At 38.7% G+C, this 288,358-nt stretch overlaps 1 long non-coding RNA gene across 1 annotated transcript; it reads right to left on the bottom strand.

The window, feature by feature from the left end:
* Window positions 1–79,045: 79,045 nt before the first annotated feature.
* Window positions 79,046–237,351, bottom strand: LOC122794764. Its single transcript, XR_006363692.1, has 3 exons — window positions 237,304–237,351; window positions 235,684–235,743; window positions 79,046–79,113 (listed from the first exon to the last, which is right to left on the bottom strand). It is a non-coding gene; the product is annotated as an uncharacterized LOC122794764 (long non-coding RNA).
* Between the last annotated feature and the right edge of the window lie 51,007 nt (window positions 237,352–288,358).

Raw genomic sequence — 288,358 nt, 5'->3', positions numbered from 1 at the left:
TACTGAAAACTGAATAAGATTAAGTGCTTTTCATTTAACACTTTGGCTAAACGTCTTCAGATAAATATCAGCTAAAATCACATGCTTATAAAACACTGCTCATTAAGCTTAATTAGACAAGTGTTTAAAATCAATTAACTTTGAAAATCACTGTGGCTGTCATTTTATAGAGAACCAAGTACATATATATATACATACATATATATATACATATTACCAGTACAAATGTCTAACTAAAACAGCATGCATCTATAAAATGTATAAATAAAATACTCTACAAACAATGAGTAACATCTTAACACCAGACTGTGTGTTACATAACTCAGTTAACTAACATTTACTAAGTGTTTACAAAGTGTAAACTAGGACCGTAAGGCACTACACTTAGAGTGATCATCTCTCCTAGATTTACAGTTTTAGGACACATGCTAAAGAACAAACTTCGTTCAAACCTGGCGGGCATGCAGCATTCACTTGCAGCTGCCAGATTAGCTCAAGTTTCTTCAACAGAAGGGAGGTAGGACCTCCATGACTGTCACTGCTATCATCACATTGGTTGTGCTGCATCCTGAACTGAATCCAAACTGCTCACAGGTTCATAGGTTTATATGTTCACAGGCAAGTACTAAACTAGCTGCCTTTGCAGACCATTTTAAGCCTAGCCAATTTCCATTTTTGTGAAATGACCTATCTCATTTGGTTATATATTATCCCAGCTTACTTTTTACTGCTCTGTGCATTCTACCTCTCCAGCATTTTCAAGCAGTGTGACTGGAGTTTGATACCTTTGTACTGTCTGCAGTTGGGATTGCCTCTTTGTTCTTGTACACTAGCAGTAGAATTTTTTTTATTCAGTCACCTGGGATACACATTTCTTTTCATCCTGCAATGGATACCCAAAGTTGCCATTTCTCACGATCTTTGTCATAGCTGCCATGGCTTCCTCTGAGCCTGCTGCTTTCCCTAACATTACTTTCCTTAGTCTTGTTCTTACTTCTTCTAGGGTGGGTTCTTCCTTTTTCATTGTAAGCTGTGCATGGGGCAGTACAGCTTCTATGGGGTTTTCTTCATTCAGAAGATGTTGGAAGTGCTTTGATGTGTACTGGGCTGATGAACAGATTGTTTCTGGCATCATTTATGAATGGTGATTGATGATTATTTTCATCTTTCTGTTTGCGCTTTGTAACCTTTCTTTGTGCTGCCTGCTGAGCTACTTTCCAGAATCAGGTAAACTTTCTTTGATGCCTTATTCTTTGCCATTGCAACAGCTCTCTTATCCTCTTTGTTAGCCAAACAGTATTTCTTCTTATCATGGTCCATCTTTTCCATCTCTCACTTTTTACTGTGTTCCTTCTTTCTTTTACTAAGTTCCTGGACTTCTGCATTCTACCACCGGCTTTCCTTGCTTATCTTATTTCCATACCTGGCTTGGCTGCATATCTGTTTAATAGTCTTCCCATGTGTTCATAGATATGGATAGTGAGATACAAACAGTGAAGATATTTTAGGGGTCTATATTAGATGAAGGAAAGTTCATCTTAGTGAACGCTCACATGAGCGAATATTGCACAACTCAAAACCGCAATTGCGAGATTGCGGTACAGTGAAGATGGGAATATTTGTCCTTTCCTCACTGCAGTGTGATCTAGAAGTTGGAATATATATTTAGAAGGGGTGTGGGGGGCGCAGTCCCCCACAATTGCAGTTTAGAGTTCCTGTATATTCGCTCATGTGAATGCTCGCTAAGATGAACTTTCGTTCATCTAATATAGACCCTATTTTAGTCCCTTTCATTATATATATATATATATATATATATATATATATATATATATATATATATATATATGGGTTAGGCATATTTTTATCACCCAGAGGAAAAAATGTGGACAATAATTAGTAAAGCATTGAAGGAATTTATCTGGGAGAGGAAAAGGGTTACAGTTAAGTGGGCTAAGTTGATCCTTCCAAAATAACAAGGTAGTTTAGGTTTACCTGATTTGAAGGGATATTTTAGAGTTATGCAGTTAAGGCTCATATACATAACAGAAGCAGGTTGAAGGGATGATGATGAAGCATGGGGGAAGAAATAGAGTGTGGGATTTTGGATGCATGTCCTTAAAGAGAATAATAACAACCATACAGACTATTATATTCATAAAATAGTAGAAAGTATTCCTAAGAATTTAACCAACATGTGAATGGAGAAAGCAGATTTTGCAGATAGGGATGACTGCAAATAGGTGTCCAGAAAACAGACAAGAGGGAGTTGGAAATTACTAGAGAAAACTGACAAAAGAACCAAGGTATTTTGGAAGAAATAGCTTGTGAGGGAAAGGTAATAGAGTGAAATGAGGCCATGAAGAAGTTTGGGCACTCTTCCCTAGAATATAGGCAAAGGTAAAGGATGGGGGAATCTTAAGTGAAAGACCTGCTTTGGCAGAGTTCTTAGTTAAATCTAGAACAGAAGCTGCTGTTAAAAATGGGATAATTAGTAGGCCATATAAAATATTGTATGATAACTATCAGAATCAGTTAGTGGAGGTTACAAAAATTGGGAAGACAGACTGGAAATATAATTTTGCAAGAGGACAATGAGAGGACATATGTATGACATCCAAGTATGCAACAAAGTCCAGAAAGTTTAGGATCTTTGCTTAAAAGTGTTTGCATATGTATTTTATACTGCAAGCAGACTTCAAAGAATTATTTCTTAGCTATATAGCAAATTTTGGAGGTGTGCTGGGGAAACAAGAGATATTAGGGACCATATATTTTAGGAATGTAATGAGTTGACAGATTTTTAAAAATGGAGTACTCTGCCAGAATATTGGGTGAGCAAATGGCTGTAACTAAGGAAATGATTCTTTTGAGCTTGGACACAAGATCTAAATTGCTAAGACGCAGTAAGGCCTTATTAAGTTTAATTATATTGGCTGCCTAAAAAAGCAATTACTTGAACATGTAAATCAATGTCTAAATCAACTGCATTTGAAGTACTGAAAATTATAAAAGAGATAAAAACTGGATGAGGGATCTTTAGAAAAAGGAAAGAAGAAATTATGTAGAAATAAATGGAAACTGTTTCAACAATAATTACAAAATAATGTTCAGAAGGAGGAGGAGGAGTGAGCTTTAAGGTAAGACAGGAATTCAGCAGTTTATGTAATGTTGGCATGATGATAATTACAAAGAAAAAAATAAGTGAGTAGTAATGTTTATAAACAGAAAAATGATAATATGGTTGATTTCTTTTCTGTTAATGTATGCATGCCTATGTCTTAAGTGGTAATATTTATTTATTTATTTTTTTTTCTTTTTTTCAAAACAGGTTTATTGTTTTAACATATAAGAGAAATATCATAACAATTTTATACAAGTAATTAAAAATAGGTATTATTATAATATTCAACAAAACAGCTAAAGTATTTACAAAGACATCCACTACAATCAGATCAATTAATTAAACTAAAATACCATGCTATTGAAATTAAAATTTTTTTAACAAATTTTGTAAATTATCCCATACAATAAAATAAGATGTTTTTCTATTTGTTCTAGTCCTAATTGTGTTTATTTCCATATGGCACACTATATTATTAACACTTTTTAAATTCATTGAATGAAGGAGGTGTATCTGAAATCCAATTTCTAGTTATTATTTTCCTAGCCACAGCTAGAATAGACCATAACAAGGGAAGCTTAACCTTTTTAACACTTTGATGTACAGGTGTGTTGAATAATATAAGAGATTTAGAAATAATGAAATTATCTGTAAAAAGAGCCTGCAAAAATTCATTAATTGACTTCCAGTATTCTTTCAATTTTATACAGTCATAAAACATATGAGCCCAGTCAGCATTAATTTCTACATTACATCTCTTACATAGATTATCTTTATTATTTATTTTATTCATCATCAAAGGTGTATAAAAAGATCTATGTAAAAATTTCCATGTATAAAGTCTCCAGACAATGGAAGACGTAGTTCTATAAGCAGATTCCAATATATATTGTTTATCTTGTTGATTTGGTGGGTCCCCATTAATAGAAGTGAAATAATTCCAGTATGAATCTACACTGTAAAAAGTTTCTTGTCTGATAACTTTATGTATGTATGAAAGTTTACCTTTATCAGAAACTTTATGTTGTAAATTTAATATCAAGTAATCAATCAGTGTTGGAATAGATTCTTTAACAGTTATAGACATTAAATCTATTCTATTAATGAGATGTTGTCTAAAGGTCTGAACCTCTAACCAGCAAGTTTCTCTTAGATCAAATTCTTGTTTTAAGAAATCTAGATTTTTAACTTTATTATCAGATATCAACTGATACCAGTACTTTAGATCATTATCTATAGCTAAATGAGTTCCTTCAGAAGTAGATGACAAAAGCATACCCTGAGTATACATTATAGGAAATACAATAAAATTCCATTCCCTATACTTAGGGTGCATGAATATAAAGTTACGATAACTAATAATAATATTTAATGGGTAACAAACCATATGTTTAGGTGTAATAGGTGAAGTACAAAATTCCTTTAGTAACCATAACATGGAGTTATTTACAATCATATTTTTATGTGTTAAGGAGATTTTCATGAAGTGTATACTAATTAGCTCCCAATAATCTTTCCATTTTGTGACATATGACTGATCTATTAATAAAGTAATAACTTTTACAATAGAAGAGATAGTATATAAATTAAAGTCTGGAAAAGAAATACCCCTTGAGACCAGCTATTAGTATGTTTCTTTAATGCAATCCTAGGTCTATTAGGTGCCCATAAGAAATTTAACATTAGTGTGTTCAGTTTCTTGATAATTATTTTTGTAGGTGGAAGTATTATTGATTGTATTAAGTATAAAATCTTGGGGAATATTATCATTTTAATAATTGTAAGTCTCTCCTCCATAGTAAAAAACATATTATTCCAGGTATTAAAAAGATTTTGTATATTAAGAAAACAGGTATTATAATTATTATATATAATAGATTTAATATCTTTAGATAGTATTATACCTAAATAAGTTATCTGACCTGAATTGGGTACATATTTAGTAAAATCACTAATGAGAATATTTTTTCGTGTATATATAGGTAGTATTTTAGTTTTTTCTTCATTGAATATCAAACCAGAAATACTTTTAAAATTCATCATGTTGTCAAATAGAGACTGTATAGAAGAATTAGATCCTGCTGATGTAATTAGAGCATCATCTGCAAAAAGTTGAATTTTGGATGTTGTATTTTCATCTATTTCAAAACCCTCTATGTCAGTACTGTTTCTGATCAAATTAGCCCAAGGCTCCATTACTAAAGTGAATAATAGTGGAGAAAGTGGACATCCTTGTTTTGTACCTTTAAGAATGGGTATTTTTTGTGAAACATATGTTCCTACCTTAATATAAGCCAACGTTCCTTTGTATAAATGTTCAATTAGATTTACAAATGCATCCGAGAAGTTTGTGCACTTCATTAAGGTAAACAGATAGTCCCAACTTACTGAATCAAATGCTGAACTTATATCAAGACTAATAAGTGTTAAATCTTTCTTTTTCCTATTTGCAAAATCTATTAATGTTAAAGTTCTTCTTATATTATCAAAAGTATTTCTATTTACAATGAAGCCTGTCTGATCTATATCTATAATGCCGGGAATGATTGTCTTCAATCTATCAGCAAAGATATTCATAAACATTTTATAATCAACATTAAGTAATGAGATGGGCGATATGAAGAACATCTAGTTGGATCTTTATTAGGTTTTAAAATTGGTGAAATAAATGTATATTGCCAAGATGGGGGTTATTAACTCAGTTTGGGCCAAAATAAAACCTTATGTATTAATGAATATGTATTTTTAGAAAGGATTTTATATATCTCTGGTATAATACCATCATTACCCGGTGCTTTGTTTGATTTAAGCTTATTTATTTGTGTAATAACTTCTGTATATGAAATACTCTTGTCCAATAGTTTAATCTGTTGTTTATTAAGCTTTTTATTCATATTTGTGGTTATAAACTCCTTTATTTTATCTTTAGGTTCCATGTTAATATTATTATGGTTAATTTTGTGAAAGTGATTTCTAAATTCATCTAGTATTTCTGGTATACTAGAAACATTCTTCTTTTCCTTAGAGAAAAGATTTCTTTGATATGGTTTTGTTTATTCAACCTTTTTGTTTTATTTTTAAGTCTATGTAAGTATTTGGGGCTTATTGAATAAGACAAAAACTTGTATTCTCTAAAGTTATTTTAACTTTATGAGTTAAAATTTCTTTGTATTTCTCATTTAGTTTGTTTATTTCTTCAATAACTTTCTTGTCCATAATATTTTCTTTATTATTATGTTTATAAGAGTCTAATTTACTTTGAATATCTAACAATTCCTTATCCCAAGATTTCCTTTTATTATTATACCATCTGATACTTTGTCCATATAGATATGATTTTAAGGCATCCCAAACATAAACAATGGAGACTTCAGGAGTGTTATTTATGTCTAAAAATGTTTTACTTCTGAAAGTATATATTCTTTATAGTCTTTTAGTTGAGTTAAGTATGCTGGTATCCTTTTGATCTGAACATTATGAGTATTTTTATCATGAATTCAAAACAATTGAATTATGATCAGATATAGGATATGAAATGATTTTGGAATTAATTAAATCTGTTACCATCTGGTTAGAAATAAAGACCCTATCTATTATTGAATAAGTTTTGTATCTGTTAGAAAAAAAGGTGTATGGTAATGATTTTGAATCTAGCTGATTATTAATATCATTCAAATGATAAGAATTAGCAAAATCCTTTAAATGTTTTGCATTAGATGTAATTCTTCTCTTTCCTACAGTGGTAGTATCACTTTCATGTAGTATACAATTAAAGTCACCAGCTAAAATAATATCTCCTATAGAGAATGATATGATCTTATCAAGATGATGTTTCACTGTATTAATACCAATTCCAGGTATCCAATATACATTAATTAAAGTGTAAGTCTTCCCATTAATTTGTATTGTAACCATACAAAACATTCCTTTGTCATCCTGATAAGACTTAATGGTTTTAGGAATGGGCATACTTTTATTTCATAAAATAGCCACTCCTCTTTTTCTGAGTGTGCTCTGAACTAACCAATACTGTATATTTGTTTGTGGCTAGTTTATCAATATCTTTTTCAAGAGATGGGTTTCTTGTAGGAAGACTAAGTTGGCCTTATGTAAATTAATGTATCTTATTAGGCTTGCCCTTTTACATGGATTATTCAATCCATTAATGTTTAAAGAAATTCCTTTTAAAGATGTCATTTGGCATTTTTAAAACTTAAGAATCTTATGATCAAAATAACAAATAACAAGATAAGTAATGTTACATCTCCTCCTTTAGGTGTACCTTTAAATATAGCTGTATTTATTGAATCTCTTATGGGATTTCGTATAGGATTCAATTTTGTTTGTAGTGACAATGAATGTACAAAATATATTGTGGATGTCAAAACTATATACAAATAACAATGAACAAGTGAAAATAATGTAAGGAGTAAACCTTGCATCCAGTCTGGAGTTGTAAACTCCAACTTAGAGTAGTATTTACCACTCAAGTTAACCCCCTACCCTAAGCAGCAGTACGTCAGCTACCATCTTATCAATTTAATACTAGTTATATTTAACTGAAGTTATCAGTTTTCAATTCAATTATCTAGCAAGACAAGACTACACATTTGGTAAAACAGCATCATATAAACTAAAATAAACCTTTTTTTTTAAAAAAAAAATGTTCATACTACTATATACATCCATGTAATATAAAACACTTGTATTCAAATAGCATTCAAATAATCTTGATGTTAGAAATCAAGAGGAGAGAAAAATAGGTTCTAACATTCATTTAAATCAAAAACTTTGGCTAATATGATTCAGACATTACATATATTAGGATGCATCTCATTTCTGTCATGTAAATACAGTTAACAGCTTCCAAAAAAAACCTTGAATTGCTTGTATATGAGCATTTACTCAAACTCATTATTGCCAATAGAATAAAATATTGTATTCATAGAAATTTTTATAAATCATACTTCATAGTTAAGCAGATTCTCAGAAACATTTATATACATATCTACATACACACACATACACACACACACACACACACACACACACACACATATATATATATATATATATATATATATATATACATACATACATACACATATACACATATACATATATATATATATATATATATATACATATATATACACATGCATACACACACACACACACACATACACACACACACACACACACACACATACACACACACAAACACACACACACACACACACACACACACACACACACACACACACACACACACACAGACACACACATACACACACACACACATACACACACACACATACACACACACACATACATATAAATATATATATATATATATATATATATATATATATATATATATATATGATCTCACTGAGTTGTATCTTTACTGAGCACCATCTTACATTGCTGTCCTTCAATAAATCTGTCTGCTTTATACAAAATAATGCACAGCAAACACATTTTAGTAACCAGATTTTACAAACATGCTATACTACTGCTTTAAAATATATCACTTGACAATTTCTTCCAGTATAGAGTTATAAAATTATTTATGCTTGTCAATCAGATGAATTAAATGAGTTATAGTAATGTATATGTTTGGGACATAGGTTTTTAATATATATTATTAATCTGCTATTCCTGTATCTGTGATGTGTCAGTGTGATATCTAGGTCAAAGGTGAGACCAGCTGCTTTCAGCTTCTCTGTGAGAATTCTGAGAGTTGAAGCTTTTGAAGTAGCTCATGGACACTGTGCATGAGACAGCCCACATCCCAGATTGTCTCTCTTAACATTTTGGCGGGAAACTTATTATAAACTAGTGACAAACATTCATTTAGCAGTGTAAATGCATCTAAACATGACAAAACCTTCACAATGCATTCTACAGGTTATTACAGACTCTATGTAAGTGAAATCAAGCCCAAAATTATTAATAAGTAACAAAACTCAACATTTTTGTCCCAACTCAACTCCTATGCGAATCTTATTATTTACTGTGTCTATATGATCAAAAGTATTTCTATATATTAATAAAGAAAAGAAAAAGAGAGTAGAAAGTAAAAGGGTGTAAGGCAGAAATAAAAAAAATGTAAGAGAAAGCTATAAGAAGTATATACAATAGAATATTACTTACTGTTTATATTAATAGAGTTAAAAATAAAACATATTATTTACTATTATTTAGTTCTAATTATTATTAGTTAAAGCATGACAGATTATTTACAAACAAGCATAAGCAGTGTAATCAAGAAAGTATAATTAGGTATAGCATTTGAAGAACATATAAACTTTTAAAGGAAAAAAAAATGTATCAAATTACTGACCTTATTTTTCCTCTTCAGAAAGAGAAACAAGTTAAATCACAGCTTGCCATTAAATCTCCAGATATTTTGGCTAGTTATGAAACAAAACATTTCTTTGCACACAGAGAATAACTTTGATTAAATCTTTTTCAAAATATTTGTTGCTTCTTGGAAATGCAGGAACTATATTTAAAAAGATTAATAATAAAATAAAATGATGAGAGAGAAAAAAAACATAGTACAAATCATTTGTTTTTTAGTCTCTTCATCTTCTCTGAAGTCTTCCACGAAGTTTCAGTTGCCAGTCTCTTTAACGAAGGACTAGCCCATTCCATTTCTTCTATTTTTTCCAAAATCTTATTTTTTTTGATAAACAGTAAAGCAGAGTCTAAGTCATCGAAAATTTTAGGACCATCAGGAAGGAAGATTTTAAGCTTGGCAGGAAACAGAAGGTATGTTTTAAACTGTGCTTTTTTAAGCTCCCTTATTAGTGGCAGAAAAACTTTTCTTTTAGCTAATACCATGGAAGAATAGTCATTGTCAAAATACACAGTTGTTTCATTAATCTTAACAGGAGCTTTAGCCCAAGCAGATTTAATAACCATCTCTTTATCAAAAGATGATAGAAATCTAACTATAACTGATCTAGGATAGTTTTTGTTTGAGTTAGTATTAGCTATAGATCTATGTGCTCTTTCGATACCAAAAAGAGAATGCTTCTGGTAAATCTAAAGTTTTAGGGAGCCATGTTGTTAAAAAAGAAGTAATATTGTTACCTTCAATATTTTCTGGCAGTCCAAAAATCCTAATGTTATTGCGCCTAGATCTATTTTCCAGGTCATCCAGCTTTGTTTGTAAATGTGTATTTTGTTTCAGCAGAAACTCAATGTTGATTTCCTCTTCTTGTATTCTATTTTCCATGTCATTCACAGCTTCTTCTATGCCTGTCATCTGGATCTTCTGTTGTTGCAGGTCCATATGTAACAAGTCTATTTGTTTTGTAGTTTTTCTATGAAAGTGTCTATTTTAGTATCCATTTTATCCATCTTAGCAGTAAGTTGCTGGACTATAATTATCAGAGACTGAAGTTCTTTCTTGATGCTGGAGTCTTGAGAATTTGTCTTACTGGAACTCATTTCAGACTGATAAACTGACAGGAAAATTTCCAAAGTAATTTCTGACAGGAATATTATTAAGATTTCCTTTCTTTTTTAGATATAGTTCAAGAACTATATAAAACAAACATATTTAGAAAGAAAATTACTTCAAAAATTATTTTTTTAAGTAATTAATTCCTGTCAATGTAATGAAATTGGTGGAGCTGAAGAAATCTGCTGCTATCCTGTGTTCATCCTTGGCCACGCCCCCAAGTGGTAATATTTATGAGTGTTTAAGAAATAGTCTTCACACATGCTCTTTTGAAAACATTGCCTGGTTAATAATATATAAATAAAATAAAAAGAAAGTAACGTAACATATGCAGATATTGTCAGTGAATACCAGTTTATTCATTGTTTTAAACAAAGATTAGTAAACACAAGAAGCATTATTATTTTTATGTATGAAAATGGTATTTGTAAATTCTCTAACCTTGCTGGTCAGACTCAGAGAAACAGTTGGACAATAATTTTGTATTAAACCCTGTTAAAAATAAGATTGACAGACACCATATATATCCTGCAAACCACGGTGCCTTAGTCTCAACATTTTAAGTCCTAAAACTATTACAATTTCCATGGCTAAGGTTTTAAAGATGTTGGTCTGTTGTTTTTTTTGAGAACAGTATTTATTGCATGCTGGAATATTAATAGATGCTTACCTTTCCTGCAAAAAGGGTTGTCTTTTCCCAAATGGAAGTACAGCCATTTGCCTAAGTGCTTTATTTCTCTTTACTCAGATCTAACTATAAGGAAACAAATAATACTGCATCTTTTCAGTCACTAAAGGTGGTAAAGATGGTGCCTTTGTAACAGAGAAATATAGAGACACAGCAATAACCACACAAAAGTTGAAAAAAGCTTTGTCTTTCTTAAATTGCTGATAGTAGGGGTATTCAATTAATGCTGATTAATAATTGGAGAATGTCAAAGCCCAGTTTTCTGTACAGTGTTATTATTTTGTTGATAGTTTTCTGCAAATTGTACTTGCATGATAACCATTATGTAATAGTAACTATATCTTGATGAATATAAATGACAACATTAGTGCTAAGTTATTAATTTATTTTGTTTGTTTACATATTGTAATATGTTGAATAGTACATTTATAATTTTTGAGGGCGGAAGAACATTTAGAGTCCAGGGCTTGATATTTTCAGTTATTTGTTTAAGTCAGAATTTTAACCGGGCTGTGCCTGAGTCATCTATTTCTATCTCCCATTCCTTTAATATGATTCCCAGAAGCCTTGGTTGATCTTGCATTTTATTTACTTTAGTGTTATTAGTGTACCAGAAATCTAGGGTTTAAGAATGCAGATTCACTGTTCTTTTCATGGGTCTATATTACAAGATCGAAACACAAAAAGAGTGAATGCTCTTTAATCAAACACTAATGCTTTAAACCAGAAAATATCAAATGCACAGAACAGAAGCTTTTTCCCCAGGGAAAAAAATCGCTGCTCCAAAAAAAAAAAAAATCCATAGGCAAAATAAATTGGGGGCTTCACTCCAATACCCCCATGTGGGGGGCTGTGCCCCCCCACACTCCCCTACTTAAATATACCAACTCTGAGATCGCACCTCAGTGGAAGAAATGGCAAAGTCCCGACAACAGCCCAGTAATTTCTTTCCCTGGGAAAAAAAATCACTGTTCCGTGCGTTTGATATTCTGTGGTTTCAACCGTTGGAGTTCGATTAAAGAGCTTTCACTCTTTTTATGTTTCGATCATGTAATATCGACCATGTTTTTATTTCCTTTCTTTTTCTATGGAACTAATCAAGCACAGAGGAAAAATGCACAAAGCTCAATTAACATGCTCTTTAGTAAGTATTACTTTTTGTTTCAGAACTTAAACATTGCAAATGAGAACCAAATATTTGCCAACAGAGTACCCTCTTTAAGAACTACTATTGCACCACTACTGTTGCCATTTTAACATGCAGTTATGTTCTTCAGGATGGATGTTGTAGGGAAATAAACTTTTTTGGAGTGGAGTAGTCAACCATCTGTGGTATCTGGACTTACAATGTCATTTGGGCAGTCCATTATTTTGTTATAGCATGAGGAGAAGTGTTTACGACCATGAAGCCAAGCAATAACTGTCACATTCCTGTATGTTGTGCCATTCAAAACTAAAGTACTTTTATTCCAGTTTGGAAACTATGTCTTAGTAGAAATATCTTAATCTAAATTAGCAAATAAATGGCCTGTATGCCATTACATATGATGAACTGTAGAGGTAATGTGGCTATATGCTATCCTTCCAGTTAAACACACAGGATTATACTAAATAGACAATGTGCACTACAGTAGAGTTCTCCTGCATGTTTGTTTTATGACACAAAAGCACATGCAAAATTAGCAGTCAATTCATTATACGGACCATTTAAGAAAAATGACTTTCACACAAGACAGAAGTGAAACATAATTCATATATTGGGAATATGCAGCATTGCCCTCACTGCATAGCCATAATAGATGTAGGGAAATTGTATAGTATGACATTTGGTCAGTATATGCTACATTTATAACTACATTTTGAAATGTTCACCCAATTCGAAAGTATCCTGATGAAGCTGAAGATGTGCAGCTCATCAAAAAAAAAAAAAGAAAGAAAGAAAAAAGCATCCATGTATTTGGTTACTTTTTTCTGTACTGTCTTTTAACAAAAAAAATCAGAATCTATGAAGATAGCACATTTCTAAACCACAACTATTTTGTAGCATTGTTACAGGCTGTCGTTTTAACATTTTTTACTATATGAATATAAGGACATCAGGCTGTTAAAATGTAGTCAATAATGGCAGATATTTTTTTCGATAAGTGCATGTACTGCCCCCAAAAGATGTAGTGTTTACGTGTTTAGCACAATCATTGTCCACTGCTGCATTCCTATTTTAACATGTCAGTTTGGGTTCTTGGTTGTTTCGTTCATATTACAAATATGCAAATATATGTACATCTCTTTAAATATATTTTATTTTTGGGTTCATAGGTTCATTAGCAAGCTGATGTTGTCCTTGTTGCAACTTTTTTGTGCACCCATGTATTTTATAATATCCCATCTAAAAGTGCAACATGACTTGCATTGGATAGAGGAAAGTTTTTTTCCATAAAAGTGTAAGAGTCAGTGAGTAATACATTTTGTCCAAGGGGAAGAAGACAATGCCACCCAAGTACAATTGGGACCAGGTTCTGTGAGCCAGATGCTATCGGCATTCATATCTGTAAAGAGTGTACTGACCAGAAGTTGACTACGAAATGAGCCCTGCAATTCTGTTCTTGTTTTTCCACTACTCTTGCTGTTAATGGAAAATGTTAAGCTTAATTCCCTTTATATTTTATTGGCCTTCCTATCAGTAAGAGTATTTTAAAGAATAGAGAATCTTTCATGGACCAAAAACAAGGTTTATATCACACCGCAGGAAATGATAGGATAAAAAGAAGGCCAGTTTTCATTGGTTCATAGGTGTGCACTAGGCCAACAACCATTGGGTCCTTTTTGAGACTAGTCAGGCATCACAAATCTCTGACAAGTTCTGGTACCCTTGTTAAGTGTAAGCAGGGGCTTTGGAGATGAAACATTTATAAACAAGGGCCTGGGAGATGAACTATTTACAGTCTGTCTTTATCCATTACAGACATAAGTGCCAAACAGCCAAACATGGGATGAATTTCCTATTCCTGATCCAGTCTTCCAAGTTGCATTTGAACTGGGTTAGGGAGAAACTCTGCTTCACATGGATGGGGAGCCTGTTCTAGAGAAGGGGTAGTTTATGGGATACAAACCTGTCTCTTCTACAAGTCCTATTTGTATCACAGGCAAGGTTTAAGCCTTTAGAACAGGTAATTATGGTGCTGTTTGTTTTGCAGATACTCGATAGGTCCATTAGAGTGGGGTCTGATAATGCCTTGTTTGCCAGGCATAGATCTCCCCTCAACATACTGTAGAAAGCAGAATAGGATAGGGCTTTGAGGTGGTCTGCATAGGACATGTTATTTTCTCCTTGTATTCTTTTAGTAAGGAGCCTCTGTGGGAGTTCTAGTTGTTAGATGTACCTGGTTAGGTACATAGCAAAGGAGGCATTGAACTCAATAACAGGTCTGATGAAAGCCAGATACAGTAGAACAATGACATAGAATGATTTCCTCACTACCATACACACATGATGGTGAAAGGCTAGATCACTGTCTATGTGTGTCTCAAAGTCCCTGACTACTGGGTCAACTCCTAAGGATGCGTTGTCAATATGATAGTTACCAGTAGTGGATGACTTTCTCAAGGATAGTATTATGTATTTCTTGGCATTTAGTTTTAGTTCATGGCTCTGACATATGTTATGTGTCAGCCCTCCTTGAAGAACATTAGTGCCTGTAGTTAACTCTCTGACTGCTCTTAATTTTCAGTCATCTGCAGATTTGTTCAGGCAGTTGCCCTTGACATTGGCCTTGACTTCAGAGAAGTAGATGCCAAAAAGGAGTGGTCCCAGGACCAACCCCTAAGGGACTCCAGTAGTGACTGGTCTCTTTGTAGAGGTGTACTCACCAATTCTAACTTCCTGGGTCCTAGCTGTGAGCCAGATGGCTATCCACTGGGTGATATAAGGGTTTATACCTAACCTCCTGATTTTGTCAGCAATGCCCAAGTGACTGTGTCAAATGCTTTGGCCAGGACAAGGTAGGTGGTGAAACCATTTTTCTCTTATCCATTGCTTTGATGACCTTCTCAAAGAAGTCCAGCAGGCTGAGGAGGCATGACCTGCCCTTGATAAAACCAAACTGTGTTGGATCCAATATCTTGAGGTTTCTTATGTTATTATTGATCATTTCCATGATAATTCTTTCCATGGCTTTGCTTATGAGACTAATGAGACTTATGCATCTGTAGTTTCCAGTGTCTGTAGATGGCCCATCTTTGTGCAGATGGATATATATTACTTTTCTCCATTCATGAGACACACAGCTTGTTTGGAGGCTATGGTTAAATAGTGATTCCAGACAGCCTGATAGGTTGTGTTTCATGCTATCTAAAAGGCAGCCTGGGATATTGCTGGGGCCCAATGATGCAGTGTTCTTGGCCATAGAGAGGAAGTATTGAGGTCCTGTTCCCTAGTGATAGTCATGGGAGTTATATTTAATAGTTTTTCCTGAGGGGAAGCTGAGGGAGATATGGGTAAAGTTGGAGCTAAATCTGTCTGCAAGTTGGTTTACTATAGCTTCTGGCACATTATTGCTGGTTCCATTAACAATGAACTATGCACTAAATTGTGTATTGCCTTTCAAGTTGCGGCCATAGCTAAAGAATGCCTTGTGGTTGCTCTTGGCCTGGGAGGCCACATTTACCTCAAATTTGCCTTTGGTAAACTCTATTTGTTCTCTGAGTTGTTTTGTTTAGTTTGAGAGTGCTTTTATTCACATGACTTTCTTCCTTATGTTAGACAACCTATTGAGATTGTGATTTCATCAAGATGGCTTATTTATTGAGTCAGTTCTGCCCTTCATCCTGGTGGGTACAGCTGCCTGTATTCAGCTATTAACATGACTGTATAGGTTTTCTGTGAATAGTTCCATGGAGGCAAAAGTGTTCTCAGAGTTTATAGGGGCTTGAAATTTTGTCAGGTTATCACAATATCACTTAGTAACAGGAACTTAGCATTATTGTAGCTCCTGAACATTTCAGAGTTAGCTGGGGTTCCAGGTTTGATTTTTACTTTTTGTGGTCTGAACTCACCAGAGAGGACATTACATTAGGGGGTGTGCAACTCTATCACATATTATTGAGGATGAGATACAGTATGTTTGCACCCCTGGTCAGTGGGTATGACAGTCTGGTCCAGGGTATTTATGTTCGCAAAATCCAGGAATCTGTGTGCCTGCATATTTGGTGTTGTTTATGATTCCCAGTTAATAGTGGGGTAATAAAGGATACCCATGAATATGGTATTGGGGTGGATGATGAGTGTTTTCAGTAAGCTTAAATAGACGTTATGGGTTTCCTGGGTCATAGAGTGGGGCCTATAGCTTGGAAGGAAGTGGTATGAGATTTTGCCTATGATGATTTGAACATGGAGACACTACCGTGCATTGTCCTGTTTGACCAGTCTTGAGATATATTTATTTTTAATATAAATCAAGAGCCTCCAACTTTAGTCCCTGCCTGTGTAGTAGCTAGTCCAAGTGTGTAGAGGGCATTACTGCCTTGCAAAGCTGAGGTGCTATCCACCATTTTAAACCACGTCTCAGTGACTGCACAGAAGTTATCATTCTCTAGGATGAAGGGAGCTTGTAGGGGCTTGTAGGGTGTAGAGTTTCTTGTTTAGATTACTAGTATTGGGCAGTAGCACCTTTAGATTTTCATGGTTTTTCACTTATGTTGGAAGTATTTTTAGTTTGTTATTGCCTTAAAAAGGTACTGTGGATGAGGACAATGTTTTACCTAATATTTGAAAGCCAAGAGGGGGGAGGTACAGACCACCCCTGGCAAAACAACATGGTCTGTTGACCATGCCCTTCCATGCTGATAAATATTCCGTCCCCTTAGAACGACACCAGAAACTAAGCCAATTATTAGTCAGTCAACTTCTATTCATACTGTTACATAATCCTTAGAGAAGGTAGACCGCTGCTCAATGTTAGGCTCATATCAGCCTGGGACACACATTCTGAGAGCTCCATGTTGTCTCTTTTCAGAAAGTGAAGGAAGGTATGTCTTAAGTCATTTACACTCACATGGACTATGACTGCATCATACTGGTATTTGTGATCCAGTCACCTGAGTGCATGCATCAGATGGCAGATCATGGCCCCTGATAAGCAGCAGAACATGACTATCTCCTTACTCAGCCAGCTAAGAGGGACATCAGTGTATCTCATAATGGAGTCTGCAATGACCAGAATGTTGAAATGTCTGGTGGCTTGCTTTATGGGCTTAGAAGCAGAGGCTCTAAGAGATGTGGGTCTACGTGTTAATATGGGTGTTGTTTTGAAAGAGTGCATTTGTTGCTGCTGAGGGCATTTTGTTACACGTGCTTCATCTGGAGTTTAGTAAGGTTACATTTAAGTGCTTTAGCATATATGGGTCTATGTGTCTTCTTCCTACTGTGTGTGAAGGGTGCAGCGTGTATACTATTGACAACCTGATTGACATTAGGGACCTGGACATTTTCTACCTTTGCCTCCAGTGACATTATGTAAATAAATCTCTAACATAACTTACCAGTGTGTTTCAGAAATAGCTGGTTGTTAGTAAAAATGGATGATTTCTACATTGCCTCAGGAAGACCATATCTACCAAGATGGTAACTGACATAGTGGGAAAGGTCATATCCAAAGCAATAGACCCTTTTTTATTGATTGGACAGTTGTAGTGAAAATATAGGGTAAAGTCAGGAGTATCTGGTTTGCAACTCTGGAAGCAGCATGTTTGTCACTATGAATTAGTTGCCCTGTGTGCAACTAGGTACTAGTGAAGTCTCAAGAGTGCTTTCACAGGAAAAATGTCAGCTCAAGGTACCTGCATCTCTACAGTGGAAACTGCTATAGTAGACCCTGATGATTTATGGATGAAGTATTTAGGGAGGTATTATGAAGTTAGGTTAGACAGTAGCCAATCATATTGAAGTTTGATTAAGCACTGGTTACCAAACCCTTCAATTGCCTTAAGGAGGAATTATTGCACCCTTTCCATCTGAATCAGGTGTTTGGTCAAGGATGGTGGGAGGGGCCATCTGTGTGAATGGTTGAACACAGGAGGTGTACATTGGAAAATATGATTTCCCTGGAGTGGCTTTCATTTTATTTGAGTATCATAAGGGTCACACTTAAGCTATTTATTCCACTGTAACAACCTGCTGATTAAAGGTGAAATCCTTAGCTAATTGTGCCCAGGTCCTTAACAAGAATTTGACTTAAGTGATTTTTCTTCAGTACAGCAGGTAGTAGGAGCAGCACACTTTGTAAAATTGATGGTTTTACAATAACAGTAAAGGCTAAGACATTATTTTTGCACAAGGTATAGGGTATGTTCCTCACTTTTTGTAACATTATTGTATTCAGTGGCCACAGGGCCTTAATACCTAGTGACAATCCTCAGCTAAATCCGTGAGCTAGAACTGTAATTAACCCATGAATCTCTAAAGAAGACACTGTTGAGAAGTGGGCCAAGAGCTGTGATCCACATCTCCCTACTGGTGATTTAACCTAGTGAAGTGAGTTTAACTCTCAGCTTTATGTGTTGGGTACTGCTTGAAAGTCATTTGTCAATCCAGTGGTCTGCATATGCATTGACCCTTATTGAGTTTGTTCATGGAGTGTCATTCACCATCTTGTCACCAAAGTATGTGTGTGCCCTTAACCTCTCATCCTCAGTGGCTGCAACTTGCTCATAAAAGGTAACTGAAATTTGCAGGCATGATTTTCCTTTTATTAATTTGTACTTGTTCATATTTATAAGAAAAAGACTACCCACATCCCTCTGAATAAGTTCTAAAATGATCCTTCTAAAATTCTGCACAGAATGAAAGTAAGACTGATGGGTCTGTAGCTCCCAGGTCAGCTGAAGGTCCTCATTTTGGACAGAGATCACTGTGGTCTGATCCTATACCTCAGGTACATATCCTGTCCATACTGCTCAGCTGTCCAGGTTTTCACGGGATGTCGGGATTTTTACCAGATATTTTTGGTCTGTTCCTTATATAATTTATGATTTTCTGGAAAATCATTGAGGACTAAAGTCAGTAAATACTGACATACATTTGAGTTTCAGACTTCATATCATTCAGAAAATGTATAATAACATAAAACATATTAGTCTAGTACCTTTCTAAGTTTATAAGGCCAATATTTAAACTCTGCCCTTAGTTTTAAGCCATTGTATCCATGCCATTTTTAGCTTTGTCCAGCTTTCTTGCACTAAGACATTGAAAGGCATGATTCCCATGGGAAAGGCTTTCATTTAGGAAGATGTAAATTACGTTTTTCCAGATTATCTTTTACAGTACTGAGGAACTTGTAAATGAAGGATTCTAATATGCGTATGTTAAATGAACCACTATCAAATCCTTCATTTAATGTTAATCCGCATATCAGCAAACTGGATCAGAATGTATACTATACCAAAGGGAACTTTGCCGTAATCAACAGAGTGTAACTATCCTATCTGTGTAACATACCAAAAATGACTACATTAATATTACCTTCACTCGTGTGTCCAATTAATGCATAGGTGATCACTTGGAGAATTTGCTTATAGTCAAATAAAGTTCAATGTACTGTAGCTGGTAACCAAATGAGGCAGGCTCAATAAACTGTTCAAGTGAAGCAATATTGTAAGAGAAGATTATTCAACCAACTGTTAGCAGAGAGGGACTATTTTGCAGATTACAAACTGCCCCTGGATGCTTCAGGTACTCAGCATATGAATTCATTTGAATATGGATAAAGTAATAGCTCATAGGCATCCTAAAATTAAATAACCATGAATTAATTACAAGCAATGACAGACCTTTAAATAAGGAACCATTACAATGTACTATAAACAGACTCTATAGTTATTATTTTGATTTAGTAGAAGTAAACGAATGTAAAAACTTTAAACACATGTATTTCTAATGTGTTATCATATAAATCTATGTATCTAACTTAGTTTCAGCTATAACTTTGGTGCTGGTTAACAATCCCCATTTCATGTTTCCCATTTATAAGTCCCAGCTTTGCATGGCAGTAGTTTGTTAATAAACTGGATCATATACTTCCTCCAAAGTGACTGTTTTGCAAGTCTATTTTAGTACACTGTTCTTGTATTTATACAACCATCCTAATTTGTATATTGTAGTGTCTGTCTAATGAACTGTAAGTGGTGATTTCAATAAGTGGAATTTCATTGCTAATGAATTGTTTTAATGAAAATACTGAAACAGACTCATAGTAATTAGTGCGCAATTAGGTTCTTAGGTAGTTATTAGGCATGCAGGTTAGCCTTACTGAACAAAAGCTATTTTCAGAAAAGATTAGGAAGAAAACTTCCAGTATCACAATAATGTGGCAGAAATTATACAGAATATGTAGTGCAGTCACAAGGCTAGATTTATAGAGATCCTCTCTGATCACTCTAACTGCCCACTGTTGTTTAGTCAATTAGCTTGATGGAGATGATCTTGGATTCAGAGATATGATAAAGCTTACAGAGAAGTTATCTCATTAGTGGCTGTATTGCACTGCCCTCACTAACAACCCACACGTCGTGGAAACATAGGCATCCCCACCACATGCATGTACTCGGACGCATATGCACAGACACACACACACACACACACACACACACACACACACACACACACACACACACACACTTTCTTACTTAATAATTCTGGCTTAATGCTTATAAGATCTGTCATTCTTCTTAAGTTAAGAGCACACTTAAGCTAACTAGTAAAAGAGCTTAAGGGAACCTTTGGCATTTTCAAAGCTGAATATGGACGTAAAATAGCCACTATGCTAAAAATAACTACAAATCTTTCTTAAATGTGTCAGAAATCTAAGAACTAACATCCAGCAATGTCTGGAATTAGTCTACAATAAATGCCTACTCTTAACCAAAGGAGATCTCTAATGTTCTATTTGAAAATTTAGTGCAAATTTTACTCCACCCATAGTTATCTGTATTTCACAGATTTCACAGTCATAGTCACTCACTTTAATTACTAAGTTGCAAGTCTTATCAGTTCTCTCAAAAGCTAAGAACACCTCATCCATGGGCCCAAATAGCATTCTAACCCCTTTAATCTAAGCCCCTCCACTGATTACATTTCTGAAGCCTGGAAAATGGCCATTGTAATGCCACTGCAAAAAGGATGCCGAAGAACAAACCCTGGTAACTATAGACCTATTAATCTCACTAGCCTCATATGTAAAGCATATGTAAAGCTATGGAAAATATTAGCTCAGACTTCATTAATCTGGACTTAATGATGGTCCATGGTTAAGAGATTTTCAATTCATCTTTATCCTGCCTCTTTATTACTTTCTTTGAAAAATCTCATTGAAGCAGTGTTTAGCAGTTATGCTGTATGTACAGCATATCTGGACCTGACCAAGGCCTTTGACACCATTCACCATGCTGGTGTTATTGACAAACTTATAAATTTAAATGTAAATGCTTATGTTATGAGGTAGATTGCTAAATAGTTGCCTTACTTAAGACATATGTTTAGAGTCAAATGTGCCACTCCATCATCATCATCATCAACCCCCCTTTTTCCTATTTTCTACATGGGGTTGGTCTTTTGTGTCAACTGTCACCATCTCCTTTTGTTCAGTGCCACTCTCCTACCCTCTTTGACATTCATGCTTGATTGGTGCAGGTTTTCTCTCATGCAATCCATTCACCTCTTTGTTGGATGTCCTTGTTTCCTCTTGCCTTCTTCCTGTCTGTCCTAAATTATCTTCACCAGACTGTCCTCTGCTTTTCTGCACATATGCCCAAATCACCGCAATCTGTTCTCTTTGACCATGTCTGCTACTGGAGCTACTTTGGCTTTTGCTCTGATGTTCTGATTTTGTCTGTCCCATTCTGTGCATCCTGTTGTACGCCCTTCATCTCCACCACCTCCAACTTCCTCAAATGCTGTGCCTTTATTGCCCAGGTTCCTATACCATGTAGTACTACTGGTCACAAACTAGTTTTGCATAGATTAGTTTCCAGCTTCTTTGGCATTCTTCTGTCATACACTACCCCTGATGCTCTCTTCCAGTTAGCTGCAGCCCCTCTGATTCTAGCTTTGACCTCCTCATTCAAACTTCCCTTCTTCTCAACCACTCATCCAAGATAATTGAAGTTGTTAACCTGTTTCCTGTCTTTCTCAATTCTCAGCTTTTTTCTGATTTTCCCTATTTGCTGCCATCACAGTTGTCTTATCTGTACTCAGTTTCATCCCATGTGCCTCAGTTTTGCATTCCATTCCCTATCCTTTGCTGAAGTTCTTGGTCAGAGTGTGCCTGTAATGCCACATCATCTGCATACAGCAGCTTTGTTGATCTGTTCTCTCCAATCTGTTTGCTCATTTAGTCCTTCACCAGTATGAACAGCAATGGGAGCTGAGATGCACCCCGATGCATGCCCACTCCCACTGGGAACCCCTCTGTGAGACAGATTACTGTTCATACTTGAGTTATTGGGTCCTTGTACATAGCCAGCACTAATTTTACTAATGTTTCTGGGACTTTGAACCACAACAGGACTGCCCAAATCAGCTTTCTTGGGACCTTGCCATATGCTTTCACCACGTCCAGGAATGCCCAGCTGGATTCCTTTCTCATCTTTGACTTCTTCTCAAGCATCTGTTTCACTGCAAATGCCAAGTCAGTTGTGATACTTCTTGATCTGACTCTGAACTGCTCATTTCCCATCTTATGCTTTACTACTCTCCATATTCATTAATCACTGTCTCCAGAACTTTCATGCAGTGTGATAAGAGACTGATATCTCTATACTGCCCACAGTTGTGAATGTCCCCTTTGTTCTTGAACCCTGGCACTATTATGCCTATTCTCCACCCACCTGGGATATGTCTATCTCCATATTGCTCTGATTACCCTCAGGAGACATTTCTTCCCTATCTTACCCAACATCTTTATCATATCTGCTGTGACCTGATCTGAGGCTGCTGCTTTCCATAACTTCCTTTTTTGTAGTGCTATTCTTAGTTTTTCTGTGGTGGGCTCCTCCTATTCTTCCCTTGTAGTCTGAGTCTGGTGCAGTACAGCTTCTGTGGGTTTTTTTGTTGACTGGTGAGCAGGTTATTGAAGGCATCCTTTATCTGTCTTTTCCTTGTAACCCGATAACATTTCTTTGCACCATCTGCTGAGTCCCTTTCTAGAAGCTGGCAGAGAGCCTCCGATGCCCTGTTGTTTGCTATTGCAACTCCCCTGTTAGCCTCTTTCTTAATCAATCAGTATTCCTTACTAGCCTGGTCCATCTTTTGTATCTGACACTTTTTCCTGCACTCCTTTTTTCTTTTGATTACTTTCTGGACATCTGCATTCCACCACCCACGTTTCTTATGTACCTTATTTCCATATCTGTTCAACCATATAGAAGTTCTGTAGTCCTCACACATGTTGTTTTCAGGCATTGCCATTCTTCTTCAAGTCCACTTATTTCCTCTTCTTCAGGTACTAGAGCTCTGAGTAATTCCTTGATCTGTTGTGCTTTCTCTCCAGTCAACTTCCAGGTTTAAAGTCTGTTCTCTTTTGAGCCTTCTCTGACAACTGCTTGCAGCTGATTGTAGCAAACAGTGGTTTATGCTGTGGGTTGATTGTTTCACTGGGGATGATTTTGCAATCAGTAAGTCTACCCCCTTGTGATCTTGTGACTGTCTCTTTCTGAACCACATGTTGGTCACCATCAAGCCATTTGCCTAACAGAAGTCTAGAATGGCCTCTCCTTCTTTACTCCTGGGACCCAGGCAGTCCTCATATCCATTTCTTTCTGTCTCAATATGTGCATTTAGGTCCCTCATTAACAACACCAACTCATGCTGTCCTGCTTTATCTAGTAGGTCCTGTAACTGTAGTGCAGCAATTCTTAGTTCATGTTTGGCAGAATAGTGGTTCAGAAATCCTGAAATGGTGTTTCTTTACATATTTAAAGTTATTACTTGATTTTTTTTCAGTGCTATGGGAAAAAAGCTTGACTAGATAATTTCTGCCAGTGCCAGTTTCCCCCTCCAATCCCTGCTATTAAGCAATACTTTTCTTATTTCTTAGACTCGGTACATTTATTTCCATAGCAATATAAGCCTGAATACTAATAATCTTCAGTTAGAGGTTAAGGATTTGTCATGATGGTAGGGAAAGCCTAAATCTGTATTTCTCACTAAACTGTAGATAATTAAGGTGATGATGATGGTGATGCTAAAAACTGTTATATGGCATCTCCGTCATAAGTTACATAAGTTCCAGAAATTGTTGAGACTCTTTGAGAATCTCAGTCACCTAAAATAGTAGGTAGAATCTCATGAGCCCCATTAGTTAAGGTAGTTTAGGAATGCTCCATCTGATTAAATATGGGAAGTCTGCAGTGGCATGGCAGTTTTTAAGACCTAGACCAAAACCAAGTCTGGTTTAGTGCTGTCCTTGATTTACCATAGTGGCACATACTCAGGATAAGTATAATACAGGCAGACAAAACTGAGATGGGGATAGAGAGGAGGGAACCAATGACTGCTACTCTAAGACAGGGCAAATTATACATAGCAGGATTGGTGAAATGGGTATAGTGCATAGGACTTGGAATTCAGCTAACATTTTGTTATAAGGGAACTCTATCCATTGGTCATTCTGGGTTTAAAAGAATATAGTGTTTTGGATTGAACTGCATGACCTTTTTTAGGGCAATTAGCTTTGCAGTTAAGAGAAGTGGATCCTGTGTTAGCTGGCAGTACATGCAACTCAATGATTTATTTACCTGTAAATATATATCACAGGAGACCCACTGGTCTGTGGATGGTATTAAAATGAATCAGATGGGATCTCAGCTTAGCCATAAACTAAGGAACAGTAGATGTCCGCCTTATATAAGCAGTTTGCCCAAGAAACTTTTGATTTTTTTTTTCTGGTTCTGAAAAAGTAAATGAGAAATGTGAAATGCTTCCACAATATCTGAGCCCAGTTGGAAGGTAATAGTATTGGACTGGAAAATGATCAGGGCTACTCACACAATAGCATTTGCATTATTTAATATAATTCACATATGGCAGAGATACCCAAGCAAATTTAACAAAATACAGTGGAAAAGCTAGGATTTATTATTTTTTTACTCAAATGATTTTTATTTTGATGAAATAACACAATAATTTTATACATTCATAACATTCAATAACTATTTACAGTATTTACCTTCAGCCTGACAAAAAGGATTCAGATAAAAACATTTGTAGTTAAATAATAAGTTAATATATAAACGTAATATATAAACTATGATAGTTAGGAAGAGTTTGGTTCCATCTGTAGGGTATCAATCAAATTCAAAACTTTCCTCCACGGACTGTTAACCAATCTCTTAGGAAAAGTTCTTAACTCTTTAGTTCTTTTCTCTGTTAGTATGCATTTCTTCAGTGATGATAGGAATTCCTTCATTGTGGGTGCTACATTAGAGTTCCATCTGCTAGTTATACATTTTCTGGCTATTGCTAACATTGCCAACAACAAATACAGGTCATATTTCTTCATATTATTACTATTAACATTCAATAAAATTAAAGACTTTGTCTAAACAAATATATCAGTATAGATAGTTTGAAGAAATCTGTTAATTTCATTCCAATATGGTTTAATATTAGCACAGTCATAAAAAATATGAGACCAGTCAGCATTAGTGGACAGATGACATCTCCAACATAACTTGCTGTTTCAAGGGTTCATGTTTGAGCGTTTCTCAGGTGTCAAAAAGGATCTGTGTGGAAATTTCCAAGGAAAAATCCTCCAGAATTGTGAATAAGAAGTTAGTTTAACTGAAAATAAAATGTGTGTTTTATCTTCCATTGATAATGATACTTGAAACCTTTTAGTTAGGTATTGCCAGTAAGAATCTTTAGGAGCTGTCTTATAGACAATTAAAGTGTTATATAGATATGATAATTCATTCTTAACATTGATATTATTGTATAAAATTCCAAAAATCCAGTTTATAATTTTTGGTATGGTTTTGAAGGATGAGTTATGTATTATTCTATACAGATCCTTAGTGTATGCTGAGACACTGAAGAGCCAACCAGTCATTAGGGGATAGGCCATAGGTTGAAAATATACTTTGTGTGTTCAAAGCTTGTTGGTTTTCAATACATTGCAACCAACAAAATAGGTTACTGTTTCCCATAAACCAAAAATCTCTCTATGTGTTTTATCAGGGAAATCCCTTGTAATAGTAAATGGCATTAAAAATCTATGTCACAGTTTTATATCTAGATTTGTGTTAATGAATTTTCTAAATACATCAAAATATTGTTTAGTAGTGTTAGCTTAGTTAACTTTGTTGTACTATACTGTAAATTTAAACTTAAATAGTGCCATATCTTGTTATCTTTGTCAGTTACCAAAGCATTTTTTGATAAATAATTTTCATTCATTAGTATAATGGACTGTAACTGTTTCCAATTGGAAGAGTATCTAGGATTTATCCATTTCATCACTATTTTAATTATAGATGGCTTTATATAAGTTTCAGTCTCTGGGAATTTTAACCCCCCCCCCCGTTCCCATTTTCTGATATGATGAGAATATGCCACTCTATTTCTTTTGGGGTACCATAGGAATTTCATCAGAGTTGAAGTGATTTCTTTAAGGATTTTCTTTCCTGGTAGAAATATAAGGGCTTGTGCTATATATAATATTTTAGGTAAAAAAAAAACATTTTTTATCAGTTGTAACCTATCATCAAATTTTATAAACAAATTAATCCATTTGTTTATTAATGTCTTGATTAAGTCTATGGCATTAGCATAGTTAAGCTGTAAGATTTCCTCTATATTCTTACCTAGGACTATTCCTAAATAGTCTAGAGTTGAAACTTGGTTTCCAATAATATGATTAACTGATTAATATTTTGATTTAGATTTGTTGAAGGAGTGTCCTGAGATTTTTTGGAAATTTGTTGTTACTATATCCACTTCACCTAACACTTCCTTAGAGTTGGATAAGGTAAGTAAGACATCATCAGCAAACATCATTACTTTAGATGTATATTGGTTATATATATATTTATACCTCTTATCTTTGGGTTATTACATATTAAAATGGCAAGTATTTCTATGGCCAGAGCAAATAGAATAGGGGACATGGGACATCCTTATCTAGTACCTCTAGTGATTTGGATTGCTTTGGAAGTAAAGGGACCTAATTTGACATATGCTAGATTATTTTCATAGATTTTCTTTATCGTTGTTATAAAAAAGGGGGGTCAAATAACAGTAAGACTTTAAATAAATAACCCCAAGGCCTTTTCCATATCTGGACGTATTATCAATGCTTCATGGTTTCCTCTAGTGAGGTAATCTATCAGTGTTAATGCTCTTTTAATATTATCCAGTGTATGCCTGATATGTATGAAACCAGTTTGGTCTTCATTTATTATTTTAAATATGGGTATTTTCAGTCTATTGACCATAACTGACATAAATAGTTTAAAATCATTACTCACCAAAGAAATTGGTCTATATGAGTTGCAATAATTAGGGACCTTATTTTCTTTTAATATAAATTAAAGAATATCTCCAAGAAGGAGGAATATTTGCTAAAATTTGAACTTCAAGAAAGGTTTTATGTAGGAGAGAGATTATAGAAGAAGGGAACAATCTATAAATTTTGATAATTAAGCCATCTATTCTAGGTACTTTATTAGACTTACTTCCTTTAATCCCATCTAGAATTTCCTTTTGAGAAATAGGTTTTTGTAGATCTAACTTAAGTTCCTCAGGAATTCTTATGTTGGGAACTATATTCTCTAACTTCTCACATTTATTTGTACTTATTTTATCTTTATGATGCTCTGCATAATGATAACTACAGAATGTCCCCTATGTCCGAGACTTTTTCCTTTTCCCTTCATGAAAGATGCTACCAATATTATTAGTTTTTGATTATATCTTAACTTTCATAGATAGGTTATGAAGATGCTTAGGAGAGGTAGCATAAGAATTTAATTTCAGTTTTTCCATAGATAAATTAGTTTTATGGGATAATGTTTCATTGTACTTCTTATTTGCTTCTTCTATTTTCTTCTTATTATCTGTAGCAATTAATCCAATAAAACAATTGTGTCAGCACACAGGTTGCAAGTCCATAAAACATTTATTGTATAAATTCCACAAGCGCTTTCACCCTTGACAGTTGTAAAAATGTGCGTGGTTACTTTAAATTTAGGTCAGACTGGTTTTGGCGCCTTTTTTTAAAATGAAGTTATTTAAAGATGGCAGATTGAACAGTTACACTGTTTTTACACTTAAAAAAGCCCTACAATTAAGTTAGGGTGAAAGCGCTTGTGGAATTTATACAATAAATGTTTTATGGACTAGCAACCTGTGTGCTGACACGATCGTTTTATTGGATTAGTGGTTTTGTTTCTACGATCTTTTTCCACTTGTTTTTTATATCTGTAGCAATTAAGTTTTTATTAGATTTAAGAGATAATATTTGATTTTGGAGTTGCTGTAACTCTGAGTCCCATTCTTTAATTTTATTTTTGCACCAGCTAATGGATTTACCATATAGATAGGCCTTAAGAAAATCCCAAACCATAATTGTGATTGCTTCAGGTTTATAATTAATCTCTAAGAAAAGCTGAAGTTCAGAAGTTATCCAAGATTTAAAGTCTTTAATTTTTGTGATATATGAAGGAATCCTTGAAGTTACTTCTAATTGATTGAATTCCAAGTGTATTGTTAACAACAGGGAATTATGATCTGAAAAGGGACAAGGTTGTACTGAAAAAATCAAGATTTTAGAATAAAGATCTTGTGAGATATAAATTTTATCTATTCTAGTTTGGGTACTATGTCTATAGTCATGGTGTGACAATAGTAAAGAATTTGGTCCCAAAGCATGAAAGGTTTTTTTAATTTAAAGATTTCTATGCATTTCTTTAACGGTTTGGCTGAGGACGATAGTCTAGGAGATTTCCTATTGGTAGTTTTTGTAATATATGTGATACAGTTGAAATCACCTCCTAGTATAATATTACCTTTAGAAGTAGTTGTAATAAAGTCTAAGTGTTTCTTAACTAGTCCAACCCCCATACCCAGGAACCAGTATAAATTAGCCAGGGTCCAAATTCTATTGTTAAACTTAAGTATAATTAAGGCCATGAGTCCATCATTATCTACATGTCTGTAAATAGTTTGGGGATTTAAGAAAGTCTTTTTCCCATAGAATTGTTACTCCTCTGGTCTTACTTTTATAAGAAGATTGAGCAAGTATTGTGTATTCCTTAAGGTCCCATATAAATGTGTCATTTATTTTAAAGTGTGTCTCTTGGAGAAAAACTACTTGAGCCTTGTTTAGTTTAAGATAGCTTAGTAGGTTAGCTCTCTTATATGGGTTGTGTAAGCCATTAGTATTTAAGGATATCAAAGTTAAATCCATATCAGAATTCTTTAAATATAACAGATAATAAAGGAACTTGTATTAATAGAATCCTGTGTACATAATACTCTTCCTGAATAGACAACAGAATATCAATTGCTATATTTCTATTTATCTCAATCCAAATAACTTTCCCCATGAAAGATAAAAATAAAACAATTTTTGCCAGGTGTTTCAAAACTAGAAAAACAGTTAAATAACAACACTATTTGCATATTTCACTCTGATATAAACTTTAATACACCCTATACATGGAATGAGATATAGTCCTAGTCTAGCAAACAAAACTAAAACTGTTAAACTTCCTATCCCAACCATCAACCTTTGTTGGTTTGAGCCCATAAAAACAAAGTAAAACTTGGAGAATATATTATAAATTAAGAGAAAAATATTGATAAACAACTAATCAGATATTGATTCCAGTTAGGTTTTAGAGATGAATTATATACACTGTTATTAGAAACATGAAACATTTATACAGTAATTATTCATTAAGGAAGCAAGAGACATATTAGGATATATAATCTGAATTTAGTGCTTAATAGACTAAGGAAACATTAGCTTTATTAACAATCTAAATGATTACCCAAAATACCTAAGCATGTCATCTGTATTAGTTCTAATAAAAACTTTAAAATGGCAGAACAAATCAAAGAATCTTTTAGCATTTGTATTTACTTGCCCTCTGAATAAATGTTATCATGACAAACTCCCACTAAATAAAAACTTCACAAGAATTGGGTGTTAGCACATAGTGAGTGTGTATCATTCCTAAAAGATGTCAACATAGATTCTTAGAAATATTCCATAAGACATATTTGTTCTTAATTAACTCCTAAACTTTTGGAATAGTAGATGTTTAAATGATTGACTGAAATCAATAATAATTAACTGTGATAAGTTAATATGACAAAAATTAGTAAAAAACATTATTTATATAGAATTTACTATGGATAACAGCTCTTAAAAGTAAATGACTCAAAGACAGAATTAAGATAGAAATAGCTGTAAATATCTACCATAGTAATAGGGTAATACTGCAACTCATAATTAGTTTGTTGTGTTATCACATGTCATAGATATTATTGAGCTGTCAGACTCCAACAGCTATTTATGAACAGATGATATGGGAATGTCCACTAATTAGGGCTTCTGTAATGTTTTGTTTTGAAATTGTTATTTGGGTTAATAGGCAACTTATTTTAGAAATTAATAATGTTGCATTTTGGTATAAGTAGACAAAATATAAGGCATTGGGAGTTACTGAGCATTTATTTGCTGGATTAAACAAGCATTAGTAATAGACAGTAATTATTTTAAATTTTGGAACACACTACCTGAAGACTGGATATCTGAAGCTAATGAATATTTTTAATCATTGGAAGTCTGCACAGGTCAAAAGAAAGAAACTGGTGTTCAGAGAGGAATACTGGAATTTATTTCTAAACTTTTGGAAAAATGCATACAAAAATATGCCAGGTTAGATTATGTAGATATAGTACATGTTTTGACTGATCTCTTCCTACTTGCAGGCTAGCTTACAAATACTGTCTACATAAGAACTTATATCAGAAGCATAGCTGGCTCAACCGGTGCCTTGTGTCAGTACCTTGAATTAGAGCCTCAGATCTTCAAGTGAAGAGGGACCAAAAAAGGACTTCTTTAAAACTGCAGGATGCCAACTGTCTGGCTTCCTGCAGATAGTATCCAGTCTGCACCCCCCCCCGGATCTTCAGGTGAGGAGTAAAAGAAAATATCTGCTCCTTCTCAGGTGGCCAGAAACACACACACCCCCATTTCTGCACCCTAATCCTAACCCTTCTTCTTCTCATTTAAACTTGTTGCAAATTGCTTTCTACAAATGTACTACATACATTTACTGCATGCAAACATGCATACTAACATTTGCTACTGTTTATACTTTGCACAGAGTACTACAGCACTCAGGTTTTTGTGTTAAAAAAAAATCCACTCCTTCTCATGTCACACCAACCATGTGACCAAATATACAACACACACATACACACACACCCTCCTAGCACAGTCAATCAGGTCCTGTTTCTGCATCCTACTCCTGACCCTCATACCTCTCAGTTTAACACATTTTCTTTTAAACTGTTGAAACTGCTTGCTACAAATGTACCAAGGATTTGATACAGTTTATACCATGCGTTGAGTACAATGGCACTCACGTTTCAGTTTAAAAAGAAATTCTCTTTTAAACCAAAGCAAACTGCTTCAGTTGCTACAGTTTATACCCCAGAATGAGTGCTGCAGCAGTTAGGTTACAGATAAAAAGAAAAATAATTCAGTTTTTACTTTTAAACTGTAGTAAACAGTTACTACAGTTTAGACCACACACAAAGCACTTCAGTATCCAGGTTTGACCACAAATGCAGTATTATCCTTTGAAAGGTGGGTGTGCATTAATCATGCCCCCAACACTTTGCTCTTGGGGTAGTTGTCCCCTTCACCCTGCCCTAGCTATGTTACTGACATGCACATGTAGATTGTGGATAGTTGCTCATTCATAATTCTATCAGCAGTTTCTTCATATTTTTCTTTTGTGTTTTTATATTAAGAAATGTTATGTCATGTTAATCGCTATCATTTGTGAATGATTATTTTGTTCATTTATTTACATTTGTTAAGCAGGGTAGAGCAGTAATTCATGTGACCTTTGTTCAGGTTTGGAGCACAATCTGGTTAAGTAACTTTCTTAGAGTCATATAACAGGTAAACACAGGCAAAGTGAATTAAACTCTGTACCACAAAAAGCAGCTTGTTAACCTTAATCTTTTACACTAGCTGCTAGATATTCCTATGATCAAGCTATTTATGATGCTTGTATATGTTTTCTGATGGCTGTGTTGATTCAGTTTCCATATTACTTTAAAGGTGGATTTAAAATAAACACCTTTTTTAAATTTCATCATTCTTAATGGTGGGTGTTTTTTACATGTGTGCATTCTTCATAATTCATTCTGAAAAATAAATACATCTTTTATGCTTATCATTATGTTTACCATGTTTAAGCCTTCAGCATAGTCACACGTACAGTATTCCTACTGATGTGGCAATACTCAGAGCACATTAAATAAATATGGACCTAAAACTGATTATTGATATTTCAATTTCCTTTACAATGTAGCACACTTTTTTTACCATCTAGGATCTGTCTTGCAACCATCATATTGTTAATTTGATGAGTACTTCCCATATTTTCCAGTTTTCCATTTAAAAAATGGTGTCTGAAATTCATAAAAATGTGCTTGGCAACGCTGCACAGCAAAGACACTAATTACTTATCCAAAGATAGGTAGTGCTTTGGTACAGGTTATTGCACTCCAGTGTAAACACATGAGCATCAAAGAAATACACAAGTGTTCGCATCCATGTATTGCAATATGTACATAAGACAATATGGAGACGCCATGCACTGTCCTGCTCAGATATTGTGAGAAATGAAAACGTGATTCCACAGACCACTTCCACTTGGAATAAAGCAGTAAACATAGATGTTATTCTACAATTTCTAGTGAGTCCCTCAGGATGATGGCATTAAGTAGTGCATAATGCTATATAGCCGTGTAGCATTAGCAACTGCAGTGCTATGTTGTCCATGTACATAGATACCTGTTAGATGCATAAAAGTGGAGGAAAGGGATGCATAGGAAAGATGAGAAAAAGGTGAAGGTAGCAATCAGAGGTGCACACAGAACAATATATAGGAGGGTATAGGATGGAGGGAAGGCAAAGTATCACTTTTTGTGAGGGTAAGACCTTTTTCTTTAAGGAGGGAAAAATGGGAACAGACACACACATTACCAATGAACTGTATATACTTAAAACACAGGTCAGCATTTGTTAGTAGAACTAACTCTACTTTTTGCAGTAGGTGACATCATCATGGCTCATTTTTATAATGCTGAAAGAGAAATGGTCAAGTAAGAGGACTATGATACGTATTATGCAAGATGTTAGAATAACACTGACAGCCTACAGCCTTTTATGTACGCCTCTTTAGCTGTGTCCCTGACAGCAGACAAGTCTGTCCCCTGTACATATATTAATTCACCTACTCATAAGTATGGTGCTGGTATACAATGAGACATACTAGGCAGTCTGTAGGCACTATGGTTTGGAAAAGCATAACAGGTCTCTGCAGAAATTCAAAACAAATGCAGTTATCATAATAAACTAGGTACCACTGACACATTCACATGGCTTGAATAACCACACAGTGTCCTGCACAGCTATGCTAAGCCAAACACATGCTAGTTGCAAGAACAGCTCCCTAACCTACTTAAAAAATGCAATGCACTCCATTTACAATGCAGTTTGGGGCATTATTACCCAAGTTCAAACCTCATTACATAGAAATCATCAGGGCGATAGCATTGGCTCACCATTAGCTTGTCCTAATAATGTTCATGGATGAGGGCAGCACCTCGTCCAGGTTATACTAGATATCCAATATATGGAATTGATCAGCACAGGGTCCCAGTACCGGCCAATTCCATATATAGCCTAGAGCATGATCTTCGTCTTTGTCATGCACCATGCAGATACTGTCTGCTGGCGATTTGCACAGATAGCCATTACCTCAGAAAATGGTTTTATATTACTGAGAAATATCACGCAGACAATGTGATATATGAATAGCCAGTAGCACAGCCTGCACTCTGCACAAGTATGGCTGTCATATCTGTGCAGCTCTTACGCATGAGACTATAGCCATGGATGTTTCAGACAAGTCTAATGTTAAATAAAACAATTTGTAGATATTCGTGGTATGCAACTTCATTTGTCTGTATGTTGTACAAACGCATATAAAGTTTGTGTATTTAGAGAACACCTGCGGTTCTGATGTATGAAGATTTGGAAAGCTATTTTGGAGATGCAAACCATTGTATTTGGGGGAGAAGCAGCACTTTAAGCACTTACAGGCACCTCTGAAGATGTACACTGTACCTGCAAGTGTGAGCTAAGCTGTTTTTGTCTACCTTCCTAAGGATATCCAACCCTGAGCAGGTATTCAAGTTTACATTAATCTAGCAATATTAATTTGAGTACCTGCATATGTCACTTGTATATTTATTGTACTGGAAAGAGAGAAGTCTGTAATATCACTACAAGCCACCGCTGTACATGCATGGCATTCCTTTAATAGATGGTATCTGTTGTCTAGTTTAGTTTCTCCAAGTGTTTAGGCTTTTTAATACCGTAACAAGAATGGACTCCATTCCTAAGTTGGGGCATAATTCAAGTTCATTAAATATATTTTGCTTCAATTTTTAATTTTTGCCAAAAGTGCCCTTCTCAGCACCTGCAATATACCCAGAACTGACTCTTTCTACAGTTTATATAATGCTGGTAACAAATTTCCGTATGCATGGAAATTCTTTTTTTATTAACCCAGTATCTCTTCCTAGCAATATAATTTTCTGAGTCATTGTCTATATTGCTCTTATAGGTTCATAGGTAGGTACTAGGCTATTGGCCCAAAGGCCTACGTAAGCCTAGCCAACAAGGTTCTCTGGCTTAAGCCACCCAATAAAGTTATTTTCCTGTGCCTTGCTTCTGCCCGCATTTCTTGATATTTTATAACTTTGTCTTTCACTGAGTAAAACTCTATAATTGCTTGGTGTAACCGGTTTTGTTAATCAATGCTGCTTTTGCTGTTATCCTGTTGTCCTGTGTACAGTATACGGTATTGTATCCATTCCACCATTCCACACTATATCTATGCCTCTGGATTTCTCCAGCTGTCCTCCAAGTTGGCACCAGTGATGACTGCATTCCCCTATACATACTAGTAGGCACAAACAGGCTTGGCACTGTAGAAAGTTCATGTATGTATGCCAATGTATGGCAGGTTTGCCAGATGTATCCATTCCCACTTGTATCCTACTACTACATTATGAAATACCCCCATAGCTGCCCTTTAGCCTATAGTATGGTATTCCTAGGTTATCCCTGTGCCCGCAGCTGTCATCCTACCAATCCCTGCAATATACAGTCTATAACTATGTCTCTTGTGTTTGCAAGTGTCTGCATGCCTGTAGGTCAAGGTGAATGGCAGAGACTGGACATTTTCAACTTTTCTAAAAATGGTGCCCTGTCATAGGGATTTGTACTCATGGAAAATGTCTACTGGGGTGGTGGGGGTGCTGACCAGCATTTATAGGACCAGGTATTACAGATTCTGGTCCATGACATAAATGCTGAGTGCGATTAGAATCATACACTACAGCATTACAATGTGCACTGATATGCTATACTAGCAGCTGAGAGGCTGGTCAACTAAAGGGGGGTGCAGTTGGGAGCAGCAGTCTAACAGAGTTTCTGGTATTCCTGTACAGGGACAACAATACTGGGATCATCCTTGGAGGACCGATTACTGGCAACAGGATGGACTAACTTCCATGTATACTTCTCAACTATTCTTATGTTGTAGGGATGCCCCTAATGCTTTCTCAAAGTTTTCCTCCATTCCTCCTAAACCTGTGCATTTTTAGAAGTTCTAAGTTAATTGCACCAGCATTTAAAAAGTGTTTTGATATGGAACTTTTTCACCAATTATTTTTGATTTTTCCTTAATGCTGGAGGTAAAAGTTGGAAGTAATGAACCATAAAGCACACTATATTTTGCACAACGTTAGTAATTGTTACAACAAATTTCTGTACCTCAGCTCTGTAGAAATAGACAGTAACTTGACTACACTATATACTGCCTATTTTTATCATAAGATAATCAGGTATGCAAGAATGTCAGAATGTTAGTGGAAGTAGGTTAGAACTGTATAAAACTTCTTGCGTAGTCATTCCTAGCATGCATGTCACAGGGCCAGTTGTAACATATGTACTAATGTTCATTCTAGCGTATTTTGCTATGTATTTACTGAGCAGATCACTGCTTTAGTTGCAGACACAGAGGCTGGGGCAGGACTGTGGTTTTAGATTCTCACCAATGCAGGGGCTGGTGAGGAAGATGATGAAGATGAGAAACAGATGACTTATTGACACTGTCTATCTCCATCCTGGGTGCACATCCACCAACACTACAAGGTGAAGGTTGGGCCTTACTCACAGATAAAACTGGCTTTATGCAGTCTGCATGGTCACCATCTGCAGTAGAGGATGGTCCTTGTGGCTATTAGCACTAGTGATCTTCTTCTGTGGTTGTAGCAGCAGATGAGTACAATGTCTCAGATGTTGATATATCCACAATAGTGCAGATATGCAGGGGGCCTGACTTTATCACATTTCATTTGGCCCATAATAGGTGAGCAGCATTCAGGACTGGCCAGCAGGTGTGCCAGCCTATAATAAAGGCTTGGTCTATAGCTACTCAGTCCAGTATGGAACTGGTTGCTGTGTTGCATGGAATTTGTGAGAATGTTGCCCAGTACTGCCAGATGCTCTGAGAGTATATGGTATCCAGGAACATTGTAATGATTAGTCTTAAGAGGTCTGTCGGGGCACACACTGCTTATATGTCCACTTCCATGTAAAGGATTTCCAGTGCCACTTTCAGTGCCTTCAGTGGAAGTGTTGTTCGAGGCTGGAGTAGGGTAGGTACATACCTGTGATGGCTGTGTAGGAGGAATCATCACAAGGTACACAGTCCTCAACAACAATAAGCAGTGTATGACAGAATGTCAAACATTTTCATAGATGCTGATAATGACCAACCTCCACTTGCAGGACACCTTAGCAGCAGACACCACTGAGGCTATGATCCAGAAACTGCACACTGTCCCTGCCATGGGAGGCCCAAAAAGTCCTTCTATATCTGACCAGTGGAGTGGTTCCAGGTCACAGTCACATAGTGGCACTCCATCCACAGAGAACCATTCTCCAAGAGACCAGCCTATTCAATTTCTGTGACATGCTACCCTTACCCATTTCGTGTGTTGACAGCCATGTATCATTATGTTCCTGGTCACCTGTTCACTTCAGAGCTCTGATCCACTTGACCCTCCTTCCCATGTGGTAATGTCAAGATATCTGATGTATAGTGCAACCTTTTCATTCACCGATCAGCTTAATAGTAGCACTGCATGTACCTGCTTTGTTCTGTGTAATCCTGCACTGCCACTGTATACTCAACCCGGCCAGTAGTTGTGGACTAAACATTGTGTTGCCTTGCTGTTGTCAATCAATGATATACCTCCATTTTCTTTGTCAACTGTGTGTGCAAATAGTACAACTGAATTCATACCATGAGCTGCCCTGTCTTCTTCCTCATGATCATAATTTATAGTAAAGCATATGCTTGAAAAAGCTTCAGACCACTGAAGGGTCCTACTGCACAGATGCCACAGACATATCTAGGCAGCAGAATTGCATTTTGAGCTGGTCAGATACACAATTGATGATGCCATTTGTTGTACTAGAGTTTGACAATGTTTGTGAATTCTATAAAGCTGTAATTAGCCAGGGGGTTTGTGGGTAATACAGTATCACTTGCAAAATAATTATTGCAAAAGAGTTACAAGATATATGGGGAGGGGGGTTACTACATTTACTTAGATTGTATATTTAACTGCATGCCTGCACTTACAAGCTAGATGGAGCAGTTGAATCTCATCTTGAAAGTGGCAATATATTTGAGATATATGCTATCATATGAACAACCTGGAAGTTACAGAAATACCCACATGCCATCTGACTATTTGTGGAATGGTGGCCTTGCCTATTCACATACCTTTGTGACTGTGGAGCAGGTGGGAGTTACATGCACATTTTAGTACCTCAGGGAAGTGAGAGATGTCATAAAAGCAATGCAAAGGGGTGACTCTCCCTCCTTTGGTGTGCTACAATATTAGATATGCTCACCCACATGTTAAAGCATTATGTGAAGGAATTTGTTTAGTATTTTGGGAGCAGAGGCAGAAGCATGAGAAATATCTGACATGTACCCTGTTGGTCTCTGAAAGGTCCATGTAGGTAGTATGGGAAATGCTGTATGCACTGTGGTCTATAGTGGGATATGAAGGCCATGCATTACTGCAGAATCTGTATGTAGGTGCTAAATATAAGCCAAGTTTTTTACAATGTCCAAATTCACATAAACCTGAACCATAATCTCCTTGTTAGTAAAGTTATGAATAGTATGCAGCATGTACAGTTACTCATAGCCACAGTATTCTGCATTATCAAAGGCACTAGGAAAAAAGCAAGTGTATCTATTAGCCTGCATTTTTCATAGCATCAGTTATCTAATCATAGAAATGATAGGCATTATTCATAATCACTGTACAAGATGGTGCAAGGCTAGTATAATGTAGAATGGCTATCAGAGTCCTTTCTGGTTCATAAAGGAAGGTACACAATGGGCAAGACATTGTACCCAATCTCACGCCATTGTGCACTCATAGTACTTCATGTAAGGAGTACTTCAACAAAATTCTCCCTCCTTAATTGTATGTGATTCAACAGCAAAACATCATATACTTCAGTGCACCAATCCCCTTATCTGTTAACATATTGCTCAGCATCCACAACAGAGTAACATATTAGCTCTATTTAAAAAAAGAAAAAAAAACTCCATTGCATTTTGTGAAAATCCCCAATGCCAACAGAGTCCCCTGTGGTGCAGACAGTCCTGGTGCAACAACCACACCTTAAGATGCTGCCATGAGTGATACTACTACGTTCCCACTAACAGAGGTTTACACAGCACCATATGTCATCATTACCACATTATGGTAGTGATGCTAGTTCCACACTCATGCTTAACTAGTAAAATATGTTTATAAGTCACTCATACGAATGACTGTGCAGCACAGAAAATCAATCCCTGCAGTGCTGTGTTTAAGTGCCATACAGCATAGCAGACTACAGCATCTGTTTGTCTACAGACAGGCTTAACAATGAACTAGGCACTAAATCACTTAGTGCAACACTGTGTATTTTATAGTTCTGTACACAACTGTAAAAGAAAAGGTGTGTTGCACACCGCCATTAAGGTCCTTGTTAATGAATCATGATTCTGAAAGTTGGAATACTATTCATAGTGCACAGATATTGTAACTTTGACTATCCTACCTTATTTCAAGAAATGTTAACTTATGTGTCCCATTTTATAACTCAGTTCTTCTTCAGTCCTATTTTGAATGGATTTTCCATAATTTTCTTTACAATTGATATTAAAAAGATAAGTCTGAATTTATTGGGTCATTATCACCCTTAATTAAAAAAATGGTAATACCACAGCTTTACTTCAATCTTTGGGGTTATTGCTTTTTGATATTGAGATTTTAAAATTAGATTAACATATTTATAGTGTCATTTCTTAGCTCTGTTAATTCTTTGTTCTTAATACTGTCAGTCCCTTGTGTATTATTTTGATGTTCTTTAAGCAGTCTTATACTTTATCATTATTAATTTGAAATGTGCTTTCTAAAGTCATTCACTCATTCATTCATCTTTCCATCCATTCATTCAGTTTCATTACCATCTTTATCCATTTCAAGATTACTGAGAGCCAGACCCTGTCCAGCCAAGTAATAAGTTTAAGACAGGAAATAATCCTGGGAGGGGCATTAGTACAGATACAAACTTTCATACTCTGAACTCATTCAGACAAATCTAGGGTTAACTTGAATATCCTCAGTTAACCTACAAGTATGCTTTCAGGATGTGAGAGGAAACCAGAATCCCCAGTGAAAATTCATGCAGAGTCAGGGAGTACATAAACTGCAGAATCAAGCAACAGTTTTAAATGAGGCACCATTAACTTCCAATCAATTGCTTGAAGTCTACTAACATTGGTAGATTATAGATTCTCATAGACTTCACCATGTGCTCATTTTTCTGTAACGATTAGCCATTATTGAAATGTGTAGCAGGAAATATGACTTGCTGTGCACTTTTATTGTTGCACCTCCTCTGAGTTTGTCTGGGTTTTCTGCAGGTGCTCTTGTTTCCTGCCACATCCCTAAGAAATGCACTAGGTAGGTTGGTGACTCTGCATTGTGCAAAGCTATGAGTAGTAAGTGTGAGTAAAATGAATGAAAATTGGTCAAATGGATTTCTTTTCCATACTTTCCTAAACTCTGGATGGTTTCAGATATTTATGGGGTTGCAATGAGTCCATTGTAACTTGAGAGCATTGGGTGAACAGTCTTAATGAATCATTAGCTGATGAAACAGTATTAGAAATTAGGTGCATTGGGTGAACAGTCTTAATGAATCATTAGCTGATGAAATAGTATTAGATCTTTTCACAAATTTTACACCACTTGCATTGAAAAGTGAGGTTTACTGGTGAGATAAAAATGAAATCTACAGACAAATATAATTTTTATTTTAAAAATCGAAAATATTTAGTAGAAGCAGACAAACGAGTTATCATTTTATTTTTATTAATTATTGCTACATTTGTCTATATTGTTAAGTATAATGCAAGTAATTATTCACAAATTTAATGAACAGAAACTGAGTGAATATAGCAATGTCCTGTATTAATAATTTGACTTGTACTGTATTCTTAAGCACATGCCGATCTTATCTCAGCAATCCTTTATCAGTATACTACATAACATTCAAAATTTTGGTGCTGGAATTAACAAATTGCATGATTTCTTATCAAAAAAGTCACACTATCATAATTTACAAGACAAACTGTGTAAGCACTAGATGAAATAAAACTTAAAAGAAAAATGTATATATTAATCATTCTTGCTGTCGGTAAGCAGTAGTATTCATTCTGTCAAATTGTGCAGTGTAAACTGAAAAAAAGCATAAAATAACAGTTAAAAACTAACATGCACCATATATTTATCCTACTATCAGTACATAGTGATTATAAAAATAAAAGAAAAAATTCAATTTTACAATTGTACCCAAGTACCTGGTATCATAAATAGGAACGTGTATGCTACCTATATCAGGGAACTGCTTCCAAAATGTCATGCAGTTCATTCTCACATAAATGATTTATTAGTCAACTGACTCTAATTTAAATTAATGTTTACCTTATATAATTTGCTAGACCAATAAATATGGTTATTCCTCATACAACAGAAGGTTCATGCTTCCTGCATTTCAAACAGAGTTTTACCAAAACCTGCTGAGAAAGAGAAATGCCTCCTTTCAGAGTATCTCACATTGATGAAGGACAGAGAAGGGGAATGACACAGAGACACAACATACAGAATAATCATGACATTAAATTAAATTTGTGAACAGTTTGTCCATATTAAGGTATGGATGACTATTATGGATGCTTCTTTTTTTCTTGTATGTATCCTGCTTGGCATAGTGTACAAAACTGTACCCAACATTGGAATCTATATCATTTATTATGCATATGCCCAACGGTTAGGCAGAATGACAAAGCAGTAATGCATTTTAGGACTACATTCCAAACAGATCACAGTAATATAGCAGACAGCCCCCTCTATCATGCAGTGATACCCCAATTTTTACAGGTATGATGTCATACTCACAATGCTTTAGTATTAAATGCAATAGAGTCCTACTATGCCAGGAGTGGATAATGATATTCTGAAACATTTTACGATAAGGACTCTCATTATTATTTCCTGGCAAACTGCAGTCTCTGCCGAGATCTTCTTCAACCTGCCAACTCCACCCAAAGTTGTGTGCTTCCACAGTAACACCTGTATAACAGCACTGCTGGTGCAGACATTCAGCCTGCCTGCAGTATCAGTGCTGACTTACAGGTGATGCTGCAAGTCCCTGAAAATGTATGACTGTGCAGTGCTACTTTCTTTACTTGAGGACCAAAAAAACACCCAATTTAAATGATTGCAAGCAGCTTGCTACAGTGAGCTAAGCACTTCAGTCCTGATCACAGATTCATTTTTGAATGCTGGTATGCACGACCTACTGATCAGCACCAGCAGATTGTGCCCCCTAACGCCTTGATTAGCCAGGAAGGCTGTCCCCTTCATTTCACTATAGCTACACCTCAGTTTACAAGTACAACAGGCATGAGAATGTATGCATTACAAGAAACAAGTATATTATACGCGCATTCTTACCAGCAAAACAATGGGGCGGGCATATTGTGGATCTCCCAAAGGTATGCTTTGTGCAGATGGGTCAAAGTTGGAATTGTCCCCAGTGTAAATCAGTGACTGAAAACTACACTATCATACATGCACAGTCATCATCCATCCACATACTGGCTTCTGGTTTCTAGCATTACAGCTCCACCTGTATGTAGGGCTGCATACTGCAGGAAGTATGGCTTTCCACCACATACTGTATGTGGAACAGCCTACCTCTTAAAAGTGGAGTTGAAGCAAAGCCACAAGAGGACATTCACTTCCAGAGGGATAATTTATTGCTTCTGAGTAACTTCCATGCATCCATCCATCCTCAACCCTTTTTTCCCATTTTTGGCTTTAAAAGTGACAATCATCTAGCGCCAAGGGTTACACCACCGGGTGGTTAGCCCTGTCTCAGTAGTTCTTCAACACCACAAACTCACATACACACTCACGTCTATGGCTAATTTTAGATTATCCAGTCCACCTATTACATGTCTTTGGAATGCGGAAAGAAACCAGAGCACTCAGAGGAAACCCATATGAACACAGGGAGGACAGGCAGACTTGAACCAGTGAACCTCTTGCTGTGAGGTGACAACACTATCTGCTGTGCCACTGTGTTGCCCTAACCACTGTACTGGTATTACTTTTATTTTATCTGTTTGTTGAACAGTTACACATATTGGGAATAACAGTCCCTTTTTAGGAGCACCCTAGGGGAACTGTCTGGTTAACTGATTTGCTCAGAGACATGCAGTAGGTAAATGAAGGTGGATGGAATCAAACACTGTACCATGGGCACAGAAAGCGTATTAACAGTTCAGAGCATTAGTCCTCTGCACTAGCTGAAAGACTGGTGCTCATTGTGAATGTAAAGCTCTGAAATGTTGTAAAACTGTCAGCCATATAGAGCCCTTGTTTGTGCAACTGGCCAAGGAGTAATTGATCAGTCTAGCTTCCTATCCCATGCCAAATTCCTTTTTTGACTCACAGGAATAGTGGCTTAACCATACCTGTGTTCTAGTGCTCTGTATAGTGTCCTGATTCTGTACTAACAAAAAAAAACTGTAGCAAACTAATTGCTACAACAGTAATGAGCATTGCTGCAATTGTAATACCACACAAAAAGGGCTTCAGTGGAGGCTGCAAATCCAGTACTATATCACTGGCATTTGCCAATTGCACTGCTTAACACCTTGCAGACAAGGCAACCTCTACCTTCACCCCAACCTACCTATGCCACTGGAGAGTAGGAACTGCAAAGGCAGATTCAGATAAACATCAATTAATCAAAATGGTAATTCAATAAACAGCCTCCCATAGCTTTATAAGTAAAAGCCTTTCTAATCACATGTACTATACCATAACCCTGCTAAAGTAATGTCAGAGTCATTCTAACACTTACCAGATATTTCTCCCCTCAACCTTTCATTAACTGTGAACAGAATTACATATGCTATGAAGCTAGAATAAAAGGTTGACGCAGTCTTGTATGAGTGGCTATACTGAGTTGGTATGAAATATAAGAAAGCCACAGTGATAAGTTAATACTGCTTTAAAATTCTGCCACTTGCTAGGACATGTAAGTTTTTTACCTGTAACATCTATATTTTCTGCATAAGCAGAATTATTCATGTGTGTGTTTGTCTTTTGCTTCTAAATAAATGTGCAGCTTTCTGAATTATGCTAACTTGCACTGTCTGAATATATCATCTGTGAATTCCGAAAGACACATAATGGCATGGTGAAGTCCTGCTGTAATTTCCCATGATCCCACTGTGCTTTCTTGCATGAAAAAAATTACCTGTGTAAAGCACCTTCATACATCCGTAACACCCTATGGTGGCCATAATTATTTTCATTATTACATTTCAGTAGACCACTTTGGTTATGTTTAAAAGTAAATCATAGTACTGTAAGAAGGCCTGTTTCAGTGACAAATTTGTTAAGCTTTGCAAACTGAGACACACAATGACAAACACAACAGGGAATTCTACTTTGTTTAAAGTATTGCTATGCAGATAAAATGAGCAATGTTTAGTCACAAAGCAATAAATATACGCATACAAACATAAATATAAATATATGGGGTCTGGTATGATATATTTGGCCAGATTCCAAAAGGATGACAAGTGTGTGTATGTGAAGTAACACCCTATGCTGGGCAAGTCCACACCAAAGGCTTTGCCAGTCCTCATTCAACATATGTTAAATGTTTACCTCAGAAACCAGCACCAGAAACTGGAGCAACTATTGGAACTGGACACAGAACTGCCTCATCCTTCTCACCAGATCAGGACCATCCCGGCACAGGTTCAAATTCCTAGAGGATCTGTCCAGCAATCTCTTGAAGAGAGACTTTTCATATCAGTGCCCACAGTTTATAGTCCCATTCTAATGGTAAGGATGTTTTTAGTTCTGATGAAGTCCTGTTCTTTGTTTAGGACAAAAGTGCATTAATTAATTTTAAATTGTGCTCAAGTGAATCATGTATGTTGTGGTGTGGAAAATAAACTTTGCAGTTAGCAGTGGACATTTGTTGTGAAGTCTTTGCTTCTGTGGGCTGTAGACTACTTGGAGCTCTCATGGTGGTTATTGGTGCTCTTGAAATCCCTCAGGGTGTTCTTGTTCTATATTAAATAGAAACTAGCTGACCTCTACACAGAATTCCAAAAGAGTAACGTGGTTTGCAAAGCAGAAATATTTTTTAGTTGTACATTGAAGTCAACGAGCTGTTTTGGCAAAGGAACTGTTCCATATGTAAGATGGGCTTGGTACCGTGGCCAGTATATGGTTTGAAGGCAGACTGCCTGCAGTTGCAAGTGCCACATGCACAGTTGGGGTTGTTCCATCACAGTGAGGGGAGCAGTAGGGGGCAGTTGATGACCAAAAGCATGCACAAATAGATAATGTGCGAGTTATTGCATAAATTCAGTCTAAATTGTCACACAGCTTACTACTGTCAAAATTAGAAGAAATTCCACGATGGACTGTTTTGTCCACATGCCTGTCCCAGTCAATGGATGGGGAGCAAGCATGCTGGAAGTCTGTGCTGCGTGTCATACATGCATTGTTTTTCCCATTGTACAGGTGGGGCTACTGTGTAGAATGGCTTTTTGTCTGTGCAGCTCTGGTACTACAGGCTGACTCCTTGCCTGCAATGTCAGAGCTATGATACCAGTGAAGCTGTGCTGCCATGCAGTGTCAGATGAACTTGGCAGGTAAGCTGAGTCCTTGGGTAGGCTCAAGCAAGGAGTGTGTAATGAGACTGATTACGATACAGTAAACTCTCCATTAACTGGAACTCAAACAGCCAGAACTCTCAAGCAATCAGCAAAAAAATTAAAGAAATACAGTACAGTTTTCATGTGTTGCACTTTCTGTTTTTCCCCTGCAGAAACATACCTTATGTTTTTAAAATTTTAGATTTTTAAAAAGGAAGATATGAATAAATTCCCTCTCTCCCCAACCTAACAACAAGTCAAACCAAGCAAATAGCATAGGGTACAGTATTAGTCAGGCCTATTTTTAATAGTAACTCTCAAGCAACCAGAAACTACAGTTATCCAGCATCTACCAATCCCCATGGGTGCTGGTTAACTAAGAGTTTACTGTAAAATGTTTGAGAGTCTGTTTAACTGTACTTGGTGTAAAAGAAATCTCAGACATTCATTACATTGGCATTGGCAGGTATTAATTTGGGTGTCTAGCACCCTTCTCTCATTGATATGATGTCATTCCCTGGAGTGGGATTGAACATGACATTTTTTGGTAGTTTAGCAGGATTTTGGAGAGTATTTGCAACTCTACCTTGACCCTTTTGGAATCCAGACTCTTAGCTTATACTGTAGCTCTAGAGAATACATTTCCTGACAAGTGGCAATGCTAAAAGTCCAGAAATGTAATTTCCTAATTGTACTTAACATCCTGCCCATTAATGCATACTGTAGCTTTAGTCAGTTGTTTCCTGGCTAGTGGTAAAGTTAAAATCCAGGTAGTACAGTCGTATACGTAAATTGACCATAACAGTAGATGTTTAAATAATCACTACAGTAGCCTAAGCTATATGGGGTGATTAACATAGCTTAAGACAACTGGGAGGTGGAAGAGGGGGCATCCAGGATCCCACAGACAATGGTCCTAGTAAAGTCTGTCCTAGACAGAAATCTAGTTTATACTGCTTTGTAAAAGTACACACTGAGGGCCAAGTTACTGCTTCTAGAATACTTCTAGAGTACAATCATTTCCAAAAGGCCATAGATGAAGCCAAGGCCCTGGTAGAGGGAGCCTTTACCCTGCCTGGAATACTTTTGTTGTGGTGAGAATAACAAAAGGTAATAGCCCGAGACAACCATTTGGAAATAATCTGCTTTGATACAAGTAAGTTGTCCCTTCTTACTGTCACAAGAATTGAACAACTAATATGAAGTTCTGAAGTATTTTCTTCTGTTAAGATAATACCTGAATTGTCTATTGACATCCAAAGTGTGAAGAATCCTTTATTCCTTGTATTGTCAGGCTCTGGATTGCATTGCATAAGTGGAAATTCCTTAAGATTCCAAGAGCAGGATACATTATTTCTTACACTTATTTCACTGAACTGCACTTCTGAAACGCTTATAATTGTGCTATACAGTTGATCTACTACATTTTTGCACTGTTATAAAGCTTTTTTTATTGTTTCACTGCATTTATGCACTGTTTTATACTGTTTTAACATTACTTAACTGTAAACTGCTTTTTCATACTGAGAGTTGTATTTTCTGTTTGTGAGTGCTCTATCCGAGCTTTTCTGTGCATTTTTGTCTCAGCTCTTTGATCTGTTTAAAACTTTAATTTAGTGGCTACAGCCAGGAACTGTAATTTTTCCCACCTACCCTCCCTAGTCTTGTGTGTTATTATACTTGGTGGCTTTGCAGTTGTCCACCCATACTGTATATTTGATCTGTGACACTCCTCCCAGTCTAGTGTCATTAGTTCATTCAGTCTAATAGAGAACATTTGTGTAGGCCAACCACTCAGTTTCTTAACATTGAATTAACTTCTGTTTCAGCTTTCTCCATTTCCACTTTACTGAAAAAAAAATTCTAAGCTTGCTTCCCCCCTTTCTTGTGGCAGGTCAGATACGGATTTACTGTGTCCAGGACTGTTTGTGAGCTCCTAACCCCCCCCCCCCCACTTAACTGGGGTTAAACTATTCCTGGCACCATAAAGTATGTTTTTCAAAATTTCCCTTGTAACTAGCCAGCCTTTTAGTTTTAACGCTCATCTGTTTCTTTGATCTCAGCATTTGTTCAGAACTCATTGTAAGCACTAAATAAGTTACAAATTACTACAGCAATCAACTTTCCTCATTTGTCTAGAGGAAAAAGTTTTTAGTACTTAATAAATAAGCACCTATTCAGGCATGTCTAAAGGTCAGCTCTGGGTGCTTTCTCCTGTCTACCTGATGAATCTGGGCATCTTGGGACAATGCAGCAATTGCCTCATGTACACAGACAACTCTCTCCTCCTACCACCCAACACTACAACCTGTGAGAGATGCACTTATATAGCCAAACTGGAAGCAAAGCTCTCTTCACCAAAGACTGACCTAGACAGACAAGAGGAGAAGGTAAACACTTGCACCGCACCACACTCATCACATAGTCCCTCAAAACCTACACCACCAAAACACACACACAGTAACACAAAACACACACTACATTAGTGGAGGCTCTCAGTACAAATCTGCCCAAACAACAGAGACCTCCAAAGCAGAAATGCAAGCAACCTCCACCCCTCAACACAACCCAAATGACACATAGCCCACATACTCAGTGTGCCACTCAACAACAGCCCATAAGGCATAATGTACCCAACACTCTAGTCATAGGTGACTCTATAGTCAGGCACACTGATGTTCCACTCACCAGGCTAAACAAGGAAAAAGTTACTGTCAGCTGCCTGTCAGGTGCCAAGATCTGCCACATAACGCAAGCACTCAGGTCACTCCACAACAAGCACAAATATGACTCTGTCATTGTCCATGTTGGTGTGAATGACCTGAGACATACCTCCCTGCACTACATGAAAAGAGACATGGAGGAGCTCTCCAATCTTGTAGCCCAGGCCGGTATGACCCTAGCCCTGAGTAGCATCCTGCCATCACCCAGAATGGCACCACAGTACAAGGACAAAATGATTGACTTTAACAATTGGCTAAGCTTCTGGTGTCATTCTAAGGGAATCCAGTATCTGTCTGTCTGGGATGACATGATCGACAGACATGCTGCTTTGCCAGAGATGCTCTGCACCTGTCGCCCTTGGGATTTTGGATACTGGCAAATGCTCTTGCCACCCCTATAGTGCCTTTTTTAGGCAAGGTTCAAATGACAAATTCACCACCGTAACATGTACAAACAAGCAAAATCTGAGGGTAATGCTACTCAATTCTAGAAGTCTAAACCTCAAAATGCATGCACTCGAGGCACTCCTTAAAATGGAGAACATTGACATCTGTGCAGTGACAGAGACCTGGTTCAAAGCTCCAGACAGCACCCCTGCATTACCAGGCTATAATTCGTACCACATCTTTCGGCCACCAAATCCAGACCGAAACACTAAAGGTGGAGGCGTGTCCATATTCATTAAGGTTATCCACACCTCCAAGCAAATTGCTCAGCATAATGCATCCGAGATTATCCAAGTTCAACTAACTCTGGGCAAAACCGCAATCCAGATTGTAGCTTGCTACTGACCCCCCACCATGCCCCAGGATTCCTACTTCTCTTTTCTTGATACACTGGAAAATATTAAGGTACAACCCAACACTCTAATAATGGGTGATTTCAACTACTCTACCATTCTCTGGGAAAACTACTCATGTACCAACTCTTTTGCTCAATGTTTTCTGGAAATCATCAATTCCAATGCCTTGGATCAACTTATCCACACCCCCACCAGGGGCAGCAATATCCTAGACCTGGTCATTACCAACATGGGTGACCGGTGTTCCACACCAGAGGTCAGCTCCTCATTGGTCAGATCCGACCACAAGCTAATCATCCTAGACATCCACATCCAGCTCCCACCCCCCATTAGGAAAACAACCGTAAATAATTTCTCCAAAGTCAGCTTCACGCTTCTTAAGACAGAAGTGGCAAACTTCACGACACCCATGCAGATGGACAATAGAGGTACAACTGCTGAATCCTACACAAATGCACTTTATAAGCACTTACGGGTGCATGGATCATGCTATCCCTAACGAATCAAGATGCTATCCTCCAAAAAAAGGAAGCCAATCTGGTGGTCTTCTGCCATAAACAAACTCTACAACAGAAGAAAGAAACTGTTACATAAAAGAGTAAAATCCCACGATTGGAGGAACTCCCTGGTCAGTCTCAGTAAGAAGCTGAGATCCCTCATAAAATCCTCTAAAGCTAGTTATGAAAACAAAATTGCCACTGATTCTAAAGACAACCACAAAGCATTCTATAGCTATGTCAAAAATCTCAATGGCAACACTCAGATCTGCTCTGAGTTACAACACAATGACACTAAATATACAGAACTAACTGATATTGCCAACATCCTGGCAGATACATACAGTGCTAACTTTACCCCCCTCTCACCCCCTAAAGGGCCCATCTTTATACTGGAAGAATGCAAAGTTCCTGTAATCACGACTGCACAGGTAAAAACCTCACTCTCCAAAGCCAAGAACACAGCATCCATGGGACCTGACAACATCCCAGGCTGCCTTCTACATGAACTACAGAATGAACTGGCACCCCACCTAAGTACCATGTTCAATCATAGCCTCACCTCAGGCTTTGTGCCCATTGAATGGCACACCGTAACAGTTATCCCACTCCACAAAGGGGGGGGCCACAACAGACCCCAGGAACTACCACCCCATTAGCCTGATGAGCCTCGTCTGCAAGGCCATAGAGCGTATCATCATGGAACTCATAAACAAAGACATTGGAGATCTCCAAACTCTGGACCCCACACAGTTTGGGTTTGTAAAAGGCAGATCATGTCTCCTAAACCTGATAGACTTCTTTGAAGTAGTCACCAAAACCATAGATGAGGGTAAGGTGGTTCACACAGCCTATCTAGATCTCACCAAGACGTTCGTTACCATCCCCCACTCTGGAATTATAGATAAACTCACTAAACTAGGTATAAATCTCTATGTCACAAGATGGGTTGCCAACTGGCTTACTGACAGAACCCACATCGTGAAAGTAGCAGACTCCAAATCAGACTTCAGACCAGTGACAAGTGGAGTACCACAGGGTTCAGTCCTGGGTCCTCTCCTTTTTGGTATCTACTTCTCTGAAGTACAGGCTAACACAGAAGGTCTTTGGCTAACTAAATTCACAGATGACTGCAAACTAGGAGCCATAATCAAAACTCCTAACCATGTGGACATCCTACAAAAGGGCCTTACTGAGACAGATGCCTGGTGTCAAAGACATGGTCTCAAGCTCAATGCCAAAAAGTGCATTGTCATCCCCTTTGGTAAAAACTCTGTACCCATGAACTACCACATAGGTGGTAGTCTACTTAACACCAAAAGTTTTGATAAGAGACCTTGGGACACAGGTAGACAGTAGTCTCTCCTTTGATAATCACATCACCACAGTGGTCAGGAAATTCTTCTACATGGCACACCTCATCACAAAAGGTTTCTCATCCAGAAAAAAAGATGTCATTGTTCCCCTCTACTCATCATTCATTAGACCCATTATAGAGTACAACGCCCCTTTTTGTATGTACCTCACAAGACATCTACAACAACTGAAAAGGCCACAAAAATACCTCAATAAGAGGATTACTGGCCTCAAACAGATGCCTTACGAAGACTGCCTCAAAAAACTCCAGCTTTACTCCGTTGCATATAGCCTACTCATTAGCGATCTCTGCCTAACATACAAAGCTATGTCAAACCCAGAGGTGTTGGACATGCTACACTTAAAGAAACCCCAATCCCTCTGAGCTACATGCTCTAGGGACCTAAACCTTGTCACCACAATAAACAGAACATGCTGGAGGGATAGATTCCTGTCCCAGAGACTTCCCATACTCTGGAACAGACTACCTATCTATGTCAAACAGAGCTCCTCATTAACACTCTTCAAGAAAAATCTTGATGATTGGATGGGTAATAGGAAATTCACCCCAGGGATCACCTCTGTGGTTCTGCTCGACAGGGGCACAGGAAAATAATTTTCTTGGGTGGTGAAAGCCAGTGTACCTTTTTGGCTAGGCTTGTATATGCCCTAGGGCCAATAGCCTAGTACCTACCGATAAACCTCATTTCTGGGTTCTGGAAAAAAAAAACAGGAAAATGGAGAGATTGGCTTAAAGAAAACTCAGATTGTGCTTTAGAGGCATAAAAGAAGGATTAGTTCTCAAAGAAACCATGTTTTGGTGAAAGATGAGATACAGTTGGTCCACATCCTCCATAAAACCTTGCAACTCAATCACTCTTCAGGTAGAGGTCAGAGCAATCAGCAAAAATGTTTTCATGCTAAGAACCTCGATTCAGACAGTTGATTCAAATGAAGCAAGAGTTATCTTTTCTAACACAAAATTAAGATCCCCAGGAGGAGCCACCAGTTTTCTGTGAGGGGTTTTTATGAAACACCCCTTTCAAAAACATTTTTACTTGACATTGTATTGAAAGAGGGGGATCCATGGGGGCTGAAATGGTCAAAAAATAAACCTTTATACTGCAGTGGCGGTGCTGCGGTAGCATGTCGCCTCACAGTAAGACGTTGTCCTGTTCGATTCTCAGTTAGGGAGTCTTCTGTGTGGAGACATGCGTGAATGGGCGTACCTTCGTTGAAGGCTGTGCATCAGAGCTGGCAACTCAGCACGTAAAAATCTACTGCCAATCATTAGCGGACCAGAGTTCCACTGTGGCGACCCCTAACCAGGAAAAGCCAAAAGACACAACAACAACTGGTATAAGATAAGCCATAGGACAGAAACTTGTACAGATACTGCAAAACCAGAGAAACACGAGCCCTGTATGGGTGCTGATTTTTTTTTTTGGCACCAACTAAAAATTATTCTGTTTGTTTATACATGATTTTCAATAGCAGGCTTTCTTGCCTTAATTATTACCTGCTGCACATCTTTAGAAAATATGTGCCTAAGAGGTATTAAGACCCTATCACCCATGTAGTCAGTTGTAGTTGTTTGAGGGTTGGGATGTATCAAACACCTCCAATCTTGTGCGAGTAAATGGAGACTGTGAGGAAACTTGTGGTAATTGTCCTTGGCCAATACCAAAAGAATGTTAATTCACTGTTGCCTGGGCCAAAAGGAAGTCACCACAATGAATTTAAGAGTCCTTCTGAATCTTCAGAAGTACTCTGGAAATCAGTACAAAGGGTGGAAAAGGATACAGGAACATTTCTGTCCAAGGAAAAGAAAAGGCATCTGTCTTCCAGGTCTTCTTGGATGGAGTGCTGGAACAGAATTTTGCCAGTTGATTATTTAGGGAGGAGACAAAAAGGTCTACCTGACCAATTCTCCACAGATGGATCAAATATTGGAAGACCACCAATTCAGTTTTTATTAATGAGGGCCTGTCTTGGCCCTTTTCACCTTATCTGCTCCACAGTTTTGCACTGACGGAATGTACGCTGCTTATAGAGTGAGATTGTGCTGTAAAGCTACATCTTATGCTAACATGGCTAGTCTGTGTAGCATATAAGATGTGGTTCCCATTTGCTTGTTTATGCAAAACACTACTGTGGTATTGTCTGTAACCACTTGCAGAGGTCCCTCAGACATATGATTCATGTGTTTTTGGCGTGTCATTCTTGTCCCAAAGACTCTGCACTTTTATGCCCATTAACACTGTTCTTCAAGCAAAGTCTAAGATGTCTTGTGATTGAGTGCTTTGGAGGGAATATGAGACCTGGTTCTGGGAGATTTGGTGTCTTACTACCAACTAATTTCTCTTTTTACAAACGTATCCCTTATATAGTCATTCTGACTTGACTGACCGTCCTTTGTTCTGGGGGTTCCTGCTTTGCTCTTGGAACTTCCTTGCCATTGCTTTTTGAAGTCTGCTTACCAGCATTTTGCTGAAACTGTTAATTTTTTTCTTGCCAAATTAGATGAGGGAGCAGAGAATCCCTTCGAAAATTTAGAGAAGCAGGGTTGAAAAATCAGAGATTCCCGGAATCAGTTTACCTCTTTCTTCACACATTTTGGTAACCTTTGAGCACAGAGTCCACAAGCAAAGTCACTACACAAGGGAGTATTCAAAATGTAATTTTTGACATCATCAGGAAGTTCTGCAAATGCAGCCAAGAAAACCTTCTTAAAATAGTACAAGTGGCAGCATCCCTAGTATCTACAGCCATAAACACATTTCAAGCAACAAACAGTGATTTGAGAAATAAAATAAACTAAGTGACACAATTTGATTTTTCCTCACAAGAGGAAACTGAAGCCAAAACATTCCTTATTCTTTCATAATTAGTCAGGGTATACTTTAACATAGACATGCACTTTCCCCAAACCTTTTTATCATTCATTTCAGAAGGAGGATTAGAATTAACAAAATGCTTAGCAGCAGCTGGATTTACTAAAGCTATTTCTGCTGGTTCAGGTCTGGGACTAGTGTATACAAATTTGAAACACTGAGGATCTATATATATTCTATCTGCTTTCTTAGGGGCTGCAGGTTGGCTGTTAGGGCAAACAAGCTGTGACAAACATCTTCCAGGACCAGTACTGGCAGCATGGGGATGGGGGAATGGGTGAAGGTTCTAGAAATTCCAGTTGTAGCAAATCATAATATTTTTCTAAGGAACTGAGAAACCTCAGTATTCTCCATCTAAAAACAATGATTCATTCAAGAGTCTGCTCTGTCTCTATTTAACAGGAAAATTAGAGAAAACAGATCCAGTATGAGAAACAACAGCTTCCCCAGGGATGTGCACAATCTTCTGGCTAAGCAGGGGCACATTCTCTGCCCTTTCTCTTGACAACACTGGATCTCAACAGCAACAACATCTACGGAGGTCGTGGTTAACACCCAAGTCCATGGTGTCTGTATAGGCTATAGCAGAGAAATCCAAAGGAAAAGATGAATGTGATCTGTGCACGCACCTGCAGCTGAGGCAAATTTCTAGCCTGCTGTGGCTGGAAGATGTCCTTACTGAGCAACTGGTAGTTTGTTCCATTGTCAAGCTGAAAGGGGTGCTTGTTTCCCAAGGAAGATTAGCAGCAATAGTCAATAAAACAGGAAAGTAGCAAAACAGTAAATTTGTCAACAAAATATACAGTGAAAAGCACTTTAACCACTTTCCCCAGCACCAAAAAGTAAAATAAATACAGTTTCTCCAAATAAAAAGTAATTTTAAACAACTTCTAACAACTTTGTACCCCAAAAGTAAAAAGTACGCTCCCATTAAAATGTATATGAGGTCATAAGACAGTCAAGGAAAGTTTTCCCTAGCTTTAAAGTTATTTCTGTCAACAAGTATATAAGTAATGTAGGTTTTTCCCCAAAGGGGACTTCTCTGCCCAGCAATGGAACAGTGTTAACTGACTGCTAATCCTCAGCAGCCCCCAGAGGAATGTACCTTTACCTTTCAATGACAGGAAAGCTCTGAATGACTTGGTGTCCAACCTGTCTTTTGATCAGCTCAGCTTGACAGCTAACAGTCTGGGTGTGTGGAAGAGGTCCTGCAGCTTTGGAAGCTGGCTGGCTGTTAAATCCTATGCAGAATATAATCCATATAGCTTAGGCTATTGCAGTAGTAGTGATCAATATGAAAGACATATTCCATTTTTTAATTCTACAGTATAAATATTTGCTTTATTATACAAAACAGATCCCTTTCTACTCTGTCTTTTTTATTTTAAATTGATTGATGGTTTGTTTGCCCATCATTTTCCATGTGTGGTAAATGTAAGTTATCTTTTGAGTAAAGGCTTTATAGAGTTTTTGTGCATATTTATTTATTTACTGATTGCATTTATTGATCATGAAAGTCCGAATGGACACAGAGTCTTCTTTTCAGCAAACGCCTGGGGAGAAAAGTTCCAAAACATGCATATTACAGATTTAGTCAGAGTGTGAAAAAATAGCAGAATTTTACGAGTGAGTACGTAGACTAGTGAATAGACATTTTTTCTGAATAGTCCGTCTTGTGTACACCCTGCTGCATGTTTGAGGTCATTTGTAACTTGATATAATGTATGGTAATTTTGTGGTATTATTTTTGTAGTATAGTGAGAATTATATTGAGATGTGTTACTTTTTGGTTTGATTGTATTTATTTTTTAACTAATTTAACCCTTTTTACTTCAGATATTTAGAATGGGGTCTGTTTTCTGAAAATACCATTTTCTAAGTCATGCTCATGGATGTTATTTTCTTTGCTTTTAACTTCTTTTATTCTAATTCCGTTACACTATTTAAAATGTTTTGATTTATGTAAGGGGAATTTGGTTTTGTAAGATCTGAGTATGAATTTGTGTGTGCATGTGTATAGTGTCAACATTTTTTTAATAGTTGTGAATAAAGATGAGCTGCTGTCACTGGTGACACTGTGCTGATAATGTGATATATAAATATTTTAAATGCCTGAGGATGTGAATAGGGTGGTGAAAAGAATATCTAGGCTCTGCATCTGACATTTATCACACCCCTTTGTCAGCATATACTGCTGATACACTACGTACAGATAAACTCACATACATAGGGCTGGATTCCAAATGTATTTGGGAATGAAGTTACGTGACAGACTGAGCAGTTACTCTACACCTGAGCCAAAAAGATAGAGACCCTCCAATCCCCATTCAGTATATGCTAATGGGATCTGGTGGAGTTTTATGCGCAATTCCAACAGGAAAATCAGGGTTGTTTCATCAAAATAATTTGGCATTGATGCCAAGAGGGTGAACCACTGTCAAAACCCATTGAAATGAATGGTCTTCTTTGTGAGTTGGAAGCACCACCCGTATCTTGAACAAGGTACCGCAGACAATACCTGGGGATAAGCCAGACTACCTTCAATACCTAGTTGCAGATACTGATGGAGCGGTATTAAAAGTTTCTGGAGTGTGTGTGTGTTGGGGGAGCATGCCTGGGATTGTTCGCTTTAGTGTTTTGCTAAAATAAAAATGTACCCAGTGTGCTAGTGGTCCAGCTTATTCATCCTCCTCCTGGACAGGTGAAGACATATTGGATATGCATGCCATCATGCCTGCATTCACCAGTCTATCCTACAGGTGGAGCTCTTGCACTAGATGGCCTCAGGGCTGTGCAGTTCTATCTGTATGTTGGACCTGGTGCTGATGGCACGCTTCTTGTCTGTAAAATCAGGTCTGACAAAAATAGAACTGCTGTGCCTGAGAAATTCAGCTAGATTATGCAGCCTCTCCAAGACCTCAGGTAAGTTCCATGATATATTCAGAATCGGTACTAAGATTCATTGTCTATATGTTACAGCTGCAAGGTATTTACTTGGGTGATCTCCTTCCCTTGGATGATGTCGCTGGGGGAGTGGCTGGATTTTACTGTTTAGCATAATAAGAGAAGTATGACAGAGGCTGCTCATCCTTAATACACCACTGTTTTGAAATTCAGTCCATGTACATAAACATATGCATACATAGCTGTTTATATACCTGCACATTTTATATATATATATATATATATATATATATATATATATATATATATATACACATATGTATATACACACACACACACACACACATTTATATATATATATATATATATATATATATATATATATATAAAATGTGTGTGCATATAATATGTCTGTTTGTGATATATATGAATATATATATAGGTAGATACACAGACACACAAATATAAAATGTATATTTATATATTTATGTCATTTGCTGAGATGGCTAGACATACTGAGCAAGAGCCCATTTTAAGAGAAGCCCTGGGGAAAAAATCTCCAAAATCTACAATGTTTACAATATTGTATAACTGCAGCATCAAAAAGGTACAGTGTATGAGTCAGTTCACACATAACCTATGTCACTATGTTACAGCAGTTATATTATTTATATCAGCTGGAAAAGGGAAACAATCATATGGGAATAGCTGTTAGGGTTAGTAAAAGGTTAGGAGGTGTTAGGTTGCATGATTACAGATGCAAATGCAGTGCCATTTTGAAGTTAGGTTTGTTTTTAGTTTGTGTAGAAAGGCATACTGATTTCAGTTCTAAGGTCAGTAAGGATAAAGTTGTATAGTATGGATGGGTACATGAAGTGTGGATAGTCACCAGATGATTACTTGTAGAAAGTGTTGGTTGTGGTATCATATTTGTTTTGGTGGAGTGCATTTAATTATTGACATCTGTCAGAATTGTTTATGATTTTGTGTATAGTTTAATTGGTTTAGAGTGAGTGTATGTGCTAGTTCTAACCTGTGAATTTTCAAAAGATCTATATGGTGAAGGATTCTATTAGGGACCTTTACAGCAAATTTAGATATGTTATAGTACGTTTGTTCTAGTTTTATTGAGGTGCCATAGATCTGTACAGAATACCTACTGTTTTGTTGTTTTTTGAGGCTACCTTGTCTATAGGTTTATTGAAGTATAGTTTCTGATCAGTGATGGCTCCTAGCAGTTTTTTGTACATCTCTTTTCAACAGGTGAATTGCTGAAAAGATGTTTTGGCCTAGTGGTGCGTTCCTGGGTTCAATACTTGGCAGAGGTGTCTTTTCCACCCATGTCCTTGCTGGACAGGGGCATTGGGTGCTGATTTGTCTATACGTGGCTAGGCTTATAAGGGTCTCAGGGCCAATAGCCTAATAACTTCCTATGATTGGTCCTTCTGAATAAAATTAACTTTGTCTTTTTAGCATTTAACATTAGGTATCAGCTGGTTAGCCAATGTTCTAGTTTAAGGGCCTGTTGGTTAGTGCTTTGCAATTAGCTAATGTTAGATGCAGTACATATGAGAATAGCATTGTCTGCATATAGTCTGAGTTTGTAATTATCAGTTGCATATTACATTTTGTTTATGAAAATATTAAATAGAATAGGGCTAAATCTTGAGTCTTGCCTATAGAAATGATTTCAATGTTGGAGGAGGTTTGCACCCATCTCACCACTAGTGATCTGCTACTGAACCATTGTTACTTGCCTTGGATGAGATGTTAATTAGCAAGTCTTTGAAGCAACAGAGGATGGGAAATGGTATCAAAGGCCTTAGGCAGATATAGCAAAATGGAGGCTGTTTGAAGTTTTACCTTTTTTAATACATTTGATATTTATGAAGCTTAGTAGAGTGGTTTCAGTGCTGCATGTACCTCTCAACTGTCCAGAAATTTACAGAATGTTCAGAGTTTTGTCTTGTATTCCTGGTCTGTCTCTTACAAAATTTGTGGATTTCTGGCAAATTACTGAGGACTGAAATCACAAAACTACCAACATTTGAGTTTTGGACTTCATATCCTTCAGAAAATGCATGCTAATGCAAAATCTGCTATAGCGTTTTTCTAAGTTTATAAAAACAATATTTAAAATCTGTCTTTAATTTTAGGCCTTTGTTTCCCGACTATTTTTGCTTTGTCCAGAATCCTTCCACTAAGACATTGAGTTATGGTGCTGAGTTTTTGTCTTAAGCCAAGCTGGATAGGTGTGAGAATTGTTATTCATCCATTTCCTGACAGTTTGGGCAGAGGAGATAAAATCAAAATTCAGACCATTCATTATTGTATCTATCTAACTATCTATGCTTGTCTCTCTCTCTTACTTATATGTATATATTTACGTGCACACACACACACACACACATATATATATATATATATATATATATATATATATATATATATATATATAGATACATATGTATGTAAACACACACACACACATGTGTGTGTGTGTGTGTGTGTGTGTGTGTGTGTGTGTGTGTGTGTGTGTGTGTGTGTGTGTGTGTGTGTGTGTGTGTGTGTGTGTGTGTGTGTGTGTGTGTGTGTGTGTGTGTGTGTGTGTGTGTGTGTGTGTGTGTGAGTGTGTGTGTATAGCTACAAACTGTGAGAAAAACAAAGCTAGGCTAGAATTTTCACTGTGATACCTGAAATCTCCTGTAGTGGAGGCCCATGGAATATATGCAAATGATCCTTGACATATCAGTGTTTCAGCTAAATTGCTTCTGAATGCCCATGACTTTTTTTTTTCTTTCCAAGTCTTTATGGCTACATTCAGGCCAATAAATTCAAATTCATACCCATCTGTAGACGTGCATATTTTGGCATTTTTTTATTGACCTCATCAGCACAGCTTAAGTGGATTATCTGGCTACAGCAGGTTTAAGGTATAACAGTGAAAACTCTGGCTTGGCTGTTTTTTTCTTGCAGTTTGTACTGAATGGTTTGTTTGAGTGACCTAATTTTCCTTTGGTTTGGATGTTAGTTGTTTGGGTCATTGTCAGAGCTTCATCCATCTATGTCAGTGCAGCTGGCTTGCACTGCAAGACTTGTAGACTTTGGCACATACTATTAGGTCATTAAGTGTGTCTGCATATTGGCACTGTGTGCCAGCAGCTCGTGACAAGGTACACATTTTGTTGAGCATAAGATTCTGCAACACTGCATGCTCATGAGGCCCATTACTGATATTTGGCATTTGGGAGCTAAGCATTTTGATAGTATGTCATACAAGTCTGTAGTTTTCCGAGACATGAACATATATGGGATTATCACCACAACAGAAAAAGCTAGAATAGCAGCCTGATACCAGTATAAATTCACTTATTTATTATATCCCATTCACTGAGCTCTATCACATTTTAGATCTGCTTTGTATATCTACACAGCTATAGTGCTCCAGCCACATGTTGATTTTGAGGAACACTTTTGCTAGGAAGATACAACTTGCTTATTATGATACTGCCTTCATTTGGATGGCTTCTTTTGAAATCTGTTTAATGTAAATTGAAAAACTTCCATTATAATATTTGGTTTTGGGTACCTCTTGTGCATACTGATGCATGTTATGTAATGTTCTTAGCACAGAAAGCTGTTTGCCATCCAGAACTGTCCATTATAACATGCTGCATACCAGTTCCATATATAAGCAGTTATTGCATATCTATACAGCTATACAGAAAAGTGAATCACTATGATGTTTATACAGAGTATGCTTTCTCTTGTGCACACACGTGCACACACACACACACACACACACACACACACACACACACACACACACACACACACTCTCATTTATATATATATATATATATATATATATATATATATATATATATATATATATATATATATATATATATAATATCTGCATGCAAATATAGATAGATATGGGTATGTGATGAATCATCTAAAAGGAAAGCAACATTCTGGGAGCAAAGTGCTTGTAAAATAGACTTTCAAAAAAGAAATAAAATAAAGCAAGTATTTCAGTAGGGGACAAGGCTCCCTGCACTCTCCCACATGGAGGACTGCATTACCCACACGCCAGCTACTTAAATATACCATTTGCAAAAATGGGCAATGTGGGGTAAAGAGGTAAAATTCCCCTATCACTGTTATTTAGTGATCTCTCAAAAATACCGGTCTCCCACTTAATCTGTCAAAATTGTATTCTGTTTGATGATATTATCCCCACGAAATGCATTCGAACCGATTACCTTGCAACCATGTAGTAGGTGCCTGTGTCTGTGGTTGTGTGTGTGTGTGTGTGTGTGTGTGTGTGTGTGTGTGTGTGTGTGTGTGTGTGTGTGTGTGTGTGTGTGTGTGTGTGTGTGTGTGTGTGTATGTATACATGTAATCATAATGTAAGCAAAACCTACATTACCACTTTAATTACTCCAAAAATTTTGGAATACAATTATGCAAGAAAGTTTGGAATTCCCACTTGTGTATGTGTACATATAACCATAATATAAGCAAAGTCAATATACATTGCACTATATATTAGATAAAATCTTCCTTGTCAATATTACTATTCTTTTGCATATCACACATGAAGACCAGTTTTACATTGCCCCTTTCATTACACTGAAGACATGGCATAAGAGTACATTTTGAATCCCACCCTAGGTTTAGCATTTTCATCTGTTCATATAACAATAATGTTAGTAAAGCCAACATACTGCATTAGTAAGTAGATAAAAATCTGTCTTGTCAGTACTACAGTTCATATGCTTATCACATGTGAACCCTGTTTGTTAGATTGCCCCTTAATTATTCCAAAAACTCTAGAGTACAGTAGTGTGAGAACTTGCAGAATTCCCACTGTTTTAGGTGTACATATAACCATAATGTAAGCAAAGCCGCCATACATTGCATCAGTCCACTCTGCTTTGTCAATATTCCTATTCCCTTGGAATACCACACATGAATGCTGTTTGTTACATTGCCCATTTAATTATTCTGAAAACATTACAGCAGTAAGGAAAAAAAGACTTCAAAAGTCCACCCTATTCCTTGTATTAGTGTTGTAGTCTTTATTGCTGCAGAACCTCTCAGGGCATATTTGAATATTTTTGAATATTTTCATTTGAAAATCAAAAACTGCAAATAAATATTCTGGTGCTGAGAGATATTGAAGCTTATTCTTCAGTGATGTCAACACCTAGTTTAACTTCTTCAAAAGAGTGTAGTTAAAAAGAATAATTCTGGACTACGTCAAAAGAGAAATGGAGGAGCTCTCCGATCTTGTAGCCCAGGTAGGTATGACGCTAGCCCTGAGCAGCATCTTGCCATCACCCAGAATACCACCACAGTATGACGCTAGCCCTGAGTAGCATCCTGCCATCACCCAGAATACCACCACAGTACAAGGACAAAATAAATGATTGACTTCAGCAATTGGCTTAGCTTCTGGTGTCATTCTAAAGGGATCCAGTATATGTCTGCCTGGGATGACATGATCGACAGACCACGATGCTTTGCCAGAGATGGCCTGCACTTGTTCCCCTTGGGATTCCGGATACTGGTTAAGGCTCTTGCCAACCCCTATAGTGCCTTTTTTAGGCAGGGTTCAAATGACAAATTCACCACCTTAACAGGTACAAGTAAGCAAAATCTGAGGGTAATGCTATTCAAAGCTAAAAGTCTAAACCTCAAAATGCACTCACTCGAGTCACTCCTTAAAATGGAGAACATCAACATCTGTGCAGTGACAGAGACCTGGTTCAAGGCTCCAGAGAGCACCCCTGCATTACCAGACTATAATTCATACCACACCTTTTGGCCATCTAACCTGGACTGAAACACTAAAGGTGGAGGCATGTTCATATTCATTAAGGATATCCACACCTCCAGGCTAGTTGCTCAGCATAATGCATCTGAGATTATCCAAGTGCAACTAACTCTGGGCAACACCGCAATCCAAATTGTAGCTTGCTACAGATCCCCCACCATGCCCCAGGATTCCCACTCCTCATTTCTTGATACACTGGAAAATATTAGGGTACAACGTAACACCCTAATGATGGGCGATTTCAACTACCCCACCATTAACTGGGAAAACTACTCATGTACCAACTCTTTTGCTCAATGTTTTCTGGAATTCATAATATCCAGTGCATTGGGTCAACTTATCCACACCCCCACCAGGGACAGTAATATCCTAGACCTGGTCATTACCAACATGGGTGACTGGTGTTCCACACCACAGGTCAATTCCTTGTTGGTCAGATCCAACAACAAGCTAATCATCCTAGACATTCACATCCTGCCCCCACTTCCCATTAGGGAAACCAGCATAAAAAATTTCTCCAAAGCCAACTTCACGCTTATTAAGACAGAAGTGGCAAACTTCACGACACCCATGCAGATGGAGAATAGAGGTACGACTGCTAAATCCAACACAAATGCATTTTATAAGCACTTACATGAGTGCATGGATCGTGCTATCCCTAATAGAACCAAGATGCTAGCCTTCAAAAAAAGGAAGCCAATATGGTGGTCCCCTGCCATAAACAAACTCTACAACAGAAGAAAGAAGCTGCTGCAAAAAAGAGTAAAATGCCATGATTGGAGGAACTCCCTGGTCAGCCTCAGTAAGAAGCTGAGATCCCTCATAAAATCCTCCAAAGCTAGTTATGAAAACAAAATCTCCACTGTTTCTAAGGACAACCACAAAGCATTCTATATCTATGTCAAAAATCTCAATGGCAGCACTAAGATCTGCTCTGAGTTACATCACAATGGCACTAAATATACAGAACCAACTGATATTGCCAACATCCTGGTAAATAGGTTCATTTCTAACTTTACCCCCCTCTCACCCCCTAAAGGACCCATTTCTATACCAGAAGAATGCAAAGTTCCTATAATCACAACTGCACAGGTAAAAACCACACTCTCCAAAGCCAAGAACACAGCATCCATGGGACCTGCCAACATCCCAGGCTGCGTTCTACATGAACTACAGAATGAATGGCCACTCCACCTAAGTACAATGTTCAATCATAGCGTCACCTGAGGATTTGTGCCCAGTTAATGGTGCACAGCGATGGTTATCACACTCCACAAAGGGGGATCCACCACGTACCCCGGGAACTACCGCCTCATTAGCTTGATGAGCCTGGTCTGCAAGGCCATGGAACGTATCATCATGGAACTTATAAACAAAGACACTGGTATTCTCCAAACTCTGAACCCCACCCAGTTCGGGTTTGTAAAAGGCAGATCATGTCTCCTAAACCTGATAGACTTCTTTGAAGCAGTCACCAAAGCCGTAGATGAGGATAAGGTGGTTCACAGGTCTATATTAGAACACTGAACTTTCAAAATTTCGAGTGTTCTAATATCGACCCGTTTTCAGTGAACGCTGAAAATATCAAAGAAACAGAAACCCAAATTTTTTTCTAGGGAAACAATTTGGTTGCCCATTTCTGTTGCTTCAGTATTTTCAGCACTGTGATGGAAAGTTACGGGTCGGGTTCAGGTAAGTGTGCGATTGTGTGGATGTGAGGGTTCAGGTGGGGTAGGTGAGTTAGGGTTAGGGCGCGGGTGAGGTGACTGTACAATAATGATGGACCTTAGGGTTAGGGTAAGTGGATAGTTTGTGGTGTATGTATAGTTTAGTGTAGGGTTAAGTGTAAAAGTTTAGGTGTATGTGTGTGGATTGCTGTTTTGTTTAGTGTGCTTGTGTTGTGTGTATGTGTTTTGGAACAGCAAATTTTTTCCCTAGGAAAAAATTTGCTGTTCTGTAAGTTCGATGTTTTAAATGTTTTAAATTTTTGATTAATAGGGTTTGATATTAGAACATTCAAAATTTTGAAAGTTCGGTGTTATAATATAGACCCTGGTTCACACAGCCTATCTAGATCTCCACAAGGCTTTCAACACCATTTCCCACTCTGGAATTATAGATAAACTCACTAAACTAGGTATCAATACCTATGGCACAAGATGGGCTGCAAACTGGCTCACTGACAAAACCCACACTGTGAAAGTAGCAAACTCCAAATCCAACTTCAGACCACAGACTCCAAATTCAACTTCAGACCAGTAACAAGTGGAGTACCACAGGGTTAAGTCCTGGGTCCTCTCCTGTTTGGTATCTACTTCTCTGAAGTACAGGCTAACATAGAAGGTCTTACTACTAACGATGTGGGCATCCTATAAAAGGGCCTCACTGAGACAAATGCCTGGTGTCAAAGCCATGGCCTCAAGCTCAATGCCAAAAAGTGCATTGTCATCCCTTTTGGTAAAAACTCTGTAGCCATGAACTACCGCATAGGCAGTATTCAACTTAATGCTGAAAGTGTAATAAGAGACCTAGGGACACAGGTGGACAGCAGCCTCTCCTTTGATAATCACATCACCACAGTAGTCAGGAAATCCTTCTACATGGCACACCTGATCACAAAAGGTTTCTCCTCCAGGAAAAAAGAGGTAATTGTTCCCCTCTACTCATCACTCATTAGACCTATTATAGAGTATAAGGCCCCTTTGGGTATGCACCTCACAAGACATCTACAACAACTGGAAAGGCTGCAGAAATACCTCAGAAAGAGGATTACTGGCCTCAAAATGATGCCCTATGCAGACCGTCTCAAACAACTCCAGCTTTACTCCATCCATATCGCGTACTTAGGGGAGATCTCTGCCTAACATACAAAGCTATGTCAAACCCAGAGCTGTTGGACATGCTCCACTTAAAAGAAATCACAATCCCTCAGAGCTACACACTCTAGAGACCTAAACCTTGTCACCACAATAAACAGAACATGCTGGAGAGATAGATTCCTGTCCCAGAGACTTCCCATACTCTGGAACAAACTACCTATCTATATCAAACAAAGCTCCTCATTAGCACTCTTGAAGAAAAATCTTTATGATTGGATGGGAAATAGGAAATTCACCCCAGGGATCACTTCTGTGGCTCTGCTCAACAGGGGCACAGGAAAATAATTTTCTTGGGTGGCAAAAGGGGTCTATATCATAACTTTGAAGATGTAAAACTTCAAAAGTTAAAATTTCGAACCCACAACATCGAATGGTGAAAATAACGAAGCCCTGGAACATCAAAATCTTACCTAGGGCAAGATTTTGGTGGGCTATTCCGTGGCTTCACTATTTCCTCCTCTGTGGTGCGAAAGTTACAGACCTTAGTTTTAGGGTGCGGGTTAAGGTAAGTGGATAGTTAGTAATGTATGTATGGTGTAGTGTAGGGTTGGGTTTTGTTAACTTAAGTGTGTGTATTAATTAGTTTGTTTGTGTATAGTTTCGTAGGGTATGTGTGCGATAGTTACGGACCTTAGGGTTAGAGTGCGGGTTAAGGTAAGTGGATAGTTAGTAATGTATGTATGGTTTAGTGTGGAGTTGGTTTTGTTAACCGTATGTGTGTGGTTTACTTATTTTGGTGTGCTTGTGTTGTGTGTATGTTTCTCGGAACAGCAAATTTATTCTGAGCGTTCAATGTTATCAATATTCGAAATTCCAAGTTTGAACTTATGGTGTTCGATATTTTGGAATTTCTAGTATATGATATAGACCCAGCAAAAGCCAGAGTACCTTTTGACTAGGCTTATACAGGCCCTAGGGCCAATACCTAGTACCTACCTATGAACCTATCAACAGATTTCTAATAATGGTCTGTTTGGTAAAGATTTCCTTTCAAGAGAACAAAGTGCTAAACATTCTCAACAACTTCACATTATTAATAACATTTCTCTACATCAGCACTACTGCTAGACACAGCATTATCTTAATTGGAAAACAGTGGCCTTTGCCAAATCTTCAAATTCCTTCTTGCCAGCCAACATGCCAGCAAGGAACTTAGGAGCACTGTTAGAAAGTGTAAAGCGAAAGATAAAGTTAAGGTCATTACAGATACCAAAAGAAACTGCAAATCTTTCATAGGTTACAACTAATAATCCAAAATAACAATGAAGTACACTGTAACTAATCACTAGAACCAAAACCCAGAGTGTACTAGGATAAAAAAATCATCAGGAACAGGATGCTTAAATAAGCAAGTAGTATATTAAAATCCACACTCAATGATCCCTCAGTTACCACTAGCAAAGCGTCTCCATTCCTGATTAAATGAAACTTCATCAGAGCTCTACTTAGGTTATGTCAGGAAATTAAGGAATAATGTTTAACAATGCACTGAGCTGATCCATAATAATATCACACATTTCCATCCTCAGAATGTGGCATATATGTTAGCAGACAAATTTATTGCTAACTTTAGCCCACCTACCCACATTGGTGACCCACTATCCCTGAAATTACCTTAGTCATTAGTCTTAGCATCTCTGGCAAATGCTAACATTAATCCTTCAACATACTGGGTTGCTTTCTCCTCAGTGCCAAGTATGTTCTGTTCAACCTCATCCTCTTCACAGGCTCTTTGCCTGATGTGTGCAAAACAGCCACTGGAACTCCCTTTACATGACGGTGGCTCCTCTACAAACCCAGGTAATTCTAGGCTCATCAGCCTCATCAGTCTTGTGTGCAAAGAGCATATTGCAGAACTCATTTGTAAAAACAATGCCAGCTTAACTGACATAGACTGCTCTTGGTTTGGTTTTGTAAATGCAAGGTCCCATCTCCTGAACTTAGTAAATGTCTTTGAAAAGGTTACAGCGACTGTGGACTGTGCTTTCTCAGTGCATGTTGCTTATCTTTTCCTGGCCAAGGTTTTTCACACTATAACTCCTGATGGTATTTTTTAAAAAGTACACTTATTTCAAACTTCTACTATATCTGCTGGATTGCAAATGGGCTATCTAACAATCCTCTAACTCTAAAGGTTGGTGGTGCCATCCCCGAATGGGAAATTGTAAGTAGTTCTTGTCCCTGTCTTGTTTGGATTTTTTTTTTTTTTTTTTTTTTTTTTTTGCAGACATCCAAGTCAGTATTCCAGAAGTATGGATGACCGAGTATGTTGATGCCTGTAAGATGGGCACTGTTATCCACTCACCCAGTGATACAAACTGCTCCAGCAATGACTGGAATATGTACATACCTTCTGTCCTGAAAACAGTCTTAAGCTACATGCAAAAAAATACAGCATAGTAGCATTCAGAAAAAAAAAAAGATGTTCTCATCTTATGTGTTTTAAGTGGTACTCCTCTTCAGATGGATATAATCATATGAGTCCTTTATACTTACTTATGTTTATGTATTGCTTTTGTTGACAGGAAAAGCCTGATGGTGTGGAAAACAACCCTTTCAGAGGAGGCCTGGGAAGAAAAGCTCTACAAGATGCAGGGAGAAAATAACATAACATGCTTACATACATACATACATTAAATAATAGATCATTTGAGTATACAATGATTGCTTGAGTACACAATAATAAAGATACATATGAATAGTCATCATCCACTTATGTAGACAAGTCTCTCTCTCTCTTATTTGTTCATCATTTTTCTATCTGTCCCACTTAATTCCGAAGGGAATTATTTTTTGTTGACCAGCTAGGTACAGTACTCCACAGAACCTTTTCTGGTATAACCCTGCCAAGTAGGCAAAAACACAAAAGAGTATTATAGAAGTGGGAAATCCACCTCTACAAAGAAACCAGTCACAAGTAGAGTCCCTCAGGGATCAGTCCTTGGATGGCTCCTTTTGGGCATTTACTTCTGTGAAGTTAAGGCCAATGTCGGTGGTCTCTAGCTGACTTAATTTGCAGATGATTGCAAATTAGGAGCTGTCATGGAATCCCACACTGACATAAATGTTCTCCAGGAGGGGCTGACACAGACAAACAACTGTTGTCAGAGCCATGGACTAAAAATAAATGGCAAGAAATGCATAATAGTATCCTTTGGAAAGTCATCCACCCTGCTAACTATCATATTGACAACACACCCCTTAGAGTTGACACAGTTGCCAGGGACTTAGGGACACAAATATATAGTAATCTAGACTTTGACCATCACATGTCTACAGTAGTGAAAAGATCATTCTATGCTGTGCAACTTATAAACAAATGTATGGCATCTAATTCCAAGGAAGTCATTGTTCCACTGTATTTGGCATTCATCAGACCTATCATTAAGTACGACGGATGTCCCCTTTTGCATGTACCTAACCAGCCATATGCAATGACTGGAAAGTCTACAGAGGTTCCTCACTAAAAGAATACAAGGTGCAAGTAAAATGTCCTATGCAGATGGCCTCAAGGCCCTATCCCTATATTCTGTCTCCTACAGGCTTTTGAGGGGAGATCTATGCCTGGCATCCAGGGCACTGTCAGACCCCACTCTGATAGACCTCTTGCATATAACTAAACAAATAGCATCAGACTTATCCATTCTAAAGACATAAACCTTGCCTGTGATTATGTCTATAGAACAGGCTCCCCCATCCTGTGAAGCAGAGTTTCTCCCTAATCCAGTTCGAGTGCAACTTGGGCAGTTGGATGGGGAACAGGAAATTCATCCCTGTTTTAGCACTTATGTCACTAATGGAGACAGGTAATCTGTAAATGTTTCATCTCCCAGGCCCCTGCTTATAAAAAATTTTCATCGCCCAAACCCCTGCTTACACTTATCAAGGGTATCAGAACTTGTCAGCGATTTGAGATGCATGGCTAGGCTCAAAAAGGCCCTTGTGGTTGTCAGTCTAGTAAACATCTATGAACCTATGAAGAAGTCAACAGATCCAAAGAGCATGAAGATCCAAAGAAATCATCTCACTGCTTAGACACATTACTGAATATAGTGCCCTTTGGCGTGTGCAAATCCAAGCACACAGCTCAACTGGAAAGGCCCCATTGATTTTTATCCAAGAAAATAAAAATTAAAGGCCTTAAATCCTTCAGCCATTCCCAGTGGATTAGCTCAACTCTCATATCCATAGCGTCCCCATTTTACACTTTTCAAGCCATGAAACATCTAATCTTCTCTGACCTATTTCTTCACAAAACCAGTGATTCTAAGACACCCATACTAGGGATCAAAGTCAACCAAAACATAAATAAGACTCACTGGAGGGATAAGTTCTTAATTCAGTGTATTCTCGGCCTATGGAATACATTACCACTACTTATCAAGCAAAGTACTAATTCATCTTACATCATCATAAATCATGAAGTCATGACGTAGGTTACCAAAGGCAACAAGATATAACGAATGCCCTTGCTAAACATGTTATTTACAATGTCAGTCATACATTTTGTTTTTGGTGCTGCAATTGATTTGTGATGATGCAAGGGGGGATACATTGTGAATAAAGTTGAGTTTGCAGAATTGAACTGGATAGTTTTATTACAAGAAAACATGCTTCTCGATTTAAATGGAACTATAACTTTAAAGCCAGCTTTAAAGGGTCATAGATTATTTCATTGATTAATGAGAATTGCTTTACTGTGTAATTGTTTTTGCTATTTAAATGTGATGTTTTACTCTTGTTTTATTCTGTTTTTGTGGTCTGAAGAAGTGTCATAGTGCTTGAAAGCGCTAACCTATTAAACTTTTTATGCTAGCTGTGTTTGTTTGGTTCTTCATATTTTTAATTTGGTTCTTACCTAGATGGACTTGTCCAGTAATCAAATATTAATAAATACATAAGTTAATTAATTAATAAACAAATCAATTATGGAGTTTTTCTCCCCTGGCCTCTGCAGAAAATGGACTCAGTCCAGTTGGACTTTCCTAGTGAATAAAGGCAAATAAATACACAAATAAATTTGTTGCCTAATGCTGAAGCCTTAAGGAAAGTGTTATTGACCCCACCTTCTGCTTCATATTACGGTTTGCTGTTTGGCTAAATTTTGCTCTGTGTTTACTATAGCACCACAAAACACTTATGAAGCCTTTCAGGCCTGTTATGCACCTTGGGCATAGGTCGATGGATTGCAAGGTGTTTTAATCTGGTCATTAGAATGGGGTCTGTTCTCTCTAAAATTACAAAATAACATAAGCATTAATAGGGTATATGTTCAATCAAGGTACATGGTCGTAGAAGGTCAATAAAAAAAAAAGCAAGTTCCTATCAGCTGTGAAAAAAAAACACAGAGCATCCCTTGGAGAAGCAAAATGTCTATGTCCAAAAGAATACACAAAAATGGAAAATTTGTGTTTAATGTGATATATTTCTCTTCTTATAGATTAGGAAGAAGTAGATTTTTTAAGCATCTTGATCTAACAGATGCAGCTATAAAGGCAAAATAGACATGGCATAAGGTAATTAGAATTGCAACTCAGAATGTTTGGAGACTGCATATGTCAGCTGGCCTTATATATTTGCCCCGGATCCCTCTCTGTGGGTCAGCGATGTCATAACACAGTAAACTCATAGACTTGTCTAAGGTCAATAGAATTTGGGGAGATTTCAATTGTTATCGCACCTGAAGCTATAGATGCAGCCAAAAAAAGTCTCATCAGCAACTGTCAAGATTCAAGACTGCAGCTAGTTCAATTCTGGGTGTAACAAATGAAAATAATTTTAGCCATAGTTTATACATGCTACTCTACAGTATCAGATTACTGCAAAGATACACAAGATGTATTATCCACAGCCATTCGTGGTCAGAGGTTTTGAAGTATTACTCAGACTTCTGCTTTAGAATTCTCCATTAGTGGTGTGTTAGAAAACCCAGACTCCACCCCGGCCGCTCCCCATTATGGTGGTTGGACATATTGATTCATAAATACTGAAAACCAAGCAAACTTATTCCTAGACTGTTGTCTGAAATCAGGGATCTAAGTGTGATAGTGAATGTGTCTTGCAATATACTCTGGGATGACTGGAAAGGGCATTTAGAAGCATAGCCGACCTTAGGCATAGGGCAACTAGGCAGCCACCTAGGGCACCACTCTAGCAGGGGCACTTTTCCAGTAAGCTGGATGGTGTAAATAGACCAGGATGGGGGCACCAGGTGGTGTGGAAGGTACTGTGAGCCCTTTTGCCTAGGGCACCACTTGACCTAAGGCTGACCCTGTTTAGAAGTGGGACCTTCCACATCCTTACTTAACTATACCATGTCCACAGTCACACAAGGAGAAAGGACAAACACCAACATTTCAAAAAACTGTTTGCACTCCCTTTCTATACCATTTATTAGTAGAAAACACAGCAATCAAATTTCAAGCATGCAACAAAACTGAAACATCTCTTACTTCTATTCCTTTCAATGCAAGGAATAGCAGGCAGCCATTACCTCATTAAGCAGCCTAACTCATAAGACTCACTTGCACAAAAGCATTGATTTGCTAAACTTCACTCAGTAGGCAAATAAAGGCTGAGAGAATCAAACCTTTTAAGACAGGAAGTAGCTCATTAACAGCTCATAGCCTTAATCCTCTGTGTTTATTACCATGTCATGACTTTACTCACTGTGTGTCTGCATACAGTCTGGAACCTTTCTGGCTTTGAAAAGGATAAAGTAGGCATTGAAAAATGATTGAATTAAACCATAGCTTTCATGTTATGTGAATAATTATATTGACACTTTTAAAAAAACAAAAACTCCACCAAGAAAAGCACTGGAGAAACTGAGAAAGTTCTTTTTTAGCATAGTTAAAATTTAATGTTCGCTATTCGTCCCAAAGACTTCATCAGAAATGATAAAATATACTTCCAAATAACTTTTAAACCATTTGAACAATCAGATCATCTCATTAACAAGTCAATTAAATACATAAACACATTTAAAGGCATGCTACAAAAAATGTACATGTCAAAGTGTCCACACAGTTAACACAGTTTAAAACACAAGGGCATTCACCCCTGTATATTCACTTTAGTAATTTTCCTATTTTTTTAAGAAACATTTTATGTTCACCATATCATTCAGACCAGGGGATAAATAAGAAGCAAGTTTAATCTGCCATTCTGCCTCTCTTTGTTCAATATAATTTCTAAAGTCCCCTCCCCTATGTAAGGTTGCCACCTGTCCCATTGTCAGCGGGACACTCATGGGTTGAGCTGCCTCATCCTGTTGCCCACTGTGGAAAGTAGTGGGACTTGAAATTACTTCCAGCTTTTCCACGGCAATTCAGTTACGTCACCAACCCAGACCTGCAGACAAAGCTGCTGCCTGTTAGGTCCAGGTGCTGTAATTCGTACAGCAATTGGCTGCAATTCATGAAAGGGGTGGGGATTGGGGCAGGAAGAGCCCTGCAAAGATCACAGCTGTAGGAGCGCTTTGTTTTAAGCGCTTCCTTCTACAGCCACTAAAAAAAAAAACTAACGAGCCAGTCAGTCAGCCATCCATCCATTCATACAGCCATCCATCCATTCTTCCAACCAGCCAGCCAGCCATCCATCTATTCATCCAGCCAGCCATCCATCCATTCATTCAACCAGCCAGCCATTCATTCATTCAACCAGCCAACCATTCATGCAGCCAACCAGTCAGCCACACATCCATTCAGCCAGCCAGCCAGCCATTCTTCCAACCAGCCAGTCAGCCATCCATTCATGCATCCAGCCAGTTGGCCATGCATCCCTTTATGCAGCCAGCCAGCCATTCTTCCAGCCAGCCAGCCATCCATTCATTCAACCAGACAGCCATCCATTCATACAGCCAGCCATCCATTCATGCAGCCAGCCATCCATTCAGCCAGCCATCCATCCAGCCATCCATCCATCCATCCATCCATCCATCCATCCATCCACCCATCCATCCATCCATCCATCCATCCATCCATCCATCCATCCATCCATCCATCCATCCATCCATCCATTCATCCATCCATCCAGCCAGCCATCTATCCATTCATCCAGCCATCTATCCATTCATCCAGCCAGCCATCCATCTAGTCTTTTATCCATCCAGCTGCTACTCCCACCAACCAGCTAGCCACTCCAGCAACTGGCCAGCCAGTCAGCAAGCCACTCCAGCAGCCGCCCAGCTAGCCAATTCAGCAGCCAGCTAACCAGCCACTCCAGCAGTCAGCTAGCCAACTAGCTAGCCACTCCAGCAGCCATCCGTCGTACCCATAAAAGCATCTCCTTCACCGCTCCGGTGGTGATGTCATGATAGTGGGTGTGGCCAGTGGCATATTGGCCACACCCCTATGTCCCACTTTGGCCCACTGAAAAGGTGGCAACCCTACCCTTAAGGTCACGCTAAACAACTTCTATGATAGAAAAAGTAAATTTCTTCCAGTTAGAACATGTCAAAGAATGTTTAAAAAGGGCATTATTACTATGTTTTGTTTTTATAGCATAGTTTATAGTGAAACTGGGGGAATGTTTAAGTGTTCAGGGTGCAGGGCATGCAGATTTATTTTTGAAAATCCCTTTGTGTTCCTGGAAGATCTACAGTTTACTATACCCACCCCTGGAAAATTGAGCTGTGGTACAACAGGGATAGTGTATCTTGGGATGTGTTACACATGCTCAAGTTTTTATGTTGGCATGTCCACCAGGAGTCTAAGTAAATGGATATTAGAGCACTTGTATGCTATAAAAACAAAAAATAGTAATTATGCCCTTTTTAAGCATTCTTTGACATGTTCTAACTGGAAGAAATGTACTTTTTCTATAGTAGAAGTTGTTTAGCGTGACCTTAGGGGAGAGGATTTTAGAAATGATGTTGAACAAAGAGAAACAGAATAGCAGATTAAACTTGATTCTTATTTATCCCCTAGTCTGAATGATATAGTGAACATAAAATGTTTCTTAAAAAATAGGAAAATTACTAAAGTGAATATACAGGGGTGAATGCCCTTGTGTTTTAAACTGTGTTAACTGTGTGGACACTTTGAGTTGCACATTTTTTGTAGCATGCCTTTAAATGTTTTTATGTATTTAATTGACTTGTTAATGAGATGCTCTGATTGGTCAAATGTTTTTTGAATGGTTTAAAAGTGATTTGGAAGTGTATTTAATCATTTCTGAGTCTTTGGGATGATTAGTGAACATTAAATTTTAAGAACTTTCTCAGTTTCTCCAGTGCTTTTCTTGGTGGATTTTGTGGGGTTTTTTTGTACTGTGGACACCTGGGCCTGCTTCTGTGCTGCTTTTCTCTTTATATTGACACTTTTTATACTTTCAGAATTTCTGATCATACATGGCACTAGCCCTTTTCAAAGTTCTGAATTATAAATGGTATGCCTCAAAAATCATCACCCACTATTAAGAAAATAATAATCTTATTCAATACCCATCCATTCATAACCCCTTTTCCCCCATTTTTGCACATGGGGTCAGGGTGTCACTTCAACAGTGACAATCATCTAGAGCCAATGTTTACACCGCTGGGTGGCTTGAGTGTCCAATCTACCTACTACATATCTTTGGAAGGTGGGAGGAAACTGGAGGAAACCCAAATGAACACAGGGAGGACATGTATACGCCACACAAAATACACCCTTCCTAAGTATTGAACTCGGGAACCTCTTGCTGTGAGGCAACAATGCTATCCACTACGCTACTGCACATCAACCAGATTTGGATGCATCACTATCTAATGACTAAAAAAAAGCAAGTAAAATGAAGACCTAAATAAACAAACAAATAAAAACTAGCAGATAGATAAACAGACAAGCAAAGAAATAGTTACAACAAGCAAATGACAAAAAATAGATATGACAAACACTGGGATACTAAAGGGGTATTTTTTAATGTTTTCTTTAATAAAATTCCATTGGTTTCCTGATATTTGTCATTTTTTCACTTAATGTTCAGTTTAATAATTTGCATTAATAAATTATCAGCTCCAACCTTTCAAATAATTTCCTACCACAGTCTTATTCTAAGACATTTAAACTATTCATATTTTTCATAATCACATACAGACTATCATGGAGTGAATATTCACCCTAAATTTCCTTTTCCTTTCCCATATTCATTTACACAGTCATCTTTGTATCCTACATTTCTACCAACCATATTCTTCCTAATCTACTTCTCTGCCTTCTCCCAAAGCCTCAGTCCTTTTACATCTTGCTATACATCCCTATTTTCTTGTTAGCCCATCCATTCTGTAATCCTACTCATTTTAATAATCTCTGGTTGGGAACAGTGCTGCATTCATGGCTGATTCTGCCACATTTTGTATGCTCATGGTTGGGTATTCACAAACATGTTCGGTTAGTACATGGTATATACAGCACAATCCTGAGGACATAGCATGCACTTTTCTCTGAGAGTGTGTGATCTTAAGAGGTAGCATATATATTGAGAGCATACGGGTGAAGTCCTCACATGGTAAGTGCAGGATAGAAGCTCCCCTGCAAAAACAGTTTTAGTTTTAACACATCTCTTGTTTGCAATCATATACCTTATGTTTGTGAACATATATGAAAAGATTAAACACAAGATGTAGAACCAGGCCCACTGTATTTTTTCCTCAAGTTTCCATCAATGTCTTGCATACCTGCTCTCTTCACTTGTTTTTTTCTTTCTGCCAGTTTGCTTTCTGTTGTGCCAGTCCCTCCAGTTCATGCACCATCACATTTTTTATGTTATTTTATACTTTACCCTTCTCTGGCTTTCACTTTTCATGTATGATTCTAGCTGCTATAGAGTACAAGCAGATGGACACTCTTTCCCTGTAGCTTACATATATTGGCTTTCTGTGAAACTCAATTTTTGGAGTCCTAACATTTTAGAAAGTAAACAAGGTTCAAACAAAAAAATGAGACTTCTTTTCTGAAAGTTGTAGCTGTACATTTGAAATGTTTCTGTGGTGGGGGCTTCACCAGCTATACCCCTGTTATTTATATATTACCTGCAAGATCACTGTACTTGACAGTAGGGGTTGGGGTATGCATTGAGAGATCACAAACTTGGATTTAGTATATAGCAATCACAATTATGATCTTCAAAATTTCAGTAGGCTCTTTAGTGCATCCTAGTGTCCACAAAATCAGAAGCTGTCAAGAAGATTCAAAATAATCTGTCCTTCTCTTCCACTCATAACTTGTCTTTAATTGCCATAGTAGAAAGGGTCTATATCACAAAATCGAACTTCCAAAATGTCGAACACCATAAGTTCAAATTTGGAAGATCGAATTCGGATAACATTAACACTTCAAAACAGCAAATTTTTTCACAGGGAAAAAATTTGCTGTTCCGAAAAACACACACACAACACAATCACATCAAACACCTTCAAAACCTATACTAAACCTAACATACACCACTATCTATGCACTAACCTTAACCCAGCCCTAACCCTAAAGTCCGTCAGTACAGCACACTTACCAGACCCGCATCCTAACCCTAAAGTCCGTCACTACCGCACACTTACCTGACCCGCGTCCTAACCCTAAAGTCCTTCACTATCGCACACTTACCTGACCCGCTCCCTAACCCTAAAGTCCGTCACTACCCATTCGTACACTTACCTTGACCCGGTCCGAAAATGCCAAAGCTGCAGAAACAGCCAACTGAATTCTTTCCCTGGGAAAGAATTCGGGTTTCCGTGGCTTCAACATTCTCAACTTTCGACTTACCAGGTTCGGTCTTCCGGCATTCGGCATTCACAACATTCGATTTTGTGATATAGACCCAGTAGAAAGCAGCTCCCAAATAATTGCCTTAAAACACAACACAATGTAAGGCAGATTTTTTTATGATTTCTTGATGTCTGTATACATTCACATTGACTCCTTCCATCTACATTCTATAATTATATATATTTTATCAAGCTTAATAAGTTAAATTAATGTAAGGCTTGGAATTCAAACCATGAAATTATGAGGCTGCATCTTCAATTTTTCTGGGGGAGGACTAGTCTTACTCCTAAGCTGAAACTGCCCAGGGGCAGGAATAATTAAAGTAGAAGTTGCAGGGGCAACATCTCCCATATGAGTTGTGTAAGAGTGCAAAGTTCCCATCAGAGATTGCCTATTGAAAAAGTATTCCTTATTCTGCAGTTTTCAGAATCCCATATTTCATTGTACTATATAAATTTTTTCCACATCAGTCAGTCAGTCAGTCACAATGAGATATTATCCATAGTTAATTGTCTTACCTGTCCATCATACCTGAATTGTATTCTTAATGTCTTATGAACTGTAAAAGAAGCTATACTGAAGATTTTTTTTAATACTATACCCCTGTAGGTTTACTATAAATGTCAGGGAAATCTTTTTGTGCCTGCAATAACCTTGACTTACAGGCAAAGCAAAAAATAAATAAATGAATAATTAGGAAAAGGCCCAAAATTAGGGTCACTTTTTAAATGCTGGTACTATTAATTTATAACTTTTCAAATAACTTCATTTTTTAGGAGGGATTGTGTAAAAGTTTGAGAAAACATTTGGGGTGTTCCTCTAAAATCTAGGGATTTGAGAGGTATGATTGAAGAAAATAATGAACGTGGCTTCAACTGCTGTATTTATAGCGGTTCAGATTTCTCCATAGGACATTGCATACATTTTTAAAGACATTTTGCTAGCATGTATCATTTTAGGGACATCTTCCACTGCCCATGTATAACATACTATAACATGCCAGTAAGCAAACTTTTCTGCCATAGGAAACATATTTTTTCTGGTCAACCATCATATGCTCTTTAGTGGCTTTTCACTCCTATATTCAACTTTGTCCGTGTTTCGGCTGTCCTTTACATCCCTGTTTGTTTTCTCAAATCCAGACTATCCTTTAGTATTCTTTGTTCAAACATTAATAACATATCCATTATCCACTGGAACTAAGAGCCATTTCATAAAAATCTTTACTCTCCCTTCTAAATTGGTCTTTTCTCTACCATTCATACAAAAAAAGGATGAAAAGTACAGTACCTAGTCAAAAAATGAAAATAATGATCAAATTGCTAACACATCTTTCACTGGAAATTATTCATTGTAGTATGCATTACTTCTGCATAACTACATAAAATATACTGAAGGTACACTTACATGTTCTAGAAACTTCTTCAGGGAGATTAAACCACTCAGGATGTGGATGTATCAGTTGCAGTAGTCTAAAGTAGAAAACAGTTTTTAGAACAATAGTTTAATAGGTTACACTCAGTAATACAGAATAAAATATAATTTTGTATTTTTTACTGGCATCATTAGTTACATGATTTAGATACTAAGAAAGGTCTTAGTTACCGCAGTATCGGCCATCAGCACACATGCACAAAGGCTAGTAGGGCAGATACTTAAAAAGTTCTTTGGTCATTTTGTGATGCAGGTGTTGAAAACCCCTACCATGACCACACAAAACAATGAACTCCTAATGCCTCAATCCCTAAATAAATGTATAGGTTACTGTAGGTCCATGTTAAATGCATCATCAGGAGTTTCTTACTTCCTAGAAAAACAAGTTGTCATCCAGGTCTTGCAGGTGCAACATTCTACATTGAAAATTAATATATGTCAATATGTAGTGGTAATATCATAATGTACGCAAGAAGCTACTGCTCTAAAGAATCATGTTGTTTTGATTACTTATAATATTTTGCAAATGTATACAAACCATTGCCTAATTTCAGCTATGACATCTTTTTGTGGGTGTAGTTATAGAGAAAGAATCTAACCGTACACTATTAACTTTACTTTTTGCCATATCATTTGCAACTTTTAACACGAGGAGTATAATTAGAATTAAAATGAATTCTAAAACAAAGTTGCTTTAGAAAGTGACCAATCCAGTTTAAGTGTTTTGACTCATGTTGGATGCATGCCTTCAATCTGGACTTATGCTGAAGAAGTTTAAATTTTTTTCAAATCTGTTTTGCTTCCCAAAATATCAGTCCTTTTATCATATATATACTGTCAAGCACTTGTTAGCAGCTATAAATAAATAAATACATAAATAAATAAATAGCACTTTGTTTAACACTTTTGTCAGAAAACAGTGGGAATTAAGCATGAGTTTACTATTACAGAATGACACAAATAAACCAATAAATATTGCTAGCCTCACTTTAATCCGAGTATTAAGTGACAGCAGATTATTCAAAATCAGAATCATGTAGACAAAGGCAGGCAGAGAAAACAAGCCACAGCTTTAGTTGATATTTAACTGACCACAGAATACTAGTTACTGATTTGGTAAATGAATAGGGAAATGCATGTTAGAACATTAATTCAAAGTTACTAATTGTGTTGCATTTTTATTATTATTATTATTATTATTGTTATTATTATTATTATTCATTACTAATGAGGAGAAAGGCCCTTACAGCACTGTAATTTAAGAGGTCTACAAAGTCATGATATGATATTGCCTTAAACAAAGCTATGTCTAGGTTTAAAAGTTTAAAATCTCACATGTATACCTTTTTTGGCTTAAACTTATATGATTAAGTATGCTGTCACTGGCATAGCAAGAAGTCTATGGTTGATTTGTTAGGCTGTTAAATATTACATTTGTCTTAAAGCTTCACCTGACATAAATGGGTAGCAGGTCATATCTGTGAATAGAAGCATAAGTCAAACAGATCTGCCTATGAGGAAATATCTAATTTGAAACATAGCATAGTTACACTAAAGTAGTTGCAATAACACTAAAAACATCACCATCAGTTAATAAGCTACTTATCATGGAACTAAATATAGCTTCTAGTAACTGTATATAAAAGGATGCCGGCAAAGATAAACCTGAAGGAAATTCTGAAGAGAGAAACCTGATGGCAAGGAAGAAAAAGGTAAACAGATTACTTTGTGAAACCATTACCTTGCATCTGCTACCTCTGTCTAAGAGGCCTTTGCAACTTTTTTGTAAGCCACCTAGGCTTATTAATGCCATTATAGCCTAAGTCAAGAAAAACATTTCCACTAGTTTGTTTTGTTTCTTTCCTTTTTTTTTTACCTGCAATCCAAACCCCCTAAATTAGGTCACTGATTGAGAGATAAGCAGGATCTGATGTAGTATCCCAAATTCATTAACGTTTTCAGACCCCAAACCATGGGCAGCAAAGCAAAAGGAAGTGGAGTTGCAATATATATACACATATATATATATATATATATATATATATATATATATATATATATATATATATAAAAGACATACACAACCAGGCTGGTCAAACAATATAATGCACAGGAAACACTACAGGTGCAGTTAACGACTGACAAGGCCCCTATTCAAATCCTAGCTAGCTATTGACCTCCAACTTTGACTAAAGATGCTCACTGTACCTATCTGGACCTCTTCGAATCTATCAAGGTTCAACCCTTTACCCTGATCCAGGGCAACTTTAACTATCCAACTATAGAGTAGAAGAAATACTCATGCCAAAACACAAATGCCCAGAAATTCCTTGATTTTGTCAATGTAAATGCTTTGGACCAGTTGGTCGACACCCCCACCAGAGGTGAAAATATCTTGGGCTGGATATTAACCAACATGAGTAACTACTGCAGCATCCCTACAGTGTCATTATCCTTGGTAAGCTCCAACTGCAAAGAGGTCCCTTTCGAAGCCACCATCTCAACTGACCACCCCACAGTTAGGGTCTAACAAAAAAACTTCTCCAAAGCTGATTACAACCTCCTGAGCAAAGGTATAAACAGCTTTACAGCCCCCTCCCCCTCCATAGGAACTGGCACATATGTCTAAACCTACACCAAAGTACTATATGAGCATTTATATAGCTGCATGGAATCAGGAATACCTACAGGATGAAATCATCCTTCTCAAGGAAGAGTAAACTGTCTGGTGGACATCTGCAATAAATAAATTCTATAATAAAAGGAAAAAAATTGCTGTCCAAGACCAAGAATGAGCAGGTGCCTAAGTGGAAGCAATCTCTCCTTAACCTGAATAAGCAAGTAAGAGCACTAGTGAAATCCTCCAAAGCAAAATTTGAGTCCAAAACTGGCCACATCTACTAAAGACAATCATAAGGCCTTCTTCACATATGTCCACAATCTCAAGTGAAGCACCCAGATCTGGTCAGGACTGGTGGTCAAGGACACCAGATACACAAATGCTGTAGAAATAGCCAACCTGCTGTCAGAGAGGTTCAGTGAAAACTTAATCCCTCTGTCCCCGCCATCAGTAAAACAGGACAACCCCAGTACCTGCCCCCCCTCCCCTTATCTCTAGTGTGTAAGTCATCACTGCCCTCTCAAAGACAAAAAATACAGCCTCCATAGGACTTGATAACATCCCAGGCTGCATCTTACATGAACTCAGGCAGGAACTTGCAGCACCATTAGGCACCATATTCAACCAAAGCCTGAGCACTGGCTTCATCACAGCTGAGTGCAGGACAGCCACTGTCATCCCTTTGCACAAAAGTAGAGTGTCCACTGATCCAGGAAATTATAGGCCCATCAGCCTAACTAACCTGCTTTGCAAGGCCATGGAGCAGATTATCATGGACCTCATTAACAAGGACATTGGCAACCTCCAGTCTCTCAATCCCACACAGTTTGGTTTTGTCAAAGGGAGGTCATGCCTGTTAAATTTGGACGACTTCTTTGAGACAGTCACCAAGGCCATGGATGTGGGGAAGACGATGCACACCACCTATCTTGACCTGGCCAAAGCCTTCTTTTCTATTCCCCACTCAGGTATAATAGTTAAACCTTCTCAACTAGGCATCAATCCATATGTTACCAGATGGGTAGCAAACTGGCTCACTGATAGAACCCACCTAGTCAAAATAGGGGAAGCTACCTCAAGCAGTAGACCCATAATGAGTGATGTACCCCAGGGATCAGTCTTTGGGCCTCTGCTGTTTGGGATATACTTTTCTGAGATGCAGGCCAAAACCAGTGGGCTATGGCTGACCAAGTTTGCAGCTGGCTGCAAGCTGGGTGCTGTCATCAATTCCCCTAGTGATGTGGACATCCTCCAAAAGGGTCTCACCCAAACAAATGACTGGTGCCAGAAACATGGCCTCAAACTGAATGCCAAAAAATGCACCATCATCCCCCTTGGGAAGAGTGATGTCCCCACAAATTATCACATTGATAATAAGGTCCTAAGCACACAATCAGTTGTGAGGGACTTGGGTACACAGGTCGAAAGCAAACTGACTTTTGACCACCATATTGCCTCTGTTGTACGGAAAGCTTTCTATGTGGCCCACCTCATTAGTAAGGGTATCTCATCCAGGGACAAGGGGGTCATAATATCCCTGTATTTTTCCCTTATAAGACCCATTACTGAGTACAATGCCCCTTTCGGCATGTACCTCACAAAGCAAATGCAGCAGCTGGAGAGACCACAGTGGTTCCTCCCCAGGATAATCCAGGATCTCAAACATGTGCCCTGTACAGGTAGGCTAAAGGCCCTGTTCATCTACTCAGTCTCCTACAGACTCCTCAGAGTTGACTTCTGTCTGGCATACAAAGCAATTCAGACCCTGCCTTAATGGGACTGCTGCATAGCCGCAAGTCAAGATCCACTCAAGTAATCCACACGTGTTACCTCAATCTGGTCTGTGACATCAATAGGAATTGTTGGCAGGATAAATTTGTGCCCCAGAGACTCCCCTTCTTGTGGAACAGACTCCCACTCCACATCAGGCAGAGTACCTCGTTAACCTTTTTTAAGCACAAGCTGGATAACTGGATGGGGAACAGAAAATTAACCCCTGGGATTCCACCTGTGTCCCTGCTGGACAGTGGCATAGGTTGCTGACTTGTTGGAACATGGGTTAAATTCTTGGCTAGACATGTAAGAGCCTCAGGGCCAATAGCCTAGTAACTTCCTATGATCCTATGATCTTATGTCTGTTGGTCTCTGTTTCAGTTGCCCAAATTACTAACCTATAACTTGTCACTTGTTTCTTCCTTTTTTTTTAATTGATCTCCCTCACCACAGCCGGCTGTTCACTAATACCAACTGCTGTTTCTCATTCACTATTTCTACTGAACCTACCGTAGCCTCCCTGGGCTCAACCAGACCCATGTTCAGTGCTGGTCAGAAGATTGAGGATACTGGTGGAGCTGCATATTGCTGCCAAAGAGTGCACTCTAGTCTTCCCGCACCCTGTGGCATCCTTGTGAACTGTACAGTCGCTGGCTGTGGGACGTGCCTGCTAACCTCCACATGCATCCTTGCATCCAAGCAGAATACCACTTACAGCACAGAGCTAGTTGGGCTTGTAATCCTGCTACTGCTGTGATCTTAGATAATTTTCATTCCCCAGGATAGGCAAGTCAGCATAGGCCCTTTACTACTATACCACCCCCCACTCCTACACCCAGTACAGTCCCTCCAGTGCCCATGCTGCTAGTTGAAAACTGGTTTTCTGGGGTGCAGTAAGGGCTTTATCTGTCTGCACCAAAGGGTCTGATGCCCCTTGGTTCATCCTTAAGCTTTGAAATGCTTCATATCTATGCATTGTCAACTTTACTCTTTACTGCCTTTATCAGTAACATCACATTCTGTTAACTCAGTGTTAAAACCCTTGAAGATTACCTATTTACTGTCTTGTATATACTTATTTTAGATTTGTTAACTGAGTAGGTTCATTGGTCCAAGGACCCTTTCCAGACACAGCACAGATCTTATTGTCTCTGGCTTCAGACATCTGAAATAAGCAGATAGACTGCAAAGAATGCATAAAATTGGACAGTGAACAGAATCACTCAATTTTCTGGGTAAAAGTAAATATAATAACTAGATACAAATTAAATCATATGCACACAATTCACATAACCTATATATCTACCCATTTATATTAATAACTACAAGATAGCCTACATAATTAGAGATGGCTTACTACATTTTATCTACAAAGTTAATACATGAAAAAGAGTGTAACTATGCTGTTATTGGATTGAAGCATTCGTAAGAATTTCAGTTTTAATAACAATTTGGTCCTTAAATATGCAAGTACATTTTCTTCCACATATTTATAGAATATATATAAAAAATAAAAAGGCACATAATGTTAACAATCCAGCACTCCAACCATTCTAGCATTTAGGAAGTAAGACATTATTTAAAGAACTAGAAAGCATGTACAGTTAATTTTTCAAAAAAGGCAGAAGAGTGAGCTTTATAATGATGCAATCTATGCTATTTCCAACATGAAAGAAACTGATGTTGGCCTAAAATAAATTGTCAGTTACTCCTTGCTACAATACTTCCCATTTTCATAGATGGCATTGTTTCCCTGATTTTATATACTTCGCAATATGCCATGAAATGAATAGTGATAATTTTAAATTAATTTTTATCATACATAGGTTTTAAATAAAATGAATGTTTACATAATATTTATTTTAGCAATTATTTATTAAAGTTTTATTAGTTTAATGAGAAACACAAACAATAAGTGGAATGTTTTATATTGAGGTTTAATAGATTATTGTTTTTAAACACAAAAATCATTGGTTCTTTCAAATGCATTTACTTCAATTTCATTGGTGTTTTACTGATTAATTTCAGTATATATATCTAATTGAATCATACACTGGTCATCTGATGAAGTCTTTACTATTGGGATGAAAACGCAAATGTAATGAGTGAAGGCGTTTATGTTTTAATGGCTGCTTTGTGATGTCTCATCGGCTGTTCTGTGTGGATTTAATAAACGTATCTTGATATACCTGATTTGGGTTCAGCTCTGGTTATAGCACTCTTGTCTTAGATTTATTGATGGTTTTGAGTGCGTTTCCACAGTATCACTTGGTTTAAATGTTTTTCATTGTGTTATCAAATTTCAACCAACCATGGAGAAATGTTTTTCAAAACTACAACTTCACTTAAATGCAAAACCCACTGCAAGTATAATGTTGCCATCAAATAAACTGTCATTCCCCCAAAACCTTAACATTACATTGTGTAATAACACCATTAAAAAGTAGTAAACGTTTCTTTATTTTGTTTCATAAATCGATGGAATGTGCTATTGAGTAGCTCCAGCAAACATTTGTTTGGTGGAACTGACATAAACTTGAAAATGTCATCTGAACTGGTACCCCAGGGTGGGAGGATGACATAATGGTTAAGGTGTTTAACTTAAAGACACAAGGTGCAGGGTTTGATTCTCACATGGGGTAACTGGCTAGGCTTCAAATGGCCCAAAAAAGGCAATTAGCCTAGTACTAATCTATGAACCTATGAATAGAGAAGTATTATGTGTGTTAAAACATGCTACAGGTAGGGATTTTGAGAAGAGTGAGAACACTGATGCAGAAAAAAAACAATGGATCTGTGAGGGATATCCTGCTAGAGTACTGCTGTAGGGATACTATGTGTTCTGTTTGGTTTGAAAGTGACTTATTGAGAAACTAATCTTTCTGGTTTATATTTTGTACTGTTACAGGTTCATAGGTAAATACTAGGCTATCAGTCAGCAGGCTATTTAGAAGCCTAGTATTTACAGGTTCATAGGTAAATACTAGGCTATCAGTCAGCAGGCTATTAGAAGCCTGACCAATCACCAGAGGTCAGAATCAAACCCTGTAACTTATGTTTGTGAGGTTTAAAACCTTAACTATTTTATCAACCCTCCTCTCGCTATTTCTCCATCACACCCTCCATCACTTCCCACCCTCACAGCACCAAACTCCCTCTGTTGTACTTCCCTTGCTGTTTGATCTGCCCTCTGCTTTATCATTCTGTCTGTCACTAATCAAAATTAACCCAGAATAACTCTGAAAACTGAATTGTATCTACCTTGATATTAGAGATATTTCTTCTTTCCTAGACAAACTTCTGCCATGTTGTTAAAATGTGTTTATAGGCTGTATTTGTATTAGATGGACTCCCACTATGTTAGAGGACCTCTATAATGTTATGTTTTCATGCTTAATGTTGCATTTGTACTCTTCATCTGTACTGTAAACTACTTGTTTGCTTACTTTTACTTTGTGCTTGCTTTTCCCAATCTGAGCCTGAAAATAATCCACCTGGATGCACCCTCTGCCCATTCAACAAATGGTAAATAAATTAAGTAAAATAAAAAGAAATAATTAGAAATCAAATTTTCTGTATCTATGTATGTAATAATACCTAGTCTGCATACTGTTGGTAAGAGGAGGGGTGGTTTACAGGGCCAAAGGCTTTGAGGAAATCTACAAGTACCATGTCTGTTAGCAGTTTTTATGTCCATAGTTTGAAGTGTGTCATCAATAAATGTCCATGGGTTGCTGTCCTGCTGTCAGTGAAGGTTTTCCTCCTCTATCAGAGGCAGAAGGCAAATGAAGCATTCAGTCACCCATAGTGCATATTATCGAACTCTATGTATATTAGTAGTCATATGCTCTAAAGTACTAGTGGAGTAAATAAACAAACCAGTTCTGTTGTTATACAAGGGTAAAACCAATCTACAAGCTTGGCGACTAAAGCTAGATTAGTAGCTCAGGCACCTGCTGAAGCCAGTGTGGGGCAGAACAAAAAATGACTGTAGGGCTCTCACCCCCTGGAATGAACAGGTCTTTATAACAGCCAGTAGGAATGGTTTGATGATCAGAGGAAGAAGGATGCTAAAAAGTAAGTAAGTAAATAAATAAATAAGTAAATATCAACTTACACTAGAACCAGAGATATGAACCTTCATCAGTAAATGAATGGGAAAGATCGGTGGGAAAGATTCATCACCCTGCTGTTCCCGTTTTGTGGAATAAACTTCCCAGACAGGTTAACCACTGTGATTCAGTATTTTTCTTCAAACAAAACCTGGACAGCTGAATGGGTACTCTCAAAATGACCCCAGGACTAATTGACTTCTCCCTCCACAAGAAAGGATATAAGACCTAAGGGTGGGTACTGGAAAGGTGTGCATGGTCACTAGATTAAAATAGCCTTGAAATTCATGTGAATCTTACAAATCATATGAAAATAAATAAGTGAAATATTAATATGAAGGGCATAGCAATATATCAATAATACCAGGCAAATGATCATGGGAACCATACAGTGTCCAGACAGACATACATACATACATACATACATACATGCCTTTAAGAAGAAAAACTTAAACCTTGTCGCCCTTGTCAAGTACTTAATGCTGCTTACCTCACAAATTGTGCAAAACCTTGCATAGAAAATCTGGTGAAAATTTGTATCTGCCCATCCACTATTCAAGACAAGCTTTAAAGGTAACCAAAGTAGTACTTTGCTTGACCTGTAGTGGCATCTTATTCCATAGGCTGAGAATGCATTGAAATTAGTTAACAATCATACAGGTTTTATTAGATCAAATCCAAAATGTTGGACCTGCTGCTCTTCAAACTCTCAGATGAATATTAACTCTCTTACACAGTCAAGTAATAGATTTACATTGGGGTTTATTGGGAGCTGTGCCACTGTACCCCCATTTTGGAGGACTGGGTTTTCCAAAGCACTAAATATTTCATATACTAATTCTTAAGTCATATTATGTAGGAGATTGAGAAAATTATTGCTTTCATAATAAAGCCAAATATTCCCATTATTCAGAGATAATGCAATAGTATGGTTAGTTTAACAGGTGAGTGTGGGGTACAGCATGAATATATTTAGTTTAGCAGGTGTAAGGATGCATCTTCCACATGAGGGGTGTAAAGGGGCAGTTAAGAAACACAAACTTCTACTTGTTTATAGGTTCATAGGTAGGTACTAGCTTATCTGCCCAAAGGCATTTATAAGCCTAGCCAGAATGTGTTGGCATTCGCCGCCCACTTAGATTAGTTCCCTGTGCCTCTGTCCAGCAGAGCCATTGAAATGATCCCTGGGGTAAACTTTCTGTTTCCCATCCATTCGTCAAGGTTTCTCTTGAAGAGTGTTAATGAGGAGCTCTGCCTAATGTAGATTAGAATCTTGTTCCAGAGCATGGGAAGTCTCTGGGACAGGAATCTGTCCCTCCAGCATGTCCTATTTGTTGTTGTGGTGAGGTTTAGATCCCTGGAGCGTGTGGCTCGAGGGGATATGGTTTTCTTTAGGTGGAGCATGTCCATCAATTCTGGGTTGGAAATGGCCTTGTATGTCAGGCAGAGATCACCTCTGAGTAGGCAGTATGCAACCGAGTACAGCTGGAGTTTCTTCAGTTGAGCTGCATAGAGCATCTGCTTGAGGCCAGTGATCCGGTGAGGTACTTCTGTGGTCTTTCCAGTTGTTGCAGATGTCTTGTAAGGTACATCCCAAATGGGGCATTGTACTCTATGATGGGTCTGATGAGTGATGCATAGAGGGGCCCAATGACCTCTTTCGATCTGGATGCAAACCCTTTTGTGATTAGGTGGGCCACATAGAAGGATTTTCTAACCACTTTGGCAATGTGATTATCAAAGGAGAGGTTACTATCTACTTGGGTCCCTAGATTCCTTATTACGTCTTCCATATTTAGGGGGCTACCACCTATGTGGTAATTTGTGGGTACTTTATTTTTTCCAAAGGGGATGACTATGCACTTTTTGTCATTTAGCTTGAGGCCATGGTTTTGACACCAGATATCTGTCTCAGTGAGACCTTTTTGGAGGATGTCTGTGTCAGCCGGAGAGTCAATTATAGACCCTAGTTTGCGGTCATCTGCGAACGACTGCAAATTCTGTTGTGGTTCTTGTACATATGCTTCCATACATCCGTGTGCTTACTCATGTTTGATGTATTGTACACTTTTTGTTTTGCTGTTGTACTTTTTTGTGCAATGTGACAAAGTGGCACTTACCTGGATGCACTTCAGACATTTAACTGAAGAGCTGACCAGGAATCTTTGCTTTAACTTAGGTCAAATAAAAAGACTGGGTTCTAAAACACAACACATTCTTTGTTTAACAGCAAAGGCACACTTTTTTTTTTTTCCAGTGATGGAATAGAATTGTCTAGAACAACAGAAGAATTTGCTAGGAACTTCTACACCAAGACAATTATCCAGTGGTAGTCAGTTGGTCTACAAACTGATTTTTTTCATCATTTACAGGCTCAATGCCAAGAACTTATGTGACAATTCACTTCTAAGCAAAAAAAAAAAAAAACTGCAGCAGCTTACTTTACTAAAATAGTTCATGCAAGATGTAACATTTTCCACATATACTGCTGCAGGTTTTACCATAGCAACCATGTATTTCTGTTCCACTTACAGGCTTAAACAATACTCAAGAAGATGTCTTGATCTGGAGGGTTTTGTATCACAGTCAAACTAGAAAACACAGACCTACTTGCAAGCTTTAAAAATACAATTGCCTGTTTTAGAAGGAATCTCTTCTCAGACTCCGATTCTTGTTATGGCTCACAAAAACTCAACACTTTTTAAAAGAAGCAATTCTCACAGCTCCCAGTCCAAAAACACAAATCCTTTATTTACTAAAAAGCTTAGCAGCACATTGTCTGCAAGCTTTGATATTAACTGCACTCATACATGCAGCTCTTCTGATTACCTAATTAGTCTCTCTCTCTAGCTCTCTCTCTCAAGCTGTTGTTAGTATTACTTAAAAGGGACATATCCTAAATGAATCAAAATGGGCCACACTTAATGTAACAGTTCAAGGATGATAATGCCTAGTGTCTTCTAATGGCACTTGCACCCTGCCACAGTCCCACACCTCAGTTCAGAACAAGGAGTCTGACTGACTTTTGCAGACAAAGCATGTAGTGGGCATCGTGAGCTCCGGGTGTACATTCCAGTAAAAGTGGTATGACTGTAGACTTATTTACTGTCTCATGGTCCTAGAGTTTCTCTCTTTGTTATCACATACCCCCTTTAAAATTGTGTGATCTATGATATACCTAAATTCTACCTAATTGGTAGCACCTAAGTTTGGAGAATAACTATTTATTGGCAAGGCATTCGTTTTCCACTATAACTTATTTGGTATCTAAAGGGGAGAAGTTTCTGCTCAGGTAACAAATTGGTCTTTTTTCCACATGTATTCTTGAGACTATATAGGTTTTGTTCCCATATCAGAGGCATCCACATGTACAATTAAATTCTTGTTGAAATCGGGAATAACAGTATTACTTGTCCAGAAAAGGTAGCTTGTAAAGCCAGGAATGCCTGTTCTGTATCATTAGATCACTTGAAACGTAACAGCCTTTACTTTTACTGTATTAGTCAGATGACCAATGATGATGAGAAAGTGGGGAATAAAATCCCTGTAATAACTAGCAAGCTTCAAGAATTCACTGTCTTCACGTTTTAGTACATGGCTTAGGCTAGTTTCATGTCACATACTACAATATAACTCAGATATTTGACTTCCTCCATCCTAATTGTGTATTTGTTAGTATTAACCATAAACCCTGCTACCTGGATTGAATTCAGGACTGCTTGAAACTTGCGTGTGTTTCTGAGTTCCCATTTAAGATTATTATATCATCTAAATATTCAGCAGTGTAACTAATATGGAGTTGTTTCAACATTTTGTCCATCAGTCTTTGCCTTTGGTTTACAAGTATCCCCAGCCACTTCACAATGCTCTGTTAAAATAAGTTGTATGGAACAAAGAAAACTGTTTCTTCTTAGCCTATTTGGTTAAGGGGATTTTCCAATACCCCCTTGTTATGCTAGTATGGTGAGCTACTATGTCCTTCATAATGTTTGTCTTAAGTTTGTCTACCTCATACAAATAACAGCACATGAAGTTCTCCTCACAAACGGTCCAGTTTGCTAAACCACAGAAATCCAAATAAAAAGCATCGGACCTCCAGGGTAATAGATAAAATAACAGCTTCTTTAATAAAACAACAGAAACAGGTAAGTGCTTTCAGGTAAAACCCTTCATCAGACAATTGACAAAGCATCAATGTCAGAATTTAAAAACCAGCAACAACCAATAGAATCTTATTAATGAACTTTCCGCCTCTTCAGGGTGGGTTTGAGAGGTACAACACCATTCAAGCCAGGAGCCTTGTCAGCCCTTAGCTCAATAATTCATTTGGCTTCATTATATTCAGTCAAATTTACAATCTCACCCCCCTCTAGTGTTCAACTTCACAATCTGCAACACCATAAAATTGAATACATGTCCTTCATTGCTTTTAATATGTTGACATAAGGCATTATGAACATCATCCAAATGTATTGCTGAAAAATACTTTAAAATCCTACCTTTTAACTGACAGTTGGTCTTCCCTACATAAAAAGAGCAACATCACCTGCACTGAGCTAAATAAATAACATTCTTAGTCTGGCAGTCAGCATAATGAGTAAAAGAATATCTTACATTAGTATTGGGGTGTATAAAAAAGTTTTGCCTCATAATGTAAGTACAAGCCTTACAATGTCTGCATGGAAAAGCACCCATATGTTGATGGGAAATAGTCATAGAAGACTACATTATCATACCTTTATCTCTCCATAATAAATCCTTCAAGTTATTATTACACCTAAAACTAAAAGAAGGATTTGTCTGTATAACATTTCTAAGTTTATCATCAGTTAACAAAATTTTCCAACTATTGTGTATGATCTAGCATACACCCCCTATTTTATTACTATACCTTAAAACCACACGTGGCACATCTGCTTGTGTGCTCCTGCCCCTGGAGGCCTGTTGTCCCAGTGTAACATCGGAGAATCAGGTTTCACTTTTGTGGCTCTCTCCCTCCTGCTGGCCTCAACAGCCATCTGAACAGTTTTCTTGTTATAACTTCTATTAACAAAATAATGACCAACTGATCAGACTCCTTATTAAATTGTTCTTCATCTGTACATAATCTAGATGCTCTATATGGCTGACCTTCTACCACGTTTTTAAATAAATGCCTAGGGTGCATGCTATCAAAAGCTAAATAATTATTCCTCCAGCAGCCCTTCCTATATATAGAAGTCTAAATAGTACCATCAGACCCTCTGTTCAGTCGCACATCCAAATAATCAATCTTAAAATCTGAACAAGACATACTAAGTCTTAGAAAATCTGTAATAGATTCTAGATAGACAATAAATGAATGTAGTTCATCTCGTGGGCCCCTCCAAAAAATAAGCACAGCATCCACAGATCTTACATAGTAACCCATTTTTTCCTTTTTTATGTTTTAAATCATAGTTTGGCTGGTTTTAATGTACCTTTAAATCACTAATTGAATGTGAGATAATTAATTTAAATAATTACTTTACTTATATAAAATGGCTTGATTGATTTTATACGTATATCTGAAGAAGGCGAGGTAAGCACCTTGCTGAAAGCGCTTACAATAAAATAAGTTTTATTGGATTTGCCGGCTCTCATCGATTCCTTTCGTTTTTAAGAAGTTACTTTTTGGTTTTTGTGTTTTCGGTGTACGTTTCTGCTTTATAGTAACCCAAGTGTGCCTTCCATGCATGTTCATGTTCGAAAATCACCTCATTTTCCCAATATGCTAAAACCAGGTTAGCACAGGAGTTTGCACAAGCCTTCCCCATCGCTATACCCTTCTTCTGTTGATAATGGAAACCTGATTATAAAAAGATGTTACTCTGCCATATAAGCCAAAGCAAAATGACTACGGTCATCCTGGTAGTGTCATCTGATACTCCATTACAACTTAACAAGGAGTCTATGACAACTAAGCCTTATTCTTCAGAGATCACAGTAAATAAATTATTTATATTTAAAGTGATTTAAAGATGGTTGCCAATGTTGGGCTCAGTCTGAGTATAAGTATGCAGGGAAGATAGAAAATGGGTGGTATCCTTCAAGATCCTGGGTACGGAGGCTGTCACTGACTTTAGTTTCGATTCTACCCAGTTGGAAGCATTCCCTGTTACCCATCTTCTGCCCGACACTATGGGTCTAAAGGGTGGATTAGTGGGGTCCTTGTGTATCTTAGGCAGTGCCTTAAACACAGGTACCACTGGGTGAGCTATTAGCACAAATTTATATACATCCTCATTGATGAAACCATTCAATTTGTGCGTAGTTAACTCACGTTCCACATTAACTACCAAAATGGTAACTTCTAGGGGAGAGAGTTTCCTATAGGTCAAATGGTCATTTAGCATGTCCATGACCTTATCATGATAAAATCGGTGGTCCATCACCACAACTGCTCCCCCTTTATTGGCAGGATTGATTATAATACTATCAGCCTGCATTAATGACTTCAAACCATCTAGCTGTCTTGTTGTTAAATTATGATAAACATGCCTCTTTAGATGTTAAATGCATCAAAATTTCTTCCTCACAAGTTCTTATAAAAGAGGCAACTGTTGAATTATATGGTGGAATAAAAACACTAGGTTGTCTTAATGTGTTTTACCAATTACATTATCAGTGGCACCAAACATTTGCTTTAACAGCAATCCCTGACCAAATAAATGTAGGTCAAGCATAAACCTCACTAACGTTTGAACCCACACTGGGAACAAAGGTTAGACCCTTGTTTAAAATCTGTAATTGCTCCTTACTTAACCTGACATGAGATAAATTATAAGCATTAGATGTAGCATAAGTAATACAGTCGCCATGAGAAGTCAGAATGTTTTTTGCCTCTTCACATTTCTTTGTTGCGAATGGTCTCTTTTCTGTTCATATTTCTTCCTGACCACAACCGGGAGTTTCAGAAAAGATGAACCAGTAAGAAACTTAACTCCCAGGCCCTGTAAACTTGTGCTATCAGTCAAAAATGCACTCAATGTACCCATTTCTCCTTGGAAAGCAAAAGATGATGAAAACAAAGTTTTCAATCTAGTTCCTAGGCCCTTAGAATCAGTCACAGCAGTATTAGTAGCATTAGAGGGGACCAGCTGCTGCAGATCCCAACAGTTCCAGACTCCCATTGGGCAGATTCTGCATCATAGATGCAGCCTCCTGGTCTCTAATGTTATACAGACAAATCCTTCTTTTAGTTTTAAGCGTAATAATAACATGAAGAATTTATTATGTAGAGACAAAGGTATGGTAATGAAGTCTTCTATGAGAATTTCCCATCAATGTATGGGTACTTTTCCATGCAGACATTTTAAGGCTTGCACTTACATTATGAGGCAAAACGTTTTTATACACCCCAACACTAATGTAAGATATTCTTTTACTCATTATGCTGACTGCCTGGTGGTCCGGTGCTTTTTATTTGGATACCTCATACAAATGGTATGCATCAATTCTGAGATTTCATTAAGTTTACAAAAGTTATTACAAACCTTAATGGTGCCCTTTAGTTTTGGCACCAGCACTATAGGGAAAATGTATGCACTTTGAGAATTTTCAAGACTTCTAAGTCCAACATTATTTCTTTACTGACAGCCTCTCTTTGGGCGTCAGAAATTCTATATGTTTTCAGCCTGAAATGTTCTCCATTTTCAACTGTACCATTTTTATGTCTCGTTTTTGGTGTCTCCTAAGGTGGGATTATCTTATTGTGTTGTCTCAAATCACTTGTACCTGGTCTTCAGATCTCTCAGACCCCTGTTACTACCTATGCTTTCTAACCTCAGTTTTGTCTAATTTGAATCATTCCTTGCTCATGTAGGTAGGGTAGGTTCTGTTTTGCTGTGATTCTGGCCTTCCTTTCAGTCTATTTCCCAAAACGCAAGTTTACCTCACCATTCTCTCTACCACTATGGGCCTTTAAGACCCATTATTCATGCAGGTCCATATTATCAGGGAAGTGGAGGAAAATCTCTTTCCAGAAATGATTCTTACGTAAGTCTGAGTATTATCCTAACACAGTAACTGAGTGTTCCAAGGAAAATATGAAGCATAACTTCAGTAGTGGGATGGTCCCTCCTCTCCCTGTGCGGGCACACACACACACACACACACACACACACACACACACACACACACACACACACACACACACACACTACTCCTGCTTTTCTCTCAGAGTTTATCTTATCATCAGGTACCAAACTTGCATACCTCCAGAATCAAGCAGTGCTTATTTTGTTTTTCCATCTAGCCAAATGACGCTGTTTTAAATGTACACTGGAGTACTCCTAACAGTAGTTAACACTGTATTGTCTATGAACATAGAATGTGTTTACCTGCAAATTCATGCATCACACTGCATAGGCTCACCCTTTAGTGGACAGTTTTTAGCTATATGCCCCACTTCAGATCATGTAAAACATTCTATTTTCACTATCTTATTTTTAGTTTAATTCTTTTTTTATTTAATTGCTGTCAGAGATTGTCTCTGTGGCTCTGTGTATTTGTTCTCTAGTCCTACCCCTTAAAACATTCTTTCCAGCTCTATTTTTGTGACAGAGCACTTTTTTTATCCATTCCCACAAGACCTACTGACAATTTCTCTATCAGCACTCAATCAGCCCATTCATTCTGTGGCAGTAGAAGCCAGAATCCCTGGATGAGGTGAGAGTACTACAGCTGCTCCCTGCTGGGAAGTGTACCTCCCTATGCTGACTTTCCTTCAGTTTACTGTGTGAAAAGTGCAATGCCATGGAGAGAGAGCATCTAGTCAAATTTGTCAATATTGATTTATGCTAATATTTGTACTTCAAAAAGCTAACATGCAAATTAGCATTCCTTCTTTAATAAAGCTTTTATTTTATAGGTATGCAATTGATTCATAGAATTCAAGTAAAACAAAGAAATGGAAGTTTGTTATACTTTCATTATTATAGCTATGGTTTTGGTAATGAGTACCCTGCCTGTGAATCACAGTTGGTTTTGGGATCGTTATGTCTGAATCAATACTGCGGTGGTGGTGCTGCGGTAGCGTTGTCGCCTCACAGAAAGACGTCCTATTCGATTCTCAGCTAGAGCATCTTCTGTGGGGAGACATGCGTGAATGGGCGTACCTTCATTGAAGGTTGTGCGTCAGGGCCAGCAACTCGGCACGTAAAAATCTACTGCCAATCATTAGCGGACCGGAGTTCCACTGTGGCGACCCCTAACCGGGAAAAGCCAAAAGATACAACATGTCTGAATCATGCTCGTGGACTTTTGCTTAGAAATGTTTCCAACATACTTAATTCTGCTTTTCATTTGTGACTTTTTATAACTGGAATTATTTTTGGCTATGGCCAGGACTCATAGACAAGCACTGTACAGGCTCGCAGCTCTCATTTTTCAGGAAGTTGCTGCTCAAAGAGCTGCAGAATAATCAGATCTGTATTATACATTGAATGATAGTAGCAGTCTAGACAAAGAACTATATAAAGAAAGGCATAATGATAACAAGACAAATAGCACTATGTGACTGATGTGATGGCTAGTGGGTCCAAGTCCGTGGGCACTCACATGCACAATGTAGTGACACATCGTTATTTTACACTGTCATAAACCAAATAGACCAATGTGGGTGTGTATCACAAAGTGCTAGCCTCATTCATAATATAAAGGGGGATCTACAGGAAATTAGGAAAGTGAAGAACAGCAAAGAAAAGTAAAAACATTATGATAACCATCAAATATAAAAAGTTGGGCAGGAAGAGTATTTTTTGTATGTGAGGAAATTTTGTTAAGATTTAGAAAAGAATGGTCTGTAGAGTAAAAACAAGGCATCCACTGGAAAAAAACTTTAAAAAGTATATTTTAAGATAGCACTGCACTTTGTTAATTGTAATTAATTAAATTACTGCTTCATTCTTGCTACTTGTGATTGCTTTTTACTCTGCACTTTGAAATTCTGTTTTATTGCCTTATATAGCATAGGCTAGATCCAGACCAATTGAATCTAGACTGTTTGGTATTACTGCGCTCTTAAACCTGCCATATTACATTAAGAAGGCCTCCCTTCATCTTTGTTACAGAAGTGTGTAGCTCAGGACCCGTTTGAGCTGGGAATTGCTGGAGAAATGCTCAGTTTGGGGCTTTCCCATTGGTAGCTGTGTTAAAATCTGTTTACATTTGCCTGTATATAAGCCTCACATTTGCCCATTGCTGTGCATTGTGCAGTGGAGTTTAGCAGTGCCCTGTATAGATGCAAATGTCTGGGAACATTATTTTTCCCTAGAGACCTTCCAGTAGAACTCCACTGCCCCCATCAGCTTCCCTGCTGAGCAAAAGGCAACTCAGCTGAGCTCTAAGCAGCATTCTCACGCTTATCATCCACAGCCTACTATACATCAACTACTATTGCTACTTCAAGTCAAACTAGCCCATTAGTTAAGCCAAAGTTGTAAGTCCAGCTAGCCCACTTCCTTTCCAAATACCATATTCAGAAAAATCCTGCCACGATGGACAGACTATTTCCCATCATTTCTCCTGCCAGCTTGATCGATATGGGCATCTTGAGGCAATGTAGCAATTGCTTCATGCATACTGACAACCATTTACTCCTAAAGCAAACTAACACCCTATGTGAGAGCTACAAATACACTGTGGAACTGGAGTCAACTCTGTCATGTAAAAATAAACTAGACATTAAACAGTTGTTATCACACACCCTTCATCTCTCACACAATCCTCACCTCTCACACAAAATAAGGTCACTACACATAAGCCCACATATGTGGAAGTAATCACTAAAACCCTACAAAAAGAACAGAGACTTCCCACCCACACTCACAACTAAGCAAAAAGAAACCACTACACATATCAACACACAAACTCATGTCTCAACAGATAAGCCCCTAAGGCAAAACACATTAAATGTTTTGGTCATGGGCCACTCCATAGTGAGACACACAGATGTCCCGCTCACCAGACTGGACAAGGAAAAGGTCACATTCAGCTGCCTATCAGGTGCCAGGATCTGGCAAATAATGCATGCCCTCAAGTTACTCAACAAGAAGTAAAGTTATGACTCTCTCATAGTCCATGTTGGAATGAGTAACTTGAGACATATCTCTCCTGATTATATGAAAAGAGACATGAGAGAACTCTCTATTATGTGTAGTAGTAACGCCAAATTGGAACTCTGCTCGTACTCCACCACCAATAACCAAGAACTCCAAAAAATCACCTGACAAGTCCACTGATTAACCTCTTAAAGTAATACATATTATATTTCTAAATCATTCAAATATTAAAACCAACATAAACAATGTTATATTAAACCTACTTTAAGAATCCAAACTTTTAAGTTTTAAAACAGGAACAACAGAACATGCTCCATTTAAACCAGGAAACACTTGTGTATTCAAACTAAGTTGCCACATAAGTTACCTGACAAGTAGATGGTCCCCTATAACCCTACCCCTCACATCCCTTTGTAACTGTTCAACTACATTATATCTAAAAAAGTGGGATGGAAAATCTTTTATATGCCTATACAATGCATTATCCCTTTCATGTTCATAAATTCTATCCTTCACTTTCCTTATAGTTTTACCAATATAAAAGGCAGGGCATAACTGGCACCATGCTGCATAAATAGCCCAATTAGTTTCACAACTGTACCGTCCCTTAACTTTAACTAACTGTCCATTCAAGGTAACTGTATCTCCCAGTGAAATAAATTTACACATTGTGCAATGGCCACATTTAGATATACCAGATTTAATCACTCCCCCTCTATCACTGTAACTCATACTTTTTTCCATCAAATCCTTGAAACAGGTATTCTTCCTTTACACTATAACTGGATTATCCCCCAACAGTTTATGTAACTGGGTGTTAGATATAATAATAGACCAATTATTTTTAATAATATTTGCAATACTATAAGAATATAATGTAAATGTCAACACACAAGGTTCTGAAAAATCCCTTTTAACCAGCACTAAGTACTTATTATGATTATCACTTCCAATTACCTCTCCATTATAGTTTACTAAGGGGCAATATACTTTTCTATGCCTATTATCAACTACCGCTTCTTTTATAGGTAAGAGAAATTCCATAGGATACCCCCGCTTATACATTTCCAACAGTTTATCACATTAGGTAAGAAATGTACCATCATCTGACACCATCCTGGCAAGTCTCACCAGTTGGACATAATTCAAAAAATCTACCCGCCTGTTCTCATTATCATGCCATACTATAGATATGTCATCCAAAAATGGGTATAGAAAGAAAAAAACTGTTGTATGGGGTGTTAAACAAATAGTTCTTTTCCCAGTATGCCATTACCAAATTAGCAAAACTTTGCTACCCCTTTGGCTTGTTTAAATAGTTGGCCTTCGAAATACAAAAAATTGTTGGACCGTACCGTATCCATCAAACTAACCAGGACATTAATCTAATCTTGAGTTAACACTTGGGGAATAACCAAATAGAAATTATAAACATCTATTGTAACCAATAGATAATTCTGATTAAATCCATCTTTAGATAATTTAGTCAAAAAATCCCATGAATCTCGACAGAACTGTGATATAGACAAAACAGACTGTTTTAACCAATTGTCAACATATTTAGAAATATAATAGGTTTTACTCCTATTACCATCCACAATTGGTCTAAGTGGTGGGTTAACCTCATTTTTTGTGAATTTTTAGAATAGCAAAAATCCCAGCAGTGACTGGGCAACTATTATCCAAAAAGTCAAATTAATCTCTATTAATCTGACATTGCATTAACATATCATACAATTCCATATCTACTTTTGCATATGCTATATGCAACTCATTCTTCAACATTTCAACATAATTATCTGTGAATTTAAAGCATTCATTCTATTGTTGTAATCTACAGTATCCATAATCGCAACCCCCCACCCTTATCTAGTTTCATGATTCTAAGTCTTTTGTCATTCACAATATCCCAAAAAATGTCTGTTTCTTCCTTACACAAATTATAACACAACCCTAGATTCTCAAAAGCTTGCACAGTGTGCAAGATCTGTGCAGGAGCTCAAGCAGGCAGGAACAGCCTGCAGGGGCGTGCACGAGTACTCCTTCACTAATCCTGCCCTTGTATGCAACTCACCCCATTTGTAGGAGAAATCCATGCAAATGAGATGATTTTGTGATCTAGAAAGCATGCGACTGTCTGTGCAGGACTAGTGCAATCAGCAGAAATGTACTCGGTTAGTAACCGAGTACATTTCTGCAAAATCCAAAATGGAGCTATGACAGCTCCAAATAAGGGCTGCATATCATGTAGTAAGCATGCCAATGGCCAAGTACAAGGCCATTGGCTTTGCAAACAATATAGAAATTTAAAAAAAATCAACTTTTATTATTTTTTTAGCCAATCTCGGCTGTTGAAGCGTAGGGCAGTATCGCGCAAATGGGATCGGAGGGGAATAACAAAAGGAACCTAAAGTAAGCATTCTAACTAAAATCAGTATTCTGCCATGCAAGGCAATGGCAGGCAGAAGACAACCTGGCCAGTGAGTAGTGGTTGCTAAGGGGGGAGGCTCAGTGTGAGACATGTAACTATGCATTAGCAGGCAATCCTATGCAAATGAGGGGAAGGATAATGAATCCCAGTTTTCCCCAGGATGTGACTAAGGTCCCAATAGTGTAAGAGTAGGAATAGCTTGGTGCAAGCCTAGGAGGTAGGTGACATCATGGGGGTGTGTGTCAGGCATACTGTAAGTGGATTGGAGCCCTGTGGCTTGGGTGTGCTCCTAGCTTAGCACAGCTATGCTAGGGGGTGTGTCTAAACCTGCCTAGCACTCTTTACATAGCTTAAGTGGGTGTGCGCGCCGCACATGGGTTGTATAGGAATTAAAAAGAAGATAAACCAGGAAATAGCAGCTGTGTGCATATTTGAGCACTCTGTGCGGCGCACACACGGGCTTAAACAGGAAGGCAATGGGAAGGGAAAACAGCAGTAGGAAGGTAATCAAGGAGAACTAGCTTAGCTGTCAGGTGAAATGTATCAGAATCAGCCAATTACACAGGCAGCAGACCAGCCCAGCCCAGAACACTACTATTAACTAAATAAACACCTTCCCTTCTGTTTTTTTCCCACACTCTACCCCACCAGTATATACAAGTGGGGAAGTTTTAACTAACAAACCTACAAAATGAGAAGGGCTGCAGCAGGAAACATAGAACAACATGTGCAAGAGGCTGAGGGTGGTGAGGATGTGAATGCTGCCTAACAACCCAAAGTGAGTAGACGGAGAAGAGTGTACAGACCCAGGGTAACCTACCAGGGGCTACATGAGCTGGAGATAGTAGAGCATTATAGAGTGGACAGAGACCTCCTACAGCAATGTGTTGAGCTGTGCTGCCACACCTGTCACACCAAACTGACTGAGGGGAACCCATCCCAGTGGATAGTAAGGTATGTGTAGGCCTAGGTATACTAGCCACAGGTACCTCCCAAAGCATAACTGGGGATAACATGGGGATCTCACATGCATCAGCATCCAGAGTATTCCACCAGTTCCTGGATGCCATGTCAGCACATGCCAGTGAGCACGTATATTTCCTCAACACCCATGAGGTGTTGACTAGCAATATGCGTCTCTTCCACCAAATAGCAAAATACCCTGGGGTCATACCTCTCAACCTGGAATCATCAAAAATCTGGACAAGGCCCATGAAAAATAGGTACAAATCTGTATGCTGATTAATGTAAAATGTGCATACATAATTACATAACCCCACCCACTCCAATGGAATTGTGGGATAACGTTCAAATGCAAACTGAAGAACAGACAACCAAAATATGGCACCAGAGTCCCCAGAAGCCATTACCTGGCTATTTCACCCCATTTACCATAAACACTAATGTGTGCATACTGCTTTACTTCTACAATTATTATTTGGATTTTATTTTTACATTTTATAGCACGATGCACAAACACAAATAGGTATCTGCTAAACAAAGCAATACTGTCTCACAATGAAAATAGACTTGGCATTAAAACTTCTCTGCCCTTGAAACTCACATTCATTGAAACAGCATTGAAACCCACACCAAATCCAAAGAAAACGCATCTGGCCAGTGTTGGATAAAGATTACCTTTGGGCATTTTTCAAATCATAGGTCCCTTGCACACAAAAGTGGAAACATAGATGCGTTTTTTGATACACCTTCCTGACTGTATTAAATTATATTCCTTGTATAATACAGCACACTTGTTAGACTTAAGTTAGAGGGCATTTTCAATTTATAGTTTCAACATTTTTCCAGTAGGCAATGAAACAAAATGCATGAATCAATAATGACAAAACTGCCCAATTAAGAACATTTCCATCATAAAAGTGTAAATATATAAATAGAGTGACAGTAGTGTAAGCCATAGGCATCTTGCACAGCTTCTTGCACTTATTTTCAATTTCAATTTTTTTTGGTGGGGGCAAAAGGGGAAAAACCAGAGACACATTTTAATCATTGCTTGTATAATTTTGGAAAGTTGCTGGAATAAAACATGTTACTACCATGCATTTCACTGTCAAGTCTTGAACCCAGGCCAGGACCCTGTGTACTACAGTCAGAACAACATACCTCTATGCCAAATCATCAGCTTCTTGAAAGACAGTTAGACTGAAACTTAAATGGCTATCATTTAGTGAATAGAGTTCTAACTTCTCACCATAGCTCTCAACGTCTTAGCACAAAAAATCCAGACAAAGCCAATAATGGGGGAATACAGTCCCCAAATAGGGACAAAATTCAAATACTTAACTGATCTTATAAACTTAGAAAATTGCTAGAATAAAAGGTTTTGCTATCATTTATTTTCCGAAGAATATGAAGTCTGAAATTTAAATGCCTATCATTATTTATTGAATTCAATCAATCATTCAGTGCTTTGCAACAAACATCCTTAAAAACCTCAGATTTAATGAGAAACAGAACAAAAATATAAGGAATAACTTTACAAGTGGTGGTGGCTAGGGACTTTAAGCTATTTTTACACTGTACCCAAGGTACAGGGTTTGAGCCTTTCTAGCCACCACCTCCATTCAATGGGGGGGCATTTGCACACACAGAAATATATATACACATACAGTACAGCATCTATTCTCTCTACAGGTTCCAGTGCTTTTTGTCAATATCATAGGAAAAAACAGAGCTGAAAATGTAATTTTTCTTACAAAAATTCAAGACACCGGTACTAGATTTAAAATAAAATGGAAATATCAGTGATGGTATCACACATCGCCATACTGTACAGAACAATATCAAAAACATTATTACAAGATCTTAGATATTTCAAAACTACCACACAGTATGAGCAGGATCTATAAATAGGTCACAAAAGGTCAACAGGGAGGGGCCAGATTTTATGAAAAAATGGCCAGCACAGAAAGGTTTACAAAAAAAATCACAGCAGATAAGGGAAAACTTTACTTACAGAGAAGTATCACTATAATAATCTAAATTGTTTGCATTTAACCTGCTCCTTCTCTCTCTGACAGTATACTATTTATCCCAGTCTACTTAGAATTTGTCTTTTGTTACTGAATACACTACCTTGAGTGAAATGTCATTCCATGCATCTTCATAACTTTCACTGAACAAAATGACTCTATCCCCACTCAGCTATTCTTCCTCTCTTTTCAAACTGCACCCATTACATGCATCTCCTTTTTTGCATCCTGTTTATATACACATTCTAGAAAAAGATAATCTCTAAATCATCTTCCCTTGTTACACACCCATACCCTATATGTTGCAAATGACATGTCCTCTGGATGCTCGCAATGTTTCTCAGTATAATAGTGTGCAACTGCAGACACCTGCAAAACCCGTACCGTACCAGGTCTATATAGATCACCTTCTCCATCTACTGATGATTGCATGCATTAATGAGTGATGCTGGAGGAAAAGAGGGACACCATTCCAAAAATGTATTATGCATTAGATACCATTGACTCCTGATGACATCAAATGAAGGCAGCATGTCTTGCCCCTCTACCACCTGCCTCAAGTCAGATAATCACCAGATACCTTTATTCACCCATTTATGGCTATGCAAGGGGATATCTCAAACCTTTTTAATCAATGGTAGCCCCATACTGAGACAGCAGAGCTGGAGAGCCCCATAGTTCCCCTACATTGAGTTGTTGACATTTCTTGAGGTGCTTCGGAAGAGAAGCCCTATAACAGCCTATTCCACCAAGGTGTAAGAATACATGGTTTGTCTCTATTTATATTGACCGATTACACAACACAGAACACAAAGTGAAAGCTTGGACACACACATACACACACACACACACACACACACACACACACACACACACACACCCACACACACCCACACACACACACACACACACACACACACACACACACACACACACACACACACACACACACACACACACACACTCACGTACCTTACCTTACCTTAAAGCAGCTCGAAATATCGGTCTTTATTCTTAAATAAATCCAACTCCATAACGAACAGCAGTTGCAGTCTTCAAAGAAATCCATCACGAATGCCGGACCCCAGTATTCAAACAGACACTCTCCCATGCACGTCTGAACGTCCCTTGAGCTTAATTCCAACAGGCTGATGGAGCTAATGTCATCGCACATGTGATGATGTCAGCTCTGAAAGCATGGAAATTAAAATCTAAATAATTGATGAAAATAATCAGAAATTAAGGGGTGCCACTCGGGAATCATGGCACCCCATGATTGGGACCCCAGAACTTGGTAAAAAATGAGTAATTTGGGACGGTTGGGAGGTCTGCCTGGGGTAGTGGGTGCTATAGACTGCACGCAAATATACATCAAAGCATTACCCAGTGAACAGGGTAGGGCCTACATCAACCGCAGGGGCATTCCCTCCATTAACTGCCAGGTCATATGTGATGCCCAGGGCATTATAATGAATGTGTGTGCTGGCTGCTGTGGAAGCTATGACTATTCCCACATATAGCAGCTGACACAGCTGCACCAGAGATTTGCCAGTGGGGACATCCCCTTATGGTCACCTAGTGGGGGATGGTGGGTACACACTGGAGCCATGGCTGAGGACATCCATCAGAAATGCACACACACATGAACAACAATGCCATAATGAGGCACACGTACAGGCCAGACATATAATATAGCATGTGTTTGGGATGGTCAGGTCACGGTTCCATTGTCTGGACACATCTGGTGGAGCCTCGCAGTATTCACCAGCTACATGTACCCAAATTGTTATGGTATGTGCTATGCTACACAATATGATCCTGTGGAAACAGCTGCAGCAGGAACAGCATGGGGCAGGGCCACACAGCCCCCACACCAATGCCAAGGCCTGCACAAGCACAGAGTGACCCAGAGGAGGAACAACCTGAGCCTGCCCCAGTAGGCAGAAGGAGGCATGCCCAGTATGCACTGGCCTTGGCAAAGAAGCAATGCATAGCACATACACTGACACAGTAGGGACCTAGGGAATGACACCTCTCTCTGACTTACATGTACAGTAAAAGGGATGACAAACATGACACTACCTGTGCACAACCATGTATAGGGAGTGTACTATGTGCATCCAACATAGGCAGCCCACCAGCACCATCCACAAGTCTGGCACACCCACAAGGTAAGTCAATCAATCTACCAATTGCCAAATGGAGTAGACTGTGTCGTTACCTGTAGTTATGGTATGGATGTGAGCATGCAAGGGAATTGGGGGGCTGAATGTTATGGCAGCAGACAGTAGACACCCATAGTGGCACCATGACATCTGTAACAAATACTGGAGTCACCATAGCAGCCAGTACTACACAGGGTGACCATACCCACTGCAAGAAATGTGCTGAGTGACATGTGTGTCCATATGACCCACACATGCCAGTCAGGATAGTTCACATAACTAACAACAGTCTCAGCCAGCAGGACAGGTGTAGACAAACCCAAACAGAGCCTGTGCCATGGCCCCAGAATGATGGCTAAGGTTAACCTCCCCCACAGCCCTACACAGACAGACCACAGCAGGGAAAGCAGTGGGATGTTAGTTCTGAAGGGTAGGACGTCAGACAATAATATTCAGGGCAACCAAAGCCATGATCTGTAGTACACTGTTAGGCCTCTAGTCAGCATGATAGTTAGCAATACAGAATGAAATGGAGTACATCACATACCACAACAGTCATAGTAAATGTGTACAAGTGTCACATGTGCCCCCCACATGCTACATAGTAATGTAATAACAGTCAAGTGTGCCCCCCCCAACCCTGTGTAGAAATGTAGAAATAGTCAGGTGTACCCCCCCCATCCTACATAGTAATATAATAACAGTCAGGTGTGCCCCCCACTCCTGGGTAGAAATGTAGAAACAGTCAGCTGTGCCCCCCCCCCGCTATGCAGAAATGTAGTAACAGTCAAAGCCAAATGATCAATGAATACTCTGCAGCAACAGCATGCTACCTGTCAGTGTACAACACAAAGTTCAGCACTGCAGCACAAACTACCTGTACTCGGTCCACACATTCAATACAGATGGCCATACTGGGCATGCTCACACACATAGAGAAATGAAGGCAAACATACTGAAAGGTCATACTGGGCATGCTCACACACTTAAACACATGGAGGCCATGTCTGCAAACACCAGCGGACCAGACATTTCTGGCAGTTGCAGTTGTTAGTCCAAACACTCGTCAGTATGCACCACTCATGCCTTTCACACCCAGTGGATAGGAATACAGACATATATGTCAGGACAACACACTATAATAAGCCAAAGGTAGATGTACATAGATGTGTGGAAGTGGGTGACTGTGACAAGGAGCCATCCAGGCCTGTCTCACCCAGCACACAGACAAAGGGCCCAAACACATGAGGTGCAGATGTCACTCACTGCAGATACTAGCCACCAGTATCTGTCAGCATCACAGACTATGTGGTGCATGTGCCAGCCCTGAAACATGACTGTACAAGGAAGTAGTCATCTAGCAGCTGTATACACATACCTGTGAAATATGACCCCATGTGTGCCCGCATGTGGTGTGTCAACCCTTAGATGAATGGATTATGGCCCATGCACACACCACCTTCCCCATAGCCCTACTATGACAAGCCTGCTGAGGTCATCCAATGTGAAATACACCTTTGGGCGTGTTGTAGCCCAGTAATCTCCATGGCGTGTCCGATAACTGCGTACTGCTGTAGTGTGGTAAACTAGTTAGGTAGGAGTTCTAACCCCAGACCTGGCAAGTGTGTGTGTGTGTGTGTGTGTGTGTGTCTGTCTGTCTGTCTGTCTGTCTGACTGTGTAGAGAGCAATGCTTTTTAGGGCACCAACACTCCCTACAATACATATACTTAACTTTGGCAAGGCTACTGATATCATCCACCTAGAAATACACCACTGGGAAGCTGTAGCCCAGTAATCTCCATAGTGCATCCTGTAACTGCGTACCACTGTAGTGTGATAAACTAGTTAGGTAGGAGTACTATTCCCAGACATGGCAACTGTGTGTGTGTATGTCTATCTGAGTACTATTCCCAGACATGGCAACTGTGTGTGCACATGTCTATCTGTCTGTGTAGAGAGCAATGTTTTTAGGCTAGTCACACTCCCTACAATTCAAATGCTCAACCTTTGCAAGGCTGCTGATGTCATCCACCTAGTAATACACCTCTGGGAAGCTGTAGCCCAGTAATCTCCGTGGTGCATCCTTTAACTACGTACCGCTGTAGTGTGTAGTTAGGTAGGAGTTCTAACCCCAGCCTTGACAACTGTGTGTGTGTTTGTGTGTCTGTGTCTGTCTGACTCTGTGTAGAAGGCAATCCTTATTAGGGTAGGCACACCCCTACAATTTGAATGCACTGCCTTGGTAAGGCTGCTGATGTCATCCACCCTGAAATGCACTTCTGGGAAGGTTGTAACCCAGTAATCTCGGTAGCACGTGCCATAACTGCTTACTGCTGCAGTCTGATTCAGAACTCTGGTAGGGTTCTATACCCACCCATGGCAGTTCTGGATGTTTTGCGTGTGTTTCAATGTCTGTGTAAGGACCTATGCATTAGAGGGTAGTCACACTCAGTACATTTCAAATGCTGTACTTTGGCAACCCGCTGATGTCAGCCAATGTGTTATACACCTTTGGGGAAGGAGTCCTCCAGTAATCCCCGTGGTGCATCCTATAACAGCTCCATGCTGTGGTGTGTTATAGATGTCTGTTAGGGGTTTTATACCAACACATGTCGGTTGTGGATGTTTTGTATGTGTTCCACTGTCTGTGTAGGGAGCAATGTATTTTGGGAAAGTCACTCAGTATATGTCAAATGCCCTACTTTGGCTATCCTGCTGATGTCAGCGAATGTGATATACACCTTTGGGGAAGGAGTACTGCAGTAATCAATGTGGCGAGTACTATAACTGCATAGTGCTGTAGTGTAATAAACTAGTTAGGTAGGGATTCTATTCTCAGACATGACAGGTGTGTGCGTGTGTGTGCATGTGTGTTTGTACCTCATATCCTGTGTGGTGATGGGTGTGCGTGTGTGACACCTGAGCCCAATGTGTAGTGGGTTTTGCAAATTTCTTGTATGGTGGCCCTAGTACATATCACAATGTCCACTGTACAGGGATAACAGCTGTGAAATAGCTGAGAGGCTGGGGTGCATATCCATACCCATACATGTGACATCAAGGCCAGGCGATCACAGTTAGAAACCCCAGTATTACCCAGAGCACACTCTCAACCCATGTCTCATACACACACACACACACACATGCTGAGGCTACAGCCAATATGTTTGTAGTACACTGCATATTGGCAACTGATAGTAACTATGGTGTGAATGCAGTGGCCTACAAAGGGCATGGCACCCTGTCCATCAGTACGATAGGCACATAACTGCAGACAGTGCGCCTTCAGTATGTTTCTCACTGGATGCCTGAAACAACTGTGGTTCCATCAAATGTGATCCACAAAGGACATATCATGCCTTACACACATACCCTGTATGGACAGATGCCACTGACACCAGGGAATACCTGTAGCATGCTATCAATTTAGGTGCAGGGTCAACTTGCTGTCCATTACCTGGCCCCGCCACATGAGGGCAGGACTGTCACATCTGATGATAACATTCTGTGTACACAACATGGGCCAGACAAACCAGGTACTCTTCCACATGCCACTGTACATGAATGTGGGACGTGTGCACATCCCAAACACCGTCCATGTCATGGTGTATAGAACACATACATGGCAAGCATTAAACAGCACTGGCCATGCACAATAATAACCCAGGTGACTGGATGGTGAATACTATACCCACCTGTGTGGGTCATTCCAGTCACAACACCCCTTAGCCATAATGCAGACCATTCTCATGTGGCCTGATGCCAAAGTATACCCCTCACCTAGCCCTGTACAGCCATCTGGCACCATCAACCACTACACACCCGTGAAGCAATGCACATATCCATGCCGGTACTAGCACCCTGTGTCTGTGTGTATGGTGTATGATGCTTCCGGCCACATTCACACCCAGTACCATCTCTATTGGCATACTGAAGCATGCTCTCTAATGTCAGACACTGTGACATACCCTTTGACCATAGAACCCCAGGATAACTCCTGTGGGCCAGTTCATACCTATGCAGTACTGTACTGTAGCAAAGTAACTGGTTAGGAAGTGTATTTGTTACCCTGCCAAGGGCAATGTGTATGAGTCCCTTACAGAGTGTGGCTGTGTTGACGCTGACACCTGTTCATGTGGGCAGGCTCATGTGCTACACCTACTGTATCACAACAGTGTCGCAGATGTCACTCACCAGCACATATACGTCTGGAGAGCTCACCAACATGTAAGCTATGTGGCACATGCAATAACTGCATACACATGTGATAGCTATGCATAGTCAGTCAGGTGTTTGAAATGCTGTACTGGTAGGTGTGTGACACAAACATGCTTAGGTTTTACTCACCCACACCTTCCCTGACATACTTTGTCTCTGTCCCTCTCACACCCTCTCTGATGGAGGTGGGATGCACGCCTGCTTTGCTAGGCAGCAGCTTGTGTTTTGTAAGTGATGGTCATGATCAGTTGATGGCCTCTGCACCAGTTGCAGTCCTCATCAAGCTGAGTGCATGTGGAACAGCTGTGGTAACATTCCCATAGCCAATTGCATGGAAACACACTCCAATATCTAGGAACATCATGTTGGTGTTGGTCCTTTACATCCACTGTGGGCAAGAACTAGATCTGTTGTTTGGTGAACAGCATCACAGATGGATTGTGGATTTACCTCTAACAACATACACTGTGGAAACAGGGCAACACACAGGAGGGGGATGTGCCTGACCTGACTAAAGACTGCAAGTGCTGCTATACTGCATGTGGAGTAATGTTGGTTTAACATTGTGTGTGTGGATATGGCTGTCCTACATGTATATATATATATATATATATATATATATATATATATATATATATATATACATACCAACATAACTAGGCGTATCTGTACATATAGGATGTTCATACATATATATATTGCTATATACATATATATCTATAAGTACATATACATATATATATATATATATATATATTTATATTTTATATATATCTATATATATATATATATATATACATATATATATATATATATATATATATATATATATATATATATATATACACGCATACATATAGATACATATATGTATAGATATGTACATACAAAGAGGTGAACACATGGTCATATATATGTAGCACTATACAGTTGTGTATACAGACATATGTATGTGTATACCTGTGTATGTAAATGTAGACATCTATACACCTATATGTATACAACCATATACCTGTCATGAGTAAATGTCATGGTTGCGTATACCCTCCTACATGTATCCCACTACATGTATCTGCTATATGTACATTATGATAAAACAACATATATGATGCAACAGTCATATTAATGACAAGGACTACACAATCTAGGACGTAAAGGCAAGTGTTCAATACCACTCAATTTGGGTAATGACAGCTATATGGGTAACACATCAGCTGTCCCCACAGTGGTCATGGCGTAGTGGTCATGTGTTGTGACTTCAGTGTAAATGGCCCTGAGTTCATGACCTGCAAGAGCTGCTCATGTTGTTGCTGAGCAGAACAAGGTATGTTGGATACAGAGTGGTTAAGGCAGTGTTTGTGCAATGTAGGCCACACATGTCAGTATCACGATATTGCTAGGTAGGGGTCCAGTCCCAGTGTTGGCAAGTAACAATGTGCGTGTATGTGGATGGGTCTACATCAGGTTGCAGGGACACCTCAGTGGGCCACCTGTCCATGTGGCACAGGCAATACCTGGTATAGTAACCTGTGAAAGGTGTTCGACTGTAACCCAGATATGTCACTGCCATGGTGTCAGCACAGTGACATACCCAGTTGTGCAATATGACCACAGACTATCCTCTTGCTGACACATATACATCTACAATGCAATTGTATATAAGTTTAGAGACTACAACCAAGCAGTGTTACTAACAGCTAGATAGCATCATTGCTGGATGGCAACACTACCTGACAAATATGCCTCACAGTCTACACCCTACAACATGTTACACTGCATGACTGTGGTACACTGGTGTACAGTCACTGTGTGCATCAGAATGATATCAGCCTGTGCCTGTATCAATGGTATGGATGACAGGGATGGGGCACAGGTATCATCATATGCACAGGACATCCTTGTGCTGACACATGTACACCTGCAACACAATTGCATAACAGTTTAGAGACCACAACCAAGCAGTGTTACTAACAGCTAGATGGAATCATTGCTGGATGGCTACACTACCTGCCAAATATGCCTCACACTCTACACCCTACAACATGTTACACTGCAGGACTTTGATACACTGGTGTACAGTCACCATGTGCATCAGAACCATATCAGCCTGTCCCTGCATCGATGGTATGGATGACAGGGATGGGGCAGAGGTATCATCATATGCACAGGGTGTGGTGTTGGTCTGCCAGAGGCCGAGGGTAGGCCATATATTTGACACCATGTGTGTGGATGGGGGTGTATTCTGGGGAGCTGGCTGAGGTGATGTGGTGTGTGTAGGTATGAGGTTGCCCTAGGTGTGTTTGCATTGTGTGTGGGTATGCATGCACACAGTTCTGCCTTGTGGCTGCCCTGCACAGATGTTTATGGGCAGCTACAGACCATACCTGGCAGGGTATGTAGTTCACTGCATCCAGCCATGGACACGTGGACTGTGCCTGCCAGGGGTTATGTGGGCACATGCAGGTACAAGTGTTGAAGTGCTACTATCACCTGCTGATGTCATTTGTCCGCTGGTACCACATCCCTCCTGGGACTGGCCAGGACCATGTGCACATGGCCTGCTGTAGTGTGGTGTGGACAGCACACTCCTCGCACTGCCAGGGATGCTACTGCCACTACAGGAGCCCCTTGGTTTCCTAGCATGCCCACGTTGACTGCCAGCTGTTGGTGTCGCTGGGCCATGTCCATGTGGGCGTCGCTGCATCCCCACCACATGATCAAAGCATGGACACACCACGGCTGATGAGGGCCATCATCTCATCATGCTGTCTATCCGCTTGCTCGTTAGAAGCACTAATGGCAGCCACCACTTCATGGAGGTTGTTGCCTACAGTTGTGAGTGCAGCCCTCTGCAGTCTAAGGCCCTGTCTGGTGTAATGCTCAATACGTGCCTGCACTGCCATTACAGCCTGGAACATGCTTCTGCTGGTTGCAGCTATGTTGCCTATGCCAGGGGCATAATGTCCAGTGGCCCTACCATGAGCACCCTGGGACATCTGTCTATGTGGCAGCCTGCTGGACATCTGGTTATGCCTGCTGCAACAGGACACAGCAGACATGGCTACCACACTTTCCCTTGCACTGCCACTGAACACCAGCTGTCCCTCTGCTATGGCCACTGGTGCTGGGGTCTGTATAGGCACTGTAACTATGTGCGAGGGTGGGGTGGCTAAAAGGGGGATGTCAAATGTTGGCACAGTGTCAGCCCCTGACAACCCCACCTGTGCCTCACCATTCTCATCATCATCATCAGAGTAGGTATGGAAACCTACATCAGATTGGGTGCAGGAGGGACCCTAACCCACCTCACCACCTGTGGGGAAAAACAATAACTGCAGTTTAAAACCTGTAGAACATTGCTTAACAGTATACACACACACACACACACACACACACACACACACACACACACACACACACACACACACACATCTCCATACTACCTACCTGTCCATGGCTTTACAGACAGCCCCATGTATATGTCCATGTGTTACCCCATCCTGCATCACACTTAACATACACACATTGCTACAATTTATTAACATCACAATCCTCTAAATGCCCACACAAGCGGCCACAACACAAGGCCTGTTGCTACATTACCTGCCTGACCTGTGTGTAGTGGAGTAACACGACTTCAATGCTGTCATTTGGTATGCACACTCTGTATGTCCAGAATGATGGCCAGAATGATGTGCATGGCCCCTATATGTGTGGGCTACTATGTTGTACCCATAGTAGCTCCCACTGGTGTGTCATGTGTAAGTAATGCTCAGTACATGCCGGATATGCTGCTCCATCGGCCCATCTTGTGTCAGCTGTAATATGTGGATATACTCCCTGGTGTTGACTATTACTTCCCCAATGCATCTGTAGAGCTGCATATATGGGCTGTAGGTGATCTCTCTGCTGCATCAATATTAAGTGTTTACCTGGGGTCTACCTTCCCTCTGGATGCCTGATCCAAGCTAGAGGCCATATTATACTATTTGCTGTCCTGTGAGTATATGACAGGTATTCCTGGTGTGCAATGTGGCACTCCATGTCCATGTACTGCACAGTCCCAAAGGGGGGAACAGCCATATGAACACCCCACAATCACACATGTGCATACATGGCCACACACACAAACACACACACACGCACATCATACATGCATCTACCTCCCATCACTTTGCCAGAGTGACCCTGCAGGCAAACTAACTAACCGCCAGAATGCACACACACACACACACACACACACACACACACACACACACACACACGCACACACACGCACACACACACACATACATACAGGTGAGGTTGCACAATGATCGTACACACAGTGCTCCAATTACCCATCTGCCAACATGCAGAACATATGGTACAGAACAGTATGCAGTTCAGCTATACTCACACTATGCTAGCAGCAGTATACATGTGCATGATGCATGTGCTGTGACTAGGTGATGCCCCTTCCCCTGGATACCTCTGCACTCATATACAAATTATTGCTGTGCACCTGTTCTGCACCCTGCCATGTACTGTTCAACACCACTCACAGGTGTCCAACCCATTGTGGAATGTGTAGTACCATGTCAGTTATGCCAGCTGTACCTCTCACAGCCCCTACGTGTTTCAGCAACACATACCTGGGATGATATGTGCACTGTTGTCATTGGTGAATCCCAGAAGCCTGATTTACAGCTGTCAACATCAACAGACCATTTATGGCCACTGCAGAAATGCTTACACTGACAACCATCAGAGCATACCATGGCTATGGGGGGGTGTACACACCTTTATTGCTTTTACACACACATCCGTGATCTGGCATGGGACTACAGCACTGCAGATCTCAGCTGTACACACACCCGGTATGTAACATATGTCTGGTACAGTCACATGCAGTGTCTAAAGATTGTGTTAGGTGTGGGGCTGCTGACTGAAATGCATACACACCATGTGGAGATATGTGTGCACACCCTTATCATGACAGTTTATCACACCTCTTGTGTGTACTACAGCAGTCACTGCTCATAGCAGGGGTATACCAGTGTGGGCCTTCTGCAATTGCCAGTGTATGTTCAGCCTACCCTACACATGTCCTCCTATTCTGCATGATTGCAAGGTCTACTCATTTGCACATCCCATGGTGTTCACACAATGCCATCACTATTGCAGTGTGGGTAGGGTTACGACTGCCACAGGTCCTGGACCTGACTATATGCAGATAGAGCCATTCCTACCATCCTTAGGATCCCTGCTGCAGTGCACTGGTGTTTCATGCTGAGACCCCCCCAACCCCTCAGCATTTATGCAGATGCATGACAGGTAAGCCCTACACATATTTGTCAGCTTGCAGTGTCCCATACACTGCACAACACATGTTGCAGCTTAGACTCAGCTGAAAATGTGGACTACTGTAATGCTGTATGCCATAGTGTATTTCAGCAGCAGTTGGCATTGCTGTACAAGTATGTACACTGGTGTTGCACTGTATATGGGTGTTGTCCAGAACATGTCGCTACTGTAGGCCATGCCTGCCAACAGTATGTTACCCTCTGTGGACACATTCCACAATGACAGGATGTTAGTTGTCATGCAGGTGTGTGACATACCCTTTCAATACCCCATCATGTTCGCCCCTGAGAGACCATGTATTTCACAGCAACAATACAGCACATGTGCAGCATGCATTCAGGGTAGGTGTGTTAGATGTGTGCATGGAATATAACATCACCATTACATGTCCAGTGTGTTAGCATGCATCTACATAAAACATACTCACCAGCTTCAGGCTGCTGCCTTGCTGTTACCCCGGAGGGGCCTACATAAGTGGGTGGGAGATGTAATGTCAGTGTCCACACCTGTGCCACTGCTACAGGCTGGGTGCAGTACTTCCATACATCAACCGTAAATTCACACAATACTACCACATCTGGACATCTGTTTATCACTACAATGCAACAACACAATATTTGTATGACATATCAGATATGCATGATCTACCTGTACCACTGTGGATATTTACACAACAGTGGTCTACTGATGTGCCTTGTGTCCTTACCTGCATGCTCCTTCGCTGTTGTGTGGGTGACACCCACCTCCATGAAGGGGTCCAGTGGTTGATGGTATTCCAGATGGGCAGGTGCCATGAGGCTGGCCAGGAGCTGCAGCAGAATGCCGATTGGCATTGCAAAGCAGGTCACTGCAATGATGCTGGACCTGCTCATAACTGCGGTTATTTAGGCCAGCATCATTGACCCTGTAGATGAGATCATTTCACAGGGCAGTCCGCTCCTGCTGTTCTTGTGCTGTCCTGCCAAACAGGACCTGGTAGTGCAGAACCAGGTGGTTTATGATGACATCATTCTCCTCCGCAGAATATGCTGGCAGCCTGATGTGTGCCATCTTGCCTGAAAAACATGAGGATGGGAACAGGCCTGAGCAACTCATATGGCAAGGTTACCACAGTTCATAATACACATCTCTGTCACCCCCCACCATATTAGCTTCAACAGAGTATACACACAACTCATTATGTATGGCTACAGCTTAACTACCATTTAGACAGATTGTGTAGTGTACCACACCTTCTGCTATGTGATTGTAGCCATGTCCCCTGTGTGGACACTAACATTGCTGGCCTGTTACAGACTATTCACTTGCATGCCATTGTCAGGGCCACTATGGTTACATATATGCCAGTGGTATGGCTGCTCTGAGATTGCTGCACATCTGACAGTCTGTGTTATAGGGGGTTCTATGCATGCTGTTGGACATGTACCGAGATTGTGTACTACCAACATATGTACTATGACAGTGACACAATAACATGTATATGTTCCATTGGCTAGCTGATCCACCTCTCCATACCAATCTGACCAGGATACCTGGCCACATCACATGCGTGTGCCAACCTGGGGCCTCCTCGTGTACTGTTGCAGCAATACCATCAGGTGGAACCCCCCCAGGGGATGTTGGCCCACCCCCCTCAGGGCACACACCAACATATTCCTGTCCCCTGAGCTCAGGTCTAGGGTCTGTTCCATACCAGGCTCCACAGACACATGAGGGATGTGCTACATCAGTCTGAGGCACCCAGTGCACATTTACACTGCCAACATGCTCCTCCTGCTCAGCCACCAGATGTGGCACCTTCAGGGTGTGGACTGCTGTTGTGACTGGCAGTTGGTGGGAGCCTTGTTCCCATTGTGCCCATATCGGGGACCATGGGGCATCCACATCACGGACCACACACACCATCCATGGTGTTTACCCACCACATGTGTCACATACCACAACTGTAGACTGTCCTCTATATCTACCAATCCTGACCACCTCTACATGTGTAGCTGTCATACTTCCCCATATTCCCATTGCATACTTCACAGGCGGGGGCATTGTGGTGCTAGGATGGGACTAACATGTGACATACCCGGCCATGGTGCACACACTGCCAGCTGTAGATATCTGTATTGTTATGTGTGCTGCTGCCTCGCACATAGCACACATCACTGTGGTAGTGATACATGGGACATGTCTTTCCATACATATCTGTTTGTGTGTGTGTTTGTACAGATGTAGACATTTGCATATCAGTATCTGGTACTGGGACCTGTTTGCAGGTAACTCTATTACACACCTATGGCATTCCACCATGCTACATTACAGATTCACCTGGGTATCCTGCCAGTGGTGGTCCATGGCTCCCACATGTTCATCATACTGGCATTACTTCCACCACCAGCTATTGGCCACATCATATGCATATTCCCCATTACACAACATATACTATGATGGCTTACATCCTGTCTGTCAGTGTTGACCTGCACATTTAACAGCTATGGCCCTCTACCCACAGGGACAAATGCTATTGTCCATAGCAGTTGTTCAGTTGACCATCATCACAACAACATCTGATGGCACATATAATGCATTCCACATCATCTATCACAGTAATATGGACCAGGTGCTACATTCTAATACATGTACATATACTTCACATACCTGTTGTGGGAAGTATGTATTACTGTAAAATAGAATAAAAACTGCACCAAAAGCTCACACTCCAAAGATTTTATTTAAACAAAAAAGTAAGCGCGTCCGCAACTAACGAAGTCGCTTCATCAGACTGGCAGCTGTGTAGCTGGCTGCGTTTTCAGCTATAAATGTTCTTTGCATTTTTTTATTCCCATTTTTTTTTCTTGCTTGCTTTACCTTTCCTGTGAATGGATTGAGCTGTTTGTGGTAGATTGTAGCCTGGCTTTAGTAGATGATGCACTTGATCAGGTGATGGCTTCTACACCAATCAGTGTCCTACACTTGCTAACTGCATGCAGCTTGCTGTGCAGTACTTCCAATTACCACTGTCATGGAAACCAGCTACTATAAATCCCTACATCATGTGGGCGTGGTCCCTTTACATTTCCTGTGTGATGGACATCCTTCCTGTGTGTGGACATCAGTGTTACAGACAGCAGGTAGGAGCACCTCTTCCAGGGGAACTGGCACACTTAGGCAAGCTACATATTTGTAGGAGGTTCCAGAACTACTGACAGAGCGTGAGTAGAGCTGTGTTCTGCTTTGTATAGTACGGGTGATATAGGGTGTGTGTGTACATACTAGTCTACCTTGGAATGACATAATGGGGGTGGGAGGATGACATAATGGTTAAGGTGTTTACCTTAAAAACACAAGGTGCAGGGTTTGATTCTCACATGGGGTAACTGGCTAGGCTTCAAATGGCTCAAAAGGGCAGTTAGCCTAGTACTAATCTATGAACCTATGAACCTATGAATGCAGTCTGTCTGCATAGTTCACAACTGTGGGCCTATCCTGTTGGTGGCCAGAGGTGTGCCTATCATGGTTTGTCTGTCCACCACACAGGTCCTGTATCAGATATGTCAGTGACAGTGTGTGTGTTGAGTGCTATCAGTACATGGCTACATCCATTTATGTCTCTAACCTCAATTCCCTGGCTAAGGGTATGTTGCAGACTATTCTGTAACACCAGCAACTTGCTTAGTGTATGGTAACAGTTTTCCACATATGGGCCTGTGTTCTAGCCTCTGTCCTCCACCTACATACCATGCTTTGCACATATGACATTTTGTCATGGGTTGTTCTGTAGTGCGCTATGTGTATATCACACTGCCATTGCTGCCATCAGTCCAATGCTGTTGTATCCCCCACACATATAAGTGGTGCTGGGGCCATATATGTGTGGGCTACACCAAAACAATACATGTGTGCCCTTATGCACTGCAGAGGCCAGTGCATGTAACAGTGGTATATGGACCTGTAGTATTGAGTCTGGGGGGATGCACCATAACTGACCTAGGCTGTTACAAAATGTGGGGGTATCAGGGGTGAGATGCCTTAAGGCATCTGCATGTACAGTACCGTATACTTTACCTATATTTACATTACTCACATATATTGGGTTAATGCAGGCCTATTGTCTCCTGCCATACAAGACTGCTCTGTTTGTCAGTGTGCTTGTGATAGTGTCAGTTATGCCTTATGTACCAGTTACATCCCATTTGGTCAACCAAATTCTTCAACACCTAGTGAGTTTGTGCAGAGTGTAGATGGAGGCTGCTGAACTATACACATGTATTACATACTGTTGATTGTTAGGTATCCCGTGGCCCAGTCTGTCTTTACTATTGTACAATATGAAGGCACTGGCCTGGACAGCAACAGTTGTGAACCTTTCCAGACTACTGTATTAGTATCACTGTTTCACAGTTGCATTACTCTGTTTATATGGATGTCAGTATCTGCACAGCTATATGACATGGCATATAGAACTGTAATAGTACACACATAAAGATTTTCCATTTCTGCAAACCTGTGCGTGGTGTTTTTCGTATGACCTCTCTGTGGGTATATGTTGCAGGCAATGATTGTAATTGTATGGGTGGCCTATACAGTGTCCAGTTGTTCAGGTGTGAACCGTAGGCATAGTGGCTGTTCCATATTGTGTGCACCTTCTGCATATGTATCTTACTGTACATATCTCTGCATGTGTATGTGTAGTCGCATGTATATCTATATATAAATAAATATATATATATATATATATATATATATATATATATATATATATATATATATATCTGTATCTGCATATATGTATGTGTTTATGTATCCTGGGGATGTTGATAGCTTCCATATTTTACATTTTCTATGAGAGCCACACTGTACTGCATTATATGTTACCAATACCAGCCTGACATCTTACAGGTGGGTTGTAGTACTGTTTACATGTTGTGCACATGTCATGTCAAGTCCTACTTATGGGATCTGTAACACTTTAGTGTACTGTAGGCCGGACGTGTTTGGCTGTGGTGGGGGGTATGCCTATTCGTACATGACATATATTGTTTGGGGCGTCTCAACCCCATTAACGGTGCATGTGGACATATTTGTATTTGTCAATCTACCATTGCTATCTACAGATGTGTGGCTATATATATATATATATATATATATAAATATATATATATATATATATATATATATATATATATATATATATATATATATATATATATATATATATATATACATATATATATAGACATATATTAATATAGATATATAGATATAGATATCTACATCTATTAATATGTTGTATATGTTTAGATATTAATATATTTACTCACACACATAAATTTACATGTTGGAATACATTCTCTGTACTGTTGAATGACTGGGCTGGTTGATATGTTTTGAATACTTCAGGGTTATGTATATCTGACATGGCTTAGTGGTAAATCACTTTGTCTATGGTGTGTGAGGTTCTGTGTTTGAGCCTAGCAGAGGCTGTTTATTTTGTTGCTGGGCAGAACAAGGGACATTTTATACAGAGTGGTTAAGGCACTTTTAGGCAGTCGTTAGTGGGTTTGTGCGGAGGTAAGCACTGCTAACCTGCTATTACATCTGCTTGCAGGGTGTTAGCTTCAGATTTGCTTAACCAGTGTAGGCATTGCTTACCGCCGCGCAAACGGGCTTAAGCCCGCTTTCTAGTGCTTACATATGCTTACTATTGCTTATTTGTGCTTAAACCTGCTTACTAGTGCCTTATTCATTCTGACACTGATACTTCACATGTGCATTTCTTGCAGTACTCCAGTTCATAAATATATGTTATTTAGTGGGTTTTGCAACAAAACTATTTGTTATAACATACTTTACCATGTAAAATAGTCTGTGCTGCAGTGGGATTCGAACCAGGACTGCCTGCTCATTGGGCGGATTCTCTGCCCACTACACTATTGCTTTGCTGCTTCATTTGCATATATCTTCCATAAATTCATACCCATGGTTCCTGCCCCCCGAGATCCATGTACACAGCAACCATCCATTCTCCATTTGCTAGCCCAGCCATACCATACCTCCACACATTACCCTCTCTCCACGTCTCGGTACTCATCTAGTATACTGTCTCGGCCCAAGCTTCTTCAGGCTCTTCATCCGTTTGGTCCATGTACGTACAAGCCTTGCCTTGTTCATCTTCCGAGACGTGTGTAAACATCGGATTGACACAGAATTTTTGGTTCGGCCCACCAGGGACGGACCTGTTGTTATGACAAGATTAGACTTAGCTGGTCTACACTGTTTCTCCCACTGGTAGCATCCTGCCAGGGGTTTGAGGAGCAGCAGCTTTCTCACACACCTGCCCAGCCTCATCTCCCAGTTCAGTGGAACTGACATCCCAGGTTTGACATTCTGCTGTATGTGCATCTGCCATGACTTAGTGGTTACTCACTTTGACTATAGCATGCAGGGTCTGGGGGTTTGCAATTTGGGAGTGCAGATTATTTTGTTGCTGGCAGGACAAGAGCTATTGGATACAGAGTGACTAAGGCACTTCTAAGCAATTGTAAGCGGGTTTGTGCTGGTTTGCTTGAGGGTAAGCGATGCTAACCTCCGTTTACAGCTTCTTACACTCAGCTTCTACACTGCTTAACCAGGGTAGGCATTGCTTACCGCCACGCAAACTGGCTTAAACCCACTTACTGCTGCTTAGGACAACAATAATAAGTTGTGATGCCAATTAGACTGGATTACATGCCTACAGTAGGGAGCTGCAACCTTGTGTTATTTAGTGGGTTTTGCAACAACAAAATTGGTTATAACTTGCTTTGCCATGTTAAATAGACTGTGCTGAAGTGGGACTCAAACTGGGAATGCCTGCTCATTAGGCAAATACTCTGCCCAATTCAACTATTGCTTACATCCATTAAGCGGTCCAATTAGAACCACTCCATCCAACAGCGGCATACCTCGACCCATAATTTCATACCCCTTGTCCCCCCCCTGCTCCTCCTCTGCAGCAAGCATCCTTTCTCTGGGTACAGGTTGGATCTAACCACACCACTACACACTTCCCACTCTCCATTTCTTGGGACCCATGACGTACGTTGTCTTGACCCATGGATCACCAGGCTTTCCCAACCTTGTAGTCAGAGAACATATGTGCCCTGCCGTGATGAGTCAGTGTAATGACAGGAATCCAAATACCCAAGTATTTTTGGGTTGTCCCGCAAAGGATGTTCTTGTCTTTGTTTCTAGATTAAACTTAGTGGGACCACAATGTTTGTCCCACTAGTTGCATCCTGCCTATGGTTTGGGAAGCAGTGGTTTGTTTACTTTATTTGTGTTTTTGTTTGTATGTTTCACCTGTTTGGCTGGGGGGGGGTATTGGTACATGTAACACGTATGTTGATTGAGCCCACTGACCCCCACTGCCAGTGCCTGTGGTCATATATGTCATTCTTATGTGCTGTATAATATCATAGATATATATCTGTGTATATACACGCACGCACACACACACACACACACATATATATATATATATATATATATATATATATATATATATATAATATATATATATATATATATATATATATATATATATATATATGTATATATATATATATATATATATATATATATATATATATATATATATATATATATTGATTTATTTATTTATATATATATATATATATATATATATATATATATATATATACATATATATGTATATATATATATAGATATATTGCTGTATATATATCGAATGACATATAGATGTATGGATGTCTGCTTATGTATATATCTAAATGTGGATCATCCAAGGCTAACTTCAAAAGAAAAATAGCCAAGGATTCAAAAGATAACCACAAAGCCTTCTTTAGCTATGTTAAGAATCTAAGTGGCAACTCGCAGATATGCACTGAACTAGTGCAAAATAGCACAAAATATACTGAACCTACTGATATTGCCAACATCCTGGCAGATAGATTCAGTGCAAACTTCACCCCCCTTTCACCTCCAAAAGGGCCCACAACAATACCGGAAAAGTGTAGTGTCCCAAAAATCACAGACGCACAGGTGAAAACAGCCCTTTCAAAAGTCAAAAACAGAGCATCAATGGGACAAGATGGTGTCCCAGGCTGTGTCTTGCATGAACTGCAGAATGAAGTAACCCCCCCCCACCTAAACACGCTGTTCAACCTCAGCCTCTCCACAGGCTACATGCCCATAGAATGGCACACAGCAATGGTTATTCCTCTCCACAAAGGAGGGGCCACAACTGACCCTTGTAACTATCACCCAATAAGCCTGACTAGCCTGGTCTGCAAGGGTATGGAGTGCATCATCATGGAACTCATTAACAAAGACATTGGGAACCTCCCAACACTTGACCTGACCCAGTTCGGCTTTGTTAAGGGCAGATCATGCCTATTAAACCTGGTTGACTTCTTCAAGACAGTCACCAAGGCCATAGATAAGGGAAAGATGGTTCACACAGCCTACCTTGACCTCGACAAGGCTTTCAACACCATTCCCCACTCAGGTATTACAGAAAAACTCACCAGCCTGAACATAAACCCCTACGTCACGAGATGGGTTGCCAACTGGCTTACAGACAGAACTCACATGGTAAGAATAGAGGGCTCCAGGTCCGACTCTAAACCAGTCACAAGTGGTGTCCCACAAGGCTCGGTCCTGGGACCCCTACTGTTCGGCATATACTTCTCAGAAGTACAGACAAATACAGGAGGACTATGGCTAACCAAGTTCGCCAATGACTGCAAACTGGGAGCCATAATTGACTCTCCAGCTGACACGGACATCCTCCAAAAGGGCCTTACTGAGACGGACACCTGGTGTCAAAGTCATGGCCTCAAGCTAAATGCCAAAAAATGCATAGTCATCCCGTTTGGGAAAAACAAAACACCCACGAATTACCACATAGGTGGCAGCCCCCTTAATACAGAAGTGGTAATAAGAGATCTGGGGACCCAGGTAGATAGTAATCTCTCCTTTGACAATCATATTGCCAAAGTAGTTAGGAAATCCTCCTATGTGGCCCATCTAATTACTAAAGGGTTCGCATCTAGAAATAAAGAGGTTATAGTGCCCCTCTACTCATCACTCATTAGACCCATCATAGAGTACAATACCCCATTTGGGATGTACCTCACAAGACACCCCATTTTGGATGTACCTCACAAGATACTTAAAACAGCTGGAAAGACCACAAAAGTACCTCAACAAGAGGATTACTGGTCTCAAACATATGTCCTATGCAGCCCAACTGAAAAAACTCCAGCTGTACTCAGCGGCACATCGCTTACTCAGAGGTGATCTCTGCCTGACTTACAAAGCCATGTCCAACTCAGAATTGATGGACATGTTCCACCTAAAGAAATCCAAGTCACTGTGAGCCACACAATCTAGTGAGATAAACCTCACCACAACAATAAACAGAACATGCTGGAGGGATAGATTCCTGTCACAGAGACTCCCCATGCTTTGGAACAAAATTCCAAATTACATCAGGCAGTGCCGCTCACTAACACTCTTCAAGAGAAACCTTGACGAGTGAATGGGTAACAGAAAATACACCCCTGGGATCACTTCATTGGCTCTGCTTGACAGAGGATCAGTTAATTAATCAATGGGGTGGCGAAAGCCGACATACTTGGCTAGGCTTGTAAATGCCCTCGGGCAGATAGCCTAGTACCTACCTATGAACTTATATATATATATATATATATATATATACATATATATATATATATATATATATATATATATATATATATATATATATATATATATATATATATATATATATATATATATATATATATATATATATGTATATATAGATATAGATATAGATATATATATACATATGTAATACAGAGAGGGAGAAGTATATATTTAGTTTTTTATATATATATATATATATATATATATATATATATATATATATATATATACACACACACACACACACACACACACACACACACACACACACACACACACACACACACACCACACACTCACACACATACATCTACATATTTAGCTACATGTCCTGTAATTTTGAATGGTATTGCTGGATGCTATGTTTGTAGACATGTCAGTGTTATGTATATCTGTGGTGGCTTAGTGGTAAATCACATTGGCTATGGTGTGCAGGCTCCTGTGTTCGAGCTTTGCAGGGACTGTTTAATTTGTTGCTGGCCAGAACTAGGCCTGTTGGATACGGAGTGGTTGAAGCACTTTTATGCAGTTGTCAGCCGGTTTGCGTGACGGTAAGCACTGCTAACTCCCGGTGACATCCACTTACATATGGTTAGCCTCACTATTGCTTACTCTGTGTAAGCACTGCTTCCCATCATGCAAACAGACTTGTACCTGCTTACTTGTGCCTATTTATCTTTACTGCTGCTATATTTTAGACAGTAATAATCTACTGGTTCTTGGGGAGGTGATGAATTTGGCAAGTGTATGTGGCTATTATTCATTACACAGCTTCCACTCCAGTTCCCATATATATGTTATTAGGTTATACAACTAAATATATTGATCATAACAGTGATATGACATGGAAATGGAATGTACTGTAGTGGGACTCGAACTGGGATTGACTGCTCGTGAGGCAAATGCTCTGCCCACTACAATATTGCTGCACTGCTTCATTTGCACATATCCTGCTTTTTATCCTCCTTTTGCTATTTCAGCTACATTAACCATAGCTAAGCGATGGGCACACCCGCGCACCTATGGTTAGTTTTAATCAGATTTTTAAAAGAAATAAATAGGTTTCTTATTTTAATTTATATGTCCTGTTGCTGTTGTACACATGGGGGTCTCTTGGTGGGGATAAGAGGGCACCTATGAGCGATCTCACTCATTTCTTAACAGCTTCTGCTGTTCAGTATTGCAGGGGCGTGCTTATTCTGAGAGCTCTGCTCTCAGACATGCCCCCTGCACTCGTTCACACTCCGTGTAAGCCTAGGAGCTTGGCCAGTGCACCTTCATTACCACTCATGGTACTCTGCCATCCTGCTCCTAAACGGGCGCTTCCATGCAGGACTAAACTAGTCCTGCACAGGAAGTTAGTGAATCTGGGGGACAGTCTTTTTAATGGCTCATGAATAACCTTCCATATGTCCCTATCATATAACTGCTCAAACACAGATAATGTAGTATTAATTGGTGGGTTAAAAACGCTGGATTGTTTTAAGCAAATACCACTCTGTAGATGTGTTTCAGTTGGTTTAGTATGTCCAAACCAAACAGTTAAATTAAGTTTCCGAATAAATAGTTTTAAATCTAATAGAGTTTGTCCCACCTTTGCCCTAGCCGCAGGTACAAAGTTAAAGCCCTTTGCAAATAAATCAGCACGGGCAGTATTAAATTCTCTACTGGAAAAATTGAAAATGGTAAAATCTGAGTCAGTATTCCATACCTTACTGTGTTTGGACATATCCTGTAAGGCATTCTATGCTTCCATCTCGTACTGTTCTTCCTGTTGTAGGTTGTCTTCTACTTGGCCCCATGTTGCTGATAAAAATCCTCTGAACTAGAAGTGTTTCAGTTTGCAATAATATATGTTTGGATCCTCTCTGATCTTCTCAACTTGCCTTGTTCAGGTCTCCTGTTGTTAACTGGAACCTCACCTGGTGCCTCTGCAACTTCCTCTACTCTTCCTGTTGGCTGTTGCCATGATACACTAGGGCATCCCGTCTGTTTATTGGCTGGATCCAGATAAGCATGCCTGTTTTTATAAGCAGCAGAATTCTGCTGGAATTTTTTTAAGTTTTCTAGCTAAATTGATCTCTCAATCACCATATATTTTGTTAAATATATTAAAGTAGTTAGTTTTGTAGTGCTCAAACAATAAGTCCTGGGTAATGCTAGTGTTTAGGTTGTCAAGCTCAACAGACAGGCTTTCAATCACCTTATCATTTTTGTTAATTATACAGTCCACCATTTTACAACCAGCTTTATTAAAACATTAACCAGTCTTGTATGAAATTCTGTACCCTTCGCCACCCCATTAGGAAATTTCCAAAACCAGAGTCTCTTGTGTATGAATTAATTCAGCAGGCACTCCCGCAAATACGCATTATCTAGTTGAAGTCTCATAAAATGACCAAGTTTTACCTGGAAAACATGTAACTGGTCATTTAATGATAGGGGCCCTTGAAGCAGTCCTAGAAACACCATCACAATTCATAAGCTTAAATTTATTAATATTCTACATTTGAAAGTCAGAATCATTGGAATTCACATGTTTCAGTGTACTATGATTCGGATTCATTTGCATAGGTGTCCTTTGTGTAAGAGGAAAACCATAACCATTATTGCTGGTTCATCTGAACCATAGGTGCAGTCAAATCACCAATGGATGTAGTTAATCCACCAATAAGCTCTGCTAAGTCTCCAGTGTTGCCCACTCCAGAAGCCATGACAAAATAACACCAAACCGGAACTCCACTCATACTCTTATTACTCGTAATCTTGTGCTGTATTATGTAATAGCTGAAATTTCTTTTTCTGCTGCTTTGTATTGGAGCTTTTCTCCCCGGGCCTCCACTGAAAATGAGTTGTTCACCCAGTCAGGATTTCCCTGTAACCAAATGATAAGTATATAAATAAATAAATTAAGAGTTCCCTCCTAAGCCTAAATAAGAAAATCAGAAATCTTGTAAAGTCTTCTAAAGCAAATTACAAAACTACAATCACATCCCTAGCCCAGGATAATCATAAGCATTCATTAACTACATCTGAAGTCTAAAAGGGAATGCCGAGGTATGTGCCGAACTGGTTGTAGTTTGGATCACTCATACTACACTGGAAGATATCATCACTGCACTAGCTGACAGATTCAGGGCAAACTTCACCCCCATCCCCATCTACCATATTCTAAAGCATACCTGACACCAGCTGTCTGCCTAGTATCTTTAGTTAACAGGTCATTGCTGCACTCGCCAAGGCCAAAAACACGGCTTCAATGGGACCAGATGATATCCCATGTTGTTTACTAAATAAACTAAAACAAGACTAGTGGACCCACTTGGCATTTTCTTTAATCATAGCTTGAGAACTGTCTGTACTGGCAGAATGGTGAACAGCAGCAGTAATCCCCCTGCAAAAAAGTGGGGCCATCAACTGACCCAGCGAACTACAGACCCATAAGTCTAAAGAGCCTCATCTGCAAGGCCATGGAAAGAATTATCATGGACCTTATCAACAAGGTCATAGGGTGACCTTCAATCACTGGACCCAACCCAGTTTGGCTTTGTTAAGGGTAGATCATGCTTATTACACCTGGTAGATTTCTTTGAGAATGTCACCAAAGCCATGGATGAAGGTAAGACAGTGCACACCACACAGCCTATCTTGACCTTACCAAGGTTTTTGATACAATTCCCCACTCAGGCATCACTGAGAAACTCTCCCACCTAGGGATTAACCCTTACATTACTAGATGGGTATCCGGTTGACTCACCAACAGAACACACACTGTAAAAATTGGTGACTCCACCTCCACCAGTTGACCCATCACCAGTGGAGTACCACAGGGGTCTGTACTGGGTCCCTTACTATTTGGAATCTATTTCTCAGAAGTTCAGGCCAAAGTAGGTGGACTCTAGCTCACCAAGTTTGCTGATGATTGCAGATGGGAGCAATCACTGAGTCCCCAAATGATGTCAACATTTAACAAAAAGGGCTAACACAAATAAAAGACTGGTGCCAAAGCCATGGTCTAAAACTAAATGCAAAAACATACATTATTATTCCCTGTGTCAAAATGGAATTCCCTACAAATTACAGTATTGACAGCATTCTTCTGAGTTCCAACCCAGTGGTGTAAGACTTTGGACAACAATTTGATAGCAATCTGAGCTTCAGCCACCAAGTTTCCATACTGGTAAGGAAAGCAAGGGAATAGCATCCAGGTCAAGGGATGTTATAACTCCACTGAACTCGACCCTCATCAGACCACTAATAGACTATAATGCATCCTTTTGTATGTACCTCATCAGACACCTGTAGCAGCTGGAGAGACCTCAGAGGTTAAAGCATTGCTCACTGTGCTATAAACACAGTGTCAACTGAATGTGTACTGGTAGAGATGTCATATATACCATGTTACAAGAAGAAGTACAACTGTCTTTTACAACACCCAGCCATATTCAGTTGCTGCTCCTATGCTGCTGGAAAATGATTTAAGTATACATGTACAATAATTAAGTTAGCAAAAGTCAGTGGCATTCAAAAATGTTTATTGTACATTTCAGTCTCCATCCCTGAACCTATACTTAATACTGATGAAGCAGGTCAGGATGGCATTGCTTAAGATAATTGCATGGATGCTGGGGCTGATCACCAGAATGGTTGGTGTTAGTGACATTGTTCTGGCATGTTCCTGCCATGTATCCACCTTCTGTAATGAACCATTGTAATTGCTTAGCAGGTACTCTCTGAAGTTCCTAACAGGAAGAACAGCAAAAAATCCTTCTGTCCCTGCATACTAGGCTGAACCCATGCATTCCTCAGTGTCTGAGGTAGCCATACCTTCTCACTTATGACCACTCAAGGAGCAAAATGGTAGCCCCATTCTCACAGACACCTGCTCGTGGATGAAGTGCTGCACAATGTAGTGCTATGCCATTGCACTAGGGCTTAGCTGTAGTGCTGCACAATACATATGTCATATGAATGAGAATACAGATCACATCCTTAGGCTAACTGCAACATGTCTGAATAACTCATTGTGCACCAGCAGCTATTCACAGACATTGGCACTAAATGTCTTCATTATCATACACACTGCCATAATGAGCACGTGTTAGCATGATACAAAGTGACTGTCATTTCGGTCAAAATTACATAGAGCTGTAAAATTCTAAAATAAAGATTTTCAGTAAAGATTCTGTAGACTTGGAACATCAAAGTTACACAAAAGAAACATGGCTGGCAATGTACCTCAGCAAGAACAGCAATCCCTACGGTGGATGTCAGTGACAGTGAGGTAAATATCAAAGTGCATGTGTAACTGGGAGATCATTAGATTGGCATGACACTGTACTGTCTGCTTCTGTGTGCATGTGTGTGTGTGTGTGTGTGTGTGTGTGTGTGTGTGTGTGTGTGTGTGTGTGTGTGTGTGTGTGTGTGTGTGTGTGTGTGTGTGTGTGTGTGTGTGTGTGTGTGTGTGTGTGTGTGTGTGTGTGTGTGTGTGGGAGGGGGCAGACAGTAAACATCAGAAGCTTTGGGAAGGACATGACACAAGGGGTTTGGGTTCCATAGCTATATGTTCAGGTATGGCAAATTGTGCAGGCTGTGTCTCTGATTTACTGCAGCTAATAACTGGATGCATAAGGTGGGTGAGGCTGTGGCCATAGCTACAGTATCTAAGTATGGGGAAGCTATGTATTCCTTAACATCAACACATGGCAGACCCTGACAAGGTGCATGAACATGGTTCCACTGACAAGCTTTGCCAGCCTCCACAACTGTAGTGCACCTTCCATGTGCCCTAATCATTGCCCTGCAGAGGGGAAGGAGAATAAACTCAGGGGCCTGGGTACCAAAATGTTAGAGTTCTCTTGCAGCTGAAGAGTATGCATCTCTGTGGGTTTTGACAGCTTGATTGTTGGCTAGCACTTTTGCAGGGCTAGGCAGATAAGTTCTCTATTGGGGATTACCTTCCAAAATATTAATGTTTCTGAAGGAATTAGTTTTATTTTAGTAAAAAGAAAAGTAATTTGTCCTCCTACTGAGATGTTTTAGTGGTTCTCTGAGGGAATCCATTGCAAATATTTCTATTTTCTGAGAGAGATAGCAACTTTCTCCTCATTTTTAATTGTTCAGGACTTGGCATTTTAGTTTTGATGTTTGTCATTTAAAACTTATACATCACAACTGTAAAATTCAGTCAGAATATTTTACTGACTCAACTAAGCAAAGTCAGCCACTTGCCAAGCATCTTTTTCTTTTTTTGCTGGTAGTTGGTCTTGGGTCCCAGTAGGGATTTCTTGGTGCATTTGAATTTCTTCTGTGGAGAGTTGTACCACTTGCACAAAACAGTGCATTTTTGATGGGTGGCTCCTGTACTGACTGAGGTTCCATTTGCCTCAGCCATTGATGGACAACTTTGCTGTAGCCATTTGTTGTCCATCACACCACTCATCTTTCCCATCAATCCCTCTGGTGAACTCCTTGGGGTGCCACTAAGGACCAAGGGGTCAGACGCATTCTCTGTGGCTTGTAAACAACAGGGAAAAAACAGTATCCAAACACTAATGCAAACGTTTAGTAAAACCTCTAGCATCTCGGCAGTAGTCTTCAAAGGAGAATACAAATCAGAGCCCAATACTCATGTTTAAATAATAATATCAATTAAATAATTAATAATTAAATATCAAATAATTAAATTAAAACTTTCCAGTTGCACTCTACATTGATGCCACCGGGGGTCACTGTACCATAGTTTAATATAAACGTTTCCTTATACAATAATTTTTTCTTAATGTCAAAACCCTGTTTAGTAATAGAGACAAGCTCTAAAACTGTACTTAATAGACCCCCCTGGATCTCCACCGTGGCATTCCTTAAAATGCATAGGAAGAGGGCTTTCAGGCTTGGCATTCTTAATGTCCCTGATGTGTTCCTGGACCCGTAGCTTGAAAGGCCTCTTGCTCTCGCCAATATAAAACATGCCACAAGGGCATTTAAGTGCATAAACAACACCTTCTGTATTACAAGAAAATGTGACTTTAACCTGAAAATGCACCCCATTAATATATTCAAATGTTCTACAAATATACTGACATGTGATACATCTACCACAAGGGAAAGTACCTACTAAATTAGGATTACTGTTTATTCTCAAATCAGGCATGGAAAATCCAGTGTGTACTAGTATATCTTTTTTGCTTCTGCCCTTACGATAAGAAAACATAGGAGTTCTATATAACGTATCTGCAAAGTTTTTAAATTTAAACAGAAAACCCCAATAATACTGAATTTTTTTTTACCTCATCTGATAAAAGATCATAAGTGATCACCACAAATATTTTTCTGAGGTTATTACTCAAATTAATATCAGATCCAGTGACCTCTCTATTGCTGCCTTCCGATAGCCAATTATGGTTATCCTTTTTAACTTTATCCAGTAAAGCATGAACCATGTTTTTATCATAGCCTCTTCTAATAAATGATTCAACTGTTTCGTAAAACTCATTGTTTAACTCATTACTATTATTAGATAACTGTTTCACTGCAAGAAGCTCCCCATAAGGAAGAGATTTTAAAAGGTGAGGGGGATGGCAACTACGGGCATTCAAAAATGGGTACCATCCTCAAATTTTTAATGTACCTTACTAATAATTTTCCCATTTAATTCCCCTTCTAAACAAATATCCAAAAAAAGTTACTTTATTACCTAACTGAAAACCATCAAATTGTAACAGAAATCTATTATTCTTAAGACTATTCAGAAAACATGTGACTTGTGCCTGACCCTCTTTACAAATAAATATTAGGTCATCGATGAATCTGTAATATCTGACCACATGCTTCTTGAAAAAGTCCTTCTGATACAAATAATCCACTTCAAATAATCCCATCATGATATTGGCATACATAGGGGCAAAAGCTGCCCCCATGGCTGTACCCTCTTAATTGATGGAATAACTGACATTCAAACTCAAAATAATTATTTAAACAAAACTCAACCAACTCTATTATGTAATATGTAAGGGGACTATCACCCAAGGTAACCCTTAAGGCCTCAAGCCCAAACTGATGTCAGATACTAGTATATAAACTTTTGGCATCGGCAGTTAGCCAATACATATCCTCTGTCTATTGTATGGAAAGAAATTTCTCTAAAAAATGTATCTTTAATAAAAGAAACTTGCTTATTAACAAAAGGTAAAAGAAAATTATATAAAAAATCCCCATGTTATTGAGAAAATAGTTGCATGATGACACTATTGGCCACCCAGGAAGGTTATGGATATTTTTGTGAACCTTTGGCAAACAATAAAACTTAGCTATTTCACATCCTTCAACTCCAAATTTATTGTTAATATCATCTGTTGTAAAATAGCCTAACCTCAGTCCCTTATTTAATAAATCCTGAAAATTTACAGTAGCGTTCTTATACTCTTTTATATCACGTTTCATATATGCTGTACTGTCAATGTTCCCAATACATTTTAACATATTGTGTGAAGTGCATTATGACAGCCTTATTCCCTTTGTCTGCTGGTTTAATAACAAGTTCTTTATTTATACTTAACTTTTGTAATGCTTACCACTCTAATTTAGTTAAACTATACTTAATTTGCCTTTTATTTTTTTATAAACTCATTAATTAAGGTTTCTAATGCAAAATGTATCATAGAAGAAAAATTCTGAATGCCCTCATGCACAAATGGTGGAATAAATTGGCTTTTACACATAATTTTAGATGTATCTAATCTACAATATGCATTCAAATCTTCATTATATTCTAAATCAGAAAAACATGAGTGAAAACTATCATCCAACATTCTTAACAAGGAAGTATCACTAGTGGATTCAAAAGCTTTCCCTTCTTTTTGCATAAAGAATCTATAAGATGTAATTTCCTTATTAAACAAAACATGTTTTTTTATGATGTGTAATCTTGGCATGATAGTCAGTATAAACTTTAAACCATGATATAAAACTTCCTTTTCATATACATTTAAGTCATACCCTGACAAATTTCTAACATATTGTCTATTATCAATAAAATTACTTTGGATACTTTCAAAATTGTCATTTATGACAACAGTAGGGTTGGCAGTATTTGAACTAATTCCACCTAACCCGTTTGTATCTGTGTTGTGCAGACTGTTGTCCCTCAAACATCTGTCTCTTGTTTGGCTCAGAAACAGTTTTTGTTCTTTTCTTGTTACAATTTTCTGTGTTGACAGCTCTTTTACCCCTCCAAAAGGTCTAGTTCATGTAACGTGGATCCTGTGCTGCTGGAAGTCCAGTGTAATCGCCCGACTCGTTATTCCAGTCCATTGAAACTTCTGAACACGCACTTGAGCCACCATCCTGCCGCAGATCTCCTTCCTGTTCTTCCTGAAAACTGGATGCCACATTCTCTGTGTCTGTTCATCTACTTGTCAGGTGTAGGTCAGAGCCACCCTGGGCAGGTCCACCCTTCTAGCCACATTCTCCCTTTTTGGAGGTCTTCCATTTGTCTGGACTTACAAGTCATTAGTTAAAGCTTTTCATCTCAAATATAATGATGGTATTATGATTTGTTGTAGTTGTTCACCCTATAGGCAGCAATTTATCTGTTTAACAGTCATTGTGCCACTTATTCATCTGATAAATGATGTGAGAGCTTTGACTAAAAATTTCCTTTTTTAAAATATATGTTGGAGGTGCTTGCAACATTACTAATTCTTTTTCTACAGCAGATTTGGGGCAATGTTACAATTAACAGACTTTATTTTCAGAGTCCTCCAGATGATCTCATAGCTGAGATTTTATATCCTTCCATAGATATGGGGTGTTTCTTTCACCTTTCCTCTGCTGAGGTCTTTTGAAAGGGTGACAAAAAAGGAAAATTTATTTTAGAGAATTTCCTACCTTTTCTTCTGTCCTAATAAATAATGATATCAACCTTTTTCCTGGTTAGGAATTAAAATACACTTTTTAGCAAGACAATTACATTTTCTATAAAGCAATGCAGGGAGTCTCTGTAGATAGTCTCAGATCAAGGGATACCTTGATATCTAACTAATCAGTCTCAATATACCTTTCATCTTAGGTATCCCTTCCCCACTCTAGCACTCCTGTATGATTTCCTAAGACTGTGTCTTCAGAGGATTTCAGATTTTTGGGTGTTGAGTATCTCTAAAATTGCTACAGTTGGCAGTGTATTGACATTTTTCCTTCAGGAACCCAAAAAATTGGATTCCACAGACTGAACTTTGGCTTTTATTTTTTTTAGGGTCTCAATCCAAAGTTATCACATTATGCTTATCTTTTTGTGTGTATGGTTTACTGTTTCGGGTCCCTAGTCTACCCATTTTGTCGGTCAATGCCTCTAAAATTAAATGCCTAAAAAGGACCTGACTCCTGTTATAGGTCTCTACATAGGAAAGGGCAGTTATTTTCTTTTCTGTATTTTGATGACTGACCTATTACAGACTTTTTCACAAGTTGTTAAACTCTTATTATGGACAAAATGCTTGTTTTTCAGCATGGGATTTCAGATAAGCCTGGAGAAACCTTTACTAAATTTTTCTCGAATTATATATTTTTTGGATGTCTTCTCCTCTCATTTCATATCATAGCCTCCCTTCCTTGGTACAACTAGAAGGTTGCTAGAAGCTGTTTCTGAGATTTTCCAACCACTGCCTGGTATTTCCTTGGAAAACCCTCAAAATTCTAGATTTTTTTGCCTCAACCAGTTTCAAGTCTCTTTATCCACACAACACTTGTGACAAATTCAATAATGGTTTCTAGTCCCTAAGAAGTTTATTATCTCACATGTATCAGACATTATTTAGGAACTATGCCCAAGAGGATGAAAATCAATCACTTCTACAACTATCAAGACATTAAATGTTAATCTGCTGGCTTAATAAAATGTTTTATATTTCCTGAGCCATTTATTGTCTCCAGACCTTTTAGTAGTCATGGACATCACAATTATGTGATATATTATTAATCAGGGGTAACTAGGTCCAACAACTCTTTTACTGTTTGTTGCTTTCATCAGAATAAGGCCTTACCATGGACAAGCTGAGCAGGACCAGAACAGACCCTCAGGAAGGTTAATTCGTACCCAAAAATTGGTCATTCTTTGAGGAAAGTCTAAAGCAGATGTTTGTCTCTAGCTATGACAGACAGTTAAAGAAATGTTGCTCCAAGTTTCTTTACTGAGGCCTAGAATTCAGATGTTCTTTAATTTCCATGGACAATAATATTCCTTTATTATTTCCCATCCTTTCCACTGAGACTCCCTTTTGGCCCAGGCTACAGAGGTTCTCCCTTATTTTGAGTACAGCCAAGAGCAATTACTACAAGTTTCCTAACAAGATGGACTTGATTACACCCCTCGACTCCTCAATCTCTTCATTTGACTGCCTGAATGATACAATCTTGACTTATTAGGCAGCATTTTTATCAGACATGCAGCAGATATCAAAGGAGACAAACTAACCTGCTGCTGTAAGACCATAGACGGGAATGTGGAGATTTTCTTGTTGATAACATTGTTAGAACAAGATCCCTTTTAATGTTAGATGCCTCTTATTCTATAGTATTTATGTGGGTGCTTATCCTTTGACCTCTCTTACTCACTCATATAACAACAGTTACCTCTGGGATCTGTCTGCTTGTCTGCCTTGAGAACCCATCTTCCTTTTGTCCCTTCATCAACTTTAGCAGCTAGAAAAAAGGGGGGTTATATTTACTTATACCTTTAGCACAGCTGGCTTCCCCTTGGGATCTTTATCTGTGCTTTTAAATATTATATTGTTTCCTTTGAAATTACTCATAAGGTTGTTTGGAAGTTCCTGTCCTGGAAAACAGCTTCTTATGGTTCTGACTTCTGCTATAATACTGAGTTACACAATTTTATGATGAGGCATTATTTATTTTTGATGATAGGATTACTTTGAGAACAGATTCTTAGTGTATGCTTAAGGCCTACTCAGTCTAAATGTATCTCCCTCCATCCATCCCCCTATTCCCAGTGTTATGCCAAGTTGTGAAATTTTTAGTGCAAATTATTTTAATCAGGGCTCCAGCCTAAGGCAGGAAAGCTGTGATGTTTTGGTTCCCATAGCCACATAGTTCATCTTTCTTCCGTTATACAAGGGAGTGGCTCAGGTGAGTGGAAGGTGCCCTAAAGCAATAGGAGCTGATCAGTGGAGCAAATCCTTGGCAGAATACATCCCATAGGTTCATAGGTTTATAGATTAGCACTAGGCTAACTGCCGTTGTCAGACATTTTAAGCCTAGCCAATTACCCCATGTGAGAAAAAAAAACTGCATCTTGTGTATGTAAGATAAACACCTTAACCATTACACCAAACTTCCATAAAGCATAGGGCTACTGCAGCACTGATTTATTCTGAACATCTACTGTTATGATAAGTTTACTTAAGCCACTGTACTGCCTCCACCTTTCCAGCCATGGATCTCATTACATCCCAAAACTGCAAGCCAACACACTGGGCACTATCAACGGTCATTTCATGACAGTTTGACACTATTGCTGAAGGATATCATCTGGGATTCCCCACAATCTTTCAGGGTGTGTGGCTACTCAGTTTATCTTCTATGAGCCTACCCCTTACCCTAGTGTTGCACATATCTTTCACTAACTCTCCCTTCTGTGCAAGTGATGATGACTGTGTTCTACTCACCTTTAACTTTTGTTGGTATGGTGATGTCTAATGTGTAGTGTAGCCATTTCATGCAATATTCTGCAAAATCCAAGTGTAATAACACATGCATCTTTTTATTTTGTGTTTCCTATATCATGGCCATAGTTATGAACCAGACACCTCCTCTTTGCCGGTGAAGCAAAGTATTGTGCCTGACTCTGCCTTGCCTATGCAACAATCTTGATGCAGATGTTTAGGTTGTATTATAGTGTCCCTGCTGAAGTGTTAGACACTGGATGCATCTCTTCAGTAGTCCAAATACATGCTTCACAATATTCCATATTCCCACATGGGCTGCATTATAAGTCAAGTCCTGCATGGTTTAGGAATTAAGTATGGGATCATGAACCAGGGATCAAGGACATATCTTGTACTGTCTGGAACACATAAACATATTATGTATGGCATGCTGTCAGACTACATTGTGCCTGTGTGTATAAACATGTCTGTCTAGTATGTGTCTGCACCTACCAACAAGATGACCCTGAGAGAAGTCCCTTTGGAGGTACCTTTGGTTTGGTTTGGTTTGGTTTGGATATATGTCAAATGTGTAAATTTCTGAACTGACCAGGTGATACATGGACACATTATAAATAATGATGTGAGCATTACAGACCACCTGTCATTTCAGGGAGGGGAACCTCTTCCTGATGATGCATTACATGTGGGGCATGATGACAACGTGTACAGTGTATGGCTCTCCAGACCTCATTGGAATGTACTTTTATTTTATATTTATTCTTTTTTGACCAGATTAGTCTTACTAGGCTAGAGGCCTCTTTTTTAGGAGATACCAGAAATAGTATTTCTATTATTAGATGAAATTTGGCCAGGGCATTGGGGAACTTCTCCTACTCTTGGTAGTAGGGGGAAGACTTTGTGTGTAATACAATGGACTTCCTCTTCCCATTCCAGGCATGGAGGCAGCCTGGAGAAACAGGGAGAGAACATGGCTGATTCAGCTTTTGCTGAAATTGAAATGAAAGTTTTTGAAAATGCAGTCAAAATGGTAGAATCACTACCAGAAGTTTTTTTCTAATGATGTGGGTGAAAAAAATAATGATGATATTGGAGGAAAAGGAGATCATAACTGAAACAGAGATGAATTCAGAGGAAAACTTTCAGAGGACATTGTTTGAAGAAGAGACAGTTACTTCTAAAAAAATGCTTAATTACAAACTTCCAGTTGTTTGGAGGGGTTGCGGGATGATTATTTTGTAGAAATGTTAAATCAAAGTAAGCCAGAAAATGGAGTAGCAATTTCATTGCGTGACATCATGGAAAAAATAGAAGAAGTAAAAGGAGAAGAAGGGACTGTCCCAGAAAAAGTTCCAGAAACAAAAAGTTATGCACAAACTGCTGGAGAAGGAACCAAGAAGAAAGAGGAAATAAAAGAAACAAAAAAGAAGTTTACAGTACATGTGAGCACTAAAAAAGAAAGAATGTTTGGACAAGTATGAGGTTTGGGATTCTGTCATAGCACCTCTAGGAATGAAAGAAAAAGAGGTAAGTGCATGTATTTGAATTAATAAAGAGACTTTTTGTGACTTGATATTTGAGACGGGGCAGGTCATGGAAAATTTTTGGGTGGACATGAACAAAAGAAAAATATTTATCTGTGGTCAGAATATGTGGTGCAAGCTTTTTATAACAAACAAACAAACAAGCAAATAAACAAACAAACAGAATGATAATGACCCACTTTAGAACGGAAGTTGAAGAATAGGAACTAAAAGAACATTTGTTAACTGTAAAGAAGTAAAGGACACTACAAAAATATATGATGAGAGAGGACTATGGACGGGGGAAATGAATGTGCATTAATACTGAAAATGGAAAATGATAATGTTATGCATGTACCTACTATTATTAATGTTCGTGGTAATAGGAGTTTTGTGAAATACAGGGGCCAACCAAAGACTTGTTATTTTTTGTGGAAATAAATTAACATTTAATCAGTGAATGGGATAAAAAGATTTTATTTATGTGGTAAAACAGGGCATAATAAAAATGTGATTTAAAGTGCAAAAAATCTGGCAATACTGGTCATTCATGGCAAGAACATGCAATGAATGTGAATGAAAATGAAAATGAAGTTATACAGGAGAAAGAGACAGAAGAATGTGTTATACAAGAAAATGTAAAAAAAAAATGTAACTGATAAAGAGGTTATACATGAAATTAAAGAAAGTAACAAGGAAAAAGAAACAAGAGGAGACAAGTGAGGAAGAAGCTATCTGGTGTACAGTAAGAAATAAAAAGTATTCAATAGGGAAAATAGTTAAACTTTCAAAAATATAATGCTTAAAGAAAATTAGAAAGAAAAGGGATAAAACTATTATATTAACTGTTCTTAAAAGCTGAAAATAGCTTTAAATGTGAACAGTATGAAAAATCTTAAGAGGAGAAAATGTATATTGCAGTGGTGTGCTGTAGTAGATTCACATATTATTGTTTTAGGAGACATCAGATTATTAACAAAAAGAAGAAAGAATAAACACTGAAAAACTTTAGAATGGTGCGATAGTGTTTGGAACATTGGGAAAGATCTGTTTGAACATATGTATATTATGTCAAGAAAGCATTAAAATATTAGCTGTACCCATAGTGGAGTTAGGAAGAATTACAATAATAGACGTGAGATGGAAAAATATGTGTACAGAATTATGGCTTTGTATGTATATGTAACAAAAATAAGACAGAGAAATATGTTTAAAAATATTCTTGAATATGTTTGTGCAAATATAGATGTTATAGTGATGGATGATATTAACTGTAACAAGAAAAAATTAAGAACAATTTTGATGTTAAAATGGTTAAAGAGATTATGAAACGTGAAAAATTAAATGTATGGGAGAATAACCACTGGGCTTACTAAAGGAATGAAATTAGAACAGAAATTGATCATTTTTTTAATACCTGATAGTTTGAAAGTTAAAAAGAAATTAAGTATGCTGAATTTTCGGATCATGTGGCTGTATGAGTTAAAGTATAGGAAATGAAGAATATATAAGAATAGGAAAAGGAATACAGAGAATTAATGAAAGAGAATTAGATTTAGGAGAGAAAAATGAACTTATGGAATTATGGAAAAATCATATCAATATGAAAGTGTTTATGAGAATTGTACTGTTTGGTGGATTCATTTTAAAGATGAATATAAAAAAGTATTTTTAGATTGTATAAGGAAGAAAATAAAAAAGAAAAGGAGAAATGAAAGATATTAAGCCAAGAAATATTTAGAGACTTATTAGAGAAGAAAACCCCTTTTATGAAAAAGAAAGAGAAATATATAAAATGAATCAAATTAAAATTAAATTGTTAAATAAACAAAAATATTGTTTGCAAGGAAAAAAGAAGAGGTAGCACCATATTTGAGTAAAATAATAAAAGAATGAAAACTAATAAGAGAATTAAAGAATAAGGAAGTTAAGATAAGACAGCAAGAGGGAATATCTGAAATAATTAAAGAATATGTTTTGGAATTATTTGTTAAAAGAAGAGATAACATAGAACAAATTTATAAAGGAGAAAAATCAAATAATGAAGATAATGAGTATTTAGAGAAAAAATAACTATGAAAGAATTAAATGAAATTCTAAAAGATAAATGGCATGAATTCTGCAACAGGCCAGGATAGAACCAAATATGGTATGTATAAAGAAATGAAAGAGTGGCAAACTTATTTTTAAAGAAGTTATGAATTAATTGTTAGAAACTGGAATTAAAGAGAAAGAGATATATACAGGAATTATACAATTTTTACTTAAAAAAGCAAATAAAGAGGATATAAAAAATTGGAGACCTATAACATTGAATAATATGGATTATAATTTTTTTATGAGAACAATAAAAAAGGTTACAAAAAATAAATAGAATATATGACCAAATTGTATTCAAAAGAAAAGGTAAAGGAAGTCTTGTGTTATTATGGATAATAAGATATATCATAAATAAAATGTAGAACCAAAGGTTATGATAGGGGATATAAGTAAAGCCTATGATAATATTCAATATAAATCATTATGGGGAATTTTGCAGGCATATAATTTAAGCAAAAAATATTACAAGTAATAAAATCTGTTTATGAAAGTAACTATGTGAAACTAAATGTAAATGCCTGGATTGGAAGAAATAAAAATAGAATATAGAATAAAGCAGGGCTGTCCAGCTAGTAGTGTAATTTTCTCATTAGTGATGAATGTAATAGTGAAATAAATTAATAAAATGTCAAGTATTGCTGGATACAAAATGAAGGAAGTACAACTGCCAATAATGTATAATTATGTGGATGATATTGTACTAATTGTTAAAAATAAAGTATGGATTAAAGAAGTAAAAAAAAATGAAGTATAAATTAAATGGTTTAAGTATAACTAAAGAAAAAAGTAAAGGATTTGGTTTTAAATGTATGATAGTAGGTATTGAGTTCAATGAGAATGTGTAGATATATTACAAATAATATTTGGAAAGAAAGAATACAGGCAACTACAGTGGCATAAGATATTCAAAGAAATATAATATATGGTTATTTTTTGGAAATCATATAGATTTTCATATAGAAAAAAACACTTGTTGAACACCATGGTAATGGGAAAAATTGCTTATGTTGCTAATAGTTATATGATTCCTATTAAGTGTGAAAAGGAATTAATGATGATAACATTTTCTTTTATATGGAGCTCTAGACTGAATCCAGTCAAGAGAGGGATTCTATATATGAAAAAAGAGCAATGAGGCTTGGGTTTAATAAATCCAATAGTATATACTGTATCTTTAATTTTATATAAGGTATTAAAAGGAATTATGAAGGAAAATAAAAACTTGATAGAAATGACACAATATTATAAATATAAATAATTGTGGGAAGGAATGGGAATTAAAAAAGAAGTAAAACCTTTGTGAATGAAAAATTGAAAGAATACCAAGACAAAATTGTGTTATGGAAAAAGAAAAAGAATATATGTGACAAAAATAGAAAAGAATGGCACTTAAATATTATAAAGTATTTTATTGCATTGATCCATGGAAAGATTTAAAAATAGATAAGAAAAAAGCCATGGTGATGATGATGAGATATAATAAGTATAAAAATATTAACAAATGTAATTATTTTTTATGGAGATTTTCTATTAGAAAATTGCCAAAATTGCCGGTTAAGGCAAATATGCCATACAAAAAAAGCAAGATAGAATATGTAACAAATGTGGAGAATTTCAGACTACTGAGCATGTCCTTTTGAAATGTGAAAGAGTTAATAATTTGTAGAAAGAAATATGTAAACATAATAATGTGAAAAATATGTTAAAAGTTGTCCAAATAAATATGGACATAATAGAATTTGGTTACTCTGGAGAATGAAAACAGGAAGAAGTGAAAACAATGGCCAGAGTAATATTTTATGTTTCATGAACTATATGGAATGAGAGACGGAATGAAATTAAATACAATGGAAAATGGATTTTGACAAAGATTCTAGAGGAAATAATGTTTTGGTTGTGGATAAAAGAATGGGGGTGCTTAAATTGAAGTTTATAAAGTAGGGAGATTTGTAAAGAATTGTAAATAAAGTAAATATGTAAATAATATAAAATGTTGTTGTTGTTGTATCTTTCTGCTTTTCCCGGTTAGAGGTTGCCACAGCTGAACTCCGGTCCGCTAATGATTGGCAGTAGATTTTTACATGCCGAGTTGCCGGCCCTGACGCACAACCTTCAGTGAAGGTACGCCCATTCATGCATGTCTTCACACAGAAGACACTGTAGTTGAGAATCGAACAGGATAATGTCTTACTGTGAGGCAACAATGCTACCGCAGCACCACCACCAGTAATATCAAATGTATATATCAATAAAAAAACTACTATTTTTTGCAAGTAGGTTCATTTTTGCAGTTGCACTTCAGGCTTCCATGCCTGGAGTGGAGTAATATGGGAAGTGTGTGTGTGTGTGTGTGTGTGTGTGTGTGTGTGTGTGTGTGTGTGTGTGTGTGTGTGTGTGTGTGTGTGTGTGATGGAGGATGGAGAAAGATGTGGTTCTGCTGCTAATATTGAGTTTGAATTGAAAAATGTTATTCTGTCAGTTGGATAGAAGCAAAGAAAGAACATATTAAAATTAGTTACCTGACTTTAAATCTGGTGGAAGTGAAGAAGGTGTTGTGCTGGAGGTTGCATCCAGAGGACTTCCTGATAATGATTTGGTTATGTTGATAAAAAGAAGTGATCCAGGAGAAGAGCCAGAGTTATCATAGTCAGATGTGATGGAAAAGGTGTTCAATGTGAGAAGAAACAGGATGAAAATGAGAGTAATTGGAGGATAAATGGATAGAATGAAGTTACAGAACTGGTGCCAAGTAAATAGTAGGCTCAACCAGTAGTAAAATATAAGGTACAGTAGATGCTATAAAAAAAAATAGAATTTATTGTAAGAAAAAAAAGAATGAAGAGATCACTCCACTTGAAAAAAAGAATGAAGAGATCACTCCACTTGAAAAAAAGAATGAAGAGAACACTCCACTTGAAAAAAAGAATGAAGAGAACACTCCACTTGATAAAAAGAATGAAGAGAACACTCCACTTGAAAAAGAGAATGAAGAGATCACTCCACTTGAAAAAAAGAATGAAGAGAACACTCCACTTGAAAAAAAGAATGAAGAGAACACTCCACTTGAAAAAAAGAATGAAGAGAACACTCCACTTGAAAAAAAGAATGAAGAGAACACTCCACTTGAAAAAAAGAATGAAGAGATCACTCCACCTGAACTGGTATCTGAAACCAAACTTCTAGTAGTTCAAATCGATGATAAACTTAAATTTGAATCCCATCTACTAATAAACATTAAAAAAACACACCAAAAACTTGGCCTGCTCTATAGACACAAACGATTCCTCTCATCAGCTACCAAACTCACTCTCTCTACATTTCTCTTACCCTTTCTCCTATATGGTGCCCCTCTTTAAGTAATCTACAATCATCTCTTAAAATTAAACTATCTGCATGTTACAATAAAATAGCCAAATTAGCCACTAGTAACAAAGCTTCAACACATCACTGTGCACCACTCCATAAACTAAATTGGCTCAAACTTCCCAACTACCTCTCCTACACTCAGCTCACATATGCACACAAACTCATTTTCCAACCATCCCTCTGTCCCTCCCTATCCACTACCTTTAAAATTCACCTGACTCAAAGACTTCTCAGATCCACTAATCAAAACCTAATACAAGTCTACAGACCCCTCTGTCCCCCTGGACATAATTTCCTCTCTTGTATCCTAGCACGCCTATGGAACTCTCTCCCTCCCTCCATTCCCACCATCACTAGCCTTCCAACCTTTAAAAAAATCACTTCACTCGTACCTAACATCCACATGGGAATTCTCCTGCTCCCACCCCACATAAGAATTCTCCACTTCCTGTATTCTTATTACCATCACCTTTTCTACTCAGCTCATAATCAATTTCTTAATATCATTTGTCATCCTGAATGTCTTCTGTAAAACAAAAAAAAAATAATAATTTTTTTTTGTTATTAACTTTACTCATTGTAACCTCTATACCTTGTTATGTCTTGTATGTTATATAATGTAAATCTCTGTAACATGTAATTTTTGAAGGAGCTTTTCTCCCCAGGACTCCACTGAAAAAGGGTTCACTTGGCCCAGTGGACTATCCTGGTTAACCAACAGCAAATAAATAAATAAATAAATAAATAAATGAAGAGATTGTTGATATTTTATCTGGGACAATTTAGTACTGCCATTAGGGATTACAGCAAAAAACATGAGGTCATTGATTCATTTGGGAAAGGAAACTGTTTTGTGATATAACATTTGAGACTAACAACTTAATGGACATATTTTGTTTTTTTTTTGTTTTTGTTTTTTGTAAAGCAAATTACTGGGCAGGGGAACAGGTTAAAGAAGAAGATTTTTATATGTTTTGGGACTGATGAAATTGGAACTGTTAAGAGAAAAAGTTGCTTCTTATCAATGTGTCATTCAGCATCTAGTACTGTGAAAGTTAAAGATGAAAGGAGCATTTGGACTGAGGAGTGGAAATTGGGTGTTGGTTTGAAATATAGAAAGATGTTGCAAAACATTTGCCTTGTGTAGTTTATGTGGCTATCAATAGGAGAACAGTTAAATATATGGGTCAGCCAAAAGCATGTCTTTCTGTGTTGATTTAAATGTATGATAGTAGGTATTGAGTTCAGTGAAATGTATAGATATATTACAAATAATATTTGGGAAGAAAGAATACAGGCAACTGCAGTGACATAAGATATTCAAAGAAATATAATATATGGTTAATTTTTGGAAATCATATAGGTTTTCATATAGAAAAAAACACTTGTTGAACACCATGGTAATGGGAAAAATTGCTTATGTTGCTAATAGTTATATGATTCCTATAAAGTGTGAAAAGGAATTAATGATGATAACATTTTCTTTTATATGGAGCTCTAGACTGAATCCAGTCAAGAGAGGGATTCTATATATGAAAAAAGAGCAATGAGGCTTGGGTTTAATAAATCCAATAGTATATACTGTATCTTTAATTTTATATAAGGTATTAAAAGGAATTATGAAGGAAAATAAAAACTTGATAGAAATGACACAATATTATAAATATAAATAATTGTGGGAAGGAATGGGAATTAAAAAAGAAGTTAAACCTTTGTGAATGAAAAATTGAAAGAATACCAAGACAAAATTGTGTTATGGGAAAAGAAAAAGAATATATGTGACAAAAATAGAAAAGAATGGCACTTAAATATTATAAAGTATTTTATTGCATTGATCCATGGAAAGATTTAAAAATAGATAAGAAAAAAGCCATGGTGATGATGATGAGATATAGTAAGTATAAAAATATTAACAAATGTAATTATTTTTTATGGAGATTGTCTATTAGAAAATTGCCAAAATTGCCGGTTAAGGCAAATATGCCATACAAAAAAGCAAGATAGAATATGTAACAAATGTGGAGAATTTCAGACTACTGAGCATGTCCTTTTGAAATGTGAAAGAGTTAATAATTTGTAGAAAGAAATATGTAAACATAATAATGTGAAAAATATGTTAAAAGTTGTCCAAATAAATATGGACATAATAGAATTTGGTTACTCTGGAGAATGAAAACAGGAAGAAGTGAAAACAATGGCCAGAGTAATATTTTATGTTTCATGAACTATATGGAATGAGAGACGGAATGAAATTAAATACAATGGAAAATGGATTTTGACAAAGATTCTAGAGGAAATAATGTTTTGGTTGTGGATAAAAAAATGGGGGTGCTTAAATTGAAGTTTATAAAGTAGGGAGATTTGTAAAGAATTGTAAATAAAGTAAATATGTAAATAATATCAAATGTTGTTGTTGTTGTATCTTTCTGCTTTTCCCGGTTAGAGGTTGCCACAGCTGAACTCCGGTCCGCTAATGATTGGCAGTAGATTTTTACATGCCGAGTTGCCGGCCCTGACGCACAACCTTCAATGAAGGTACGCCCATTCATGCATGTCTTCACACAGAAGACACTCTAGTTGAGAATCGAACAGGATAATGTCTTACTGTGAGGCAACAATGCTACCGCAGCACCACCACCAGTAATATCAAATGTATATATCAATAAAAAAACTACTATTTTTTGCAAGTAGGTTCATTTTTGCAGTTGCACTTCAGGCTTCCATGCCTGGAGTGGAGTGGCCATGGGAAGTGGTGTGTGTGTGTGTGTGTGTGTGTGTGTGTGTGTGTGTGTGTGTGTGTGTGTGTGTGTGTGTGTGTGTGTGTGTGTGTGTGTGTGTGTGTTTGTGTGTGTGTGTGTGTGTGTGTGTGTGTGTGTGTGTGTGTGTGTGTGTGTGTGTGATGGAGGATGGAGAAAGATGTGGTTCTGTTGCTAATATTGAGTTTGAATTGAAAAATGTTATTCTGTCAGTTGGACAGAAGCAAAGAAAGAACATATTAAAATTAGTTACCTGACTTTAAATCTGGTGGAAGTGAAGAAGGTGTTGTGCTGGAGGTTGCATCCAGAGGATTTCCTGATAATGATTTGGTTATGTTGATAAAAATAAGTGATCCAGGAGAAGAGCCAGAGTTATCATAGTCAGATGTGATGGAAAAGGTGTTCAATGTGAGAAGAAACAGGATGAAAATGAGAGTAATTGGAGGATAAATGGATAGAATGAAGTTACAGAACTGGTGCCAAGTAAATAGTAGGCTCAACCAGTAGTAAAATATAAGGTACAGTAGATGCTGTAAAAAAAAATAGAATTTATTGTAAGAAAAAAAAGAATAAAGAGATCACTCCACTGGAAAAAAAAAGAATGAAGAGAACACTCCACTTGAAAAAAAGAATGAAGAGATCACTCCACTTGATAAAAAGAATGAAGAGATCACTCCACTTGAAAAAAAGAATGAAGAGAACACTCCACTTGATAAAAAGAATGAAGAGAACACTCCACTTGAAAAAAAGAATGAAGAGATCACTCCACTTGAAAAAAAGAATGAAGAGAACACTCTACTTGAAAAAAAGAATGAAGAGAACACTCCACTTGAAAAAAAGAATGAAGAGATCACTCCACTTGAACTGGTATCTGAAACCAAACTTCTAGTAGTTCAAATCGATGATAAACTTAAATTCGAATCCCATCTACTAATCTTCTTCTTCTTCTTCTTTCTTTTTTATATCCCTAGTCACAGCGCCACAATCACCTGTCCATACAATGGATGAATGGCAGTACGGTTTTGCGCCCGCCCCCCCGCCAGCCCCTTCAACCTTCCACACACACCACACACACACACCCACAGGCCAATCCAGTGTCCTGCCCACCTGCAGCATGGCATTGGATGATGAGGAGGAAGGAAGGAAGGAAACCGAGGAAACACCATCTACTAATAAACATTAAAAAAACACACCAAAAACTTGGCCTGCTCTATAGACACAAACGATTCCTCTCATCAGCTACCAAACTCACTCTCTCTACAGTTTTCTTACCCTCTCTCCTATATGGTGCCCCTCTTTAAGTAATCTACAATCATCTCTTAAAATTAAACTATCTGCATGTTACAATAAAATAGCCAAATTCGCCACTAGTAACAAAGCTTCAACACATCACTGTGCACCACTCCATAAACTAAATTGGCTCAAACTTCCCAACTACCTCTCCTACACTCAGCTCACATATGCACACAAACTTATTTTCCAACCATCCCTCTGTCCCTCCCTATCCACTACCTTTAAAATTCACCTGACTCAAAGACTTCTCAGATCCACTAATCAAAACCTAATACAAGTCTACAGACCCCTCTGTCCCCCTGGACATAATTTCCTCTCTTGTATCCTAGCACACCTATGGAACTCTCTCCCTCCCTCCATTCCCACCATCACTAGCCTTCCAACCTTTAAAAAAATCACTTCACTCGTACCTAACATCCACATGGGAATGCTCCTGCTCCCACCCCACATAAGAATTCTCCACTTCCTGTATTCTTATTACCATCACCTTTTCTACTCAGCTCATAATCAATTTCTTAATATCATCTGTCATCCTGAATGTCTTCTGTAAAACAAAAAAAAAATAATAATTTTTTTTGTTATTAACTTTACTCATTGTAACCTCTATACCTTGTTATGTCTTGTATGTTATATAATGTAAATCTCTGTAACATGTAATTTTTGAAGGAGATTTTCTCCCCAGGACTCCACTGAAAAAGGGTTCACTTGGCCCAGTGGACTATCCTGGTTAACCAACAGCAAATAAATAAATAAATAAATAAATAAATGAAGAGATTGTTGATATTTTATCTGGGACAATTTAGTACTGCCATGAGGGATTACACAAAAAACATGAGGTCATTGATTCATTTGGGAAAGGAAACTGTTTTGTGATATAACATTTGAGACTAACAACTTAATGGACATATTTTGTTTTTTTTTTTTTTGTTTTTGTAAAGCAAATTACTGGACAGGGGAACAGGTTAAAGAAGAAGATTTTTATATGTTTTGGGACTGATGAAATTGGAACTGTTAAGAGAAAACGTTGCTTCTTATCAATGTGTCATTCAGCATCTAGTACTGTGAAAGTTAAAGATGAAAGGAGCATTTGGACTGAGGAGTGGAAATTGGGTGTTGGTTTGAAATATAGAAAGATGTTGCAAAACATTTGCCTTGTGTAGTTTATGTGGCTATCAATAGGAGAACAGTTAAATATATGGGTCAGCCAAAAACATGTCTTTCTGTGTTGATTTAAATGTATGATAGTAGGTATTGAGTTCAGTGAAATGTATAGATATATTACAAATAATATTTGGGAAGAAAGAATACAGGCAACTGCAGTGACATAAGATATTCAAAGAAATACAATATATGGTTAATTTTTGGAAATCATATAGGTTTTCATATAGAAAAAAACACTTGTTGAACACCATGGTAATGGGAAAAATTGCTTATGTTACTAATAGTTATATGATTCCTATTAAGTGTGAAAATGAATTAATGATGATAACATTTTCTTTTATATGGAGCTCTAGACTGAATCCAGTCAAGAGAGGGATTCTATATATGAAAAAAGAGCAATGAGGCTTGGGTTTAATAAATCCAATAGTATATACTGTATCTTTAATTTTATATAAGGTATTAAAAGGAATTATGAAGGAAAATAAAAACTTGATAGAAATGACACAATATTATAAATATAAATAATTGTGGGAAGGAATGGGAATTAAAAAAGAAGTAAAACCTTTGTGAATGAAAAATTGAAAGAATACCAAGACAAAATTGTGTTATGGAAAAAGAAAAAGAATATATGTGACAAAAATAGAAAAGAATGGCACTTAAATATTATAAAGTATTTTATTGCATTGATCCATGGAAAGATTTAAAAATAGATAAGAAAAAAGCCATGGTGATGATGATGAGATATAATAAGTATAAAAATATTAACAAATGTAATTATTTTTTATGGAGATTGTCTATTAGAAAATTGCCAAAATTGTCGGTTAAGGCAAATATGCCATACAAAAAAAGCAAGATAGAATATGTAACAAATGTGGAGAATTTCAGACTACTGAGCATGTCCTTTTGAAATGTGAAAAAGTTAATAATTTGTAGAAAGAAATATGTAAACATAATAATGTGAAAAATATGTTAAAAGTTGTCCAAATAAATATGGACATAATAGAATTTGGTTACTCTGGAGAATGAAAACAGGAAGAAGTGAAAACAATGGCCAGAGTAATATTTTATGTTTCATGAACTATATGGAATGAGAGACGGAATGAAATTAAATACAATGGAAAATGGATTTTGACAAAGATTCTAGAGGAAATAATGTTTTGGTTGTGGATAAAAGAATGGGGGTGCTTAAATTGAAGTTTATAAAGTAGGGAGATTTGTAAAGAATTGTAAATAAAGTAAATATGTAAATAATATGAAATGTTGTTGTTGTATCTTTCTGCTTTTCCCGGTTAGAGGTTGCCACAGCTGAACTCCGGTCCGCTAATGAATGGCAGTAGATTTTTACATGCCGAGTTGCCGGCCCTGATGCACAACCTTCAATGAAGGTACGCCCATTCATGCATGTCTTCACACAGAAGATGCTCTAGTTGAGAATCGAACAGGATAACGTCTTACTGTGAGGCAACAATGCTACCGCAGCACCACCACCAGTAATATCAAATGTATATATCAATAAAAAAACTACTATTTTTTGCAAGTAGGTTCATTTTTGCAGTTGCACTTCAGGCTTCCATGCCTGGTGTGGAGTGGCCATGGGAAGTGGTGTGTTTGTTTGTGTGTGTGTGTGTGTGTGTGTGTGTGTGTGTGTGTGTGTGTGTGTGTGTGTGTGTGATGGAGGATGCAGAAAGATGTGGTTCTGTTGCCAATATTGAGTTTGAATTGAAAAATGTTATTCTGTCAGTTGGACAGAAGCAAAGAAAGAACATATTAAAATTAGTTACCTGACTTTAAATATGGTGGAAGTGAAGAAGGTGTTGTGCTGGAGGTTGCAACCAGAGGACTTCCTGATAATCATTTGGTTATGTTGATAAAAAGAAGTGATCCAGGAGAAGAGCCAGAGTTGTCATGGTCAGATGTGATGGAAAAGGTGTTCAATGTGAGAAGGAACAGGATGAAAATGAGTGTAATTGGAGGATAAATGGGTAGAATGAAGTTACACAACTAGTGCCAAGTAAATAGTAGGCTCAACCAGTAGTAAAATATAAGGTACAGTAGATGCTGTAAAAAAAAAAAATAGAATTTATTGTAAGAAAAAAAAAGAATGAAGAGATCACTCCACTTGAAAAAAAGAATGAAGAGAACACTCCACTTGAAAAAAAGAATGAAGAGAACACTCCACTTGAAAAAAAGAATGAATAGATCACTCCACTTGAAAAAAAGAATGAAGAGATCACTCCACTTGATAAAAGGAATGAAGAGAACACTCCACTTGAAAAAAAGAATGAAGAGATCACTCCACTTGAAAAAAAGAATGAAGAGAACACTCCACTTGATAAAAAGAATGAAGAGAACACTCCACTTGAACTGGTATCTGAAACCAAACTTCTAGTAGTTCAAATCGATGATAAACTTAAATTCAAATCCCATCTACTAATAAACATTAAAAAAACACACCAAAAACTTGGCCTGCTCTATAAACACAAACGATTCCTCTCATCAGCTACCAAACTCACTCTCTCTACCACATTTCTCTTACCCTCTCTCCTATATGGTGCCCCTCTTTTAAGTAATCTACAATCATCTCTTAAAACTAAACTATCTGCCTGTTACAATAAAATAGCCAAATTCACCGCTAGTAACAAAGCTTCAACACATCACTGTGCACCACTCCATAAACTAAATTGGCTCTAACTTCCCAACTACCTCTCCTACACTCAGCTCACATATGCACACAAACTCATTTTCCAACCATCCCTCTGACCCTCCCTATCCACTACCTTTAAAATTCACCTGACTCAAAGACTTCTCAGATCCACTAATCAAAACCTAATACAAGTCTACAGACCCCTCTGTCCCCCTGGACATAACCTCCTCTCTTTTACCCTATCTCGACTATGGAACTCTCCCTCCCTCCATTCGCACCATCACTAGCCTTCCAACCTTTAAAAAATCACTTCACTCCTACCTAACATCCACATGGGAATGCTCCTGCTCCCACCCCACATAAGCATTCTCCACTTCCTGTATTCTTACTTCCCTCACCTTCTCTACTCAGCTCATAATCAATTTCGTAATATCATCTGTCATCCTGAATGCCTTCTGCAAAAAAAAAAAAAAAAAAATTTTTGTTATTAACTTTACTCATTGTAACCTCTATATCTTGTTATGTCTTGTATGTTATATAATGTAAATCTCTGTAACATGTAATTTTTGAAGGAGCTTTTCTCCCCAGGACTCCACTGAAAAAGGATTCACTTGGCCCAGTGGACTATCCTGGTTAACCAACAGCAAATAAATAAATAAATGAAGAGATTGCTGATATTTTATCTGGGACAATTTAGTACTGCCATTAGGGATTACAGCAAAAAACATGAGGTCATTGATTCATTTGGGAAAGGAAACTATTTTGTGATATAACATTTGAGACTAACAAACTTAATGGACATATTTTGTTTTTTTTTTTGTTTTGTTTTTGTTTTCTGTAAAGCAAATGACTGGGCAGCGGAACAGGTTAAAGAAGAAGATTTTTATATGTTTTGGGACTGATGAAATCGGAACTGTTAAGAGAAAAAATTGCTTCTCATCAATGTGTCATTCAGCATCTAGTACTGTGAAAGTTAAAGATGAAAGGAGCATTTGGACTGAGGAGTGGAAATTGGGTGTTGGTTTGAAATATAGAAAGATGTTGCAAAACATTTGCCTTGTGTAGTTTATGTGGCTATCAATAGGAGAACAGTTAAATATATGGGTCAGCCAAAAGCATGCCTTTCTGTGTTGATTTAAAGAAATATTAAGAATGAATGTTTAAAAATTAGCTGTAGTTATTGTGGAGAAATGGGGCATATTACAAGCAAGAGTAGAAAAGAATGAAGTCTTTCTAAACAGTACAGTAGATATAAAAAGTGTACTAACCCCTGTTAAAATGATAGTTTTTGTGACATAAAAAAATGAGACCACAATAAACCATTTCAAACTTTTCCCACCTTTAATGTGGCCTATAACCTGTACAATGCAATTGAAAAACAAACTAATGTATTAGGGGAAAAATATAAAAAATAAAAAACGTACATAAGCTGGCTGCATAAGTGTGCACAGCCTTAAACTAATACTTTGTTAAAGGACCTTTTGATTTAATTACAGCATTCAGTCTTCTTGGGCACACACCTGCCATCAATTAAACAGACTATGATTAACCCCAAATAAAGTTCAGCTGTCCTAGTAGGATTTTCCTGGCATTTACTCAGCTTCCTGCTACAGCAAAAACCATGGTTTGCAGAGAGCTTACAAAGCATCAAAGGGATCTCATTGTTGGAAGGTATCAGTCAAGATAAGGGTACAAAAAAATTTCCACAGCATTGGATATACCATGGAACACAGTGAAGACAGTCATCAAAACAGGGAGAAAATATGGGACAAAAGTGTCATTGCAAAGAACTGGACACCCCTCAAAAATTGATGAAAAGATAAGATGAAAACTGCTCAGGGAAGCTGCCAAGAGACATGTGGCAACATTGAAGGAGCTGAAGGAATTTCTGGCAAGTACTGATTGTGTACTACAGGTGACAATCTCCCATATTCTCCATATGTTTGGACTATGGGATAGGGTTGCAAGATGGAAGCCTTTTCTTACACAGAAAAACATCCAGGCAAAGTTAAGATTTGTAAAAGAATATATCAAGTCTCCCAAAAGCATGTGGGAAAATGTGTCATGGTCTGATAAGACCCAGGTTGAACTTTTTGGCCATAATTCCAAAAGGTACATTTGGCACAAAAGCAACACTTTGCATCACCAAAAAAACACCATCCCCAAGGTGAAGCATGGTGGTGGCAGTATCATGCTTTGGGGTTTCTTTTCTTCAGCTGGAACTGGGGCTTTAGTCAAGGTGGAGGAAATTATGAACAGTTCCAAATACCAGTCACTTTTGCCCCAAAACCTTCAGGAGTCTGCTAGAAAGATGAAGATGAAGAGGAATTTCACCTTTCAACACATCAATGACCCCAAGCATACATCCAAATCAACAAAAGAATGCCTTCACCAGAAGAACATTTAAGTTTTGGAATGGCCCAGCTAGAGCCTCGATGTAAATCCAATAGAAAATCTGTGGGGTGACCTGAAGAGGGCTGTACACAAGAAATGCCCCCGTAATCTGACAGATTTGGAGCACTTTTGCAAGGAAGAGTGGGCAAATATTACCAAGTCAGGATGCACCATGCTGATAGACTCCTACCCAAGAAGACTGAATGCTGTAATTAAATCAAAGGGTGCTTCAACAAAGTATTAGTTTAAGAGTGTGCACACTTATGCACCCAGATTATCTGACATTTTTTATTTTATATATTTTTCCCCAACAGATTTGTTTGTTTTTCAATTGAATTGTACAGGATATAGGTCACATTAAAGGTGGGAAAAGTTTTGAAATGATTTATTGTGGCCTCAATTTTTATATCACAAAAACCTGGCATTTTAACAGGAGTGGGTACACTTTTTATATCCACTGTATGGGCATTTTTGGTTTGATTGTGATAAGAGTAAAGACTATAATATTGGCATGGATAATGTGGAAAATGTAAGATCTGAGTTTTATGAGGAAGAATGGGAAGGGGATAAATGCTGGAAATAGTGCTACTGAAAGTGTTATTTGGGGAAAATTTAAAGTTGTATTAAGATGTTGAAAATAAAAAAAGAAGAAATAATTTACAATCATATGCTGGTGAAGGAATTGTAAAGGAAATCAGTAGAAGGAATTCAGTGGGTATAGGATAAGGGTGAGGAAGAACAAGTTCAATAATATTTCCTCAAAAATTAAAAGTAATGAATAGTGTTAGGATTACAACAGTTAATATTACCAGTTGAATTAATAAAGAGGGAGGAATTGCCATGTTGCAATGCTGTAAAAATTAAAAGTTTAAGTAATTTGTTTGCAGGATAGAGCTTTATTTCAGAAAATGCAAATCAAGTTGCGTTAACCACCTTCAAGTAATATTCCCTGATGAAAGCTGATTAAGTCTCCCAAAATTTTCTTAAGCTCCATAAAAGCAGTTTTTGTTGAAATATAAATACATGCTAGTGCAGTCCTTTCCTTTTGCTAATAGCCCCTTACTACCACAAATCTACCAGTAGTGTATCTTTTCCTCTTCTATCACTATAGAAGCCCCATTAGCAATTGGGATAATTACTCACTTTTCCTTTGTCAGTGATATTCTGTTGAATACCCATCCTGAAATCCTGTTTTTGTCAAATTCACATACTCATTTATTTCCAAATGTGTCTCCTACAGCACTGATGTTTGCAATCTGCATTTATTAATATAATTCAATACTTTTTCCTTTTTGTCTATACTTGTAAGTCTTTTTACATTCCAAAATAATTTGGATAGTGTAACCATTATGATAAAAAGCTATTGTTCCCACCTATTCTACATCGTAATTTTTTGAATGTGTATTTCCAACAATCCTGCTGCATGCACACACTAATGTTCATCAGGCTGATTTTTGGATAGTTGTTTTTTTCTCATATTTATTTGAACCTATGTCCCATTTCAATATATATGTGACTATATATCTCTATACATATCTATACACACACACACACACACACACATATATATATATATATATATATATATATATATATATATATATATATATATATATAGTTTTATATATATAGGCTCCCTATTGAAATGTCATCACTTTTAATGTCAAATGCTGACACACCAACACACTGAAAAAAAAAGAAAAGACGAAGATGCAGGAGAAGAGCGAATATCTAAGATTCCTCTTCTAAGCTTGTTTAAATTGTTTTTTTGCAAAGGGAGGAAGGCCTCCTGCACCCCCAATGGGGAGGCAGTCCCCCACCCCACAATATATATAAACCAACTAGCATATGGACATACCTTGGAGAAAATGGAATCTTCAGAAAGATGGTCATCTCAGACTTAATATATGCAAGTCCATTTTTCAGTCATTCAGTCTTTATATTTCTAGTCCTAGAGTATGTATGTACATCATGAGTCATGTGCCAGGGTGCAGCTCACCTGAATTGGTGCACCATTTTTGGTACCATCATATACAATAATCCATGTGGTTCATTTGCATGGGGCTCCACATTTCTTTATGCATGTATCAGCATGCTAAGAATACCATACTGTTTTAATCCTTGTGTGTGCTGTCTCTAAGAATTGCCCACACCCTATATATGTATATAGCAATATCATTTGTCTTCGTAGAACAGAAGTAGACCGGTATATGTGTGTGTGTGCGTGTGTGCGTGTGTGTGTTTGTGCATGTGTGTGTGTTGGTGTGTGTGTGTGTGTGTGTGTATATATATATATATATATATATATATATATATATATATATATATATATGAGTCTACCTGATAACATCGAATACCCAGAATGCCGAATCCCATTTCATCGAGACAAATCCATCAAAAATGCAGAAGAACGAAACTCCAAATCATTGAACTACACTACCCCGATCTGAAGGGACTTCCTTTTCCTCCATAGCAACAGTAGTGAAGGGAACGGAGATACTGTAAATGTACAGTTCATTGGGCAGCTCTGTGGTAGATGTGGGTGTGCCGTGGGTGTGTTCCATTTTCTACAATGTAGTGTGATCTCAGAGTTGGTATATTTAATTTACAGGGGGTGTGGGGGGTGCAGGGGGACATAGCCCCAGTGCTAAAATGTAGGATGGGATAGTGCAGGTTTCTGGTGTTTTGGGGGGTGGATATGTTGTAGGTGGAGTTTGTGTAGTATTTTGTTTTAGTCCAGGGGTATGTTCGCGGAAGTCTGGTTCGATGATATGGAGTTTTACTCTTCTGCAGTTTTGATGCATTTCTCTTGATGAAAAGGAATTCAGCATTCTGGGGATTCAATGTTATAAGGTAGACCCATATATATACATATATATATATATATATATATATATATATATATATATATATATATATATATATATCCATGTGTGTGTGTGTGTTTGTATATATATATATATATATATATATATATATATATATATTAAGAAAAACGAAAATATCCAAACCCAAGGGGTTGTATATGTTGCATCCTGTACAGGTTGTGACTGTTACTATGTGGGTAAGACTGTCCGAGCTTTAAGACAACGGATCTATCAACACAGTTATGATATTAACAAACAGAGGGAGACCAACGCCTTATTTAAGCATATTAAATTATATCCCACACACTGTTTCAAGTTTTTTGTATTAGAGCAGGTCGACTTGGGTACAAGGGGTGGAACTTTTGATGATTTTTTTGAATTTTTAGAGCTCAAGTGGCAAATAAGGTTAAATGCATGTGTGCCACCTGGGCTCAATGATTACCTCTATGTTAAAACTAAAAGCTGTTGTTTTATATAATGTTTTTAACATATGCTCTATTTTTTGGGGATCAATGGATCAATAATTCAGTTGTATTATTTTAGTGGGGTGGTACTTTTTTAGCATGGAATGATATCTTTTTCTAACAGGAAATGACATACTTTTTTAGCAGGAAATGACATTTTTAACAGGAAATGACATATTTCTTTTTCGACTAATTGTTGAGTAGGGCAGGCTATTTAAATCAGCATTATGTGTGTCATGTAGTTCTGAAGAAGTCAATTTTATGTACTTTTGACAAAAGCACTAAACTCTTATCGTGGTGGAATAAAACTGTTGGATCTTTATTTTTGGTGCAGTGCTCTTGGTTATTTACTCCATTCAGCTTTTTCTGGGTATATATATATATATATATATATATATATATATATATATATATATATATATATATATATATATTTAAAATTGTTTTTAAAGTTGCTTTATACTCCACCTCTTAACTACAATATTAGCATTTTCTGCCCTATGCAGCTCCTTTGTTCAGCTTCACTTGTTTGAATTTCTAAGCACTAATCATATAATCTGTTATCTATCCAACAAACTCTATAATACACCTCTTCAAATGCTTAATGGCCAAAATCTACTAATGTACAAGCATCTTTTACACTGTAGTAGTTGCCTCTGTTTTATTTGAATGTAATCCAATTAGCAAATGTATGTGTAATTGTAAATGTATATTACTTAATGTCTGTTCATGTATATAGCTGAATGCCTGTTTGAAAATACTTGTAATATGTTGGAGCCTTTCTTCCTAGACATCCACTAAGAAAAGCTTTTTGACTAAATCCATTCAAACAAACCCAGTAAGCAAAAGTAAATTTAAATAAATAAAATAAATAATATGTGTATTCATATATCTCTTTATATATATAAAGAGAGAGACAGATAGATGAATAGATAGATAGATAGATAGATAGATAGATAGATAGATAGATAGATAGATAGATAGATAAATAGATAGATGATTATATCATTATTAGTCGACAAAACAAATGTGTGGCACACAAATGAAAGACAAAAACTGAGCACCAGGCACAAATGTGACATGCAAAATGAACAAATTGCAAAACATTTAGAAATTTGCCTCCCAATATCAGTAAATTCCATCCACCAAACCCAGACAAGGTATCGTTTGAATAGTGATCCTGTTAGGGAAAGGGATTTAGTGATGTAAAATGTAGGAGTAGGGTTAGGGCTAAGATTATCCTTCTTGCCCTACATTTAAAAGTGGTAACCATAATCCAACCTCTGGCCCTAACCCAACCTCACACAATATGATACTAAAACCCCTTTCCCTACCAATACCACTATTCAAGACAAAAGACACAGTCCATTCTGAATATCAAACAGATGCAGCACTAAATCTCTTCCCTTACTTCACTCTAACTCTTAAGCACTCTCACTTACACACCTTTTCAATGAAACATTCATTGTCAGCCAAATCAGTTGTCAACCGAATGAATGCCAACCATAAATGAATATGCATATATGGAAGCCTAACAATACATAAACATGCACAAATGTCACAATGAAAATCTACCTCAAATGGACAAAGCAAAGCACATTGATCTGCAAAGGATGGAAGCAAAGTACAAAACTATTTTTTGAAGGGGGAGCAAGCCCCCCTGCACCCCCTTACCCTCTGCTAATAATATAGTAACTCTGAGATTGCACTACAGTGGAGAAAGAACAAACTCCCCAGTTCCCAATGATTAACAATCTCAGTGTGAGAAGCCAGTAAGGTCTGACAAGCTGATTTTTGATTAGCTGTACCAGCTTTCCTCACTCTTCATTGATAGATCACAGTTGATGGAAAGCTATAATATATATGATTTATTCACTAATAAATGTTCCTGGATGTCAAAGGCTGAAAGAAAACCTTTATAAACTTCATCTCCCTGAAAAATAACCCCCCCCCCCCAAATCTCACAATATTGAAACCTACGTTAACATCCTCCCACATCCCACATTTAACTGACTGCAAAAGGAATGCAGTCTCCTTTTTCAGTCAACAATTTTTTTTTTTTTTTTTGGAAGGTAATGTGTAAGTTGTTAGAACAAATGAGAAAGGTAGTGTAGACTAAAGTTGTAGAAACCTGACTTTGTAGGTATGTTTAATATACCGCAGGGATATCATTGGAATCTTTGAGAAGCCTTGCCCAAATTTCTCAGTTGTTCCAGAGCACTGTCTGGTTAAGTGACTTGCTCGGAGTTACACAGTAGGTAAATAGGGGTTTAAAGAATCAAACACTGATTTACAAGAAGCAATTCATTAAAACTCATAGCCTTAATCCTCTGTGCTGCCAGGCAAGCTATGCAGTATGGCCGTGCCAGTATACACATGCAGCTGTTAACTAGTAGTACTCAGGAGTATGAGCAATACAAGCACATGTGCACATAGTATTGAACAGTATACACTTAAAGCAAGTCAGTATAGGTCCATACATGCTACTAATGTGATAGATTGTGGAACTTGAATGATGCAGTCACATACCTCTACTCCACTGAGGAGTACCAGCAGCTACATTGTTCCTTAGCACAAAATGTAACTACGTGTATGGGGACTCTCAGTACATTGTATAGCATGTCTTCTGCTATGTAATCATGTAACCTTTTCTAAAAGCATACAAGTAATCATGGGTAATTGGCTGGTATAGTAACCATAATACTGAATATATTTGCATTCAGCATTATACTATTAGGTAACTGTATTTTTTCTTTTGCTGTCATCTTGCTTCTTCTCTTTTTGAGGGGTGTGGAAGTAGTTGTTTGCATGGTTAATGGTATAAATGTTTTGAGCTAAGTGCTAAAAAAATTCCTGTTTTATCTTTTCCTTCAACTGGTTGTGTGAGAGTTGTTGGTATAGCTAATAGTGGCACACATAAAGGAATTTTTTGTTGTCATATTACTGTAGTGTTGCTGGGGTACTAGCTATGGTAGAAGAGTTCTCATTTTTGTGTTAGGTGCCTTTTTGCATTTTTCAACTCAAGTTGGTTTGGCATACTGTTCAAAGTAATGATATTGCATCTCATGCATCCACTTGAACCTCTTATATGTGGAGAGCAAGGTGCAACAGAGATCCGTTCAACTATAGTTTGTATTTTATCAATGGGTCCCTGTGAGGTAAATACAATGACTATTAACATAAATGTATCCATATTTGCACTTAGAGTGTAATTTTAATTATACTGTATTATAGCCGAGTAAATTATGCACACACTGTACATGAGTACAATGTCACCACTACAGCTAAAATGGGCAGTGCATATTGCTTAATTATAACTATAAGGTTAACTAAATTGACATGGTTTATTGAGAACATCTGTGGTGACTGATTTATTGAAAATCTCTATAATCATCATATAATATAATTATATAATCCTAACTGGAAATACATAGTGGTAATTTATATAACTGATATTGTTAGAACCTTATTATAGCCAAGTGACAAAGACTTCTGGGTAATATGCAAATTAATGCTGATTGCATCCTTAAACTGTGTACCAGTAGAAAACCAATTATTTCAGAGTTTCTCTATTTCAACAACATTGGCATTATGATGATGAAACTGCTTATTGAAGACTATAATGGAAAGATACAACAATTACAAACTCAGATAAGGAGTTTAGATGAAATCATAAAAAAGATCCATGTTTTCAGGTTTGCAAGACAATACACCATGGAATTGTGGTGAAATTAAGCAGACATGTTTCAACTAGTGTTGCTAAAGAAGAAAAAAAAAGCTTTCTAGAGATGTTGAAGCTTACAGACAAGGAACAGCATATCTATTAAAATTGAAAATACAAGACCAGCATAAGTTTAGCCATGCAGAGAATAGAAATAGAGATACATTTAACAATTATGCCACAAACAATGTATCCAAAGCCAATGCTATATCTAATAACAACCAAACTAAATCTTAAGCACAGATTGTACAAAATGAAGAACCCCCTATTTTATCTCCAGCCCCTTTCTATGTGGACAGTTCACAGAACAAAGAGCCTCAGAAAGAGACTCACCAAGCAAAGGGGAAAGGAAAGGGGAAGAAAAGGTAGTAGAAAGTCAGAACATCATTAATTTAAGTGATTATTCCCTTTGTGAAAATCATATAACAGTACTTAAAAGAGGTTTTTCTTTTATTCCATCAAGTAGAGCAAATATCACTAAGGTGTTAGTAGATTTTAAGTTATTTTTGAGAGAGTTAAATCTGCATTACTTTTTAAGTGATATTACTTCTTCCAATGAACACAATTTTATAGTTAAGAAAAATAGTACCTACAACTCTGTTTTGCATCATACCTTACAAGTGTTTAATGATGTTTGTGAGAGAGAACTTCGTGACAAGCTAGCTAATAAAATTTATTCTTTTTATAATTTAACATCTAAAGAAAAAAAATGCTCTTCATATTATGAAGGCATATAAGGTAAGCAGTGTTGTTATTATGAACACTGTGGACTATGTATAAGTTATGTTTGATTTGTTATTTGACACTAGATGCTACAAAGAGGTGACATCATCATTTATTCAAAAATAATTTTCTAGAATTATCAAGTTATTATTTGATATGTTTTGTCAAGGTGACATGGGTTTGAACCTGTAGAAATTTTTTAAAGTTGACTTTCCAAAGATAGCCAGAGTATTTGGAATTCCAAAAATTCACAAAAATAGATCAAAACCACCATTCAGGTCAGTAGTAGCTTCCAATTTTTATAAAACAGAACCTTATCTCAGTATATTTAGATAAAGTTTTAAGTCCAACAGTACAAAAATCTGACTTCTGTTTGGAATTACTTCATGATTATTCCATCCAAAAAGATGATTTTTTTTTAGTGACTTTAGATGCAGATTCCCTGTTCATCAGTATAATAAACAAGGGTATGGAATATGTACGAAGTTATTTAACTAAATTTATTAATTTTAACAACAAATTTATAAAAACATTACACTGTTATTAGAACTCATATTAGCCAACATTTTTCCCAAGATAGGTTTTTTAAAAAGACAAAAGGAAAGCTATGGGTGCTCGTGTATAGCACCAGTTTTTGCTAACGTGGTAATGTCTTGGTGGGAAGATAAAGATCTAAATTCTCAATTTACCGTTCAAGAAAATAAGTTTTTACAAATGGTTCATTGATGATTTACTATTTCATTGACTAGGCCTACAGACAGTTTTGAAGTGTTTTTTAAGGACTTAAATAACAGCACCATGTTTTTGTCATTCACTTTGGGTAGTATGGGAAATATTATCAATTATTTGGACTTAACTATCAAACCAGACAAAGTTAAAAGAGAATTTCATAGCAAAATTTACAGAAAAGGCAGCTTTGTGAATAGTTATTTGCATAGATCCAGCCAACATCCAACACATATTAAGAAGAATATTGTAAAAGGTGAGTTCATAAAATTAAGTAAGTAAACTAGTGAAGATGTCACTTTTTTCACTGATGCTAATGTTTTCATCAACATGTTCATAGATAGAGGGCATTAACCAAAGTTTACGCTTAAAATGATGAGGGAAGTTATAGAATAATGAAATATTAAATTAATTCCAATCTTAAAAAGGAAAGGGGAAGAATCACCACAAGACTGAAAAAAATGAAGGTAAGGCAGAGGCTGACAAGGATACATTCCATGGGTCTTTTCCAATTCCAATTTCTGTAGATCTGAAAGATATCATATATATTATATTATATATTGTAAAACTATCACAGATATGAGGTTAGTGTGGTGATAAACCAGAAGTTAGAGGATAAGAGCACAATAAAAAATCCAACTCCAAGAACGCCAATACTTTATTGCAAAGCTTTTGGATAGAAATCCTTCTTTAATGTTAAATGAAAGCAGGGTGTATGGATATTAGTAAAGATGTTATCCCCTCCACCAGGATAGCTGGCTTCCTCTGTAAGACCTGTGTATTTTGTTACATACTTTTCAATTCAACAAGGGTTAGCAAACATTTCCACTGTGTGTATCAGTCCCTGGAATTCTGAAACACTGTATGCTAAAGAGATTTATTAGTGATATATTGTATTGAAGAGGAAAATATGGCAGTCAGTATGTTATATCAATCTGTAGTATTCTGATATGATCACATATATGGGATTACCTCTACACTCTGAGATTATCTAGCTGCCTGATAGTTTATGTCACATTGGCTGTGCGGTATCTATTTTTAGGCCTTTGTTCAATATGTGCATGACTATAGTGCTCCTGCAATGTGTTGGTTAAAGTTTAAGGCTTGCATGAAAAATGCTACCTATACATTATGCTACTGCTTACATTGGAAATGCTTCCTTTGGAACTACTCTTTGTAGATGACAATACTTCCGCAGTAATGCTTGATGTAGGCAACTTTTGTGGGCACTCATGCATATTTATTTTATTTTTATTTAAGTTTGATGACCGGGGAAGTCCACTGGGCCAAGAAGAGCCTGTTTTCACTGGAGACCCGGGGAGAAAAGCTCCACAATAATTGCAAGCTACATTTCACATGTTACAAATGGACATGGTTCATACAGCTAATTAAACATTTGCAGATAAGCTCCATGATATTTGCAATTTGCTTATCACAATGTAACAAAAATGAAAAGACATAATTCAAAAGAGAAATTTCAACATTTACATAAAATGAATATCTTTGTTATTTAGAGAAAGTTAGAGGGTTGAAAGAGGAAAGGTTGTGGGTTTGGATGAAGTGGTGTTTATACAGTGGAGATGGGAGATGGTCATCAAAGGCTGGTAGGTGATCACTGAGAGGTTCAGGTAATGTTCCAGCTTTGGTGATAATGTTTGGGTACGTTGTTAAGATCCAGTCAATGATGGTACTAGAGGTACCATCTTTATTTGGTCTGGTTGGAGATTGTATTAGTTGGGAGAAGCTGTACAGGTTGATTGTGTGGCACGGGGCTTCAGAGTTAATAGTATTCCAGTTGATGTTGGTATCACCGACTGTATAGGTTTCATTTTTTATACTGGAGGAGAACCAGGACAGGATGTTTTTAAAAGTTTTGATATTATCACCAGGGGGGCTATAGAGGGCATCGATACATATGGACTCGTGGTTGTTTATTTTTAGTAAACCTATTATAATTTCAGCATTGGCAAAGGTTGGTATTTTATTGGAGTAGGGAGTTATTGTATGGGAGGTGGTGTAGATTATTGTTACTCCACCTCCATTTTTGTGGGCTCTGTCATTGCGAATGATTTGGAAACCTGGTGGTAGGATTTCACTATCTTTTATATAGGTTTTTAGCCAGGTTTCATAAATGGCGGTGATGTCAGGGAGGTTATGGGAGAGTCAGGCATGGAGGTTAGGGATTTTGGTTTTTAGGCTTTGTGCATTAATTGTTGTAAGGCAAATTAACTTTGAGTTTGTGGGTTGAGTGGAGGGTTTGGTGAGATTGATGTTAGGGATGGGTCCGTGGTTGGGGTGGATGTCACCGGATAGCGAGAGAGAGATCTGGTGGAGTAGAAGAGTGAGGCAGTGTGTTGGGCAAGGATATCTTGGGTACCGTGAGAGTAGTGATTTTCTGGTACCACATTTAAGAGGGTAGTATGGGGGAGGGTTGGTCTGGGAGACGTTTTGGTTTGAAAAAAAAGATTGGGTTAGAGGGAAAGAATTCATATGAGATGGATGAGTAGGATGGGAAGTGAGTTTGATGGTAAGATGTAGTGGAGTGTATGCGAGAGTTATGACAAGGGTTGGGAAAAAGTGTGAGATAGGTAAGAGAAGAAAGAGAGGGAGATTAGTAGGGAAAATGGGGTTATAGTGAGAGATGTTATGTAGAGATTTGTAGGAGGGCTGGATGTTTAGGATGATGTAGATCTACAGGTGGGTGGGGTTTGGCTTAGGTGCATTGTGATTGGAGAGGTGTCGGGTGGGGAGGAGTCAGGGGATGTATAAAAGTACAGATAGTGGCAGCAAGTGGGATTTGGAGGCAGGGTAGGGGAGCGGAGTGAGCCTGAAGGGAGAACAGAGTGGGTTACACCTTCCTGGAAGGAGCAGCAGTCGCCAAACAGAAAACAATCAGTGAAAAGGTTAGCAACTACAGAAACAGGGCAGCCTATCGTTTTGGTTTGAATGTTACTTTTCTGTTGGTTTTTATTATTTATGCACCAGTGGGGAGCTGCAGTTCACTGAGAAGTAGGAAAATAATGTAGTTATGCCAGGGGTTTTCGAAATGGACATGCAGTAAATTATGACTCAATAGACTACTAATTAAAAAAGAATGAAATATGGTATAAGCAAGTACACTAATGGGGATTCCTATGAAGCAAGGGCAGAAAAGCTAAGTCAAAAGATGGTGCCTTTCTACATCAAGTTTTTTGATGCAATATGTAATTACAATTATAAGTACAAATGGTACTTACAGTTGTGCACAGTACTGAGGGATGCCTGTGGGACAGACAGAAACAGAGTGCATATGTTTCACACATAGATGTTGTCCATCACTATGTGGCATTCTTAGCATAGAATGCTATTTGTGTTCACAACTACCCTTAACAGTATACTGCATACCTACCCCCTCCACAGATAATTGCATATCTCTGTGGCTTTGTAGAAAAATGAATCTAAGTTCAGATAGAGTAGGATTTCTTTCTGTCTCTTTCTCTCTCTCAATGCATATTGCAGTTCTTCCCCTCTCAATATATATATATATATATATATATATATATATATATATATATATATATATATATATGTATGTGTGTATTACAAGTAGATACACACACACACACACACACACACACACACACACACACACACACACACACACACACACACACACTGTTTGTAGGGGTGGAATGGAGGGTATGTATAAACGTAAGCAAAGCCAACAAACATTCTGTTAGTGTATTAGCTATAAATCGGCATAGTCACTATTACAATTCATTTGCATATTACACATCAGCTCTATTTTTTTACATTGCCCTTTTACTTACTTGAAAAACATTACACTACCCCTTTAAATACTCCAAAATCTTAAGAGTTGTATGGTGTAAGACTTTTTGAAATCACACCCAAGGTTTGCTCTTTGTAGAGCTAATCCATTTTTTTAATAAACGCCGGGAGTAGTTATTGGCTCTGACTGAATGTTAGTTAGCTAAAGGTAGGCGACTGTTGATGTTGAGGTCTGAAAGTAAGACTGAAATGGTGCAGGGTGGACGTACTGCTACAAGTTGCTATACATTGGCATGAATCTGCAGCTATTGACTGTTGTCTGCAGGGAACCATTGTTTTGGCTGCAGTCTGTTGCATCTGTGGTGTGAATATATTTAGTTTTTGAATGAATACAGTGATACCAGCTGTGCAGATGAGCAAATCAGAAATCTTGTAACAATTTTTTATCTGCTCAAACACCTTATCTTTCTTCATTTTAACATGGAATCTAAAGAACAGAGTAGTGACAAAATACAGAATGAGGTGATTGAGGGTTGCAAGTTGTGTAATAGATGTGTTGTAGGTAACCATTTGAAAGGTGAGGACTTGCTAGGACAAGGCCACACTGATTGACCAAAATAACATATTTAGTATATGTAAGTCTGAGATGCCATTTTTTGGAATATTCCCTTTTCTCTGAGGTATGGTGATCTCTGAGTTGGTATATATAAGTTCAGGGGTGTGGGGGGATGCAGGGAAAAGAAGTTTAAAGAAGAAAAGCAATTTTCAGGATTCTCCCTTCTCCTTTGTTTTTGGTCTTTTTTTCCAGCTAGTTGGCAGTCAGCATTTTGAGGGCCAACATTTTAACAGGGAGTATGTGTTATAATGGTCTTAAAGCATAAATGTTTGCATGTATTTTAATCTTTCTTTAGTCCCAAAAAACATCCTTGCTATTTTTTGTGTTTATTTACCTGAACCCAGTTCTGCACCTTTAAGAAGCATTACACTATGTTCATGATAATTATCACTGCTGCAGTAGCACAAGTTATATGGGTTATATCCTGAATAGGATATAAAAGCCAGTCAGCTTCCAAAGCTTCAGGGAACCTTCCATATGTCCAAACCATTAGTCAGTTTGAGGTGAGCTGACTAAAAGTCAGTTTTGGGCCCAAAGACCCTCATAGATTTACTGCTGCCAAGAGTGCTCCTTTGCCGGCTTTCAAGGATCGACAGCTGGCTAACTCTGTTCCATTGCAGGAAAGATAAGTTCCCTTTGGTGGGGAACTTCCACTTTATATTCTACTTGATGTATACTTACTTTTTCTGAAAAATAAATACTTTTAAGCTAGGAAAATGTGTTTTGGTTGACTGGAACATGACGTTTTATGTTTTTATATATGGGAGAGATCTTGTTTTACTTTTGTGGTAAAAATTTGTTTATAATTACCATTTTGGTAGTGAAGCTGTGATTATTTTACTTTTGGGGATGGGAAAACTGTTTAAAGTGCTTTTTGCTGTTTTTTTTTTTTTACTATTGCTGCTAGGATTCCCCATGAATCAGGCACCATTTGTTGCTTTATTTTGTTTATATAGGATTCTGCAGTTTGGGCCATAGTTTCCACTGGCCCTGGGGTCTTGAAGGATTCCACTTCGGTTTTGAGAAGTGAGAAGTTCGCTTTTGAGAAGTTTTTCACTGTGGTTTTCTGGGCTGGGGGTGGGGTCGGGATGTGGACATCCAGTGAAATTAATTTATGGTCTGATCTTACCAATGAGGGATATACTTCTGGTGTGGAGCATAGAGTCCCCATGTTGGTAATGATCAGGTCTAGTATGTTGTCCCCTCTTGTGGGAGTGGTGACTAGTTGTTCCATAGCATTTGAGTTTATAATTTCCAGGAACCTTTGGGCTAAGGTGCTGGGGCTTGAGTAGTGCTCCCAGTCAATGTTTGGATAGTTGAAGTCGCCCAATATAATGGTGTTCGGAGAGATCTTCATGTTCTCCAATGTTTTCAGGAAAGCCGAGTGGGATTCCTGACTTTGAGAGGGTGGTCTGTAGGATGCTATAAACTGAAAAGCAGTCTTGCCCACTGTTAGTTGCACATGGATGGTTTCCGATACTTCGTGCAATGCCACTAACCTGGAGGTGTGGATATCCTTGATAAATATGGAAACTCCCCCTCCTTTTGTGGTTCGGTCCAAGTTTTGGGGCCGAAAAGCATGATATGAGGTATAGCCTGGTAGTGCTGGGGTGCTCTCTGGAGCCTTGAACCAGGTTTCTGTCACTGCACAGATATCGATGTTCTCCATACTGAGGAGAGCTTCGAGTGCGTGCATCTTGAGGTTAAGACTTCTGGCATTTAGCAGCATTACCCTTAGTTTCTTGTTCCTTGTGCTGTCTATGGAGGTGGGTTTGACTTTTGAGCCTTGCCTAAAAAGGCACTATGGGGGTGGCAAGAGCCTTTGCCAATATCCGAAAGCCCAGTGGTGACAGGTGCAAGCCGTCCCTAGCGAAGCAACGTGGCTTGTCAAGCATGTCATCCCAGGCTGACAGACACTGGATCCCCTTTGAATGACACCAAAATTTTAGCCAATTGTTAAAATCGATCATTTTGTCTTTGTACTGTGGCATCATTCTAGGTGAGGGTAAGATGCTGCTCAAGGTCAGGGTCCTACCAGCCTGGGCTACATGATCAGAGAGCTCCTCTATGTCTCTTTTCATGTAGTCCAGGGAGGTACGTCTCAGGTCATTCACACCAGCATGTACAATGACTGAGTCATATTTGTATTTGCTTTGGAGTGACCTGAGTGCTTGCGTTATGTGACGGATCCTAGCACCCGACAGGCAGCTCACTGTGACCTTCTCTTTATTCAGCCTGGTGAGCGGGACGTCAGTGTGTCTGAAAATAGAGTCAGCTATTACAAGAGTATCAGGTGTGTTATTCAGCCTTAAGGGCTGTGGCTGCTTGGCACACTGACTTTGTGGGCTATGTGTTGTGCATGTTTTGTTTTGAGGTAGCGTTTGCTTGGATGTCTGCTTTGGAGGTCTCTGTTGTTTAGGTAGATTTTTATTTTGAGCCTCCGAGTATGTTTTTGTGTATTTATGTGTTTGGTTCGCTGATGTGGTGGGACTATGTGATACTGGACTTGTGTTGTGTGAGGTTACCTTCTCCTCCTGACTGGTTACATCAGTTTTGAGATGAGAGAGCTCAGCCTCCAGTTTGGCTAAATAGTTGCATCTCTCACATATATTTGAACCTGTTTGGAGGAGGAGAGGGTTGTCCATGTACATGAGACAGTTGTAACATTGCCTCAAAATTCCCAGATTCACCAGCTGGACTGGAGAGGAAGCCATTGACTGACCTTTGGACATGCTAGAGTAATATAGGGAAACTGAATTTAAGACGGACCAATAGAGGACAGGGTAATCGTAGAGAGTATAAGAGTAAGTAGTGCTTATGGTTTAATAGTGCTAACTTGTAAGATTACTTAATTGGACCAGTGAAGGGCCTTAGAATGAGAATATGGTGTTTAAATTGAGAGATAGAGCAGTTCTAAGGGAAAAAGTGAAGAGCAGACTTTGTGGAGCCAGGAATAGTTTAAACCCAATTAGGCGGTGCTGCCCGCTGTTGCGCTATGCACAAAAAACACGCAAAACCATGCAAAAGAGGGTTTTAAGAGAGGAAGATGAAGGAGTTTTGGAATTGACCCAAAATGGCCAATAAAACTACAGTTTCAAGTCAGTAACCACTCCCAGAGGGGCAGGCAGGCTGCTCAATGTTTTTCACTGCCACTGATCAACAGAGAGACTTCCCTTTAGCCCAAGCAAAAAATGGCCTCACAGAAACATACAAACAGTTCAAGAACAGCAAGCCTGTAACTGAACTTTTTTTAAATCTCAGAAAACTGGGAAAAAAGCAAGATTTATTTTGTTTTTTTTGTTTTTTTCAGAGATAGCAGAGGTTCACAAGTATCAACAAGTATTTTTTTTTCAGAAGATAAAGCAGATACAATAAAAAAAACACTTTAAATGCACAGAAATGGCTATCACATGAGTGTGTGTCCTACAACAGTTAAACAGGTAATTTAAGCATAAAAACAACTTTGTTAAAGTGCAGTAAATAAAATAAGTACAATATGTAGCTGAAACAAGCTTTTTAAATCACAGAAACTCTAAAAAACTGGCGTTTAGGCAGAATTAGCTAAAGGCAGCAAGAAAATGCAGAAAAATGATACTTAATCACTCCAAAGTCTCTCTTTTGTCTCTTTGCAGCTGTAGAACTCTGCAGGGCACCATCAGGAGCTTGCTGAGCTGTATACAAACACAACACCCTTGCAAATGCGGGTTTTATAGCAGAGAAATGAAAGAGATAGAAATTAGCCCAAAATAGCCAATAAACTAGTAAATTTCTGTACTGAAACCACACTTGACTGTGTAGCCTACAACAGTTAAGTAGGTAATTTAAACACAAAAATGACTTTGTTAAAGTGCAGGTAGTACAATAAGTACAATATGTAGCGGAAACAAGCTTTTTTAAGTCACAGAAACTCTATAAATTTGGCATTTTAGGTGGAATTAACTAAAGTTATGATAGTATCCAGGTTCAAAATTCTTTCATTTCACAACCTGTTGTCCCTATTTTTTTTGTTTGTGTTTCTTAGTAACCTTAGATTTAAAATATGGATTTCATCTCATTCCTGTTCATCCAGATTACAGGCACTTCATATTTTTTTTTGTGTGTTTAAATCACATTATCAGATCCCTGCCTTATCTTTGAGGTAGCTACTGCTCCAAGAGAATTCACAAAGTCTCTTGCTCCTGAGATATCCCACTGCTGACTGCAAGTTACACACATTTCTCCACATTTAGATGACCTGCTTATCTTTACAGAGTCTTTTTCAAGGTATCAGAAATATTTATCTTGGGTCAGATATCTCATACATAGGCTGGTACTCCAGGAGAACATTCAGAAGTCTTTTCTGAGTCCTTTTCACAGAATTGTTTTTCCTGGAATGATTGCTGGACACCTCAGTATGAAAAGCTGTTTTTTTCTTTACATTAAATATAGATCTATATCTATATATTTTTCTGGGGTTTTCTATTCAGATGGTAATATTTGCGAGGGAATTCCTCAGAATTCTGGGTCTCATGGCATCCATGATTTTCATAATATCTCATGCAAGACTCCACATGAGAAAGATACAATGGTGTCTGAAAATTTCTTTGGTCCCAACATCAACACCCATGGACTTTTCAAATTTCAGTCTTGGGATTTGTAAAAAGGAAAATCATGTTGTGGAGATATCAAGTCTTTCGAAATCCAAGTCTCCCATTCTCCCTTCCTGCTCCAAAGCAGTCAGTCACAACAGTGGGCATAAAAGAGCAGGGTCTTTGAGATAAAAAAAGACAGACCAAAACAATTACGCATAAAAGAGATGCTAGCTCTTATAAACACCCTCAGCTCTCTGAATCATCTGTGATCCCTGAGACTTTTTCAAGTGTTTACAGACACTTTGTTTACTTTGATGTGGTACATAAACAAGCAAGAGGGATCGAGAACTAACCCCTATGCAAGCTAGCATGGGAGATAGCTTTACAGGACAATCTCACTTCACTGGCATCTAATTTATTTATTTATCTATTTATTTATTTATTTATTTATTGACATTTGTTGACTGGGAAAGTCCACTGGGTCAGAAACCCATTTTCAGTGGAGGCCCAGGGAGGAAAGCTCCACAATGAGTAAAATAACATCATCAGATGCTAGAAAAGAAACAATTTAAAATATATAAAAAAATAGGCAGCAATTATCACATCTAATATTCTGTCAGAGCAAAACTGTGTGGCAGACAAGCTGAGCAATGCCAGAGAAGACCATCATGAATGGGGACTAAATCAGGAGGTCTTCCAAGGTTTGATCCATCTGTGGGGAGCACATCAGATAGACCTTTTTGCCTCCTGTCTATAAACAATCAACTGGCACAATTCTGTTCCAGGACACCATGCAAGAAGGCCTGGAAGACCCATGCCTTTTCTTTTCTTTGGACAGGGATGTGCCTGTATGCTTTCTGACCCTTTTTACTGATTTCCAGGGTACGTCTGAAAATTCATAATGACTCCCTGAAGATTATTGATGTGACTCCCTTCTGACTCAGACAACAATGGTTTTCCCTTCTGGTTCTCTCTTCTTTTGGAAATGGCCAGTGACAATTACCACAAGCTTTCTCACGGACTGGATTTCCTCATACAAGATCAGGGGTGTTTGAAACATCTTGACCCCAAACAACTGCAACTGACTGCTTGGATAGTAGGTAGAGTCTTAATACCTTTTAGGCATCTGTTTTCCGATGATGTGCAGCAGGTACAAATGGAGGCAATAAAGCCTGGTACTAACAATTCATATAGCACAAAAGGAAAATGCTTTCTAGTTGGTGCCAGCAAAAGAACCAGCACCCATTCAGGGCTAATGTTTCTCTTGTTAATAGTATTTATGTTAGTTACTATCCCATGGCCTGTCTTACTCCTCAGTCAAGATTCATTTGTCAGCCATTTTAGCATGTCTGTCAATGGATCCCCCTCTTTCAATGCGATCTTAAGTGAAAATGTTTTTCAAAGGAATTCTGCATAAGAAGCCTCCCAGAAAAGCAATGGCTCCTCTGTGGGATCTTAATTTTGTGTTAAAGAAACTAACACTTGCTCCATTCGAACCAGCACATCAGGCTGAGATGAGGTTCTAACATGGAATAGAGTTTTACTCATTCCTCTGACTCCTGCAAGAAGATCTGAGGTACAAGCTGTTATGATGGGTCTGCCTTGTCCCGTTTTCCACAGTGATAGGGTTCCTTTGAGAAGCAATCCTTCCTTTATGCCTTAACTAATATCTGAGTTTAATTTAAACCAATCTCTCCACTTCCATCTCTTCTTTTCAGAACATTAAAATAAGGGAGAAAGGATACTTTATACAACTCAGTACTATCCTGATTGAACAAAGTCTTTTAGAACCTCTAATCGATTGTGCATTTGTTGTGAAGGTAAGAGGAAAAGACAATCTGTCAAAGCCTACCATTTCCAAATGTTTGTTTCACGCTATTAACTTTTGTTACTCCCATCACAACAAGGCCATTCTTGTCAGGATCAAGGCCCACTCTACCAGGGCCTTGGCATCATCTATGGCTTTTTGAAAAGGGTGGGACTATAGAAGTGTTCTACAAACAGCATTCTTTTACAAAGTGTCATAAACTAGATTCCTCCTACAGGTCTAGGAAAGGCTTTGCTAGGACCATTTGCCAGAGACTCCTGGACCCTTCTCCTTCTATCTCCCAGTTCTTTTAAGTCATGGTAATCTACCCATATAGCCAAGGCTACTGTAGCAGTAATCAAAATGATGAACAGAGCAAAATTATATAAGTAAACTTACCATAACAGTAAATTTTGCATGATCACTGCTGCAAGTAGCCACTCCCTTCCTTTTTACACCCCTCCCTTATTTTTGTATATTTGTTATGCAGACAGTGGATGTATGTGTGTGTGTGTGAGTGTGTGTGTGTGTGTGTGTGTGTGTGTGTGTGTGTGTGTGTGTGTGTGTGTGTGTGTGTGTGTGTGTGTGTGTGTGTGTGTATTTAGCAATGCTCTCTCAGGGCTTAGCCTTCCTGTCTCAGATGGCACGAAAGCTCAGATGGACTTGATGCCCACACCTATCTTTTAGTCAGCTCAGCTTGAGCTAACAGTTTGGGTACATGAGAGGTACCCTGAATCTTTGGAAGCTGGCCAGTTGTTGAATTCCCTGCAGAATACAACCCATACAGCATAGGCTACTGTAGCAGCGATCATTTGAACATCTACTGTTATGGCAAATTTATATACACAACTGTACTTTTCTGCTTTTAGTAAAAGTAGGTCATCAGTGTATAGATTTAAGTGGTTTTAAGGTAAGTAGACTTAAGGGCATTTGAAAATACAGTGAAAAGTAAACAGCTGACTGCCAGTCCTTTTGGGGTACCAAATACATAGGTGTCAAGTTTAAATAGAAGGTTTTTTGTTGAGATTCTGAATGCTCTGTTAAAAAAGTAAATTCTGAAACTGGCTAGGGTCCATTTGCTATATTCCAGGCTTTTCAGCTTACTGAGCAGAAGATAACTCACTGTTTCAGTGGATTTTTCATGTCAACAAAGGAGTCAGTTTACTTTCTATACTTTAGTGTAAATATGGGCCATGCAATGGTATAAATGCCAGTGTGTGAGTGAGAGTGTGACAGCACTTGTCAGTAAATATTTTATTTAGCCCAGAAAGTTGCCCAAGGATTATCATCAAGATCTAATGAGATAATTGCCTTCTAATACTTAGCATTGATTGGGCCAATTATAGAGTATGTCATCCCTTTTGAGATATATCTAATTAAACATATCTAGCAATTAGGAAAACCCCAAAGGTTCCTCACCAAAAAGATCACAGGCCTAAAGTCACTTGAGTTTCCAAGTGAGGCTGGAAGCTTTTGAGGGACAATTTTTAGTCTCAGTTACTGTGCCATTAGAGACCTGATTGTGTTGAACCTCCTGCCTCTACACAAGTCTCATATTTCCAGCATTACTAGAAACAGAGATCTAACAATGCCCTATGTGGATCTCCTCAAAACCCTATCTCTATACTTGGTCTCCTACAGACTACTGAAAGGTTATCTGTGCCTGGCATGCAAGGCATCCCTATTCCCTGCTTTGATGAACCTTTTATACATCTGCAAAATAAATGGCACCAGAAGTACAAGATCTAAAGACCTAAATTTTGCTTGCAATGTAAATAGAACAGGTTGGAGAGAGAGATATGTTTCTCAGCCAGTTCCCTTTCTCTGGAACAGGCACCCCATACATGTGAAACGAAGTCCCTCCCTAACTCTATTTAAATGTAAACTGGACCACTGGATGGCAATAAAAAATCCACCCTTGGTCTGGCACCAACATCTCTAATGGACAGAGGCAGCTAGTAATCAAGTTGCAGCCAGCAGCAAGATGGCTGCCGACTAGATTAGTCCCTACTCTTTGAGCTCCTCACAGCTATTTAACCTTTAGTGACTTTTATAACTTTATATCAAACTTTTTCATCAGTTTTTTCAAAAAAAACATTTTTTAAATCTTTTTCTACGTATTTGGATTATTTTTGGCTTGGAATTTCTTATCCTGGGATTTATTTTACCTCAGAACAACTCTGATATTACATCTGTTTGGTCACCTGCTGCTTCAGTCTATTCCTGGATCTTGACATCCTGTCAAGTGCACTTCATTTCTGGTCATGGCTACAAAATCTGACTCCATGGAGACTCAATCTACAAAGGCCAAATTTTCTTCAATGCTCTCTCCTGAAAAAGACTCCAGTTCAAAAAGATTAAGGACATCCAAACAATCTACTGAAACTTCCAAAGTAAGTAATAAAGACTTAATTGATTCAAACTTTCACTTAGAGGAATTAAAAGTAGCATTAAAGCCTATCCAAAGTGCTATCCAAAACTTTTCAGAACAGTTTGCAGATTTTAGTAAAACTTTAAAACAAATAAATGACAGAATGGACATGATAGAAAATAGAAATACAGCTCTAGAGATAAAAACTGATTCATTGGAAACTGTTCTTAAATCTAAAGATAAGATTATTTCTGATATACAAACTAAGCTGCTGGATTTGGAAGCCAGAAGCCGAAGAAATAATATCATTATCCGTGGCTTGCCAGAATCTTATGACAATAAAAACTTATTATCTGTGACTAAAGAAATTTTTGAAACACTGTTAAACTGTGAAACATCCTCAAAGTCTATAATTGTAGAGAGAGCACATAGAGCATTACGTTCTAGACAAGATTCTTCTTCACCAAGGATTATCTATACTAAATTACTAAACTTTCAAGATACTTTCCAAATCCTGGAGACAGCTAAAAGTAAAAAACAATTTATATGGAAATCTCACAAACTGTCATTTTCCCAAGATCTTCCTTCTCAAATAAAATTAAATAGACAAAAACTTGCTCCTTATTGTGCTGACTTGATAAAAAGAGGGATAAGATTTCGTATGTCTTATCCAAATACTTTGTCTTTTACAGTCAATGAAAAAAGATTTGTGTGTTCTGATCCTAAAGAGGCTAAAGATATTTTTGTTAAAACATTTAATAAGGTACCAGACAGTGTATCATAATATGTTACTCTGAATGAATTTTAAATGTGATATATTGCAGTCATGGTTCATGTTTTAGAACACATATATCTGTTATTATCTAATTTTATTTTTCCTTTTTCCCTAATATGTTAAATGGAATGTAGATATATTTTTATGTTACTTGTTATTAACAAGGATTAATATACCTTAGATGGTATATGCTTTGCAGACATGTGGAATGTTGTCATGTTTTTTAAACTGCCATATAGCTATTTTTTCGATATTCACGAAGAAAATACATTAGTACTTTTTGGCTTGTGTTTAAAAGTTCCCTTTGCAGTTGTGCGGTTGATGGAGGGAGAATTTTTCGCATCTCGAGACCTCCTGAGGAGAAAATCTTCTGCTGAAAGCACCAGCTGCATCTGTATTGCAGCACGCACCTTCTAGGAACTCTCGGAAGACGTGGGTGACGTCATCATTCACTGCGGACAGCTGCTGGCGCCACATATGTAGTGGTGTGTATCGTAAATAAACAGTAAGCAGTGGAAAAGACTTTTACTTCTATTTTCTCACTGTTAGAAGGGTTATAAATAAGCGATATACATTTTTTACTTCAGCGGAGGATATTTTCATATCTCTTACAATGATTATCCACATTTCCCTTTTTCAACCATAAATCCGAGTAAAGGTTCTCAGTGTTAAAGCGGACTAATGTACAACCAATAAGTCAGGTTAGTCCTATTTGCTACAACCACGCAAGAGTGGATTAATAAGCATAACGTATTTTAAAGTTATAGTTGTGTTAAATAATACATTTTTACTTCACTGTTTGCTTGTTTGTTTAGTAATTTGATGTACTTTAATATATATATTATGGGGGGATTGTACAATTAAGTTATGCTTAAGAAACTGCTACACACAGTTAAAAAGTTTAGATAGGCTTAAGTCTAAGCTTGTTGGTTATAATACACATGTTTATGAGTAACTTGATTGAATGTCTTAGACCTTGGCTTATTTTGTTTTAGCTTAACAAGTGATACACAGTAGAGAATGTATTTCGTGTTTGGAATATTTAATATTCTGTTGCCATACTACGTTCTTATATTCTAAAAGGGTAGTTTTAACCTTATACATAGCAGATTTAATGACACAAACATTTTAACCAAAAAACAAGAATGGAGCCAGCAAATGGTGATAAAAATTATTGTATTGAAATTAAAGCATCATAGCAAATACAGACAACAAACCGGTTTCAGCTGGTAAATTACACAGCCTTCATCAGTGTATTCAAAGCTAATAGTATTTGCTGGCTGTTAAATATACAAACATAGAATTTCATTGGTGGAAAATTTATAAATATTCATTAAGCCCTGGGGGGAAAAGCCCGCCTAGCTTAATGATCCACTTTTTTTCTTTACTGTTTAGAATATCATGCCAACCAATTTTATTCCTTCGGTCACCCTGAATCACATCAATAATTGTAAACAAAAATATTGCTGATGGGTGTGACAACTGGTGTTTATACAAAGCATTAGTCATCTTTTTCTGTTTGATATTACTATAATGTTCTGAGATACGTAACCTAATGCACCTTGAGGTTTGTCCAATATAAAATGCACCACATTTGCATGTGGCCATGTAAATAGCCCAATCACTGCTGCTTTGGCAAAAAATATTTATATCAAAGACCTTTGAGCAATTTCGACTGGAAAATTCCTTGGTAGTACATATATATTTGCAATTTACACAATGACCGCAAGGAAAACAACCATACAGACTGTGTCCAGAAATAGTAGTTTGTATTTTATCCCTGACCCTTCTATCTCCAGTTTTATAATGGTTAAAATAAGATTTCAAGTTTTTACCATTTCTGTATGAAAACATACATTTGTCCGGGATAATCCTAGCAACTTCTGGATCACTCTGCAGGATGTTCCAGTGTCGCTGTACAATCTTAACAAGACCATTGGTGTTCCGTCCATAAGTGGTCGTAAGTCTAAGTGATTTTGATGATGTGATGGGCTTCTCCTTGTACACAAGCAGCTGACTACGTTCCATACCTTGAACCTGGCTTCTGGCATTTGCTACAATACCTTCCTTATAACCTCTTTGTTTGAATCTATATGTGAGGTCCTCTGAATTTTTGCAATATGTTGAATGTTGCGAGCATATCCGTTTGGTTCTAATAAATTGGGATTTTGGGATGTTCCTGGCTATATGTGGAGCATGATAACTTGTAGCATGCAATAATGAATTATACTGCGGGAACTTCCTGTGTGTCTCAGTCTCAAGTGTACCATCCGAGAGTTTGCGTATGGCAACATCCAAAAAAATTATACTATGGGTATCATGTTGTTCTGTAAACCCTAGACCCCACTCATTATTATTCAAATATTGTACAAAAGTAAGCAAACTAGACTCAGTTCCCCTCCACACTAGCCAGATATCATCAAGATATCGTCTCCAAATATCCATGTCTGAAAGAAAGATGTTTCTTGTAGAATCATAAATTAACTTGGTTTCGACATAGGCCATGAAAAGGTCAGCGTATATGGGGGCAAAGGAAGCCCCCATAGCCGTACCCTTGATTTGCCAGTAACAATTATCTTTGTAATAAAAAACATTACAAGTAAGGACATATCTAGCCATGTCAACCAAAAATGTATTGAATGTAGAACTGTATAGACCTGCATGTTCCAACCAATATGCCAAAGCCTGAAGTCCAGCTTGATGTGGGATATTGGTATATAAGGCACATACATCAAGCGTACATAAAAACCAATCTTCTTCCAATTGGGTATCAGATATGATTTGTAAAAAGCTAGTGGTATCATTTAACCTGGACCGAAGGAATCGTAACAAAGGTTTAAGATGTTTAGTCAAGAACAGGGACAGGGGTTCAGTTAAATATTTTCTGCCAGACACTATAGGTCTTCCCGGTGGGTGTGTAGGATTTTTATGTACTTTTGGAAGAAAGTAAATGTATTGTGAGTTACAATCCTTAACTGTTAATTGATATAGAGTGTCTTTGGAAATTACACCCCTATCGAAAGCATTCTTGAGGAAATGTTCAATACATTTGGTAAATCTATGTACGGGGTCGATAGCCATGTGATTGTAATATCTAGTGTCTGACAACTGCCTGCGGGCCTCACTATCATAATCATCCCAATTCTGTACTACAACAGCCCCACCTTTGTCTGCTGTTGTGATCACAATTTGTTTATTTTTCTGGAGTTCCAGAATGGCTTGTTTCTCCCTGGAAATGATGTTGTTATGTTTCCATGCCAAGTTTGAACTTTGAAAATGAATATCCCTAAGCACACTGTTTTGAAATTGGTGAACCACAGTGTTCATAGGTGGGGAAAAATTAGATTGATGGTATGTGAATTTCCCCTTCTCAAAATCAAGACCAGAATCACCAAAAAACATTTTAAGATTAATTAATCTACAGAAACTAGACAAATCTTGTGCAAATACATCCTCAGAAATGATAGCACCAGGTATGAAATTAAGGCCTTTATTCAATATTTTGACATGTAGATCAGACAGAACATGGTCAGACAAATTTAAAATGTTATTAACAGTGCTTTGATTTAAGTCCCTAACGCCAACTCCAATAGTCCCTGTACATTGTGTATTTTTCTTGTGTTTGCGCCCACCCCGTCTGTATGTGCTCCTAAAGGGGCTGCCCCCGAGCTTCTTTTGGGTGATGGTGATCCTGTTGCTGTCAGGGATTCATTGTCAGTCCCTGATGATGTGTCATCACATGATGAAGTAGCATTGTAGTTGCTTTTCCTCAAAATGGATCTAGGTCTTTTCCTTTTCTTATCTGAAATTGGGAGGTTATTAAATCTTACATGCTTAGATTGAAAAGAAAACGGGTTACCCCGGGAATAATCCTCTTGGTCCCTATTGAACATTTTCATCTTACGTGACCGTAGTTCAGCATCAAACTTTTTCAAATCTTGAGCCACTCTATTTAATTTGCCTTCAAAAGAAGGCTCCTGTTCATAACTTTTTAACTTATCTGCCAAAGTCATGATCTCAGACAGCCCCTTATCTATGGCTCGATTATGAAATTTATAAAGTTGAACCACAAAAGACATTGTGGCTTCATGTTGTATTTTTGACCACTGTGTGGTCAATTCATCATCTGCATTACTCACATGCAGAATAATCCGCATTCTTAATCCCCTTGGGGTTATGTTCGCTGCCTGATACGCCTTAAAAAGCTTACTGTGCCACACATTTGCTCATAGCGCCCTTAATTGCCTATTCAGGTCATCAATTAGCTTTTGGCTTGTTGTATCAGGGTTGCTATTCCCCATCTGATCTGCATTCCCATTTGGATTTGGGCTCAAACCAAAGGCCCCTAAATCCTCCCTGTCAGCCACCAGTCCAGAAATGAGATTGGATAAATCCATATTAATGGGACAAAAATAGAAAATTGCAATAACAAGAAAAGTTTTAGAACTGTCAATAATGGTCAATCAGTGATGCCACAACAGCAAAGTCAAAATGTTAATAAGGACAATAACAGCTGTCAAGATAGTGATTTCCAAAAAAGAAAAAACAGCTGCGTCCATATAAAATTGAAATTCCCAAGGATTTATGTGTATTAATGCAGATGATGAAAAAACAATAGTTAGAAGCCAAGAAAGAGGCAGTCAAAAAACCCTGAATTCAAGCTCAAAAAATTTTTTTAGAGCAGATGAAGTTTTAAATTGCTTGATGCTCAACTATCAAGAGAAAGACTTGCAATACTAATTCAATATAAGATAGGGACCCACAAGAGGTAAAAAAGGCTCATTTCCCACAGTCATAGATTATAACCTATTCCTATAGTGAGCCAATATAGTTATCAAAAATATTATAGTTGAAAAACTAACAAAATGTACATATATATATAAAGTTCAATGGCCCACAATGTGGATGCAAACTCTCCTCTGATCCAAAGCATATAGGAGAATGTATAACATGCAGGGAAGACCCAAGTTATCACGACCTTAAAGGTGTAGTTTTTATTGTAAATCTAATATTCATATACGTTCTCATAATCATGAACCAACCTCTGGTTGTCCAACCTCAAAACATGTAAATATACTATGATATATATTACCAAAAGTAATGCAATGTTATCATCACCAACCCAAACAATATATTTATATTAACCACTGCATGAACATAACCTTCAAAAACGCCTTAATCTCCTGTAAATAATCAGAAACCACAGTATGTTCATAAAAAGTGAGTAAATATTATAATATTGTTAGGATATTGTTGGTATAAACATAAACAAAGGTCCCTATATATCTACTTATGGTTAAGGATAAACCCCTGCTTGAATCCACAGCAACCCCATGTACTAATATAATCGGTTTGAGTGAAAATTCTGAGCCGACTATATATATAGAAAACACTTATACCAAAATCCAATGTTATAAATATATCTCATATCCCCAATAAAAAGGTATAAACATAGAAATAAATTGCAAAAAATGGTTAAGGACCCAATATCTTGCTATAAAATGGTGAGCGGGCCCAAACATCTAAAATGGAAAAGACGCCACTGGAAATGGCATTAGATGTTTATGAAATCTGCTAACGATCCCCTGCAGAAAACAGAGCTCAATAATGCTTGCTTGACATCTCGCATATTAAATTGGAATGCACATATAAAGTTTAACTGACAGTAAACCTTGTTTCAAATTACAAAAACAGTCACATAAACATATCGCCACTGTTTGGTATATAAAAAATGTCCATATACAATAAAGAACGTGAATGTTCAGTAAGTTGCTTCCAAGATGATCTCTGTAGATTCCCTTGCCACTTAGTCCAAAATTAACAAACTATAGTGTCCAAAACTAGAATAATGGGATATATAAATCCCTTCTATTAACAAATACCACTTGTAGCATTATGCTGTATAAACTGTAAATGTGTGTACCTTAAATCAATGACGCAAAATTTGTTAAGGACCCAAAATCAAGCTGCAGGTTGATAAACAGACCTAAAGTGAGTAAAAACCACTTTAAATAATACAAGATGTTAACATCCGCTTTTAGCCCCTACAAGAACAAAACATATAGGTACATGCTTTGCATCATCATGCAGATACATATATAGAGTTCGACTACCAGAAAACAACACTACAACATGCCCAAAATGATTTACATAGTCATATCGCCACTGTTTAGTATATATAAAGATATGTCCATATACCCTAAAGAGCATTAATGTTCGACAATTTCCTTCAAAATTGGTCTCCGTTAAATCTTCCTCCACCACTTGGTCCAAAGTTGAATGGATTAATATGTCCAAACTGGAACAATGCAATATATAGTGCCCTCTCGCTGAAAAATGTCACTTATAGAGTCTTACTATTAAACAGCATATATTTGTACCTTGAATCCGGTCAAACAAAAAAACGTTTTTTGGTTGATTTACTACTACTGGGGACCGTGCATTACCCACGCGCAGGAAGAGGTGTTTTTGCTGATGACGAACATTTTAAAACAAATCCTTCAAAATGTATAAATTTGCAATAGTGTTCAAGGGACAAGGTATTATCCAGTAGTCTTTATTTGTATCCATATTTTATCACTAGATGGCGACAAAGTACATACATTATACATTAGAATACTGAGGGATGTTACTAATAGCAGCAGTTTTGACAGTTAATTTTCATTTATATGGGTTTGATTTATAAAATCTAGGTCTCCTAGGGAAAATATTTGCTATATTAGAAGTAATTTTAAATGACTATACTCTAATTTCAAACATTTTTTGTATTAGCTATTTTCTATAATGAATACTGACAAAGTCATTGTAGTTAATTATATGATTACAGGTAAATGTGTAATCTTATTTTGTTTTACTTTATTTATAGTTATCTTTTTATATATAAGTAAGATACCAGCTTATATATGATATATTTACTGATAGTTTCTCATAGGATTATTAATATATACAGTAATGTGATTATATTAGTCTTTTAATAGTAATATATGTTATTTTAAATATGTTTTATTCTTTACTATTCGCTATACTGATATGTTAAATACTTGAGGAAATTCATTTATCACTATATAGTTTTACCTAAAAATAGGAGCTTGTAGTTAATTATATTAAGTAGGGATTGAATATGTTGGACATCTTGAATTTAGTTTGTATTGTAAATAGGTTTAGTAGTGTATTACTGATTTTAATTTTTGTTAGGTTAATATTGAGTATTCTCTATGCAAATTTCATACTTTTACTATCTAAAATTTCACCATTTAATTTATTTACATCTGATCTTCCTTTATCATTAGGTGTTTGGTGGGTAGGCACTAGGGTTAGGATAAAGGATATAAATAAATCTTATAATACTTTTGATATTATTTTTCTTTTACAGGAGATTTTTATTAATGTGATGACATATTTAAATACTGTCCAATTAAAATCTGTTTTTTTTAGTTTTTCCAAATGTACTGATTTAATTGTGGTTTGGATTCTACTCTGTGGTTTCTGGGCAGTATCAATAATAATGGTTTGCTAGAATATGCCAATTGACTTAATATTAGATTCTTGGAACGTTAGAGGTATTCAAGATAAAGCAAAAAAGTCATTATTGTTCCATTTGATTTTCAAGTCACAAGCCAATATTTGTTTTATTCAGGAATCCCATATTCCTCGTCTTGATTGGAATAAAGAGAGGAACAAAAAATGGATTAGGAAGATTGTAGCTTCAGGGGATTCATCGAATTCCAGAGGAGTAGCAATAATTATTAAGCAAAAATTTTTGGGGAACATTATAGATGAGAAATTTGATAATGATGGTAGATGGTGTTTATTTACTACTTCCATTCATGGTCTTGATAAACCTCTTTTAGTTTTAAACATATATGGCCCATGTAATTCACAACATTTGTTTATTTTAAAAATCCATAAAATTCTCACATCATATAAAGACCACTATATTATAATAGGTGGAGATTGGAATGCAGTAATAAACCCAGAAATTGATCATTCTCGACTGTCTCCGACAACTATCAATCAACTATGGCTCTTAATGATTTGATGGAAGACTATAGTTTAATGGACCCAATACATACTGTTAAAATCCCAAATAGAAGTGATATTTACACATACTACTCTAAATGTAATCATTCATGGTCCAGATTGGATTTTTTTCTAATTTCTGATTCTATCTCAAAATACATTTTAGATTTTAATATTGAACCTAGATTCTTTTCTGATCATTCAAGAATTTTGCTAAAACTAAACATAAATAATAATACTAAAATAAATGTAATATGAATAAATGGTCTTTAAATAACAATTTACTACAAAATGAAGAAATTTGTAAACAATGTTCTGAAATTTTGCAGGAAATGGAGGCCAATTTGGAAACATCAGATATCCCTTATGACATACAATGGGCTGCATGTAAAGCGAGATTAAGAGGATTATTTATCAGTAAAGCGGCCTATTTCAAAAAACTTTACTCTAAGAAAGAGGAGTTTTTAAAATCTAGAATTCTATCCCTGGAAAAACAACTTAGAATGAAATATGATTATTCTATAGAAAAACAAATTCTTGAAGATCAAAAAGATTTAATTTTGCTTCATCAACATAATCTATCTTTAGCTGAACAAAAATTACTTGCTTCATACTCAGAATGGGCTCAGGTTCCCTCTAAACTACTAGCCAGAATTATTAAAATTAACGTTAATAGACCAAAAATATCATCTTTGTCTTATAACAATAGATTATATAACACAGATGAAGAAATTATTCAACTCTTTACTACACTTTTTACTGATTTATATTCAAATTCTTCTAATTTTGGTAATGAGAATAACATAGAAACCTTCTTAGATTCTCTGCATTTTCCTAAACTAAATGATAACCAACAAAGTTTACTTTCAGCGCCTATATCCTTACAAGAAATCTCAGATTCAATTGACAATCTTAAATCAGCTAAATCTCCTGGCCCGGACGGGTTCACTCCGGAATTCTTCAAAACCTTTAAAATGGTAATTCTTCCCTTTCTTTTCAAGGTGTATAACTATATAAGACTCAATGACATCTCAGATATTCATTGGAATACTTCTAAAACTATCTTAATTTTGAAAAGTAATAAAGAAAAATCTGACCCAGCTAACTATAGACCCATTTCTTTAATAAATGTAGATATTAAGATTTTATCATCTATCTTAGCTAATAGATTGAAAAAAATTTTACCCTCAATTATCTCTAAAGATCAATCTGGTTTCATGTCTCGCAGACATGCTTGGGACAACACATTGTCCTTAGAGTCTATCATTCATCTTATTAAAAAAGACGCAAACCCAATATATGCACTGATCATGGATGCATCAAATGCTTTTGACAGAGTCTCTTGGAATTTTCTTTTTCAGACCATGTCCTGTTTTAATATTCCTTCATTCTTCTTAAACTTCATTAAAATATTATACAAAGATATGTATACTAGACTCTACATTAATGGTCACTTTTCTTCTCCTATAAAGATTACTAGAGGAACAAGACAAGGATGTCCACTGTCTCCTTTTCTCTTCAATATTTATTTAGAACCTTTATTGTTATATATTATTCAAAATACTTTTCACAATGTCCCTAGAATACTTAATACCAAAATTTATTTCTCAGCCTTTGCTGATGACCTAATAATTTACTTTCAAACTCCTATTTCTGACTATAGAAAAATAACTAACTCTATTAATTACTTCTCTTCTGTTTCAAATTATCTTTTAAACTCTTCCAAAACCTATATATTTCCTTTAAATCATTTAGTACATAATACTTGTCTGTTTTCGGACCATCAGTTCCAGTTTACTTATAATATAAAATATTTAGGTATCAACTTAGAGCACAATAATAAATCATCTTCTCAAAATAATATATATAAAATTTGGAATTCGATGTTATCTGATATAAACAGATGGCAACTTCTAAATCTTTCACTTTTATCAAAAGCTGTGATAATTAAAATGAACATTTTGCCTAAATTCCTTTACCAATTTACGTCATCTGATCAGATAATTCCGAAATCTTTCTTTGATTACGTAAACAAGGCTTTGGCTAAATTTTTATGGTTCCCCAAATCTGTTAGAATCTCATATTCTAGACTATCAGTTTCTAAGGACAAGGGGGGTCTGGGTCTTCCTAACTTGTATCTCTATTATCTGATAGTTTCATCCAACAAACTCTTCACCATATCTAATTTCAAAAATATTACTCATATAAATCACTCTTTATGGATAGAAATATGGTATAAATACATCATTTCAAAAAATATAAACCCAGAAGCTCTTCCCTTTATCTCTTTGGACAACATTTGTACCAAAAATTTATCCATCTTTATTAAGCAAAAGATCAATGCCTTTCAATCTTTACTAAAAATGTGCAATTTAGATAAGATTTCTCATTTTATACAACCAATTCATCTAAACCCAAATATAATGATTGATAACAAACCTTTTGACTTAACAAAATATCCTCTTATAAAAAATTTAAAAGTTGGAGACATCTTGAAACATCTTGACCTTCCTTTACCTGATTGGCGTAAGTTGTTGAAAGTTAATTGGAACTATTCACCTATTCTTCGTCAATTAAGACAAACAATCAAAAGTAATTTTTTATGTATAGACCCCATAGAACTTCAAATGAATAATCTCAACACAATTATCAAAATGCTATCTTCATCAGATAAAATGCTTTCAAATTCCTACAAGTTGATAAAGAGCTTAACGATAGAAAACAATTGTCTTTTATCTAATACATGGCTGAATTATAATTCTAAAATTTCTGAGTCCCAAAAACTTTTGGCTATCAGACATACAAAGGAATTTATCCCTTTCAAAAAACTATTATATATGCAATTAATTATTTATAATGATGCCTATTATACCCCTTATAAATTAAATAAATTCAATCCAAACAAATCTTCATCATGCTCATGTTGCTATCATCCCCAAGCTGATCTTCTTCATATTATGTGGTATTGTCATTTTTCTCATAGATTATGGACTTCTCTGAAAGTCAGACTACAAAGAATGGGATACCATAAGTCTACGTTGTCCTGGGAATTTGCCATTCTTCATATTCCTTTAATTCATCTATCAAAATTAGACACTCATGTTATCATTTTTATTTGCTCCTTATTAAAACTTTACATTACACAAAATTGGCTTGATCGCACCAAACTAAATTGGACAACCTTTCAAAAAATGGCTTATTCATATATTGATGCACAAGGGAACATAGTTAGAAGTCCAAAAAAAAGGCATTAAAGAATTTGGTATTAGAAAAAGTGTTAAATATTATCAATAGTTAATGTCATCACATTGAGTATTGTTTCATGATGGTATTTTTTTTACTGTATTTTTTTCTTTTCTCTCTTTATCTTTCAGGATACCTAACTTGTATATAGTGTATATATTTAGTAATGTTTTATTATTATTGTTATATGTAAACTCTCCTGAATGATTGTCTTTTTGTTATGAGTTGCAATATTCCTATTCAACTCTATTTACATGTACAAAACTCCTAAATGTCTGTTTTATATACTGAATAAAAATTTATTGGAAAAAAAAAAGTTGCAGCCAGCAATCACCCCATATGTAAATGTCTAATTGTGGGACACATTTGGGTTGCACAGCTAGGCTTGTAAAGGCCATAGTGCTTTTTAGCCTAGTATACAACTATGAACCTAAAACCCTATAAATTTTCACTAACAGATAAAGAAAACATAGTGGCTGGACAGGTTTATAACTCAGCACCTTTCAAACCTCTAGAATAAATTTCCATTACATGTTATGCAGTGTGACAGCTATCTTCCTTTAAACATAAACTAGATAACTGGAAGGGTATCCACACATTTACTCCAGAATTGACTGGTATGGACTTCCTAGACAAAGGAAGAATGGCCTGAAGGGGCTACTGGCAAAGCAAAAATGCCCATGCGACTCAGTGGCCTTGGCTCTTGGTAACCTATGTTAGTGAAAAAAATCCAAATCAAAACAGTGCCCCCCCCCCCAAGATCAGTGGGCAGTTGTGACATTGCTACAGGTCCACCTGCAAGAAGGAAGTGGTACTGCAGGCAGCACATAGTGGGAAACCACAATGAATGCAATATCAAGTCCCACATAGTGGATGAGGCAAGCTGTTCAGAGAGAAGAGGGAAGCTGGTTGGGGGCATCTAACCTTAGCACACATGTAAGATATTATTTCTAGTAAGCAATCCCTGATTTATAGTGGGGATAACTCAGATGTATCACTGCTGTTTATTTCCTGTGTAGGCATCCCTTCAGCAAAAACACAAAAAAAGCAATCTTGTTTGGATGGTAAGAAAGCATGCATGATAGACTTGTTACATGTCCCACTTATCTCACACCTATTTAACCCTGTATGCTGATGACCTACATTTACTAAAAGCAGGAAGTATCATTGCCGACATACAGGTGGAGATATGGTAATGATCAGCTTTACTTGTAAAAGACAAATATTTTTAGAAGGAAGAAGGAACATTCTTCAAGTTTCAAGCTTATTTGCTTGGCTATTATAAGCAACATGCCTGTTTTCAAAACTCCAAGAAGAAAATAAATATACAACAGTAAATATAAAACAAGTCTCAGATATCAAAATAACAATATATATAAGTGCATAAATATTTCACAGTTTAAAAATATAGTTAGGAATGCATCTGATGAAGCCATAGTATTGCCTGAACTTTAAAAATATAAGTGGTGGTTCACAAAAAGGGGATATTCCTCTAACCTGCTCATATTTTTTAACTGTCCAGATTTTCACAGAATATCCAGATTTTGCCTCAGATGTTTGATTTGTCCTGCATGCAGTTTGTGGTTTTCTGGCAAACCATTGAAGATTAAAATAATTAAATAATGCCATACATTTCAGCTTCAGACTTCATATCCTTCAGAAAATGCATGCTAATGCAAAACATGTTACTCTAACAACTTTTAAGTTGCTAATAGAGAAATATTTTAAAATTCATGCCTGATTTTGGGCCTTTGTCCCAACATTGTTTTTTCCATTTAGAGGGTGAGAGTGTATTTAGTCCCTCATTTGTTCAGCTGTTCACTTCAGAGTCACCTGAAACATCTGACACACCATCCTTTCATCTCCCTAGGACTTTCTCCTGGCCTGCCTCTGCTTCTTTTTCTGTTCTTGTGCCTAAAATTCCCTTTGGAGAGGCTTCTTGTTCTTGTCTCTTCAGTATAATTTAGTAACTTGTTTCAACCCCACTGTCTTGTCGCTTTTCTAATCTGCTTGAGTTTCTTTTGTGATTTGTTTATTTGCTCTTTATCTCTTCTAATGGCATGTGGTCCCTTTGTACTTCCTGACTGTATCTTCTTCCCTGGCTGTGTTTCTGGATTTGCTCCAACTTTCCTATTTTAAGTTTTTTTCCAATCCATGTCTCGCAAGCAATTTATATTTTTACTGTCTCTGCTGTTTAGCTGTCTGTGATACTTTTGTTTAATTCTGAACATCTTCCATATTGTGTAGCCTGACCAATTCCCCTTCCTGATGTGCTTCCAAAATTGCAGAATATTTCAACCATGCAGCTATCCCATTCATTTTTAGTTCATTTAGTACTTCCAGCATAACTTTCCTTCTTCTATAGAGCATTCCTGAGTGATCATTGACCATCTTTTTACACATTCCTGAAAATGGGATAACTTTAAGTCTTTTTGATTGCCTTATTATTTCATTTTTAGAGCAAAGGAGTGAAAACATGCCAAATAATGACTGAGTCTGCTTTCTGCAACTGCTTGCTTCCATACCACCTGTGTATCCTCTCTATCAGCGCTCTTGATTTCCTGATATAGTCTCTCTTGTTATAGCTGCATTACAAACAGCTCCAATTCACTGTTGACCACTCTCTCTCTTTCTTGAATTCAGTTATCCTGATGTTATTCCTTCTTTAGCAATTTTCAAGAACATCTGTCTATACTCCTTGTATTTTTATTGTGTATGTTAGCTCTTGTATTCTGAGAGTCTGTTCAATCAGCTAAGCTTTAATTGCTGCTTTACCTTCTTCCTTCATATCTTGCACATTTCTTTGTAGCCTTTCCACTTCAGTTTGTTGTTGTTGTGTTGTTTCAAGGAGCTCACACCCTAGCTTACTATGATTACTTTTTCAAATTCTTCCTCCTTATTTGTAGCTTTTCAGGCAGCCTCTTCTGCTTGTTTGTTCCTGCTCACTCATCTTTCTTTCTTTCTGGGTTGTTTTTTTTTTTCTCCTGAAAACATTATTTTTATCAGGATTTGTACAGGTCCTGTCCATAACGTTGGGCTTTGGCAGCCATTTTCACTAAGAACTCTAGGGCCTTCTCCATGGCTTTTATTTTTTTTTTTTTGGTGCTTAAAAATTTTCCAGACAACATTTACATAGGATCAAATTCATTGTAAGTAAATGCTGTAATAACCTGTCTCTAAAACTACCATGAGACAGTGCTGACCAAGAAAATTCTGCTTGTTTCTGTCCAAAAAAATGACATTCCACCATATACTTTATAAAATAGACAAGGAACTTTAATCAGATTGCAGCTGTCTATGCATCATACCTGTTCTACCACATGGGAGAAAATTAATGCAGACCATGTAGACAAACTGTCTCATCTTCAAAAGTCATTTAGCAGGCAAAACTATAGAATGCACCCCTCCCCACAAAAAAAAAAAAAAAAAAAAAAATCAGTGGATACACCCCTCAAGTCAGTCAGGAATGTGACACAAATTAGTCACAATTTATAGTAATAAAACATTAAATACTCCAACAGGGTCGTGCTACAGTGGGAAAAGGACATAATGCTTTGAATGTCATGTGTTGATGTTATGAATTTCGACCAAATGAGTTTTCGGTGTTTTGAGTTTTCAGTATTTTGGTCTCTCTGAAAATGTTGTCGATCATATGAACATTTGATCATATGAAGTAGACCCATTTATATATATATATATATATATATATATAGAGAGAGAGAGAGAGAGAGAGAGAGCAAACACAACAAAACCTAGTACTGAGGAAAGGTAGTTTTCCAGCCTTAAAAGTGGTAAACACTTTCCTTAGGATTGGGAGGGTGGCCTAATGGTTAAGGTGTTTGTCTTACAAACACAAGGTGCAGGAATTGAGTCTCACAAGGGATAATTGGCTAAGCTTAAAATGGTTCGAAAGGGCAGTTAGCTTAGTACTAATCTATGAATCTATGAAAACAAACCAAACAGGGAAAACAGTTGTACCAGAACATTATCAATATATGACATGCTCAAATAAACTGTTGTCAAAAATACTAATGTAAGATCCATGTTAAAGATCACTTTGCATTCTTATTAAAACAAGAAAACAGGATTCAAGTTGGTATTGCTTGTTTAATCTACTGTTTATTAAGTAAAAACAAAAGATGAGTGAGTGCTTTCACTCTTGTCAGAGCTTCATCAGATCTAAGTTATACATGTAAGTAACCAGTAATATATGCTTTTCAATTTACCATAGAAAAGCCATGTAAATTACAATGAATGCAATAATGCAAGAACACATAAACAGATCACATTCGGTGACGATGAATGGAATGCTGGTACATGTGATTGGTGCTATAAATTGTAAGTCATAAACCGCTATGTATCTGTTAGTCAGTGTGATGTGTATAGTGACAAATAACAATGTAAACATCTACTCCTGTATTTATGTTATATTACTATAAAAAGGAATGTCTTTCAGCTTCTCCTGGTGGGTTCGCCACAATGGATCACTGGTCCGCAGATTGATTTTCAGTGGTGTTTTTTACAGTGTCGAGTTGCCAGCCCAGTGCCCAACCTTCACAGAAGGCACACACATACACACATGCACCTATCTGCATGTCTTTAAAATTCACTTGACTGCAGGGAGGATACGCAGACTCTGCATAGAAGGCACCCCAGCCGAGAATCGTACATGAAACTCTCTCACTGCGAGGCGACAACGCTAACCACTGCATCACCACAGCCTAAATTTATGCTATATTACTATAGGAAATAATAATCAAGCAGATGGCAGTAGGATTTACTTCTGTGTGAAATACTCTAATGCTAAGGGGAGGACTACGATGGTTATCTCAACACAAAAAAGAATTATGCTGCTAAGGATAGAGGTATAATTAGAACTTAGCAACTAGGTTTGAGTCCAGGAAGTATTTGACAAAAAAGAAAAGAAAAAGAGAATTAAACTCAGGGGTAGTGCCAAGACAAGCTTCTTCTTCTTCTTCTTTCAGCTGCTCCCATCAGGGGTCGCCACAGCAGATCAACTGTTTCCATTTCTTCCTGTCCTCTGCATCTTGCTCTGTCACACCAACCACCTGCATGTCCTCTCTCACCACATCCATAAACCTTATCTTAGGCCTTCCTCTTTTCCTGCTACCTGGCAGCTTCATCCTTAGCAACTTTTTCCCCAATATACTCTGCATCCCTCCTCAAGCCAACGTACTCTTACCTCTCTGGCTTTGTCTCCAAACCTTCCAACCTGGGCTGACCCTCTAATATACTTATTCCTAATCCTGACCATCCTCGTCACACCCAGTGCAAATCTTAACATCTTCAACTCTGCCATGTCAAGCTCTGACTCCTGCCTTTTTGTCAATGCCACTGTCTCCAACCCGTATAACATAGCTGGTCTCACTACCCTCTTGTAGACCTTCCCTTTCACTCTTACTGGTACTCGTCTGTCACAAATCACTCCTGACACTCTTGTCCACCCACTCCACCCTGCCTGTACTCACTTCTTCACCTTTCTTCCATACTCACCATTACTCTGAACTGTTGATCCCAAGTATTTAGACTCAACCTCCTTCACCAGCTCTACTCCCTCTGCTCCCTGTATCCTCACCATTCCTCTATCCTCCCTCTCATTGACACACACATGTATTCTGTCTTAGTCCTGCGGACCTTCATTCATCTCCTTTCTAGAGGATACCTCCACCTCTCCAGGGTCTCCATAACATGTTCTCTACTCTCACTACAGATCACAATGTCATCCACAAACATCATAGTCCATGGGGACTCCTGTCTGATCTTGTCTGTCAACCTGTCCAACTCCACTGCAAATAAGAAACGGCTCAGAGCTGATCCTTGATATACTCCCACCTCCACCTAAAATGCATCCGTCACTTCTACTGCAGACCTCACCACTGTCACACTACCCTTGTACATATCCTGTACCAGTTTTACATACTTCTCTGCCAATCCCGACTTCCTCATACAATACCACAACTCCTCATATGCTTTCTCTAAGTCCACAAAGACACAATGCAACTCCTTCTGACTTTTCCATCAACACTCTCAGAGCAAACATCACATCTGTAGTTCTCTTTCCTAGCATGAAACCATACTGCTACTCACTAAATATCACCTCCCTTCTTAACCTAGCTTCCACTACTCTTTCCCATAACGTCATGCTGTAAGTGATTCTCTCTCATTCTGTTCATTCATCAGCCCCTCAGAGTACTCTTTCCTTCTGCTCAACACTCTCTCCTCTCTTGTAAATACTTTTCCCTCAGTATCCTTTATCACCATTACCTGCTGCACATCTTTTCCAGCTTGGTTCCTCTGTCTAGCCAATCAGTACAGGTCATTTTCTCACTCCTTAGTGTCCCACCTTTCATGCAACTCTCCATACACCTTATCCTTAGCCTTTGCCACCTCTCTCTTTGCAATATGCCTCATCTCCTTATACTCCTCTCTACTTTCTTCATCTGTCTGACAATCCCACTTCTTCTTCTCTAACCTCTTTCTCTGTATACTCTCCTGTATTTCCTTGTTCCATCACCAGGTCTCCTTGTCCTCCTTCCTCTGTCCAGATGTCACACCAACCACCTTTCTAGCTGTCTCCCTTGCCAGCTCTGCTGCAGTTACCCAGCTATTTGGTAACTCCTCACTGCCACCCAGTGCCTGTCTTAACTCTTCCCTGAACTCCACCTCATAATCACCCTTTTTCAACTTCCACCATTTGATCCTTGGCACTGCTCTCATACTCCTCCTCCTTCTCTTGAGCACCAACGCCAACCTACAGACCATCATCCTATGCTGCCTAACTACACTTTCCCCTGCCACCACTTTACAGTCTCCAGTTTCCTTCAGACTGGCCCTCCTACATAGGATATAATCCACCTGTGTGCACCTTCCTCCACTCTCGTACATTGCCCTCCCTCCTCCCTCTTCTTAAAATATTATTCACCACAGCAATGTCCATTCTTTTCACAAAATCCATTACCATCTGACCTTCTGCATTCCTCTCATTAACACCATACCTACCCATCACTTCCTCATCCCCTCTGTTCCCTTCACCAACATGCCCATTGAAATCTGCTCCAATTGCCACTCTCTCACTCTTGGGTACACTCACCACCACTTCATCCAACTCTCTCCCAAATTTTTCTTTCTCATCCATCGCACACTCGACTTGTGGAGCATATGCACTAACAACATACATCATCATACCATCAATTTCCAGCTTCATAAACATCACTCTATCTGACACTCTTTTCACCTCCAAAACACGCTTGGCATACTGTTCCTTCAGGATAACCCCTACCCCAATTCTCCTCCCATCGACACCATGACAAAACAATTTGAACTGGCTTCTGATACACCTGGCCTTACTCCCCTTCCAACTGGTCTCTTGCACGCACACTATATCAGCCTTCCTTCTCTCCATTATATCAGCTAGTTCTCTCCCTATACCAGTCAAACTGCCAACATTCAAAGTTCCTACCCCCACTACCACACTCCTAACCTTCCTCCTCTCTTCCAGCCTTTGGGCATGCCTCCCCCCTCTTCTTTTCCTTCTGCCAACTGTAGCACAATTTCCACCAGCACCCTGTTGGCTAACAGTACTGGTGGTGGTCATTGTTAACCTGGGCCTTGACCAATCCGGTATGGAGATCTATATTGTTGTCCGCATATGTGGATGAATGAAAGAAGAATGAAATTGGACAACACGAATGGAACATTACGTAAATACACAATTTCTTTATCTGATGTTGTCAATTTTCATTCTATCCTCATCTTATGATACAGGGTCCCCAGCTACCTAATTTCCTGGGTGAACTCAACAAAGGATATTCCTGAGCATCACTGAACCAAATTATGCCCTGCCTCTGGAGACCATATCCAATTTGTAATGAGTCACAAATGTATAGGGAGTAGCCCAAGTTGCTGCTGCACAAATTTCATCCATGGAGGCTCTAGACTGGAAGACTGATGAAGTAGCCATAGCTCTAATGGAGTGAGCTCTAATAGGTTTCTATAAGGTAATGCCAAACTTGTTGTATATATAAGAAATACAATCTATAAGCCATCTGTCTAGAGTAATTTTGGTAACAAGTTTTCTTAGTTTTATGTCTGAAAAAGAGACAAATAACTGTTCAGACTTCCTGAAATGTTTTGTTCTGTGTAGTTAAAAAGTAATTACATCTAACAAATGTAGTGTGCATTCACCTTTGTTAGAAAATTTGGGTAAGAATACGGGCAAATTAATAGATTGATTTATATTAACCTCTAACACCACTTTAGGGACAAAGGAAGCCTTAGTTCGTAAATTGACCCTGTCTTTGTGAAAGATCAAGTAAGGTGGCTTCAAAGATAATGCCTGAATCTCCAAAATTCTTCTGGCAGAAGTAATGGCTACTAGAAAAATTGTTTTCAAGAAAGGTACTTGAGGTCACATTTTACTGCAGGTTCAAAGAGTGATTAAGTAAGTTGCTGCAGTACCATGTTAAGTTCCCATGGGGAAGTAGGGTCCCTAAAAGCGGGCCTGAGAAGAAGAGTACCTCGCAAGAAGGTCTTGCATAACCTATGGGCGGCAACAGAAACACCATCAAATCCAATATGAAATTTGATATTGCTGCTAGATGAACCTTAACCATGGAGGAGCTAGCTCCTTCTTTAAAAAGTAAAGCTAGAAATTCAAGGATACTATGCAAGGGGGCTAAAAAAATGATTGATATTATTCTGGCAGGCCCAGTAAGCAAATCTTCTGGAGTAAAATTTACATGTAGATGATGTATGGGAAGATAAGATTATTTAGATTGTCTGATTATTAATAGAACTGGAGAAGCCAGGCAGTCAGCCTTAGGTTTGATATATCTAGATGAATCATGCCTGTCAGGTGAGAGAAGAGGTCTGGAGTTGGATCCAGAGTCCACAGTGGGTGGAGTAAGTGAGGCCAAAGAAAGAGGAACCAAATCTGTTAGTGCCAAAAAGGTGTAGTGAGGATAACTTTGGTCTTCAACATGGCAGCTTTCTGTAGGAATTTGGAAATTAGTGGGATTGATGGGTAGGCATTGTGAAGTAGAGCATCCCTCGGTAAATCCCCCTGTGGGAGGATCAGGGCGAAGTAGCTGCTGCATTTCTTGTTTAGGGGAGAGGCAAAAACATTGCAGCAAGGCTGGCCCCATTGGCAAAAAACCATCTCCACTACACTCTTGTTGATAGACAATTCATGAGGTAGAAGAATGCACCTGCTCAGGGTTTCTGCTATCACACTGGACTTCCTTGGAATGTGCATTGCTATGAGAAAGCAGTTGGATGAGCTTGCCCATTGCCACACTCTTAGAGCTTCTCAACATAGGGGGTAAAATTTTGTTCCTCCTTGTTTGCTGATGTACCAAAGTACTGACATGTTGTCTGTTTGAAATGCAATCATCACTGAGGCCTGCAACACTAATATCACTGTTCTCATCTCTAGGACATTGATATGCAAACTGGCCTCTATGAGGGATCAAGTGCCTTGGGCTATCTTTCCAAGGTAATGCCCCCCGCCACCCTAACTAGGAAGCATCCATGGTCACTATGGCCTTGGGCTGAGGGGAAATGAATGGATGGCCTTATAGAACCTGATCTGATTAAATCCACCATCTGAGAGATCTGTCTTGCAAATTTGAGTGACATGTATCATGGTTGACATGGGTTCATAAAGTGTCAACCATTGCGTGGCTAGTATCCTTTATAGAATCTTCATGTGAAACCTGGCTAATGGTAGTAGAGTTATTGCCACTGCCATTGATCCTTCAGCCACAAGAACCAAATGGGCAGAATTTTTGGTACTGCAGGTTATCTTCCTGATCTGTGTTCTTAAGATCTGAACTCTTAGAGGAGGTAGTGAAGCTATCTGTTGATTTTATGTTGAACAATGTTCCTATAAACTCCAACTTTTGAGTAGGTTCCAGATGAGACTTTTCTTAGTTTATGGTTATTCCTAGATGAGAACAAATGTGGAGAACCTGACTTCTTGCCTCTGTTACCTGATGCCTGGTCTGGGAGGTAATGAACCAGTCGTCTAAATATGGAAACACCCAGAATCCTTGCAGTCTCAAGTCAGCTGCCACTACTGCTATGCATTTGGTGAACACCCTGGGGGTTATGGTGAGACCAAAGGTCAGAACTCTGAACTGGTAATGACTGGCTCCCAGCTAGAAGAATAAGTGCCTTCTGGACCATCTGTTCATCTTTATGTGATAGTACGCATCCTGAAGATCTAATAAGCACATCCAATTGTCCTTTCCCAGAAAAGGGAGAAAAGACTGAATTGTGACCATCTGGAAGTTGGTGCATCAAAATGATTTGTTCAAGTTGCTGAGATCCAAGATTGGTCTACAGTCCCCTGTTTTCTTTTGCACTAAAATGAATCTTGAGTAAGATCCAGATACTATCTGGTCTGTTGGAACCTCTTGGATGACTCTTTTTCCCAGCAGCTTTTGTATCTGAAGTGCTGCGTGTTCCCTCTGACTGGGTGGAACATCGAGGAATTTCCTTGAGTTTGGAGGTGGAAGGGAATAGGGTATTATATAGCCTCTGGAAATAATTATCTGCTCTCACATATCTGTTGTTATTTCTAGCCAGGCTGTCTAGTGCAGAGACAAATGACCTCTGATTGCCTCCATAGGGGGACAATCAGGCCTTCTTTCAGGAGCACTGGAAGGGTCTATCAAAAAAAGTATTCCTGGGCCCTTGTTTTTTGGGCCACCTCTGCATCAAGGGCAGCAACTACTATTGGAATTCCCCCCCTCTGCCTCTGGGGGAACCTCCTCCACATGGGTCCTGGAAAGGACCCTAGGACTTTTTGAACCACATTTTCCCAGCACCTCATTGATTCCTGGAGAAGGATCTTTGAGGCATGGAAAAATGTAAACCCACAGCAGATGAGGTCTTTCCATCCTTTTCATGCCTGGATAAAGTGTCCTTAACTTTGAGGCCAAACAAAGACATTTAGTCAAAAGCAGCATTGATGAACAAAAACTTGTAGAGCTCCACAAAATCACATAAGTGCATCCAGGCATGCCTCCTTATGGAAACACCAGAACCCACTGCCCTTGAGGTTCCTTTGGCTGCATGCAAAACTAACCTCATGGAGGAATTGGAAACTGAACTCAGGATAGCCACCTGAGAAGTGACAGTTGCCTGTACCTCATCAGAAATGGCCCCTGAAAGCGGAACAGAGAGTTCCTTAATCAGGTCTGTCTCTTTAACCTGATGAAATGAGACATATAATTTACAGACCTCAATGTGAAGGCTGCTGAAGCATAGGCATGCTTCCCAAATCTGTCCATTTTTCAAGATTCCTTGCTCGGTGGATGGACAGTGGAGCTCTCTTCAGATAGTTCCTTCTTAGTGGCTGAAGCCATGACCATGGCATCAACAGGCACACCTTTAGTCCATAACTGTCTATCATCTGGTGCCATCAGAATCTTATCTGGCCTCCGAGGGATTGGCTGAATGGTGTCCAAGTCCTTCCGTGCCACCTGACACACTAAATTTATGAGGTCGTCGGCAGGCAGAATCACCCAAGAGGTAGATGGGCCAGTACCAACTGCCTGCAGGAATACAAAGTCCTCCGATGAAGGGTTGCTGGGCTTCCTACCACCCCTCTGTTTCAGGATTTCATGAATGTCTCCCAAATGAACATCTTTAGGAGGCGAATGTAACGACCCTTCATCTTCATCAAAGTCCATATGTTCTGTGACTGACTCCTCGGGGGAGTCTAAGTGTTTCCTCTTGCATGTTCTCTTCTTAGTGCTCTCTTCAGTGTGATGCTCTAGCGGACTATCTGAAGAGGTGGAAACACCCTGCTGGGAATCCTGGGGTTTCGGTACCAGCTGTCCCTGTGGAGAGGATAGATGAGACTCCAAGAAAAGAGATGACAAGCCTGTAGACTGAGGATCCAAGTGGAAGGGAATTGTCTTTGTCGTGAAATCTGACAAGGCTTTCTCCATGACCTCAAAGACAGACCCACCAGAGAGGCAGAAGATCCTGGATCTGTAAGGACAAGCCTTCAAACCATAGTCCCTCCACGTTCCAAGGACAACTTCCCCAAGGCTGGAGTCAGAGCTAAACTAACCCATTCTGAAGCCCTGAGGCGTAGAGAGGGCTCCAAAAACTTTGGAGTCAACTGAGACACCCTGGAGCTGACATGGCACTGAGAGCCCTCTAGATCTGAAGTAACTAAAGAGCTCAGAGCGAGCTTTGAATCTGAGCATAAAGAAATTCTCAGATCTGATGTTGATGGGCCTGAAAGATTCAGATCGGAAAACTCCATGACTGACAGGGAGCGGTTTGAGAAAGAACTTGCATCAGGGGTGTCTAGTGTAAGATTGGATCTCCTGACCCAGAAGGGTAGCAGCTGACTGGGCACTTGACATGCTCTGCACCATGATACTCTTTCTCACTAACCTCTCCATGTCTTCTTCAGTAAGGCTCCTGGAAAAGCAAGTGGAAACCAGTGATGAGGACTTCAGTCTCTCTAAAATAGGGGAAGGGACCCTAGAGGGCACTGGGTCCACTGAAGGAAAGTATCTGGTTCTCAGAACGAGTGCCAAATCCAATGCTTTCTGAGTCGAATCTGAGGGAATCTTATCCGATGTATCTTTGTTCATTTTAGGTTTTGCATCCAATAGTGTAGTCAGATCCAAGGAATCTCTTTTCTTTAATTTTGGATCCAAGGTTAAAGTCAGATCAAAGGAGTTAAGATATTTTCTTTTAGAATCCAAGGGATTTGTCGTATCCAGAGAAGGTCTTTTCTTAGACTTTTCCTAAGATGTACTTGAAGGGGGAAGTGCCAGATAATGCCTCACTAGAGGTAGAGAAATGAAACCCTTTTGAGTGTCAGTTTGTTTTTACATTCAAGCAGAGCTCTTGGGTTGAAAGCATGGCATATTGCATAGTTTTCCTGCAGGTGAAATGGATCCAAACAGTACACACAAAGTGTGTGAGCATCAGAGAAAAGGATTTTTGTGTCCACATTTTTTATGTTTTTTAAAAGCTGGGCCTTTATCCTTATTTGCCATAGTAAAGAAAATTGAGGTAACACACAGTGTACCAAAACAAAATTTTAAACAACAGAAAAAAGCTTTTTTTTTGGAAAGGGATAGCAGAAAGGAAGAAATACCAACAATGGTATTAGAGTCCAACATAAATGTAGATAATAACAGAAAGTATACTAACAAGAGTATACAGAGGAGTATAACTGTATGAAAAAAGGGAAAGGGAGCCTAACGACATATAAAAACAAAGAAGTAAAAGGATTTAGAAGACATATATTTAGATATAAAAGTAGGGATCAAAAATATAACTTTTGAGAAAAATAACACATTTGCTCAAGAGAAGCTGGCACCACATCTTTTGCTTTCAAGCAGAAAATAAGATTTCAGATAATTAGGGCTGGTGCATTGTGGGTAAATGAGTAGCTCAGGAGTTTTCTATTTGCCACGAGATTTTGCAACGGCTGAGTCAGATCCAAGGCATCAGATCCAAACCCATAAGTTGAGAATAGAATGAAAACTGACAACATCAGATCTGAAAATTAATTTGCTTATAAGACAATGGGCCCAATTCCAAAAGACTTGTCGGTGGAAGTGACCACTTAAACTGAGAGCAGGTTGAGAGCAGGTGTTTTGGAATCCTGTTCCTAGAGTGAGCCTCTTTATAGATAGGCCTTACACCAAAGTAATTCACTTACACTGAGTGAGAAGTCTTTCAGAATCAGGGCAGATTTACACTGAAGTCAGCTCTCTTACTTTTCTGCCTTTTATTCCACAAATATTTTCATTAACTATTATAAATATCATCTTTGTCACTTGTTATAGTATTATTGTCATTAATAATTTTAAGATGCGTTTTCTAACATTTTCTTTTCCACCTTTTTTCAAAATAAATGCAGTCACTCTTCTACAAATTTCTTTTTCATCTTTACATTCAACCAGATATTCCTTAAGCACCTCTCAGAATATTTCATTTTTACCATAGTCATAGTGTCAAACTTATCATAATCCAATCTGTCTTCTCCAGAAATTGAAAATTCATTAACTAAACCTAATACTTTTCCAGTTATTCTAGAGAATTTTTCCTGCAGTCTTCCCAATTGCTTATTTTGTAATGTTTCACTGTCCAATCTATTTCCAGTGTATTATTTTCTTTACAAATTTCACTGACATATGCTTTTATTACCTTCAAAATGTCCTCAGTGTCTCTCACTCTATCTTCATTCATCCACTCTAACATTTTTTGCCAATAGTGGATTGTCTTTTTCATTCCTTTCATTAAAAACTTTGTCTTCTTATATTTTTTTTCATTGTCTTCATATTAATGTCATGTCTCCCTTTCCTTTAGACAATCAGTCTCATCTTTTTTTTCCTAATATACTTGCTCATATACTTGCATTGTTTCAGCATTATTCTAACCATAAAAAATATGCTTATGCCTTTTTTAACTTATCCCACCAAGATTAATTTTTAGAGAATTCTCTCATGCTTACATATTCCTGCAGCTTGTCTGTACTTCTATTCCCTTCATCTCCATATACTTGGTTTATTCCAAATGTGATTGTTCTAAACTTCTGTCTGTCCTTATTATTTTACCATCACTCCACATGCGCCAAAATGCTAAGTAAACTGAAAACCCAGCAACATATGTAACCATTTTAAATACTTTTAAAGCACTAGAAAATTCTATAATCAATTTCTCTTCTCAGTTTCTTCTTCTATATTTATAATCTCTCTTCTGCCATATTTTATAATACCTCAGCTTATCATCTCATGACACTTCTTTACAAACAACCATTACTGTCTACTGTCACAAAAGTATCAACATTTATATAAACAATTTTATTTCGTCAAACATTTCTCTTCTTTTCACATTTGGTGATGCACATAACATTATTATTCATAATATGTCTCTTTTCATTCTTAAGTCCACCATTATAATTCTGCTTGCTTTTTTGCTGTATATGCATCCAACATTTTTATCTGTATACCTTTATTGACATTGCTACCTCACTACATTTTTCTGGATCAAATGTCAGTGAAACACCTTTTCACCACAATGCATGGAATTGCTTCCTATTCTCTATATTCATAAATTCTGTAGCCATTAAGCATATTACATCTCATTCCATCTGCTAACACTGTTTTACTTCAACAAGCCCTGTTAAATTTTATTTTTTATTTTATTTGATATTTCTTTACCTGGAAAGTCCAACTTGGAACAAAGCCAATTTTCTGGGAGATATGGGGAGAAATGCTCTAGATGTATGTGTTTGTAATGTGGTCAGGAACTGGGCCCCCCAAAGGAAACCCACACGAAAACAGGGATGACATGCAGACTCCATACAGAAGGCATCCCAGCCAAGAATTGAATTGGAGAACCTCTTGCTGTGAGGGGAAAACACAAACCACTGCACCATTTTAAAACTATTCACATTTGAAGAAACAGCATGCAAACAATCTTTTGTTTACATTTTTTATCTCCCTTATTCTTTTCCCTTTTTCGACACTTTCTCCTCCAGTATTTTCTTTGCTTACTTCTTCATTTGAAAGTGTTTTCCCACTAGTATCTCCTGTTTCCAGCACTTGAAATCTATGTTTATGCATAATGGACTGGATTACAAAGAAAACTGGAAATGGAGTGACATGCTTTTCAAACGGTTACTCAACACCTGAATCCAAAAGATAGGGCTCTGATAGTCTCTGTTCATGAAAGAATCTGCTGGTGAAGCAACACCTCCAGCTGTATGTGGGAGTAGGTACTGCAGACAGCATCTGATGAAGAGCCATAGGTGCTGCAGACAGCATCTGATGGAGAGACATAGGTACTGCAGACAGCATCTGAGGGAGAGAGATATAGGTACTGCAGACAGCATCTGATGAAGAGACCTAGGTACTGCAGACAGCATCTGAGGGAGAGATATAGGTACTGCAGACAGCATCTTCTGGGAAGCCACACTGTTTGCAGTAATTGCTTCCACATATAAATTAAGCTGTACTGTAGGTGTCAGAAGTCAGTGGGGGTGGGCCTGAGACTGGACACATGTATAGATGGCTGTAGTGCATGGCATCGCATAATTGCCTTGGGGAAGTACTTTTCTGTCAAGAAATAGATTTAATTCCTGGTGGGCTAGTGGCCCAATATGCACATCCCTCTTCCTTGATGGACTGAATGCAAGCATGATGATCATTTTGACTGCCACGTCTGCAGTCATCAGACTGCACTACAGATGGACGTATTGCACTGGATAGCATCATGGCCATGGAGCTCCAGTTGTTTTTATCTTATTGTAGGCAGGCTCACTACCTGCAATACCAACACTGACATAGAGATAGAGCTGTAATGTTAGAGAAATGCATCTGGATTCAGCAACACAACCAAGTCCTTGGGGAAGCTCAGGCAATGCTCAGAACAGGTAATGCTAAGGCAACAGAGGAATAAACAATTTGTGTGGAACTTTGAGTAGTCAGTTCTTTATATCGACAATGAAATTAGTTAACATACAATGCTATAGAATATCATTATCTTGCCTGGACATTGAGAAAATCTCATCCATTCAGTGCCTTGGCATTGCAAGTTAATGAACTGAGTCAGCCATGCCATTGAGATGCTGTCATCCTAGAATGCAGGGTCCATTTCATTGTCCTTTGTAGTGACAGAAGGATAGCAGAGGCTGTCTACTCTTGCTATGCTGTGCTTTTTTTAGAATGTGATTTATAACATTGTCACTTCTTGTTTCAAACAACACAGTAGCTGTATTAACATTTCCACTGTAATATTACAATTCATTCTCATCTCCTTTCAACCAACTTAATTATTACATTATTACCATTTACATCAATAACATCCAAATTATCACCATCTTCATTACTAATTATGTCATCTGTATTTCGATTGACAGCATCAGTATTTTTTCAGCGAACATGCTAATCATTTCCTGCATAATCTTTACTTCATTTTTTTGTCAGTTAAACTAAGTGTCCTTGTTTTCTACATTCTCTAGACCTGATTTTATCATTTTATTCATTTTGCTACCCAACACAAACACACACACACACACACACACATTAAAAGTATCTTTGTTTCACGCATTCAGCAACTAAGTGGTTAACACCATGCCCCTTATTGCCCTTTAATAACAGCCACTCTTGATAAATGGCAGAAAGTCTGCTCTTTCATACTCAAAGAAACTCAGGCCTCATTCCCACTAGCCTGTGTGTTTCTCTGTCATCACTATTTTTAATCTCAGATACTATACTGAATTTCTCTTTTAATCAATATCCCGCTTTGATATGCCATCCATTTTTAATTGCCTAATTTTTTTTTTACTTGCAAGTTAGTTATTGCAAAATTCTTCTGTGGAAGAATTCCAGCCTTTTTGCCTTTTTTCATATTCCATCATAAACCTAGTAGACAACTGAAATGTCTATAATGTAACACTGATTTTTTTTGTAATGTGACTTATGGAATGAATTTGTAGAACAAAAAAAAAGATTCACTAAAGTATTCCAAACATCAAAACTATCACCTGCTATGTCCTATTTTACTTTCAATCTTATATGAAATGATAGTCTTGTTTTAAATGTAACAATCCAACAGGTACTTTCTAACAGCACAACAGCTGCATAACTTTGGTTAACTTTAATAACACCTTCTGACTGCAGATTTTACTTACATTGATTGCATTATCCACTAAAATATCCTCTGACTAGTCTTCCATATATATACCCTCATGGACTTCACGCATTTTGGCAAAGTTTACAGGAAACTTATCAGCTATTTTGCTTCAGAAAACAACGATACCATCTAAGGGCTCCTCCTCATTTATCAAACTAATCAAGACATCATCTTGCAGATTGCCCATTTGTAAGGTAACCACCTGCATATTAGGTTTATTATCATGACCCACTCCACACTCCTTCTCTTTTATAGCGCTTTCTTGGGTGGAGTAAGCCAGGGAATCTTGTTGGCTAGGCTTACTTAGGCCCCTGGGCCAATAGCCTAATACCTACCTATGAACTTATGAAGCTAAGCTCAACGAAGCACTCCTCTTGCTCTTCCATTGTGATTCTGTTATAGCAGTACTTTCCCCCCACTCAAAAAGAATTGGAATCTAGATGATTGTCACAACTGAGGTGACACCCTGACACCATGTGCAAAAAATGGGAAAAGGGGACTATGGATGGATGGATCTCAACTGAAAATAGGCCACAGGTCAAGTCAGACTAACCCAGTCAAATAAGTCAAAATGTATATGTATATAAATAAAATTAAAAAGAAAAATGAAGGAAAGGTCAACAGTCCAAATAGCAACAGAAAAAAATGAGAGTGAATCACTCTAACCTAAGAATCAAATTAAACACCCACTCTGTAGAAAGTCTTTGCTGGAGTTTGTCTGCCCTAAGAGGAATTTGAATGTGCAGTCTACAAAAGTAAAACAATGAATATATACACATGTGTATTAAAACAGCAATAAAAATATTGATGTTCTTCAGGTTTAGGACTGAAAGTAAGATGGCAGAGGATCTCCATTACTCTTAACGCAGTTTTGTTTTAAATGTACACTGTCTGTTTTTCAGTTGAGAGAAGACACAAAAATTATTACCTGTATGAATATTGTTAAGGTTGCAACAGACATACCATTTGGTATAACTAATTTAACTATTTTGCTAAACCAAATTAAGAAAAATGATATGGAGAAAGCATTACTGCTTATATACATGTGTCTTTTAGTTGTTGAAGTTACCATCAAAATGATTATTCTTGTGGATATTCTGAGGTTATGTTACCTGGAAAATAGTATACATGTTTGTAAAACACTGTGCTACTAATAATTACATCTCCCCATCTGGACTCCTTTCTCTGAGAATGCTTAGTTATGCAGGCTGTACAGCAAATTGTCTGTCAGTCTGTGTCATATTAAATTTAAATGTGAGAAAAATGTTTTAAACTGAACAGCAAAAGCAATTGGCTTGACTTGGTCCAGCACATGAATTTAAACTGTGAGTGGGTTGTTTTTTCCAGGTGGTGGTTGGCAAGTGCTTTCCAGCTCAGTTTATGTCTGATATCTGAGTGATGCCTTGAGATGCAAATTTTAAGTTTGTTGACTGTTTTTCCCAAGTAGAATGCTTTACAGTATAAATATTGTGCTCTATGAACTACTATCTCTGTGTCGCAGTCTGATTTTCTCTTACTGGTGTATTTTCTCTTTGTACTTGCAAAATAAATTATCAGAATTACTCATGCATGCAAAATATGCACTTAGAGGCAAAACAGTTGCATGCACTTTTTTCTTTTATGTTGTATGTTAGTTTCACATGTTTTTTGACTTAAGGTGGTCCCTTATGCTACTGTTTTTTTTTTTTAAACAAAGGTTGGTCTAGATTCTAGCCTCGTGATGGTCGCAAACATGATGGTAATACTACATATTCTAGTCTCATTTTTAGGGTTTGTACATAAAAGTGAGTTATTCAGAGATGACTTTTTACATACTTATTAATAAAGAAAAGGATTTATGAATATAAGAGGATCTAGATTCCAGTAACCACCTGTAAAGGTTGTTAGTTTTAACTACGGGGCAGGAATCTTTAGACATAAAAACATTTTTCTAATAATCTCATACCAACACTGTTAATGCGGGTATACCTTGACAACATCAATAACAGCTATCCAAATTCAATTTGTAATTGTAACTAAGATACATGGGTCAAATCTTTACTACTCTTTTCAAATCTGTCCTAACTAATAAGCGATATTTCATATGGATGGATTTGTTGTTCATGCATATAACTAATTTAACCATTTAACAAAGAATTAGGGCAAAGATAGCTGGAACCACATCAACCAGTTTGGATTCTTATGCTAAACAGGGATAAAGCCTCAGAACCAAAAAGTTACTATTGCACAACAAACAATCAGACAATGCAAAATTCCATCCAATACCCCCCCCCCCCAAATTAACCGGTTAAATTAAGATGAGTTTTCTACTGTAACTTCATTTAAAAACTTGTAGATTTGATAAAGTCTTCTATACAAAAGCATGTAACAATAAATAAAGGATTTTATGAAACCTTGTGACTTTTTTTTTTTTTTTGTATATAGGGTTTAACAGCACTTCTAGATAGCATAGACAGTTTTTCTGATCACTAGCACCATGACCTGCAACAACCCTCTACCAGGCACTTCTCCACTTCATTTGTCTTGTTCATCTGGGTAAATACCACTCATGTAACCAGGTTTTGAGGAATCAAATTAGGGACTATCTCCAACACAGGCAACTTCTGGATTTTTACAATTGTAGAAAAGGTTATATGATTTTATAGCAGGAGAGATAATACACTGTACACTCCCAGTAATGGCATTCACAGATGTAATTAAATATATTATATTATGTTTACACAAAGTTTAGCAACCTCGTGTGCAATCAATATTATGGACATGTAAAATAAATAATTCTAGGCCTTTCATATTTTCTAAATGTACTCTGTTGTTTGTTCATATGATGCAGATAGTAGAACAATGAGGCATTTGTTTAGTGTAACCCCATGTATATTATATTGTAAGAGGTATGTTGATATTTACAGTTGCCAGTAGTGCATGATTGGTAGAGATACATAAAACATTTATGCTCCTCTGACTTTGTTAGATGTTGTAATATGGTTTACGGCAAGCAGTATTTATTTATTTATTTATTTATTTACTTTATTTTATTTTACATTTGTTAACTGGGCTAGTCCAACTGGATATAATTCCATTTTCAGTGGAGGCCTGGGGAGAAAAGCTCCACACTATCATTAAAACATTTATAATGTACAAGAATAAGAAGGAAAAAAATAAATAAATAATCTTGTTGATAAAAATAATGAGAGATCAGTAGTTACAAACTCATACAATTTAAGCAAACACAGTATTCAGATAGAATTCTTACAGAAATATAAAGAAAAAGTATTTAGTTAAATGTAGATAGAGAGCATTTGTCAAGGAGAAATCAGCGAAATATGAAACATAATAAGACTTTCTTACATTAAGATATGTGAGGTTGTTTACACTATGTTCATAGTTTAATACATCTGCTATTTGCAACAAAAACTTGAGACAGTTACCACTGTTTACAGTAATGTAAACATTTGTGCTGATGATGTGATTAAAATCAGGTAAGTAGCTAGACAATGCAACTTAATAATAAGAGTCTTGAAATAATACGTTTTCTGTTGGTATGCAGCTGGGAATAGTACTAGAAATAAATTGTGTATTACCAAGGAGTCTTTGTCATATAACTATAATTATGTTCTTATAATATCAGCTATATAAGTAAAGAAAGTGCATTCCAAGCTTAGAGATACACAGTTGCAGTTATGGCATTAAGTTATTTTGGGCTGGTGTGACACTCGTTATGTTAATTTATATTAAGTTGTGAATATAAAATCGCTTTGGATTGGTGTTGTGATTCTTGGTGTGTTAATTTATGACAAGTATGTTGTTGCTTATTGATCAATATGTTACATTTACTAGATACGTTAAGGGAGTTTTAATCCACAATAAGATCAGAGTTATTCAACAGGTGTTTTGTGTTTTGTCTTGTGCCTAGAGATACTTATACTGCATACATCAAAATAATATTACTGTGAATTCATAAGCCTATCAGCAAATATTCTTAGAATTTGTGAAGGTAGAGGAGTACCGAAAAGGAAAAAGGTTAGAGTGTGCTTTTCATTTCTAATATGCTTTCATTGCAAAATGAATTCTTGAATGCAGTTTGGTGCTGTTCTTACTCAGATTTCAGACCCATTTTTGTGTTGCTGCATTAGAAATTGCCACTGAGCCCAAAAGAGAGACAGGTTTTCTGTCAGCAAATTTCTGCTGTGCCAGTGTGCAATTTTAAAATCTCAGCAGAATCTAAAGGCTGTACAGGTGATCTGTATTAAAACTTTCTTCATTAGTTCTGATTGCATGTAAATAGGTAAATTGCATGCATCTTGGAAGTTGGATGTATGCGTTATTACCTATACTAACAGCTGTAGGTATAATTGTTTACTATTGTGGTCTAACCGTTCTATACAAGGACATAGTATGTTTGTTACAAAGCCTGACTTTCTTGTCAGAAGGACAAGTATCCTTCTTAGGAGTGACTGCGGGGTCTAATCAAATATAATGAAAAGGAACTGAAGCGTTCCTTTATTAGGAGTATGTGTGATGCTAATTATATTTGCATACTGATCCCTTTGGTATGACAGCAAGTTTTGATAATGGGAGACGGCACACATTGTTTAAAATAGCCAGAGTATGGGACTCCAGGCAGGTATATGTTTAATAAGTATGGAAGAGACGGCTGTAATTATTAGGTAAAATGGTATGAGCTCACTAAAAACGATAGCACTTTAGTTTCTGGAAAAAGGTACTTTTCTTAAGAAAATTTTAGGAAATCTAAAAAATAAACTAAAACAAAGTATTGGCCTGTTGTTGGTCAGCTTTTAATCACTGGCAAGAAGAATCTAAAAATAAGAAAAATGAATCTGTAGTTAGAAGCTTACAATGTAATTTGGCTAGATTAAAGTCACAGCTGCAGGCAGCTAATAGAACAGTAAATACATTACAAAAATGTGCAGAATGTAAGTCCCAACCGTGGGTATGTATCCACTAAGGTAGTTAGAGAAATTATCAGTCACACAACCAGAATCATCAGATAGTGACTGGCATCCTTTACCTTCTGCACCTTCTCACCCTTATGACTCACCCAAGCCTCAAGAAGCTGATAGTTCTCCTTCTCTAAAAGGGCAGGTGGTGGTGACCTTTGCAGAAACAACCCCGACTCCAATAGATACAGCCCAAGTTACTTCCAGTCACCCCTCTGGCTTGGGTTATAACACTAGACTGCATCAGCAATGTCATTTGTTCGCCACCGTAATACCTTCACACTAAATAGTAATGATTATAGCTAATAAAAGGAAAAATAAATAAATATGGAACAAATACTGAATATGTGGGAAAATTGAAAACATTCACAAATAAGAGTTCATCAACAAAAAATATCACTTTGGGTAAGATTAAGCACATTATTACCTAATTCCCAATTGTTATAGATATGAATATCAGTGGACATGTCTTGGAAACCAAATTGGAGGAGAAGAGACAGATTCTGACTCTTCTACTAATTCTGATATACCTCTTATACAAATTAACCCCTTGCATGAAGTATCAAACCTCACAACAGCTAGGGATAGCAAAGCTGAACCTACTATAAGAGTAGTACAACCATGGACTACAGTGGATTTCCAAACCATTGTAGATTCTCTACCTCCCATATAAGTACATTCAGCAAAATATGCCAAATTCTTAGAAGGATATACACAATTGCAAAATTCTACAATTGAAAACTTGAGAACAGTATTAAAAGCCTCCACACATCTTGACATTTTCAATAAAATATGGAATAAATCTAACATAGGTGACTACATTCCAAAGCATGCAGATGAAGAATTTCTAGCTGCTAGAAATAACCTCTTAACAGCCATTACTACAGATTACCTCCTGCCCAGAATTGGGCAAGAATAAAAGCTATTGCACAGAAAGACAATGACTCTATTGATACATATTTACAGTGTATGCTCAATCCGTTTGAAGTCTTCTCTGAACATCCAAAGACTATGGAAGATGCTGCAGCCAGTGAGTTGTCAGCAGCTTTTGTACAAGGTCTGTTACAACCTATACAAGAACAGAGTGGAATGGTTTGGCATAATGGTTAAGGTATTTGCCTCATAGATATAGGGTATAGGGTTTGATTCTGACTTCTGGTAATTGGCTAGACATATAATAGTCTTCAGACTAATAACCTAGACTTTACATATCTGCAACCACTATCTATGAGATTAAAAAGATGTGTTTGAATTGGCAAAGCTTAGGCATTCATGAAATTGTAAACCAGGCATAATATGTTGCAGATAATATACTTAGGGAAGAAAAAGAACAAAAGTAAAAGGTAGTAGATATTCAGCTCCAGGAGTTCAATAGCAACTCCCAAGGGTGTGGAAGGGGAAGAAGTAGATTCTAATTCTTTCAGCAACCCCCTAGGGCAGTTTCAGCAAAATTACTCCCTTCCTGATTCACCACCATCACTGCAAGGTGCACCACATTTAAATGTTTGTTTTAATTGTTGTCAGACTGGGCATTGGTGAAATGAATATCCATTATCTGGACAGCAAGCAAATTCAGCAATCAGTCAAATACCAGAGTAACCTGACAGGAATCCTCCTGTATGGAACACTGCTTCTCAGGCACTTGTGTGGCAACAGACTCATTAGAGCAGCCATGAAAAAGAACCACAGTTATTTCCCTTGGTACAGACTGAGCAAGATGGTCCTTTTGTCAGTGTTACACTGCAAAATACCTCTATCACATTTCTTGTTAATACAGGAACTACTAGATCTATGATTACTTCAGCAAACACCAAACATCTTCCACTTTCCAAATGCATGATTTGGGATGTAGGTGTATCTGGAGTTCCTTTAGATTATTCAAAAGCTAGACCTGTTCTTATTCAGATTGGTCTGCTAAGAAATCAGTGTGCATTTATTGTAGGGAATTTGGCTCCTTTAAATCTGCTGGGTAGAGATTTACTATGCAAACTTAGATGTACTGTTTATTGCACACCTCATGGTGTATTTTAGATGTTCCTAATGATTTTTTAGGATTATATTAAAATACTATCTGCTCAGATGAAGATGTTGCTTTTGCTTTTATAATTTAAGGGCAGAATGCAGAAGATGTGAGTATGGAGGAATCTAATGCTATCCCTCTGTAGCTTTGGACTACTTATGACAATGAGCTAGGGCTCATAAAATATGCAGAACCAGTGTGTAAAACATTAAAACCTAGTGAGTGCCTGCCTATGGAAGTTCAGTATATTTTGTCAGTAAAAACAAAAAAGGGAATTAAGCCTGTTATTTCTGCCTTGTTACAACACGGTATCTTTGTCCCAACTCGCAGCCCTTGTAATACTCCTATTTTCCCATACAAGAAACTGAGAAAAGTACAAACAGGTTTGTACAAGATTTATGTCCAGTAAATGCTGTAGTAGTATCAACATTTCAAGTTATTCCTAACCCTGCAATGATACTGAGCTGTATTCTTGCAGATGCCACCACCTGCTCAATGATAGCTATTTCATCTGCATTCTTTTCTATCCCTATATGCCCAGGCAACCAATACCTGTTTGCATTTACTTATACAGGACAGCAGTATACCTGGACTAGATTACCATAAAGGTATGTAGAATTTCCCACCATTTTCTCTAGAGAAATGAAGAAACAATTAGAAAAGATTACGTTTCCTTGTGGGTTTACTTCAATTCAGTACCATAGATGATTTGCTTTTAGCTTCAAGAAATGTACATGACTGTAAACAATACACAAGTTTTGTTTTGACTCAGTTACCAGAATTAAGATTTAAGGTTAATAAAGAGAAATTGCATTTGTGGAAATTGTAGGTTTAATACTTGGAATATCTTATTTCAGAGGGTACTAGGAAGATTTTGCCTTCATGTATTATTGCTGCAATCCGAACTGCACTTCACCGTACTGCATTAAAACAGTTGTGAGTTTTTTCTGGGATTAACAGTTTACTGTGGACAGTGGATTTCTAATTATGCAGAATTAGTGAAACCTTTGTTAAAATGACTAAAGAACGATATCTTAGACCCTTTACCCTAGCAGGATTATCATGAACGGGCTTTTGTGCAATTGAAAACATTACTTTTAAACCCTCTGCAAAACATTACTTTTAAACCCTCCTGCATTTGAGTTGCCAGCTTATTGTAAAAGATGTTTTTCTGTTCTGCAATGAAAGAAATAAAATAGCATTAGAGTTGTTAGCACAGCTTAGAAATTATGGTTTTAGTCCTGTTACTTATTTCAGTATGAATCTTAATCCTGTAGCTGCAAACCTCCCCCACTGCTTTAGCTTTGTGGCCCAACAGTGAAAATAGTAGACATGAAGGCTGCACTGACTCCAGGGTACAAGACATACACAGCAGGTTCGCATTCTGTAGAAGCATTGTTACTGAAGACTAGAAATGCAATATTTACCTGCAGGACAATTGTCTAAATATGAATTGTCTTAATTAAAAATCCTTCTTTACAGATTGCTCGATGAGCGCCACTTAACCATGCTTCTTTAATCCCTACAGTGGATGAATGATTACCACACGATTGTGTAGTTGTTACTAATACTGTGTTTCCCCCTAGATTAAATTTGAAAAACATTCCTTTGCAGAATCCAGATCTAATTCTTTTTGCTAGGTGGCTAGTGTGATCAAAGAGATAATGGTGAATTCTTAGCAGCCTTTTCCATTTGAATGCCAGACAGAATTTTATTAAATGGACAATTAAATGGAAATGTGTCTGCTCAAGTGGCTGAGCTTGTAGCTATAACTGAAGCCTATAAGATTTGAAAAGATCAGCTCATATCCATTTTTGCAGATTCTTGATTATGCTTATGGAGTAGTTCATGATTTTGGTGCACTTTGGAAAGAAAGGAGTTATTTCACATCATCAGGGACAATTATTAAAAATGTTGTTTTTGTTAATGACTTGTTAGTTTCTTTATTATTGCCAAGCGAGATTGCAATGGTAAAATGTGCTGCACATAAGATAGATGATTCCTTTGTTACAAAGATATGGTGGCACGATCGGCTGCATTAGCTTATCCTGTTCAGGTTATATTTTTGCAGCAGTTGAATGAAGATAACTTTTCATTACATGAGTTACTGTCTTTTCATGATCAGACAGAGGACTTTCAGAGAAGGAAGTGGATAAGCGATGGCTGCAGTTGCTTTCCAGGCCGTTTGTGGTGCCATCCAAATGGTTGACTAGTAGCCCATTAAATTTCTTAACTCATTTGGTAAAAATCTACCATTGTCCTTTCCGTGTGGGCAAAAATGTATTAATAAAGCAAATTTCCATTGATTGGTACACTCTCCATTTCCCAGAAGTTGTGCAACATTTTGTAAATACTTGTGCAGTTTTGTTTAGAACATAATGTGTCTAAATTAGTACCTGCACCTATTCAGTCATTAAAAAAGCCTTGGGATCCTTCTGCTTTTTGCAGAGGGACTTCATTGAACTTGCTCAAGTACAAAAAAAAAAATAGTTTTGTCCTTGTTGTTGTAGACATTTTGTCTGGATGGGTAGAAGCATATCCGTATGTTAAGAATGAACTTATTCTTAGATGTGGTGTTCCCTGTTGAATTCTATCTGACCAGGTCTCCCAATGTTAACTTACAACTCAACTACCACTATAGACCACAAGCTTCTGGGATAGTAGAAAGAGCAAACCAGACAGTTAAGATTAGATTAGCTAAAGTTTGTGAAGAAACTGGTGCTCAATGACCAGATGCATTGCCTTTAGTTTTATTTAGTATTAGAAGTGCAGTTAGTACCCCTAGAAATTTGTTCCCTCATGAAATCCTAATGGGCAGACCCATGAGAATACCTGCTACCCCCTCCCTAAGAACTTAGAATCACAAGATATTGATGAGACCAAACATCCATATTGTAAATCCCTGTGCTCTCGTTTGTAGAAATACCACAATATCATTCTCCATGCAGCCTAATGACCATGACCTGCACTCCAGAGACTTTGTATACATCAATGTGCATTCCCTAAGAAACTCGCTTAGCCTCAGATGGAAAGGACCTTACTTGGCTACTGCCATCCATTGTGAGAGCCTCCCCACCTGCATACGTGTCACATGTCAAGAAAGACCCTCCCACAAGACACTATTGACATCTTACACTGAAAGACTAAAAGCCATGTCACTGCATTCTATCTCCTACAGGTTGCTAAGGGGTATCCTGTGCCTGGCTTACAGGACAGACTCTGACCTGACCATGATGGAAATGCTACACATTCATAAATCAAACTGCATGAAGATCACTTGCTCCAGGGCTCTTAACCTAGTCTCTGACATCAGCAGGTCATGCGGGACAGAGAGATACATCTCCCAGAGACTACCACTTATCTGGAACAAGCTTTCAATTCATGTGAAATAGAGCCCCTCCCTGACCCTCTTCATATATAACCTAGATCAATGGATGGGTGACAGAAATTTCACTCCTGGGGTGGCACTCATGTCCCTCCTGGACAGAGGAAGTCATTATTAACAATCATAGACCCTTACCTCTGAGAACTTCACTAACCTAATCACTGACAATTGGGGCAACTCGCAGTGGCGGCTGGTGAGTTCACATCGAAGGGGGGCTGCAGGAGACAGCTGAATGGGTGGGGCCAATGGGAAGGGGTGTGGTCAACTAGAAAGGAGAGGAGCTTTGCTCAAAACCACAAAAACTGGAACTTTAATTAAATACGCTACCCTGGGTGACAAACCGTCATTATGAGAGTCCAATCAAGACAATGTGAAGTGTAGAATAATATTTTAATGCATTAGCTGAATGACAGCTTACTTAATATCTAGATGGAAACAAAAAGGCTGTGAGGCATGAAAAAATAAATTACTTTTTTAATACATTACTGGAATGCCAGTCAAAATCAAGTACAAGAAAAACAAGCAGCACTCAACTCAAACCACTTCTCCTTGCACTGCAGTTCTAATTATAATTTATATTCAGCTTTATTAAAGTACCAAGTAACATGCTGAAAGTAGCAATCTCTGTGATACCCCACTTGTAAAAATGTTTCTTATCCAAAAAAAGACCTGCTGCCTGACAACAACTATCTACTGTTTCATGGGGAAAACATGATCAAAGTAGAAAATGAAAAGCAAACAAGAAACAAGCTCAAGATACATTGCTTAAAGGATTACTGTACAGGTAATGGACCACACATGATAGCTTGGCATTTTGTTTGGTTTACAGGTAATGCCTGCAAATATGACTGCAAGTCTCCAACAAATGTAATGAGCTTTTTAAAATACTGTAATCATGTCCTTTATTAAAAATACTGTCATATGCATTCCAATACCCAAGGCTTATACATTATCTAGTTATGCAAGTATTCTCTGCATGGCAACAGCAGAAAGGCTTTCACTGTTTGGAAATTATTTAACAGTATGCTTATTAAAGCTTATTTGCATCTTACAATCTCAGACCAGCTTACCTGATGGTCATTAAAGCACTGCTACTTAAACACAGAACAACAGGCACTTTCTGAGTAATAATAAGCATAAATAAACAGTATAAAAATATGACAAACCAGAACATTCTGCAAAGTCAAGGACAGAATAAAAGTAGTACTTGTATCTACCTTGGATGGGGGGATACTGTGCACATTTACACTGCATAACTGCTCCTTGCCTTGCTTGGACATATCCAGAGTCACACTACATGGGGCAGTGGGGTGCAACAAGTATGTCACAATTTGAAATGTCTCAGGCTGACTGCGATGGCCCTGACACATTTGTCATACCTCTCAACCTCAGAGCAAGAAATATGGATAAAGCCATACATAGAAGTGGGACAAGGCCCAAAAATAAGGACAATTTTAAATATTGCTCTTATAAACTTAGAAAGGTAATAGAGTAGTAGGTCTTGCATTAGTATGAATTTCTGAAGGGTATGAAATCTGAAACACAAATGTCTGTCATTATTTTCTAACGTCAGTCTTTAATGACTTGCTACCAATTTGCCAAAAAAAAACACAATTTTATGAAAACTTGACCAAAAAGGTGATGCAAAAATATAAAATAGCCAAACAATACAGCTGGGAATCTGTCAAAGAAAGGACTCTTTTTAATATTAGTACTGCTAACTTGAGCAGCTGACAAAATAAAAGAATCTACATGCATTTCTGAAATAAAAGTAATCTATAACTCTGATTATTACAGTTATTTCTTAATTGTAAACCCTCCACGTTTTCTTCCAAAATTGCCATTTTGCTGTGGGATTATTAGGGGAAGAGCAACATTTTAAGCCAAAATTGGGGACAGTTGAGAGGTTTGGATATGCCTAATTCTTTAAAGTAATTTATTTGCACGCACCTCTCAACCTGTTAATGCAGGAAATTGGGACAAGGCCAAATATACTTATAAACAGTACAAAAATTGTTGTATAAACTGAGACAGTTGATACAATAACATGTCTTGCTTTAGCATGCATTTTTCTGAAGGTTATGAAGTCTGAAACTTAGTGGCTGTTATTATTTAGTGACTTAATTCCTAAATTATTTGCCAGAAAACCACACATTTAATGAGGAACAAACCAAAAATAAGAAGCAAAAATCTATTCATTCTGTGAAAATTTGGAGAGTTGAGAGGTATAGTTCAGCTGAGGCTGTCTTTGAGTTTGCCGCCCTTCCCCCTCACAAAATCATGGTCAAATGGAGCCTCCCCCTTCAGCTATTCCAATGAACCATTACTTGGCTATTTCACCCCATTTACCATAAACACTAATGTGCATACTGCTTTACTTCTACAATGATTTGGACTTCATTTGAAAGTTTTATTTTGCATTTTACAGCACAAACACTAAGACATCTGCTAAACAAAGCAATGCAATCTCACAATGAAAACAGACTTAGCATTAAAACTTCTCTGCCCTTGAAACTCACATTCATTGAAACAGCATTGAAACCCACATTTAAAAAAATACATTTTGCCAGTGACAGATAAAGATTAACTTTGGGCTGTTTTCAAATCATAGGCCCCTTGCACGTGAAACATACATGTGGTCTTTGATACACCTTTCTGATTTTATTAAATTACATTCCTTGTACAATATAGTACAGTTGTAGAGGGCATTTTAAATTTGTTTTGAACATTTTTCCAGTAAACAATGAAAAACAATGCATGCACCAATAATGACAAAACTGCCCAATTCAGAACACTTCTATCATAAAAGTCTACTCAAACTTCTACAGTCCACCAGTATCAGTAAATATGCACAATCTCTGAAGAAGTAAAAGTCATCTAAATAATTCCACATTAAAGAAATCTGTAACTAATGAAGCTAACAAACAACTTTATATTTCATTGTTTCATCTACAAATAAAGTGTCTATTGCCCTTGAGGAATAAATTGCCTATGTTTCATTAAAAAATGATAAGCTAGTAATATTGCATTAGAGGTTGCTGATAACAGGTTCAGAGTTACTAGGTATCTTCACCAAAAAGGACTGCAGCATCCACCCCCTTTACAATACAGTACAGTATCAGGAATGCATCTACCTACTGTGGGAGTAGAACCCACAACCTTCTGCATCAAATGGAAGTACACTACCTGTTGTACTATTAACAATGCAAGCTGACTCAGCATAAGCATCACTAAACTTTTGTTCCCCTGCAACTCTCAGCTTCTTGTAAAATTTACTTGACACTCAGCTGTATTTCTGAACTTTGCAGCACAAGAAATCTGGAAAAAGCCAACATTTGGGGGGGGGGACAAAAGACCAAAAAACAGGGACACATTTTAAACATTGCTTGTATAATGTTGGAAAGTTGCTAGAATAAAATGCTGTGTTACCACCATACATTTCACTGCCAAGTATTGAACCCAGGACCCTGTGCAAAACAGTCAGAGCAACATACTTTCTATGCCAAATCAATCATCTATTTTATGAAAGAGGAAAACTGAAACTTAAATGGCTACATTCAATGAATTCAGTTCTCACCATAGCTGTCAACATCTTAGCACAAAACACCTGAACAAAGCCAATAATGGGGGAATACATCCGCCAAACATATTCAGTGAATTCAGTTCTCACCATAGCTCTCAACCTCTTAGCAAAAACACATAGACAAAGCCAGTAATGCGGGAATACAGTCCCCAAACATATTCAGTGAGTTCAGTTATCACCATAGCTCTCACCCTTGGCACAAAAAACCCTGGACGAAGCCAATAATGGGGGAATGCAGTCCCAAAAATATGGACAAATTTCAAATATCCATCTTATAAACTTAGAAACTTGCTATAATAATAGGTTTTGTGTTACCATGTACTTTCTGAAGAATATGAAGTCTGAAGTTCCAGTGCTTGTCATTTTTATTTAACATTTGTTAACCAGGAAAGTCTGATTTGAAACAAAAGCCAATTTTTGGCAGAGGAAGAAACACTCCAGACACATGTCTTTGTAAGATGAGAGGACAAACCCACACAAACACAGGTAAGAATTGCAGACTCCACATAGAAGGCACCCCAGCCAAGAATCAAACCAGACAACCTGTAGCTGTTAGGCAACAATGCTACCACTGCACCACTGTACAACTGGCTGTGTTGAGAAACAAAAATGCAGAAACCACAGATTTTATGAGGAACAGAACAAATATGAGGCAAACATCTGCATTGCTTTTACAAATGGTGGTGGGTAGGGAATTCAGGCTCTTGCCATTTGGGCCCAAGGTACAGGGTTCAAGCCTTATTCTCTACCCACCATCATGTAGCAACTGAGGCATTACACACACACACACACACACACACATACACACACACACACACACACACACACACACACACACACACACACACACCTTGCTGTCAAAAGCAGCAAGCTCCATCACTGAGCTGTTCAATCCATTCCTGCACTATCTTCACTGAGCTGTTAAATCGATGCAGTAGGCAAGCCCTTCCCACAAGAGCACCTTGAGGCTTGTCCTATCTGTCCTGTGAGACCACCCTGCCTGCAGATGTTGCAGTCTGATCCCCTTCCAGTCTATGCAGTTGAAACTGCTGGGAAATTGTAGATGTGCATGTTGTCTTTGTAGGTGGATCCAGTCTGGATTCTGTGCGCATGCTCCAGACTGGTTCACTAGCAGTCTGAATATTGGGAAATGCTGTCAGTGCACATGTGTGATGTTCCAGGACTTGTGGTTGTTTTTATTATTTTCTTTTTGTTATTTTATTTTATATTTTGTTTAATTTTTTCTTGTTTTACAGCTGGGAGAGCTGCAGTCCTGCAGTCCAATAGCACGAGCTGTCCCTGGCAACTCGGGATAGATATGGCTAGGCTTGTAAGGGGTCTAGGGGCCATTACCCAGTAACCTTCTATGAACCTAAGAAGCTATGAATCAGACTATGTGAACAGTATAACTTATAACCAGCTGAACAGGCAACAAACTAGGAAAAACACTGCATCCAGAAGTTAGAGCCTGTGATATTTTGCCATCCAAACCAAATCTACAACAGTAGAGCCAGAATTGTTATCCCAGGCTCCACTCCACACTGCTGCATTATTAGACCAGAAGCACAGTTTGCCTACGTTCAAAGAAGATCAGAGATGCTTATTTTTAGTAAAGTTTTATATACTCTGCTGTTTACCACTTGGTGGATTTTTTTTCCATGAACACAAAAAGCCTATACAAATGGTTCTCAGGTTTCAAACTTTACTTACACTTTTCTTCCTACTTATACACATCCATGAGCTCTGTATAAATGAGCACTGTGACTTGTTTCCACTATACGCTATTTCTTTGGATGGATGTATTGTTTGAAAAATGGGAGTCACGTAGTGTGTCTGCAGGTAACAACATCCTCTGTAAATAAAAAGGTTTGTCTTCATCAGGAAGACGAATGTGGACTGGTCACATTAATCATGCATATCAGCCTCTTATAAGCAGGCACTGTAAACCTTGTTGCCAAACAAAAGATTAGTCTTTCATAATGTATTTTAGGAGCTATAAGCCCATAAAAATGGACACAGCCTCTCGTATTACATGTGATACAAGCATCGATAAGGACAAGTCAGACTGGAAAAAGTTCTGTAATAAAGCTTTCATTATTTTCTTTAAGGAATATGAACCCCATAAATGCAGACATGGCATCTCATATTACATGGGATACAAAACAGGTTAATAATGTCTGGTGATAGCCTTGTAAAAGTAGGCATTTTCAATGATTAAAGTGTAAAGCACAATGCAAAGCAGAGTGTTGTTCTGTTATTCTTGAAAACACTAATGATATTCTTAGTCACCTAGAAATAATTCAGAAAGTCGCTGAATATTCACACGTAAAGAAGCTGATAGTTCCTAATGGACATGGTTAACTAACCTTTTCTCTGGATGGGAAGGATGGATTTTAAAGGTTTTCATGCTTATAGCTATTATAATTATCATGTTAGATTTTATTCCTTTTATGATTAAAGTGTGCTTTTTAAAATTACTAGAATCCAGAAGAAATGTCACATTGCAAATGCAAAAAACTGAATTATTACTACTGGCCATTATTGATAAAATTCATATCACAGTAGAAAATAAAAATAAAGTGTTGAAAAATTTTAGGAAAATATATGACAATCTATATAAAGGCTTGGGAGAATGTAAAAATACATATAGTAGGGAATGTACTACTGATGATTATTTATAGGTTCATAGGTAGGTACTAGGCTATCTGCCCGAGGGCATTTATAAGCCTAGCCAGAGTGTGTCGGCTTTCGCTGCCCCATTGATTAATTAACTGATCCTCTGTCAAGCAGAGCCAATGAAGTGATCCCAGGGGTGTAATTTCTGTTACCCATCCACTCGTCAAGGTTTCTCTTGAAGATTGTTATTGAGGGGCTCTGCCTGATGTAATTTGGAATTTTGTTCCAAAGCATGGGGAGTCTCTGTGACAGGAATCTATCCCTCCAGCATGTTGTATTTATTGTTGTGGCAAGGTTTATCTCACTAGAGCATGTGGCTCACAGTGACTTGGTTTAGGTGGAGCATGTCCATCAATTCTGAGTTGTTCATGGCTTTGTAAGTCAGGCAGAGATCACCTCTGAGTAAGCTATATTCCACTGAGTGCAGCTGGAGTTTTTTCAGTCAGGCTGCATAAGACATATGTTTGAGACCAGTAGTCCTCTTGGTGAGGTACTTTTGTGGTCTTTCCAGCTGTTGGAAGTGTCTTGTGAGGTATATCCCAAATGGGGCATTGTACTCTATGATGGGTCTAATGAGTGACGAGTAGAGGGGTACTATAACCTCTTTATTTCTAGATGCAAACCCTTTAGTAATTAGACATGCCACATAGAAGGATTTCCTAACTACTTTGGCAATATGATTGTCAAAGGAGAGATTACTATCTACCTGGGTCCCCAGATCTCTTATTACCTCTTCTGTATTAAGGGGGCTGCCACCTATGTGGTAATTCATGGCTGTTTTGTTTTTCCCAAATGGGATGACTATGCATTTTTTGGCATTTAGCTTGAGGCTATGACTTTGACACCAGGTGTCCATCTCAGTAAGGCCCTTTTGGAGGATGTCCATGTCAGCTGGTGAGCCAGTTATGGCTCCCAGTTTGCAGTCATCAGCGAACTTGGTTAGCCATAGTCCTCCTGTGTTTACCTGTACTTCTGAGAAGCATATGCCGAACAGTAGGGGTCCCAGGACTGAACCTTGCAGGACACCACTTGTGACTGGTTTAGAGTCAGACCTGGAGCCCGCTATTCTTACTGTGTGAGTTCTGTCTGTAAGCCAGGTGGCAACCCATCTCATGACGTAGGGGTTTATATTCAGGCCGGTGAGTTTTTCTGTAATACCCGAATGGGGAATGGTGTTGAAAGCCTTGGTGAGGTCAAAGTAGGCTCTGTGAACCACCTTTCCCTCATCTATGGCCTTGGTGACTGTCTCAAAGAAGTCAACCAGGTTTAGTAGGCATGATCTGCCCTTAACGAAGCTGAACTGGGTCAGGACAAGTGTTTAGAGGTTCCCAATATCTTTGTAAATGAGTTCCATGATGATGCGCTCCATAGCCTTGCAGACCAGGCTAGTCAGACTTATGGGGCGATAGTTACCAGGGTCATTTGTGGCCCCTCCTTTGTGGAGAGGAATAACCGTTGCTGTGCTCCATTCTATGGGCACATAGCCTGTGGAGAGGCTGAGGTTGAACAGCATGTTTAGGTGGGGGGTTAGTTCGTTCTGTAGTTCATGCAAGACGCAGCCTGGGACACCATCTGGTCCCAATGATGCTATGTTTTTGGCTTTTGAAAAGGCTGTTTTCACCTGTGCATCAGTGATTTTTGGGACACTACACTTTTCCGGTATTGTTGTGGGCCCTTTTGGAGGTGAGAGGGTGGTGAAGTATGCACTGAATCTATCTTCCAGGATGTAGGGAATATCAGTAGGTTCAGTATATTTTGTGCTATTTTGCACTAGTTCAGTGCATATCTGCGAGTTGCCACTTACATTCTAAACATAGCTAAAGAAGGCTTTGTGGTTATCTTTTGAATCCTTGGCTATTTTTCTTTCAAAGTTAGCCTTGGATGATTTCATGAGGGACCTCAGTTTCTTACTGATACTGATCAGGGATGTCTTTCCTTCTTGGGATTTGCTTTTTTTCTGAACTAGTTTCCTCCTTCTATTGTATAGCCTGTTTATTTCAGGGGTCCACCAAACTGGTTTTCTTTCCTTAGAGGAGTGAGTCTTGGTTTTGCTAGGGATGGCATGATCCATGCATCCTTGTAGTTGCTCATAGAGTGTATTTGTAAAGGTTTCTGCATCTTGGGCAGCGTTATCCTTTAGCGTGGGGGCTGTGAAACTTACCACCTCTGTCTTAAGTAAGGTGAAGTTTACTTTGGAAAAGTTTTTTACTGTGGTTTCCTTAGTTGGGGGTGGTGGTGGAGTGTGGACATCCAGAGTGATTAGTTTATGGTCTGATCTAACCAATGAGGGGTTGACCTCGGGTGTGGAACACCTGTCGCCCATGTTGGTAACAACCAGGTCCAATATGTTTTCACCTCTGGTAGGGGAGTTTACCAGCTGATCCAGGGCATTTAAGTTGATGAATTCCAGGAAGCACTGGGCCTGGGTATTTGTAATCGAGTAGTTTTCCCAGTGAATGGTAGGGTAATTGAAATCGCCCAATATCAGGGTGTTTGGTAGGACCTTCATGTTTTCCAGTATCTCCAGAAAGGTGGAGTGCAGGTCCTGGGTCATGGAGGGTGATCTGTAGCAGGCCACAATTTGCATTGCAGATTTGCCCGACGTTAGTTGCACATGGATGATCTCAGAGGTATCATGCTGCACCACTAACCTGGAGGTGTAGGTATCCTTGATGAATATGGATACACCCCCTCCTTTTCTGTTTCGGTCCGTGTTCTGTGGCTGAAAAGTGCGGTATGAGTTGTAGCCTGGTAGTGCTGGAGTGCTCTCTGGAGCCTTGAACCAGGTTTCAGTTACTGCACAGATGCCAACATTCTCCATACTGAGGAGTGCTTTGAGTGCATGCATTTTGAGATTTAAACTCCTGGCATTGAGTAGCATAACCCTCAGTTTTTTGTTAATTGTGCTGTTTATGGAGGTGGGTTTGACTTTTGAGCCTTGCTTAAAAAAGGCACTATGGGGGCAGCAAAAGCCTTGGCCAGGTTTCGAAAGCCTAGGGGTGACAGGTGCAAGCTATCTCTTGTGAAGCAACGCAGCTTGTCGAGCATGTAGTTCCAGGCTGACAAGACACTGGATCCCCTTTGAATGACACCAGAAGCTTAGCCAATTGTTGAAATTGATCATATTTTCTTTATACTGAGGTATCATTCTTGGTGAAGGCAGGATGCTACTCAGGGTCAGGGTCATACCAGCCTGGGCTACATGATCAGAGAGCTCTTCCATGTCTCTTTTCATGTAGTCCAGGAAGGTACATCTCAGGTCATTCACACCAACATGAACAATGACAGAGTCATATTTGTACTAGTTCTGGAGTGACCTGAGTGCTTGTGTTATGTGGCAGATTCTGGCTCCCTACAAGCAGCTAACAGTAACCTTCTGCTTGTCCAGCCTAATGAGTGGGACGTCAGTGTGCCTGACTATAGAGTCACCTATTACTAGTGTTAGGTATGTTATTTCACCTTATGGGCTGTGATTGTGCGGCACACTAATTTTGTGTTTTTTGTGTTGTCTGGTTTGTGATAGGGAAGTGCAGATTGTTTGGGTGTCTGCTTTGGAGGTCCCTGATGCTTTTTCAGGTTTTTATTTAGAGCCTCTGAGTATGATTTTGTGTATTTATGTGTATTTTTTGCCAGTGCTGTTTTAGTAGGTCTGTGTGCAGCTGCAGTTGTGGTGCAAGTGTTAACCTTCTCCTCTTGACTGTCTGTTCCTGTCTTGGGTGGAGACAGCTTAGCTTCCAGTTTGACTGTATAATTGCATCTCTCGCATATGTTAGTGTTTTGTGGTAGGAGGAGAGGGTTGTCTATGTGCATGAGGCAGTTGTAACATTGCCTCAGGATAGCCAGATTCATCAGCTGGACTGGAGAGTGCACCTGAAGTTGCCCTTTGGTTATGCCTGAATAGTAGGGTGAGCTGCTTAGTCGCTTGGTTGGTGAGGGGTGAATAAAGAGCCTTGCCCTGCTGGGCAATCAATGTCAGGGTATATTAGTGCTTGCTATTAGGTCTGAGCAAGTGCTGGGCTGTAAGATGCTTTTTGAGTGTTTAGGTTGAGAGTTAGACTAGTTTCAAGGGAAAAACTGAAGAAGCGACTTAGTGGAGCCGGGAATAATTTAATCATAGCTAACCGGCACTGCCCGGTGCCCAAAACTGTGCAAACACGGTTTTTATAGTAGGGAAATGAAAGAGACAGAAATTAGCCCAAAATGGCCAATAAACTACTAACTTCTGGGCTGGAACCACTCTTCCAGGGACAGACATGTTGCTCAAAGCTCCCCTCTCTCACAGGTGAACAGAGAAACTACCTTCTATCCAAGTAAGGTATGGGCAACTCAGAAACTAGTATCACAGCCCTGAATTCGGCACTAGCTTGAAAACTGAACTATACTAGCTTAGAAAGGCGGGAAGCAAGGAATTTGTTTTGTTTTTTTTTTTTGTTTTTTTGAAAAGATAAGGCAAAAACAGTAAAAATACACTTAAAACAGCTTCAAACAACTACAAATGATCAGAAAAGGCTATCACACTTTAGTGTGTAGCCTACAACAGTTAAACAAATTATTTAAACAAAAAACAACTTTTTAAAGGTGCAGGCAGTCAAATAAGTACAATATGTGAAAAAAACAATCTTTTAAATCACAATAAACATTGGAAAATCTGCATTTAGGCAGAAAACAGTTAAGTGCAACAAGAAAGTACAGAAAACTGATACTTAATTACTCCAAAGTCTCTCTCCTAAGCTAGAAGGCTTGTATCAGTTTAAGGCTTTCTAGTGCTACCCAGTAGGTTAGTTACAGGAAAGATGGGAAACCAGCGCAGAGGTGGTCTTTTAAACCAGGAAGTTGAAAGAGACGGACAAACTGTCCAAATGTTCAATAAACTACAATTTCTGGGCCAAGAACCTCTCCTCTTGTGGTAGACAGGCCACCTAGTGCTTACCACTCTCACCGATAAGCTAGATGGCTTTCCTGCAACACAGAAAGGCCTGCGGGGCTCAGAAGCTTACCAACAGTCCTGGATACAGCAACTCTGTATCTGGACTAGGCTAGTTACAGGAAATGTGGGAAACAAGTGCAAGTGCGGCTTTTAAACAAGAACACTGAAAGAGATGAAAAAAAAACTGCCCAAATGGCCAATAGCTACAATTTCTGGGCCAGGAACCACTCCTCTTGTGGTAGATAGGCTACCTAATGCTTACCACTCCCACTGATAAGCTAGAAGGCTTCCCTCCCACACAGAAAGGCTTGGGGGGCTCAGAAGCATACAAAGAGTCCTGGAATACAGCAAATCTGTACCTGGACTAGACAAGTGACAGTAAAGGTGGGGAAAAATTACAAACGTAGGCTTTTAACCAGCAAGCTGAAAGAGATGGAAAACTGCCTAAATGGCCAAATAAACTACAATTTCTCAGACAGAATTCACTCTTCCTATGGAGAATAGGCTACGTAGTGCTTACCACTCCCACTGATAAGCTAGAAGGCTTTCCTCCAACACAGAAAGGCTTGGGGGCTCAGAAGCTTACTAACAATCCTGGATACAGCAACTCTGTAACCGGACTAGGCTAGTTATAGGAAAGGCGGGAAACAGGCACAAGTACGGCTTTCAAATCAGAAAGTTGAAAAAGATGGGAAAAAACTGCTCAAACAGCCAATAGCTACAGTTTTTGGGCCAGGGACCACTCTTCTTGTGGTAAATAGGCTACCTGATGCTTACCACTCCCACTGATAAGCTAGAAGGCTTCCCTCCAACACAGAAAGGCTTGGAGGGTGCAGAAGCTTACAGAGTCCTGGCTACAGCAAATCTGTACCTGGACTAGACTAGTTACAGGAAAGGCAGGAAAGAAGCGCAAACACAGGCTTTTAAATCAGAAGGTTGAAAAAGATGGAAAAGCTTCCCAAACGGCCAATAAACTATAAATTCTGGGCCAGAAACCACTCCTCCTGTGGTAGATACGTTACCTAGTGCTTACTACTCCCCTGATAAGCTAGAAGGCTTCTCTCCAACACAGAAGGGCTTGGGGGGCTCAGAAGCTTGCCAACAGTCCTGGATACAGCAAGTCTATATCTGGACTTTAGTTACAGGAAAGGCAGGAAACAAGCTTAGATTTTTTTTTGTTACAGAAAAGCAGCTAAAACAGCAGTAAATACAATTGCAATTGTAGTGCAGGCTAGCACACCAGAGCATGTAGCAACACTACGGCAAATACAGTTCAAATAAATGCAATTAAATTAACAAATTACTAAAAACAAGTGCAGAAGGCAGTAAATTAGAACGCTACTAGCAAGCAGTAATAAGTGCAGAGTAAGAGTGACTGAACAGATAGCATACAGAACAGCAACTAAGACAGTTACAGTAAGAGCAGCTGAATAAGATATATATATATATATATATATATATATATATATATATATTTTTTTTTGTGAGGGAAGGAACAGAGCAGGATTAAGAGGCTAGAGGGGTTGTCCTTCCCAAATGCTCTCTCTGTACACAGTAGGAGTGCCTGAAATCAGAATATGATCTCACTGCACTCAGTTCAGTGAGCAAATGAGATAAGCCCAGAAGGAGTATCCAAATACAAATCTACAAGAGAGGTGGGCAATTTCAAAGCCACCAACATTAATACCAAAACAAGAACAGGGAGGATGGGTGGGGAACTAACTGTATTCAGTGAAAAACACAAATAAATAAATTAAATACAGTACTATATGCAAAAGAGCAGATAAAAGTGTACTTCAACCAGCTGATTTCAGGTAGATGTTAGCTGGCCAAAGCTCTGATATTAAGCAGAGATAACTCAAAATGTATCACTTATATAAGGCAAGACAGGATGTCAGTGATGAGCTGAAACTACCCCCACTGCTATCAATGGCTACACAGAAACTCTAAAAAGTGCTCTGTAGAGAGACAGCCACAACTTCAGTTGAGTTAATATTCAGTGAAAAATACAGTATTCAGATTGCGTTTTTGTTTCATCGATATGTAGGCGTGTTTTCTTTGTAAATAAGTCTATATTTCTGAAACAGCTGTGTAAAGATTACTCATGTCAAGGACAGAAAGAAGCAGGACAGGAAGAATGATAGCAAGTGAAAGCGTCACGTGTCCGCTCATCTGAAAACGTGTAGTCATTGTCTAGTCATAAAAACATTATTATGGTTAGCATGATGCTTTACATCACAGATGGGGGAATGTGAAGGGTGAGGAGTACTGAGATGGGAACATGTCAGTGCATGCATTTCAGTTCTAACATGCCTGCATAGTAAAATGAATTCTTGAATGTTTGTCAGTATGTAGCCTTTAATTTGCTTCCTGCCTAATATTTTTAAGTGTAGACAAGGTTAGAAAAGAATACGATTTGTTCTTAGTAGAATGCTCTATCATGTAATTTGGAACTCATGCATAATATGAAAAGTCATAAGCAAGTAGTTCGGAGATTTTAGTTAAAAAAATTAATGCTGTAGTGTTCATTTTTAATTGGTCAGTGGTTGTTGCAATAATGTTGCTTTTAATGAAAGAAAGTATAAAATATCATGCATTTTGTAGTTCGGGAAAACAGGATCTTGATTTCTTAGTCTTCCACTTATGTGTTTCTCTGTGCAATGAAGGAGATTGTTGTACTCTGTTCAACTGTCTTGTATGACAGTTACATGGTACCATAGCAAATTCTAGTAAAAGAGGTGACTTATTGGTAGGCTTATACTTATAATTTGACTGCATGCAGTATTAATTTCAGTTGTGGTGGATACACTGCATTCTGCAGTGTGTGTGTGTGTTTGTGTGTGTGTGTGTGTGTGTGTGTGTGTGTGTGTGTGTGTGTGTGTGTGTGTGTGTGTGTGTGTGTGTGTGTGTGTGTGTGTGTGTGTGTGTGTGTGTGTGTGTGTGTGTGTGTGTGTGTGTGTGTGTGTGTGTGTGTGTGCATTATATATACTACAATACAATGGCATCAAAGTACACCCTGAATGCACATTGGGATATGACTACATTACTAGACTATGTAGTATTGTGCATCTATCTGGTAAGGACTGTTGTATAATATGCAAATTATAGCTTAAGTAGCTAACAAAGCAACTAGAGTTAAAAAGGCAGAAAGGGATCCAAGTAAAACAAAAGCCAAAGAATGCTAATTTGTTTACAATGATTAGTACTGCAACAGTATCATATTAATATGAAAGAGCAATATAAGTATACAGACATATTATATAATAATGATAATGCAGTAATAAAACTATAAAAATATTAAAATAATGAAACTTTCACATAAGACCAAGTCCTAAATGCACTATCAAAAGCTAAAATTACTTCTTTGATAGATCCTGACAATATCTCTCGATGCTTCTTATATAGAATGAAGCACGATTTAGCCACTCCTAACAATACCGTACAACCTCAGCCTCCATACAGGGTTTTGTACCAAGTAAATGGAGAACAGCTACAGTCATTTGCCTGCATAAGGGAAGACCTTCCAAATATCCAGGCAACTGCAGACCTAAAAGTCTAACCAGCCTCATGTGCAAAACCATGGAAAGACTTATCATGGAAATAATCAATAAGGACATACGGAACGTCCAAAATGCGACTTACCTCAGTTTGGATTCATTAAGGGCAGGTCATGTTACTCAGCCAGGTGGACTTTGTTGAAAATGTTGCCAAAGCAATGGATGAAGGTAGAATGGTGCACAACACATATGTCAACCTGGCCAAAGCTTTTGACACAATCTCCCATTCAGGCATAGTACAAAAGCTAAATAAACTGAGAATAAACCCTCATGTCACCTAATGGATTGCCAACTGGCTCACAGATAGGATGCAGGAAATCAAAACCTGGGGAGTTACCTCCACAAAGAGACCAGTCACTAGTGGTGCCCCCAGGGTTCTGTCTTAGGACGTCTGTTGTTTGGCATCTATTTTTCTGAAATAAAATCCAATACCAAAAGACTGTGGATGACTAAGTTTACAGATGACTGCAAGCTAGGTGCAGTAATTGAATTCCCAAATAACTTGGCCGTCTTGCAGGAAGGTTTGTCCTAAATAAATAACTGGTGCCAAAACAATGGAGTAAAATAAAATGGCAAAAAATGTGTTCATATCCTTTGGGAAGTCATCTTTCCAAGGGCACTACCACATTGACAACAAGCCCCTAAGAGTTGACACAGTTGTTTGGGATTTGGGGACTTATGTTGACAGTGATCCAACTTTTGATTGATATGCACATTTTTGTAAGAAAGTCCTTCTATATTGGGCAACTTATAAATAAAGGGATTGTATATAGATCTAGGGATGTCATTGTCCCCCTTTACTCACCCCTCATTAGGCCAATCATTGAGTATAATGTCTCCTTTGGTTTGTATCTATCCAAACAACAACACCTGGAACACCCACAGAGATACCTTACTGAAAGGATATACGGCCTAAACAATATGTCTTGCATATACCAACTCAAAAACCTGTCACTATCCTGTGTATCCTACAGACTTCTAACAGGTGACCTGTGTCTGGCATAAAAGTCAACCTCCAATCCACACACTGCACATCAGGAAGGCAAATGGCATCAGAAATAGTCTAGGGATCAAAATATGTTCTGCAACATCAACAGAACTGTATGGAGGGACAGGTGTATCTTGCAGAGGATACCACTGCTCTGAAACAGACTTCCCATCCATGTAAAACAAAGCTTTTCCCTGTCCATATTCAAGCATAACTTGAACCCATGGATGGGAAACAAGAGCTTTACCCCAAGACTGCCCCCTGTGCTACTTATGGACATAGGCCACTCCTAAATGGTTTAATACAATGCATAGGTTCCCTGAAATTATCTGTGGTATGATCCCAGTTATTCCCACTATGGGTAATATATAATTACTGACCATGGGAGGGATAAGGTCATTCTAACATCAAATGGGATAGGTTAATTCAAATACTAAAAAAGAAATTGGCTAGGTTTAAAATACCCAACAAGGGCAGCTAGCCTAATACTTATCTATGAACCTACATATATTAAAATTAATGAGAGGATTGCTACCTAGAACATCTTAAGATTGCTGTAATATTCAGTGTACATGTGATTGCTACACTGTCTGGTAAAAAAAAAAAACTTCATGTTGAATATATATTACCTTCAAATACCACAATGCAATGTGTAGCCCTTTTAGAGTTATGCAGTCACTTAAACATTTTGACAAATATGGAACAAGTACACAAGTACTTGGGTAACATGTTAATCACAACTGTGAATGCTATTTTCCCGGTTCCCTACTCATTTAAGCACATTTTACTAGCATGACAAAGCATATTGTAATAATATGTGATGAGTCAATATAGCTGCTGATACTGTGTAGAAGTGGTATGTAAGTGTACTGTTACCAGTTTCACAATCAATTGCATTACTAGTACGTATGAAGCACTACTGACTTGCTGTAACGCATTGCTTTATATGGTGCACTGTTCAGTACTGTACACATTTATGTATTTCCAAGCATGAACCTACTGCACGCCACTGTAATTATCTGTGATATTCTAGGCATACAAGTATCTGCTATCCCACTTATCTCTTGCACTGCTGATAAATCCTAATTCATGTATATATTCCTCCACAAGACATTTTTTGTAAGTCGATTGAACTTAGATGGGTTGTGTGACTTTTGTGGACGTGTCTCCCTAAGCTGTCCTCTACTTGACAGCTAAGTTATTCATTGTCACTCATGATTAAATTCTCTGTGCTTGTGTCACCAGATCGATGCAGGAAGAAAGTCTGCCTTGAAAACTTCACAGATGCTTAGAACGAATGGCATGAAGCAGTGCTAGGAGGCCTTATCCCTATGTGCTAGCATCATTCAGAAGGCAAATGTGAGCTATTAGCCATGGACTTCTCTTTAGGTGTGCCCCCCTTAAGTGACAATACCCTTCTTAGGGCCTAACCATTCACTTAGTCTAGCTACTTTTCCAGGTTCTGGTCTTGATGAAAGGCCTGAGCCACAAAGACTATCTTCCTCAATGCAGTACGGTGTCATAATCTCTCCCTTCAAATAGAGGTGAGCAGTAAAAGCCTCATAATTCCTTTCTATCATCAGCTCCTACAGCTGCCTCAGTTGCATAAATTAACCCACATCTGGCTTACTGTCAGGGCATTGTCCCTCTACACAATGTAGCTGGCTTGTCCTGCAAGAATTACAGCCATTGGCACACAATATTGAATCAGCAAGTATTTGTGAATATTGGCACAGTTTGCTAAAACTTCTAAGCAAGATACACATTCTGCAGAGAATATGATTCTAAAATGCTACATGCTAATGAGGCACGTTAGTGAGACACTGCATTGGAGAGAGAAATATGTGGGCAAATATGCCATACAAGTGTGTAGTATTTATTGAGTTGCACATATATGGAGTTTATTAGATCTACATAGTGAGACAGTGTAGTTGCCTCATTCCAGACTATGTATATTTATTATATCACACCAATTGGGCTGTATAACTTTTTAAGTCTGTATTTCATGTATGGCATCTGTCTCAGAGATTGCCCCTTCTTTGGAACATCCTTCCTATTCAAGTTAAGCAGAGCCCTTCCCTGGCCCTCTTGATATACAATTTGGATCAATGGATGGAGAATCACAAATTCACACATGAGGTAGTCCCTGTGTCCCTTATAGACACAGGCAATTTGTAAGATACCCTAGACATAGGCACAGATCTATGCCACCTTTTTGCCCCTTGCAGCCACATACTGGGTAAAATTGGTTTTATTGGCTAGGCTTGTAAGGGTTCTTAAACCATTAGCCTAATAATCTCCTATGAATCTATAAACTTATTTGTACATATAACCATAACATAAGTAAAGCCAGCATACATACTGCATTAAATCAATGTTACAATTCCTTTGCATATTACACATGAATTCTGTTTGTTACATTGCCCCTCTAATTACTCCATAAAACATCATAGAAGTATGGTGTAAGACAGTTCTGAATCACACCTTTAATATAAAACTGTGAAACATACAGGTGTTCATTTTATAAGTGCAGCAATGCACTTGGGGGTATACTGCACAGATGTTACCATAAGACCAGGGTTGTTGTAAGGAATGCATCTGAAGACCACCAGGATTTTGTATGTTGTGGTCTGTGTAGTATTTCTATTTCTTACCCACCCAGTCATGTCTGACACACACACACACACACACACACACACACACACACACACACACACACACACACACACACACACACACACACACACAATGCAGTCCCATTACCTGAGTGTCTTCTGTGCCTGTTTTGCTGAAAGCCATCATTTTGCGTATGGTATCATGCACCTGAAGAATAAATGAAGATGTCATAAAGAGGGGTGTATTTTTCAAAAGTATTTTCATACTGGGCGATAAGCATGACAGTGAACATTTGAAAAAAAGTGTTTTTTCTGCTTATTATAACATATAAACTAGGAAGATAAACAGAATGAAAAAAAAATGTTTGCATAGGTTAGCATCTTTGTTTTGCAATTAATTTCATTTTCAATGGGAGAAAAAGTGATTTGAAATTCTATGCCCGTAAAAATAGACTACAGAAGTCTTGGTAAGGAATTTGTTTGTTTCAAGAAATATACTGTGTCTCTTTCTATGCTGACATCTGATCAGAATCTAAACTGGTAGCAACCTACAACAAACAGTAGCAATAATTGGCCTCATAATGCCACTGCAGAATAATGCAGCGAAACAATAAAAAAATGTAATAAAAGATAGTTCCCCACCAAGGTAACCATCTATACTCCCGGAGCCAGACCAAATGAACAGACTGATGACACTTAGTACATATCTTGACTACAGATATTCTTTTTTTCAAGCTGAGGCAAGAAAGATATAAACATGGTGCAAACATACAGAACTCTTCTACCACAGATATCATGACATCCAGGTGGGAGGTATCCGCCCTGTTGAAAAGTTGAAAGGAGAAATGTTTTGGAAGTCAGGCCAGACACTGGGCCTTCTGGAGCAGAAATCTGTCATACATTCATACATTATGTCATACATTCATGCATAATGTCATACCAGGGGGCCATACATGAATCTGTGACAATGATTTCTGCCCCAGACTGCAAATTTAAGCTCAGAGTAGTGTTACAGGATGGCAGAGGTTTTCCACAATACGACTCTGACTCTTTTGGTAGCTAAACTATTATTTCCTGTGTCTGCATCCTTGATATCTTCAAAATATTAAATTCATTAAGCATCCTTGATATCGTCAGAATATTAAATTCATTCATAAAAACAGAATTGCCAGCATGGTTCAGACATATTCTTAATAAATCATTACTTTATTCCCATTTACTTCATGGAATGGCATCCATTCTTGAGCAAAAAGCATGTTATATACATGTGCATGCTGTTAAGCTAGCAACTCAGCAAAATGATTAATAGGTATACATAATGGTAAAGAGTTTTGAACTTTGAAATGCAAGTTAGAATTAATAAAATACAAATGAGAGAAAGACTGGATGATCAAAGGCTGTGTTATCCTCACCACTTCTTTGTTATTTAATAAATGGCTCATTCCATAAATATTTATCTATGCCTTTCTTTACTATCTAAGTGGGTTAGTCTAAGTAGATCCTTTACAGAAAGGAAAAGAATATGGTTGCAATATCAAACACAGAAAGTACACTTGTATTAGGATTACCAGTATCCAAGAAGTACAGTTAGTATTTACATGTTGTATTTGTATGAAGCCAGCATATCCTTTGGTCGAATAGTGTACTTAAATTGCGAATTTGTTTGAGGCAGTCACAGAAGAAGATGAGAGATAATTGACACTTTTTCTCAAATATATGTGCAAATGGCAACTTATGTAACAAAATAAATTAAATCCTCAATACTTACACTGTTGTCAAGGAGAATTCCAAAAATATAAATAAAGAAACCCTGAAAAAAAAAGAAAACAATTAAGACTAGAAAAAAACAGAACACTACTTTGCCAATTATGAAAGCATAAGCTGTAAAATAACCATTTCAGTAGTTTGATGTGACCATAATTTTCTTTTTGCAGAAGGTTTTAAGACTAATAAAATAACCGTCACTCCCTTGCAGTTTTGCAGTTTGCAAGTTAAGATTTAGGAATTAAATTATATTCCTTTGATGTGCAAAACTCAAACAATACACAGTTTCAACTTTTAAATGATATTGTCAGTATCTCACTTATTAATTAAATCAGCCATGGGAACTTAATCAGCGTATTCACTGCACATAGTAATATTACATAAAGAACAATTTATATTACCTTGATGATTCAATGTATTCCTAACATTGTATAATAGTGCATGATTTTGAATTTCTTCCTTTTTGTGTGTATATATATATATATATATATATATATATATATATATATATATATATTGAAATATGTTAAATTAATAAACATTTTCTTAAAAAATAATTAGCAGTATTCTTAGGGCTGAATTCCAAATGATCAGAATAGCATAGCAAAGGGCTGCCACCATTCTGCAATGCCACCTTGATAGTAGATCTGAACACTGCATCTCAAGTATGACATTGCCCAAGGTGAACTGATGCCTTAAATGTTATGGATACCCACTATGCTAACAGCAGGCAAAACGATTCACAAGCATTCAATGTAAATTAACTTCTATATCTGTTCAAGGTTCATGGGTTCATAGGTTGGTACTAGGCTATTGGCCCTAGGGCCTATACAAACCTAGCCATAACACTTCCCTGGCTATTTCTTCCCACAATATTTACTTCCCTGGACCCCTGTCTAGCAGGGTGACTAATATGATCCCCGGGGCGAATTTCCTATCTCTCATCCAGTTGTCAAGGTTTCTTTTGAAGAGGGCCAAAGAGGCGCTCTGCTTGACATGTATGGGCAGTCTATTCCAGAGTCTTGGGTGTCTCTAGGTCAGGAACCTATCCCTTCAGCATGTTTTGTTCATTGTGATGACAAGGTTTGATCCCTGGAGCATGTGGCTCTGAGGGATTGGGATTTCTTTGTGTGGCATGTCCAACAGCTGAGGGCTTGACATGGCCTTGTATGTTAAGCAGAGATCACCTCTAAGTAGACGATATGCGACAGAGTATAGCTGGAGTTTTTTTACAGTCAGCATAGGGCATCTGCTTTAGGCCTGTGATTCTTTTAGTGAGGCATTTCTGCAGCCTTTACAGTTGTTGCAGATGTCTTGAGAGGTACATACCAAGCAGGGCTTTGTATTCTATAATGGGTCTAATGAGGGATGAGTACAGTGGGACAATAACCTCCTTTTTTCTGAATGAAAAGCCCTTAGAGATGAGGTGTGCCACATAGAAGGATTTCATGACTGTTGTGGTGATGGGGTCTATATTACATCATCAAATGCTTAAATAAGCGAACAATGATTAATCGACTCCATGTAAGTGAAAGCTTACAATGTTGAAACCCCACAACAGCAATTTTTTTTTCCCAAAGGAAATAAATCACTGTTCCAAAAAAAAAACAAAAAAAACTATAAAACAGTATGTGCCCCCCCCCCCCACTTAAATATACCAACTCCAAGATCGCACTACAATGCCAAAAACGGCAAAGTAACGGAAACGGCCAAGGGAAAGAATTTGCTTAAAAGTTACTTCGCTATTTTGCCTTTTTGTTCTTTTACGGTCGATCAAGACGCATTCGACAGAATGCGTCTTCGATCACGTAATAGGAACCTGTGGCAATGTGGTTATCGAAGGTGAGACCACTGTCCACCTGTGTCCCTAAGTCTCTTATCACACTTTCAGTGTTTAGTGTACTGCCACCTATGTGGTAATTCACAGGTACATGTTTTTTCCCAAAGGGGATAATTATACATTACTTGGCACTTAAGCTTGAGCTCATGGCTTTGGCACCAAGCATCTGTTTCTGTAAGGCTCTTTTGTAGAATATCCACATCATTTGGGGATTCAGTAATGGCTCCCAGTTTGCAGTCATCTGTGAACTTTGTTAGCCAGAGTCCATTTGTGTTGGCCTGCACATCAGAGAAGTAGATGCCAAACAAGAGCGGTCCCAGGACTGAACCCTGAGGTACACCACTTGTCACTTATCTGGAGATGGATTTGGAGTCAACTACTTTTACAGTCTGGGTTCTGTCAGTAAGACAGTTGGCAACCCATCGAGTGACATAGGGATTAATAGGGCATAGTTTAATGACTGGTGAGCTTATTGTGTAAGACTGGCAATATTTTCTCTTGGCTGAAACTCGATTTTAAAAAAGGTAAACTTATGCCAGCCAATGAGAATGGTATATCAGCTCATGAACGAACAGCAGAGGGAGGTTCCTCAATGTGTATTCTTGATGTTATAAGACCACAACCTACAGCAGCAGACAAAGTGACTTTGCGACACGACATTGGGCTGCAAGCTGCATCCAAAGATTCAGTAATGCCTAAGAAGAGCTTGTCTGAAGCAACTTTAGATTCTAGTTCCAAATTAAACATATCATCAGTTTGCTCAGATATTTTTATGGCTACATCGCAAAATAATGAGAACTTTTCACCTTCTCCTTTATCAATATCTTTACAACTTCCAGAGAAGGCTGAGGTCCGGAACAACCAAATGCCAGTAGGATGAGGACAGAGTATGGACAGTGGAAGGAATCTAAATGTTCAGAAACCTTATCAAAATCTGACCACTAGGAGTTAGACAGGGAATGTGAATGGTGACTCCTCTATAAGGTAGACTGTAATGCTACTATAGATGGAATTTTGAACTTATCTTCTGTTCATTTAGCACCATTTATGTGCAGTATCTTAAAAAAGGTCACCTGCGGTGATATTAGTGAGGCACTTAGTGAATTACATTTATTTATAAGGGAATTAAATTTAAAAAATGTATTTAATGGGAAGGTTGATGCCTCTATTAAGAAATGTAAACAAAAAAGCTGTTTTGTAGCTAAGCTTTGGTTGTAGCATTTCAAAATATGTGTGAAAAACAGCTTTATGATCTTTTTATAAGAAAGGTGTTGCTAAGTATTATAACCTTACTCAAGCTGAATTTTGAGCTCTTAGGCAATTGGAAAATAATAATGAGGCCAATAAGGGAGGAGCTATTGTAATTATGGATAAAGATAGATATGAGAGTATGTTACAGTTGTTATCCAATGTTGAAACTTTTCTTGTTGTAGATTTTTTATATGTGCAACAAGTGATAGAGATTTAAAGCACATTTATATGATTTACAAGTAAATAATTCTATTTCCATGGGTGAATATACATTCATGGATGTTTTGAATTCAGCCACCCCTATAATTTATGGATGACCTGAAATTCATAAGAATATTATTTCTTCAAATAAGACCTATTGTCTCAGGTTCTGGATGGGTTGCACAATTTGTTTCTGTTTACTTGGAAAATGTTCTTAAATCAACACTAACTTTTCATAGGTTCATAGGTTCATACTAGGCTATCTGCCCTAGGGCATTTATAAGCCTAGCCAGAGTGTGTATGGCTTTCGCCACCCATTTTAAATTAATTTTGCTATGCCCTTTTTCGAGGTTAGTATACTGTGCCTCTGTTTAACAGTGACACAGAAGTGATACCCAGGGTAAACCTACGATCTCCCATCCACTCATCAAGATTCCTCTTGAAGAGAGTCAATGAGGGACTCTGCCTAACCTGGACTGGGATTTTATTCCAGAGTGAAGGGAGCCTCTGGGTTATGAATCTATCCCTCCAGCATGTCCTATTTATTTCAGTGCTGAGGATTAAGTCCCTCGAGCGTGTAGCTCGATGGGATTTGGATTTTCTGAGGTGAAGCATGTCCATTAATTCCGGGTTGGACATGGCATTATACGTCAGGCACAGATCGCCTCTGAGCAGGCGGTATGCCACTGAGTACAGCTGGAGTTTCTTTAACCGGGCAGCATACGGCATCTGTTTGAGCCCCGTGATCCTCTTGGTGAGGTACTTTTGGGGTCTTTCCAGTTTCTGCAGGTGTCTGGTAAGGTACATCCCAAAAGGGGCATTGTACTCAATTATGGGTCTGATGAGGGATGAGTAAAGAGGCACAATGACCTCCCCTGATCTAGATGTGAATCCCTTCATGATTAGGTGGGCTATATAGAATGTTTTTCTAACCACTTTGGCCATGTGGTTGTCAAATGAGAGATTGCTATCAACTTGGGTCCCCAGGTCCCTAATTACTTCTTCTGTACTTAATGGATTATCACCTATGTGGTAATTTGTGGGCACTTTGTTTTGCCAAAGGGATGACTATACACTTTTTGGCATTTAGCTTGAGGCCATGGCTCTGGCACCAGTTGTCTGTTTCTATGAGGCCCTTTTGGAGGATGCTTGTGTCAGCTGGAGAGTCTATTATGGCACCCAGTTTGCAGTCATCTGCGAACTTGGTCAGCCATAGTCCTTCCATGTTGGCCTGTACCTCCGAGAAATATATACCGAACAAGAGAGGTCCCAGGACTGAGTCTTGTGGGACGCCACTTGTAACTGGTTTGGAGTCTTACATGGCCCCAGCTATTCTAACCATGTGGGTTCTGTCCTTGAGCCAGTTTGCAACCCATCTAGTGACACTGGGGTTTATATTTAAGCTGGTGAGCTTATCTATAATGCCCAAGTGGGGTATTGTATCAAAGGCTTTTGCGAGGTCCAGGTAGGCTGTGTGGACCACCTTCCCCTTGTCAATGGCCTTGGTGACTGTTTCAAAGAAATCTACCAGGTTTAAGAGGCAGGATCTGCCCTTAACAAAGCTGAACTGGGTAGGATCCAGTGTCTGTAGGTCCCCAATATCTTTATTTATAAGGTCCATGATGATCCTTTCCATAGCTTTGCAGACCAAGCTAGTGAGACTTATGGGGCGATAGTTTCCAGGATCCGTTGAGGCACCACCTTTGTGGAGAGGGACCACTGTTGCTGTACGCCACTCTTTGGGTACATATCCTGTAGTAAGGCTGAGATTGAACAGTAGTTTTAGGTTTGGGTTTAGCTCTTCTTGGAGTTCATGTAGGATGCAGCCCGGGACACTGTCTGGTCCCATTGATGCTGTGTTTCTTGCTTTGGAGAGGGCAGCTCTTACCTGAGCATCTGAGATGTCAGGGGGGCAGCACTCTGCTGGGATAGATATTAGCCCTTTTGGTGGGGGGGGGGAGACGTTTGTGCTGAACCTGTCAGCTAGGATGTTGGCAATGTCTGTGGGTTCGGCATATTTTTTGTCATTTTGGACTAATTCTGAGCAGATCTGGGAATTCCCACCCAGGTTCTTAACATAACTAAAGAAAGCCTTGTGATTATCCTTAGTGTCCTGTATATTTTTTCTCTCGAAGTTGGCCTTAGATGATTTTATGAGTGCCTGTAGTTTTTTGCTAATACTGATCAGAGATGCCTTCCCCTTTTTGGGATTTTGCTCTATCATGTAGTAGCTTCCTCCTTCTGTTGTATAGTTTGTTTATGGCTGGGGTCCACCAGACAGGACGTCTGCCTTTGGAGGATTGGGTCTTGGTTTTATGTGGGATTGCATGATCCATGCATTCCTGAAGGTGTTCATAGAATGCGTTTATAAAGGATTTTGCCATCTGGGCTGTATTATCCACAGGCCCGGGGGCTTTGAAGGATTCCACCTCGGTTTTGAGGAGTGTGAAATTTGCTTTAGAGAAGTTTTTCAGTGTGGTTTTCTGGGCATGGGGTGGGGTCGGGATATGAATATCCAGTGAGATTAGTTTATGGTCTGATCTTACCAGTGAAGGATACACTTCTGGTCTGGAGCATAGAGTCCCCATGTTGGTGATGATCAGGTCCAGTATGTTTTCCCCTCTTGTGGGAGTGGTAACAAGTTGTTCCATAGCATTTGAGTTTATAAATTCTAGGAACCTTTGGGCTAGGGTGTTGGAGCTAGAGTAATGCTCCAAGTCTATGGTTGGGTAGTTGAAGTCACCCAATATAATGGTGTTTGGAGAGACCTTCATATTTTCCAGTGTTCTCAGGAAGGTTGAGTGGGGTTCCTGGGTTTGGGAGGGTGGTCTTTAGCAGGCTAAAAACTGGAAGGCAGTTTTACCCACTGTTAGTTGCACATGGATAGTCTCTGATGCTTCGTGCTGTGCCACCAACCTGGAGGTGTGGGTATCTTTGATAAATATTGATACTCCCCCTCCTTTTGTGGTTCGGTCCAAGTTTTGGGGCCAAAAAGCATGGTATGAGGTATAACCTGGTAGTGCTGGGGTGCTCTCGAGAGCCTTGAACCAGGTTTCTGTTACTGCACAGATATCTATGTTCTCCATGTTAAGGAAAGTTTTGAGTGCATGCATCTTGAGGTTTAGACTTCTGGCGTTGAGTAGCATTACTCTTAGTTTCTTATCCCTTGTGATACCTATGGAGGTGGGTTTGTCTTTTGAGCCTTGCCTAAAAAAGGCACTATGGGGGTAGCAAGAGCCTTTGCCAATATCTGAAAGCCCAGGGGAGCCGTCCCTAGCGAAGCATCGTGGCTTGTCGAGCATGTCATCCCAGGCTGACAGGCATTGGATCCCCTTTGAATGACACCAATACTTAAGCCAATTGTTGAAATTGATAATCTTGTCTTCATACTGTGGCATCATTCTTGGTGAGGGTAAGATGCTACTCAAGGTCAGGGTCATACCGGCCCAGGCTACATGCTCAGAGAGCTTCTCTATGTCTCTTTTCATGTAGTCCAGGGAGGTACATCTCAGGTCATTCACACCAGCATGGACAATGACTGAGTCATATTTGTACTTGCCTTGGAGTGACCTGAGTGCTTGTGTTATGTGGCGGATCCTAGCACCCGACAGACAGCTCACCGTGACCTTCTCCTTGTTCAGGCTGGTGAGTGGGACTTCAGTGTGCCTGATGACAGAGTCACCTATTACAAGTGTATCAGGTGTGTTGTTTAGCCTTAAGGGCTGTGACTGTTTGGCACACTGGTATTGTGAGCTATGTGTTGCACATGTTTTGTTTTGGGGTAGCGATTGCTTGTGTGTCTGCTTTGGAGGTCTCTGCTGCTTAGGCAAATGTTTATTATCCAAGTATGTTTTTGTGTGTTTATGTGTTTGGTTTGCTGTCGTGGTAGGTCTATGTGAGACTGGAATTTTAGTGAGTGTGGTTTCCTTCTCCTCCTGACTGGTTACGCCAGTACTGAGTTGAGAGAGCTTAGCCTCCAGTTTGGCTATATGGTTGCATCTCTCACATGTGTTGGAATTTGTTGGGAGGAGGAAAGGGTTGTCTGTGTACATGAGGCAGTTGTAACATTGCCTCAAGATTCCCAGATTCACCAGCTGGACTGGAGAGGAGATTGACAACTGACCTTTGGACATGCTAGAATAGTATTGGGAATTTCTTTATAGTTGAAAAAAATGGCCAATGGGGAGCAAGGTACTCCAGGGGGAGTTTGTGAGGGTGTAGTGCTTTTAATTTTTTAGTGCTGACTTATATAATTGCTTTAGTGAGCAAGTGCCAGGTAACTTAAATGCAAAAATGACAAACAATAACTTTATTTCAAGTGAAACAAGGAAATAAGTACAGTAAGCAATGCAGATATCACTAGGGATCCACAGAAGCGCTGAAAAGCCGCGTTTTAGGTGAAATTAGCTTTTCAGGGAAATAACAAGCATACAAACAAAACTAGATTCAGCAGGCCTGGATCTAGTCTATGCTACAGCAAACAAGGTGTACCAATTACAGTAAGAAATAGTTCAAATATGCAGGCACTATAAGCCTTTAACCAGAAGTTCCCAGCTCAGAAGGGCAGAGTCCAGCCTCTTCTCCCACAAGAGTGCAGACTATGAACCTTCTTAATGTAAAATAACTGGCCCGAAGCCCAGGTGCATAAACCAGAACTAATACACTTTTAGAATAACAGACACTGAGCCCTCAATCAGCAGTTCCCAACTTAGGATGTAAGCTACCTGTCCTGCCGCCACAGTGCAGCCCACAAACCTTCCTAATGTAAAACAACTGGTCTAAAGCCCAAGTGTTTAAACTAAAAGGCTTAGAATAAGTTACACCAAGCAGTAATAAATGCAACTGAGTACTTTTAAGATGATGCAAAAGCAAAATAAAGTAGGAAAAAACACAAATACTGTAAAAGCAGATGCATTTTTTTTTTTTTTTTTTTTTTTTTTTTTTAGTGGAAAGAGAGAAAGGAGTAGCCGAAACTAAGCTGATTGGCCTTCTCAAATGTTCTCCCTGTACTGGGTAGAATGAGCTAATGACACTAGACTGGGAGGAGGGTCCCAGATCAAATTTACACTAGGAGCGGGCAACTGCAAAGCCACCAACTATAAAAACACTATACCAGCAGGGAGAAAGGGTGGGAAACAAACTGCAGAAATGTTTCACAGCTGAAAAGCAGCAGTGAGCCTTTAAATGAAAGTTTTAAACAGCTAAAGGAGCCTCTAGAAAAAAAGTTTACTGTAACCAGTTATCAGAAACAAACAACCCAACAGATGCTTAATAAAAGTGGACAATTTCCAGTTAATACCTCACACACAGTGAAACTAGCTAGAAAAATACACAGTACACAAAGTGCTATAAATAACAAAGAAATAAAGAACAAAATAAACAAAAAACAGGATACTTAATGTTATATATTATAGCTCCGAGTTTCCTCAGTGTCCTTCCTTCGATCAGTTCATTGTGAAATGGCGGAGCATTCACAACTGAACTTCTTAGGTAACAGAAAGTTGAAACCTGAGACAGTTTTTAAGAAATAAATCTCAAAAGAACCAATGATTAAATGTTTTATTATAAATACTAGAGATTGTATTGCTCAGCTATATCTGTGGCAATCTGATATATTGAAAGAATTTGGTAATGAAATTTCTGATAAACTTTTATTGGTGATATTGGATGTTAACTCTTTGTTTACTGTTATTCCAAATTAATGTGGTGTACAATCGGTAAGTTTACTGATAAATCAACTGATAAAATGGAAACTATATGTCTGTTGTTAGATTTAGTTTTATGTAATAATGTATTGTCATTTGATAAAAAGTATTACCATCAGGTTAAGGGAGTTGCAATGGGTACATCAGTAGTGAACACTTACCATGATATTGTACTGTCTATGTGGGAAGAGCAACATACTTTTAATATAAATGGTATATATTTTAATAATGTGAAATTTTATAAATGTTTTATTGATGATGTTTTTCTTATCTGCCATGGTAATTTAGATCTGTTAAATTGATTTTTTGATTATTTGCATATGACTACTAATTTTCTAAGTTTAAAATCTGTAATTTCTACTAAAAGTATACATTTTTTAGACATTAACATGATTTTACATGATGGGAGAAAAGGTACAAAGGTTTTTACAAAAGATGTACAAATGTCTCATTATTTACAGCATATGCACCTCACTTGTATTTATAATGGTATAGTTCACAGTCGGTTTCTTACAGTTTGCGGGTTAAACACTAATGGTGAAGATTGGTCTACACAGAGTAATGAAATATATACTAAATTTTATGACAGGGGCTATAAAATGGACCTCTTAGATAATAATAAAAAGAAGGTATTGAATGAGAGAAGTCTTACAACTAGACTTTATTTTCTTTTTGTAGAACAGATAAATAATAGACACCCAAGACAATTACATATTTCTAAACCTAGACATAGATATTGTATTAAGCATAACACGCATACATTCTCGTAAGATAAAGAATATTATCAAATATAATTATTCTATTTTATGTTCCTCTACTACAATAAAAGAGGTTATAGGTCAACAACCTAACTTTGTCTATAAGAAAGAAAGGAATCTAAGACAGCAGCTTTGCTTTAAAGATTTTAATATGCAATCTAATGTTAATATAGTAACTAGGGACACTGCCCCATGTTACGATTGTCAATTTTGTAAATATATTAATAAAATAATGAGTTTGTATACCCAGTCAGTAAGACAGCTTTTTTTATTTTTGTTGTTTTGCAACTTGTAAAACTAAGAATGTCATATAATGAAAAATAGACAGAAAGACCCAATGACAGCCAGAAACTCCAGTATAAATCTGTCTTTAATACCAAGGTAAAAACATGAGTGCCTTCTTAGCAAAGCCACTTCATCAGATGTATGTTACAAACACAGACACAGCTCATTAAATACTTCAAAGTATCATTAAATACTTCTATCAAAGCTACAAAAGCGCTTATGTTTTTACTTTGGTGTTAAAGACAGATTTATACTGGAGTTCCTGGCTGTCCTTGGGTCTTTTTGTCTATTTTTCATGGTGTAAATTTTTATTCATATTGGACTCAAGTTCTGGTACAGGTTGGTGGTTGCTATGTCTTATTGTTTTGCTTAAGAATGTCATATATTTACCTTTGAAAACTGTTTTTATTTTTATGTTGGGATGACTAACAGGATGCTAAAAGAATATATTGCAGAACATCTTTCAGATATGCATAGGAAAGTTGATAGTAATGCTCTAGCAAAGCATATAATAGAAATGCAACAGCCTCATAGATTAACTTTTGGCGTGATTAATATTGTAAATAGAAATATTAGAGGGGGTGATATAGTATTAAATATTGATCATATTGAATATAAATGCATTAATTATTTCCATGCACATGCTCATCCAGGTGTAAATATGACCGTATTAAAAGTGTTTTAAAGAAGATATCTTTACTTATTTAGTGAACTTATTAGCTAATTATTTATTAATTGCTTTATTAAATTATTCTGGCTGCATTCTGATTGGTTAAATGTTGTTACCTGTGATCTTTAAATAGTAATTGAATATTTTGTAGTTGTTGAAAGCATTGAAGAAGAGTTTAACACCAAAAACGGAGAACAGCAAACAGTGTATAAACAAAAATCACTCAAAATACCTTCACTGAACAGTCTTTATTTACCAAAAATCACAGTTTGCTTATTCAGTAAGCACTTTTGTCTTGAAAAGACTTCCTCAGACTGAATAACAAATTAATTTTTCACTTATTCAGTAAGCACTTTCGTCTTCAAAAGAGTTTTCTTTTAAAGCTTTGCTGAATAAATATATTGTTTTTACACAGTCTAAGTTCTTGAGTTCCTTTGTTTTGTCTCACTGCGTAAAGGTCAAGAACACCCAAGTTGGAGGTCTCCATTGTGCCACCTGTATGTCAATCTTTATACTACATCATCATCTTCATGGATTCATTTTTTCCCATTTTCTGCATGGGGTCAGGGTGACACATCAACTGTCTCTATCTCTCTCAGTTCACTGCCACTCTTCCTCCTTCAGTGGTCATGTCTGACTGTTGCACATTCCTCTTGCCTTCTTACTGTCATTAGATTGTTTTATGCTTTCCTGCTCCCTTTGTCCATTTCTGCAATTGGAGATACATGGACTTCTACTCTGATGTCCTTATTTCTTTGTCTGTCCCACAGTGTACATCTAGCTACCCATCTCAGGCATTTCATCATCTCCATCACCTCTAGCTTCCTCAGCTGCTCTACCTTTATTCCCTATTTTTCTGTACCATACATTAGTATTGGTCAAATCACTGGTTTCTATACCTTACATTCCAGCTTCTTTGGCATTCTTCTGTCATACACTAACTCTGCCACTCTTCCAGTTGGCTGCAGCCCCTCTGATTTCAGCAGTGACCTTCTCATTCAGACTTCCATTCTCCACCAGCCCTCCCAAGTACTTAAAGCTGTTAACCTGTTCCACTGTTTTCCCTTCTAGCTCATTTTTCAGCTTATTCTGATTTCTCCCATTTGCTGCCATTATAACCATCTTATATGTACTCAGTTTTATACTATGTGCCCTCAGCTTTGCATTTCATTGCACTATCATTTATTGAAGTTCCTTTTCAGAGTTTGCCTGTGATGCTACATCATCTGCATACAGCAACTTTGTTGATCTGTCCCCTCAGGACTGCTTGTTGCTGTAGTCCATCATCAGTAAGAATAGCAGCAGACTCAGAGCTGAACCCTGATGCACACCCACTCCACTAGGAACCCCTCTGTGAGTCCGAACACTGTTTGTACTTGAACAGTGCTGGGCTCATCTGCTATTAAATGATCATGGACTATAACAGGAATTGAGTACTGTCTACATCAATTCTCAAAAGGGCAACATAGACTGACTATTCCTCTTCCCACAGGGACTACAAGCAGAATGAATACTGACACACAGAACACCCCAATTCCAGGAAGGAAATGAACACCTTCCCCTCATCTCAAAGCTTCTCCTTTAGGAAAGGCAAGTATTTTTACACTATATAAGACTGGAATTTGTCAGGTTATATTTAGATCATCATACTTAATTTAACTACTATTTGTTTTTTTATGAGATTCACTATTTTACAGTATCTCTTTTTAACAACAGTTATTACCTTCATATAAGGGGGAGTCATGAGTGCCACTGTCACTAACATTGTTTTAGCTTATTGGAAAGAAGAAGTTTTATATAAAATTTTAACATATATGTGTCTTTTTTATAGAAGCTTTACTTCTTATTTATTTTTAAGTGCAAAAGTAATTAAATACAGCAGAGAAAAGTGAAAACATTAATCCATAATGAATAGAAAAGGAGGTTTCCTGTCTTGTTTCAACAAACAGAAAATGTAAGCAAGGAAGGACACTGGATAGCCATTCAGTAGTGTGATGGCCATAGTATTCAACAATATGCTTTTGGTTGAAATGTGCATTCATTGAATGAGGTTAAACACTTCGGTTTGCTCTTGCCCTGAGATGGTCATCACCTTGGAGTTATAATAAGTCAACAGATAAAGCTGGTGAAGCATGTAGGTTCATAGGCATATACTAATGATGACTGTGGCCTTTATAAGCCTAGCCAAGCATGTTAATTGTAGTCCTCAATTTTATGTGCCTTAGTGGTTATTTTAATGGGTATATGTAAGCTAGAGCAAGATTTGCAGGTTGCTTCTGTCCATTAGAGGCACAGGTGCTAGATCCAAGGGGCATTTCTGATTTTAGCTCACAAACAAGTTGCTCTTTATGCAACTGATTACTGGGAAGAGTTACAGGGAAGTTGAGTGGAAGTGGAGTGCTTTGGCGGTTGCTGAATATTCTTTTTGTAGGACAAATGTCTAGGAGGTATTTGGGGTTTAGAAAGATTGCTTCAGTATATGTTGGTCTGTATATTGAGTCAGTACTATGTGTGGTGAGTGCAATGCTTAAGATACCAACAACCTGATTGTTATTTTGTGTACTTTAGTGTGTGAGTCTTGCCTCCAGTGATATTGTGTAATTACATATCTCACATATTTTATCCCTTCATCTAAGGAATAGTTGGATGTCAATGTACATGAGACAATTCCTGTGTTGTCCCTTGATGGCCATATCTACCAAGCTAATGAGAGAAATTGGGAAAGAACCCATCCATGGTTTCAAGTCTATTTTAGGTGAACTATAAAGGGGTGGTACAACAGACTAAAGTGGAAACTGTAAGTGTAGAAACTACAACCAGGCTATATACAACTGAATTAATGTGGTGGTGCTCATCATCTCACAAACAAGTTGCTCTTTATGCAACTAGCTGTTGGCTTTTCCCGGTTAGGGGTCACCACAGCAGAACTCCGGTCCACTCATGATTGGCAGTGGATTTTTACGGTACCGAGTTGCCAGCCCAATGCCCAGCCTTCAATGAAGGCATGCCCATTCAAGCTCGCACCTACCTGCATGTCTTTAACATCACTCGACCACAGGGAGGACATGCAGACTCCACACAGAAGGCGCTCCAGCCGAGAATCGAACAGGAGAACCTCTTGCTGTGAGGTGACAACACTAACCACTGCACCATCATGGCTGCTTTTGCTGGGAAAAGTTACAGGGAAGTTTTATACTGAAAATTTAGCCTCTAAGTGCCTGCATCTATGCAAGGCATTGTTAAACACCACTGTGTGACAAACGGTGGAATTTATAGACTCAAAGAAAAGTCACTAAACTAAATAAAAAGTCCTCTGGCCAATGAAATGATCCAGGCTACTTTTCTAAAGCAAACATAATTGCAGTCCCAGTCTTCTTAATGTAAAAACACACTTTAGTAAGCCAAAAGTGAAAAGGTGCCAGAAATAAATCAAACTAGCTACAAAAAAATAATTACAATGTGATTCTAAGGCATATCAGCTAGCAATGAGGAACATACACTTTAATACAAGTTCAAAGTACACTGGCAGTATTTAGACCTATGCCAAAAATACATTATTCAGATGACTATGTTGAGTATTTTGTGATGAATGATATTGTTTTTAATTACCTGTTTTTCAATAGACTTTCATGGGACTGAAAGCAGAAAGCCAGTGTAAAAACCTTTAAATAAAGGAATTAGTCCACTAAAATCAGAGGGCTAGTGTTTGATGGCTATAGTGCAGCATGCATCTTAGAATTAGAATGGAAAGTTGCATATGGGTGAAACTCCTAATGCCTGCAGTATCAATTCTCACATACAGGTGGAGCTGTACAGTATCCTGTAGTATGTTGTGTCAGGCCAGAGAAGGGCAGCTTGTGTGAGTGATAGCGGGTGTGAGTCATCTTCTCTGTACTTTGGGAATGATGCCAATATCTGCATAAATGATTTCCGCTTTCCTATGATACCTGAGTCTGTAGTGGGGCCACCCCTGTATAGAAGAGTCACAGTCATCTGGGACAAGCCCAATGGATAGGCTGAGATTGAACAGTTTAAGTAGAGGCTGTGATAGTGTCAACTTGGCACTGATGAAAATTCAGGCTTATATGATAACTGATCCCATAATAAAACATTAGTTTTAGCCTTTGACAAGGATTCTAAGGCTTGTTCCAAATTTTCTGTGATAGTGGGTGCAACAATGTGGATAGTTGGGGTAAGGTTAGCGCTAAGTGTGTTTGCTAATAGGTTGACTATATCCTTAGGACTGGAATTGGTAATATGATGATTTCAATGCCTTGTAGAACATTATTCCTCCATTTGCTGACATAACTGAAGAAATATTTGTCATTTCCTTTGTTATATGTGGCCGCATTACGTTCATGGTCTGCTTGACATTTTCTAATAGTACTCTTAAATTCCTTGCTGGCTTGTTTTAGTGTGCCTTCAGGTAGGTGGATCGGGATTTCTTACAACTTTTCATTATTTTCTTTCTTTTGTTAAATACAGCATGCCACAGTTGTACTTTTATGCCTTTTAATGGATGCAGGATGGACTTTTTACCCAACAACCACAGTTGGCATAATGGTTAGTCTTCATTTGCTTTGCACAAAGTATAAGTTCAATCTTGAATGGAGTTTGCATGTTTTCCATATCTCTCTGTGGAGTTTCTCCCACCTCCCAAAAATATGCTGAGTGTTTCTAGTTTAATCTCACCCTAGAGTGGAGTTTTGGGCAGCAGGACAGACTCTAGATGTTTATCAGGGGGAAGAGTTGCATAGATAAATGCACTGGCATCAACTGTCGTGTAAAAAATTGACTCTAGGTGATTTGGTTTCATTGACTAATGTCAGCAGATGGGCATGGCTATTTACAGGTGATTAGTAGATTGGGGACTCAGCCTATTCCGACCTATGCTAGTGACCCATGCAGCTGATTGTGGCAACCAATGATTTATGCTGCAGGCCAACTGTTTCACTGGGGATGACTTTGCAATTGCTGATTCTACCCCCTGCCCTTTCCTTACAAAATGGAAATCTACCTGAATGACATGTTGGCCACAGACAAAAAGGGAGAGATCATTCTAGACTTCTTTCTAGCAAATGGCTTCATGGTGGACAACACATGATTCAGCAAGACATACAGTCACAAAATCACATACAAGAGTGCCAACATGCAATTCAGGTAGATTTCCTTCTAGTAAGGAAAGATTACTGAGGTAGACTCAGTGAGTGCAAAGTAATCCCCAATGAAGCAGTCAAGACACATCATAAACAACTGGTGACTACAGTTGGCTTTAAGCAATGGCCAGAGAAAGCCCTAAGGTCAACAAATACTCGACTGGAAACCTGGAAGTTGAGGAAGTTGACAGGAGAGAAAGTACAAGAGTTCAGGGACATACTCAGGGCTTTAGCACTCAGGAAGAAGAAGAAATAGGTGGAGTTGAAAAAGAATGGCAGTAACTCAAAACAGGATGCATAAGGATTATAGAACAGATATGGGGCTGAGACAGTTCTGGAAATAAGGTACATATGGAAAGCTAGTGGTGAAATGCAGAAGTCCAGGAAGTCGTCAAAACAGTGCAGGAAAAAGTGGGAGATAGAAAAGCTGGACCAGGTTAAGAAGGAATACTGGTTAGCTAATAAAGAAGCTAAGAGAGCTGTTGCAATAGCATCAAACAAGGCTGAAGAGGCACTACTAGCTTCTGGAAAGTACCTCAGCAGATGGTTAAAGAATCTCAATCAGGTTGCAATTTAAAAACAGTAAGACAAAAAATATACTCATCAGACACCCTTTATAAGGGATACCAGCTTGGGTCTATGTTTACACATCGAACAAAAACTTCATCATATGGCTATTCCACAAACTGTAATCCACAAATGTCATTTTCATTAAACAGTGAAATTATCATAAAAAATATCATCAAAAGGTAATAGTTGCCCAACAACGAAGTACCGCACTGTATAAGGTAAACTATTTTTTTATTTATTTATTTTACATTTGTTGACTGGGCTAGTCTAACTGGATATATGTCCATTTTCAGTAGAGGCCTGGGGAGAAAAGCTCCCAGCATGAACAGTGACAAAGTTAACAATATATAAAAAGACGTAAAATCACAATACAACTAAACAAAACCTTTTAGAATTTGCCCTTTTCCCCACTGTAGTGTGATCCCAAAGTTGGTATATATAGTCAGAGTGGTGTGGGGGACACAGCACCCCACACTGGGGGGTACGGGGCCACAGCTCCCCACCTTGGTGGGTTACTTCCTTGTTGTTGTCCAACTATTACCTGTCAGTGATTTTTTTTTACGATGATTTCGCTCTTTGATGAAAGGGATGTTTGGGGATTACTGTTCGTGGATTAATCATTCGATTAAGTTTTTCTTTAATGAGTAAACATAAACCCTGCCAACTGATGCCAGCAACAACCTAGTCACAAGTCTCCAGAACATCAGAGGCAAGAAGGACTGCTTCTGAAAGAAGAAATCCCCATAGAAGTTGTACTGTTCCATATACAGCTTACAATGAAAGAAGAAGAAGAAGAGGAGCCCATTCTAGAAGGACTGGCTGCCTTTCTGGATACTTTCACTGCAATTTTTCAGGTTCGTGACTCTTAACCTCCTGCTGCTAAGAAATTGATCACATTCTATAAAGTTCTCAAGGCTCAACAGTTTTTATATAAAAGGCCTTTGCCTCATCTTGTTGATATTTCTGTAGCTACTGATAAACCTTCCAAGTTGTTGACTGCTTCTAAGTTTTACCTTCTGATAAGAACAGCAATGCCATGGATAGGTATGGTAAAAAAGTATATACCACTGCTACCTTAGCCTTTAGAACTATTAATTACCAGAATCATATGACTAGGTATGTCCTGGTTCTTCTTTCCCAACTTGTGGGCATTTTGCCTGATTTGCCTGACTCAGAGGGTAAGATTTTTGCCATTTCCCTTTTGAGCTCTGCTTCTCAGGTGGCTCATCATTCTATTAAATGTTGCTATGATGCTGCTGATGATTCATCTAGGGCAGCTGCTTCTGGATCTGTTATGAGCAAGTGTTCTTAATTATGGCTCCAGGCTCCGCCTGAAGACATCAAGGCCAAATTACAGGATTCAACCTTACACAACCAGAATCTCAGTGGCAGTGCTGCAGTTGAATTAAGACCCTTCACAATAAGGGTAAAGTTATGCAGGATTTGAAACATGTCTTGGCTGTCCTACTCCCACGTTTCAGAGAAATTATCCTTCTAAGTCTTCTTTCGTTAGTAGGTAGCCTAAACAGCCTTCTAGGGGAAAGAGGGCTTCTTTGAAAATTTTTTCCAGATGCCTTTCTCAGGGTACTATGAGTCAAAAGCCATCTTTCCCTGACAAATCTGCTTCTAATAAATTCACCCCGGGGATCACTTCTGTGGTTCTGCTTGACAGGGGCACAGGAAAATAATTTTCTTGGGTGACGAAAGCAAGGGTACCTTTTTGGCTAGGCTTGTATAGGCCCTAAGGCCAATAGCCTATAACCTACCTATGAACCTATGAACCTATGAATCTATTTGACATTCAGACATTCCTACCCATCGGCCAAATTCCTCTGTCCCTCAGGTTGACTATTTGTTTTCATGTTTGGAATGAGATAACCACAGATGTTTGGGTACTTTCCATTATCAAAAATTGTTACTTTATGGCTTGGAAGTCCCACCCTCAATTTTCAGGTTTTCCTCAGTCTCATCTTGTCAGCTCCTTTATTTTCCATTTGTTCTGCAGGAGCTGTTGGTACATGGAACCACCTAGTTTGTTCCCTTGTCTCAGAAGGGATCAGGTTTGTATTCCAGGATGTTTCTGGCTCACAGGAAGAAGGGGTCGTGGAGCCCAATTCTAAACCTGTCTTTTCTCAACACGTTCCTCAAAGTTCCTTTGTTGTCTCTTCACGCACTTTTTCCTCTGTTGCTTCCACAAGCCTTTCTGGCATGCATGGATGGATTTGAAGGATGCTTACTTCCACACTCCTATTCACCACCCCTTCAAGAAATGTTTACATTTCTATGTTTCTTCCTTTCATTAACAGTTCTCTGCTTTGCCTTTTGGTCTTTCTACAGCTCCAAGGGTCTCTAACAAATATCTTGCCTCTGTGGTAGCCTTCTGCAGACTTTAGGGAATTCAAGTATTGCTTTATTTGGATTGTATTTTGATTCAAGCCTCCTTTCAGCAGCTCCTACTTCAGGGATCTACACTTGCATTGTGGGGGTCATGCTCAGTCTCAAAAGTCTGTGGTGATTCCCTGTCAGGACCAATTGTTATCAGACCATTCTAATGTTGGCTTATCTACCACCTCCCAAGGTCCTCTCTTTGACTGCTTATTTCCAGTCTGTTCTTCCTCTTCCAGGCCTTCCTCCAAGTGAAATTCTCTGAGGCCCGGAGCACATGGCAACCAAGATTCCCATACTTCCCTTTCCCAAACTCCACATATGGAAAATTCAGTGGTATCTCAAGACTATTTGGCTCCAGCACTGCCATTCTCCAGAGTATCTGGTTCCTCTCTTACCTTGTCTCAAACCCAAGGTCTACTGGTGGATTCACCAGATTTCCCTGATTCCATGTTTGCTTTTCAAGTTCCTCTTCCTAATCAGGAGCTATATACAGATGTTTCTGATCATGGTTGGGGAACCACATTCAACAACCTAAATGTCCTGGGTCTTTGGTCCCATCAACAACTAGCAGACTATATCAACTTCAAGGAGATGACAACTCTACTTCTAGCTCTCTAGGCTTCTCACTCCCTTTGTGTTCCAAGTCCTCTAAATATTTTTATAGGCAATATTACAGGCATGAGGTACATCAACAAGTAAGGGGGCACAGAGTCTTACCATCTTTGCAAGCTGGCTCTTCAAGGTTGGGGTTTTGTAGTCCACCATCACTTGGTTCTTCAGGTGGTCTACATTCCTTCAGAGCACAATCTGGTGGCAGACTCTTTGAGCAGGTCCAGAACAAATCCTCATAAATGGATGCTTCAAGTGGAGGTGTTTCTGGACATTGTAAATCGATATGTTCACCTGTCCTTTGAACAGACAACTTCCCCAGTTATATTCCAGATTGCCAAGTCCTCTGGCTTAGAAAGTGGATGCCATGTCTTCTTCTGGGAAAGGGGATTTTTCTGTATGTCTGTCCCCCTATTGCTCTGCTTGCAAGGGTCCTGCAGAAGATCATGTGGAACACATCCAAAATATTGCTGGTATACTTGTCAACTGTCCAGATTTTTGAAGAATGTTCTGATTTTTGCTTCATATTTTTTGATGAGTTCCGCATAAAATTTGTGGTTTTCCAACAAACCACTGTAGATTGAAGTCACTAAAGAATAACATACATTATGGCGTAGTTGTTCAGGTGTGTGTGCATTGCTGATGGGTGTCATCAGCCACGGCTCCAGTGGTTACCCAGCATCCCCCACTAAGTGACTGTAGGGGATGTCCATATTGGCAAATGTGTGGTACGGCTGCGTCAGATACCATACATCGGAATCGTCATAGCTTCCAGGGCAGCCAGCTCACACATTCAGTATAATGCCCTAGCCATCGCATACGACCTAGCAGTTGATGGAGGGGATGCCCCTGTGGTTAATGTAGGCCCTACCTCGCTCACCAGGTGGTGCTTTGATGCGTATGTGCGTGCAGGCTATAGCACCCAGTACCCCAGGGTAGTCTGCCATTTGGTGGAAGAGACGCATATTGCTGGTCAACACCTCACATGTGTTGAGGACATGTATGTGCTCACTAGCATGTGGTGACATGGCATCTAGGAACTGGTGCAATACTCTGGATGCAGATGTCTGTGAGATCCCCATGATATCCCCAGTTGTGCTTTGGGAGGTGCCTGTGGCAAGTATATCTAGGCATACACATACCTTAGTATCCACTGGGATGGGTTTCCCACGGCCTGTTTGATGTGTCAGGTGTGGCCGGCACAGCTCAACAATCTGCTGTAGGAGGTCTCTCTCCACCCCATAGCGCTCCACTATCTCCAGCTCATGTAGCCCCTGGTAGGTTACCCTGGGTCTGTAAAGTTTTCTCTGTCTCCTCACTGAGGGTTGTTCAGCAGCATTCACATCCTCACCCCCCTCAGCCTCTTGCACATGTTGGTCTATGTTGCCTGCTGCAGCCCTTCTAATTTGGTTGGATTGTTTCGAGAAATGTCCCCACATGTATACACTGGTGGTGTAGAGTGTGGAAGAAACCTGTGTGTATGGTGCTTGCTCACTTTACAGTAGTGTTCTGGGCCGGGCTGGGCATGTAATCTGCTGATTGTGCTAATTATCACCTGTTTGCACAGCTTGTTCACCTTGACTACTCCACTACTGCTGTTGTCCCTCCCAATTTCACTAGGCAGGTATAGACACACCCCTAGCTTAGGCGTGCTAAGGCAGGAACAATCCCGAGGCACAGGGCTCCAGTGTACATACAGTATGTCTGACACCCCCCCATGCTTTCACCTATATTCGAGTCCTGCACCCGGCTATCTATACACATACACTCTTGGGATCTGCATCACACCCTGGGGATAAACAGGATTCACTATTTTCAACCTCATTTGCATAGTATTGTCTTCTAATGCATAGTTATATGACCCCTACTGTGCCTCCAAAATAATAACCACTGCTTACTGTCACGCAGATCCGCACACAACTTGTTAAAGGTGGCTTACTATCACCATATTCGATGTCCCTTGTTCTTCCCAGCAACAAAATAACCGGTCTCTCCATGACTAGAACCTAGAAGCCTGCACACCACAGATGATGTGCTTTACCACTAAGCCATGGCAGATATACATACATCCAACGTGATCACGTACAGATCATCCAGCACAGGCATTCAATAGTATAGGACATGTATTCCATCATGTAGATTTGTGTGCACTAATTTCCATATATATATATATATATATATATATATATATATATATATATATATGTATATATATATATATATATATATATATATATATATGTATATATATATATATATATATATATATATATATATATATATGTACATACACACACACACACATATATAGATATACACACATATGTAGATATAGAATATATATCACAACAGCAGACCACATGACACCAAAGCATTAGACAAGAATGAAAAGGAAACCACATGTGCCACCTGCATTATGTACTGGTGTTACTATCAAGGCAAGTGTGTTTCATTGCGTCGCATGTGCCAGACTGTATTAAGGGTAAGAGTAGGGCTGCTGACATTTACTCACCAGACCTATTGGCAAATGTATGTGTATGTCTTGCCAACCCAGTCTTTTGGGCAATTGCGACATTTGTGGACACTATATAGGAAAACAACAAAACATGCTTACATCCTGGAGCTAGCCACTCACAGATACCAACACATAGGATATGACTGCCAAGCACACACACCTGTCATGCCTTGGAATAGAACACCTGCCTGTCTATTCTATCACACTACAGCATTATGCAGTTACAGAATGCGCTACAGAGATTACTGGATCACAGCACTCCCAGAGGCATACTTCTAGGTGGGTGACATCATCAGCAATGGAAAAGATGCCAATAGGGATTGTATGGAGAGTGAGCAGACTAAAAGCATTACTCTGTCCCCAGGCAGCTGGAAACACACACACACACACACACACACACACACACACACACACACACACACACTGGGATTAGAACATAGACCTAACTACCTTATCACACTACAGCATTATGTAGTTACAGAATGCATTACCGAGATTACTGGATCACAGCACTCCCAGAGGCATACTTCTAGGTGGGTGACATCATCAGCAATGGAAAAGATGCTGATAGGATTGTATGGAGAGTGAGCAGTCTAAAAGCAGTACTCTGTCCCCAGGCAGATCGAAACACACCACACACACACACACACACACACACACACACACACACACACACACACACACACACCCACACACACACACACAAATTGGCAGGGCTGGGATTAGAACATAGACCTAACTACCTTATCACACTATGGCATTACGCAGTTACAGAACGCGCTATCAAGACTACTGGATCACAGCACTCCCGGAGGCATACTTCTAGGTGGGTGACATCATCATCAATGGAAAATACGCTGATAGGGATTGTATGGAGTGTGAGCAGTATAAAAGCATATTACTGTCCCAAGGCAGACAGAGACAAACACATGCCAGTGGTGTGAGCAGGACATCTGCCTATCTATGAACCACTATTACAACACTACATAGATACGAGACGTGCCACAGACACTACACCTTTCAAGACAGTCAATATGGCCTTCTAGAAATGTGGACATTGACATGGATGCTGGCAGTTATGGTGTACATACCTGTGAACCAATGTGTTCAATGTAGGAATCCATCCCGAAGTGGGGTATGGCCACCTGTTGCCTGAATGACCACTATCACTATACAGGATTACAGTGGTCATGCCCATGCACACAGAGGCACATAACTGGCACAAGGTGTCACTGGGCATGCTCACACATTTAGTAGCACACGTCCATTTGGAATGCACTATGTGCCCATCTACACAACGGCATACTGGGCATGCTCACAAACTTAGTAGCAAAGGGCTGTCTTGTATGCACTCTGATTCTAAACACGGAAGGGCACAGTGTGTTGATAGTCGTCATTGTTAGCATGAATGCTGCACTACATATATCTGACACCAGTCTTCTACACAACATCTGCTGCTGTCCATCACCTTAGCTGTACCAGTCTAAACCTGGCACACTAATACCACCCGTGGTGATGTCCTGCCAGGAGTGGCTACTTCGCCCATATAGTACCATTCATAGACGAATGTCCTGAGACCAGGTAAACACCTTGACACCTAGAGGACAACTGAATTGTATGTGTATGCTAAACAGTGCTAGATGTGTAGCGTTCGTAATCACAGCTGCCAATCTAGATCCAACAATGGGAAATACTGACATCTGTGCAGTGAGGAACACCTGGCATAAGGCTCAGTTGTGCACAATAGCACTACCACCGTATACCTCAGATACAGACATGTGGGCCATAACACCATTACGGACCGCTCCAGGTGGTAGTGTCCCCACGTATATGAAGGCCACTCACATGTACTGACCAGTACACTTTCAAAAGCCATCACAGATGTGTCAGGTGCAGATCACAGTGTCAAAAGCTGCATTCTAGGATGTAGCCCTCAGACATCACCATGTCCTTGGACCAGCAACACACATCCATACATGTGGCAGAACATACATTAGTACAACACCATGTTACTCATGACCAATGGACTGTACCTAGCTCTACAGCAACTGTGCAGACTACACATGTACTGACACAGTTCCATCATATGTTATGCAATGCAATGATACCACTGTTCATAACCAGGTTGGCTGTACACATAACAGGGGCCCTGGGTCATATACAGCTGTAACAGATAACTGTTGCTATACACCAGTAAACACACTCATGTTTGGATATGACATACATGTACCTGCCGTGGATATGTACATGCCCCCCCCCACACACACACACACACAAAACACATATGTACATAGCATAGCTGTTGCTGTCCTTCGTGCAAACAAGTGGCTACAGCAATTACATGCATGCACATGGAAGGTATGTCCATGGCTGTTGAATCCTAACAGTACAAAAGGTGTGATAGCAAAGTTGACTGAGTTAACATTCCCTCTGTACTGGTTACCCATGACAACTATCATATCATACAACAATCCATGTGTCATGTATGTCATCACACATGTCCACCAATTGCAATGCCTACAAACATGGCTAAATGACAGGAATGTAGGACCTACACACATGTACATGTAGTGGTGTGCATTCAGCTACCATGCGTGTGCAGTAGCTGATGTTTGCAGTTCATCTGTGTCTTACTACAACATGCAGTTGCAATGCAACCCCATCATTGACACCTGTATATGGTGAAATACTGACAGTACGGTAAGATGTACATCAGGTATGGATGGATGTGTGTATATAAAGTGGTGGGCCAACTTTGCAAATGGATGTTTGCTGAAGACAGCTCACAGGTGTGTCACAAGCCGTCCTACCATAACATGTGCAAATACTAAGCTATGTTTCTGTTAATTGAAGGTGAAGACATATAACCTAGACAGCGGTCAGGGTGTCACCGACTGCAAATCACTTGACATCTGTAACACTTAAGACCTCCCGTGTGCATATAGCAGCACAATTGCCGAAGGTAGCATCGGTACACATTGTAATGTGGGCAATACTGTTGCATGTCTGTCATACGTATCATAAGATAGCAGGTGTTTGATTAACAGTACTGCCATGTGTGTTTGCTTGTGTGTCCATATATGCCACATATGGTGGGGAATACATCCCAATTGTTGCACACCCCTGTACACTGTTGTAGAGATCTGTACATACTGCAGTGTAGAAAGCAAGACATAGGCAGGGGTGGTGTGTGTATCACACACATGTTAGCTATCTGTATGTGCATGACATAGGTGAATTCAGTTGTGGACTCCACAGTGTGTGTGTGCGTGTGTGTGTGTATGTATGTATGGCTGTCTGGTCCATGGAGTGAGGATGTATGCTACCATAGTGAACAGATAGGACCCCTAACCCCTCCAAGTGATACAATCTACTACCCTGTTGATGCCGTCGGTCTTAGGCATTACTGACTACCTGTACATGTTCATTCTCTGTGTCGCGTCATGTGGGTGCACAGTACTGTAATGGTGATTACCACATAGGCAGGGGTCCTCACCTCAACACTATCAAGTGTGTGTGTGTGTGTGTGTGTGTGTGTGTGTGTGTGTGTGTGTGTGTGTGTGTTACAGTGTTGTTGACCCCGTAACTGTGGGCATGTTACTGTGTCTGAATACATGTGTGCGAATACCTGTGTGTGTGTGTGTGTGTGTATATGTGTCTGTGTGTGTGTGTTTGTGTAGTTGTGTGTTCTCATTCTGTAATGTGAATGTGTATTATTGCTACGCAGTGAGACCTCATGCTATCAACTGGCCTCTACCCTTGACATCAGCTAGACTGCTATGTAAACTCCCCGCACCATGTAACTGTACCTGTGATGTCACCCGGAATGGATGTCACGTCTCCAGCCACTGCAGCTTAGTACACAGCTCACATGCTCCTGGATCAGTAGATGTGTAGACATCTTTGGAATGTCAGCCTTTCTAACAGTGAGGTTGAGGCTACATATGTCATGCTGGTATTGCCATACATGCCTGTGAGTAGTCCACATTTACACATAGGAAACTGCAAACACTGGTACTTAATGGCACATGCAATTAGACCTTAAGGAGGGAAGCAGGGGATTATTACCAACATGCTGTTACTGTTGTTACCAAGACACATACTGTGAACATAAAACAATGCATTCTAAACCTGTACTACATGGTATGTCTGCTGCGTGTCAACAGTACCCAACAATTGTAATATACACTTATCCCCCTATTCTGTTCACCCTGTGCATCAGACCATATGAGCATGTCCCTGCACCAATGGAGTGGATGACAGGGATACGGCACAGGCATCATCATATGCACAGGGTGATAATGTTTGCCAGGGGCCTAGGCTGCACCAGTAGATGACATTATGTGTGTGGGTTAGGGCCTGTGATCTAATTGGCCATGTGTGGTTGTTATGCATGTGAGTGTTGCAGTGCCCTACAGATGTTTCTGGTGTGTGCGTGTATGTGTGCACACAGTTCTGCCATGTGTCCGGCCTACACAGGGGTATTATTGACAGCTCCATACTGTACAGACCAGGATTTACAGCTCACGATGTACGGCCACGGCCATGTGACCTGTGCCTGCCAGGGGTTGCACGAGCACTACCAGGCAGAGGTACAGATTGGGTACTGTCCAATGACACATGTCCACTGGAACCGTGTCCCCGTTGGGACCATCCAGGGCCATGTCCACATGGCCTGCTGTGTCCTGGTGTGGACAGTGCAGCGCCAGCTACACTGCTGCTGCTACCGGCACTATGGGAGCGGGCATGTGAGGTAGCATGTCCACGTGCCCTATGCCTCACTCCTACCAGATGTTCCAGCACAGACAGCTCATGCTAGCGGATTGTCATGCACAGTCAAGGATTCCAACCATGTCACCCAATCATCTGTCCAAAACTTCAGCAATCTGCTGTTGAGCATTTGCCAATGCCTGGATGTTGTCATTTAAAGAATGGATAGCAGCCCTCTGAAGCCTCTGCCCTTCTCTATTCTGCCATTCAGCACATGCCTGTGCTGCCATTACAGTCTGAAACATGTGTCTGGTGACACCAGCTGCTGCGCTCTGTCCTGCAGGTGCATGTCAGCCAGAAGTCCCCCTACGAGCAGCACTGGCCACATGCCTGTGTGGCCCATCTGCTGTCATTTGACTGACACCATGGTGTGAATACACACCTTCCATATCCACCACACATTCCTATTCCAAGCTAACACACGCAAACTGTTCTTCCTCTATGGCCACTAGTGATGGGGTATGTGTTGGCATGAGAACTGCATGCGGGGAAGAGGGGAATATAGGTGGAATGGCAACCAATGGCACAGATTCAGCTCCTGACAACCCTGCCTGTACCTCAAGCATATGTTCATCATCACTGCTAGAGTCTGTGGGGACACTAACATCAGATGGACCTACATCACCTGTGAAGGCAAACAAAAATTCTACATTACAATAGAGATACACACCCAGACACAGACACACACATAGACACAGATGCACACACAGACACAGACACACACACACACACACAGACACACACACAATGCATGTGATTTGACAGAAGGCATGCAACATGCATGTGATACAGCAGACGGCATGCAGCTCAGACATTAATAGTTGTAGTTATCATACATCCCTGGGTTGCACACAACAGCAAGCATGTGTCATAGCAGAAGCCATGCATTTCACACAATCATGGTAGTAAGCATGCATCCCTGTGTTACACCATGTGGACCAGCACAGGTTAACAGTACACATGGCTGATGTGAGGCATATGACCTTGACATTAACATGTAGTATGACATGTAATATTTTGACGTGTGCATTGACATGCATACATGTTTGACACAATGGTGTCCTGACACATGTACAGCGGTGTAATGGTGCCACATTGCAGTGTTGTCTGTACGCCCTACAGATAGCATGCACTTTTAGTAAATGTGCATGACCATTGAAGGGTATTATGAGGCATCTATATTGCTATACAGTGTGAAGTACAGACACAGTGCCATTGCATGGAATCATGAGGCATCTCTATTGCTATACAGTGTGGATTACACATACAGTGCATAGCCATGACTGTGTGCATACACAATACATAAATACTGTGGATTGTGACCCACGTCGCTGAGGTGTATACACACTAAACCATGATGTGTCATGTGTGACAGGTCACCGAAGGACATACAGATGACACCCCTGCACAACTGCTAACATTTCTTAGCTGCCTGGCAACCATGTCCACACATGGCAGACTTGTCAATACACCATGTCCCACATGACATTTGTTTACCACACACACGAGGTGCACAGCTGACAGTGATGTCCAACAGCAGCAAGGGAAATGTACTGTATCTGTGGCCTGATGTGGTGTCTGTGTATGTATGTGGATGCTGTACAGGTGACTACTGTCATGCTGTGACACAGTCATGATGCTCAACACATCTTATGTGGTCAAATTAAGTGACGCCTCCACAAGCTGTGCACAGGCTTGTAGGATGTCCAGTGTTCCACATCTGCTATATAACCATTCAACAAAGGCTGTAGTTGGACCATGTGTAGCCAATGTACAACAGGGTGTACACACAAACACATCACATCTACTGTGTGTTGCTACATGTCTCTGGCCATTCTCCATGGCAATGTGTGAACATGTGTTGGCCAAATGTTTGTGATGGCCATCTATCTTACATGTCTGTGTTGTCCCATATGACATACACTCATAGATGTCAAATACTCCACTGTCCACAGGGTTAAGCAGACAAAGGGTTGTATGTTTGGTATGTGGGGTATGTTTTATGGGATAGTGAGACAATGTTGCAGCCGGACCACTACATGTCATGGACATGTCAGATGGCACATCACAATGTGTGCACTCATTGCAGGGGCATATTCCACAATGGTGAATCCTGTGGGCTGACCATACTCCAGCTCACTGTGTAGTACTGTTTGCGTACCCCACATGTGTTGTTCTGATGTATAGTACATATTCCTACATTGAACAACACCTCCACCGTTGTATGCACAGCTGTCCACACATCTAGCAATGACAGTTTCTGTGGTTTCATGTCGGTATTTCATTTACTTTGTATGTATTGCACATGGGTAGCCAGTGTGATTGATTAAAGATGCAACCTGTATATCATGACCGGACCATACATTATGTGTACATGTGTTAACTGGCCACATGGTAAATAGATCTGTGCATTAACATGCTTGATACTGATAACTGTCTCACCTGCAAATGCCTGCTGTCTCTGCAGCATGCCAGAGGTACCGATATAGGGGTGACACAGCAGTATGATCATTATCCATGACTGTATGACAGCTACAGGGTGCAATGTGCATGTTAACACATTCACCAGTACAATAGGATGTACTATGGAGTATGCCCATGTGTGCATACACAGGGTAGCATACTACAGTATGCAGCATGTGTGTAAACATACCTTGCATATGATGTTATATTACATATTGTACAGTGACACATGCAACTAAATGGGATATAATAGTTATATGTGCAGTAGTGACTTACCAGCAACTCCAGGCTCGGTGGTTGGGAGACATCAACCTCCACGATGGCAGCTAGGGTTTGTGGCTGCTGTTTTGATGGTGTCCCCAGGGTGGCCAGTAGCTCCTCGGTACATGTGAGTGGGGGTTGGGTTGGTGGCCCACAACCTGTTGTACCTTGTTCCCTGGCAATTGCATTCTCACGCTGTTTCACATGTCTAATCAGGTCCGTGCAGTGTCTGCGCACCTGCTGGTAGGTGTGGTTATGGCCACCCAGATCATTAACCCTCCTGCAAAGTTCCTGCCACAGGTACCACGCTGCTGGGCATGCTGTGGTACATGGCTGAACAATATCTCATAGTTATTTTGGAGGTAAGGTATGAGGGCCTCATCCTTCAAGCGGCTATAAGCTGGAAGTCTTGATCAAAGCATATCTGGAAGACGTGATGATGGAGACAGGTCACAGTATCTCAGAGATGCACAGAGATACAGCTGCACATACATGTGTATTATATTTAGTACATATGAACAGTTGTCTTTGTAAATCTTCATGACACTGACACCACTGACATGTTTGTGTCACACGTGACACCCAATGGGGATTGGATATTATCACCATATATGTGGTGCTGCGGTAGCTTTGTCGCCTCACACTTAGACGTTGCCCGTTTGATTCTCAGTTAGAGCATCTTCTGTGTGTCGACATGCGTGAATGGGCATTCCTTCATTGAAGGTTGTGCATTAGGCCCGGCAAGCCAGCACGTAAAACTCTACTGCCAATCATTAGCAGACCGGAGTTCCGCTGTGGCGACCCCTAACCGGGAAAAGCCGAAAGACACAAACAAACAAATATGTGTGTCACCTCATTACATTGCTCATACTCCATGTGAATGCTGTCTTGATGTGGGCATGTCTGTTTGCCTGTACTGGTGTTCTTACCTATCAGCATGTGTCCACATTAATGCTGTTGACCTTGATGCTGTGTATATGTCACATATCATCACATACACTGCCTTAACGGACATGACTTGTGACAATGCAGACATGCGCATGGAAACCTTTACGTGCATGTGTTTTGCCATAAACATCTACACGGCACTATACAGCAGTTCAACATCCTGCCACGTATCGCCTGTGTTGCAAATGTGATACACATGGGACAATGGCTAGCCGGATGGTATTTGCAAGGATGGTTATCAACTATAGCATGTATGGCCAAGGTCATGTAGTAGTGTGTATGCCCTGGGCCATGTATGAGCATAGGATGTAAGGTTTTCTAGCTGTATCCAACAGCCATGTTCCCGCCGCTAGGTGAATCAATGCCAGATAGCTGATCCAGACGGTTAATGATACATCTACCATGCAGTAATCACACCATGTCTGACAGAGATGAAATGTGCAGCTTTGCTGGACACGGTTTCATAGTATGGCAGGAGTATGTAATGTGTATGGCACAAGGATCTGTCCAGCATGTGACGACACTTGTACTAGGAAGGTGGCTGTCCATGACGTATGTATTTCAGATCAGGATATGTACGTGTAGCATGTCCAACATCACAGTGTTGGACATGTCTTTATGCAGGGTAGGCAGCATGCTGCATAGTGGAGATGAGGATTGTGAAGGCTGGTTTCGCCCATCCAAGCATGGGCAATACCCCTTAAAGGTGATATGTGATCTGATATTGGTCACTTGAGTGATGAGTATGGCTGTACAATGATCTCCATGCTCATGGATTGCACCCTGTCATGACTAGGATTGCCTCTTATGACTACCTAATAGGCTTGGTGACGTCACTAGCTCAGGGAAGTAAACTGCACAGCACCATCCCTTACACACAGTGTCCATTATGTTGACCACTGCCTAGGTGGTAGTTCATGGGTACAGGGTTATTAACCTAGAGGTGACAATGCAATATGCAGCTGTCAGATTGTGCACATATGTCACGCACCTCACCCACAAAGCCCATTCTGTATGTTGTCCACAACACTGAGTCAGCTATTGCTCCTAGGTCATGGCTATTCACATACTTACATACGCAGATGACTCCCATTTGTCTGTGTGGTATGGGCTACAATGAGGGGGGAGTACAAAACATTAACCCTTTTTTACTATAGCTGTCACTGGTGTGATATGCACATGTCACTCAGACACCTTTTGTAGTGTTGGTTCTGTCAACAGGCCACTGGCAGAACACTCCTGTGACATACAAAGGTACATCTAGTATACTGAGTGTAGGTGGAACACTGTACGGGTGATGATATCCTATGACCTGACACAGGTATGATATGCAGTGTGAAATCATCCGTACTGTCATCTACATCTGTACTGCTAACAACATATACGTTGATTAAGGTTCATGGACTTTCAGACCAGACTCAGCAGGGTAATAGTGCAGTGCCTCCCATTATGAGTGGTGTCTCCACTTTGTGGGTAGTGATAACTGTTGGTGTGCACCATTAAGTGTTTTCACAGACTGACATGAACCTATGTTTTACATGATGTGTATGTGTAGAGCAAACTGTTTTGCTATATGCGTATGATACAACCAGGGATGTGGACAGGTTGCATGCAGCCTGAGTGCACCTTGTACCATCATAGTTATGGTTACAGGGGCTCTGTAGTGTTCATGGATATGTGATTGTGTACCTGTTGGGGGGGCAGTGAGTTTATGTTATCCGACACCCTATCTGTATTCCTTATTCATGCTCAGCACTTGTTCAGAACATGTAAGCACTTCATGAGCTACTAATTACTATAACACTCAATCCTACTCATTTCCTACAGGTAAACACTGTTTGTATTTACATTTCCAGCTTGCTTAGAGTAAAACAGCTGTTGTACACTCTTACCTCAGATATCTAGTGAGAAACTATTGAATATTCAGGCATGTCCAAGTGTCAATTCCCATTGTTATCGCCTATCTATATGATGAATATGGGCATCATGAGGCAATATAGCAATTGTCTCATGTACACAGTTAATGCTCACCTCCTAACATACAACACTACAACCTGTGGGAGTTGTACATATGTAGCCATGCTGGAGGTAATGCTCTCTCCAACCCAGACTGAACCTGACAATCATGTGGGGATATTAAATGTTTGCACCACACCACACTCATCACATAGTCTCACTAGATCTGCGGAGCCTCTCAATACTACTCTGTGTAGGCAACAGAGGACTCCGAAGCAGAAACGCAGGCAGCCCCCATCACCAAACACAACACCAATTACTGACTCAAGTGTGCCCATCAACTAGAGCCAATAGGACGATATAACATACCCAACACACTAGTCATAGGTGACTCTATAGGCGGTCACACTGATGTCCCACTCAGCAGGCTACACAAGGTGATAGTCACTTTCAGCTGGCTGTCGGGTAACAGGATCCGCAACATAACCTGTGCACTCAGGTCACTCCTCAACAGGTACAATATGACTGTCATTCTCCATGTTAGTGTGAATGCCCTGAGATGTAACTTCCTGGACTACATGTACAGGGACATGCAATAGCTCTCTGATCTTGTAGCCCAGGCAGGTATCACCCTAGCCCTGAGAAGCATTCTGCATTTGTCTAGACTGGTAACGCAGTACAACGACTGAATTATTCACTTCAACAGTTGGCTATGCTTCTGGTGTCATTCCAAGGGTATCCAGTTTCTGTCTGCTTTGAATGACATGGTCGACAGAACACAATGCTTTGGCACAGATGACCTGCACCTGTCGGCCCTGGGATTACGAATAATGTCTAAGGCTCTTGCTGCTCCTATAGTGCCTGTTTTAGGCACGGTTCAAATAACATATTCACCACCATAACAGGAACAGGCAAGCAAAACCTGAGGGTAATGTTACTCAATGCTTGACATCTTCATCTCAAATGCACTCACCCGAGGCACTCCTTGTAATGGACCACTTCAATATCTCTGCAGTGACTGGGACCGGCTTCTAGGCTCCTGAGAGCACCCCTGCACTAACAGGCTATTACTCAGACCACACCTTTCAGTCATATAACCAGGACCGGAACACCCATGGCGGTGGTGTGTCCATATTTCCCAAGGATGTACACACCTCCAGGCTGGTTGCTTAGCACAATGCATCAGAGGTAATCCAAGTGCAACTAACTGTGGCCATAACTGTCATACAAATTGTAGCTTGCTATGGATTCCACACCATACCCCACGGTTAACGGCCCTCACTTCTTGGTGTACTGGAAAGTAGGGTTCAAACAGGAACTACTGATGTGTGACTGACACTACCCCACACTTAACTGGGATACCTACTAATGTACTGACACATTAGGCCAATGCTTTCTGGGATTCATAACCTCCAATTGACTGGATCAACCTATCTACACCACCACCAGGGACAACAATATCCTAGATCTGGACATTACCAACATGTGTGACTGATGTTCCACACCTGGGGTTATCCCCTCGTTGGTCAGATCCAAACATATGCTAATCACCCTTGTTATCCACATCCTGGCACCACACCCTTCATGGAAAACACAGTACAATATTTCTACAAAGCCAGCTTCAGGCTTCTTATGACAGCAGTAGTAAATGTCATGACACCTGTGCAGATGGACAATATAGTTACAAACGCTGAATCATACACAACTGCACTTAATTAGCACTTATACAACTGCATGGATCATGCTATCCCGAACAGAGCCATGATGGTACCCACCAGATAATGGACGCCACTCTGGGGGTCCACTGCCATGGACGTAATGTACAACAGAAGGAGGAGACTGTTGCAAAGTAGAGTACAATCCCATGGGTGGGGTAGCTCCCTGGTCAGCCTCAGTAGAAATCTGAGATCCCTTATCACATCCTCCAAAGCTAGCTACGTAAACATTACTGTGACTCATTCCAAGGACTACCACAAAGCGTTCTGGAGGTATGTCACTACTCTCGATGGCGATACCCACATCTGCTCTGACATACAGCGGTTAGGCACGAACATTACAGAACCGACTGATATTGGCAACATCCTGGCAGATAGGTTCAGTGCTAACTTTACACCCCTCTCACACCCTAAAGGGCACAAATCTATACAGGAACAATGCAGACTCCCTGTGGTCACAACTACGCAGTTCCAAGCTGCACTCTCTAAAGCCAGGAACACAGAATCTATGTGACTGTACAACATCCCAGGCTGCGATTTACACAAACTTCAGAACAAAATGGCTCCCCACTTGGGCAGCAAATTCACTAATAGCCTTGTATCAGGCATTGTGGCCCCTGAACAGCATACAGCAACTGTTATCACACTCCACAAAGGTGGCGCCACAATGGACCAGAGGAACTATTCCCCTATACGCCTGACTAGACTCTTCTGCAAGGCTATGAAGCACATCATCATGGATCTCATTCACAGAGACATTGGTGGCCTTCAAACCTTTGAAACCACCCAGTTTGGATTTGTTAGGGCCAGACCATGACTCCTAAACCTGGTGGAGTCCTTTGAGACAGTTACCAAGGTAGTAGATGAGGGTAAGGAGGTCCACACAGCCTACCTTGCCCTCTCGATGGCTTTCAACACTGTTCCCCATTCTGGTATTGTCAACATACACATCCACCTGCACATCAACCCCTACGTCACGAGATGTTATGCAAAGTGGCTCACGGACAGGACCCACACAGTGAGGGTAGCATACCCTAGTTCCTACTGTAAATCAGTTACAATTGGCATACCCCAGTCCTTGGTCATAGGGCCCCTCATGTTCGATATATGCTTCTCTGAGGTACAGACTAGCACAGAAGGACTTACCCTGAATAGGTTTGCAGATGACTGCAAACTAGGGGCCATGATTGATTCACCAGCTGATACAGACACCATCCATAAGGGTGTCACTGTGACGGATACCTGGTGTCAATAACATGGCCACAAGGTGCATAGACATCCCCTTTGGATTACAACAATCACCCACTATCACATAGGTGGTAGTCCCCTACATACATAAGACATTATAAGGGATCTTAGAACACAAGTAGACAGCACCAACTCCTTTGATAACCATATTGCCAAGCTGGCGTGGATATCCTTCTACATGGCCACCCTAATCTGTAATGGGTTTGTAGCCGGAACAAAGGCAGCCATTGTATCTCTCTACTCCTGACTTATGAAACATGTTAAAGGGTACAACACACCATTTGGGATGTACCTTATGAGACAACAGCAACGGCTTTAAATACCACAACATTAGCACACCAAGAGGATTACTGACCTCCGAAGGATGATGTATGCAGCACAACTACAGAAACCCCAACTGTACTCATTTGCATACTGCATACTCAGAGATGATCTCTGCTGAACATACAAGGCCCATGTCCAAAACAATATTGATGGATATGTTCCACATAAGCAAAAGCCACTGAGATCCACATGCTCTGGGGTATGTACCCAAATGCAACGATGACTAGGACGTGCTGGAGGGATACATTCCTGAACCGGACACTCACCATGCTTTGGAACATGATTCCTATGTACATCAGGCAGGGACCCTCACTAGCACTCTTCAAGAGATACCTCGATGGGTGGATGGGAGACAGACATGTATGCCAGGGATCACTGCAGTGGCTCTACTGTACAAAGGTGTAGGAAACAAATGGCTCTGCTGTTCACAGCCACAGGACACTAACCTAGGGAGGTGCCGCAAGTGAAAACACTGTAGTTGGGCTTACGAATGGACTTGGCCAGATAGCATAGTGCCTAACTATAAATCTATGAAGCTATTACATGTCCTTTGTGCATGGATAATTGAGTAGCTCTTCCATTTCAGTTAGCTATCATGCTGTTACACTGTCTGGTGACTACAAGTCATATGTATCCTGTTATTGTGTATTGTACATGCCAATAAACATACCTGATGTTTGCATAACAGTAGTGCTATGTAAAATGTTAGACATATCTACCTACAATACTGTACATTTCACATTTTTTGCAACATTATCTCATAATGCAAATCATAATTGCACAGCAGGACCACCTTAGACATGTTATTCTCAGTTATACGCCCATACATATGCCTATTGCTACAGTATATCAACATATACTATCCCCTATTATGGCACGTACTTGTTGGACAAACCCTGCCAGTGACAGCGGCTGGAGTGGAATTGTTGTGTTTAAAGCCCTTATGTAGCATCCCTTGTGGTGTATGAGGTGTTTACCTTGTGGCCAACAGCAATACACACAATTTCTACAAGTGTTACTGTGCTCAACAATACATCACTACATAATACCTTTTCCCACTATATGCATTGTGTACACTTTCATTAATACAGAACAGGCACTACATACACTAACATACTGAGTGTTCTACATACCTTCTTAGTAGTCCGAGTTTATGAAAATATCAGTCTTATTCCTTTTCTGTTTTAATGGTTTTCTCGTATGTGCATATGGTTTGAATGAATGGCAAGCCATTCTTTTATACGTAGATACCAGTAACATGTGGTATCCTGCCACCAATTGGTATTCCGGACTAGATGATTACAGGCATATCAGTTGTGCAGCTACTCCAATAGCCAATTACATGGCAACAGTGGGGTATAATTGAATACTACACTTGGGTCTTGTCCCTTTGCCCTACCTTCGAGGAAGATGGCCTGGATGTGTTGTTTGTGATGAATTGCAACTGCTATATGGAGAGACACAGAGATATTTTAACTTCATGTCCCCCATGGATTGTGTGTAATGGCTAGAGGATGTAGTTCTACATGTGAGTGTAGCTGTTATCTCAACTGTCTGATACGAGACTATTGCAAACAAAACCTGTAACATCGGTGTCTGTTCCATTGTACAACAGCAACGATTTCACATAGCGCCATAATAGTGTGTCTCTCACAAGGTATGTTAAGGCTTCTGCAGATGTCATTGAGTGAGTGGATGTTTGTGATGTTTTTACAGTCTGTACTGCAATTGTTTCGGGTGTGGGGGAGATGTAGGTGGGTGTACATAGCAGATAAAGGTTTGTGGGGACAGCATTTATACATATTCCATATGTGTGTGAGGGCTCCTTCCCTAATTGAAGACCTATCATTTAGTAGACTAATACTATGGTTATTGCAGGCTTATTCATTAAGCCTTTGTTTATTGGTTCCTATATAGCATGCAGGTGTTGTTGATCATTCAATCCCTCCAGAAATACATTGGTATGTAATGAAATGTTGCTACATGAAAGCTGTCTCGTGTATTTCTGTCATAGATATTTGCACTTATTGGAGTTGTGTTGGTGGCTGAACCCCTTTAGCTTGGGTTGCCACCTTTTCAAATGGCCATAGTGGGACATTTGCAGGACACACATCGGATTTTAGAGGCCGACACATACCCACGGTCAGTAGAAAGTATAGAACTTTACATATATGCCTATATAAAAGCTTATATTCTTGTAGCGGTTTACTTTGCTTATCTTGTTTCTTGTTACACGTAGGTATGTTAGATACAGATGACTATTTTATGCAACCATTATATTCACTATGGAACATGCAGAATGTCTTGAGATTGTAGGACATTGGTATTTTTACTCAATTTGGTCAGGACACTACCGCACATAGAGGGACTACCCCTCGCAAGGTGAGACAGGTGTTAACCCCATGTTTAGCTCATGTCCATAGCACATATTTGTAATACTGTATTATAGCAATAACCCATGCCTGGGTGTGGGTAATGGTGAATTTACCCAAAGTTGGTGTGGTTTGTTCACGAGGGTGAAGCCCGAGTGGCAAAACAAAGACAACCGTGGGTAAATCCAACATTAACCACAGCGTGGGTTGTTGCTATAATATAGTCTCCATATCCTTTGTTCATAACGTTCAGTCATGGCGGAATTTGTGATTGCTATGGTCCATGTTGTGCACATATTTGAAGACTTCAACTGCTGTATACGGCATACCCATGGATTCAGGAACGCACACACGTCCAACAACCACATTCCGGTTCACAGACTCCCAAACCCCACAATACTGAACAATCGAACTAGCAACAGTCAAACTCCCGGAACTAACACAAACACACACACATACACACACACATACACACACACACACACACACACACACACACACACACACACACACACAGACACACTGCTACCCATCACATCCAAACAAACCATCTGACACTACATATGGCCAGGTGACCATGCCACATACACACCCCATGTGGGTGGCTTCGCCCCCCACACCACACCCAGGAGTGGCCTTAGGTCTACTGGTGCCCTAGGCAAAGGGCACAATGGCACCCCCACCACACCACCCAGTGCCCCCATCCTGGTCTACCTACACCAAATAAATACTGGTAAAGTGCCCCCACTAAAGCGGCGCCCTAGGTGGCTGCTTAGTTGGCCTATGCCTAAGGCCGGCTATGACCACACCTACTGTAATAATCTACCTCCGAGTTAGCACAAACAGACACACAAAGCAAACACACACACACACACATTACAGTCCCACAGAAACACACACCGCACTCAGAACACACACTTACACACACTACAGCAATCAGAAAAACACTTAAACACAGTACCTACCTGGACCGCAGCACCAGCAGCAATAACTAAATGTCTCTTAACATTGTGATAATAGTACTCACAGTTCTAGTATTCCAGTACTGTGGTCTTTTGGTCTTTAAGCCTCGTGATTACATGTGTCGGTATGCAAAGCATTCGGTAGTTGGTAGCATCCTATTTATTTGTACCTCCATGGTTGTGTACATGTTGTTAACCTATCTATATATTTGCAGATATATGTATATCCGTATATATCGACATATATCTCTCTATCACCCTTTCTATCTCTACATTATATATATATATATATATATATATATATATATATATATATATATATACATATATATATATATATATATATATATATACATACATATATAGAGAGAGAGGGAGAGTGAACACACCTTTTGTTGGGTACATGGTGGTGTATACTATTTCCTGAACTCTGCCCTTTTGTGTTTTAACCAGTCACAATACACACCTGCTGTTGGTACATCTCAGGTAGCTTAGTGGTAGGTGATTGTGTACATGGTTGCATGCTCTACTCCTGGCAGTGGTTGTTTTACCTCTCAGAGCAGGCACTATTAGTACAAGGGTAAATAACACAGATTTCAGCTGTTCTGGCCATCACTGACCGTGATCTGCACGATATTCAGCAAAGCTTAGACCTGTTTTGCGCATATCCGTGTAGTCATGTTTAAACTATGCTTACCGTCACTTGCCGGTGCATAAACCCGCTAACATGTGCTTAAATGTACTCTAATGACCTGCATCCAACATCCATTATTCGTGCCATCGGAATTATGTAACAGCCCTTGCAGGTCGTGGAACCGGGAACATGCACGACACAGTCAGTGGCTTTACCACTGGGGCATCTGGGATATGTACAAGTGTTATGGTGTTTTGTATATGGACTGTACTACGGCTGTTCCTCCATACTGCAAACAAATGTGTAACTCAGTTAGTTTACATATGGATGATATCTATTAATGGTATGCCAAGTGATGTTTAATGGATGTGCTCCAGCTATGGGAATCCATGTCACAGTGAGCCACACACTGTAATGTGCTACACCTTGCCACAACCATAACTGGAGAATGCTAGGGTGACAGATACCTGTCATGGGTACTCCCCATGCTGGAACTACATCCCTGATTACATTATATGGAGCCCCTCTTTAACACACCAGGGAATCCTTGCAGAGTGGGTGGGGAACAGTGGTTACACCCCAGAGATCCTGCAATTGGCTCTGCTGCACAGAGGGACAGTTAGTTAATTGATGGGGTGGCGATAGCAGACACATTTTGCCTAGGCTGATGAATGGCCTCTGACAATCAGGCATGTACCTACCGATGTACCTAGGAATCTATACATACAGTATCAACACATGCTGTTAATTTCATTTACTGTTCAGGTGTTGACTTACTTTGTACCAATAGCTGTTGTGTGTGCAATAGATGAGGGCTGCCCCCCTAGGATTCACACAGTAGACCACCTATACATAACAATTTACAGGTGGTCGTGTGTGTGTGTGTGTGTGCCATCCATTTTACTGTGTGTGCAGGTGGAGAAGTGTGTCAGTCTATAGGGACCTACACTGTCAGTGTATGTGCTATATGTTCCCTCTTTGTCAAGGCATGGGCATATTGGGCATGTCTCCATCTGCCTACTGGGGCTGGCACAGGGTGTTCGTGGTCTGAATCCCTCTGTGCCTGTGATGCCCTTAGCAATTGCGGTGGGCTGTGAGGGCCTTCACCATTATGCCCCTGCTGCAGCTGTTTCTGCAGGATCATATTATGTAGCATGGCACATACTATGAAGATGTGGGCAAACGTGCCTGGAGAGTACTGTAAGGCTCCACCGGATATGTCCAAGTAACAAAACCGTGATTTCAGCATCTCAAACACACGCTCTATGATGATTCTAGTTTGTGCGTGTGCCTCATTATGGCGTTCTTGCATGGGTGTTTTTGCATTTCTGATGGGAGTCATCATCCACGACTCCAGTGCATAGTCAGCATCCCCCACAAGGTGGCCATATGGGATGCCCCCCCGACAAATACCTGATACAGCTGTGAGGCATGCCAGATGTGGGAGTCATGGTAGCTTCCAGGGCTGCCAGCACACACATCTGTGATAATGCCCTGGGCATTACACACGACCTGGCAGTTGATGGCATGGTATCCCTTGCGGTTTATGTAGCACCTACCATGCTCACCGGTGGTGACTTGATATGTATGTGCGTGCAGTCTATTGCACCCAGTACCTCTGGGTAGTCTGCCACATGGTGGAAGAGACGCATGTTGCTGGCCAACTCCTCCTGAGTTTGGGGGAAGTGTATATGCTCATTGGCATGTGGTAACATAGCATCCAGGAACTGGTGGAGTACCCTGGATGCTGATGCTTGTGAGATCCCCATGATATCTCCAGTTGGCCTTTGAAAGGTACCTGTGGTTAGTATTCTCAAGCTTACACATACCTTCGTGTCCACTGGGATGGGTTCCCCTCTGTTGTTTCTGGATCTGAGGCATGGCCGGCACAGCTCAACAATTTGCTGTGTCCCTGTCCACCCTGTAATGCTTTACTATCTCCAGATCATATATCCCCTGGTAGGTTACCCTTGGTCTGAACACCCTTCTCCTCCTCCGGGACCTGAGGTGGTTGTCAGCATCATCCTCCACACCACCTTCAGTCTCCAACACATGGTGATGAATCACAGCTATGGCAGCTCCCAACAAGTACATTGTAAACATTCCCCATCTGTTTACACCGATGGTGCAGTGTTTGGGAATACACAAGTGTGTGTGAGGTGCCTTCACACTTTATACTATTGTGCTTTAAACACTGATGATGTCATAGGGTGTGTATGTACAATCCGAGCTGCAGCGTATCTTACTTATGTGTTTTCCCACAGGTACTGCTATTGTGGTGCCTTTGGTGTTGAATTACATTTAGCTGCCGTGGATCACCTCTTGCCCTTGCCTTCACTTTTCTTAACGATTCCCCTCCCATTTCGGGCATGCATCCAGCAGCCTGCTTTCTTGTTTTGTACTTTCCCAAACCAGGATTGTGTTGTGATATGTGTTCTATAACCGATCTACTGCAGGTTTGCTTTGCTCTGCGATGACTGTTCTCTTTTCTTTGCAATCTGACACCTCCCCTATCCTGTTCTGCAGGTTGCTACTAGCAGCCTTGTTAGCTGTTGTCAATGGCCCACTGTGCATTAATAGGTGTTAATTACTCAGTTGTACTCCAATTACCCTACTGTGGCATTTCCTTATTGTCTTCCCGTAACCTTCCTGTTTCAGCTGTGGTGCGCGCCACGTGCGGCCATTTACCGGGTTTCGAGCATGTTGTCATCCATGTACACATGCGCTTTCGGGCACCATGTGTGCTCTCAGCTAAGCAAAGCAATGGCTACATCCACACCCCTATCCTGCGGCTTTGCTTAGCAACAGGCAACCCGGATTTGCAATGCTCCAATGTGCTTACAGCTACGGTGGCACACCCCACTGCTGATGGCATGTATACCTCCAGACCACTTCTCGGTGTTGTACCACTGCACTGTATGGTACATCCTTAGGCTGGCGGGACATTTGCAATTCAGTATTACTTGCCTCATTTGCATGGCATTGACTACTAATTCATAGTTACCATGCCAAACACTGTCACAGACCCATAGCAACCCTTGCAGCTTGGTTGTGGTGTAGCATGCATACCATTGACTATTATGGTGAAATCATGATTTGTGTTACATTGCAATTTTATGACATCTGTATATATTTTCCTTGTGCTCCCATTTGCGCACACATGCCTTGTGGTTGTACTTTGCGTTAGTGTGGCAATGATATTAAATGTTATTTTTTATGTGTTGTGCATTTTTTTATGCCATTGGTGGTATATTTAGCCATTGGCATATGTTAACTTTGTAATACATAACTTTGGTCCGCTTTCATGGCTCTGATGTTCTGTTTGGAAAAATGTAAACCGTTTTTCTTTGGTTTGCATTTCTGTATGCTTACGCTACGCCTGCACCACTTCATGAATCGCTATGTACCTTCATTTGCATGCTGCACTACTGTGCATGGGGTGATTAGCATACATGAGCCGAGAGCTGCGCAGATCTGGTGTACGCTGGTAATGCACGTGGAATTGGATCGTACCTGAATCACTCGGCGGCCATATTTGGTGTTATACCGCCTATGCTACGCCTGCACCTGGCGCAAGCTTCATGAATCCCGGGGAATATTTAAAATCTGTCTCTGTTTTTAAGTCTTTGTTCTGCCATTATTTGTTTTGTCCAGATTTCTTGCACTAATAGGTTAAGAGGTATGCTTGCTGGTGACTGCCCTAGACAGCATTGGTTCCCCCCTTGTATTCCATTTGGGCAAGGGCATTCATCACAAATTACCTCACAGTATGGATCTTATTGCACAAGACAAATGATCTCTCATTCAACCTCACTTGTCCATCCTTAAAATGATGCTTTTGGTAATAGAGTTTTGATTCCTTTTAGACACCATTTTTTTAAGGATTTGTTTTAGGTTTTGCAGGAGGTCTGAAAACCAGCTATTAGAAAATCATACGTGATTAAATGGAAGAGATTTTCTGTTTGGTGTCTCAAGCATCACCTGGACAGCATTTCTCTGGAAGTTTCTATGACCATTTATTTGTGAGTTGCTCAATTCTGGTTTGGCATATTCATCTGTCAATTTGTCAGCCATTTTGCCTGTCTGCCTCTCAATCCACCTTTGTCCTTGTTTTTAAGTAAAACTATTTTTAAAAGGTATCCTTCATGTTCAGCCTCCAAGAAAGTGCATTTCTTCTTCCTGGGTCTTTAATTTTGTTGTTGAGAAATTGACCTAATCCCCTTTTGGGCCTGCAGTTTCTTCTTCCCTTCAACATTGTACTTGGAAGACTGTATTGTTGCTGGCTCTCACTTCTGAAGTTCAAGCGCTCATGGCGGTTCCATATATATATTTTATTTTACAGGAAGAGAGTGTCTCTTCATACCAATCCTTCTTTTTATGCCCAGGTTGGTTAATGATTTGTCCATGAATCAGTCTATTCAACTTCTGTCTTTTTTCCCTTTTACACAGCATCTTATTGAGAGGATTCTTCATACCTTGGATCTACATAGACAACTCAGATACTACTTGGACAAGAGAAAACATATCGAGAAATCTGAGCCACTTTTTGTTTCTTTTGATGCCAGGAAATTGGGTTTGGCATTATCTAAGCACATCATCTACTCATGGATTTCAAAGGCCATTTCTTATTGCTATTCCTTTAATAGCACACAGGCTTCCTCTTGTGTTCATGCTCATTCTACCAGGGCAGCGGCCTCTTCTGGATTTTTTCAAGGGTCTGGATACTAACTCTATCTTGGAAGCTGCTTTTTGGTCTTCTGTTCACACTTTCACAAAACATTACAAGTTGGATGTCATTTCTAAGGCCAGGGCGTGTTTCGCTAGGGCCATCCTTCATGGGTATTGGAGGGCTCTTCTGTGGCTTCCTCCTCCCATACTTTACAACAGCTTTTGTACTCTCCCAGGAGTAAAGAATACTAAACAGTGATAAGGAAGGACATAGTACAGCTGTGTACGATCTTACAAGAACAGTAAATGTTCTACTTCTCACTGTTGTAATATTCTGTCCCTCCCTCCCTCCTATCCCCTGCTACTTTCTGTTGTCTTCCTTCTGGCCAAGGGGTCTTTCTTACATTTTTTTCTTCTTCTCCATCCATTCCTGAATGTACATGTTATTGCTTTCCTCTGAGGTTGTTCTAGTTCTTCTGAGGCACTTCAGTTCTAAGGATTAGGTGCTCATACTTCATATATATACCTTACACTTTGCACATAGGACATATGTCTGATGTATGGTACCCGGAAGATGTAAAAGCTTTAATATGCTGGATGGAAGCTATCCTCAGTAGGACATTCAAGAAGTACAGAAAATTGTAACAGTTAGAAGTAAATAATCTATTGTTATGATAAGATCTTACACAAGTGTACTTTTAAATGCTGCAAAAATAAATGTGGACTACTGTTTATAAATCCACAGTATTTACAAAATCCATGTCTATTGGTACCTTTTGGTTTAGCTGTATCTATCACAAAATCATTCATTTCAAGCAAAGACATTTTATATGGTGTAGCAATGGAAACGGCCTTTTGAATTTTACTGATTACATGAATAATAACACTGACTTTTTGAATTTACTCGACAAGGGTTGAATGTTAATTGTTCGATACAAATATAACTATGGGTGTAATAGAGAAGCAGTTTTTAAGAAAACTGTATCATGAACCAAATTTTGTTAATGTTACTTTCATTTTGACATTTTGCATCCCACTGGGATGAAATACAAATGTTGCTCAAGGGCAGTTCATCAGGGCAACTAGATTAATTTCTAATGAAATTTATATCAAGAATGAGTCTGAATTATTGATCATTTTGCTAGGTTATAACAAAAGGAGTTTTACTGGTATAGCTAAGGATATTTTTAATAACAGGCACAGGTATCCATCTATATTAAAAAGCAGCCTACACACACCAAATCTATGCTTGGTTCCACTAATTACAACATCAATGCTACTAGCATTTTGGTGGACAGTACAGTAGTTGAGAATGATGAATGGACGGTGCAGTGGTGCAGCAGTTGCATTGTTGCCTCACAGCAAGAGGTTCACCATTTCAATTCTCAGCTGGGTTGCATTTTGTGTGGAGTCTGCAGTTGTGTGGGTTTCCTCCTGGTACTCCAGTTTCCTCCCACTTTACAAAGACATGCATCTGGAGCATTTCTCCCCGGGCCTCTGCTGAAAATTGACTCATGCCAAGTTGGACTTTCCTGGTAAACAGATGATAAATAAATAAATAAATAAATTTGAGGAAGTTGGTCATTAAACAGAGGACATGTTCAGATAGCTAAGGTTTCAGGGCCTCAGCTTATTGTCACATGGAAAAGTGGTAGAAATCTAAAATCTTTGCTTGAAAGGCATGCTTTTTGATGCCTAAAATAGAGATATCTAAGACAAAAGGTAACCAGGCATGTGGTTGTACAAATACTGTAAATTTATAAGAAGTGGTCCATGTTTATTTTTACAACATTTAAATAAAACCTATGGGTGTCAATGAGCATTGTAACTGCAAATCTTGTAACATTGTCTATGTTGCTAGCTGTTGTTCCTGTGATTGCTTCTCTGCAGGAAAAGCTACTACAAAACTCTCACATAGGATCAGAGAACATCTGTACAGTATAAAGACAAAAGATCATATAGATGCCCTTTTTAAGCATCCATGTATTTCTAAGGATTGCAAATGATTCCTTTTTTGTCATTAATCAAGTATGTGATGATTTAAGAAAAGAGGTTATTAGTATAGAGGATTATGATCAGATCACCAATCATAACCTGTTTACTATGTGTTCGAGATATGGATGCCAAGAAAATCACCTTGAGAGCGAAGCTGAAGAGTTGGTATACATGTGGAGAATAGGTAATTGAAGGTTAGTATTGAGGATCTGATCATAATTGTTTTTAGTGCATGGAGCTTTACCTATTTCATGCACTACTAGTAAAATAAAAAAAAGAAGAAGAAAGAAAAAGATGCCAGCTTTCAAAGCCATCAAGCACTTTGGCACTTTGCGAGCTCTGTCAGAAGAGCAGTGTAACACATAGTTCCTGACATTTACACTCAGCTTTGCATGCCTATAAACTGTCCATATTTTAGGCTTATTTCTAATAGAGAAATTAAAGGTTTGAAGTAACAAAGCCCACATACACACTTTGGTATTCATGTCCTGTTGTTTACACAGCCACTGTAGGATTGCAATGGTCAGTTATTAAATTGAAGCTATGTTTCAAAATATAATATTGTAAGAAAATTAGTCCCCACTCAATAGTGAGACATTGTCATCCAGTGCAGAGAATCTTATCTCAGTCTTGCTCCACTTTTTAAGGTAGCAGACAGGGTGCTCCTTACCACCTACCTCCTGAGATAGCACAACTTCTAAACCCTTTATTAGATGCATCAATACACACAGCAAAGTATTTAGTGAAGACGGGACAACTAAAACAAGTTTTGAAGATAAGATATCTTTTAGTTGATTAAAAAACTCATCCACTGCCATGGTCTACCCTATTGGGGTAGGTGCCTTACCATTTGTAACATTTGTTAGAGGACAGACTATGGTGGTAAATGTATAGCTGGCTATAGGTTTTCAGTATCAGACTGCTAGTCCTATGAGTACATTCACCTGCTGTGTGATACTAGATACAGACAAGTTTATGACAGTTTGTGTCTTATATGTTTATAGTCTAATTACCCATCTCCCAATTAAATATCATAAGCATCTGTTCTGTCTTATATGTTCATAGTCTAAATTACTTCTCTCCTAACTAAATACCATAAGCATCTGTCCTTTGTAATACAAAACTTCATTTGGCAGCATTAACTGGAAATCATAACTGCCTTAAAGAGCCATGTCTGGCTTGTCCTTCGGATAAAGGTGACCCCCAAACTTCTGAATAAATCACTATTTATTTACTTATTTGAATTTGTTAATAGGGGTAGAGCACTGATCAGTTTTGACCAATTTTAGTCTCAGCCTTGTATGTGTGAAGAATATGTGTTATAATGATTAATAAAACACTAATGATACAATCATGTAATGCAGTAAGCACAACATGCAAATGGATTATAGCAAGAAAGCTAATATTTGGGTTTACTTGGAACTCCAACAGGACATATGAAGAGTAGAGGAGAGACAAAATGACAGGAAAACTTGAGAGGTGTGGATAGATTATATGACTTGCTGGAATGCATGTACATTTAGCATGATATCTAACATGGGTTTTTAGCAGTGCATGGGATTTTGGAAAAAAAGATGTGTCTAAGATTGGAAGGGAAGAATTTCCAGAGTTTGGGACCTTGTATTAAGAATGATCGGTCAAAAGTTTGCAGCTTGGATTGAGAGACTTGCAGAAGATAATCCAAATGATTATAGTCTCTTGTGTTGTAAGAGAGATTAGTCTTAGTTTATAAATTAGAAGTCAGAGAAACCATTCATGTAGAAGTTCGAAGTTTGAAGAATTGTGAGACAAAGATCGGATCAACTCTTTGCATTAAGTGCTTTGTCACACTTTCAATATGTGAATAACAAACCCTTAGTGATGGGAGCAATCTCCTTACAATATACAATACCAGATGCTACACTGCTAGATGCAAAAATTAAGTTATATTTGCTGCTCAATGCCAGAAGTCTAAGCCTCAAAATGCACACACTCGAGGCACTCCTCAGTATGGAGAAAATCGATATATGTGCAGTAACAGAAACCTGGTTTAAGGCTCCAGAGAGCACCCCAGCACTACCAGGCTACAACTCATACCATACATTTCGGCCACAAAACCCAGACCGAAATACAAAAGGCAGGGTGTATCCATATTCATCAAGGATACCCACACCTCCAGGTTAGTGGCACAGCACGATGCTTCAGAGATCACCCATGTGGAACTAACAACGGGCAAAATTGCTATTCAAAGTATAGCTTGCTACAGATCACCCACCATGTCCCAGGACCCCCACTCTGCATTCCTGAAAACATAAAAGTCCTACCAAACACCCTAATATTGGGTGATTTCAATTACTCAAACATTAACTGGGAGAACTACTGAAGTACGAACTCCCTTGCCCAACATTTCCTAGAATTTATAAAATCAAATGCCCTGGATCAACTGGTCAACACCCCCACCAGAGGTGACAACATATTCAACCTGGTCATCACCAACATGGGCGACTGGTGTTCCACACCGGAGGTCAACCCCTTGCTGGTTAGATCTGACCATAAACTAATCACTCTGGATATCCACATTCCTCCACCACCCCCGGTCAAAGAAACCACCGTGAAAAACTTTTCAAAAGCAAACTTCACGTTACTTAAGACCGAGGTGGGAAGTTTCAAAGCCCCATGCTAAAGGATAACGCTGTCCAAGCTGTAAAATCCTTTACTAATGCACTCTACAGGCACCTACAAGAATGCATGGATTGTGCTATCCCAAACAAAACCAAGACTCACTCCTCCAAGAAAAGGAAACCAGTCTGGTGGACCCCTGTCATAAACAAGCTATACAATAGAAGGAGGAAACTAGTACAGAAAAGAGTAAAATCCCAAGAAGGGAAGACATCCCTGATCAGTTTCATCAAGAAATTACAATCCCTCATAAAATCATCCAAGGCTAGCTTCGAAAGAAAAATTGCCATGGACTCCAAAGATAACCACAAGGTATTATTTAGCTATGTCAAGAATCTAACTGGCAATTCTCAGATCTGCTCAGAGTTAGTGCAGAATGGCACAAAATACACTAAACCGACTGATATAGCCAACATCCTGGCAGACAGGTTCAATGCAAACTTCACCCCTTCTCACGCCCAAAAGGACCCATAACTATACCAGAAGAATATAGTGCCCCTAAAATCACAGACACTCAGGTTAAAACAGCCCTCTCCAAGTCAAAAACACAGCATCAATGGGAACGGAAGGTGTCCCAGGCTGCGTCCTACATGAGCTCAAAGATGAACTAACCCCTCACCTAAACATACTGTTTAAACTCAGTCTCTCCACAGGCTACATGCCATGTCCAACCCAGAATTGATGGACATGCTTCACCTAAAGAAAACCATATCCCCTCGAGCCACATGCTTCAGGGATCTAAACCTCACCACAACAATAAATATGACATGCTGGAGGGATAGATTCCTGTCCCAGAGACTTCCCATGCTCTGGAACAAGTTTCCAATCTACATTAGGCAGAGCTCTTCACTAACCCTCTTCAAGAGAAACCTTGATGAGTGGATGGGAAACAGAAAGTTTACCCCAGGGATCACGTCAATGGCTCTGCTAGACAGAGGCACAGGGAACTAATCTAAGAGGGCGGCAAAAGCCAACACATTCTGGTTAGGCTTATAAATGACTTTGGGCAGATAGCCTAGTACCTACCAATGAACCTATGAATTCATTTTCAAACACCTTTATTAAATTATTGCTTGACATGGGCATATATACATTAATAGAAAAGAAAACAAACCATTTTTACCTTTTTTCATTTACATACTTTACATATTACATATGTTTTATCTCTTTGCAACTCTAATTTAATCCAACATTACATAAAGTGTTCAATTCATGCCATCCATTAAAACTCACTCATTCACATGAACATTATTTGCATGTATTGTTATCACAAATTATGGGCAGCCATGGCGGTGCAGCGGTTAGCATTGTTACCTTACAGCAAGAGGTGCCCCGGTTCGATCCTCAGCTGGGGTGCTTTCTGTGTGGAGTCTGCATGTACTCCCTGTGGTCGTGTGGGTTTCCACCGGGTACTCCAGTTTCCTCCCACATCCCAAAGACATTTTGTAGGTGATATGGACACTCTAAATTGGCCCTAGGCGTGAGTGTGTGTATGTGTGTGCCTTTTGTCAAAGGCTGGGTGCTGGACTGGCAACTCGACACCATAAAACTCCACTGCCAATCATGAGGGACAGATGATCCGCTGTGGCGACCCCTAACCGAGAAAAGCCAAAAGAAGAAGAAGATTGTTATCATAAATTACATTTATTTCTGTATACTTTGGTCTTTCCATTTTGTAAAGATCCAATTTCAACATTCTTTTGTCTCTTTTACAATATTCAGTATTTCAAATACAGTTGTTTAGATTTTAATTTCCATTTTCTAGTCAGTGCTTTTTGGCAGCCAACAGAATTATACTTAATAAGGCCTTGCTATGTCTAAGCAATTTAGATCCTATGTCTAGGCAATTCAGATCCTATGTCACAGCTCTAAACAATAATTTCCTTAGTTATAGCCATGTGCTCTCACAAAAGTTCAGATAGAGTACTCTGTAGGGAATTTTAAAATCTGTCAACTCATGATACTCCCAAAAACATGTTCACAGTTACCTCTTTCTTAATCACAACTTCTAACAGTTGCTGTCTACCTGAGGAAAAATTATTTGAAGTCTGCTTAGGGTATACAAATATGCATGCAAACACTTCCATACAAAAATATTAAACATTCTGGACTGTGTTGCACACTTCGGAGTCATACA

The sequence above is a fragment of the Protopterus annectens genome, chromosome 2.part1, assembly GCF_019279795.1.
Source record: "Protopterus annectens isolate FY-2018-M chromosome 2.part1, PAN1.0, whole genome shotgun sequence".
In the NCBI taxonomy this organism is placed as follows: domain Eukaryota; kingdom Metazoa; phylum Chordata; order Ceratodontiformes; family Protopteridae; genus Protopterus; species Protopterus annectens.
This window is presented reverse-complemented; position numbering and strand designations above follow the sequence as displayed.